The 237,363-nt window shown below is 37.5% G+C and overlaps 25 protein-coding genes and 2 long non-coding RNA genes across 41 annotated transcripts; 12 read left to right on the forward strand and 15 right to left on the reverse strand.

Annotated features, from left to right (window-relative positions):
- Positions 1–3,982: 3,982 nt before the first annotated feature.
- Positions 3,983–5,140, reverse strand: LOC135671984 (transcription termination factor MTERF8, chloroplastic-like). The gene has a single exon (XM_065180440.1). It carries the CDS (start codon positions 5,138–5,140, stop codon positions 3,983–3,985), a length of 1,158 nt encoding a protein of 385 aa, XP_065036512.1.
- A 5,177-nt stretch (positions 5,141–10,317) lies between these two features.
- LOC103980286 (transcription termination factor MTERF6, chloroplastic/mitochondrial-like) lies at positions 10,318–11,475 on the reverse strand. The gene has a single exon (XM_065180441.1). The coding sequence runs from the start codon at positions 11,473–11,475 to the stop codon at positions 10,318–10,320; it is 1,158 nt and encodes a 385-aa protein (XP_065036513.1).
- A 3,542-nt stretch (positions 11,476–15,017) lies between these two features.
- On the reverse strand, positions 15,018–19,552 carry LOC135586300 (transcription termination factor MTERF15, mitochondrial-like). Of its 3 annotated transcripts, none has more exons than XM_065155773.1 (2): positions 18,210–19,552; positions 15,018–15,389 (listed from the first exon to the last, which is right to left on the reverse strand). In XM_065155773.1, exon 1 carries the CDS (start codon positions 19,408–19,410, stop codon positions 18,238–18,240), a length of 1,173 nt encoding a protein of 390 aa, XP_065011845.1. In that variant the 5' UTR covers positions 19,411–19,552; the 3' UTR covers positions 15,018–15,389; positions 18,210–18,237. The 3 variants fall into 3 exon arrangements, with proteins under 3 accessions (XP_065011845.1, XP_065011854.1, XP_065011837.1); XM_065155782.1 differs by having other exon boundaries at positions 15,018–15,385; positions 18,205–19,552; XM_065155765.1 differs by having other exon boundaries at positions 18,197–19,551.
- Positions 19,553–21,539: 1,987 nt separating this feature from the next.
- LOC135640918 (transcription termination factor MTERF15, mitochondrial-like) lies at positions 21,540–22,995 on the forward strand. Its single transcript, XM_065155792.1, has one exon. It carries the CDS (start codon positions 21,634–21,636, stop codon positions 22,804–22,806), a length of 1,173 nt encoding a protein of 390 aa, XP_065011864.1. The 5' UTR covers positions 21,540–21,633; the 3' UTR covers positions 22,807–22,995.
- A 14,918-nt stretch (positions 22,996–37,913) lies between these two features.
- LOC135640923 (proteasome subunit beta type-3-like) lies at positions 37,914–43,393 on the forward strand. The gene is made up of 7 exons (XM_065155800.1): positions 37,914–38,030; positions 38,126–38,307; positions 38,413–38,520; positions 38,994–39,083; positions 41,721–41,805; positions 42,573–42,667; positions 43,106–43,393. Exons 1-7 carry the CDS (start codon positions 38,025–38,027, stop codon positions 43,152–43,154), a joined length of 615 nt encoding a protein of 204 aa, XP_065011872.1. The 5' UTR covers positions 37,914–38,024; the 3' UTR covers positions 43,155–43,393.
- A 3,400-nt stretch (positions 43,394–46,793) lies between these two features.
- LOC135640930 (deSI-like protein At4g17486) lies at positions 46,794–48,112 on the reverse strand. Its single transcript, XM_065155806.1, has 3 exons — positions 47,820–48,112; positions 47,401–47,688; positions 46,794–47,310 (listed from the first exon to the last, which is right to left on the reverse strand). Exons 1-3 carry the CDS (start codon positions 47,989–47,991, stop codon positions 47,066–47,068), a joined length of 705 nt encoding a protein of 234 aa, XP_065011878.1. The 5' UTR covers positions 47,992–48,112; the 3' UTR covers positions 46,794–47,065.
- A 3,575-nt stretch (positions 48,113–51,687) lies between these two features.
- On the reverse strand, positions 51,688–55,081 carry LOC135640936 (bHLH transcription factor RHL1-like). The gene is made up of 7 exons (XM_065155815.1): positions 54,467–55,081; positions 54,263–54,346; positions 53,994–54,170; positions 53,663–53,728; positions 52,824–52,889; positions 52,495–52,563; positions 51,688–52,221 (listed from the first exon to the last, which is right to left on the reverse strand). The coding sequence occupies exons 1-7, from the start codon at positions 54,965–54,967 to the stop codon at positions 51,865–51,867; spliced, it is 1,320 nt and encodes a 439-aa protein (XP_065011887.1). The 5' UTR covers positions 54,968–55,081; the 3' UTR covers positions 51,688–51,864.
- A 3,556-nt stretch (positions 55,082–58,637) lies between these two features.
- On the reverse strand, positions 58,638–66,120 carry LOC135640944 (ubiquitin carboxyl-terminal hydrolase 23-like). Its single transcript, XM_065155827.1, has 11 exons — positions 65,662–66,120; positions 65,203–65,317; positions 64,568–64,678; positions 64,216–64,388; positions 63,109–63,435; positions 62,889–63,014; positions 61,468–62,124; positions 61,231–61,377; positions 60,482–61,148; positions 60,289–60,382; positions 58,638–58,991 (listed from the first exon to the last, which is right to left on the reverse strand). Exons 1-11 carry the CDS (start codon positions 65,980–65,982, stop codon positions 58,826–58,828), a joined length of 2,904 nt encoding a protein of 967 aa, XP_065011899.1. The 5' UTR covers positions 65,983–66,120; the 3' UTR covers positions 58,638–58,825.
- A 1,058-nt stretch (positions 66,121–67,178) lies between these two features.
- LOC135672276 (WRKY transcription factor WRKY76-like) lies at positions 67,179–68,838 on the reverse strand. The gene is made up of 4 exons (XM_065180737.1): positions 68,670–68,838; positions 68,366–68,590; positions 68,153–68,269; positions 67,179–67,701 (listed from the first exon to the last, which is right to left on the reverse strand). The coding sequence occupies exons 1-4, from the start codon at positions 68,739–68,741 to the stop codon at positions 67,399–67,401; spliced, it is 717 nt and encodes a 238-aa protein (XP_065036809.1). The 5' UTR covers positions 68,742–68,838; the 3' UTR covers positions 67,179–67,398.
- Positions 68,839–76,174: 7,336 nt separating this feature from the next.
- On the forward strand, positions 76,175–87,256 carry LOC135640951 (uncharacterized). Its single transcript, XR_010497501.1, has 3 exons — positions 76,175–77,016; positions 77,140–77,190; positions 77,311–87,256. It is a non-coding gene; the product is annotated as an uncharacterized LOC135640951 (long non-coding RNA).
- Positions 87,257–88,168: 912 nt separating this feature from the next.
- LOC135640960 (uncharacterized) lies at positions 88,169–88,986 on the forward strand. Its single transcript, XM_065155859.1, has 3 exons — positions 88,169–88,300; positions 88,377–88,514; positions 88,627–88,986. The coding sequence occupies exons 1-3, from the start codon at positions 88,220–88,222 to the stop codon at positions 88,744–88,746; spliced, it is 339 nt and encodes a 112-aa protein (XP_065011931.1). The 5' UTR covers positions 88,169–88,219; the 3' UTR covers positions 88,747–88,986.
- A 5,181-nt stretch (positions 88,987–94,167) lies between these two features.
- On the reverse strand, positions 94,168–100,097 carry LOC135640953 (BTB/POZ domain-containing protein NPY1-like). The gene is made up of 4 exons (XM_065155847.1): positions 99,919–100,097; positions 96,975–97,044; positions 95,613–96,779; positions 94,168–95,065 (listed from the first exon to the last, which is right to left on the reverse strand). Exons 1-4 carry the CDS (start codon positions 99,978–99,980, stop codon positions 94,526–94,528), a joined length of 1,839 nt encoding a protein of 612 aa, XP_065011919.1. The 5' UTR covers positions 99,981–100,097; the 3' UTR covers positions 94,168–94,525.
- Positions 100,098–108,953: 8,856 nt separating this feature from the next.
- On the reverse strand, positions 108,954–110,431 carry LOC135640965 (uncharacterized protein At5g64816-like). Of its 3 annotated transcripts, none has more exons than XM_065155873.1 (2): positions 110,313–110,431; positions 108,954–109,603 (listed from the first exon to the last, which is right to left on the reverse strand). In XM_065155873.1, exon 2 carries the CDS (start codon positions 109,556–109,558, stop codon positions 109,178–109,180), a length of 381 nt encoding a protein of 126 aa, XP_065011945.1. In that variant the 5' UTR covers positions 109,559–109,603; positions 110,313–110,431; the 3' UTR covers positions 108,954–109,177. The 3 variants fall into 3 exon arrangements, with proteins under 3 accessions (XP_065011945.1, XP_065011949.1, XP_065011941.1); XM_065155877.1 differs by having other exon boundaries at positions 108,954–109,624; positions 110,313–110,426; XM_065155869.1 differs by having other exon boundaries at positions 110,059–110,417.
- A 3,043-nt stretch (positions 110,432–113,474) lies between these two features.
- Positions 113,475–140,613, reverse strand: LOC135584862 (kinesin-like protein KIN-7I). 4 transcript variants are annotated; one of them, XM_065155892.1, is made up of 33 exons: positions 140,384–140,612; positions 140,182–140,271; positions 139,895–140,013; positions 138,909–139,022; positions 138,737–138,818; positions 138,566–138,633; positions 138,408–138,482; positions 138,120–138,265; positions 137,939–138,041; positions 133,521–133,601; positions 132,694–132,762; positions 132,539–132,598; positions 132,292–132,453; positions 130,478–130,615; positions 130,071–130,319; positions 129,938–130,000; positions 129,683–129,856; positions 129,503–129,607; positions 125,751–125,816; positions 125,389–125,538; positions 124,496–124,609; positions 124,322–124,408; positions 124,047–124,250; positions 123,774–123,941; positions 122,403–122,609; positions 122,212–122,301; positions 121,985–122,122; positions 120,018–120,115; positions 115,366–115,444; positions 115,135–115,275; positions 114,188–114,280; positions 114,012–114,083; positions 113,475–113,843 (listed from the first exon to the last, which is right to left on the reverse strand). In XM_065155892.1, exons 1-33 carry the CDS (start codon positions 140,505–140,507, stop codon positions 113,622–113,624), a joined length of 3,951 nt encoding a protein of 1,316 aa, XP_065011964.1. In that variant the 5' UTR covers positions 140,508–140,612; the 3' UTR covers positions 113,475–113,621. The 4 variants fall into 4 exon arrangements, with proteins under 4 accessions (XP_065011964.1, XP_065011970.1, XP_065011957.1 ...); XM_065155898.1 differs by having other exon boundaries at positions 129,683–129,859; positions 130,559–130,615; positions 140,384–140,611; XM_065155885.1 differs by having other exon boundaries at positions 129,683–129,859; positions 140,384–140,611.
- Positions 140,614–144,497: 3,884 nt separating this feature from the next.
- Positions 144,498–148,124, reverse strand: LOC135640987 (hydroxycinnamoyltransferase-like). The gene is made up of 3 exons (XM_065155913.1): positions 147,993–148,124; positions 147,264–147,702; positions 144,498–145,641 (listed from the first exon to the last, which is right to left on the reverse strand). The coding sequence occupies exons 2-3, from the start codon at positions 147,672–147,674 to the stop codon at positions 144,727–144,729; spliced, it is 1,326 nt and encodes a 441-aa protein (XP_065011985.1). The 5' UTR covers positions 147,675–147,702; positions 147,993–148,124; the 3' UTR covers positions 144,498–144,726.
- Positions 148,125–149,935: 1,811 nt separating this feature from the next.
- On the reverse strand, positions 149,936–154,363 carry LOC135640993 (probable folate-biopterin transporter 2). Its single transcript, XM_065155925.1, has 5 exons — positions 153,329–154,363; positions 151,612–151,871; positions 151,307–151,402; positions 151,046–151,216; positions 149,936–150,969 (listed from the first exon to the last, which is right to left on the reverse strand). Exons 1-5 carry the CDS (start codon positions 153,753–153,755, stop codon positions 150,364–150,366), a joined length of 1,560 nt encoding a protein of 519 aa, XP_065011997.1. The 5' UTR covers positions 153,756–154,363; the 3' UTR covers positions 149,936–150,363.
- Positions 154,364–155,435: 1,072 nt separating this feature from the next.
- On the forward strand, positions 155,436–160,123 carry LOC103980295 (zinc finger CCCH domain-containing protein 18). Its single transcript, XM_009396651.3, has 4 exons — positions 155,436–155,640; positions 156,923–157,240; positions 158,465–158,525; positions 158,756–160,123. Exons 1-4 carry the CDS (start codon positions 155,506–155,508, stop codon positions 159,766–159,768), a joined length of 1,527 nt encoding a protein of 508 aa, XP_009394926.2. The 5' UTR covers positions 155,436–155,505; the 3' UTR covers positions 159,769–160,123.
- Positions 160,124–162,779: 2,656 nt separating this feature from the next.
- LOC135672277 (peroxidase 18-like) lies at positions 162,780–164,238 on the forward strand. The gene is made up of 4 exons (XM_065180738.1): positions 162,780–163,038; positions 163,129–163,308; positions 163,434–163,599; positions 163,673–164,238. Exons 1-4 carry the CDS (start codon positions 162,805–162,807, stop codon positions 164,086–164,088), a joined length of 996 nt encoding a protein of 331 aa, XP_065036810.1. The 5' UTR covers positions 162,780–162,804; the 3' UTR covers positions 164,089–164,238.
- Positions 164,239–167,983: 3,745 nt separating this feature from the next.
- On the forward strand, positions 167,984–171,181 carry LOC103980293 (uncharacterized). The gene is made up of 2 exons (XM_009396650.3): positions 167,984–168,288; positions 170,852–171,181. Exons 1-2 carry the CDS (start codon positions 168,127–168,129, stop codon positions 171,011–171,013), a joined length of 324 nt encoding a protein of 107 aa, XP_009394925.2. The 5' UTR covers positions 167,984–168,126; the 3' UTR covers positions 171,014–171,181.
- Positions 171,182–172,151: 970 nt separating this feature from the next.
- LOC103980511 (UDP-glucuronate 4-epimerase 1-like) lies at positions 172,152–173,662 on the forward strand. The gene has a single exon (XM_009396950.3). The coding sequence runs from the start codon at positions 172,305–172,307 to the stop codon at positions 173,604–173,606; it is 1,302 nt and encodes a 433-aa protein (XP_009395225.2). The 5' UTR covers positions 172,152–172,304; the 3' UTR covers positions 173,607–173,662.
- Positions 173,663–179,488: 5,826 nt separating this feature from the next.
- LOC135585062 (LRR receptor-like serine/threonine-protein kinase FEI 1) lies at positions 179,489–200,342 on the forward strand. Of its 4 annotated transcripts, none has more exons than XM_065155959.1 (14): positions 179,489–179,808; positions 181,378–181,494; positions 181,573–181,708; positions 182,474–182,545; positions 182,633–182,704; positions 189,483–189,554; positions 190,142–190,213; positions 190,296–190,367; positions 191,123–191,220; positions 193,568–193,732; positions 193,815–194,147; positions 195,449–195,694; positions 197,558–197,691; positions 199,843–200,342. In XM_065155959.1, exons 2-14 carry the CDS (start codon positions 181,404–181,406, stop codon positions 200,059–200,061), a joined length of 1,782 nt encoding a protein of 593 aa, XP_065012031.1. In that variant the 5' UTR covers positions 179,489–179,808; positions 181,378–181,403; the 3' UTR covers positions 200,062–200,342. The 4 variants fall into 4 exon arrangements, with proteins under 4 accessions (XP_065012031.1, XP_065012014.1, XP_065012024.1 ...); XM_065155942.1 differs by having other exon boundaries at positions 179,669–179,808; positions 181,349–181,494; XM_065155952.1 differs by having other exon boundaries at positions 179,794–179,808; positions 181,367–181,494.
- A 1,191-nt stretch (positions 200,343–201,533) lies between these two features.
- LOC108952560 (uncharacterized) lies at positions 201,534–206,687 on the reverse strand. Of its 2 annotated transcripts, none has more exons than XR_010497532.1 (4): positions 206,443–206,687; positions 202,980–203,057; positions 202,774–202,884; positions 201,534–202,610 (listed from the first exon to the last, which is right to left on the reverse strand). It is a non-coding gene; the product is annotated as an uncharacterized LOC108952560 (long non-coding RNA). The 2 variants fall into 2 exon arrangements; XR_010497537.1 differs by having other exon boundaries at positions 201,534–202,677.
- On the forward strand, positions 202,408–205,527 carry LOC135641014 (uncharacterized). 2 transcript variants are annotated; one of them, XM_065155978.1, is made up of 7 exons: positions 202,408–202,578; positions 202,678–202,758; positions 202,873–202,941; positions 204,013–204,367; positions 204,578–204,736; positions 205,000–205,107; positions 205,185–205,527. In XM_065155978.1, exons 1-7 carry the CDS (start codon positions 202,408–202,410, stop codon positions 205,391–205,393), a joined length of 1,152 nt encoding a protein of 383 aa, XP_065012050.1. In that variant the 3' UTR covers positions 205,394–205,527. The 2 variants fall into 2 exon arrangements, with proteins under 2 accessions (XP_065012050.1, XP_065012056.1); XM_065155984.1 differs by having other exon boundaries at positions 202,684–202,758.
- Positions 206,688–207,329: 642 nt separating the features above from the next.
- LOC135641019 (probable E3 ubiquitin-protein ligase XBOS32) lies at positions 207,330–212,601 on the reverse strand. Of its 2 annotated transcripts, XM_065156014.1 has the most exons (11): positions 211,851–212,601; positions 211,690–211,749; positions 211,395–211,466; positions 211,112–211,287; positions 210,877–211,037; positions 209,668–209,726; positions 209,541–209,587; positions 208,940–209,080; positions 208,727–208,818; positions 207,729–208,035; positions 207,330–207,632 (listed from the first exon to the last, which is right to left on the reverse strand). In XM_065156014.1, exons 1-11 carry the CDS (start codon positions 212,043–212,045, stop codon positions 207,530–207,532), a joined length of 1,413 nt encoding a protein of 470 aa, XP_065012086.1. In that variant the 5' UTR covers positions 212,046–212,601; the 3' UTR covers positions 207,330–207,529. The 2 variants fall into 2 exon arrangements, with proteins under 2 accessions (XP_065012086.1, XP_065012078.1); XM_065156006.1 differs by having other exon boundaries at positions 207,330–208,035; positions 211,851–212,597.
- A 1,578-nt stretch (positions 212,602–214,179) lies between these two features.
- On the forward strand, positions 214,180–215,103 carry LOC135671985 (uncharacterized). Its single transcript, XM_065180442.1, has one exon. It carries the CDS (start codon positions 214,180–214,182, stop codon positions 215,101–215,103), a length of 924 nt encoding a protein of 307 aa, XP_065036514.1.
- A 5,549-nt stretch (positions 215,104–220,652) lies between these two features.
- LOC135641032 (protein transport protein Sec61 subunit gamma-like) lies at positions 220,653–227,678 on the forward strand. Of its 2 annotated transcripts, none has more exons than XM_065156017.1 (3): positions 220,653–220,837; positions 220,952–221,067; positions 227,425–227,678. In XM_065156017.1, the coding sequence occupies exons 1-2, from the start codon at positions 220,744–220,746 to the stop codon at positions 221,065–221,067; spliced, it is 210 nt and encodes a 69-aa protein (XP_065012089.1). In that variant the 5' UTR covers positions 220,653–220,743; the 3' UTR covers positions 227,425–227,678. The 2 variants fall into 2 exon arrangements, with proteins under 2 accessions (XP_065012089.1, XP_065012096.1); XM_065156024.1 differs by having other exon boundaries at positions 227,429–227,678.
- A 1,050-nt stretch (positions 227,679–228,728) lies between these two features.
- On the reverse strand, positions 228,729–229,886 carry LOC135585210 (transcription termination factor MTERF15, mitochondrial-like). Its single transcript, XM_065180443.1, has one exon. It carries the CDS (start codon positions 229,884–229,886, stop codon positions 228,729–228,731), a length of 1,158 nt encoding a protein of 385 aa, XP_065036515.1.
- Between the last annotated feature and the right edge of the window lie 7,477 nt (positions 229,887–237,363).

Below are 237,363 nucleotides of genomic sequence, written 5' to 3' on the forward strand. Positions count from 1 at the left end.
CATTCTTGATTTGTTCTAATTACAAAAATTATGCTCAGAGATCTATACAGTTTCTTAGTCTAAAGTATATTAGAACATACAACAATAACAATAATAGCGAGCCATAATTTCTCAACAATTTGGGGGTCTGAAAGGTATGTTCAAAGATCCCTCTCCTTTAAATCTTGTGAGTTTGGTAGCTTCAAGGTTGAATTCATACTTCCAGAGGAAGTTTTGCCATTTTTGTAGTGCACATTGCAGTTTGAATTTGACTTTTGCCCTGTAATTTATTTGATTTGTCTTCTAAAGGATCGAAATGATTTGACATTTTGTAGTGCACATTACAGTTTAGATTCGATTATAAGACATGTCTCAGAATGAAAACACAAATACGTTTCTTTCTCAGGAAATAATACGAAGAACAAAAAGAGCAGATCGAACATCTGACTTTTCAGAAATCTTAAATATGAGAAGCCGGGATGATACCACATTACCAAAAAAACCTGAGAATTATGATGAAAAATAAATTGATCTTCCTGTTTAGCAAGCAATTTTAGAGCATAGAATATCTACAATATATATAGTTCTACAAGTTAAAACGATCTCAGCCCTTCTAGAGACAAAATGCTCCACAAAAATTAACAAGCTTTGCAAAGAGCATCAGTCTTTTCCTACTGCAAGAACCTGACCCTATCCAACAACTACTTCGGAGGCAGGAAAGTATATGTATAATTCTTCACTGATAACGAGTTGAGAATTTATCAGAAAAGCATCTCGATCAACATGCCTTGGGGTGCAAGTCCTCCAAAACTTCTCTTGACTCAACAAAGGTGAAGATTATTCAGGATGTTCCTATTTCTGTCTGAAGAATAAGCAGTGCTTCTGTTTTATTTGACAGAGTCCCTACCAGCAAAAGACGCTACCATTAATTCTCCAAGGACAATGATGCATCAAAACCTAAAAGAAAGCACAAAGCAAAAGATTGGAACACAGATACATATGGGAGATTAGCATGCTACAATACCTCAGGGAAGATTATTTCGATGTATTTGTCCAGAGACAACAATACATCAAAACCTTAAAGATGGGGAATACACAAAAAGATTAAAACTCAGACATACGGCTGAAACTAGCAAACTATACTACAACATAATAGCATAAAAGAGAATCTGGAGAACTATGGGCTGGAATCAAATTCCTGATCACATGCTGCTATTAGGCAATAAATCTATAGCTGCTCTATGGTATCATTGAAGCACAAGTTTATAACATAAAAACAACCTGCATAATTTGACATATTGACTAGACTTCCAGATCACCTTTTTGTTTTATAGCTCTTACAGCTTTGACAATAATAAGACACTCAATAAAGGATGAAAACGAAACATACAGTAGCAAAAGCCAAAAAAGTTGAAATTGTGGATTTTCATAGTGCATAAAAACCAGTATAACGACAAATCATAAATATAACTAAAGATTCATACTGTCAGAAATATCTTGACTTGAGTCTGAATGTGAGCAAAATACATTTTGGAAGGTTGAAATGGGTGTCAACTGACAGCGGACAAAATACATTTTGAGAAGGGAGAAATTGGCCTACAAGAAGCCAGCTAGTCTAATTTCACTTTCATTACCTGAAGTAATGGCACAATTCTCCCTAGCAAAGCAACTCCTAGAATTGTATTTCCTTTCCAATTTGTTCAACATATCCTTACTAATGTAATCAAACTAGCACACTGCAGATGCCAACCTCAGGAAGGTAACACATACTAAAAGAGCAATTTCCAAGAACCTTGTTAATCCACTTCTTTTGCACCAAACACTCTGCAATTGGAGCTAACAACCCAAGTATTTTTTATTGATAAGAACAATTTATGATCGATACAAGACAACCTCTGGACAGTAACACCTACTAAAATAGCAATTTCCGAGATCACTGCTAATCCACTTATTTTGCACCAAACACCCTGTAAATGGAGCTAACAATCAAGCACTTTTGATTGATAAGAACATTTTATGCACCAAACACTCAATATGACCCAATCCACAAAATGAGAGGATCACACCCTCCGTAAACTCATGATCCAGACGTCTGTAATGCACAGAGCACAATAATAATATTCATTGACAATAATGGAAAATGGATCCCATCAAGTCTCATCATTATTACTGGCGTACACATCTAACTGTACTTTTATTAAATATCAGATAACAATCTTCACATTGCTAGAACCAAACACTTCTCAATCCTTAGCTCCCCAGCTACGGATCATCTGAAATATGTAATTTTCAGATCGATAGGGATTATCTTAGTAGAAAAAAGATGTCAAGAAATCTAGTTGTGTCTCATGCAATCAGCAAAAGATAAGAATAATAATGAAAAAAGAGCATAACTTAGAATAAAAGATCTCACAAATTCATCATGAGAAAAGCACATCCATTAGTGCACTTTGCTGCATCGGAACTCGTCCGACTGCTCGGGATGAAGCAACCTCCTTAAAGACTAAATTCACATCACATTCCCTGGTATTAGTCCATTACTAGGATCAAGTGGTGCCTGGAAACAGTAGAAATATGTCTTTCTGTAGTTGCAAGGAATATCTTAAAAGCTTGTTTGACGACTACTAATCCCTTTCAAAATTGCATACTAATAATCACAATGTTGTTCAATCATCCATATATGTGTATATCAACATGCTGCACAACCAAGCAACAACATCCTTTCACATGCTCAAGCGTCCAGCTTATGCATCATGGCACTTCTAACAAATATTAATATGCGTCAATTATAGGCTACAATAGACACATCAATATAAAATCGATTGCCAAAAGAAATATGAACTAATAACAGCATATTAAAATTTCATCATGTCAGCATAAAGAGAATCTAGGTTTCATGAGGCACCTAACACTATATTGATCATCCAAATTGGATACAGAGTCCAAAAAAGTTATTATCGATTTACAATTCAGTCCTTGAAATTTACAATCATTTCTTCATTACATTGCAAACCAGTCCCTAGCAGTCTTAATGGGCAGGACCTTAGGCAGCCGCGTGGAGCTTGGTCGCTCAGGCCGGACCACATGGAGTTGGCCTGTCTGAACTGAAGTGCATGAAGTTTAGACCACCCCCGTATTCAAATGCTTAAATTGGCAAAGGACAACTTGTATATTCCAGCACTTAAATTGAGAACAAAACATTGTCAATACAGAAAGTGTGGTTTCCTTCATAAATCTAAGAGTTACAACTTCATTCTCAAGAAGACAGTCAGCTTCAAACTATCATGATGGCAACCTGGTATTCATTAAGGTTTTGCATTTATAAAGAGAGAAATTTCAACTGAATTGACCGATCAGCAAGAGGAAAGAAGTGGTTCAAACTAATCACTTAAGAAAGAGAACAAAGTTTGATAAACAAAATATACAAAAAAATTGAAACCCAACCTCATTTCCCTTTTTTGGGTTTTGGGTTTGGTTTTGGATAGGAGGGACTTTAGTAAATTTATATAAAAGATGACCAACGCTTGACCTAAATCAAAAGCCTCATCATCCAGCTCAAAATCACCAAAGCATCCTACCATACCATCCAAACGAATCCTACTTCTTATCATTTGAAAAATTAACCAAAACTCGAAACCTAAATTACCAAATATCCATAGTTAAATCAATTCAAAACTTCAGGTGTCCAATAACCTACATAAGTCTGATATCTTCCAGTAGACTTAAAACGAATGGGACAAGAATAACAATTCCATGCGGCATCTACACAAGTGATTATCAACAAGCAATTAACTCTATCGGCAATATCATCACAAATCTTCTCAACATTCTTCATTTTCTTACTACATCCAAACTCATCTTACATTCACAGAAAACGAAGTAAATGGCAGGAATTATTTGGTTGCAAACTGTAGATCATGTTATGCAGATAGTGGAAAATTGGAACCTGGAAACATAACTTGCTGGTACAAAAGCTTGTGCTATGCATTATGCATTTCCACGATCAAAGTGCATTTCTGTTTTTGGGGGCTACATTATACAACTCAATGAGTTCTGGATACTCCTTGTAGCAGTTGACGAACTTCTCCAGAAATTTCTTCTCTGGATATTTCATGTATGTAAATATACTAAGGTTACTGATGCAAACTCCCCTAGACTTCAGGCCTGTCACAATCCGATGCCTTGGCATCAACCTTTTCTCCAAACTCATCAACAAGAAAACTGGCCGAAGTGCAAGATAAGATGGAGAACATCCTGCTGCATTTACCAAGAACTCCATCTTCCTCTGCAAACTCTTTAAAGAAACTCCCACAAGCGTAGGAGCCTTTCTGAATGCAGCAAGGAAATCATCCTCGGACCACCCAAAGCCCTTGAAGAACTCCAAGTGAGCCTTGAAGTTCTTCTCGGAGACCCTCTGGAGCACAATCAGGGTCAGGGGGAACATCCCTGAGGTGCGAGCTACTCCCAAACCCTCGACACGACTGATTAACGCCTTCAGGGTTTCAGCATTCCGGATTATGAGGAGGGGGAGGTGCCGTAGGATCATTGAGAGCTTCTGATCCGTGATCCCGCAATCTCTTAGAATCTCAATGTTAGGCTGGATCCTCTTCTCGATGCTATACCCGAGAAACCACCTGTTATCCTTGCACAACTTCACCAAAGAGTCATTGGACCCGAGTAGGCCTTGCCATAATTGGATCTTGGACAACAGGGTCTGGGATTTGTGGCTGATGACGCCGTTATTCGACCTGACGAGATGGGTGATGTCGGAGCAGGAGAAGCCCAGATCCTGCAAAGCTCGGAACTTTGGGGCCAGGGTCTTCTCCACGTCGAGGAGAAGCCACCGGGGGTTTGCAGATATGACCTTTCTCACCTGGGTGTTGTCAAAACCGTAGCTTTTAAATAAGCCAAGGACGGAGTCAGGCTGGTGGCGGGATTCGACGCGGCCAAAGAGCTTCGAGGCTTTGGCCGCCTGATCAGGATCGAAGCCACAGGAGCTGACCAGGTATTCAGCCATAAGGCTGCTCTGTGGAGCACCGGAGGCGGCGGAGTAAGAATGGGTTGCGAGAAAAAGGGCAGCATCGGCCGGACGACAGCAAGGGACGAAGGCAATGGATTTGGACAAGAGAGAGACGTAGGGCGACCTATTCATCAATGTCATCGTCTTCTTCTTCTTCTTCTTTGTAGGTTCCTTCTCTTCACCAAAACATGGCGAAGGCGGCGTCGCTGCGTACAGAGGAGCGCGTTTTGGCCGGAAGTACCTGCGTCCTAAACCCTATAAGTGCGTTACGGTGTTCGAGATATTTTTTTCGGGCGGAGATTACTGCGACCGCAGGCGTCATTTTTTTTCTTTTGTTGAGGGGAGAAAAAACTTTTATTGTGTACCAACTAAAGGTAATAAAAGGTATTTTTTTTGAAAAAAATTTCATTATTATTTTTTTGTCGGATACATCCCTAAATTTATTTTAGAGTGATGAAGGCAAGGACTTCGAAAAAATGGCCAATATCAATACGACAAGAAATGAAGGTGAAGGCTTTGGACAAAAGGAAGAAGTAGGACGACCCATTCATAAATGTCATCGTCATCTTTTTTATATGAGGTGTTGTTATTTCATAAGCATATTTTAACTAGAAAGACGTGCATCCTAAACCCTAAAATTATATTATTATGCTAGAGGTATTTTTTTCAATCAAAGATATCTTCAATCGTAGGTTTCTTTTTCTTCATCGGATTTTACTGCATGCCAACTAAAAAGAATAAATAGATGAATTACTATCGACAAACTACATGAGTCTCAATCCTCTGTTTAATTGATAATTATGCTACCTAAATTATCAAATTCAATCAGCGATAATAAGAATATTAAATCCTAAATATCATCATAATTATTAACTATTTATTATCATAATTTGATTTGATTTGCTTAAATACTTGAGAGATTATTTAGAAAATCTCCTCCGATTACACGTCAAACTTTACTATCTTCGATAAAAATGATGAATACCATTTGCCTAGGACCAAAAATTCCATTTGGTGTCCGGTGGGCAGATGAATACCATTTGACCTTCACTTTGCATCTCAGTGGAACATAAAATCTAGTTAGCTAGAATTTGGTTGCTTTCAAGCTCTTTCTCTTTTTATCTTTTCTTAGAAATTGGTAGATTCAATGTAGAAAAAGCATTGCAGTTTTTTTTTCCTGTTTCTTTCTTTCTGTGGAAAAATAAAAGGATGGTGAGGATATGCACTTTTTGGTTTAGTTAAGTATTCTAAAAAATAATTAGAATAAGAATAGTGAAACGAAAGCAGAAAGAACCTATGCTGATATCAGAAATCAGAACAGATATCATGTGGTAAGTCCTGAAATGAACACCTATGCTGTGTACATCAAAGTCTTTAAAGTTTAAATTCCACATCATACTTCACTTGATCACCATCAATGTGGTGGGAACAAAATTAAAAGAAAGTTCACTTTGTTATGATGTAAAACAACATGTCACATTCTTGATTTGTTCTAATTACAAAAATTATGCTCAGAGATCTATACAGTTTCTTAGTCTAAAGTATATTAGAACATACAACAATAACAATAATAGCGAGCCATAATTTCTCAACAATTTGGGGGTCTGAAAGGTATGTTCAAAGATCCCTCTCTTTTAAATCTTGTGAGTTTGGTAGCTTCAAGGTTGAATTCATACTTCCAGAGGAAGTTTTGCCATTTTTGTAGTGCACATTGCAGTTTGAATTTGACTTTTGCCCTGTAATTTATTTGATTTGTCTTCTAAAGGATCGAAATGATTTGACATTTTGTAGTGCACATTACAGTTTATATTCGATTATAAGACATGTCTCAGAATGAAAACACAAATACGTTTCTTTCTCAGGAAATAATACGAAGAACAAAAAGAGCAGATCGAACATCTGACTTTTCAGAAATCTTAAATATGAGAAGCCGGGATGATACCACATTACCAAAAAAACCTGAGAATTATGATGAAAAATAAATTGATCTTCCTGTTTAGCAAGCAATTTTAGAGCATAGAATATCTACAATATATATAGTTCTACAAGTTAAAACGATCTCAGCCCTTTTAGAGACAAAAATGCTCCACAAAAATTAACAAGCTTTGCAAAGAGCATCAGTCTTTTCCTACTGCAAGAACCTGACCCTATCCAACAACTACTTCGGAGGCAGGAAAGTATATGTATAATTCTTCACTGATAACGAGTTGAGAATTTATCAGAAAAACATCTCGATCAACATGCCTTGGGGTGCAAGTCCTCCAAAACTTCTCTCGGCTCAACAAAGGTGAAGATTATTCAGGATGTTCCTATTTCTGTCAGAAGAATAAGCAGTGCTTCTGTTTAATTTGACAGAGTCCCTACCAGCAAAAGACGCTAACATTAATTCTCCAAGGACAATGATGCATCAAAACCTAAAAGAAAGCACAAAGCAAAAGATTGGAACACAGATACACATGGGAGATTAGCATGCTACAATACCTCAGGGAAGATTATTTCGATGTATTTGTCCAGAGACAACAATACATCAAAACCTTAAAGATGGGGAATACACAAAAAGATTAAAACTCAGACATACGGCTGAGACTAGCACACTATACTACAACAGAATAGCATAAAAGAGAATCTGGAGAAGTATGGGCTGGAATCAAATTCCTGATCACATGCTGCTATTAGGCAATAAATCTATAGCTGCTCTATGGTATCATAGAAGCACAAGTTTATAACATAAAAACAACCTGCATAATTTGACATATTGACTAGACTTCCCGATCACCTTTTTGTTTTATAGCTCTTACAGCTTTGACAATAATAAGACACTCAATAAAGGATGCAAAAGAAACATACAGTAGCAAAAGCCAAAAAAGTTGAAATTGTGGATTTTCATAGTGCATAAAAACCAGTATAACGACAAATCATAAATATAACTAAAGATTCATACTGTCAGAAATATCTTGACTTGAGTCTGAATGTGAGCAAAATACATTTTGGAAGGTTGAAATGGGTGTCAACTGACAGCGGACAAAATACATTTTGAGAAGGGAGAAATTGGCCTACAAGAAGCCAGCTAGTCTAATTTCACTTTCATTACCTGAAGTAATGGCAGAATTCTCCCTAGCAAAGCAACTCCTAGAATTGTATTTCCTTTCCAATTTGTTCAACATATCCTTACTAATGTAATTGAACTAGCACATTGCATATGCCAACCTCTGGACAGTAACACCTACATAAAAAGCAATTTCTGAGAACACTGTTATTCCACTTCATTTGCACCAAACACTGCAAATGGAGCTAACACCCAAGTATATTTTTACTGATAAGAACATTTTATGCACCAAACACTCAATACGACCCAACTCATAAAGCGAGAGGAACACAAACTTATGATCCAAACATCTGTAATACACAGAGCAAAATAATAATATTCATTGACGATAATTGAAAACACATCCCATCAAGTCTCATCATTATTAATAGACTACATCTCTAATTATTCTTTTATTAATAATCAGATAATGATCTTCACCTTGCTGGAAATGAGCACTTCTTCAGTCCTTAGCTCCCCAGCTATGGATCATCTGAAATATGTAATTTTCAGCTCAAGAGGGATTATTTTAGTAGAAACAGGCTGTCAAAAAATCTAAAAATATTTCATGCAATCAGCTAAAGATAAAAATAATAATGAAAAAATAACATAAAATAGAATAAAAGATCTCATAAATTCATCATGAGAAAAGCACATCCATCAGTGCACTTTGCTGCAAATGAATTTGTCTGACTGCTCAGGATGAAACAACCTCCTTATAGATTAAGAACTCAATTAATATTGCATTCCCAGCTATTACTCCATTACTCGAACGGAGTGGGGCACCAACCGCAACAGTAGAAACACATCTCCAAGACAGATGCAAGGAATCTCTTATTGTCATGTTTGCTGACTACTAATCCCTTTCAAATTTGCCTACTGATGCTGACCATCTTGTTCATCAATAAGAAAACAAAATCATCCATATATGTATATATCAACATGCCACACAACCATGCAACAACAACATGCTCAAGCGTCCAACTTATGCATCATGGCACTTCTAACAAATATTAATATGCATCAATTATAAGCTACGATAGACGCATCAATATAAAATTGAATGCCAAAAGAAATATGAACTAATAACAGCATACTAAAGTTTCATCACGTCAGCATAATGAGAATCTAGGTTTTATGAGGCACCTAACACTATATTGATCATCCAAATTGGATACAGAGTCCAAAAAAGTTATTGTCGATTTACACTTCAGTCCTTGAAATTTACAATCATTTCATCATTACATTGCAAACTAGTCCCTAGCAGTCTTAATTGGCAGGACCTTAGGCAGCCGCGTGGAACTTGGTCGCTCAGGCCGGACCAAATGGAGTTGGCCTGTCTGAGCAGAAGTGCATGAAGTTTAGACCACCCCCAAATTCAAATGCTTAAATTGGTAAAGGACAACTTGTATATTCCAGTGCTTAAATTGAGAACAAAACGTTGTCAATATGGAAAGTGTGGTTACCTTCAAAAATCTAAGAGTTACAACTTCATTCTCAAGATGACAGTCAGCTTCAAACTATCATGGTGGCAGCCTGGTATTCATTAAGGTTTTGCAGTTATAAAGAGAGAAATTTCAACTGAATTGACCAATCAGCAAGAGGAAATAAGTGGTCCAAACTAATCACTTAAGAAAGAGAACAAAATTTGATAAACAAAGTATAAAAAAATTTGAAACCCAACCTCATTTCCCTCTTTTGGGTTTTGGGTTTGGATTTGGATAGGAGAGACTTTAGTAAATTTATATAAAAGGTGACCAAAGCCTCATCATCCAGCTCAAAATCACCCAAGCATCCTACCATACCATCCAAAAGAATCCTACTTCTTATTATTTGAAAAATTAACCAAAACTCGAAACCTAAATTACCAAATATCCATAGTCAAATCAATTCAAAACTTCAGGTGTCCAATAACCTACATAAATCGGATATCTTCCAGTAGACTTCAAACGAATGGGACAAGAATAACAATTCCATGCAGCATCTACACAAGTGATTATCAACAAGCAATTAACTCTATCGGCAATATCATCACAAATCTTCTCAACATTCTTCATTTTCTTACTACATGTAAGCATCCAAACTCATCTTACATTCACAGAAAACGAAGTAAATGGCAGGAATTATTTGGTTGCAAGCTGTAGATCATGTTATGCAGATAGTGGAAAATTGGAACCGGGAAACATAACTTGCTGGTACAAAAGCTTATGCTATGCATTATGCATTTCCATGATCAAAGTGCAGTTCTGTTTTTGGGGGCTACATTATACAACTCAATGAGTTCTGGATACTCCTTGTAGCAGTTGACGAACTTCTCCACAAATTTCTTCTCTGGATATTTCACGTATGTAGAGATACTAAGGTTACTGATACAAACTCCCCTAGACTTCAGGCCTGTCACAATCCGATGCCTTGGCATCATCCTTTTCTCCAAACTGAACAACAAAATATCTGGCCGAAGTGCAAGATGAGAAGGAGCACATCCGGCTTCATTTACCAAGAACTCCATCTTGCTCTGCAAACTCTTTAAAGAAAATCCCACAATCGTAGGATTCTTTCTGAATGCAGCAAGGAAATCATCCTCAGACCACCCGAAGCCCTTGAAGAACTCCAAGTGAGCCTTGAAATTCTTCTCGCTGATCGTGTGGACCACCTTGAGAGTCTCGGTGAACATCCCAGAGGCGCGAGCTACTCCCAAATTCTCGACACGACTGATTATCGCCTTCAAGGCTTCAGCCTTCCGGATTATGAGGCGGGGGTGGTGTCGTAGGATCATCGAGAGCTTCTGATCCGTGATCCCGCAATCCCTTAGAATCTCAATGTTAGGCTGGATCCTCTTCTCGATGCTATACCCGAGAAACCACCTGTTTCCCTTGCACAACTTCACCAAAAAGTCGTTGGACCCGAGGAGGCCTTGCCATAATTGGATCTTGGACAAGATGGTCTGCAATTTGTGGCTGATGACGCCGTTATTCGATCTGACGAGATGGGTGATGTCGGAGCAGGAGAAGCCCAGATCCTGCAAAGCTCGGAACTTTGGGGCCAGGGTCTTCTCCACGTCGAGGAGAAGCCACTGGGGTTTTGCAGATATGACCTTTTTCACCTGGGTGTTGTCAAAACCGTAGCTTTTAAATAAGCCAAGGACGGAGTCAGGCTGGTGGCGGGATTCGATGCGGCCGAGGAGCTTCGAGGCCTTGGCCGCCTGATCAGGATCGAAGCCACAGGTGCTGACTAGGTATTCGGACATAAGGCTGCTCTGTGGAGCATCGGAGGCGGCGGAGTAAGAATGGGTTGCGAGAAAAAGGGCAGCATCGGCCGGACGACGGCAAGGGACGAAGGCAAGGGCTTTGGACAAGAGAGAGAAGTAGGGCGACCTATTCATCAATGTCATCGTCTTCTTCTTCTTCTTCTTCGTAGGTTCCTTCTCTTCACCAAAACCTAACGAAGGTGGCGAGCTGCGTATAGAGGAGCGCGTTTAGGCCGGAAGTACCTGCGTCCTAAACCCTAGAAGTGCGTTACCGTGTTAGTGATTTTCTTTTTCGGGCGGAGATTACTGCGACCGCAGGCGTCTTTTTTTTTGGCGTCAACTTTTAGTTTGTTGAGGGGAGAAAAAACTTTTATTGTGTGCCAACTAAAGATAATAAAAGGTGTGTTTTTAGAAAAAAATTCACTATTATTTTTTTATCCGATAACATCCCTATATTTATTTTTATTTAGGGTTTCTTTTTTCTAGTTAGACAAAAAAATACCCTCAATCTTCTAATAAAAATGACTTGATCAGCTATTAAAAAATTGATAATTAATTATCAAAAGTTTTAAAAAATATAAAAAGCTATGCTAATCATCTTAAAATCATTAGATACGTACCGAAGATGATTAATATCTATTTTTATTTTAAAAAAATTATAAATAATTATAGAATTAAAAATTATTTAAATAATATCTATGATTAAGTCACATAAGTAAAAATATAAGGGTATTTTTTGTCTAAATAAAAAAATACCTAATGCTAAAAAATTTCTTTTGATAAAAGACCCAGCATACATACGTGAATGAATGCTAGAAAATAACTTATTCGTCATAAAATTTAATGGATTAATACATATGCTATTTTAATTATCAATTTAAAGTCAATAATAAAAAGTTTATGTAATCTTAAATATCATCATAACCATCAATTATTTATGATATAAAGAGCAAAACAGCTCATTGTTCACTTAAGAATTCTACTTAACGGATTTCCACCAAGTAGTGAACAGACAGAGACTTACAAACACATCAACTATCCTATCCTATCCTACTGCTGAGAATTACTACATACATATGTCGTCTACGAAACAAAGCTCAAGGCATCTTCTACCTAGAAATTAATAATAATTAGATGACCATGTTGACACTAAACATAGAAAGTTATTCGTTCTTCTATGATTAACTTATTATATACATGTCAAGTTTAGGAAGATGCATCCTAATAATTACTTTTGATTTAGAATTGATTATATTTGATTTAATATATTGACAAGCATTGTAACTAATATAAATATAACCTTATTTATAAATATAACTTAAAACCTCTTTTCAATTTGTTATCTCAAAACACTCTTTGCAGACAAAGGATCATCAGTGCACTTCGTTAACCCAAGAAACCTGACTAAATTGTACTCATGTAAAGACTGATCATAAAGTTAGCATTCTAAACCATGCACTGAGATGGAGCATTGTGGTGATGAGATTAAACTGACTAGCACAGAATAAAAAGAGCAAAGTTTTAGTTTCTATAATGAAAATGATGGAAGGGGTGCTAATAACTTGTGGAATGTGTATGCTTTTATATGAAAATGAGTTGTGAGCATGCATCAAAACCAAATTTCAGTAGTCAGATATCATTAATAATTTGCTAGTAATTAGTTCCACAATTTGTTATACCAGCTTAGAAAAAGAATTTGTACTTGTCATAACATGTTAGAACAATAAACACCATGATCTTATAAAAGAAAAGTACTAGTTCTTTATTCCTGTGTGGAAGGTCTCATGAAAAATTTGAACGATTTTATGAGAAAATTTCACATTTTGCTTTTTTGAAAAATTATACATTTGAGTTAACCCATTATAGTGTTTAAGGTTGGGAGTCTATTTAGATGATTTATAATATTTTTGGGTAGATTTTATAGTATTTTTATTGTGATGATCCAAATATTGTAAGAGGTTAAATTTTTATCCCTATTTGGGTGATATTACTTCTAAACTATTATAAATACCTATGAAACCTAGTATGATATATTAAATGATTTTCAGTATATTTGGATTTTATTTGACTTACTTATATTGTTTTCTAATAATATTATAGTATTTTTAATTGAGGTTCTGAAAACACTACAGAGCTATTGAAAAACATTGCAAATGACATCATATTATGCATCTTTAGTTGTCATAGTTTATAGATCATTATGATATCAAATTTTTAGGCTTGTAATTAGTTAGTTTGATTGAGGTTAGGAGTTTATTTGGATCATTTACGGTATGCTTTACAATATTTTTCTTATGATGGCTAATAAAAACACTATAAAAAAACTAATTTTTTACTTCTATTTGGATTATATTATTATTAAATTATTATAAATACATAGTATAATATATCAAATAACTTTATAGTGTTTTCGTAAGTTGTAAAGTTATTGAAAATAGTACTTTTCAATTGTTCATTTTTTATTATCGTTGATCGTAGATCATTTTTAGGCTGTCTAGATGGTTTGACTGAGGTTAGGTGTCTATTCGGGCCATTTATAATATTTTTTATTGTAATGATCAAAATACTATAAAAATTATTCTTTGATCCTCATTTTGATGACCAAACTACTATGTAAATCATATAAATCAGATCATGCTACTGTACAAACCAATCCTTCAACTCGGATTCACACACCTATAGATCGGTCTATAAGATATCTATGAAACTAGTGGGAAAAATATCATTCAAAATAGAAGGGAGAAACGTGAGACATCATTTAGGAAAATAATAATAATAAAAGTGAGCCTTCTTCCCGAAATCGCCCGAAAACTTTTGCTGACTAACGAATTCCTTGTTTTGTGCGCTGTAGTAGTAGTAGTAGGGTTTTTTAGACTTTGCAGCATCAGAGAGTTGCTCTCCTCCCAACTCCTGTTTACCTAACAATGAGCATGAATATATATATATATATATATATATATATATATATATATATGACCAAAAATTCCATTTGGTTATCTGCAAAATATGGCTGCAGACACTAAATCCGGTGAAGAAATGAGTGACATTTGCCCTTCATTTGCATCTCATAGGAACAAAAGAAGGGGAAAAGAATCCGGGCATAAAATCTAGTTAGCTAGAATTTGGTTGCTTTCATCTCCAGAATCTCTCTTTTTATTTTTTTCTTAAAGATCAGTAGATTCAATATACAAGGCATTACAGTTATCTACCTTTCTTTTCTTTTGGAAAAACCAAAGGATGGTGAGAATATGCACATTTTGGTTATATATTCACAATAATGATGAGAATAAGAACAATGAAATGAAAGCAGAAAGGACTATCATAGACCAATAACTATGTTTTCAGAAATAACAACTGATAAGTCGTCAAATGAACAGCTGTGCTGTGTGCATTAGTCTTTATAAAGTATAAATTCCACATCATACTTCACTTGATCACCATCAATATGGTGGAAACAAATTTAAAACAAAGATCAGTTTGATATGATGTAAAACAAGATATCTCATTCTTGGTTTGATCTAATTACAAAAATTTATGCTCAGATCTATATCATTTCTTAGTCTAAAGTATATTTGAACACAAAACAATAACAATAATTGCAAGCCATAATGAGCCGATTCAACATCTCACCTATCAGAAATCTTAAATACGGGAAGCAGGGATGATACCGCATTACCAACAAAACCTGATAATAACGAGAAAAAATAAATTGATCTTCTTGTTTAGCAAGCAATTTTAGAGCGCATAAAAAACCTAGAACATACAGTTCTGAAAGGATCTCAGTCCTTTTAGAGACAAAATCCCCCACAAAAAGTATCAAGCCTTGCAAAGAGCATCAGTCTTTTCCTACAGAAAGAAACTGAACCTATCCAGCAGCTAGTTCTGAGGCAGTACAGTACATGTATAATTCTTCGCTGATAACGAGTCAAGCATTTGTTAGGAAAACATCTCTACGATGATCAACATGCGATAGGGTGCAAGTCATCTAAAACTTCTCTTGATCCCGATAACTCAACAAGAGTAAGCAGTGCTTCAGCTTAATTTAACCAAGTACCTACCTGCGAGAGACACTGCTGTTAATTCTCCAAGGCCAATAATGTATGAATACCTAAGGAAAAGCACAATGCAAAAGATTGGAACTAGGACACAAAACATTTACTGGAGATTAGCATGCAACAATACCTCAGGTAAGATTATTTTGACGTATTTGTCCAGAGACAACAATACAACAAATTCTTAAGAAAAGGAACAGAATAGCATATATAAGAATCTGGAGAACCAAGGGCTGGAATCAAATTCGAGACTACATGTTGCTATTAGGCAATAAAGTTAAAGATGCTCTATTGTCACATTGAAGCACAAGTTTGTAACATAAAAACAACCTGCATAATTTGACATATTAACTAGACTTCCAGATCACAATTTTGTTTTATAGCTATTACAGCTTTGACAATAATAAGACACCGAACAAAGGATGCAAAAGAAACATATAGTAGCAAAAGCCAAAAAAGTTGAAATGTGGATTTTCATAGTACATAAACCAGTATAACTACATATCATGAATATAACCAAAGATTCTAACAGTCAGAAATATCTTGACTTGAGTCTGACTGTGGGTAAAATACATTTCAGGAAGGCTGAAATTGGTGTCATCTGACAGCGGACAAAATACATTTTGGGAAGGGAGAAATTGGCCTACAAGAAGTCAGCAAGTCTCATTTCTCTTTCATTACCTCAAGACTGGCAATGGTTGAATTCTACCCAGCAAAGTAACTCCTAGAATTATATTTACTTTTCCAATTTGTTCAACATATCCTTACCAATGTAATCAAACTAGCACACTGCAGATGCCAACCTCTGGAAGGTAACACATACTAAAAGAGAAATTTCCAAGAACCTTGTTAATCCACTTCTTTTGCACCAAACACTCTGCAAATGGAGCTAACACCCCAAGTATTTTTTATTGATAAGAACAATTTATGCTCGATACAACACAACCTCTGGACACTAACACCTACTAAAATAGCAATTTCCGAGATCACTGCTAATCCACATCTTTTGCACCAAACACTCTGTAAATGGAGCTAACAATCAAGTACTTTTGATTGATAAGAACATTTTATGCACCGAACACTCAATATGACCCAACCCAAAAAATGAGAGGATCACACCCTCCGTAAACTTATGATCCAGACATCTGGAACGCACAGAGCACAATAATAATATTCATTGACAATAATGGAAAATGCATCCCATCAAGTGTCATCATTATTACTGGACTAAACATCAAACTATACTTTTATTAAATATCATATAACAATCTTCACCTTGCTAGAACCGAACACTTCTCAATCCTTAGTTCCCCAGCTATGGATCATCTGAAATATGTAATTTTCAGATCGATAGGGATTATCTAAGTAGAAACAAGATGTCAAGAAATCTAGTTGTGTCTCATGCAATCAGCAAAAGATAAGAATAATAATGAAAAAAGAGCATAACATAGAATAAAATATCTCACAAATTCATCATGAGAAAAGCACATCCATTAGTGCACTTTGCTGCATCGGAACTCGTCCGACTGCTCAGGATGAAGCAACCTCCTTATAGACTAAATTCATATCACATTCCCTGCTATTAGTCCATTACTAGGATCAAGTGGTGCCCGGCAACAGTAGAAATAAGTCTTTCTATAGATGCAAGGAATATCTTATAAGCTTGTTTCACGACTACTAATCCCTTTCAAAATTGCCTGCTAATAATGACAATGTTGTCCAATCATCCATATATGTATATATCAACATGCTGCAGGACCATGCAACAACAACCTTTCACAGGCTCAAGCGTCCAACTTATGCATCATGGCACTTCTAAGTTCTAACAAATATTAATATGCGTCAATTATAGGCTACAATAGACGCATCAATATAAAATTGATTGCCAAAAGAAATATGAACTAATAACAGCATATTAAAATTTCATCATGTCAGCATAAAGAGAATCTAGGTTTATAAGGCACCTAACACTATATTGATTATCCAAATTGGATACAGAGTCCAAAAAAGTTATTATCGATTTACAATTAAGTCCTTGAAATTTACAATCATTTCTTCAATACATTGCAAACCAGTCCCTAGCAGTCTTAATGGGCAGGACCTTATGCAGCCACGTGGAACATGGTCGCTCAGGCCGGACCACATGGAGTTGGCCAGTCTGAGCTGAAGTGCATGAAGTTTAGACCACCCCCATATTCAAACACTTAAATTGGTAAAGGACAACTTGTATATTCCAGTGCTTAAATTGAGAACAAAACATTGTCAATACGGAAAGTATGGTTTCCTTCATAAATCTAAGAGTTACAACTTCATTCTCAAGAAGACAGTCGGCTTCAAACTATCATGGTGGCAACCTGGTATTCATTAAGGTTTTGCATTTATAAAGAGAGAAATTTCAACTGAATTGACTGATCAGCAAGAGGAAAGAAGTGATTCAAACTAATCACTTAAGAAAGAGAACAAAATTTGATAAACAAAATGGTTTGGTTTTGTTTATCAAATTACCAAATATCCATAGTCAAATCAATTCAAAACTTCAGGTGTCCAATAACCTGAATAAGTCTGATATCTTCCAGTAGACTTAAAACGAATGGGACAAGAATAACAATTCTATGTGTCGTCAACACAAGTGATTATCAACAAGCAATTAACTCTATCGGCAATATCATCACAAATCTTCTCAACATTCTTCATTTTCTTACTACATGTAAGCATCCAAACTCGTCTTACATTCACAGAAAACGAAGTAAATGGCAGGAATTATTTGGTTGAAAACTGTAGATCTTGTTATGCAGATAGTGGAAAATTGGAACCTGGAAACATAACTTGCGGGTACAAAAGCTTATGCTATGCATTATGCATTTCCACGAACAAATGCAGTTCTGTTTTTGGGGACTCCATTATACAACTCAATGAGTTCTGGATACTCCTTGTAGCAGTTGACGAACCTCTCCACAAATTTCTTCTCTGGATATTTCACGTATGTAGGCATACTAAGGTTACTGATGCAAACTCCCCTAGACTTCAGGCCTGTCACAATCTGATGCCTTGGCATCAACCTTTTCTCCAAACTGCACAACAAAATATCTGGCCGAAGTGCAAGATGAGATGGAGCACATCCGGCTTCATTTACCAGGAACTCCATCTTCCTCTGCAAACTCTTTAAAGATAATCCCACAAGCGTAGGAACCTTTCTGAATGCAGCAAGGAAATCATCCTCAAACCACCCGAAGCCATTGAAGAACTCCAAGTGAGCGTTGAAGTTCTTCTCGGTGATTCTCTGGAGCACACACAGGGTAAGGGGGAACATCCCTGAGGTGCGAGGTACTCCCAAACCCTCGACACGACTGATTAACGCCTTCAGGGTTTCAGCATTCCGGGTTATAAGGAGGGGGCGGTGCCGTATGATCATTGAGAGCTTCTGATCCGTGATCCCGCAATCCCTTAGAATTTCAATGTTAGGCTGGATCGTCTTCTCGATGCTATACCCGAGAAACCTCCTGTTTTTCTTGCACAAGTTTACCAAAAAGTCGTTGGACTCGAGGAGGTCTTGCCATAATTGGATCTTGGACAAGATGTTCTCGGATTTGTCGCTGGTGACGTCGTTATTCGATCTGACAAGGTGGGTGATGTCGGAGCAGGAGAAGCCCAGATCCTGCAAAGCTCGGAACTTTGGAGCCAGGGTCTTCTCCACGTCGAGGAGAAGCCACCGGGGGTTTGCAGATATGACCTTTTTCACCTGGGTGTTGTCAAAACCGTAGCTTTTAAATAAGCCAAGGACGGAGTCAGGCTGGTGGCGGGATTCGACGCGGCCAAGGAGCTTCGAGGCTTTGGCCGCCTGATCTGGATCGAAGCCACAGGAGCTGACCAGGTATTCAGCCATAAGGCTGCTCTGTGGAGCACCGGAGGTGGCGGAGTAAGAATGGGTTGCGAGAAAAAGGGCAGCATCGGCCGGACGACAGCAAGGGACGAAGGCAAGGGCTTTGGACAAGAGAGATACGTAGGGCGACCTATTCATCAATGTCATCGTCTTCTTCTTCTTCTTCTTCTTCTTCTTTGTAGGTTCCTTCTCTTTACCAAAACCTTGCGAAGGTGGCGTAGTTGCGTATAGAGGAGCGCGATTAGGCCGGAAGTACCTGCGTCTTAAACCCTAGAAGTGCGTTACCGTGTTCGACATTTTTCTGGTTGGCTAGTTATTCCCTTGGCATTTTACTGGTTGGCGTTGGTTAAGATTAGTTAAATCACTTGATCATTTTTTGATTTTAATAAGGTAAGGTGGTTATCAGAATACACTATGGTGTCATTTCGGAGCTGGTGATCTGGAACTCTCCATAGGTGTCGGCCTTGGTGACAGATGAGTTGGTGTAGAGCAAAATCGTCTCTATCAAATGTCGATATGAACCAAACATTCATCTCTTTCTACCTTTTCACAAGACTATAGTTATTAATGTTTCAGAGACAAGAGAAGATGAAAAAAGAATCGTAATCTGTCAATGTCACATATAGTATCTCGTGTATGTGTCCATGACTGTCACATCATATAAACATCATGTCATTAGCCCTTAGGAGGTCCGATCTATTTATAGGTGAGAGTTGAGGATCAATGATAAGTAATTAGAAGAGTTTCTCCTATCAAGAGCGTCCCTTAAAGAATCATACTATAATCTGAACATCCTTTATATGGGCTAATATCCGTTATCAGAATTCAATCAATTTTATTATATATCTTATTCAATTATAAAGGGTCACATATTTTGATATTCTCACACTTAACTCATATATTCTCTATCTTCGCCCATAGTTTGATATTCCTTTTTATAGATTAATATTCGTAATCAAAATCTAATTAATTTTATTATGTATCTTATTCAATTATAAAGAGTCCTGTATTCTAACAATTTTGATATGATAAATTGAAAAAATGTTTTGAGTTACTTTGCATAAAGAGCTAGCTAGATCAAGTATAAATCCCTTAATCCAAAAAATAATAAAGAGTGAGAAGAAACCTTTATAAAGGTGCGATATATTACTTAAACTATTTAATTCCGTAAAAGGATATTTATACTAATTATAATGCTTGTCAATATGTTAATCAAATATAATCAAATCTAAATCAGGATGCACCTTCTTAATCTTAGTATGGATATAATAAGTTAATAATTGTGAGATGAATGACTTTATATTTTTATGGTGAACATGATCATCTAATTACTATTAATTTCTAGATAGAAGTTGCTTGAGGCTTTGTTTCATGGATAGCATATGTTTGTAGCAATTCTAAGTAGTAAGATAGTTGACGTGTTTGCGAGTCTCTATCAGTTCCCTATTTGATAAAAATCTATTGAGTAGATTCTCAAGTGAACAATGAGCAATTTTGCCATTCATATCATAAATAGTTGATGCTTATGATGATATTTAAGATTACATGAACTTTTTATTGTTGACTTAAACTTGATAATTAGAGTAGCATAGGTATTAATCCATCAAATTTTATGATGAATAAGTTGATTTCTAGCAGTAATTCATGCATGTTGGGTCTTTTATAAAAGAAAAAATTCTAGTATTATTTTTTTTATTGATGAAACCTTCCATATTCATTTTTACTTAGGTTTTTTTTATTTAGACAAAAAACACTCTTATATTTTTTGCTTATGTGACTTAATAATAGATATTATTTAAATAAATTATAATTTGATAATTAATTATAAAAAAAAATTAAAATAAAAAATAGATATTAATCATCTTCGATGAATATCTATTGATTTTAAAATGATTAGCATAGCTTTTTTATATATTTTTTTTAAAATTTATGATAATTAATTATCAATTTTTTAATAGCTGATCAAGTCATTTTTAATAGAAGATTAAGGGTATATTTTTGTTCATACTATAAAAAATAAACCCTAGATAAAAATAAATATAGGGATGCTATCCGATAAAAAAATAATAGTGCAATTTTTTTCTAAGAGAACACCTTTTATTATCTTTAGTTGGCACGCAATAAAAGTTTTTTCTCCCCTCAACAAACTAAAAGTTGACGAAGCAAAAAAAAAGACGCCTGCGGTCGCAGTAATCTCCGCCCGAAAAAAAATTCTCGAACACGGTAACGCACTTATAGGGTTTAAGACGCAGGTACTTCTGGCCTAAACGCGCTCTTCTATACGCAGCTACGCCACCTTCGCTAGGTTTTGGGAAAGAGAAGGAACCTACAAAGAAGAAGAAGAAGAAGAAGAAGAAGAAGAAGAAGACGATGACATTGATGAATAGGTCGCCCTACGTCTCTCTCTCGTCCAAAGCCCATGCCTTCGTCCCTTGCTGTCGTCCGGCCGATGCTGCCCTTTTTCTCGCAACCCATTCTTACTCCGCCGCCTCCGGTGCTCCACAGAGCAGCCTTATGGCTGAATACCTGGTCAGCTCCTGTGGCTTCGATCCTGATCAGGCGGCCAAAGCCTCGAAGCTCCTTGGCCACGTCGAATCCCGCCACCAGCCTGACTCCGTCCTTGGCTTATTTAAAAGCTACGGTTTTGACAACACCCAGGTGAAAAAGGTCATATCTACAAACCCCCGGTGGCTTCTCCTCGACGTGGAGAAGACCCTGGCCCCAAAGTTCCGAGCTTTGCAGGATCTGGGCTTCTCCTGCTCCGACATCACCCACCTCGTCAGATCGAATAACCACGTCATCAGCCACAAATCCCAGAACATCTTGTCCAAGATCCAATTATGGCAAGGCCTCCTGGGCTCCAACGACTTACTGATGAAGATATGGAAGAGAAACAGGTGGTTTCTCGGGTATAGCTTCGAGAAGACGATCCAGCCTAGCATTGAAATTCTAAGGGATTGCGGGATCACGGATCAGAAGCTCTCAATGATCCTACCGCAATATCCCCTCCTCATAACCCGGAATGCTGAAACCCTGAAGGCGTTAATCAGTCGTGTCGAGGGTTTGGGAGTACCTCGCACCTCGAGGATGTTCCTCCTGATCCTGAGTGTGCTCCTGAGCGTCTCCGAGAAGAACTTCAAGGCTCACTTGGAGTTCTTCAAGGGCTTCGGGTGGTCCGAGGATGATTTCCTTGCTGCATTAAGAAAGGCTCCTACGCTTGTGCAATTATCTTTAAAGAGTTTGCAGAGGAAGATGGAGTTCTTGGTAAATGAAGCCGGATGTGCTCCATCTCATCTTGCACTTCGGCCAGATATTTTGTTGTGCAGTTTGGAGAAAAGGTTGATGCCAAGGCATCAGATTGTGACAGGCCTGAAGTCTAGGGGAGTTTGCATCAGTAACCTTAGTATGTCTACATACATGAAATATCCAAAGAAGAAATTTGTGGAGAAGTTCGTCAACTGCTACAAGGAGTATCCAGAACTCATTGAGTTGTATAATGGAGTCCCCAAAAACAGAACTGCATTTGATCGTGGAAATGCATAATGCATAGCACAAGCTTTTGTACCAGCAAGTTATGTTTCCAGGTTCCAATTTTCCACTATCCGCATAACATGAACTACAGTTTGCAACCAAATAATTCCTGCCATTTACTTCGTTTTCTGTGAATGTAAGATGAGTTTGGATGCTTACATGTAGTAAGAAAATGAAGAATGTTGAGAAGATTTGTGATGATATTGCCGATAGAGTTAATTGCTTGTTGATAATCACTTGTGTAGACGCCACATGGAATTATTATTCTTGTCCCATTCGTTTTAAGTCTACTGGAAGATATCAGACTTATGTAGGTTATTGGACATGTGAAGTTTTGAATTGATTTAACTATGGATATTTGGTAATTTAGGTTTCGAGTTTTGGTTATTTTTTCAAATGATAAGAAGTAGGATTCTTTTGGATGGTATGGTAGGATGCTTTGGTGATTTTGAGCTGGATGATGAGGCTTTTGATTTAGGGCAAGGGTTGGTCACCTTTTATATAAATTTACTAAAGTCCCTCCTATCCAAAACCAAACCCAAAAAAGGGAGATGAGGTTGCGTTTCAATTTTTTGTATATTTTGTTTATCAAACTTTGTTCTCTTTCTTAAGTGATTAGTTTGAACCACTTCTTTCCTCTTGCTGATCGGTCAATTCAGTTGAAATTTCTCTCTTTATAAATGCAAAACCTTAATGAATACCAGGTTGCCACCATGATAGTTTGAAGCTGACTGTCTTCTTGAGAATGAAGTTGTAACTCTTAAATTTATGAAGGAAACCACACTTTCCGTATTGACAATGTTTTGTTCACAATTTAAGCACTGGAATATACAAGTTGTCCTTTACCAATTTAAGCTTTTGAGTACGGGGGTGGTCTAAACTTCATGCACTTCAGCTCAGACTGGCCAACTCCATGTGGTCCTGCCTCTGAGACCAAGTTCCACGTGGCTGCCTAAGGTCCTGCCCATTAAGACTGCTAGGGACTGGTTTGCAATGTAATGAAGAAATGATTGTAAATTTCAAGGACTGAATTGTAAATTGATAACAACTTTTTTGAACTCTGTATCCAATTTGGATGAGCAATATAGTGTTAGGTGCCTCATAAAACCTAGATTCTCTTTATGCTGACATGATGAAATTTTAATATGCTGTTATTAGTTCATATTTCTTTTGGCAATCAATTTTAGCCTATAATTGACGCATATTAATATTTGTTAGAAGTGCCATGATGCATAAGCTGGACGCTTGAGCATGTGAAAGGATGTTGTTGCATGGTTGTGCATCATGTTGATATACACATATATGGATGATTGAACAACATTGTCATTATTTGTAGGCAATTTTGAAAGGGATTATTAGTTGTCAAAAAAGCTTATAAGATATTCCTTGCAACTATAGAAAGACATATTTCTACTGTTTCCCGGCACCACTTGATCCTAGCAATGGACTAATAGCAGGGAATGTGATATGAATTTAGTCTATAAGGAGGTTGCTTCATCCTGAGCAATCGGACGAGTTCCGATGCAGCAAAGTGCATTGATGGATGTGCTTTTCTCATGATGAATTTGTGAGATCTTTTATTCTAATTTATTCTATTTTTTCATTATTATTCTTATCTTCAGTTGATTGCATGAGACACAACTAGATTTCTTGACGTCTTGTTTCTACTAAGATAATCCCTATCGATCTGAAAATTACATATTTCAGATGATCCATAGCTGGGGAGCTAAGGATTGAGAAGTGTTCGGTTCTAGTAATGTGAAGATTGTTATCTGATATTTAATAAAAGTACAGTTAGATGTGTACGCTAGTAATAATTATGAGACTTGATGGGATCCATTTTCCATTATTGTCAATGAATATTATTATTGTGCTCTGTGCATTACAGATGTCTGGATCATGAGTTTACGGAGGGTGTGATCCTCTCATTTTTTGGGTTGGGTCATATTGAGTGTTCGGTGCATAAAATGTTCTTATCAATCAAAAGTACTTGATTGTTAGCTCCATTTACAGGGTGTTTGGTGCAAAAGAAGTGGATTAGCAGTGATCTTGGAAATTGCTATTTTAGTAGGTGTTACTGTTCAGAGGTTGTGTTGTAACGATCATAAATTGTTCTTATCAATAAAAAATACTTGGGGTGTTAGCTCCATTTGCGGAGTGTTTGGTGCAAAAGAAGTGGATTAACAATGTTCTTGAAAATTGCTCTTTTAGTATGTGTTACCTTCCAGAGGTTGGCATCTGCAGTGTGCTAGTTTGATTACATTAGTAAGGATATGTTGAACAAATTGGAAAAGGAAATATAATTCTAGGAGTTAATTTGCTAGGGAGAATTCAACCATTGCCAGCCTTCAGGTAATGAAAGAGAAATGAGACTTGCTGACTTCTTGTAGGCCAATTTCTCCCTTCCCAAAATGTATTTTGTCCGCTGTCAGATGACACCAATTTCAGCCTTCCTGAAATGTATTTTACCCACAGTCAGACTGAAGTCAAGATATTTCTAACAGTTAGAATCTTTGGTTATATTTATGATATGTAGTTATACTGGTTTATGTACTATGAAAATCCACATTTCAACTTTTTTGGCTTTTGCTACTATATGTTTCTTTTGCATCCTTTGTTTGGTGTCTTATTTTTGTCAAAGCTGTAATAGCTATCAAACAAAAATGTGATCTGGACATCTAGTTAATATGTCAAATTATGCAGGTTGTTTTTATGTTACAAACTTGTGCTTCAATGTGACAATAGAGCATCTCTAAATTTATTTCCGAATGGCAACATGTAATCTCAAATTTGATTCCAGCCCTTGGTTCTCCAGATTCTTATAAATGCTATTCTGTTGTAGTATAGCATGCTAGTCTCAGCCATTCGTCCGATTTTTAATCTTTTGGTGTGTTCCTTTTCTTAAGACTTTGTTGTATTGTTGTCTCTGGACAAATACGTTAAAATAATCTTCCCTGAGGTATTGTAGCATGCTAATCTCCAGTAAATGTTGTATGTGTCCTAGTTCCAATCTTTTGCATTGTGCTTTTTCTTAGGTATTCATACATTATTGGCCTTTGAGAATTAACAGCAGTGTATCTGGCAGGTAGGTACTTGGTTAAATTAAACTGAAGCACTGCTTACTCTTGTTGAGTTATCAGGATCAAGAGATGTTTTAGATGACTTGCACCCTATCGCATGTTGATCATCGTAGAGATGTTTTCCTGACAAAGGCTTGACTCGTTATCAGCGAAGAATTATACATGTACTGTACTGCCTCAGAACTAGCTGCCGGATAGGGTCAGTGAGAGAATATCAAATATGTGAATAAAATATATAATAAAACTGATTAGATTCTGATAACAGATATTAGCCAATAAAAGGAAAGTTTATATTATAATAGGATTCCTTAAAAGGTATCCTTGAAGGGAGGAATTCTTCTAATTATTTATCATAGACTTTCTACTATCGTCTATAAATAGATAGGACTTCATGGAGACTAATGACATGATGTTTATGTGATGTAATGATCATGAACACATGCATGAGATACGATAGGTGACATTAAGAGGTTACGGTTCCTTTCTCGTTCAATCTTGTCTCTGAACCATTAATAACTATAGTATTGTGAAAAGATAGAAAGAGACGAAGAGTGTTTAGTTCTCATTGTAAATCAGTTTGCTGACAAACTGATAACTATAGTATCCGGCAGCTAGTTCTGAGGCAGTACAGTACATGTATAATTCTTCGCTGATAACGAGTCAAGCCTTTGTCAGGAAAACATCTCTACGATGATCAACATGCGATAGGGTGCAAGTCATCTAAAACATCTCTTGATCCTGATAACTCAACAAGAGTAAGCAGTGCTTCAGTTTAATTTAACCAAGTACCTACCTGCCAGAGACACTACTGTTAATTCTCCAAGGCCAATAATGTATGAATACCTAAGAAAAAGCACAATGCAAAAGATTGGAACTACGACACATACAACATTTACTGGAGATTAGCATGGTACAATACCTCAGGGAAGATTATTTTGATGTATTTGTTGTCCAGAGACAACAATACAACAAAGTCTTAAGAAAAGGAACACACCAAAAGATAAAAAATCGGACGAATGGCTGAGACTAGCATGCTATACTACAACAGAATAGCATATATAAGAATCTGGAGAACCAAGGGCTGGAATCAAATTCGAGATTACATGTCGCCATTAGGCAATAAATTTAGAGATGCTCTATTGTCACATTGAAGCACAAGTCTCATTTCTCCTACAATAAGAACATTTTGTAGGAGGTGTTGTTGTCTCAGGAGCGTATTTAGGCCGGAAATACCTGCGTCCTAAACCCTAGAACTATGTTACTGTGTTGGAGGAACCTTTTTCGATCAGAGATTTCTACGACCGTAGGCTTTTTTTTTTTTTCTTAATCGATTTTTACTGTGTGTCAACTAAAAAGAATAAATTGATGAATGACCATCAAGATTACTGTATCCCAATCCTCGGATTAATTGATAATTATGCTACCTAAATTATCAAATTCAATCAACGATAATAAGAATACTAAATCCTAAATATCATCATAATTATTAATTGTTTGTTATCATAATATGATTTGATGTTTAAATATTTGAAAGATTATTTAGAGAATCTCCTCACCAAGTATCCGAAGTCGTTTCACGTCAAACTTTCATATCTTCAACATCATGACAAAAACGTAAGAAGCTCCTCGGAGCGTTTCATCTTATGGGATTGGGGTGCAATGTTCTTTGGTTTCAATTGACCTACCTCTCTAAGTTGGTGCTTCCACAGCAAAGGGAACATACGAAGACCAACAAACACAGTCAACTGCCTCCTTACTGAAAACAACTACCACAAATATGTGGAGACCATGAAAGAGAGCCCAAGATAACTTCCTCTATAGTCAACTATCGACAGTCGTACTCTCTAGTGCTCTTCTTTCCTACACTTTACAACTCTATACGATATTTGTTTGCATATATTGTGGAATTCCAAGTTGCAGACAAAACAAGTAGCTTTGGGAGTTCTTCATATTTACACGACAATCTCTTGTGACAGTATTTGCATTTGATAGAGTAAGTTCGGAAAGATAGGTATTTCATAGATAAAGGATCATCACTGCATTTCCCTAAGCCAAGAAACCTGTCATGAATTGCATTCATGTATAGACTGATCACAATGTAGCATGCACTGAGATGGAACATTGTGGTGATGAGATTTGGTCTGACTAGAAGAGAATAAAAAGAGTATCGTTTTAGTTTTTGTGATGAAAATGATGAAGGGTGATAATTGTTGAGGAATGAAAGAAAAATTTAAATAAAAAGGTTTAGATATTAATAAATTAAAAATATATTCTTTAAGTTACATTAAAAAATCTGTACAAGATTTAATGTGGTTCGATAACTCTCTTATCTATGTTCATAGATAAAATTAATTTTTTATAATATAAATCAATTACAAAATCTTTGAATTATCTTTAGTCAAATACAACTCCTCTTGTACATTCTTAGAAACTCTCAAAAGTACCTCTTTAAATATTTTGTATCTCTCTCACTAAAACCTTAAGACTAGTGTGTATTTATAAGCAAATTTTAATTTACGATCGAGCTTCAATTTAATTATCTTTATTTTGCCTTCTTCTAAGAAAAAAATGATTTGACAAATGTTATCTATTGTTAAGTCTATTCAAAGGATCTTGAAATAAGTACAAAGCTTCTCTACTAGATAAGTAAGAGAATTAGTGTACTCAATTTTATGTATTTTCTTAAGCGTTGAGAAAGATGAGGGTACTTAACTTCACTCGCCTCCTTGAGGATTGTACCTCATGCATCAAACTACATATTAGCCTTTGTCAGCTCTTATATTTTTAAAGTATTTAAAGTATTATACTCCTTGCGTTGAGTTAGCAACTATGTGTTGAATCTCGGATTTTGATGATATAATCAATTGGTGGGTTAATTGATCTAATCCATATTATTGAGTTAAGTGTGCAGGATTAACTACGATAACCAGAAAACATAAAGCAAGGATACCGGAGTCGAGCTCGATGGACGTTTAAGAGACCGAAGAATCATCGGAGATGCTGCCGGAACCATCCGAGAAGAAATCGGGAACGTGTCGGAAGTTCGCCGAAGAAATCGTCGGAGGCTCGCGGAGATCACCGAGAAGGCTCGGCTACTCGTTAAAAGTCATCACAAAGATTGGGAGCTTGCAGGGAGTCCGTCGGAAGAAGTTTGTCGGAAAGCTCGCCGGAACAAGACTCGACGTTCGCGGTTGAAAATTTGCTTAGGATGTGTTTTGGTTATGTAGTCCACTTGTAATTAGGATTAGGATTAAGAGATAATCCTATATCCTGGTTAGGGGCCAACTGGGCCCAAAGTCAGAGTTGGTTTAGGCTAAAAATTAAGCTAAACCAGCGAACTAGAGAGCCAAGATTGAAGCCCAACTAGTGGCTGAAAACACTGTAGTTGGGCTGAAATCACTGTAGGCGGTGGCACCGCCTAGTTTGGCGGTGGAACCGCCCAGCACCCGAGTGCTGGGCGGTGACACCTCCTGGCTGGGCGGTGGCACCGCCCAGCACCCGAGCCCTGGGCGGTGGCACCACCAGCACCGGAAACCCTAAGAAAATTCAAATTTTGGAGCCCAAAATTTGAATCCTCTTGAGGCCTATAAATACCCCTCAAATCTCAGCTGAGGTTACAACTTTTGAGAAGCATTTTGATTGAGAGAAAAGTCTTAGAAAGTCTTAGAAGTCTTGTTTTCAATTTGCTAGAGAGTTCTCCTCCTTCTTTCTTATTGAAAATTTGTAAGAGGTTGAGCTGCTTGTAAAAGGTTGTAAGAGGGGTGTTTACCCTTCCATTTCAAGAGACTTGCTAGTGGAAGGTGGGAGCCTCATCGAAGAGGGGCCTCGCAAGTGGAGTAGGTCATTTGACCGAACCACTCTAAAAATCGGCGTAATCTCTGGTTTGCTCTTTATTATTGTCATTTACATTACTGCAAATCTTCTTACTGCTTTAGTTCCTTATTACTCCTATTGCGCAACTTCAAGAATACGCCTTCAAGTTAAATTTCTCAAGTTTCGTTCTTAACGTACGAAAGATTTTGATTAAAATCGAAGTTTTTATCCGCTGCACTAATTCACCCCCCCCTCTTAGTGCCGCTCCGATCCTAACAAGTGGTATCAGAGCAAGGTTATCTCTCATATTTGGTTTAATACCCAAGAGAGATGGCTTACTCCGGCATGCAAGAGGGCCATTCTATTGCACGACCACCTTTGTTTAATGGGTCGGATTACACATATTGGAAGACTCGCATGAGAATCTTCCTCATTTCTATGGACTTTGAGCTTTGGTCTATTGTCGAGAATGGATTTCAAAAATCTTCTCTTCCGATGAGCGAATGGAATGAATCGGAGAAGAAGGTTTTTGCTTTAAATGCAAAGGCTATGAATGCCTTGTTTTGTGCACTAGACAAAAACGAATTTAATCGTGTTTCAATGTGTGATTCGGCTTTTGATATTTGGAGAACTCTTGAGGTCACTCATGAAGGCACTAGCCGAGTGAAAGAGTCCAAAATCAACATCCTTGTGCACTCTTACGAACTTTTCCGAATGAAACCAAGTGAGTCCATCGGAGACATGTACACCCGGTTTACGGATGTCATCAATGGACTCAAAGCTCTTGGTAAAGATTTTACTAACTTTGAACTAGTAACTAAAATCTTAAGATCCCTCCCTAAAAGTTGGGATCCAAAAGTTACGGCCATTCAAGAGGCCAAAGACCTTAAAGCATTCCCTCTTGAAGAACTCATTGGGTCTCTAATGACCTACGAAATGACATGTCAAGCTCATGACGAGCTCGAGAACCCCCTTCCAAAGAACAGGAAGGATATGGCACTCAAATCACAAGAAGACCACTTGAAAGGAACATCAAGTGATGAGGACAGTGACAATGACATTGCACTTTTGACTCAAAAGTTTAAAAAATATTTAAGAAAGAACAGATTTAAAAATAATACAAAAAATAAATTTGAACAAAAGAAAGACCAAGTGATTTGCTATGAATGCAAAAAACCGGGACACTACAAGAACGATTGTCCTCAAGCCAAAAAGAGGACATCAAAGAAGAAGGCGTTCAAGGCAACGTGGGATGATTCAAGTGCATCCGAAGAAGAGGAGTCCAACACCGAGCAAGTTGCTCATTACGCGCTAATGGCGTTAGGAGAAGAGGTATGTGATTTATTTAATGAAGATTTATCTTTTGAAGAACTGTCTATTGCTTTTCATGAATTATTTGATGAATGTAGAACTGTTAGCAAGAAGTTAAGTATCTTAAAGAAAGAGCATGCTTTGCTACAAGATAAGTTTGATAGTCTTCAAACTCCTCCATGCTCTAAGTGTGAGCACTTAGAAGCAATAAAAAATGAAAATATGCTTCTTAAGGAAACCTTAAACAAGTTTAAGGTTGGTAGCAAAGGATTAGATATGATCCTTGCAAACAAGGGTCACATCGCAAATAGAAATGGAATTGGATTTGTAAAAGGATTATATCAAAATCCCACCACTTTCGTAAAAGGACCTACATTACATGTTTCCTCTTATGTGAAATGCAACTTTTGTTGCAAATCTGGACATATTGCCTACAAATGCCCATTTAGGAAAATTAGTTCACAAAAATTAATATGGGTTCCTAAAGGAACTATAAAGAATTCAATCATAAATAACAAAGTTAGTGGGTCAATTTTTGAGGCACCCAAAATCAAATGGGTACCTAAAAATCATCCTCTTTTGTAGACAAACCCACAAGCTAGGAGCAAGAGATGGTATCTCGATAGTGGATGCTCAAGACATATGACTGGAGATCCATCTCATTTCTCTATGCTCACTAGCAAAGAAGAAGGGTACGTTACCTTCGGAGACAACAACAAGGGCAAAATCATTGGCAAGGGAACTATTGGTAACAAATTTAATTTTTCCATTGATGATGTCTTACTAGTTGATGGATTGAAACATAATCTCTTGAGTATTAGTCAACTATGCGATAAAGGTTACATTGTTAGATTTGAATCAAATATGTGCATTATTGAAAAACCAAATCATAACATGACTATGATTGCTTTAAAACAAAATAATGTCTATACCATCAATCTTGATGAACTAAGTAATGAAATGTGCTTCTCCGTCGTAAATGATGATGCTTGGCTTTGGCATAGGAGATTAGGCCATGCAAGCATGAAAACAATATCTAAGATCTCATCTCAAGAATTAGTACGAGGAATTCCAAATATGAAGTTTATTAAGGACAAAGTATGCGATGCATGTCAACTAGGCAAACAAATAAAAACAAGCTTCAAACCAAAAAATCAAATTAGCACTACTAGACCATTACAATTGATCCATTTGGACTTATTTGGACCAATTGATACAACAAGTCTAGGTGGAAGCAAATATGCCTTTGTGATTGTGGATGACTACTCTAGATACACTTGGACCTATTTCTTAGCTCACAAAAGTGATTGCTTCAAGTGTTTCTCTAAATTTTGTAAACTCACTCAAAATGAAAAAGGCTTCATGATTTCATCAATTCGGAGTGATCACGGTGGTGAATTCCAAAACCGTGACTTTCAAAATTTTTGCGAAAGTAATGGATACAATCACAACTTCTCAACTCCAAGAAATCCTCAACAAAATGGAGTAGTTGAAAGGAAAAATAGAAACCTACAAGAAATGGCAAGAACTATGTTGAATGAACATAGTTTACCTAAGTACTTTTGGGCCGAAGCCGTAAATACGGCTTGCTACATCATGAATAGAGTCCTAATAAGACCATCCTTATCCAAAACTCCCTATGAATTATGGAATAACAAAAAACCAAACATCTCCTATTTTAAAGTTTTTGGTTGTAAATGCTTTATTTTAAATGAAAGGGATGCTTTAGGAAAATTTGATGCTAAATCCGATGAAGGCATCTTTCTTGGTTACTCTTCCGTTTCTAAAGCTTTTCGGGTTTTTAATAAAAGAACTTTAGTAATTGAAGAGTCTATTCATGTAGTTTTTAATGAAATTTCCGATTTAAAGAAAAATGATTTTGATGATGATCTTGGTTTTGATAATTTGAATTTAAATGAACCCTCTCCTCAAAATAGCCTTTTGAATGCATCTTCTTCCGATATTTCTTTACCAAAAGAATGGAAGTATGTAGATGCTCATCCAAAAGAGCAAATTATAGGAGATACATCAAAAGGGGTTCAAACTCGTTCTTCTTTCAAAAATTTCTGTGCTAACGCCGCTTTCCTTTCTCAAATTGAACCTAAATGCATTGACGAAGCCTTAAAAGATGATTTTTGGATCATTGCAATGCAAGAAGAATTGAACCAATTTGAGAGGAATGAGGTATGGAAGCTTGTTCCTAGACCAAGTGACCACTTAGTCATAGGTACTAAGTGGGTCTTTAGAAACAAGCAAGACAAAAATGGTATCGTGGTTAGAAACAAGGCTAGATTAGTGGCCAAAGGTTTCAACCAAGAAGAAGGTATCGATTACGATGAAACCTTCGCTCCCGTGGCTCGATTAGAAGCCATAAGGATGCTCCTTGCCTATGCTAGTAGTAATAATTTTAAACTATTTCAAATGGATGTTAAAAGTGCTTTCTTGAATGGTTTTATTTCCGAAGAAGTATTTGTCGAACAACCTCCCGGATTTGAAAATTCTCTTCTTCCTAATCATGTATTCAAATTGACTAAAGCTCTCTATGGCTTAAAACAAGCTCCTAGAGCTTGGTATGAAAGGCTTAGTTCCTTTCTTATTTTAAATAATTTTACCAAAGGCAAGGTTGATACTACATTGTTTATTAAACATTTTGAAAATAATTTTCTTATTGTGCAAATTTATGTTGACGATATTGTGTTTGGCTCTTCGGATGAATCACTATGTGAATCATTTGCCAAATGTATGAGTCTAGAATTTGAAATGAGTTTAATGGGTGAATTAACTTTCTTTTTGGGATTACAAATCAAACAACTTAGTGATGGTATATTTCTTAACCAATCGAAATATACATTAGAATTGTTAAAACGATTTAACATGGATAATTCAAAAGCAATAAACACCCCTATGAGTACTACGACTAAGTTAGATATGGATGAAAATGGTGAAAGTTTCGATCAAAAAACATATAGGGGAATGATAGGTAGTCTACTCTACCTCACTGCGACTAGACCAGATATTATGTTTAGTGTAGGACTTTGCGCTAGGTTTCAATCTAATCCTAAATTATCTCATCTTAAGAGTGTTAAAAGAATATTTAGATATCTCAAAGGAACTCCAAATTTAGGATTGTGGTATCCAAAATCTGAAAAATTCGATCTAATAGCTTATGCAGATGCCGATTTTGGCGGATGCAGGATAGATAGAAAAAGTACATCCGGAACATGCCAATTTTTAGGACATGCACTTGTTTCTTGGACTTCTAAGAAACAAAATTCAGTCGCACTATCTACGGCGGAAGCCGAATACATTGCTGCAAGTGCATGTTGTGCACAAGTAATTTGGATGAAAAATACATTAGAAGACTATGGAATTCACTTTAAAAATATTCCCATAAAATGTGATAATACTAGTGCCATATGCCTTACTAAAAATCCAATTCAGCACTCTAGAACTAAGCACATCGACGTTAGGCATCATTTCATACGCAATCATGTTTTTAACAATGATGTTGTTCTAGAATTCATTGACACAAAGCATCAATTAGCAGATATATTTACAAAAGCTTTGAATGAAGACCAATTTGAATTCATTAGAAGGGAATTAGGTATGTTAAATTGTCCCTAAACAATAAACTTGTTTGATTGGATTTTCCGTAAAGTTTTTCATCTTCTTTCCATCTCTCATTCTCCTTCAAATTCCATATGACATGTTGTGAAATCTCGAAATCGACTTTGATGACTTGATTATGAATTTCAAGTTAGCGATTTGATTTAAATAAGTTTTATCTAAATCATAATCTTGATCTTGCAAAATTGGAATCACAAATAATATCACTTGGCATTCATGAATTGATACTTACAAATATGAAAGTATTGGCATTCATGACTTGAATTTGATTGAAACATTGTATGCTTAAATTCATCATTCTCCTATGTTTCAAAAATTCTTTAAATGCCTTATGTGATGATTAAAAAGTAATGTTGAGATTTTCATGAATTTGACGATTTGAATGAGTTTGTATTCGAATTATGATCTTGACTTCGTGAAATTACTACTTGAATTTTTTATCCCAATCTCTCTCTTATACATCTACAATTTCTATTATTCATAGAAAGAAGAGATTAGATAATATGAATGCATGCTGAATTTTCCTCTAAAATGAACTCTGCGTAAATATTTTTGCATACTTAATTTTCAATGATAAAATCGTTGTATGACAAAATATGTGCTTCAAGTCTCATTTTCCTTTTTGTTGATGACAAAGGGGGAGAAAAGTGATGACTTATATCATTCTTAATAGCATGACAAAATATGAATTGCAAAATCCTTGAGAAAAGTGATCGATCGATGATTATCTTATATGCCTTGCAAAATCCTTGAAAATATCGTAAGATTGATTGATCATATTGAATGCATGTCTAAAATGTATAATCATGCAATTCAAGTTGAAAATCTTTATCTCTTGTCATAGTAAAATTTGTCTCTTATCTTTCGACTTGAAAAAGATTTTCATCAAAGTTTCGTACTTACTATTGTTTAATGAGGATAACGATAGAGTTCTACGATTAGAACTTATCGGGTTATGCTTGAATCCAATGGGATGGAATTCAAGTGTTTTTTTTTTATCTTCTCATAATATGGCATATAGATAGGGGGAGTTATGTTTAACTCCGTCATCAATTGATTGTCATCATCAAAAAGGGGGAGATTGTTGAATCTCGGATTTTGATGATATAATCAATTGGTGGGTTAATTGATCTAATCCATATTATTGAGTTAAGTGTGCAGGATTAACTACGATAACCAGAAAACATAAAGCAAGGATACCGGAGTCGAGCTCGATGGACGTTTAAGAGACCGAAGAATCATCGGAGATGCTGCCGGAACCATCCGAGAAGAAATCGGGAACGTGTCGGAAGTTCGCCGAAGAAATCGTCGGAGGCTCGCGGAGATCACCGAGAAGGCTCGGCTACTCGTTAAAAGTCATCACAAAGATTGGGAGCTTGCAGGGAGTCCGTCGGAAGAAGTTTGTCGGAAAGCTCGCCGGAACAAGACTCGACGTTCGCGGTTGAAAATTTGCTTAGGATGTGTTTTGGTTATGTAGTCCACTTGTAATTAGGATTAGGATTAAGAGATAATCCTATATCCTGGTTAGGGGCCAACTGGGCCCAAAGTCAGAGTTGGTTTAGGCTAAAAATTAAGCTAAACCAGCGAACTAGAGAGCCAAGATTGAAGCCCAACTAGTGGCTGAAAACACTGTAGTTGGGCTGAAATCACTGTAGGCGGTGGCACCGCCTAGTTTGGCGGTGGAACCGCCCAGCACCCGAGTGCTGGGCGGTGACACCTCCTGGCTGGGCGGTGGCACCGCCCAGCACCCGAGCCCTGGGCGGTGGCACCACCAGCACCGGAAACCCTAAGAAAATTCAAATTTTGGAGCCCAAAATTTGAATCCTCTTGAGGCCTATAAATACCCCTCAAATCTCAGCTGAGGTTACAACTTTTGAGAAGCATTTTGATTGAGAGAAAAGTCTTAGAAAGTCTTAGAAGTCTTGTTTTCAATTTGCTAGAGAGTTCTCCTCCTTCTTTCTTATTGAAAATTTGTAAGAGGTTGAGCTGCTTGTAAAAGGTTGTAAGAGGGGTGTTTACCCTTCCATTTCAAGAGACTTGCTAGTGGAAGGTGGGAGCCTCATCGAAGAGGGGCCTCGCAAGTGGAGTAGGTCATTTGACCGAACCACTCTAAAAATCGGCGTAATCTCTGGTTTGCTCTTTATTATTGTCATTTACATTACTGCAAATCTTCTTACTGCTTTAGTTCCTTATTACTCCTATTGCGCAACTTCAAGAATACGCCTTCAAGTTAAATTTCTCAAGTTTCGTTCTTAACGTACGAAAGATTTTGATTAAAATCGAAGTTTTTATCCGCTGCACTAATTCACCCCCCCCTCTTAGTGCCGCTCCGATCCTAACACTATGATTCATCTTCTCGTTGCCATTGAATTTCTAGAATGCAGGATCATATACTGTATATTTCATTTCTTAATTAAGTGCTCCCACATTAACCATAGATCTCCCTCTTTAGCTATCTTGATTGAGAAGTCTATCAACATCGGTCTTATGAAGTTCCCTGACTTTTGCCATTTTATCTTATCTTAATACTTGGAGTTTGTTATGACATTCTCCACTTTCTTAACTCCCTTCATAACCGTACATTCTCTCTCCATGAGAGAAAAAATTTGATGTCTCTATGGAAGTCTCACCGCTATGGTACAATGATACTTCCATACCCATAGTCATACTATCTATCATTTCACATCTACGTCTCATTTCTTCACGAATAGTAGATCTACCTCTATAATACTGTGGCACTCCTTCGAGTCCATCTCTATTCAAATAGACACAAATATAAACACGACCAAATATCCAAATATATTCAAATATAACTATAACTAAATAAATACAAATATATCCAAATAAATATACAAATTAGCTTTTGATGGAATATTTTTTATTTTTATTATTTTATTTATAAATTTTTTTACATATATTAAAAATTACATATACGATTGATTTAGTTGTTAATGTTGAAATGTTAGGGTTATATATTATTGGGTTTAATTCTAAAATATGTATATTTTTATTTATATTATTATTAATAAATATATATAAGATAGGTACATGTATCGATGAATATAGATGTTATCTTTGTGATCAGTCGATATTAATCTAGAAGATATTATATAATCTAGAAGATATTATATTTTAAATCTATGATCGGTAATTGATGAGTTATATTTGGTAAAATTATATTTTATTATTATTTTAGGTTATTGTATAAAATAAAAGGATTCTCAATAGCAGTAATTTTTAAGCCCAAAATATGAGAGCAGTTCATTCATAGAACGGCCCGCTAAGCCGGCCCAGTGTGTTCTATAAAACCATAACCAAGTCATTTGGAGTGCTCCCCAAGACGGTCCCATCTGTTCTCTTCCTCGCCGTTCTCTCTGTCGCTTGCTCGATCGATCGCTGATGTCGGTGCGTATTTGATCGAAGCCCTAAATCCCCTCTTCTTTGTCTTTTCCTGTTGAAGGAGGAAACAAATCGATGTTTTGCTTGCGAACCTTTTTCAGATCTTTGAGTACAATGGGAGCGCCGTGGTGGCGATGGTGGGCAAGAATTGCTTCGCGATCGCCAGCGACCGACGCCTCGGGGTCAACCTCCAGACCATCGCCACCGACTTTCAGAGGATCTTCAAGATCCACGACAAGCTCTACATCGGCCTCTCTGGCCTGGCCACCGATGTCCAAACCCTGTGAGCTGAACATCCTCCCCCTCTCTCTCTTGGTCGATTACTTTCGTTGGATTCCGTTCGGTTGTGCTAGTTTGACATCTTAGCTGTTGTTGTTGCGGTGTTAAGGTACCAGCGGCTTATCTTTCGCCACAAGCTATATCAGCTGAGGGAGGAGAGGGATATGAAGCCCCAGACCTTCGCTAGCCTCGTTTCCGCTCTTCTGTATGAGAAAAGGTTTGATCTTTTGGGTCTCCTCCTACCCGATTTTCCACAAAAGTTGGGACGTGGTGCGCTGCTCTTGGAGGTCTCCTACTCCTCCTACTTGATTTGCATAGCGGTGCACTGCTTTGTCTTTGCTGCTTTAACTCTTGATCTGAATCTTAAAATGTAGAAGATAATGTTAATGGTAGTTAGACAACGAATTTTTATTAATGGTGCAAAAAAATATTTTGGTAGCAGGTCATTAGGGTTTCTAAGATTTGCAAGGTTATATATGATACCACTGTGTTTCGAGGGGTATATGGGATATTATAATTATTTCCATGGTTATGCCAAAAGTTGCCCCTAATCAGACTGAAGGAAAAAAACCAGCTACTTCATTTTTTTTCTGTTGTCTTTTCTGTTTCTTTTCATAGACTTTAATCTTTGTTAACCTATCCTATAATGTAACAGTCTCACTGGAAAAATTGACATGTTGCTTTTTGTAGATTTGGTCCATACTTTTGCATGCCTGTAATTGCTGGACTAGGTGATGATGATGCTCCATTCATTTGTACCATGGATTGCATCGGTGCCAAGTATGTCTCTTTTCTTTTCGCTTGCATTTTGCCCACCGATCATTGTCAAATATTGTTTCAAACAACTCGATCAGTTAACAACATATTTTGCTATATATATTGTGAACATATTGTCAGCAGTTAACCTTATTGTTGCCAGCATTCTGATGGATATGTATTACAAACTAAGTATTGTCATTCTTGTGTGTTGCTTTTTCCCTTATATTGTGTGTGCTTCATGTTTAATGATTAAGATTTTGTTGAGGTTTGGCGGTGTGATTGTCTACCTGTGAGGAAATTATCCTAAATATTTCATGTTGTAGTTAATGGACAATAAAGTTTGACTCTGTCTATTGCCTGCTGCAATCAACTATGTAGAAAGGCTAAATGATGTGCTGATCTTGTTATGATATCTTTTCCTTCATGTGCTTAAATAACCAAGGTGGATAATGGTCAAATTGAAATAAGGCACCGGGCATTCTCAGAATAATCAGAAAGATCCATTTTGAAAAATAATTCCTCAGGCAATTTTCATGCAACATGCTCAACAACTACAAAGAGGAGATCCTGTGACAGAATCATGTTTAATATGAGTCTCTGGATCCGAAATAAACTGTGGAAAGAGCTTGTCATGCCTTTACTACTAGAACAACTATAGGATGAAATATTTGGATCTTAAATTATCTTTTTGATCGATCACATTCACTATTGGAACAGCTTGGACTGTAGAGGAAAAGATTTGGTCATCAGTTCCCACATTTTGGCAGAGAACCACAAGCTCTTGCATTTCGGAAAAGACAGCTGATTATGTCAAAAGTCATATGACTCATTAGATAATACAGATCTTTGATCAAATTTAGCTCATTAAAGAGCAGAATTTCATTTCCTTCATGTGGCTTATATGATTTGATAGTTGCAAATATAAAAAAACTTAACAGTAGAGGACCGAAGATGACAAGGTTTTGATCAACAAAAAACATACTATGAATATTTTGATGTTTTATATCATAGTTATAGTGAATATAAAGCTAAGTGTATTAAATACATCTTGTTTATAGAGAGAGAGAGAGAGAGAGAGAGAGAGAGAGAGAGAGAGGTTTTATCACAGAAGGAATATAATAGAATCATAAGAATCACTTCTTTAGCATATATCAAAAGGTTTATGCAGGATGTACAAGGAGAATATCCTGGCTCTACCAGGTAGGCTGTTGGTATAAATAAGCAACAATCTAACATGGGCTTTCAGTTGATGTTTTGAATCCTAGCTTTGACATAGTTTGTTCATGGATTCATATGGAGTGAACTATGATGAAAAAGAAAAAGGGGGAGATTATGAGGCATATGATATGAAATTTGTTCCAATAGATTTATAGGGGTGAGTTGCATAGAGATCATGCTGTATTTAATATTAGTACTTGAAAAATGAAGCATTGCATGGAGTCAACAAAACTTTGACCTTGGCGTATGAGCTATGGAAGGCTGCTCAACACCATTTGTGGAACTAATTGTGCTTGTTCCATTGTAAAGCTTGAAAAGAAAACTAAACACAATCACTTTAATTGCTTCAGTTTTAGGCCCAAATTTTGAGTTCCCTATTTTCCACTTGTAACTCTGTAAGCATGATCTTTCTAGATTGCCACCTATAAAAATAGTACACTTCTGTCACCTCTTTGGATCTTTAGTTTATAACTATTTTTTGGGTATATCACAAACATTTCTTGGAATTTTTTCATAAGAACTTTTAAGATCAAATATTACCATTGTCCTAGAAAACTATTCCGCAATGCTTGCCATGGACACTAGGTACCTCTCCAATCCCATTTCTTCAATAATCACTCACATATGTGTGAGGTTCTAAATGTGTTTTTCATACACTTGTGTGAATGTATGTCTTGTGATGTATACCTCTGTTTATGTATTTTTAGCTATGTTGTGTTATCAGTTTGTATATATGAGAAATTCTGGAACTAGATATAGGCACAATTATCTTCATGTGTGTACAAGATAACTGCAGTGGACCTCAAAGGTTTTTTATTCTGTGAGCAGGGCTAAAAGCGTTATGTCATACATGTGCTTATAGGGTGTTCCATTGCACATAGTGTCCTGACAATTAAATAGAGATAATTTCTCGGGCAAAACGAGATTGCTACGTCTTTTTGAGTTTCTGAGAAATAAAAAGGAACCTGGCAGGTAAAGTTGGTGCAGCCAGCATTGTATGGATGCATTGGAAAATCAGGATGTTGGTATATCTGGATCATGCAACTAAAAGTTCAATTGCATTTCTCTGTGTTTCTCTGTTTTGTTTTCACCATTTCAAACTTTTCAACTTTCAATAACTTCCATTCTATTGTTTGTATCCTGTCCTTCATTGATGTTGTCTTTCTCTAGCTCGTTGACAAGTTTCATTTTACAGTTAGCAAGTCAAATGATAAAGACACCAACAAGTGTTTTGATTTAATCCTAGTGTGTTTTACATATGTACATACTGGAGGCACAAGTATGTTTATTGAATATTGTTTGCTCATTCTTAATAATCTTTGAATCTGAATTTGATTGCTAATCTTCTGTAGTATTTCTTTTTAGAATTCACATGTACTAATTATTCTGATAATTTTTTATTAGTTTCATGTCATTTAGTGGTTGTTTTCTTGAATTCAGGGAACTTGCCAAAGACTTTGTCGTTTCTGGTACAGCCTCGGAGTCTCTTTATGGTGCCTGTGAGTCAATGTACAAACCTAATATGGTAACTTACTACTTTGAAGCACTTGGTCTTACATTATGCGTATTACCCAACTTAAATTGGATTCATGTAACCAATGGGTCCTTGATGAAATATGCAAGGAGAACTTTAGAAATTACTTTGGTAATATTGACTGTTTTAGTTCTCAAAGGTGCAAGTGAGCTTGTACAGAAGCCCTACTTGGAAAATTTTCTCTGTTTTATATGCATTTTCTGGAACATGAAAAGCTAGATGCCTAACAAATTAATGTATCTACATCTGTCAGTCAACCTGGAAGTTGCAACAGATGGAGTTGAAAGATGAATTGTTCTTCCACTTTTAATTTTTTAGGATATTGGATTTTAGAAATCACTTCAGATGAATTTTGGTTTACAGATAGACAAGTCAATATACAATTTTTTTTCTCTATCGAACCTCCAACCTGAACAAGGGATGTTCGTGGAAATGCATTTTTGGAACAGAAGAGAAAGTTGCATTAACATTTAGAGTAGTACTAGCAAACACTTAAAAGTGGAAAAGCATGCCTACCAGAGTTTAGGTTTTTTTTTTTTTTAATCATAAAAATCTCACAGCATGGTAAAACAATGGAACAAGGTACAAATTGTATTGGTGTACAGAAGGAAAATCAGTACAAACTTGAGGTATTAAAGAATGACATCAAAAGAGAAACTAATATAGGTTTCATGCCTTGCTCTCATTGTTCCCTGCAGATTTATGTATTTATTTCCTTTGGTAATGTGTCTAAACTTTTTTCTATTTCTCCTTTCTAGGAACCTGAAGAATTATTTGAGACAATCTCACAAGCTTTACTATCATCTGTGGATCGTGATTGTTTGAGTGGTTGGGGAGGCCATGTCCTTCTTGTGTAAGTTGGGAGATACTCTTGGTTATTCTTCAAATTGTTTATGTTCTTTTTTTCTATAATTAAAGGTAAAGAATCATTTATTAAATATGAAAAAACAAATTTGTCTTCTCTGTTGACTTGGAAGGCAAGAAGGCACATGACACAAAATAAATTACTAAATATGTGGGCTATCGCACTATGAGAAACCCTTTTATTCTAAATCTTTTATTTTTTGTTCTTTATCAGAAGGTGCTTGGTCTTTTGTTTCTTTTTTGTTTTTTTTTCCTCTTACAGATCCTAGTGTAGCCCGAAAGATTTTTTTATCAGCGCTTTCTCGTAGTATTGGCTGCAAATAACTTTTGATAACCCAACAAATCTAATATTTTCATATCCATTCACCAAAGGATATCTTAGTCTTATTTTAGACTAGTTGGTGACTTTGTTATGCGTGCTTTGCAGGACACCCACTGAAGTGCAGGAAAGAACCTTGAAGGGCCGGATGGATTAAGTTTGTAGTTTTAAGAAATAGTAAGGAAATTGATGTTCTTAAAGTTGTCGGAGGGAAGCTAACAGTCCATAATGTTATGTTGGTGCCCATGATGCGAGACTGCAGCTCTTTATTCATCATTAAGATTCTGGTTCCATTAGAATTTGAGAAACAAAATATGGTTTCTTGATCTGGTTTTCAATTTGATTTGCTTATTTGCAGCTTAAAAGAAGACTAAATGCCAAGTTTGTTTCCTGCGAGCACTGTGTTGGGTTTATGCACTTTGATTTCTAATCAAATGATGCTGTCATATTGCTTATGAAACTGATGCAGTTTTAATGCATTTTGATCAAAGTTCCATGTGATTATTTAAGATTGATTTACTCAAATAAGCTGCTCATGCTCAACTGAGATCCTTCCAATTGCTAGAGCCGAAGGGCGAACTGTCTTTTTCTTTTTCCTCTTTTGAATTTTAAAAATAAATATGTACAAATTAGTCTTGTCCACTCCTGATATTTAACTATGGGAGAAATTAAACATCATCTCAGAAAAATAAAAAGTCAACAAAGTACTTCAAATCGATCGTGATGAAAATAAGATTATGATTCCAACATAATCATCAGAATTGGATTAAATACCTATCTATTTGATCCGTTTGGTGAAAAAATAGAATGAATCGGTTCTCCTGTTCGCTGTTGGGTATCGTTGAGTTAAATAAAATCTATTTAGTTTCTTATGTATGATTTCTTGTAAAATATTCCCAATAACTTAAATCTTATTTTTTTAAAAAATAAAAATCATTTATTCATTTTAAATAAAAAACATGTTGAAACAAAAGTTAGTAGGAAAGATCACAATCCCACATGTGAGATGTGAGCTTCCTCGCTGGTATTACGATTAATGTAAGACCAAAATATTATATTGGCACTTTTGGTTCAAGCTATTATGTCGATCAAAATATTTCCAACCATAATATCTTTCGAGAGACTGTAAAAAATAGCTAGACATTTAGCAATAACAAAGGAGGAAGGAAGCCTTAGACAAAATAAAATTACAACCAATAACAATAATTGATCCAAAAGTAGTTCGAATGGTGTAGAGGAAGCATGGAATCACTCATCACATTCGATATACTAACTATCATAGCGAATTGTTATTTGGGCAACATAAAACACTTGGTCGACTTATGTTGAATCCTACAAAGGAGGAGTACAAATATAAGCCATCACGATTTATGATCATCACTTCGTTGTCCACTTGATCCATGATAAAAAGAATAGAAGATAAAAATAATTATTTAAGAAGTTTTATTGAAAAAATAAAGAAACTTATCTTCAATCCATACCCTCAACAGAATAGAAGATTAGATTTCCTTGTATAATTAGAGGAAATCTTATCTTCTATCAATCCATACCCCCCCGGAGCAAGATTCCTGAAGGAGGTATGAGGTTGGCAAAACTCTTTGGTGTTGGCCGCCGTTCCATACCATATTACTATCTGATTATAGAGTTGATTACGAAAATGAGCGTTGCTTCTATTGAGCTCGATCTGCCACAGCAAGCTTCCAATGAGACTATGTAGTCGTCGAGCCTCCTGTTTAGGCAGACTAACTCCCTCTCTCTGATGCCATCTATCGAACTGCTGAAACTTGAACTAGAGTTTCTGTTCAAACAATCTCCAGTCCTCATTTAGCTTGCATATAGGACATACCTCAATCTGGGACCTGTAAAACCTTGAAAAATACTTAGATGTAGGCAAACAATTCCATACTAGTTTTAACAGGAAGACTTTTAACCTTAGGGGGACAACCCGGTCGCCACATCTCCTGCCATCCTGACCACTTATCTTCTTCCTCCCATCTGCTCTACCTAGTGAACTGATAAGCATGTTTGGAAGAGACCTGCCCATCAGCCGCTTGAGGCCAAATCCACTTATCGTGGATGCTAAGGTTTTGTCCCTCAAGAGAGAGAGAGAGGGTGGAAAACAAGCTCAACAAGTTAGAACTTTCACTCATTCCTCTCAATCAGATCAGCCCTTCCACATTAACAAACGTAGGCCATTTGCTAATGGGGATGTTTACAAGGCCATGGATCCTTCCATGTATCAGTACTCTTTCTAGAACAAGCATTCTTAGCATGAGGGATCCAATGATGTCATTGGTCCTACTTTAACCCATACTTTGTCCCCATTGTTAAGGATGAGAAGAAGTCTCTTAGCCTATATAATTTTCCTCATAGTTTTAAGATCCCTAGTTTCGAGACCTCCAACCTCTTTTATGGGAAGTGATGACATCCCAGCTAATAACATTACACTTCTTCCGAATGGGAGAATCCCTCTAAAAGAATTCTCCTGAAATCTTTTCAGCTATCATTCAGATTCATAGAGAAGAGGGGGTGTATAGGAAGGATATTGAGAATACCATTACTGAGAACAAATGATGTAAATCGAAAAATAAAAATAAAAAAGAAGAGGAGGATGATGTGCTAGACTTTAGGAATATAAAGTTAAGTTCCACGGAAAAACAAAAATCTTTGATAATATAATCTTTATGATGACTTTTTGTGTATGACTCTCATGTTTCTTCAAAAAATTTTATCATTAAAGTAAATATTTCTTATTGCATCAAATCTTTTTATTGAGCACGCATAGTATTAATAAGCCCTAATTACTAACTAAAAGTGGATCTACAATCTTAGAACATATTTTATTTTTATACTTGTAAAAATATCATCTTCCACGTCGTCTATTGAGATTTATTTGAGAAATTATATGTTTAAAAGTTTCATAATCAAAATTTAAGATAAATTCTCTTTGGACTAATTAAAGTCTTCGGAGACAAGTGCCCTTCGTTAAATATTTCACCAATAAATATATGAGAGATATCACAGTTAATTTTAAATATTTTAAAAAATATGATAATACAAAAATACGAGCAGTAGATAATTTTATCTTTAGTAGAAACTTCTTTTTCATACAATCAGTTAGAGAAGTTAAAATAATACTAAAATTCTAAATAAATCGATGATAAAATAATTTGAACCCATGAAAACTATAAGTATCTTATAGGGATAATTTTAATATTCTCAAAATCCACTTGGATAAGTATAGGAGCAAAGATGAAACCTAGAAAAACTAGGTTAGAGGTCTGAACAATTCTTAAAATTTACATATAATTTTTAAATATTTAATATAATCAAATTTATTATGATTATAAATAAGAATAACATCAAAGTAAATAATAAAATTTCTAATATAAGAACATAAAATTTAATTTATTATCCACAAGAAGATGCTTAAAGCATTTAAAGGTCTAAATCACAAAATTAGCACCACCACACGCTACTTCAAACCCCTCCATACTTCTCGACACCGGCTTCCCCACCACCAGAACCGGTCTCCCGGAACATGACAAGCATATCCCACCTCCACGATGCACGAAAAATCCCGTCGTCGTCAGCATCATGGGCTGCGACTCATGATTGAAGGAAATAGACGGCCATCTGTGGGGTCTCCCACTTCCTTAGCGGCCGCCACGACCACGGGCGCTAAGCTTTGCTTTGCTCCGTGGCCGGCCGACCGCACGCCGCTCTCCACGTGCGCAGGAAACAGAGAACTGCGTGGCGAAAGAGGAAGAATGGAACAGGAGGAACAGCAACGATCTGAGATCTCGGCGACGAGCAATACGGAAAAGAAGTTTAATTACAATTAGGCTGCTGCAGCATTTAATGGCGGCAGATCAAACAAGAGAAGAAAAAAAAGAAAAAGGAAGATAACAGATTTCCGTTTCCAAATGAATTTAGAGGGTTAAAAGGAGAATTTTTTGCACTTCGGGGTTTCCCCAAATGTACCGTCGGCGGCGTAGGCGCAGCAGCGATTACACCTTCAACGTGGAGGGGATTTCCCCGGTGGACGACAAGGACGAAGAGCGCCGGCTACTCCAACTCCCCGCCGATCGAGAGGGAAATGATGACCGCCGGCTTAGAAATGCTGCTGAGTGGATTGTCGGAAGAAGAAGAAGAAGAAGAAGAAGGATGAGCGGCGGTGGTGACGGTTGGGAATCTGGAGGAGTTGCTCCTCAACCTCCGCCTCTCGCCGTTCCCGCCGTCCTTCCCCTCCTCAGCCCCACGCTGTCTCACCGCCGCCACTTGCACGGGCAGCACGCAATTGCACAGGAACCCTGGCGCCCATCGGAACCCCCTTAAAAGTCGAACCTTCGGCAAGAAGCATTGAGATCGAGCGATGGAAGGAGGGAGGGAGGGTAAAGTACCGATCTTGGCGAGGCGGTTGACCCATCGGGGAATGGGCTTGCCGGTGAGGCGGAGGGAGGCCTCGTTACAGAAGTGGTTGCAGTTCTTGGAGATGAGGTTGTAGGTGTCGCCGGTGTACTTGGCGGCCAACTCCTCCATGAGTGCCCGCACCTCGCACGGCCCCAGATCGGTGCGCCCGATCAGGATCGACTTCCGGAACACGAATCCCGGGCACTGTCGCGGCTCCCCCTCGAAGATTCCCGTCGTCGGGTGATCGTGCGCCCCATACGCGTACTCCACCCCGTGCACTGCCATCCAAAGCAAGACCACCCCCGCAAAAGGGGAAAATAACAGAAGCAAACCCTAAAGATCGATGACCTCATCCCAATCGCCGCACCAGACAGAAGGAAACCCTGGGCAGGCAGAGATCGGATCTCACCTTGGACGCCGGAATGGTAGACGCCGAGGCCGAACCAGTAGGCGTAGCCGTTGATGGGGGTGAGGTCGTAGACGTTGAGGTGCACCGGGACCGCCCCCGACCGCCGCTTCCGCGAGGGCCCCCTGTTGAACATGATACGACGGCGGAGGAACTCCACCTTGCGGCGGATCATTACCGGCGCGACGCCGGCGTCATCACCTCGGCATCGATTTGATGGTCTCAAACAAATCGCTCCTGTTTCCGGAGAGAGCGGAGTGGGAAAGGAGGAGAGGGGAGGGAGGAGGTGTTGATGTGGAGGGGTATTTATGGAAGAATGAAGCGTCCAAAATATGTTCAGTGAGTTAAAAGTTTGGAGGATATTATTTCCATAATGCCCTTACAATACTACCGTTACCGTTACCGTTACCGTTTCCTTCTTTCCGTTATTATTCCAATAAAAAAAATGTAAATTTATATATTACAATCAATCTCCATTATTTGGTTAGCATTAGTGTTATTTAATATTTTAACTAGTATTTATACCCTTTAAAAACATAATATGATGGTAAGAACATTAGGAATTCAGTGATTGTGATGCAACATTTGTCCTTGAAATTTTTGTTTCTCATATATATTTTTATAAAACACAGAAGTTTACATATATTTTAAATTACTAATCTTTATTAGTTTAAACGACAATTTGTCTTAAGAACATAAAATGATAGTAAAAGTGTTTAGCATAATTTAGGTGTTTTTATATACATATTTTTTTTTAAACTTAAATTAGTTATGCAAATAATAAAGAATGTCCAGATTTCGGAGTAAAGTTGAAGCACAGTATGCCCAAAGAATTCCTTGGAGGTTTATAGCATGAGGAGAGCGAGTGAGTGATGTGTCTGCGTCCACTGGTTTCGAGTAAGTGTGACACTGATGTTTAAGAAATGGCAATGGGGATCAATCAGCCAAGTCTACCTCTGAATCATTCTGTCTCCATCTTAAGTATAATTGTTTACTGTGACTGAGTTGAATTAAGATTATTTTAGCTTGGAATCATTTTCCATGGTGAAGAAGAAGGTAACAATGTCCATGTTGAACAGTTGTTGGTCATTGATGGTGACAAAAGTTATCATTTGCTTGTAATATTATTGTACTCTTGATTAATTAATTGTATGTTTGTCTCTTCGAAATGATTAATATGCATGAAAAATAAACAGATATAATATAAATAGCTTACTTTCAACCACAAACCACAAAGTAAAATAATTTGATTCTTGTGTGGGTTTCCATCTGCAAGCACAAATCCATCCTTCATCATTTAGCATGCGTTTGAGGGTTGAGCTAATCTTTTTTTTATTTTTATCTCTTCATCTGATGTTAAGGTGAAATAAGAGTCTGTGAACATCACTCGTCTTAGTAAATGGATTTGACAATCGATGGCTCAAGTTTGCTAGTGGCATACTTGTTGAGAATGATCTACAAAACAAGGTCCCAATTCTTAGTATGCTGATGAGATTCAGCAATCTTTGTAACTTAAAGATGATCAGAACAAGAGAGGTTAAGACTTGAGCTTGCTATTGCTGTTGTTGATCTGAACTGAACTGAGGCAGTTCTTTGGTGGTTGAGGTACAGTATTTTCAGGTGAAGAGTAGAAGAGTAAGCAGACCATTGAGCATTGGCGAAAGCACAACACATAATCACGCAAACAATAAAACAAGGAAAGAAACTTGTATTCATTCCCTTCGACTACTTGTAGAAGATTGTTCAGGTTCAGAAAGCTCAAGACATGGATCCAACCAAGAACCACACCAGGTTGCATAATTTTAATGCAGTGGATAAAGGATGTTCTCACATGATGCTTTATCATGCTACAATGATCATCATATTAGCCTTAAAGATTTGACTCACCCCAGTTTTCGAGGTTTAATTACATTAATCTTGCAAGAAATAATAGTTCTAACTAAGTGACATAGACCATCTCAAGTTTCTCATTTTATTGCACCTTGCTGAAGAACTACAAAGATCAGTTGTTGTTATACTTATCAGACTACTACGCTGCATAATCATAAATTCTGGGCATTATGAACTCGCTGACTGACTTTTAAATGCCACTATTCTATGACTCGAACGTTTATCTTCTCCTTCTCACAGTTTCTGCAATCGGTCGTTTACATGCACAAACAAACCTCTGTAGATAATAACCATGCAGAATTTGTTGTGGGTGAAGGATGTTTTGGTTCCCCGAAATGTGCTGAGTTCTGGATCAACATGATTCTAACAGACCTCCAAGGTCACAAGTATTATTATGGGTGGGTTTCAATGCATTGGCATCAGATGCTTTCTTGGGAGACTGCTTTGGGTGCTTTCTCTGCATTTCCTCTGACACCACCCTCTGCTTACCCTCAATACCAGCAGGTTATCTTCAAAAACAAAGCCTCCATCTCACCAATCTTATTGCCCTTGCAAATATTTTGCATTTAATCAGTGTGTGTTAGTAAGTACACGTAAAGAAATGATCCCCATAAATAGATCTTGCGGCAAATTCATGGAGGACAGCCCTGAAACTGGTGAAGAGACTAAAAGTGACAGTCAGTAGTGGCAGCAGGTACGTGTCTGGCTTCATTTTCTTATAGTTTCGATGCATTGCTTGTGTGCTCGTGTTTCTTTCTTCCTCCTAGCTTCTCTCTCTCTTGCGTTCGTGGGTTGGATAAATAGATTTCTCTAACTATACGAGAAAATCTTTTTATTCTATTGAAAAAAATCTTCTATTTTATTGAGAAAAATTCTTCCTCTTAATTTGTATAAATAGGAGAGGGAACATGTTAATGTTTAAAAGCATTTTCATTTCTTCATTTTTTTCTTCTTCGATAAAACTTCTTTAATAATTATTCTTATCTTCTATTCTTTTTCTCAAGGGATACAAGAGAAACCTTGCAACGTGTCTTTATGCAAGCGTGGAAAGTATCGATTCGCATAATCTCATCCTTACGTTAGAGAATGAAAGACAACCAATTGCATGATGCTCCTACTAGTGTAGGTGTAGGGAGGGTTGACGTACATAATCTTGCTCGATAATTGTTATCACGGGAACATTAATATCATATCGTAAAGAAACAATCTTATGATTATGATAAAATCAATCACGAGTGATCATCTCAGAACAAAAGTGCTCCATCATCTCATGAATTTGATGATCGGGAGTATTCGCATGACAAATATATTTGATTGCTCTTAATAATTACCGAGTTATGATAACAACATAGGCTTGTTGTTGGTATCATTGTGACAACATAGGGCCTTTAGTTTTGATAAAAAAAGATAAATTCAAATCATCTCCCACTTGATTTCTTCTCTCAAAATACAAAAAAAAAAGAGAGCAGTAGTTGAATTTTTCTTCGTTAGTCAACATAAACTAAGAAATTATAAAAGATAGGAAACGCAGCACCTACCCAACCCATTACTTCTCTCTCTAATTACGAGAGAATGTTAGCCTCAATACAAAACGACACAGACTACCATTACACAGAGAGAGAGACAGAGAGAGGAGGCAAGACGTGCAGCAGATGGGGACAGCTGAGCAGTAGTGCTCTGCCTCTCACATCGTCTCCTAGTTATTATTATAGCCTATTAGCAGTCCATCACCACCTGTTTGACTTCATTTATAATCAATCGCTTCATTATACAAAGACAAACTTGCCCGTCTCTCTCCTTTACCCACTGTTTCATATTGTCGTTTGATGCACCAATCCCTACTCAACCCCCACTAACACTAGCCTTTTGACCTCGTAAATAAATGTCTATCTTCCTCACAAGCTTTTCCCCCATTCCCACTTTATCATCACATTATTACAACTTTATCATGTATATAGACAACAAAGATAAAAAGGACAAGTAAGCACAAAGGGGTAAGCTATAACATTAGGTGAGAATTGAAGGAAGACACAGAGAAAGTTGATACAGACAGACAGAAAACGAAAGCAAAAGAAGAGACGACGACAAAAGTCCGACGCAGGTCCACTCCTTTCCCGCCTTTTGACGTTTTTCTGGAATGAACCTTGCTTCCTTTCCTCTATTTCGAGCTCAGGCTTTTGGAGGCGGCAACGCTATCCTTGGTGGCTTCGGCCGCCATGGTGGACTGGGCCGTGAGCGCCGACACGCCGGGGGAGGAGGGGGCGTCGCCGCTGGGATTGGGAGGAGGAAGGACGCCCGTGACGAGGCCGTGGCCGAGGTGGCCGGCAGTAGCGGAGGAGATGGCGGAGGCGAGGGAGATGGGCATGAGGCAGAGACCCTTCCCCTGCAGATACTGCATCGCTGACCCCATGTCCTCCTCCATCATCTTCGCCACCTGGTGCTCCGTCACCGTCAGGCTGTCGCTGCTTCCCGCCGCGCCGCCGTTCGCTCCGTCTCTTCCCGCCCCGCTTTGCCCCTGTTCATTTCACCCCCCCGCCATTAATCCTTCTCTAATCATACACTAAACAACCCAAAACCAAGATAGAGAAAGAGACAGCGGGGGATAGTTTGGGGAATTCAGTTAGCAGCACGCGTGTCGCTGCTAGTGCTTCCTGCCTCGATCGGTCGTCGCCATCACCGAGCCCAGGATATCCCCATGCTCGAAGAATACGGTATGGCATCAAAGGTAAAAGAAGAAAACCACAGGAATAGGAGAAGAGGAAGAAGAGTGGAGACCGGTAATTACTACCTCCGAAGCCATATCAGCCACCAGCGGCGCAACCGCCGCGGCTCCGCCCAACCTGCTCATGCTCAGAACCTGTGCGCCCAAAAAAAAATCACCATAGTCAACCACCGCGTCCATATCTGTGTTGCTGGTGTCGGTAGGATACCGCTGACTAGGGCACATGGATCAACTCGCAACTATGTGCGAGCCAATCAAGATCCGGGATCTTTGTCCGGATTTGTCTAAGGAGATGGTTGACTTTGGTGTCAAACGTACGTTTCCAGAGAGAAGGCAGATCACATGGCGAAGCAACAAACAGAAACAAGAGGAAAGGGAGGAAGAGAGGAGTTTGCCTTGACTTGAAGCTGGAGGAACTTGACGTAGTCGATGATCTCATCCAGCATCGACGCCTTGTCCGTCTGGAATCCACCAATTCATACGACCTCTTAATAACACATAACAGAAAACTAACCCGGAAAGAAAAAGAAGACAATAAAAGAAGCAGTCTTCTGCTTTCTTTCTCATCCATTGTCTTCTTCCAACAAGTCAAAAAATTCTGGTTTTGGTAGAGTAGCAAGCACAACATATGATGAGCATAATAGCAATGATGATACTGAAGTTGAACTTTCGTGTTGACAATGTTTGTTCTGCTCATTAAATTATTTTGCTCATATCTACGTTAAATTCTTCTTGTGGTTATGGACCACCTATTAGTTTGTTGGTATGCTTCTCCTCACCAACTCTGAAGCCCAGCAGTCAGATGCGCAAGTAAACATGGATGTATATACAATATATATATTGCTTATTCATCTGAGACCTCATTAATTAGGCATGCAACTCTCTTAATCACCTTCACATGGTGAATACCATGGTAGAAGCTAATGTAATCTAACTCCTACAATATGCAGACCATTATCTTCATAAACATCATCATCTATGAGCAAAGTTAGAAGCAATGTTGGATGCTTTATACGGAAAAAAGGGATCCTAACACTATTATACTTCTTATTAAAAAGTAGAAGAAGCATACAGATATATATGTATGTATACAGACAGAATCATTCATCTCATTTTCTATTCCCATATTCTCCAGCTTTCAACTTTGCTTTAATGATGTAGCATTTTCTCCAGAACAGAAAAAGATAAAAGAACAAAAGAAATAATGATAGGAGGAGACAGAAGATTTTAATACCTTATTGGCGTTGGGCACCAACTCCTGCAGAGCTTTCATCCTCTCTGCGATTCTCTCCCTGCGAAGCTGTGTGCGTAGAAAACAAAGAACAAAACATAAGAGAAATGACTGAAGAGATGCAAACAAATGGTGAGACAGCAGAAGGTGCAGTACAGAACAAATCTGAATCATGTTGCAGCGAGTACCGAGGGAAGGGAGGAGAGCATTTAATGCAGAGGCCTACAGGTTTCTGGGCCTTCAATGATCTCAATTTCTCGATCCTTTCGTGCGAAAATGCAATTTTCTAAGGAAAAAAAATTGATCTTTTTGGTTGATTTCTGTCACGGCTTACCCTCTCGGCGATGCTGTGAGGATCAGTCGCCTGGCCCCTCCGCGCCCTCACTCTCTGCCTCGGCGGTCCCGAGCCACCACCGGCGGAGGCCGACGCCAAGGTTGACGCAGCTGGAGTCTGCCCCGCTCCGGCCGCCGGTGGCGCTGCTCCAAAGTTCTGGCCCGGCATCGGCGCGCTCTGGTTTTTTGAGTTCGGGCATCGACCAATGAGAAATGCTCAAACAGAATGAAAAGCTTCATCTGGAGAATGTTACGATGGTTTGGTAGAACCTGGGGATGATGGAAACTCTGTTGATTCACCGATTCAGCGAGCTGAAGCGATCCCCCGAATCCATTGTATAGTCCATCGCCGCCCTTTCACTCAAAGATCGAGATTTTACAACGCAGTTTGTTTTGTTTGGTTTCTTCTCGTCCCAAATAAATGGATTTCTTCAAGTAAAGAGGATGAAAGGAAGGAGAATTAGAGCAACGTACGGTGGGATTGGGGGAATCGGCGGAGCCAGCGCTCCCCAGAGTCAGCGGCAGCGGGAGCAGCCCAGATAGCATCTGCTGCTGGCCGCTGCGGCTGAGCTGGAGCATCAGCGCCTCCCCCGTCGGCGAGCTCCCGCCGCTGATCTGGTGCTGCCGGAGCCGGTTGGCGAGCAGCAATGACTCGTCGTACTGCATCTCCTCCGCTGACTCTCCGGCGCGGCCAGCGCTGAAGAGCCTCTGCCCCGCCGTGGGGGCGTCGGAAGGGGGGACCCAGGCGGGCCTGGGGTTCCCGAGCTCGGCCCAGGCCGAGGGCAGGTTGGAGAGCATCTGGTCGAGGAAGTCGTCGTGGCCGACACCGCCGCCTGCGTGATCGAACGGCGCCTGCAGGCCGTGGCCGCTCTGCAGCTCCCGGAGCGCGACGTGGGCCGCGGCGGCGGCCGAGGTGTGGGAGATGCCGTTGAGGGACGACGCCATGCCCGGCATCTCTCTATTGCTCGGCTGCATCCCCAGTTTCACGGCGAGGGTTAGGGTTAGGGTTTGGGATTGGGGAGGGAAAAGAAGCCGGAAAAGAAGTATCGTGTCGGAGTCGACAGAGATGCAAGAAGGCGGTGAGCAGGAGGAGACGAGCATTTCGTGATATGCTTCGTAACTTATATTGGGGATTTTCTAATTAACTTAATCTCGGGATTAATTATTTAATTTCATACTACCTTATCCTTAAGTAAGTAATTAAGTTAATTAATGACTATGGCGAGGGGAAGAGGAGGGCGGGTGAAGCAGTTTTGCAAATTATTTTGACTCACCCGTAACCTTACCTGGCTCGTATTGGTCTCAATGTGGGTCACATTGCGCAAGTTTTGGTCAGTTACACTCCCCCCTCGGCTCCGATCTGGGTGAGGGCGAAGGGTGAGTGGAAAATCATGTTGTTTTCCGTTTTATTTTGGGGGGCGGGTGGTGGGGTCTACAACGGGGACAAATCACATCCGTTAGATTCCGAGGTTGATCTGAGTTATGATTACGCGTTTGACCTCGGATTTCTTGTCTTGTCTCTCTTTCCATCGGTGAACAGGTTGAGAAAATACATCGTATACATACAGTATACATGTTTGTGTATGCACGAGTAAATTTTATTGGCATTTATCCCCCAAGGGAAGGATTTGATTCATATTGATAAATAGGTAATGACATCAACCACTTATGTGACGTCTTCATATTCGATGATGAGAATGATTAGACTTTAATTGTTAGCAGTAGGTCCATGAATTCATATGGAATCCACATCAACGGTGAGCTATATTGTTCTATTGCTTTTCTTAATCCATTCCTCTTCCTTGATCCATTTTCGATCTAATTATGCATACTTTCATTTTTCATGTATATCAATTTGAATAGAGTGTTGAATATTGGTTCGATATTAATTGTGTTGGCTTATCACATAGATATATTGTAGTATCATAAAGTAAAATAACAAAAATGATAAATTCTTTATGTACTCGATAAGATGATCATCCGTAATTGGACTCATCATTCGTCTAATATGAACAAATATTGACTTGAGAGTCAAAGAGAAAAATTGTGAATACATCATCCTATAAAACTCACTATTCAAGAGAAAATGATAATCATCACATAAGACATTAGATAGTGATCATAGTAATCACACAAGACATTCGACGAGCATTCGACATCACTAGTAGTGAAAATTAACTCGGGTGTACACTACCATACTAACTAATTAGGTGAAAGCCATATTATACTTTCTTAAGTTGTCTTATTTTGGATCCAAAAAGATATTCTTTTTAATCCATAGTTTTCACATATCACAAGATTTGTCTTACGGCCTCAAGATAATGCAGACCTCTATATCTATTCATGTCAATGCTTAATTAACTTCTAGGAGCTAACATAACAAGCTAATCAAAGTTGTCAAACTAATCAACAACTGTAAGCTCATACATTCTTCGATGCAGATCCCAAAGTACAAAATTTCTTTCATTAATCTGAACTACAAAGATGCTAATGGATGCATTTTATTTTCTGTTGCGGCACACTTAATGAAGTGTGTTCTACAAATCAACCTCCACTTTGTTGCTAACCACAAAAAAGAATTGACAACATAATCTGCCATTACACTCAATCAGAAAGCTTAACGAACAAAATCTTCCATGATGAGCCCCCAAAATTTCCATGCACACTAAATCTTAGAGAACAGACAAAATCATAAAGCAGCAAAAGTGACATGTAATTTGCCAGTAAGGGACAGCACTCTGAGCTTTTGTTTTAATGCTATCATTGCCACTAATTAAGGTTCAAACATCCACGTAGATGTCAACTCAAAAATACTAAGGATGAAGAGAAGAAGAGCTTGGCGATAATTAATGAACCTCATAATTTCGTTCCTAGAAGTCAATAGTATAGGTAACGATAATTGGATGAGTTCTTGTTAGGATCAACTATCCGATCCAATGAGATAATTATCCTATATATATATATTCTCTTGCCTTTTAATTTTGTTTATTTTTTTAAATACCCACACGGTATTGTGTGAGTTGACTCTTAAGAAATCAGTCCACCACCAGGTCAATAGAAATCCCCAAAGTCAAATCCCCAGATCTCGAACACTTCTTACAGGAGTCTCCTGCAATCTTACATCCTATCTTTGGTCACAAAAGTCAAAGACAAAGGCTGACAGGGATGGGTTGACCACAGGCATGGCACAAGGAACTCTTGTGGCTCGCATTGCATTGCCTCTCCAATCTAAAGGAGGGACGACAAAGCCTCACCACACATATGATTAGCTTTGGGAAAGGTTGATTCTCCTCAGATATCCACCTCTCTCTATCTCTCTCTCTCCTTTTTCTCTCCACATGCCCACACCCTCTTCACATTTCCCCAAATATAATCATTCAAGCAAACAATCACACCTGCTTCAGATACTAATTGTACAACGAAAACAAGGAAAAAAAAAAAACAAAGTTCTACAGACAATTATTATTATTCTTTTAGCTGAAATTTGGTAACTATGAAATCATGCATCCTCTTCAAACAAAATGTTAGAAGATATATGATATACTTGCTAAGGCTATGCAAGATGGAATATAACACCTAAGTTCCATTGTATTCTACGCAGCTAATCAATATTCTCAATACGATTAGTAAGATTGTTTCTACAATAACAACTGTAATCATAAATCCCAACTATTTGGGTTCGGATTATTTCTTTCATGTTAAATATGTAATTGCTATCAATTGAAACTACAATGTTAGGGTTACAACGGACCATACAATATCTAGATTCGATCATACTTTATGCAGCTAATTGATATTGTTCATATGATTAGTCCTATAAATAAATATAATAATTGTTTATACTTTACTAAAGTTTAAACTGTTACTGGATGCCTAGAGCGCAAAAATAAACCAGCAAGAACTCATGAGGTTTTTAACCATTTTTATATGCTCAATGATGTAATCTCTGTTTAATGTGTAGCTGTAGCTGTACAGTGAACGTTCAAATGGCTTTTCACCAGCTCAAAAAGAGAATAAATTTATGTATTCCCATGATTAATTCAACTATCAATTTTTGGGATGTTAGCAAAGCTACATATATATATCTGCACACAGAAGTATCATTTATATATAATTTATTGCATAAAAGGAAACGATGTTTGGTCCATTACCTAACGACATTCGTGTCGCCAATGTGGCCCTTCAAGTCTGGCAATCGAGGAAGAGAGCAGGAAGAAAGAAAACCGAACAGCTGTGATTTTAGTAGGGAAGCAGCTTGATGAAGGCTTTGTTCGGTATCACGAGAAAAATCCAAGTTCCTGCGAGATCAATAAGAGTTGACACCTCGGGATATCTGGCGACATCCAATCGTCACCCCTGGTAAGATAAACAGTTGAAAGAGAGTCAATAGCAAACATCAGTAACTTGGTACTGATCATGAACATCATATAGAAGTTGTGGAAGAAAAAGACACGAGTCCAGACGATAGTATACTTAATGCAAGCTCCACTCGGACATCCATCCAGAGGTTTGTTGGCCACCTCAATGTGGAAGCTGACGACTCTGGTGATGTGGTTGAATGTACTCTGCGAATGGCTGCCAAGAAGGAGCGTTCTCCAATCTCATTAATTGAGAGAGAGAAACCCATGTCCAATATCTGGTATCCTAAAAACCAAGAAAAGAATGGCCTGCACCTTGGGCCATTCTCACTTGCAATTTACTCTCGAATAGTGAATACAATGTTTCATCCGTAGTTGTCTTAATCTTCGGAGAAATAAAGAAAAAAAAAAGATAAAATTAATTATTAGCTAAAACCGAGATACAATTACAGCAATTTTTTCTCTCTTTTTGCCTTCATATCCTCAAGGGTTGGTTCCCTCGTTTTGTTTGCCCCAGCTCTGAATTTAACTTCTGATGTGCTTTCACATTGGCAGTCTCTTGGAATGGGTTTGGCCCACCAAAAGATTGTTGGGACTTCCTCAACTTCTTCCTCTTCTTGCCTTGGTCGTATTCCTCATCCCTGAGATGATTTAAAAATCAGGAAAAAGAAATTGAAGAAAGAGCAGCTGCAGCAGATTGCATGTCAATTCAAGTGAGTTAATTCATGTATTAAGTAATAGCATGAAATTTAATTCGACCGCAAGAAGCTGCAGGGTAAGAATGCATGACCATTAGTTGGAATCGAAAGCCAATGCCCACAGAAACTTGTTAGGATGACCGGTTCGGATGACTATGAAGAATGTAAAGTGCTAACCCATTCCAAGCAAAGTATTGTCAAGGTTGACAGATGAATCCAAAGACAGACATCAGTAGTGCACTTATCAAAGATGTTGGACTCTGAACCGAGAATATATTTTTTAACATCAAATTAACCAACCATTTAGCTTTTCTTAAAAGAAAATTATGGAAGAAACCAGTCACATATTGTGCATGTATATCTTCACATCATCATTTTTGTTAATAGCTATTGACAGTTGGAAACTAAAGATCAGCTATAGTTTACTGGCCATCATCATGGTCCATGGAAGGGCTATCAATTTTTAAATGTTTGAGTCTTCACAAACAAAACAAAAAACAAAAAAAAATTGAAGTAACATAAACAATGAACAAACATATAAATTCAACAAGGACACTGAAGCTGTCTGGGACTGATTTGAGGTTTCAATTAGAACCTACAGAAACAGTTGATTATATAGAATACAATGGCACTTTCCATAGGTTATTTCAAGATATCTATTTTCTGATATTATAATATATATGACAAGTTAACAATGCTAGCCATCTTGAATATATCTTTCAGCATCGTTCTTGTTCATGTCTTTTCAAAGCTAGTTATTCCTACACTTGTGCTGACAATAGTGATCTATGAAGAAAGGTAAACCATCAGACCAATTATTGTCAGCAAGCAAGACCATAGCAATGACAAGCATTTTTAAAAGCAGAGACTTGAAGTCCCAGGGGCCATGCAAGTAGACAAACGTCTTTTCTAGATTTGGTTAAAGGTATGCATAATAGAAGCTAACTAAGATTAGTGCAAATTACACAAAAAGAATTGATTTATGAGGAACAGTATTATGGCTATTTTGATTATTCTATGTCAATCCCGAAACTATTAACAGCTCAAGACTTTACATATTGGTCTTCATTCGTCACTTTATTGAAGAAACCCACAAGCATGCAATCATACTTTTAGGTTCCAGATACTCTTTTGAATGATAAAGTGACTATAATTTAGGATCTACTTGTAAGGTATAACAGTAGAGCATGTTTTGTTGATCACCATAAATATCATGCAGAAGTGAAGGAAAGAGCCTTACCATTCATCCAATACATAGCCAATGCTGGTATTTCTTGAGCTTTCTGGCCCATTAAGTTCCAATTTAGGCAATTCTACATCATCCCATCTTGAAACTGCATCCCCAATGTGGCAAATGATTAGTAAGCAACAACAATTATAAGAACAAAAAATGTAATGGCTGACAAGTAAAACCAGATATTGCAGATATTCACCAGTAGTTTCTTTCAACTCCCCCATCAGCAGGTTCATAAAATCATGATGGATACCTTTGTCATCTGTATGCGTGGCTCTCGAGCTAAGCAATTTTTCTGCAGAACTCAAGCAACTTCTTGGTAACCCAAAATTATCAAGTGTTACATTCTTATTAGTATTCTTCAACTTATCACCTCTATTGGTAGAACTAAGTGATTCACCATTGCAATAGTTCCCACTCTTCACCATTTTGGAATTATTATCTTCTACCAGTCCAGATCGGCAGTGTTTCTCATGACAATGCTCATGTACAGTGGCCTCAGAAGTGGATGCAGCCAGATCATTTGTGTTGATATCATCAGGAATATCTTTTAGCAATATTTTATAACTTGAAGGCTGTTTTTTGCTTTTCCTAACTTTCTTAATCTTGTGCAGATTTAAAGAAGCAAAAAATATATGGTTCCGGCCAAAACAAATGCCTCTTAACGGACGCTTAGCAATCTTCTTTGGCTTCAGCTGCTTTAAATTGTCTATTCTGCTGTCGTCTTTAAAAGCATCCTCCTGAACAAAGCTGTTTGCAGTGTCTAGTCTCTTTGGCAAATTAACCAACCTTGGCTTCTCCTGCTTATGAAGGTTTTCCACATGGGATAGCATGCTAGATGAGCACCACTCATTGTGATGAGTGGTCTGGCCAAGCAAACAAGGAAAACATTAATACTCAAAATAGCAAAAAACAGGATCTCGAAGAAAAAGTACAACAAAACTATACCAGATTTCCCACTGGTGCTCTGCCATTTGCTTCCTTCCTAGTAAATCCATTTAAAAGTTTGATTTTTCGATTTTCTTCAGGTATGCCATTTACTGCATTGCAAAGCATATCGTGCGTCTGCAAAATTCCTTTTTCAGCATCATTGTCCTGAGATTGGATAAGGTGACAAGTCAGACAAAGTGCGGCTGCACACAACCAGCATCTGGCATAAGTAACATGAAACAGTTTTGAAGTTACCTTAGCCATATGTCTTTCTTTGAGAAGTTTGTTTTCATGTTTCTGAGACTTCGGGCGAGTGCAGCTAGAGTTATTCAGCACAGCAATAACCCCAACTGACTTCACCTCTTCATTAGTGCTCCCAGATATTTGACATCTTTCACCATCTGATTGATGACTTCCAAGGATAAAAGTAGCATCAATTCTACAAGTGGCTTTAGCTTCCTCCACCATGAAATCTTTTCTCATCACCTGAAGGGTTACAGATGTTGATGTTGTTTGCTGTAATCCTTCTGGCAAGGAATCTCCATCTGGTTGCAAAGTGGAAGTTTCTCTTCCTATTGCCTCTCTGTCAATTTGCACTTCTGGAACTTCATTCAAAGCAGGGGTTTTACTTTTTTGCAAAGTCAAAATTGCTTGAGGCAAAGGGTGAAGTGACAAAGTGTCCTTTACTGAACCAGATTGAACATTGGTGTTACAAGTTCTGACACAATTCTTAACTGTCCCATTTAGGGCCAAGGATGATTCAGAAATCAGTTTCCTTTCAGTAGCATTAGCAGAAATGTTATCTTTGTGGACCATATTGACTGATCCCTTTGGAAAAGAAGTTCTGTCACGGACATAAAATAGCATATATGCTTTCTGTGCTAATACAGTCTTTTCACTGACCTGGCCAACCTGCAAATCAATGTTTGACAGAATCAACAGAGGAACACAATTGTTAATAGAAAAAGCATATCAAAAATGAACTTTCATCAATGACCAGTAGGAAAATCTGCATAATGTATGCTGATTAATGCTCTGCAATTAATTTATCTTTCTTGTATTATCTGTTAGTATCCTCTATATTCAAGTGCTTTCAATGTGCATTTTCCAAATACCTACCTAAGAAAAACATGCTTCTTCCTTCCACCCCATGATGAGTAGGAAAATCTGCATAATGTATGCTGATTAATGCTCCGCAATCAATTTATCTTTCTTGTATTATCATTTAGTATCCTCTATATTCAAGTGCTTTCAATAATGCATTTTCCAAATGCCTACCTAAGAAAAACATGTTTCTTCCTTCCACCCCATGACCCAAGAAAAATCTGCATGCCGTATGCTGATTAATGTTCTGCAATTAATTTATCTTTCTTGTATTATCTGTTAGTATCCTCCATATTCAAGTGCTTTCAATATGCATTTTTCAAATACCTTCCAAAGAAAACATGTTTCTTCCTTTCACCCCATGAAAGGAAGAACAGCAAACAAACGTCAAAAAGCACCATATGAGAGTTTCTTCCATCAGGAAGGAGATCAGATAAACCTGTTCTAATGTTGAATGTCCATTGCAAAAGTACATAATATAGTCATCCAAACTTAACTTTCTCTGTTATCAGTTTATCTACAAAATTGCATGTATATAACAACACATCATCAAACACAGTAAATAATAAGACCTGGTTATCATCAAGAGAATGCCACATGCCACTTGAGGTGCGAACATAACAAAAGTAGTGTCCAGAGTGGGTACTCCAACCCGCATGCACCAAGACACCATAAAGGGTGTATTTTACATCTCCACCCTGCAAAATATCAAGAATAGATAAATAATAAGATCTAAACAGAAATATTTAGCATTTTTATAAAGGAAGAATCACTACTTAAATATTTACACACATGTTGATCACTGAGGAAAGGTTTCAAGTCAAGAGTCGGCTCAAAATCCACTTTTTTGTCGATCTTCTGACCAGGAACATAAGAACTAAAACGTTTGAGATGGATAGTGAGAACATATGGGGCCTTGTGAATAGTAAGTTGCTTTAAGGCCCTAACTTTCTCCTTGCAGTGCTGGCACTGGTACTGCCTCTCACCTCCATCTAATTGCTCGACAGCAGTGAAATGTGTAAGTGCCTTCCACAAAGAATCAGCCTTTGCTATTTCAAGGCTCAAGTCTACGAAGGGATCAAATTTACTGGAAGAGTAGGAACACTGTGTGCATTTAACCTGCAAAAAAAAAAGTGCATTGTCTTGTAACTTACAGGTATTTCAACAATCCAAAGGGAACGAGACAAAAAACAATAAGAACAGATCCTCAATGGCTGACTTTGATATAAACATAAAATGAGAACGGAGGTGAAATTTAAAGCAGACATTGGTGAGAATGGTTACCAATGTACTTTTTGAACAAAATATGAAGGCCATCTTTTACACTTGGGTTTCACCAAAGTTTGTAAAACCCACAGTTGTCATCATTAAACATTATGTTCTAGTTCTTTATAATCAAAGACCATCTTTTAAACCACAGTTGTCTCATTAAACATTAAGTTATATTAGGTTTTACAATCAAAGTCGGCATATTTTTTGGCATAACCTCCTAATGCTCTGGAAACCATATATGTGTTTTTGGAAGAGAGAGAGAGAGAGAGAGAGAGAGATTGTTTGTAAGCTAAGGGATTCTCCCAGATAGGCTTTAGTATGCACAAAATCATGCCTCAGGAACAATTCATGGCTAAGGTCACATCGCATTCTTCAAGCATGCAATCTCTAAGTTCACCAATTACTCAAGAAGTTTTGCCATAATGGACTTTTATAAATGAGACTTCAAATGTCCAAAAAAAAAATTCTCCGTTCAAAGGAATAGTAACATTGACATTACAGACTGGATTTGTTTGCTTAGATTTTCCTTTCAGGTGAAGTGTCTCCTAAGACAATTAGATCCTTTATCTAATACCAATAAATAAGCATTAAAATTGCATATTTATAATTGCAAATCCATAGAGTTACCTGGCTCCTGAGATGGCCACCAAATATCTTGTGCACCAAACTTTTCTCATAAGCACCAGGCGACTCACTTGGGACTCCGGATGGTAAACAACATTTATGCATGGATTCAAGCAAGTTAACCATGTATTCATGTGCATCCTCTTGTCTGGAATTGCGAAAATTGCGTGATATGCCTAAGATGGAGTTAAGGTTTGCCATTTTAAACTAAAAAAAAGAACAACAATGTCACTATCTAAGATGTTAATTTAAAATTAAATAATCATTGAATCTGGTGGTTGAACAAAATAATAATTTTATTAGAGGAAACATTTTGTAGAGAAGTTGTAATAACTGTGCAGCATAATAAGGATACAACGCAAGTTCTTGACAAGATGAGAAGGTGATAATATCTTTCCATTTGACTGTAAAGCAGTGATGACATGATTCTGAAGAGCGCACATTGCACAAAATCCAGCTGTATGACCTATGGACAAAAAATTGAAGACATTTTAGTAACAAATTTCTCCAACAGATAGAGAACTGACAAATGTTAAATACAATAAGAACATATGAATTGATGTGCAACAACAACTAGCAGTATAATGGCAACAATAAAATACAAAGAGGGAACAAACAGGCAGTTTTGTCCATTTTGATTACAAAAACTAGCACAAGAAATTTCCAAAGAAATAGAGTTCACAACTAAACAGGAAAGCAAGATCAAAAGTTTGGCAAAAAAACTGTGGTTAATAGGGATATTTCTTTGTGTTGCTGTTGTTGTTATTAGATAAAGATTAATTGGAAACAAGATGTATATTACTAACATGACACCACATCACATAAATTCTTAACCCGCATTCCTAGTGTACTTACCTAATCTAAGAAAGAAAGCAAATATTGTGTAGGCAACTTCGGTGGCCCATGTAAAATTGATGAATAAAAGCACAGTGATGTGGGAGAAGACACCACCTAAATAAAACATATAAATGAGTAGGAAAAAGAACTTACAAGAAGATTTATGCTTTCCACTTTGCAAATAAGCAGCAAAGGGCTCAGTGTACGTCAGGCATTGGAGGACTGAATTGAGAAAACAAGTGTTGCCAAGATTTGCTAGTCCAGCACCCTGTAAGACACACAATTTTCATAAGTTCACATATCAGAATTGATAAAAAAAAAGGTTCATATTCAAGGCAAAATAAATAAATATCAAAAAATTGTAAACGGACATAATAACTTAGAGTAGAAGTACATTATCCTTAAACAATCACCACAAAATGCATAGGAAGATGATTTGAGGAAAGGAAGAAAAGAAATGCAAGTTTTGTCCAATAAACATTAGGAACAGAACAGAATCAGAAACAATAACCCATCATCAACAAATTGCAGCAATAGATGATCGGAAGCTACAGCTTCGTTCCTCCTTAAACGAGGCTTCAATCAAATTGCACGAGAACCCAACAAACTTACTATTCTCCGGAAGGTGATACTAAAGCTAAGCTCAGGATCCATTCTGTGCTCATAAAACTCCCTCTCCCCCGATCGCTTCCCAGGAGAAGGCGCCCCGGCCTGAAAGGCCCCTCCACGGCTAACCGCCGGCCTGTCGAGACCCAAGCTGGGGTTCAACGTTTCGAGGCGGAAATCCCCATCAGAACTGGAGAAGGAAGAGTACGGCTTCCTCGCGGGGTGGAACTCGATCCTCCTATGGAACAGGCTCTCCACCCGAGACAACCCGGATGCGGGGGCCGCGGCACACTCCGGTTTATCCGCCACCGCCGATCCTTCCGCCATTGGAGCGGAGGTGGGATCGAAGCGGCTAAGGTGTTAGCCCGGAGATCGGGGAGAAGGCGAGGGAGATAGAGAGTGGGAGGCAAGGCGTAACAAGGGTTTCGGCGCCGCTTCGCTACCGCTTGGTGTTGTTCTTGCCCCTCTGGCCTTGCTCGAGGCGTTATAAAGATCCTACGCTCCGGAAAGGTGAAGCCGGTGGAAGAAGTATTACCGACCGTTGATTCCTGTGTTGCCCGTTGAGGTTTACACAGTCGGTATGGGTCGGTTTTCAACTGTTTTCTGAAATTAAAATTGTTTTGTGTGTAATTGATAAAATTAAACTAACTCAAAACTATTTCTTATCTCAATAATAATAATAATAATAATCTAAGGATTAATAGTCGGGTTGTTATATTAGAGCTAATTATGTCAATAATTAAAATGATTTAAATGAGTTAATCCGTGTAACAATTAATTAATCACAATTAATCACCTCAGTAACAAATAATTCATATCCCAAAATATTATTATCATGGATGATTCTAAAGAATCTTTCACGAGGATTTTTGAAGGATTTCTTTGATCTCCATATATGCATTCTCATCTTTCTCTTAAATGATTTCTCTATAACCCCACAATAACTTGTGGTGGCAGTTTTAGATCTGTAAGTAAACTCCGAGAATTGTGAAATTCTCTTAGCTATTTGGTAAAATTCAAAGATCTGGAAGGCTATATGGTTGTATTTTGAAGAATGAACATGAAAATTACTTCTCTTTGATATGATCATGGAGGTGCCTTTTTCCTGGTAGAATCCTGGATATTCATTCTACAGGAAAAATAGTTTCTCATAGACTGCATTCTAATTTTATTTGCTTATGTTAGATCTTCTCAGCTATTGACTCGAGACATTCTGATTGTTCTTCCCTCCCTTTTGTTTAGACAACAAAGTGGAGCTGACCATTTCATGTCTGCTTCGTGGATTGCTCACTTCTGTTCAATCAGCTTTGCGGTATATTGGTTTCTTCAAGAGGTTCGTCAACGACAGTCCTACCTATCTAAACCTTTCCTCGAAGACCGAACTGCACCATCCGAAATGGGACACGCCACATTTCTAACCAGAGTTTACTAAGTTTCATTTTACTGCTACAATTGTAGTACGAACGTTTAGTTATAATAGAAATGATGAATTATCTATCATATTGATAAGACTTGCAATCGTCACTACAAGACTGGATAACTTCATTATGCTTGTTTTTGTTGTTGTTGCGATAATTAACCCAATTTCCCCTGAGAAACATCGACTTAATCAAATCTGCTGATAACTTGGAAACTCCGATTCTGTATTCTTCGATCCGACTCTTATTAGCAGGTCTGCAGGAAGCAGATCCTCCAAGAAGTAACTGGCAGTGATTTCTCTTGCCCCAGAAAAATCACTTCCGGTCAGCTTTGAGCTTGCAGATGCTGAAACATTCTTCCGGAGATCGCACTTGCAAGCGCTTCTGCAAAACTTGGATCCTGAGTCAATGATGAGGCCATCTTCTCCGCCAAGATTCGTTGGAATTCGACACACTCAACTTCAGACCTGAATCCTCGTGGTCTGAGATCCAGGGCGACTGCAGAGTCCGAAGAACTGAGAGAGACGAAGCAAGGGAGCGACTCGTTCCCCGTGGTTGGCGGATCATGGTTGTGCTCACCTTCATAAGTAGCTATCAACACTGAGCTGTCTTCCGCACTCCTCTGCACCTGCGGCAAGCAAGGATGACCAACAAGAGTCAGTTGCATCACTTTAATGATCAGTGGAAGTTGCCCGGTCTCATCTGTTCAAGTGTTTAGGATTGTTTTCTTCTGCTCATCGAGACTTGCACAACTTGTGATCAATCTGTTTCATTTCATTTACAATAACATTTCATAGTTGAAATCAGTGGGGTTTCTATAATTTTGTATTGTACAAATTGTATAAAAACTATTAAATATGTTTGAAAAACATCATATTTCCTTATTATTTTACAGATATGTAATAAAATAGATATAAAACTGGAAAAAAGAAACAGCTGGAATGTTCATCAAATTTAATTGGTCATCAAAGAAAAGAATACGCTAAAATGAAGAAATATTGAGGTTTTGATTCTCTAATTCCTAACATGTCCAGAAGAAGAAGAAGAAGAAGAAGAAGAAATGTTAGATGTGTTGGTACCTTCTTCTTCACAGGACATGAAGGGGCAAAGGAGCATCTAAAGTAAGCTCTTGGAGATGGATTGTCCTTGGTAACCTTCTGCCCATACTTCCTCCATTGATAGCCATCTCTCACCACCTAAAACACACACACACACACGACATGAGGCAACTTAATTCATGCTGCTGCAATTACGTTCCTGCAAAAAACAGCGTGAAGAGCTATGCTACTCACCAGGCTCGAACTGGATGCATCGATCCTCACGGAAGTCGTGTAGATACTGGTCATGTTGGCACTCATCCTCATCCTCTTCCTCTTCTTCGCCGGGGGTACTGAGTTTGTGAGGTCCATCAACTGATGGTGAAGAGCTGTGTGGTTGGAATACATGGCTTTGACCATCTCGTTTAGCCTCTTGTTCTCCTTGCTCAGTTCATTCAGCTTGGCTTCTAAGTCTCCGTTCTGCAGTGACGGTGATCTCGCATGGTTTCAGATGATGTTGATCATGGTGGTGATTGATCATAAGCATGTAGTTACTTACCGAAGCTTGATCAGGAGACCTGCCGATGCTGAGGTCGAGGCTAAGAGATGGATTGATCCATTCTGAATCCATCAATGGTTCGAAGGCCAATATGAGAGGAACAAGGAGTAGAATGAAGCAGCTACTTATGTAGAGAAGTTTGCGTTGGTCTTGCAGACTTGGAGAGGAATCTGTCAGGAAAAGAGGGGCAATGAATTTGTAGAACAATCTCAATGCTTGCATCATTCATGGAGATGTCATGCAAGTGTCATCACCCTTCAACCGCACATCAAACTGGATAAGAGAAGACAAGAGAGAGAGAGAGAGAAAGAGAGAGGTAAAAGGAGATTTGGCTTTGTGTGTGAAGTGGGAGAAGGAAACAGCCAAAACATGATACCTTCTTTTGTGATTTCCAAGTCAATCTCATCAGTCATCGCCCATTTGCCCCCTCTTTCTTCTCTTGTTTTCTCGTTCTTGATGAGAGTCAATTTTTTCCGCTTGACTTCAAAACTTAATCCTAAAGCTTCAGTTGGTTCTGCAATTACTGTGGATGTCAAATTAACAGGTCACTGAACTTATAATCCATAGCTTTCTTGTGTTCCACAATAAGTTGATGATCAAAGACATAAATTGGCAATAGATTACTGTCTTGGAATGTCTCAAGAACAAGCAACAGGTTAGCTGCTGCCATTAGTCTGTGCATCAAGCAGATCAACTTGACCTAAAAGTTTATCAAGGGAAATTGATCTAAAAGTTAACAGCAATAAATTAACTGGACTTTTCTAGATAGTCAAATTGATAGTGCAGATCTTTAAGACATGCACAAAAGTAAATTGAGATGTTGAATTTGTAAACCAGATGACTTAGTCCTTGTGTGTATCACTTACTGGAGAAGATTTCTACTTCTAAGACTAATATACATCTTTTTCTTCACCAGCAGTGGAATTCTTAAGTATGATATATTTTGTCGTTTTATCGGTAAATGATAATGGCAATGAATCAGGTTTTCTAGAGTTTGCTATGTCTATTTGGCATGCTTAAATTAGAATTGGGTATCCTTAAATAAGGAAGAATTAATTGAGCAAGTAGGTATACACACCCATTATACCTTTTAATTTTTGTGTAATTAAAAAAGATATTAATTAATGTTAAGATGGATTGCTAAAAAGGAGTATTATTACATAGGAAAGATTTTTGAATTTATTTACTTTTCTATAATATGGTCTTTCATGAAAAACCTTTAAGATAATGCATTTGGAGAGAGAAATCATATTTCTAAGTTTAAGCTTTTGCAACATAATAACATATGACTAAAATTTTCTCTGTGATTTATAATTTGATTTTTCTTTCATCCCATGAATTGGCTGTGGTTTTCATAAATCCCAATTGGAAGCTTCATGCAGATTGATGGACTTGTGGGGCATTTCTTCAGGGTCAAAATGTGGGAGTCCTCTCTACAACCTTATTTCCAAGCATGACTGGGACCAAGTCCTGTGACCAAAATATCAGATGAACCAAAAGAGTATCCAAAGAAAAAACAAAAAGGAAAAAGAAAGTATATCCTTTTTTTACTTGGATCCTTGAAGAAAAAATGTGAGTAAATGATATTACATTTGTATTTATATTTATACATATGCAATGGATCTTCTATCTATTAGTTTGATTCAAAAGGAGAAGTTGATTAGATTGAACTGAAAAAAAAGAGTGTTTTACCATTAAAAAAAAAAGAAAACATGGATTCACTCTAGTAAAATAGAAAAAAATATAATAAATCGCACATCTCTACATGTATTTGTGTCTACAGTCATAACAACATTTATTGAAAATTTATATTTATGTTTAATGTCATTGTATGTTACATAAAATACACTCGTTAAGATAAGACGATCAAGTCGACATTAGAGAGAGAAAGAGATACGAGAGATGTCACATGATTAAAGAGAAAGGATTTTAGTAATTTTGTTATTAATTTAATATAATTTTCCTATCATAAAAATGAGGAAAAAAGGTTAGAGTCTTTTTGGTATAATAGTAAGATTGCTCCTTTAAGACCTAAGAGATCATGATTCGAGTCATGAAAATATTTTTTTAATATTTAATGATAAGATTATATATATTGACTTTCCCTAGACCTCGTATTGATCGGAGCTTCGTTCGTTGAGTACATATTTTTTTTGACAAAATTAAAAAATTAAAAAAATATATATGACACAATTGCATCAATGGGTTTAAGCTCATGAACATGTGAACACAACCAACAATCAGATGTGTGAATCTTCTTATTAATCCAACCACCATATTTAATATCTGCTGGTGACCAACCAACACAGCAAGTCTTCCCAAGCCAAATCAAATATGAGTTTTTGTTGCTGCAAAATAATTGATCTTTGATGAATCCACTTCTTCCTGCAATTGCATTGCAATTGCAGATCCTGACCTGACTCCAGAAGGTCAATGGAGACAAGCTGTAGGTCTTATCTTATACTGTTGCAGATTTGATCCTTGGACAATGATGGATGACAATGCTTAATTGGTCATTCACATGCTTCTATCAGATGATGTCAATATTACTTGGATGGTGATATTAAGAAAAGACTATACGCAAATGACTGATTAATGTCATGCTCATAATGCAAACACATAATTCCTTTGTTTTTTTTTCAATTAGCCAACATGATACCATGGAAATCTCTGAAACCAGCTCATGTAGCAACCATCATCTCACACCTTGGTTGGGGCAAATATCAATACATAGATATAAATCAAAGAACCATTCATTTAGAGAACATTACATTGTGAAATAACATATAATTTTGCTGTTACTTGTCTGGTTTTTAGCTAACAAGTGTCATTGTGAAGAAGATTAGGATGGTCTTCTTCATTACAGTTCTTTATTAATGGTTGCTTGATTCCAATCCATGTTTCAATTAGGGAAGCAACCAATTTGTACTTGAAGATTTGGCTTATGTAATAGATACGATATGAAGAATCTATCCTCTTAACTATCCATGTTCCAACTCCAGGAACACAAGAAGGCCCTTGCAGTCAATGCACTCAAAGTCTTCTTAATAATGGAGTCAAGAATGATGACTAAACTAAACCTCTCCTTGTTCTTGTCATCTGTGCCTCATGTCAAGACACATCTATGATTACTTCACCTTCTCATCTGATTTTTCTTCTAGTGTATGTCATCATGCTTCATTTAATAGTGACATCAACAAGTAGCACCTCAGCACAAACTCACACCTCACAGAACTACAAGAAACTTCCCTTCCATCACATGGCCACCAGCACCATTCATCTACCATTCTGAAAACGAACCTACATCATATGACATTTATTATTCTCTTACCAACATGTCTACTTTCACTGCCTTTTGTCGCTTCTTGTTTACTTGTTGTGTAGAGAATGTGTGGGTGCTGCTGATTTTTTCCATTGCCATGTAATGTTGTCTGAGTAGGGATTTCAGTGAACTTCTTTCTTTCGTTTGGAGATGCAGCAGTGGAGATACCAACGTGGAGAGGTGAGAGCCATGCAATGACATCAAGTGTTCAAAACTTATGACATCATAACAGTGAGTGTGATGATAGTGATAATTGAAAAAAAAATCAAACCTACACTAATAAGAGCGCGAAGAAGGCAAAAGGGAAGCACCTGAAAGCCAAGAAGAACCTCGAGAGTAGTAAAATCATATTATTTTTCAAAAAAAATTATTTATTTTACATTCACTATAAAATTGTATGTTATACATGGGAGAAATACTAGAAGATTCACCCCAAACTCATTCTGAAGAAGTAGAAGAAGAATAATTAGAATCGGCATATTATAACCACTACTGTAGGAGATGATCGAATCGAACTGGCACAATTTCACACCCGAATTGAAGTCTATCATTATTGGTTAGGTCGAAGGTTATATAGACTCAAATTTTACCCCCGATCTAGAAGTCTAAGAAGGATTATTCACTCTCAATATTTAAGTGAAACAAAAGGTTATCTTGCGATTATCAACATCAAAAGCCAAAAGAATCTTATCTCGATAAGCTTAGTGCAGAGACTTGGATCTATATTTGCCTTGAACATAACATCCGACGACTCCTTAGAGAAGTGTTGAGTTCGGATGGTTGGTAATATCAATTCAATTAAGAGCACAACTTCTGTTTCATAATCTAGTTAAAACTCTCGAGGTAGTCCAGTAACCCCACAATACTTGAAATTTCATCTACCTATGTGCCTTTAGCACTCAAAACTCTTTTCTTTAAACCTTCAAGTATTACTCAGTAGATGACCTCAGCTTGACCATTGGCTTAGGTGGTGTGCTACTAAGCTGAATTTTAGGTGAATCCTGAAGGAGTCACAGAACTCTATGAACTTGACGTTATTGAATTGCATCATAATGTTAGTGATTAGTGCTTATGAGACTCCAAACCGAGAAATAATGTACTTCTAAATGAATCATTCAACATGTCTATCCATGATTGATGCCAAAAAATCGCCTTCAGTTCATTTGGTAAAGTAGTCGAGTGTGACGATTAGATAGTTCCTTTGGTCTAAAGTAGGTTAAACAGGTTCCAAGATGCCCAAACCCCACCATGCAAAGGGCTAGGCTAAATCAATCATTATATAATAATTATAATAAAAAATACAAACATGAAAAATCGATTGTGAAATAAGAAGAGCTAAAATACCGATTAGAATAAAATTTATGATCAAATCAAATAAATCTATTCCATCAAAGAAACATCTCAAAATTTACATTGTATGTTATGAACAACACGGATGAAATATGACTTTAATACCACTAATGTTAGCAAAAAAAAAAAAGAACTATGAATTGAATGTATAATTCATAGATTATCAATAACTAATAAAAACTATTTTATCTTATTATCAATGTTATGTAACTTATATCACTATTATCGTCATAATAATACAATTAAAATCATAATTTGACTTCTAATGACTTTTGGAATTTCCAACACTTAGTTGAGCTGCTGAACGCTGTCATTATAAGAACTTGCTATGTCCAGGTAAATTTCCACTGCATATTTCAACGACTTTCCTGCACAATCCCTGCAAAGTTTCTCTCCTTGGAGGAACCTTCTCCCTTCTTCCCCATTATGTGCACCGGGTCACTAAATGTCATCGACAACCATGGGTCTGAAAGAAAACTAGATGATAGTTTTTGTTGTGTGTAACTTTCCATGTTATATATCTATCTAATGTACAATAAAGTATGGAGTTGATTAATGATGAAGGTTCTAATATTGACACATTAACTATCAAAAGTGGTAAAGATTTTGATTGGGTTACCAAAAAATCACGATTAGATTACCATGGCATCAGAGCTTAAACTGATAAGAAATGGTTCAATGTATATATGAATTTTAACACACCTTCTCACATACAAAGTTAATCTCGACTTAGTTCATGAAGACATTACAGGAGTATTGATTGAACCGGATGAAGATTTAGAACTTACGATCTGTTCTGATGCCATGATAAATATTTTAATTAGATTACCAAAAATACTAATCAAAATTTTTGTTATTATATCAGAGCTTAAGCCGATAGAGAGAAAACCCAATAACTTTGAATCAACACATTTGAGAAGGAAAAGAGAGAATGTAAAAATTACTTTTCCTTGGGCCTTCACTCGGCATATAGATATGTAATCACCAATTTCCTTGATGTTCTAATTGTCCTGTGAAGTTAGATTAAAGAGAAGCAGATTTGTAGTGTCGAATGGACTGCTAACACACTTTTTTTATATATATAACTTGAGACATCCAAATAATTAGTGTATTATTGTATTATTGATATGTCTTATATTCGAGTCTATATGAGAATATCTTATTTGTCGTTTGATATAATAAATAGAAAATAATTTTTTGAAACACACACACACATTTCTTTTTGTTCTTCAGGGTGGCTAAGTTCTCTACCCAATCAATTTCTTCATGCAATTTCAAATTGTAATTTGTTAGTGTTTTCCATATTACAGTGATTCATTATAAACAAGAAACATGTAATTTTGACATTCGATGCAATACATTACATTTCATGGAAATTAAAGAGAGAAAAACTGAATCATTCTGCAACCACTAATATGTAGTGTTTAGTAACGCAAAACAGATGCATCAAACTTAATTATCCATGTAGAAAATGTTTATTGATACAAATTCATGATATTGTTGAACGCAATAGTATTTTTTCATGAAAAACTTAGGCTCGTTAATTGAACAATTCATCATAATCCAAGCAATTGAATACTTTTCCCCCTTTTTCTTTATGCATTTCTTATTTCAAGTTCCACAACAAATAAAAAAGAACCACTTCAAAAAAGATTTTCAATAATGAAGACTAGAATCCTTCAAATATCATACATTATATATATTGTCATGACAACATATATTGGGTCTAATGGGTTAATTGGTCTATCAACTTTGTTTGATCTAAACAATTGATCAAAATGTTAAGCTGAAGTTAATAGTAGCATTCATCATACTCTTATAAGTCAATCTTAATTTTTCTCGTATCGGAACTAATCAAGAGTGTTATATATATATATATATATATATATATATATATATATATATATATATATATATATATATATATATATATATATATATATATATATATATATATATATATATTCTTTTATATCCATAAATTTACAGAGAATTAGATGCTAGTTACATAATTGAAAATTAATTTTCATGAGAGAGTATTTAAAAGGTCATTTGATCTCATCAAAGGAATTAGTTGCTATTGTGCCACGTGCAAAAAAAAGCTTACAAAGTCAAAGAGGAAGAGATGACTCCACCATGGTGCAAAGCTTATAAGGTCAAACGAAGAGGTAAAACGTCAATGACATGAGAAATACAAAGTTACTTGGTTGAGCCGCATCCACAATGGAGTCTCATGTCACCACCTCAAATGTCATCTTCACTAGCAATTAATAGCGCTCATCTTTCGAGCATACACCCAAAGTTTCGTTGACCAGGTCAACGATGTCAACAGGCTGTAGACTAATTAGCCTTTGGAGTCTAATCAACGTGACATTACCTTCGCCAATCTAATCTCTCGAGTTAAGAATGATGTGGGACCCTATGGTTGGATCCAATAACAAGTCAGGTATGCGTGACCGGTGAAACAAGGAGGTAGCAGGACTTGCTTTGTCCATCACGCCACAGTGCGTCGATCAGGAACGTACATAGCCCCAGTGGGAACACAAGAAATTCCCGGTCTCGTACGGCGACGCGAAGGCGACGACACGTCTCCGGATGTCCTAACTGCCTCCAATCACGAGCGCCGGCAGTCGTGGGCCCGGCCTGGTTCCCTCTCAGATGGAGCGGGCATTGATTGACACCCTTCGAGTACCGTGATCGGGCTGCGGTCACGGAACGAGTGGCCGATACAACGGTCGCATATGATTTATTATGCGGGTGGAGTCCTCATAGTTTTTTCCCTTCTCCGTTCCTATACGTGTTCTTCTGTCGTCACGGGAAGCGCAGACACGTGTGAGCCAAGAGTCGGGAGCGGAGTTAACCCTAGAATTGGAGAATTGGATCAGGTGATGAGATGAGTGGGAGACGAGAGAGCGAAGGCGGAGGCAGTCTTGGGTGGTGGACGCGCGAGCCTCTCTTCTGCTTGGTTTCTTTTCATTCTCCTCCTCCAATCTAGACTATGTGGGCTTTGTTATTATATGCATCGATTCCGGCGTCGTCCCGGGTGATCTACTTGACAGAAGAGAGTGAGCACACAGCGGCGTGGGTGTCGCCGGGATGCCGTCGCCGTTGCGTGCTCACGTCTCTCTCTGTCATCCCTGTCTCCCTGGCGGTGCCGGATGAGAGAAATCTGCTCTCCTTTTCCCTTTTTCTTCTTTCCTTGCTTCTTTGATCTTGTGTGATGAGGGTTGATGACGGTGACGATGATGCGATTTGGTGAAAGAGGCAACCTTGCGTGGGTATATCGATGGTGGATCTGATTGGACGCTCGTGCGAGGCAGGCTTTTCCTTTTCCTCCTCCTCCTCCTCGAACTTCGATGCTGTCTTGACTAGTTTCGCTTGTCTTTTTAATCAGCTTGGTTTCCCAAGTACTGCTACTACTACTAGTTTTGGGTCTATTTCAGACTTGGAGAGACTGGAACTTATGGATCATGGAAGCGTGACTTTTGAGACGATTGTTTCGGATAAGGGCGAAGTACATGATCCATCCATATGCCTATTGTCTTCTCTCTCCTTTCCTTCTCCGCTTTCTTCCTCTTTTCCTTTCTAGTCTTCGTCAAGATCCATGCCCAAAACCCATCCTCAAGAATTCGTTGCGTTCTTCTTGGGCGTAGATCAACTGTAATAATCGTGTAGGTAAGATTACTATTTCCTCAACCATGACTCCATGGTGAGCTACGGCTACCTTGATCTTTCTTTACATTCCTTGCTTTTTTCTGTTTTCTTTCTGTTTGACCGGATTTCTTTCTGTTTGACCAGTGGATGCAGCACCTCTCACTTTGGAGCTATCAGGTCACTTATCTCCACTTGGTATTCTCTTGCTATCCACATAAATGTCTTTCTCTTATTTATTTGAGTCGTATCAGCTTCTCATATGATGCTGTCTCTTTTTCATTTGATATTGATTCTTGTCTCTATGTTGCTCGTTAGTTGCTTCAGTTAAAATTTGCTTCGCTCCTGCATCAAAACCACCATTGACGTGGTCCTCCATTCTCTCGCTGGAAGTCGGATTTCGTTCCATGGTCGACATTCTATACCAGTGTTTGGTAGAGAAGCAAGTTGAGGAAAAGACTTGTCTGCTTTTAGGTTCATGCAGTGGAGGTTCTGGTTTCTGTGGTCTCAGCTACTCGCTCCCAGAAAGTTCTCCTTTTGCTTAAGGTAATGAGACAGCTCTTCGTAACTTCCTTGTCGCTAATGTTTTCCACCAAGTTGTGTAGTTATACCTTTGTAGTGTGACACACTTGATATCTGTTAGACGACTAATTCATGGCTTTTATTAGGGGAATGTGTAAGAAGTTAGGATTAGGTATATATTTTATGTCATCATGAGAACCTTGAACACAAATATGATAAATTGATGACAATCGCTAAGAGGATGACACTTGACCTCCTGATCTCGCGCATCGAGTGCAAAATTCATGTTTTGCCTTCTTGATGAGGGAGATGTGTGGGGATGATATGTCCTCGTGTTTAACTATCTTATAAAGTTGGCTGACAGAAAATTTACTAGAGGACTCAGTTGATACATGTTCTTTAATGTTAATTAACATGCGCGATTTAACAAATTGTATCTCGGCTTAGAATATACAGGCATCACTTGCCTTTTCTTTATTCCATCATGAAAATCCAATTTACTTCTAAGTTCTAACTACATCTTTTGTGGGTATCAAAGTAATATGATGCTTAAAATGTGGCAAACTAAACTAATTGTGGTTGAGTGATCTCTATTGAAGATGCAAGTGCAGTCTCTTGGACTTGGATTATATATAGAACGTATATGGAGGTAAGAGTGATGACATGATGGATTGTGGCATGGAGTGAATGGGATGGATGGATTTTGTTGGTTCTAAATAATATTTTTATGTGTAGAAGGCAAGAAAGTGAGCTTTCTCAATAGATTAAGACTTGGCTTTTGACTGAATCCTTCTTCAACTCTTGGTACGAGATAGTCAAGCTATATGTAACAAAAGGTAAACAAATTAGATAGAAACTTTTAACATTATTTGTGCATCACGGGATGAGCACATCATGAGGACAGAAGGGTGTATTCAGTCAAAACTGTCAATTCATAGAAAAGAATTCAACATGGTGATTCTTATCCAGAAACACAAAAGAAATCCTTGTCATTAGGACCACCTCTCTCTTAGTCATGTGGAGACTTTTATCCAATTGGCCACTTTTTCCTTAGTCATATGGAGACTTCTACCCACTTTTTTCCTAGTCATATGGATAACACTTCTACTCAAATTATATGTGTCATTCTAATTTTTGTATTTATTTTCGGATGCATTTGGTTTTGTCTTATGATGCAAAAAATTTTACGTTGTCTTTTTCCATTACAATCTTTGATCATATCATGTACTTGTGACTTAATTTGTCTCACTCATTTGTTGGTCATCTTTGAGCTACAATCCATCACTCTGATGCTTAAGGCAGTTTTATTTATTTATTTCGGAATGTATGTAGCTCTTTCCTTATAATCGAGAATGGATCAGTCACACACAGAAAAAGATAAGATGGATCTGAGTGATAGATGGATATGTCACACGGAGAAAAAAATAATATGCATATGAAGGTATATAGCCCCTCCCTTAATCACCAATGGATCTACCACACGGAGAAAAAATAATATGCATCTGTGATGTGGCTTAGTCTCCTGAACCCTAGCAGAAGATTCAGGATAATGGTTTAGTATCGTTCTGATATAACTTATTAAGAGCACATAACATTCCTGTTTGAATGATCTTTTCAGTTTAGGAAAACATCCCATTTTGAATCATCCTGACTTTTATAATTTTTCTTTCATTTTGTATTAAACATATGTACTCTTCTCTATCCATTATTCTGGTTGACTTTAGTCGTTATTGTGAATCTTGTGCTCCATCCGTTGCTTCTTATATCCGCTTCATCCAATTTGCTCTAAGATCAAGTAATTCTGACTAGCTTAACATAATTGGTTTCTTCGTTAAGACTGACCACCTTTCAATTGTCAGCTTGTGTGAAAACCAAAAACTATTTATTAACATAAATATAGGGTTTGCTGTGCCAACCTGTATCACTTAATACCGAGATACATACTAGTTCGATGAGATATCGGTACGAGGATCGTCCTTTACCAGGTGATATCATCACATGACCTTGTATCGAACGATACGATATTTTTATCGAGCGATAATGGTTGAAATCTGATCATTATTGTTCGGAAATCCAATCATTACCAACTTATGCCAGTTGGTAAAGGTCAAGTTTTGACATTTACTAATCAAGGGTTGAGATTTCTCTATTTCAAATAGTCAAATTAATCGTTTAAGGCTTAAAAGAAGGTTTTTAAATATTTTTCTTCCTCTTTCAATTCATTTTGCTCTCTCGATCTCTTCAACTCTATTAGCTTGTGACACCCTGATTGATTACGACGATTAGACTACACCTTGTATCGATAGCCTCGGACATGTGGTTCACGACGATCAGATTACGACCATCATCACATTGTTGCACTGATGACATATGGTGTATCAGTACACTATGTCATGGGATCAATTTTAGGATTGAGTCTGACAAACATATCATATTAATATACAGATATATAGGATCAAGGACCCCAATACATCACTCGTGGAGTCTTAACGTTCTTTTTAGTGGTAGAACCAGATATATTCGTTGATTAATTATTTAATTCATTTGAATCTTAAAGTTTAAGTTATTTAAAAAATAATCTAACAATCAAATTATTTCTTTGTAGATAATTAAATATTAATGGGAGGACGATTCAAAACATACCGTAAAGTTACTCCTCAAAGCTCAAAAAAGGTGTCATTATTATTTCCTAATTTACATTATTTATGTTAAAATTATACTAAAATTATATTTATTTTTAACTTAAAAATCCTAATCTAATTTTTTTTTAATTTTTTAGATATTCTTGAAGTTGTTTTTGATAATTTTGGTTGTATCATTGGTATGTCCCTATGTATCATCGGTACACCTCGGTACATATCATACCGATACCTAATCGATACATCGGTACATATCAAAATTGCAAACCTTATATAAAGATTTGTTTGTCTGACATTTTAGGCTAGTGAAGAATTAAGATACGGGTGTTGTCAGATCCAGGAATCATTAGCATTTGTTTTGATGGAAAACTAGGTCAATGAATACAAGAGACTGCCATGGATGGTGTTTGATTGCAAGAGACTGCAATGTCACCCTTACTCCTTGTATTACATTTGTTCAATAGTATTTAAAGTAAAAATTAATCCCATAGGAAAAATAGTCAATATGGATTTATTTATTACTATGTAAGCATTTTACCACTTTCTACCCTTAGAATGGCATGACTTTGTTGACTGGCTTCCTCTATATGAAGTGAAACGTTTCTTTTATTTTCACATGAGGTCTGTGTTATTTGGAAGGCGATACTATTCTTATAGGTAATGTAGAATTTGAAATTGAAGTTTAGATAGTAAAGAAGGTGATGTAGAGAAATAGAGAGAGAGAGATTAAAAATTAGAGGAGAAAAAAAGAGGAGTGAGATTAGAGATTAAAGGGAGAGAAAGAGAGGAGAAAAAGAGGCTAGAAGAGAGAAAATGTAATTCTTTTTCATTCAAATCTGAACAGTTTCATCCATTGATAAGCTCCGGTTTAAGAGCCTTAGTATAATCAACCTAGGTAATGATTTCTGATAAGCTCCGGTTTAAGAGCCTTAGTATAATCAACGTAGGTAATGATTTCTAAGAGTAATCTCTTAGAGAACTTGTATGTCTTTTATAAACCCAAAATATAACTCCTAAAATATCTAAACAACTTTAAAATAACTTATTATAACTGAGAAAAAAAAGAGTACACTTAGATACAAAAGTAAACTCCCAAAGGTAGCACCTAAAAAGGTTAAAGATTCTTTAATTTTTCAAACAATTCTCAGAGTTTCTAAGCCAACTAATTAATGACTTTTTATTGATTTTCTTATCTAGAATAAATTATTCTAATATCCTTTATAAAACTAGATGATTCTCCATTAGAAAGATTTTCCAAAGTATGCCTCCTAAAAAACCTATAGGAAATTGAATCATCATATCGGCTTGTCAAATCTCTTCATATGTTTCTCCATGTCCAAACCCTCAATTGATCTTTCTTTCGAAGCTTTTCATCTTCCTCTTCAATCCATCTTATTTCTTCCAAGTGATTGCTATATTCCATTAAAGATTAATACTATATGAACAAAAAGGAGCTAGCAGGAGTCTCTATGCTATCTCACTAGTGTTGAATTGTTACTTGGAAGGAAGGGGAAGAGTAACACACAAAACAATGGTGCCTTACGGTATAAATGGAGCTGCAAATATAATACAAGCAGACAACAGTTGAATGGGCATTTGTGAGCAATGAATTAAAAAGCGCTAGGCGTCAAAAGGTACCATGATCCAAAAACGCCCGAGGCGATCGGGCCATCTCTCGAGTGAAGTGATGCGCTAAAAATTAATAATATCAAAATTAATAGTATTAAAATCAAAATAATAGTGTTATACTGTATATAGTAAATAGTATATTATATATTGTTAACAGTATACAATATAATAGTATACTGTATACTTTTAACAGTATACTTTTGATTTCGAAAGAGGAGAAGCGAAAGAGAAGAGAAGAGTGTAAGGGAAGATCGAGGGTGTTGAGAAAAGTGAGAGCGGCAGTGGTAGTGGCAACAGTGAGCGACGACAGTGGCAGTGGCAGTGGCAGCGGTAGCAGTGAGCAACGGGAGCGGGAGCGACGAGCGGTGACAGAGGCAGCGACAGCAGCGAGCAGCGATTGCGGGAGCAGGAGTGACGAGTGGCGACAGTGGCAGCGATAGCGGCAGCGGTAAAAGCTAGTGACAACAGCGAGCAGTGGGAGCAGCGACAGCGGCAGCGAGCAACGTAAACAGCGAGCAGAGTTAGGGTTGGGGAAGTCGCACTGATATCGATGCTTTAGTTGGTTCAATTGAACCAACTAAAGCACCGAAGATCGAACCAGACCTAAACTGCTAGTTCGGTCGCCTGGTTTAACCCAGGCGCTCACCCGAAATGCCTGACGCTTGAGCTCTCGGGCGAGCGCCTAGGTGGCGCCTCTTTGAAGCACGCCGTCTAGAAATGAAGCGAGGCGCTCGGGCCTCACCTCGTCTCCTCTCGCCCGAGTGCCTAGGCGAGCGCCCGAGCGCCTTTTTAAATCACTGTTTGACTGAGCCCTTGCAATCTTTAAATATCAGGCATGTTCAACACATGATTCAGAAATTTTGATGGCCAGGACCGGTATTTCTGATCCTGATCTATTTGGTAAGTAGATTCTGCGACCTGGCCATGGTGTGAAACATGTATCTATAATTGAAAAACAAGTGATAGCAATTTTCATTTGTACTGATATCGCATATGTAAGAGTGAGTATTGCCATGCATTTCTTTTTTACTTGGCTTCGGTTGGCAATCTGCTGTACAGTAATGCCACATAGACACACTTAATCTTGAGTTCCAAACTTTTCTTTCCATATTTTGTTGAAATTACTGTGTTTTGTGATTTACAGGTCTTCATCATTTAAGAGTTTATCATTAATTATTGGCAAATATTTCTATTAGCTGTCCATCACCACTTGATGCTCTACTTTTTTCTTCGTCGACCCAGGAACATGAACCATATTTAGCAGTTCGATAACTTGATTTACAAAATTGTAGGATCATGAATTAACATTGAGGTTTTTCATTTCAATTTCTTGGAAGAAGAGACAAGTGATTCATAAATACATTATATAAATCCTTTCAGATCCATCATAATGAAAATTATTTTTATTTAATTTTAATAATAAATTCTTGGTTACCTTTTAAATTAGGGTAATTCTGACTAAGAGGCCATAATTGAAATGCTACTAAAATTTAAGAAAGCCACAAAAGCTAAATAATATCATTACCTAGGTAGTTTAATAAGATTTTCATACAGTTTATTTTACAAAAAAAAAAAAAAAATCTATAGATAGGACAGTGAGATGAAGCTCAGAAAAGATTTTAAGAACATTAGTTATCAAAGAACGCATTTTGGTCAAACTTTGGTTGTTTGATTATAATTTTTGAAAGAGCTTTTGGGAGAAGTTAAAGAACTTCTTCAGGGAGGATCAAAATGTCCTCCAGATTTTTGCTTTAAAAGATTCTTTAATTGAATATCTTTTGACATCAGCGTCTATATTATTGTTGATACCATTACTCATACTGTTATTATCATCACTGCCAATATTATTGTTTCAACATTGCCACCGTCTTTTGCCATCTTCATTGCTATTACTACCATCATCTACTATCATTATCATCATGACTGTAACAACTGTCTCTATCAACCTGTGATCGTTATCATTCATTATTGTTGTTGTTGCCTCCAGTATTATCATTATCAACAATACTAATCTTCATCATTGCTACTGCTACCATAATCACGGACCATTATCATTATTACCATCTCCATCATAAGAATGGTCTTCATCATCACCTTTATAAATACGACCGCAAGCACCTTCAGCCATTGCTATTGTTATCATGATTATCATCGTCGGTGCCAACGCCACAATCCCTCCACCATTATCAATTGCTTGGTCAATTATTTATTTGACTACAAAAGCAAAATCTGTTGGTAAACGCTAAAGCATTTCCTATATTCAGGTTTAGAATGAGCTTTTCCTAAGTCCACCTTGTTGAAAGTGAAACAAGATCAAAGGGGTTGGAGTGGTTCAGATTTGATAAAGTCGATCTTTTTTTTAAGGCTTTAAGCAATCTTAAATTTTGGATGGATCATGTTAAGAAAAGTTGTAGAATTTTTGGTAGAAACCTTATAGGGTTCAAATTTAATATGGCACATTAGAGTCAAAATTAAATTGTTTATACAATTTTTAACTAGTTCAATTTCTGCATGGATCGTGTTAAAGGACTATGATAATAGTTTTATCCTTCGGGTGTCATATTGTGTTAATCAATGTTACGATAATAGTTTTGTCGTTCGGGTGTCTAATTGTGTTAAGCAATTTTATCACCAGCCTCCTGAGGATGAATACTCAAAAGACTCTTTAATATACTTTTTACACTAAACCAACTCTAACAGCGAAGTTTGTGATGTGTTAAGCATGTTTTTTTACATCTTTGAAAGTTGGCCAATCTTGAAGGTGGAAGGTTATATATTTTGTACTTTTCGACAACCTACCCTAAAGCTAATGGCCGTAATGTATTTGGTGTCTGCTTGTTCTCTACTTAGCCAACCCCAAAGGTGGATGAATTTTCACTGCTATGTCAACTCCGAAGGCAAAGGCCTTAAGGTATTATAAAACTCATTTTGTTCTTCACCTGGCCAACCTTGGGGATGAAGGCAACACACAATGTTCCAAGCTTAACCATGATCAGCATAGGATGAAAAAGGTTCTATTGTATGCTTATACCAATAGGAAAACAAGGACTTATACATGAATGAATGAGCAAAGGAGACTCTAGAGAAGATACTATCATTGCATGACAGAGTGACTTCATCTTGCTGCCAAAGTACTTATTTGTTTCAACGTGTTCAAAATAAAATCGGATAGAATTCACGTACATCTAATGTGCAGTTAGGTTGAACTCAATTGGTCAATGTGTCTGAAACTTTGTGCAGCTGCGGCTAATTGAGACCATTAGAGGTTATTTTATCTGAGGCAGATTCATGGATTGAACTTTGAAGTACTTCCGAGGATAAAATCATTGTTTTCAGAAAGCACAGATCAACATAGTGAATGTTAGACACACATCATGATCTTGGTATGAGTATTCATGGAACATAGGCAAAAGAGTATGTGCTTGGGCAATTTATCCATAGGTGAACCACCCATAACACAACACACAAACTGAGCAGATTCTTTCGTTTACTACTGCCTCTTTCACTCCTACCATTCTTCATTCAGGGATGATACGACACGCGAGAATGAGCCAAGGCTAGTTTTTTCTGTAATGGTTCCTAAAAGAAATTGAGTGCTTAGTGGATAGAGAGAAATTTTGAAAGTCCAATCAGCTAAGTACAGAACAATAACATAATCAACAATAGAGGAGAGGGATGAAGAAGAAATTAGAGACCACCTATGATTTCTCATGTGTTAAATAGTTATGTTTACTCTTTGCAAATGTTTGCTTCTCATTGTCAAAGAAATGCCTTTTACACTCATAAATGAAGCTTAAAGATAAAACCCAGATCATGCTAGCTATCCATCTTTTGATCTCACAGCGAACTCAAATCTAATTCTTGTATTTTTTTTTACATTTTCATGTCTCTATACATGCATGTCTGGCAGCCTTTCTGGTCTTTTTTTTTTTTCGTTTTAATTTATCGATTTTTCATTCCTGTTTCGTGTATAAATCTAGATCCGATTCAGCAATTAGTTCAACATGGATAGATCAGATGAAACAAATCGGCTTCTCATGACAATTTTTGCATCGGTCTAGCTGCTTCTTCTTATTATTTTTTTTACTTTTCTAAGTAAGAAGCTTAAGTAAGTCATGCGTTGACAAACCCTTCATACCGACCGATTTAATTTGTTGCAAAGAAACTCGATCGCAGTGATAGTAGCTGGAAAGGCCAAACTCCAATGGAATTATTGCCGAATGTTACTATAAGAAGCAGATTCTTTTCCTGCTAGGTGTTCCTTTCATCTTGTCCAGACTAGCTATTGCTTGATGTCCTTACAGATCTTTCTAGGCTATCTTCCCGAGGGCTTTAATCTACTTGAATATCTGCAATTTTGTGTGAGGGAACTGAGACAAGGGCAATCCAGTATGAATGATATTGATCTTGTCCTTTCCTCATTGAATCCTCAATTCACATTATGCCTTGCTTTCGACAAAGCTTTTGTTTGCGTCCATTTCGCGCGTCTTAGTGCTTTTGTTCTGCCTTTTCATCAAGCTAGTGATACAGTATACGTTAGAAGTTGCTATGACAAGAACTAAACCGAGTTAAGCAACATTACCATGTTCATTATCTGGGTTTTACTATTTGCTGCATATGTGACGAAGACATTGAGATAAATTTGAACTCATCAAGAGACATATACGCATCCTATACTCTCTTTTCATTTTTATTGCACTTTCTTGTCCGGCAATATGGTGGTAACAAATTGTGAAGCAAGGATTTCGGTCTTCTAAGTTGATGCACATAAGCATTAAACGTCCAAATACATTATCTTTCACTACCTTCGAATAGAACTTTTCCATGGTTACAAGGTTCTGAATTGCCAAACTTCAGCAATGTACCAGTTCTCAGAGAGAGTGATGGAATGGTTCTCATACATTGGCCAATATCAGGAGTTTTGTTTCCTCATACAGTGCTTGTAACTGATCTCCATGAAAAGGACTCTCTTATTTCAGAGGGGAAAACTAAAAGGGAAGCTGCAGTGCAATCGAACAGATGGGAAGAAAGCGTGTTGGTCGTCATGAATCTATCAAATTGGATCCAAGAGCTGAAGCCTAAGCCATGGAAGAAGTGGAGAGAAGAGATGTCTCCGGATCGCTGCCATAACTGTAACTTTTGCCATGATGACCAAAGAAATGCTTGATGTCAAATATTTTGGCTCACAGAAGCAAGGAAATCATGGACATGAGAGGCTTCAAAGAAGATGAACAAGTAGTAGAGGAGTACTTGCTTGTTCGGACCATTAAGTACACTTGTTATTCCGTCTTTTTCTAATGAGAATTTGTAGTGTACTGTCTCACAACCTTTGCCGCATTTGAGGCTTCAACAGTCGAGGGAGGGAATTGTCATCCGTCGAGTCTCCTTCGTTGTAGAGTTGCAGTGTGCAAATCTTCCTTGGTTTTGGTGTTGCAATGAGCATTGTTTTAATGAAAAAAAATGGCCATTTTAGATTCCTCGACTCTCCATGGACTTTGAGAAACCATTGACTTTTGAATGTTGAACAAGCCATTTGATTGGTTATGTACTGATTGAACGAAAGGATGTTCTATAAGTTGCTATGTTGTTTTTGTCTGATTACATGAATTGCATATGTTGGTGTCCTGTTTTTGCAACCATCGATCCAAATCCATTTCCTTAGTCTACAAGATAGTGCTTGTGAATGAATCTTTTCATGCATACCATTCGTGCATATTCTTCCGGGGGTACTTATTGCTATAACTGTGGTTGATTTTTATTTCATTTTAGAATGTGATATATATATATATATATATATATATATATATATATTTGGGTCCTTTATTATATTTTAGAATGTGATGGTTCTTTTTGTCCTTGTAATGTTACTCGAGGGGGGCTTGGGATAAATGTCTTTCTAATGTTCAAGATAAATTTATTGTAATTACCTAAAAGTTTATTTCATACCAATGATAATAGCAATGGAAATTACCTAAAAGTTTCGGATTACATTGTGTTTTAGCATCAAATAAGAGTTATCTCTAATATTTTTTTCGGTTTCTACTAGATTTTATTTTCTTAAACAAATTTCAAGCTACATCAATGTGACAAAAAGAGTTGTATTGCACAAATTAGTTCTTGCATGCTCCATAAGAGATCAATAGCACTATATTATTTCACATATTTGTCCTCGTAAAATTTGAATGTGGCATATTTTCCTCTATATATTTTAATGTAGCATTCAGATGAGGATCTTTCGTATGTGCCTCTAAAATTTCAAATTAATCACTATTAATCATTATTATTATTTGTTGTATACATTTTAAAATATTTAACATAAAATAAGCTAAAGTATAATTTAAACTGTTATCATAATGAAACTCTTATATATATATATATATATAAACCCTCGGGCACGGCTTGTCGTTTTTGTTATGCCAACGTTCTGAACTCCGTGGATGTCCTCTGAGCCGCCACAACTTGCTTCAGACGGCGTGATGGCCGACGTGCTCGCCCAAGGCAGAGCCGCCTGCTACAAGGCAAGCGAAAACCAAACCGCCTTCCTCCTTCTCATCCCCCCTGTATCTGATTTCGTCGAGTCGTTTTGACAAACAGGCGCGGGATGCCTTCTTCGCGTGCTTGGAGAAGGAGTCTGACAAGAAGCCCACCGAGATCGCCACCGTGGGTCTCCTCTATCCCGCACAGTGCAAGTCCGCCCGCGCCGAGTTCGCTGCCAAGTGCCGCCCCACCTGGGTATTGTGTCCTGTTCGATTCCCCTGTTCTCCTCGCCCAAAGATTGATCTTTTTTTCCTTCTCTTTTATTTCTTTTGGTGATCCTTCGTGTGCGGTGGTCGGAACTCTGCAGGTCAAGCATTTCGATCGGCAGTATTGCGCCAAAAAACGGGTGCAGAGGTTGCTGGACGACGGGAATGATCCCCGCCGAGGTCCCATCTCCCTCCCTCAGCCCTACACTTTCAAACCCTAGTTCCCTTTGATCTATTCCCTGCTATTGGAAAGAGTTTGCTGCTCTTCACACAGACATCGGTTTGATCTGTCGGATCGGCCGTCCAGTTGCTGAAGTCTTTGGATATGCTTGTGTTGGAATTGTAATCCTTTTGGGAACTTGTTTCCTTCGATTGTCCTCATCTTGGTAAATAGATGTATGTGTTAGGAATGATAAATATTTGAAGTTTAAGCAATAATTATACATAAATGTTTAAGCTAATATCTTCGTAAGTTTCATTTTCATTGTTTATTCCTTATTTCATTTCATGTATTCTTAGGCCATTGCAACTGTCCCTATGACTTCTTAACAATATTGCCCACCTAAGACTGTGAAATTTCTTCTTTTAGCTTATGCACTTCATCGTGATGGTTAGTTCATGCTTAAATTTATACATCCAATGAAAATGTCATACTTCATCCACCTAGATTTTTTTCATGCATATTTTAAAAAAAATATATCTCGATCTCCAAGAAGTGTTCTGACCATGACCCACTTAGTTCTTTCCCCTGGGAAGACTGCTGACATCAATTCTGGAGAAGAATTTTTATTAGGGCAGTAGTCTTTCACGACACACTAGAAACTGTATTCTCAGCTATTTAGACCTGGCCTTAATGGAACTGTACACAGTACAAACTAGTAAGAATATAGACTTTGAAACTTTTGGTCTTATAGATGTTGAAGGATTGGATTTTGGAAAATAGATGAATGAGTATATGCTTAGAATTAGTGTATCTATCATTACAGTTCGAAGTTAATGTTTGAAAAGAAGACAAGAGTGTCATGCACTATTTAGTTTATAGCTCTCTCCAAGTGTAGTTGGTCTACATTGTTAATAGTGGGATTTTTAGATAAGAAGGCACCTCACAGCACCAAATCTTTCTAGGACTAGTGCATGGATCATGACAAGTGATGTGGAAGATCTCTGGGGCTAGGCGTCCTGCAAGACGAAAAACGTCAAAAGGGTACCAGAACACGCTCTGGCTGGACCCTTCCAATGCTTAGGTTAGGCAGCTGAATTTGGGAACCGAGACAATGACTAGAGCTTCAAGAACATCTAGAGATTAAAATGTTGGATACAGATAAAAAACTGGGTTAGATATTGACAGGTATGGATCCATATACAACTATGTCATGGATACCTTATTCCAAAAGCGTATTGTTCAGTGCAGAAATGGATGTGAAGATTAGATAAAGATTGATGAAGTACAAATACAAATACAAGACTGAACCGTGTATAGGACTAGATGTGGTCCCTAGGGACACAAAAAGAATTTAGACATTCGTCACTAAGATAAAGTAATCAGGTGTAAATATAATCTAATATTATTTTTTTATGGATTTTATACATATATATTAATGAATCAAATTTTGGTGTACTGGTCTGTATGGACCGAACCATATATCTTGATACTAGTTAATATTAGTTTTTTATTTTTTTCAGGTGATATTGAACAGTGTAAATTGTACAAGGCAATATATTTGCCTTACTGGTTCTAGTATTAGACTAAGGTTTAAATCCTTGACATGTGTGTGTGTGTGTTCTAGTATTAGACTAAGGTTTAAATCCTTGTAGTGTGTGTGTGTGTGACTTAATGAAAAGTATAAATACTCAAGTACTATCTGTACGTGATTATCATTTCTTAGAATCTGTACGTGATTATCATATCTTAGAAGAAACTTTGATGTTTTTCAAACGTAAACAAGTACTTCTAGGAAAATGTTTTTTGCTAATTGACATTCCTTATCAGATAAACAGAATTTTTGAAATAGATTCTCTGACGAGATGCCAAGACTAGAATTGTTTTTTATTTAATAGTCGTCAACATGTCAACAAATATAATGGGCCACCATTTAAAGGATGAATTTTACCAAACATACGAAACATGAAGTTGTGCTTCTCATATTTTTAATCAAAATTCTTATCCAATAAGAGCTTATACAAGAGTGAAAAAATAGCTTACATCTCATAAGTGATGTTGTAGGATGATTAATAGAGAGGTAAAATTCTGGATTAGAATGGAGATCTTAATCAGATTGAAGTTAGAATAAGGATTCAGAAAAGTAAAGTAATAATGGATTCTCACCTTGTACACACCAAAATAGGAATTTGGGTATTCAAGGCACAGAGTGCTTGAACCAATCAGTTAAAGCATAATGGTTATAATTGTGATACAGTAGATTAGATTTTATGGGCACTAGTAGCAGATTGAGAATTTGAACAACTAAAAGTTATGATATGGTAACTTTGTTAGCCAATTGTTAATTTATGATTGGCTATAGCTTCCTATAATTAATTCACTTTAGCATATACTTGGCATAAATACAGTGGGTGACAGCTTGCTTTGTACATGAATTACAAGTTCCAAGCAACTTGTTATCATCCCTTGAAAATTTTCTCTCAATTCTCCTTATGTTTTGTATACCTTGCCAGAAACCATCCATGCCAATGTTGTAGTTTCTCAAGAAATTTTGCTACTGTTACCTGATTGAATTGGATCCAGCGGGCCTATACATTTTAAAATGTTTGTGGTCATCAAACCTGTTTACTTGGTTGCCTTGTTTCCAATGCTCAGGTGATCTTCTACCTGTTTCCTGTGCCAACAGAATGTTAGTTTTATTAAACATTACCACTCGATTCTTTCTGTCATTGTTTTTCCAACACGTTTCTTGTAATCATTTTAATATTTTTTTAGATACATCTTTTTATGTTGCTAAATGTTCAACTTTACAAGGCTACCATTTTTACAATTTAATCTTGTACCCCATCATACATGCCTCATAGTATTTTATGGTAATGCTTGGTTCTAGTGGATGCTATGCCATAAAATCATACTGTTTTGGGCTTTCATTGAAACAAAAAGATCTAGATCATGAGAATCTAGTTCTACTGTGTGTTTAAGTTTTGTGCTGTTTTCTGAGCTATCGTAATGTCTGAAGTGGAAGTTTGATGTCATATAACTTGATCACTTACTTTTATTTCTTTGATTTAACATTGTACAAATCTGATGGTTCCATCATTGACCAACTGTGAAAAGTTTTGCAAAATGCCAAACACTATTTTTTTTTTGGTAAAGTACTGTCCTTCCATTGCATTTTAGTGATTTCTTTGCTGCTTAAGTGTCTTTCAACTATGTGAGTGGCTAAGATGTCTAACTAATCTAATTTGATCAAGATATACTAGTGAGTGCCTAAAATGTTTCCAATATAAGCCCTTCTAATCTTTGGTCAATTCGTTGTTGCTTTATGGAGTTTTTGCCACTGCCTTTAGTAAGAGATTAACTAATTGCACCTTGATCCTTCATTATTAGCAACGTTTGATTTGTGTTACCATCTTACACTCATGCTGTTTGTCAATAGTCTTAAGTTGTTTTCAATCTTCATGCTATTTTGCCTGTATTTATGCATCATTTTGTAACATGTAAAGGAGTTGTTTTGATCCTTTGATCTTTACCATATTTGGTAAATAATCTCTACCTTCACTGTTTGTCACTCTTCATTATGTTTGGGTATCATGTTTTTTTTTTCATCTGCAGTTTATTAGCCTTTTTTTTTCCCCCTGTTTTATAAGGTTGGCAGTGTTTAATTGAAGTCCTTTTACCACTTTGAAAGTCATTATATCAAAGAAAAAATAGTTGCCCAATCTGTAAATGCTTTTCAAGTAACCACAAATTTTATGAAATTTCAGTTAAAACAATAGAAATACTAGCTTTTGCCCAGGTTTAAATTTCACTTTGGGAATATGATTGATGCCCTCTGGATGGAATACATTCTAAAATAAGTGCTTTCACAAATCTTTACTAATTATTATCAAATATAAAAATATATAAATGCTTATTAAAGATTTTCCAGGAAGGTGGTTCAGAATAAATCTTCTCAGAAAGAACTAGAACTGCCAAAAGGCTTTTAGACCTGTTGCTATCGTGGAGCTTCTTTAATGTCCTAGATTGTCTTTGCACTCAGTTTTTCTTGTGAAATTATTATATAGTTGATTTGTTGTAGCTCTTATGGCCTTCGGAGATCCACTTTTTGTCATCGAGTCACCACTTTGATTATGGTTACCAAATCTTTGTATTAATGTTACTCTTGTCCTTCAGCATTTGTATCTTTGATCTATCATCATGATGCATCCTCAATTTTTTTCGGATATATCTTTTTCATTATTATCTTCTGTATTAACCTCTCTCTTGTGGTGATTGAGTTTGTTCGGTCTGTATATTCATCAGGAGCACTTGTTTCTATGGTTCTTATGGTTCTTTTAAGGTTAACTTTTTGAATCTGCATGGCAAAGACAGTTCCAACCTCAGTGCCAGAGATTCTAAGATTATTGTTCAACTCCCAGGTTGTTCATTTCGAAACTTCATAACTCGACTTTCTTTTGACTTTTTATAGCTGCCTGATGCCTTTGCCATATGACTTGTGTCTTAGAGTTCATGTTTTTTCTCCATTAGTGACATCTCTCTCGTCTAGCGCTAGTTGGATTGATGATGGCCATATAATGCCTAATGTTCTTGTTTAGCATCTTTTATAGTTGATCTCCTCATTGCCATTTGTTTGCAAAGCCTGCAGAAGCAGCGTAGACAGCATGTGTAGATTTTTCTTATTTTAAGAAATGTGAAGAAAAAGAAAAACTTTTCTTATTTAGGTTTTAGGTACCATAGTATGATGCAATCACTAAAATTGTTGTACTTCCAACAAGATGATGAAACAATGAAACTAGTTTGATTAGATCGTCACTTTATTCATGAAAAATAACATTCATTTTTTGTGCTCTACAAGTTTTTTCATCTGTTGTTGACATTTCAAACAAATGTAAACCATTATGACATCTTGGAGTGTTCCGCCTACTGTTGAGTTTGCAGGGTGATCACGATTGCAGAGTGATTCTGTGATGATCGATCATCCAACATCAACTTGTGTGGGCATGTTCTGACCTCTGTAAGTCTATCACTTCAACCCTACCATCGTCTCTAGTTTGCATCGATTGAGGAATTGTTGTTCCAATATGCTTTATGGATGACCTCAATAGGTTTTTTTTTCTTTTTCGAAATTAAATTATCTTCCTGCATTGATGTGTGTGGTGTTATTTTCTTGAGCCAACAGTAGTCAGTCCTACTATTTGAGCTGCTATAGCCCTTTTATTTGCTAATGAACAGTGTCCAGGGAGATCAACTTGTGCTTTCTCGAAGCATATTGTGTTTTTGGGTTTCTTTTGCACATAAAAAATCCTCCATTAAAATCCCCCCACAATCTATTCAATATTTGATTTTATCATCTTTATATTCCCATAATCTTTATGAAAGGCCATTATGTTCAGATTCTTGAGAGCTTCATATAGGAAGATGATATCTGCATTCCTCATGAAAATATTGGGACTGCCATAAAGGCATTTTATGATGCATATAAAGTGAATGCAACATATCTGAGCTTAGAAAAACAAAGATACATTTGAATGCAAAGACCCAAGGTTAGAGTTATATATGCATCATCTAACCCCATCTTGGATCCTCAATTTACACAATCTTAACAGTCTAATACAGTTCTTCAAATATCATCAAACAAGGCAGTGAGAAAAAAAGGAGGATGATGATGATGATACAAAGCAGATCTTTTTTCTGCTCATAGTCAGTCCCCTTGATAGTAAGAAAAAAACAGAAAGAAGAAAGAAAGAAAAAAGACACTAGCAAAATGCATCTATCAGGCTAAGCAGCTGAAACACACTTTTCCTATACAATGAAATCTCCACAGAAGAAACTTCATCTTATGAAATTGAATATCTCATGCGCCTTGAAGAACCAGAGGACTTGGCCTCTCCGGGTTTCACACAGATCGGTGGGCTTTGTGAACTCCCTGATGTCTCAGAACTTTTAATGGTCTCTCCCTGTCCCTTCCCGACCCACAATTTGTCGAAGATCCTCCTCGATCTTGATGGTAGCAACAAGCTACTACTCTTTTCCTTCGTGCTTCTGCTCTTCATTTCATCACTGTTTCGGCACTCAACCCCCTTTATCTTCAAACTGCCTAGCTGCTGCTTTAGACTGTTGTGATGCTCGGACACCCTCCCCTCCCAATCTTCTTCCAAGGTTGCTCGGGATATCGAAGCATCATGTGGAGCATCACTGGTCGGGGCTGACACACCCGTTGATGCCTTCAACCGCTCAAAGAAGAGGACCTGAACAACCACTCGGAGCGGCAGAAGCTCGTTTTGTGCTGCATGAACGCTAGCTTCCGTCGAGAGCTTCTTTACATCCATCAGGCCACAAATCCTCTTTTTTTCGGCTTTCGATAAGTTTGGATGCTCCTGATATTTTCACAAGTTAGGGAATTCAGCATTGATCTTGAAAGAACATGGCATGTAAGCAGGAAAGACTTGTAAAATTGACCAGTTAATCAGCCGAGAGCAACTCTTGTGAATAGCTGAAGAAGTTGTCAAGTACTACCATGGAAAAGAGATGAATGCAAGGATAGAATTCTATGTTCAAAAACAATCAAAGCAGATACTTTGAGTTTGAATTCACAAATTGAATCTGTAACAGGTATTTGTTTCAGGAATAAATGATGGAAACATATGCATAAAGAGCATCAGAGTTTTTTTGATGATCCAAGTGAAAAATATAGTCGGAAATTCAACATAATTCTCTGTGAAGGAAAAAAATCAAATAGATTTTTCGATACAATCTAGACCTGCTTAAAGGAATCAATTAGCAATGACAAGTAATATGTGTTGGAATTCAAGTGAAGGAATAATCCATAAAAAGAACCATGAGAAATGTCTCTTGAACCATCCCTTCGTACAGCATGTAAGGTACAAAATAAAAATAAAGCTAGTAAGTGTATGATAAGGATACCTTCAAATAGATATCGATGGCCATGTATAACCCATCATGACCCGGTCTTGCTGCATCAGGAATCGACTTAGCAAGATCAACAAAGCTAGAAATTGACAAATTTGGATCACCAGCTATTTCAGCAAGGTAACCATCAATCAGTTTTCCAAGAGGCAGCAAAGTTTTGTTCTCTGTATTAATTTCCACAAATCTGCTTTCACTTTTATCAACAAAGTTTATATCATGACTGCTACCAACATGCACCATGAATTTACCAACTAGAATTTGCACCAGATGTACATCATATATTGTATCACCACCCGATTTTGCTGGAATCAACAGATCCTTAACGGAAGCTTTGTGGAACTGCATACTAATGCGATTTATCAGTTCTTCCTTCAACACGTCACCCGCTCCAACCAAGATCACAACTTTCAATAATTTTAGGAGAAACCTGCATGAACATCCAGAACACTTATCGGACGGCAACAGATAGACGATGGTTTCCACCAGAGTCCTGTTCCTTTTCATGTAGTCATCAGCAACCAAGGCATCATAAGAATCGGGCAACCATCTCACCGCATAGGCCTTGAGGGCCTCTCCTATCATGTCCGAGGACATCCTTCCCTTAGATTTTACAGCAACCATCACTCGCCTGTAAAGATCAACATCCAGCTCACATATATCTTCAACCCACCAATCATTAGGAACTGTATGCATCCTTTGTTGGATTTCAACTATTTCATCAGAAGCTGCTAATTTCCTGTTGTAGGTATATGACCAGTTGATGTTGGTTGGGTCTACAGATGTCTTAGAAGCAATGCAGTCTATGCATCTTCCAGCCACCTTCAGCTCCTCAGACCACGGTAACAAAGATTTTGTGGCTTGTAGAACGATAATGGAATCTTTCCAACTCCGTAAAACACTCGAGTTCAGAAAAACCTCAATTTTATAGATCAGATTCCCTTTCTCAACATTCTCGGTCATCTCTAGATATTCCGCAGCACACCTAGCAGCAACCACATTGTAGGCATTGAGAGTCACAATCATTCCGTAGCAAAATTTGGCACAAATCTCAAAGGCTTTTGGTCCACCAGGAAAGTCATGCAAGAAGATTTCATTTGTGCTGTCCTCACCAACCCTGAGAATTAACCCTTGTAATCTGTTGCTCTTGGATAGAAGAGGGAACTGGATCAAAAAACTCAAAACACTTGAGCATCATACTGAGTCAATCTCAAGATTACATGACACTATAAGAAGTATAGAATTTTACGATCATTATGTCATGGAAATGAACCACAAGTACTTGAAATGTAAAGTACTTTATTGTAATTAGTACAAAAGAAATTTGTTTATTTTACTAAATTAAGGACAGGTGTTGACCTTGTGTAAATAAAATCTCACTTCACCAATTCGAACACTGACATCCGTAGGTAGCTCAGACACCACAAACCTGCATCAGTTGATCATCAGTCGCAAACCTTGTACGAATCTTATCTCAGACAAAAAATATCATATGAAGATATAATCAAAATAAACAAAACAATCAGCCTGTGAGGCAAAAAATGTCAAATTATGAAACATAACAAAATCCTCTTTCCTAGATCTTTGTAAATTAACTTGTAAATTCATTTAATTCATGCAGTGAGAAAAGAAAGGAAACCAGTTTATGTTCTTGTGTTGTTCACACAATGAGATAAAACCTGTTTTAGCCCCTCTTCAAGCTCATTAGCAAACCATATTTTGGGGGTTAAAACGTGAGTCGTTCACTACAACCCAATCGCATGGAAGAACTGGAGCCTCCATCACTTAATAGATCATCGGACATATAATGTGCAAGACATTTTTATGAAACCTACACTCACATGCCGGGTAGGGCTTTTTAGTGAGTCCAAGCAAGTCATGATGCCATGGTCAAACCGAGCATCTTAACAAATGTGCCTCCGCCAATCCTCTCATAGCACCGCATAAAAAATATAAAAGATAAAGCTTTATTTTATCCACAGAAGAACCATCAGCAGCTTATCTGAGATCAGAATTATGTTTCTCCTAATGGTGCACCATCTGAAATTTGATGACTCTAACTTTGTTTAAGGGTAGGAATGGAGATTAATAGGCCCCAGGGCTCATCTAAAAGGATGAAAAAGAAAGTGGAGAATGCAAACTCGGCACAGTTCACAGACCCAAGGAAAAGAACAATAGAAATCTTCTGATCAACAGTGACATTTGTTCTCATTCGGCCTGCACTTGACAACTCAACCAGATATCAACTCCTCCATAAAATTGGAAGTTTGCCGATAGTCTTCAGTATAGCTTACTAACCAAAAGCACATACTAAATGATATGTGAAGAAAATGAATAAGCCACCACAATATTCTTGTTGGTCAGATCACAAACCCACACAGAGTAGGAATATGATAGCTAATATCTTGTCAATAAAAATGAAACACATGCCAAAAGTCGGTTGACTCCAAATGCATTCCATGTGAATAAGCTTGCTATGAATCTTTTCCATTTCTTGAATAGAATCAAATTTCACAAAGTTTTATTATCATTTAGGCATGTCATTCCTCCACAGAAAGCCATTGGTTTCAAGATTATCGAAAGCTCTTCCATCATTCAGTTAAAAAGGCGACAAAACTTCTTGCTCTCAATCCTTGATCATATTCACATCTTGTCATAGAAAACTCCAACACTCTGAGTAAAATTCTTGTCGACCAGACATAAATGCATTATAGTGTTGCATCACTAGTGTGGATTTTTGTTGTTTCTAAAATCAACAAAATGTCAACAGGTATTAGCATAAACAGCATGGGTTCTAACAATAAGCTCCTCGCCAGAGCTGGATCATGCAGCGCCAACAGGAAGAACACTGCTCTGAAAAAAAGAACTGTAGATTTGCCTTTCCACAAATTTGCTTTAGTGAACAATCCAAAGAAGTTGCATAAGCCGGCAACCACGGCAAGGTCAGGCTGGCCACTCTTGCCCATTAGGAACAATCTACTTTTATGCCGGGTAGAAACATTTATTATGATACTCTTATTGCTCGTAAGCTTGTTCATTCCATATCAAATTCCAAAAGTAAAACTCTGCTCATTCTAATAAAGCTTGGATCTATTGTATCTGATATGATCACAAGTGGTTGTCTTTCTACTATAGATCATCCACAATGATTATTATATATATGAAAGATGATGGAATGCAGAGCCATTAATAGCTTCTCTACAGTTCCACTCACCATGCAACTCCAGATCTGCATCAGTTGACACCCAAAAGTACAATGTCAAAAGAAAAACATTCATTTCCTGTGCTAAATCTCACTACTGTTAGGCTCACAAAGAGAGCCCCTCTGGATAATGTTACTACTTCCCAGAGCAAATACTAGGAAAAAGGTTGACAAAAGCCTGCCTAAATGAGCCTTTTAAAGCAATTGCAGCTGCTTCCTGGAACAGCTCTAACATCCCGCAGTTTTAGAGCAATTAAACTTCACTTCTCACAGATACGTAAGAGGAAGCCATGAAAGACAAGACATTGAGGTGGTGAGACCTGTACGACACCAAAAAAAGTGTATACCAGCAAACCCAAGTGGGATGCAGCCCAACCCCAGCTTGATTAGGACTTAGGACTCGGGGACTCGGGCACCTGCTTTGCGTTGGATTCCTCCCTCTGAAACGATCACCATTTCACTAGCCTCTCTTTCGAATCACTCTCTTCCATCCCCCACATGGAAGTCGGGCAAAATGTGGAGCACCTGTTCCTGCATCATCATCGTCATCATTGTCTACGAAGCATAGAACCATTGTTCTAATAGTAACTTGAACCAGATGTCGTTCCAAGTCCTCTCTTCGTGTAAGGTGGCAACAAGGAAGCAACGCCACTTCTCTGCTTACACAAAACAGTGCGTGGCAGAGTCTCACCCCTTCACCTCCTCCCTCTTCGGTGGCGAACCAATTAGCTCCCTCACAAAACCCCACAGTGATCGGTCCAAAAGTAGCAGAACATAGAGGACAGGGAGGAACCATACGCGACTAAAGTCTCTCGGGGGACTGATCGACTTGATTCCGGTGTTAGCAAGGCAGAGCATTGAAGACGAGTACGAAAGGATCGTCTTCTTCGGTGTTTCGAGGTGCTGCGGAGAGTTACAGCGACCTCGTCGTCCCAAAGAATTCGGCTGACATCCCAAAGACCATCGCAAAACACCAATCAAGAAGATGAACAAACGAGCCCACAAGAAAATGGATCGCGCCGCCAAAGAGAAATCGCAGGATCGAAACCAAGAAACGATTTCAAAGGGAAGACCGAGGACGAAGAAAGAGAAAGGCCGAACCTGATGTTGCTCCCGTCCGATTGGAAGGCGTCCGGCTTGGATCCCAGCTTCATGAACTTCATCTCTACCACCGGCAGAGTCAACCCACCCGGAGCTCTCCTCCCTCCTCCTTTCCCTCCCTTGCAAGCTTACCCACCCAAGGCGTATTTACTCCGCCAACCTCCTCGCGCCTCCCGCTCTTTAAAGCCTACGGTACTACTCCCTCCCCTCGTCCTCCCCCCGATCCTCCCGCCTATCCACCCTACGCCTCGCTCTCTCTCTCTCTCTCCCTCTCTCCTCAATACAGGAGTTGGTGAATTAATCCTCCTGGAAGTCGCCGCCGCTCCTCTGCTCCCTCTAAATGATGATGATGATGATGCTGATGTTGTCTTTGCTGTTGCTGCAGTGGTAAGTGGTGTTGGTGGGCTTCATAAAAGAAGGCAAACAGGAAGCGGGAGCGAAACAGCAAGCGAGTATATTGGGAAGAGGAAACAATGGCGTGTCGTGTACTGGTGACGATGATTACGAGTCTTATCTACGTCCTTCTCCTCCCTCTCTCTCCCTTCGCTCCCTCTTTTTATCAGATCTTCATGGTCGTCGCTTCCTTTTGCCCCTCTCTCTCTCTCTCTCTCTCTGTCGCTCGCTCTCTCTCTCTCTCTCTCTCACCGGCGTGTGTATTCATTCATACTTACACATATCTCTTTCTTTGTCTTCTTTACTGGCGTTGGGTATTATACTGCATCCATCTCCTCCCTCCGTCTCTCTCTCCCTCCATTATTATTATTACTGAGAGCTTCCAAAAGGAAGAATAATAAAGACTTTGGGCGCTGCGCAGCCTCTGCGGCCACCTCCATGCGAGGCTAAGCGAGCTGGCGTCGCTTTCGGTGGTGCGGCGCTGCTCAGTCCCCCAAGAAAGCAATTCCTCTCTCTCTCTCTCTCCCTCTACGTGTATAATAAAACATGATGGGAAGTGGTGGACTTGTTGCATGCAGCATTGTATTGAATACCAAAGAGGAGGGGGGCAGCCACCCAAAGGAATTCAACTCTCCTTGCTATCTTGTCAACTGGGCATTTAATAGATAGATAGATTGATTGCTTGCTCAGGAGAGATATGACTCCTTGTGGACTCTTCATCATTCCTGTGTTGATCCTTCTGCTCATGGAAGAAGCATTCACCACCCACCACTTGGCCACTTCGTCGGGTCCATCCAATTCAGCAAACACCACTCGTTCGTTAATACACACAATGCCAAGGTCAATATACTCCCCAATGTGTAATCAAATTGTTGGACAGAGAAGTATTAGATGGATCAAAATCTAAAATTTCCATATGATTCCATTATCTTATCATCGATAAAGTTATTAAGGACTCTTGGAAAAAGATTATAATCTTAATGTTCACATTAGATTATGCATGAATGAGGTTGGTCAAAGGAGAAGTAGATATCTGTTGGAGTATGCATGAAACTAGACAACATAAGATAATAGTCTTATCATTCGTATTGGACATGACATGATATTGGTGAAGTCAGTCGAGTATATTCAAACATGTTTATGCAAAGATGATCAAACATTGTTCTCATCAGCCCCGATGCATTAAAGACGCAACATTAAAACCTGTGATGCAAATATATCCAAACCATCGAGCACAATAATGCATCGTTTTCCAAGTGTCAGACCTCAAACCTTGAAGAAAGAATTAGGAAAAAGGAAAAGTGCTGCCACAAAAGTCAAGGGAGTGAGTGATTGAGTGGGCTCCTACCATTACCGATCTTGATCCCCCAAGGGAGTCATAAATCTTTTCTTTTTCTCCATCACTAAGTTTGTCTTTCTATGACATGGTAAGCGTAAATAGTTTCTTGCCAAATCCCTGTCAAATGTGAGGGATATATGCTTTCTTTTTTCCTTTTTTGGCATCACAAATATATCCTTCATCGAAGGTTAAATTATAAATATATTTCTTGGCAAGTCCCTGTCAGAAGTTATGATTCTGGCATTCCCTGCAGCATCCTACTCTTCTTCCCCTGCCTATGGCTTTTGTTCGTATCTTTCTATGAGGTCAAAGCAGGCCACACAAATGAAATGACCACTCTGCCAACCTAGTCGACCCTCCTTTCTTTTAATCGATGGGTTAATATTTTGACTGGGTTTGGACCACCGTAAGCTCCAATCATGGTTGCTGATTGCAGGAATCGAAAGAGAGGCAAGAATCTTGTGACCATGAAAAATAGTATCTGTGCATGTAAAAATAAGGATATGTATATATTCTTTCCTTCCTCGTAGATCGAGTGTTTGGGATTTGTGATAGTCCGATCAAAATCTTTCTCTATAATTCATAAATAACGAGATATTAAAAAGCACATTTTAATATCTTAGGAGTGATGGGTTACTAATCGTGTGTGGCTGCCTGCATATTTGGCAAGCCATCGTCGAGGTTGCTCGCAGCGGAAGAAGAGCCATTCCGTCACGTACACTAGCAACAGGGAAGACCACAACGTCTGAACCACAGAGAGAGAAAGGGGTTGACATCAGACATGGGTGGCGGCAATGTTTGTTTCTTGGATCATCGAATCGAGGTGAGCCTCTGCGTGCATCGCATCGATTGATGGATCGCAACATGGTAGGAGGGAGAGTCACACCTTCTTCTCTTTTGGACGCTGCGGCGCATACTTCCACACTTGCTGTACTGAATGGTCTCATCTACAGTGCGAACTATGCAGACCACTCGGTGACCGACCATCAAATATCAAGCATGGATCATTCTTGTTGTGACTTTTGCTAAACAATTCTTTTGGGCATATCATTGATCGTTGAAGAGAATGGCATAGTGAATCCTCTTTCCACACCCCTCCCTCGGTGATGTTTGTTTATTCCTACTCGCCTGACCTATCGGATCGTCGTTGCTCCCCAGCAACAGTCATGCATCAGGCAACAGAAGACAAACATATACTCATCTCTCTCCCTCGACAGGAGATAATTTAAATAAATTTATATGATCTATTATAAGTAGTAGAGAGGACTGTAATAATCCTCCATTTTAGTTTTCTAAAAGATGATCTAAATCGACCTAATGAGCCAATTATCGCATCTTTCTCGTGGTATGAGAAAATACTTAATTTGTCTTTAGCAAGTGGGTGTTTTGGGAGCAAAAGAAGTTGCAGTCAGTGTTCCATGTTAACTTCGCCTCGTCTTACTTTTACTTTTGCGTCTGGGGAAACAAAAGAGTGTCTTTTAGTGTCATGCATCAGTACGCAAGGAATGATACCATCTTACAAAGGCCTATTACGATGAGGACAAAAAATAAAAGTTACTTTTTTCTTGTGGGGGTAAAAAGCAAAGGATTTACTTTTACAGTTTTCGGATCGGAAATTTCTGAAAGAAGACTGAAATCAAACATCCGCCAGCAATTTGATTTGATTTGATTTGATTTCCATCAAAGAATAACTTTCATTCTGGTGTGTCATTTAACGAGAAGAATTCATGCTTCGGTGAGTGTCATCTCAAGCATCGTTCTCCAATGGGTGATACGAATGAATTATTAGAATAGTGAGTGAGATCCATTTGTGCTGGAAATTAATTGGTTTAAATGCTTGATTGAAAGCATGATGTTCTACCTCGAACGATAACAACGGGCCGATGTGTGTGTGTGCGCCAGCCATTGGCATTGAATGCACAGTCTCCGAGCCTGCATAAAAACAACATTAGGATTAGACATGACTCATGAGTTTTATCTCTTTCCACACACACGTTCTTAGAGAAGACGTTTTAGCACTCATCCATGCAGGTACAAAGAATCCTGCACTGTGTGCTGCGATATCTCAGTAGGGCAGAAGCCGAAGGAACTAACTATATTCCATCTCACAAGACAATACAAAATACTAAACTAGATATATGTTGCCACGCACCAACAACAAGACCTCAACTGTGGGGATGTACGATCCAGTCTAATAGAACCAAATCCTATATTGGATTTTGTTATGGAATGTACTGTCACGATCACATGCTTGGTCCACGGACATCTCTCTCTCTCTCTCTCTCTCTCTGTGCAGCTGCACTGAGGCCTAGAACAAGAGGTATGTGCGGATGAAGGTGGTGGCTGCAAGTGCACAGAAGAGTGTTCTTTCAAAGTCACCCAACACGAAGGAAGCAGGGAAACAGATGGCACAGACACTGGTTTTAGAGCCATCAGAGGCCATGAGGGAGCATTTGGGAGCAGGTGGTCCAATTCCACAGTCCAAAACATCCCTTTTCAGCAGCACTATTGCACATTTGGGCAGCATCAGCTTGTGGAGGACATGCTCGAGGTTGTCTGTACTTCTCATGCCAATGTGGTTGTGGATGTGGGGGCAATGACAATGCTATGCGTCTGGTCCACCATCCTTGTCCTCGATCCCATCTCCGGATGCTACCGTCGAAGACGATGCTCGTATACCTAGTTTCACAAATTAGGAGATGTAATCTAACATACGACTGACTGCAAAGGTTGATGTTGGGATTCTTTCTCTCTCTCTCTCTCTCTCTTCGATCATGTTTCCAACACTTATTATTATTTTTATTAATTATTAATTATCATGATATTTCACCCAAATTAGCCATTTTCATATTTTTAAAATCTTTTTTGACCATATATTCAAAATCTTATTGCACCTTCCAAAATTCAGCATTCTCCCCTAGTATTTTTTTGATAATATCATAGATTGTTAGTATAGTAATATAAAATTATTCTTCGATAATATCATATACTGCAAGTTAATGCAAGTTTATATATATATATATATATATATATATATATATATATAATTAAAATAGAAAGTCTAAAAGAGAATTTGGATGATTATAAATGTTATCCTAAGGACAACTATGTATGCAGATTAGAATCCTTCGTTCATTGATCCTTGTTGGAAAGATGAAAGATCTAAAAGATCGGCAAAAGCGTGTCAAAGAGTGTATGCAACTGAAGGAGTAGTACACACACATGGAAGGTGACAGACACTTGTCACTCACATCACCAGCTCGGTCCGGAGGACCACCGAGCCCCGTTCTGAATCGCCACAAGCGGATGCATTGAACTGTTACATCAAAACGAAGCCTCTTTGCTTTCACCGTTCGACCGGCTTTTGGAGTCTCCCCGCCAATGATCTCCATCCTTCTTTTGAACCAGGAAAGAAGAAGAAGGTTGAAGTGTTGTTTCTTTATGCCCGAGAAGAGATGGAAGTGTTGTTTGTTCTCTGTCTGATGAGTTGTTACATCAGTAAAAAGCTCTCTTCCCTTCTCTCTGGCTTTCTGAGCCTCCATCTTGTGGCAACAGCCTTTGGCCCTCTCTCAGTAATAAACAATGGGAGCTGTGGTCTCCCTCACCAAGCCGGCAGCTTGCTTGCGTCCACTGGATAACGAGATGACTCTCGAGAAGAGAAAGAATGACCGAACCTTAAAACGATCATGTCGAGAGACAGTATTGAGATGTCGGATGAAACAATGAAGCAGTAAAGATCACAATAGATAGTGGTGATATTGTTGATTATCGATCCATCACATTTATTTGGAAGAGGGAAAAGAGTTTGACCATATCGGGGAAGATTTCAACCTTTCTTTTACTTCATTTTGAGAATGAAAAATGTATGTCATCTCATATTTTACTTTACTCCGAGTGTAAGATATTACAATCAAAGATATCGACAAAGAGCTTAAGAGCTCGAGTACATCTACGATGAAGACAGACCATACCGAGAATAGTTTTCGATTTGATGATGGAAAAGCGTCCAATAGCGCATATTTAACGGGCGTCGAGTCTTAATCGATCGAAAATAATGATTGCATTATAAACTATTTAGAAGAACTGTGAACATACATACATACATACTGTGGAAAATGATGGCTGCAAAATGAGATCAGTAGGTCCCCAAAATATATCAGCAACCACATGAAGATTTGCCTCGCACGAACTTAGTGTGATGCAACCATCCCACCTAATTGTTTAGTTGCATTAGGCGACCTTTGGGTCAAGTAATGGGCAGCTGCATTCTCCTCATCAGGCGCTAATGGGATGATGCAGCATCACCAGTGGCATTAAAGAAAGGAAACTGATCGCATTCCATTCAATAAAAATACTTGAGCTGCAAAGATTGCATTTGCATTCCATTCCATTCCATTCCATTCCTCTGCTACCGATATCAGCATTGCTGTCGCAATCAGACCCATCCATGTTACTGTTTTTGGTGCAGGCGGGCAGTCTGCCTCCTCTTCCACTCTCCAAGCATGATCAATCCGTTCACTGTTGCTTGATCCCTCTCCTACACCCCCCTAAAGTTGGATGGATCCTCACCTAGAAAACGAAAAGAAGGCAGGCCAGCTTGTGAGGGGAGTGGATTACCTCACTGAAACTGTGCGGAGCAGAGCAACAAGGATTAAAGTGTTCTTCTGCTCTGCTCTGCTGCTTTAATCAAAGGTGTTACTGAAGCCCGAGCAGCGACCAACCAAACCTACCACGAGCTGTTCGCATTGATGAAGATTGAAAGCTGTGTGGCAGCAGGCAAGTGGCATCCATTAAATAGCATGGCCACCGGTTGTGCTCCTGCCACGGGAGGCTCAGGTGTCCAAAGTTTCAACCAAGTACTAGATTGCTGGAATCATGAGCAATCATGGATCACCCACCTGCAGGTGAATATTGAAATGAACAACAAGCATGTAAAGCAACATGGGAGCTTGCTTTTTCCTGTGAGGTTTTTTTGTGAGTGATCATGAGAGCTTCCTGAGGACCACCCCGCTCCTCATTATTAGATCTACATATAGCAAAAGCAGGATAGATATGTATGACCGTGGGAAGCATGGATTCATCTCGAGTTGGAGTTGTTTCGATAGATTTGAACTCCACCGATCCAAGTTTCTGCTGCACTTAATCATTGCTTGCAGCTCAGGAAACAAAATATTCTTACCAATTGGAATCGGTAGAACAGTGAGTAGTGAACGAGGAGCTGTGATGAATGATGGATTCGTAAGATGGCATGGTTGTGTTGCAGTAAACTTGGCATCTTCTCTTTCTTCCTTTTTCTTTCGAGTAAATCGGGAATATATTATTATTAGCCTTTCAAAGTTTACAGAAAGACTAACAACAACAACAACAACAAAAAACAAATGGATGTTATATCCCAAGGAAATTGCTCCTTCAAAACATATCAGTCTCAGTATCCTTCCCCTAACATTCATATCTCACGAGAGAATCGATTCAAAAAGTCAATTTACGGCTCATGTTTTTAGTCACTTGGCAGCAGAAGTCTCACACTGCACAGGAGAAACTTGCATCCTCTCTTCCATTCATGCTTTCCATCGTAATAAAAAGAGGCCCGTGCGTTAAGCCTTTCTTGTAATCTGGGCTGGGCCAATTAGATGAAGCTTTGTTTGGAGAGGGTGAGCTTGTCGACGACTAAAGATGAGCTTGGATGCCATCCCTAAGACCTCATCCATTAGACCGAGCTTCGTTACATCACTCTCAAATTTTAATTAGAACTTCTGGGGTTTATTTTAGGATATTAGAAGTTTAATTAGCAACCTAAACAAAGTATTGACATTTTTAGTCTAATAGTAAACCTTTTACTAGTTCTAGTTGAAGCCCACAATATGAAATTTATGGATGAATAATGACACTCAGAATTATTATTTTTTTAATTTGGTCAATTAATTCCATGCTCGTTTATTCATAAAAATAATTTTCGACAAAAAAATAATTCAGTTTAGTAAAAGAAAATTACTGACTCTAGAGATATGATAATATGAAGAAGACAAAATTATCTGAAGCATACAGAAAATTGGAGGCACCCCTTATTTCAAAGAGAGAAGAATAAATTGAAAGCTAAGGAATGGTAATTAAGAGAAAATTGGAGTAACAGTGATGTATCTCCTTGTCAGGGAATACAACCCAAATTTTGAGAGAAGATGAATTTTTTGTATGAAAGCGCACCCAGGTTGGAGATTTTTGCGCCCGGCCATGGTCATATTATAGTTCGTTTGATAAGAACACAAAGAAAGCTCATAAAACAATAAACAGATTTCTGCTTGATATTGTAACTGGCTTTTAGGGTCTCAATCAAGACTGAAGTCCTAAGAATCCACAGCAAATGAACACTAAATTTTCTGATCACTTTCAAGACCATGGAGATTTCACTGTAACCATCATAACTTTGCATTCATCTATCAACTTTGGTGAGCATGCAGTTCCAAGAAATGTGCTATTAATTCTAAGTAGCAGCAGCCAAAAAAGAGACAGGACAGTAACGCTTTATGATTAATTTACAGGAAACTGGTGAAATCTGAGGAACTTCCTATGAGATTTTTAATACAACAATCACCAACAAGAGAATTTCGAAGGAGGGACTCTCCATCTATAACACAAAATCATCAAAATGTGAACAAATAACAAAATTGACAAAAAGGAAAGCATTTATACAAATGGTTTCTTGCGTACCAACTTACCAAGCAGTCATCCAACCTCCGATAGATTTGCACAGCCATTATGTGAATGTTATACCTAATGCAGAAAGGATAAACTTGAAGGGTTATGCTAACAGTCATTGTTATGAATATCTACCATGGCTGCAAAAAATAAATGTTTACTTCTAGTAGTCAATGAATAACAGTTGCAAGAATAATTTCGGGCAAACCACTACTGGTAGAACAAGCACAAGAACTAAATCTGGCAAAGTGCATGTGTGACAACCTTATTTCACTTCAAATAATTTTTTATTACAAAAGAACAACTAGCTTCATGCATAACTATCCGATCATAATTCCAATTTAATCTAATATTAAAAAAAAGTACATGAAAGTCAAATGTCACTTTAACATTTAACTAGATGGGTTTCTTTTCCTAGAATAATGATCTAACCAATGTTAAAACAAATGTTCCCAGGTACACGTCTTCTGTGGTGTTTTCCATAGGAGCACTTTGGTGTTCTGTGCCAACTATTATCCTGATTGCAATTATAAATGTGATGGTGCTCCATGGTAGATCTATATATTATAGTTATCTAATGTAAAAGTAATTGTTACAGAAGAACTATAACTAAGATCACAAGTTGCGACACTGAATGTTATAGAATAACAAAAAAGGTCCAACAATCTAACAAACAGTAGCCAATTGCAAAAACTAACCATGATCAACAATGATAAGGAAATCAACAAAATAGTGTTTCTTTAAGAAAAACACATAAAGAAGAAGCCGTAACTAAATAGTTGATAACATTTGTGTGAGAATTATTCATATCACCACCGAGAACAAAAGTTTGCTCTAGTACTTTGAAGTTGCCAAGAGCCTAAGGCATTCGGTTTGGCACCTTTTAAGGCAAACGTCGTTCCAGTTAGGCACTTGGTGTTGGATAACACAAACACTCCGTGCACAAGCATCAGCACAAGCATCAAGTTCAGAAACACCACATACAGTAACACATGTATCCTGAGGCGGATTCTCTGATAATGCACCGACCTTCTTGAGCATTCTCTTAGAAGTACAGACTCTGTCACATACGAAGATTTCATCCGAGTTTCTTTCATGCCCTTGGGCACTCTTGAACCTTTGCTCTTCGCCATTTTTTCTCTTTGCTCTGATGGCTTGCCCTACCACAAGAGCTGGAACTGCAGCCCCTAACAATGACCACCAAATGTCCACCATTTGAGACGGCAAGCTTTATGAAGATGCCCCTTTTCCTCCTCCTCACTAGACATGTACAAGAAGCAACTGGAACCAGTAAGATCAGCCTATACGAATACGTGTATATATATTACCAAGAACTCTCTGAGTAGAGACGCAGAGAAACAATTCCGACCAGAAGATACACCACAAGCTATTCGTCATGTAGCAATGGAACTACTAGACAAACCATTGCAAGCATTTCAAAATACGAAAACACGAGCATTCAAATTGAGGAAGAAGATCAACAACACTTTCCACCCCGGACAAACACCAGACAATCAACCTAAGCGCCGGATCAAGAAAAGGCATACATTTCAAATGCCAATGTGCCCCGATAACTAACTGCTCTGAGCTCCATCATAGTAGACCACAGTTGAAGCCGAAAGATGGAGGGATACATAGAGCAAACAAAGGAGGTCCTATTCTCGCATTCCAAGACACGGCAAAGCATAAAAAAGAACCCTAAGTTTAGAACAAACCTTCCTTGCCCAAGAACTAAACGCAGGCAGGCACTATCCGAGGATAATCAATGGTTTATAAATGATTCTTCTTGTAGGCTCAAAGACAACATCAACTCCAAACCCTTTTCGAGCAGCAGGAGCAGCAAGATTGGCGAGAAATGAGCAATGGAACCCATATGCTTCGTCCGTCCTTGAGAACTTGGATCAAGTTCTACCTAAAATAGAAAAAAAAGAACAAAGAACAAATAGAGACGATCGAGAGATGATCCAACCTTTTTCCTTCTCTCTGTGTCGGTTTGGTGTTCGGAGGGGAGGGATTGGGCTGAATGGATGGAGAGTGTGGGAGCAATTGTGTCTTAGACGGCCGTCCGTCGAGCGTCACCGACCCACACGTAAACCAAAAGCATGCGATGCACGTGATGGGCCGACGCTAATTATATATTATCCGTTTATACTTAGACTTAAAAAATATATTAAAATCTTTATAATTATAAAAATAGAATATTTAATATTATTTACCCTAACGTTATCGGTTATATCTACAGATGCTACAACATGTGATAACAAATACATGAACGATATAAAAAAGATGAAAAAAAGATAATTTCATCATGTGATGGGTTAATTATAAATTATCTAATAAATTTTAGTATATTAAACCTCTTTAGTATTCCAAGTTCTAGACTTAAAAAATTTAATCTTATTTATCATAACATCGTTAATTTTACTAATGAAAGATATAGCACATGACAATAAATGTATAAATGGCACCGTATTGCTTTGCCTCACTTGTCTCCTCTTCCTCCTTTCTCCTCGTCGTTAGCGATGCAAATGCCTCACCCACCTCTTTTTCCTTCTCTAATAGTAATGCAAATACAAAACATCGTCGAAGGAGGAAGAAGAAGCATAGTGGTGCAACAAGAACACAAATACCCCACCTCTCTCCTCTTCCTCCTCCACGTAGATGTTTCATCGCTCTACCTCCTCATCATCGATATTCAGATCGATATTAGAAAAGCCGTCCACTGAGTTGTTGTCGGCAACCACTACCACAATAATTATCTACGATGTCATCGTCTGTCACCATTATTGAAATTATCTTTTTTGCCCATCGTTTATGTGTTATTCATACATGTGATATCATATGCTGTATTTTTCATCGATAAAACTAATAACATTATGGTAAATGGGGCTAAATATTTTACTTTCATAATTATAAAGATTTCAATATAAAATTTTAAAATCTAGAGATCGGAATACTAAAGAGGTCTAGAGGCTAATATATAATTAGTCCATCATTAAAATTACCTTTTTGTTTATCTTTTTCGTATCATTCATGTACATGTTGTCACGTGATATATCTTCCATCGGTAAAATCGACGATATTAGAATAAATATGATTAAATATTACGCTTTCATAATTATAGAGATTTTAATATAAATCGAATAGTATAATAATAAAGGCATAGTACCAAATTTTTTTTTTCAATCTTTTTAGGTTTTTTTTTCAAAACTTGATATGTACTATACATAAGTATGAATAAGTACCATACCAGTCAAAGCCCTAATCGATACACAAAATTACGAACCATGGTTTGCTTGGTGCGATCGGTGCAAGGTCGACATTACCCAATACAAAGCGACCACTATTATTTTATTTTTCAATCTTTTTAGATATTTATTTGAACTTGGGACCTACCGACACTCTGATACATAGGTATATACTAATAGATGCCCTAACTAGTACAATATGGATACATACAATTAAGAAAAACCTAAAGATATTGTAGCCAGGCATTATAAGTCGAAACAGAATTAACTTTATTTGAGACCTAATAAGACTTTACGGCAAATGATAGAAAGAAATTTTACTACTAACTTTATTTGAGATATTCTCTCAAAAAGGAAAGATCGACGAAGAAAGATGCATGCGGCCAACCCGTACTCTATGGCATGTAGTTGTTATTGTGGGTGCTCCCTTGGACAACTACAAATTTGTATGTTTTTTTATTTTCATATTTTTAGGCATCACAAGTCTTTTAAGCTACTATGTAACAAATTAATATGAGATAGCAAAACTCAAGTAAATTGCCCTTCTTTCAAGAGGGAGGGTTAAATGGGAATCCTGTTGATCAACTCAAATCCCAAAAGAGAAGTTCTCGGTATTGGGGAATCGGCCTGAAATCCCAAAAGGAATCCTGTAGATCAACTCAAATCAACCTGACTCGTACAACAAGAACCTTGATCATTTGGATTTATGGATCAAATTTTGCAGTCTATGTCCATCTGCACAACAGTTTGGAGTATTAGACCATTGTGCACGATATAACCTCTTTAAACAGTTTGCCTCCTCCTGTAAGTCACTATCTTTATAGTGTACCTAAAGGCTACTAGAGAAACTAAAACTTGATTCTTTAGTCAGTTCTATCTTACACAAGGAAATTTAACCCCATACAATTGCATCGCTAAAAAACATGTTGCTTCATTATGTTGTAATGTTGTATGCTGTGGACAATGCCAAACAAACAGATAGAAAGGAATTAGCTTCTCGCCTCCGTACGGCTTACTTGGATGTTTTTGGTACCTGAATGCATGGCCTGATCTATCACACGAGTGCCTGCTCCACAACAAGCTCTGGTCTAGTGGCAGGTGAACCAACAACAACCCAATGGATACCATGAATTCCAACGTACTCAGGAATGACATGAGAGCAAGTTCATGGGAAAAATCAATTTTCCAGGATGCAAAAAAGACAATGTCATTGTTATATATATATATATATATATATATATATATATATATATATATATATATATATATATATATATATATATATATATATATATATATATATATAAGTTCATTTTATGAACTGATTCTGTTCCCTAAGAGAAAAAGCAATAGCATGGTTGCAGGATACAACACATTCTTGGTAATATAAAAGCTTGATTGCAAGATGCAAAAGAATCATTGAAAGGATCCATGTATCAAGATGAAATGTTTTTCTTCACCACCAGGCCTACTATAATCTCTGATTGGCGACAAGACAGGACAATATATGACCCATTGGTTACAATCCAACATTAGGCCAAGTTATAATCAAAGCATGATTGCCTATATGCACAAAAAAAAAAAAAAAAACAAAGCACTGACATATTCCTCTAAGAGGTACTGTAACCAAACCATTGTCGACTGGAAAGATCAGAGCAACATAAAAGATGGATTCCAACATAACCCATTGTCAACCGATTATTATTCTGCACCACCTTATACTTGTGCAACTATTTGCCTTGAGTGCAGATTAATTTTTCCTCACCATTCATGACCAGAGAATTTTACAGGAAGTTGCAGTTTTACTCTGCAACTCTTTACTTGCTTAACAAGGTAATATGAGTTCAATCGAAGTGAATCCATATGCAAGATAACAAAGTGAATCTACATGCAGGATCCTCCTAAATATGATTCTTCTGAATCTAGATAGCTGATCAGGTACAAAGTGAATAAACTGTTGCATTCACCATGCAAATGTCTCTACATTTGAATCAAATAGGAACCCTGTGCTACTTCAAGTCTGACCGAGCTCATTCTTTTGAGGCAAGCTGCTTCTTCAAGCTAAGTATTTCAACTCCATATTGAGCAAGTTGCTTCTTTAGTTTGGTTGATGCTTCTTCGTATTTTTTGTTCATGAGAGTCATCTCGTCCACCACCTCTGTGTATCGACCACGGTAAGCATCTAATGTCGCCTGCAATGAGCGAAGCTGCATCCTGAGCTTTGTTCTCTCCTTGTTGAAGCTTAAATTATCCTGTATGCACAATTATCAAAAGGTGACAGACAACCACCTAAAAGCTCAAGTCCTCTTTTATCTTTATTGATAATACAACAAACAAAATTGAAAGATATATCCACATGAATCTAGCTTCTTTTTTGTATGTGACTACTAAAAACAAAAATAATATCATGTTTCACCTACACTATGCATCTTGACTTCCATATTGGAGATCCTTTTAGCCAACTCATCTGAATCAGTTTTGGCCTTCAATATCTGCAGAGAAAGCAGGTAAAGTTGCATAAATACTCAAAAAGAGTCCATGTCCCATGCTAAAAGGTAAGGGGGCTCATCATGTTATGGGATTGTTTCTTTTGGACCTCTGATTCAAATAAAGCTGTCTTTAGCTCTCCATTTTTAGAAAGCAAATCATCTCTTTCTTTTGTCACTATGAGGAGCTGATCTTTAAGATTCTGCAAGACAAGGCAACATTATGCAAAGCATCACCAAGTTTTAAGCATAAGCAAGCATAGGATAAGCAGCCACAAACTCGGGCTGCTTTGGCATCACTTATTGTTTGTTTTATTCTGTTTAAAAAACTAAAAATATTTTATATACTTGAAAGTTGAAACAACCATGTACATTATCCTTATTTTTATTAGTGGTTTTTAAAAGTTATTATAATTTTTTTAAATTTCAGAAGTAGAAACTTTCTAATAATTTTTACAGACCAATTGCATATTAAAACAACAAATGTTTCTGATGGGAAAAAAAATTTCAAGATAAACCATAAAATATATGGAGACTGTAAACCATATCATCCAAATAAAACTATCCAGTGATAATCACCAAACAAAATTTTTAATAAAAATATAAATATATTTTTTTTATTTTGTTTCATTTGTGAATAATTAGGTGTAATTTCGACATAATATAGAATGAGAAAACATTATTTAAAATGGTATAAACATGTGCTAAGGAGACCTACAGATGTTTTAATTAAAAGGGGTAAGATAATTAGTATTAGTAATATATGACTACTAGAAACTATACATCAAGATTTAGATACTCTTAATTAATTTGAGTAAGGATATAACTTTTCACTAGACTCAATGGCAACAAAAGATCATGTGGTCCACCATAGATAGTTAGGAAATTATGGATTGTTGTTGCCATGTCATTTTTTATTTTGTATTTCTTAAATATGAAAAAATTGAACAATGCCAACCCCACCTTAGCTCTTCTTAGTAGGTTATTCACAATGAAAAAGAAATTGTAAGCTACTTGGTATGGGTTATAAATGACACATGGTATAAACTTAACATACCAATACTTGATCACCGTTCATGACCTGAGAAGATGGATCATTCCCTTCTCTAGAAAGGAAGATCAAATACTCCCGCAATTTTGGCAATATTTCAGAAGTATGTTGGCATTCTGATGATAGTGCCTCAAAGCTTGACTTCACCTGGTTGTTCAATAACATTGGCTCTCTCTTTCAAATGGTATATGTGCTTGCAAACTTGAAAAGACTCAATTTGAAAAGCATGGAACTCACATCATTCCATTCAACAATGTCAGCCATGTTTTGCTTAAGCTCATTCCTTAGTTGAGTGATTTCCAAAGATTTTGCCATGCTGTACAAGAAAAAATTTCACAGGAGAAAGTATAAAAAAGCAGTTCATAACTTTGCTGAATACCCATATGAACTTCACTAAAAATCTAATTGATTCAACAAACAAGTATAATTGAATATTTACTGTAACCAAGACTTTTCACGAACAAAAGAAGTACCAAAGGTAACGACTTTAAAAACAATGTTAACCATGAAACTTGAATAATGTCAACCTGTGATATTGGTAACTTGACAAATATTACGTCAAAAATCCTTTTCTGTTTTTGGCATGTAGCTTGTTAAATGCCGATGAGGCCAAAGTATTTTTTATTTTCACAATAAATTTTTACATCTACTTTAGAAGACAATAATTGAAGTCTACTTTAATTATTATTCAGTTATAAAATGACCAGAATTTGTAATCATTTCAAGACAAAATTTTACACTTTTAGAATGTGTCTAAGTTTCTTGTACTCAAGAGTCAGAAAGGAAGAAGACCATATCAAAAGCACAAATAATGTAAAACGCAAAATTGAAGACCTGGTGACATTTTAATAATATAAATTTATTTATTTTCCTTTCGGAAGAGTTAGTCCTTTTATTTTTGCATGACTTGTTTTGAGTGAATGAAGAACACATGATGAATTTTTAATGAAAAAAAATGGTGCTTCTTTAGGTCTGGTGAACTGTGATTTCTCTTTTCGCTCTCTTGGGGGTATTTCTTTCAATTTTTATTCTATATTTTTCTTTCTATGACACTTCTATCCTAGCTTTTCCGCTCTAGGATTAAAAATTCCTATTTTGTTAATTTAGTAAAGAGCATATTTGGACGATCACGCCTCTCCTTTTGTATCACATTTATATCATCTACAATCCTAAATGTCTACCTCAGACAAATAGGCAAAAACAATATATTCCTTCATCCAATCTGATTTGGTCATGGTACAATAATGACTAATGCAATCTTGTTCGTGAAATTCAACAACTACATTTCCTTAACGCTCAACCTTTTCTTTGTTTCTGATTTTTCTTCATAATCCAATCCTCAGTGACATGAACATGAAGTTTGAAAGATTTACTATGACCTGACTTGATGGGTAACTAAAAACTTGTGCAGCCTGCAATCCTAAAACTACTTAACCAAGTTAATGTTAGTACATGAAGCTCATATAGACTAAATTAAATCTTTGACCTAAATTGGGGACAGCACAATCTTCTCTACTTGTAATATCCTCGTTAATTGAACATAACACAGAATCAAAACCTAGTAGAAGACCCAGCCAAATGATGACTCCATGACATGATGCGTGGCCCTATCCATGGTAGTCATTTCTTCCTCGAACATCTCATCATATTCAATACCGACTCTAACATTATTTGTTACAATATGACTTCAAAGATAACATACTCATCAACTTGTTGAGTCTAATTACTAATCTAAAATGCTTTGATCCAAATTAATGTAACATTCCTATTACACCTTTAAAAACAAATTATTTTTATTATTTCTAATGTGGGACTCAACTAGGGTATTACAATGTCCACCAAGTAGATATACTAGCAGTTGCAATTATGTTACTTTTACAGTAATTAACAAGCTATTCTCCAATTTATGCTCACCAAATTTAGATTTTCAAAGCGAACTTACTGATTCTCCTTTTTTGCCTACCTGCCTACTAATCACCACCAACAAAAAAAGTCATCATAATTAGCCATATGCCCCTGGATGTCAAGACAAATATTTCAGAATAATGGCACTAGTCATGCTGGAAACACCATTTTCTGCCAATGCAACAATTTATTATTATGGTAGGGCAAGCACATCAAATTTGTTCCTTGCCAAACTCCAATTAGGCCATCATAAAATTATCTATTTTTCATAAATGTTCTGATTCACAAGTCAGGATTGTGACTTTTAGGAATAGAATGCAAAATTGTTTCAACAAGAAAATTAATGAAAACTTATCTCATTGTTGATGTGCATGGCTCAGAAATATTAATTATTGCACAAGAAAAGCATAATATCAGCTTGAAGATCAAATCTTAAAAGATCATTTGTGAAATGTGTATTTACAACAAATCAATTTGTTATTTTATTTAACTATCCACAAATTTGAAATACAACTAGCACCATTGAGTGACATTTCAGCTAGATCGATACGAAATGATGATATGTACTAGTTTGGGCATGAACCGTCCAGTCCGAAATATTAAAAAAAATACAAAACAAACATTAACACTCACATTTTGAGCCCTCTTAGGCCCGAATGTGAGCCAGCCCTCATTTCTTCTTGTACAACCGCCCATTGCTGCCCACTGTGTGAACGTACACTTCCTCCTCTTCCTCCTAATCATCCTCCACCGCATCCTCACCTTCCTCCTCTTCCTTTGCCGCTTCCTGATCTTCCTTTCTCTTTCTCTTCCTCCACCACCTCCTTTCTTCCTTCCTCTTTCTTTCTCCTTCTCTTCCTCCACTATGTCATCCTCTCCTTTTTCTTCTTCAAAACATTGGTACGATGCACCATGTGTTGGTACACACCGGTACGGATCAATAAATAGCAATCCGACCGGGACTGATATGGTCCAGTATGCAAAATGGCAATCCTTTGCTTGAACACTAGGGGAGCAAACAAAAATTATGCCATATGGCAACAATGGTCCTTTCTTTCATAATCTTAGGCAAGAGCAGTTACCTCCAACCAAGGTTCGCCATACCGATGTGTACCGCCCGGTACGGGCGGTACGTACCGGTCCGAGAGGCGACCGGTACGCGGACCGCCCTCTATCGGGCGGTACACCAAAAAAAGCCTGTATCGGGCGGTAACGGTCGAAATTTCGACCGTTACCGAGTGGTATCGGGCGGTAACGGTCGAAATTTCGACCGTTACCGAGTGGTATCGGGCGGTAACGGTCGAAATCGCGACCGGTATGCGGATCGCCCTCTACCGGGCGGTACACCAAAAAAAGCCTGTATCGGGCGATAACAGTCGAAATTTCGACCGTTACCGCCCGGTACCATTCGGTAACGGTCGATTTTGACCGTTACCACACTGTAGCAGTGCTACAGTGCTCCAACGGTCAAATTGACCGTTGGAGCCATTTCTCCTCCTATTTAAACTAATCTTCTCTCCCCTATTTCATTATACACTCTTAAACTCTCTCTCAAACATTTCTTTTCTCTCATAAACTCTATAAAACAACGATTTGTGAATTCAATCGAGGTAAATTTGGGAAGATTAAGAGGAAGAACTTTCTAATCAAGAGGTATGAGTCAAACTGCTCGAGGAACTACCGATACCCAACGGTCACACTCGTTCGCCCAACGTGCAAAGGCAAAGGGAAAGGCAATAGCATCAGTTGCATCGTTAGAAAGAATCGAGTCGGGCGACGAGACACCTTCACAATCACATTCTCTTTCTCGTTCGGTCCAGAGACATGACAGCAACACGGACAGCAGTGCCTCAACAGATGATGGCGGTGATACCGAGCAGTCGTTGGTCTCGTCTGCACAACTTGAGGGTGGTGAATGGACTGAGGAGCAATATTTTACACATGCCACTCAAGATTCAGATCATGGAACTCGACAAGGTACTGGTTAAGTTTATGCGCGGAAGGGAAAGGAGAAGGGGAAGGGGAAGGCAGTGGATGAATATGAACAAATGCGACAGAGCATACATGATATAGACACAGAAAGAGACTCATCGTATTCACAGCCATCGTATTATGAAGAATCATATGGGCAACAACAGTATGGTGATAGTTGGTCATCCTTCTCTGAGCAACAGCATGATACAGAACAACACCAATATATGCCTCAAGAGCTGCCTCGGACAAATATGATTTATGACGATCAATCTACGATCAGTACCACATTGATGCATCAATGACATACGGTGTATCAATACACTATGTCATGGGATTAATTTCATGATTGGGTCCAACAAACGTATCATATTGATATGTATCGGATCGAGGACCCCGATCCACCACCCGTGGAGGCCCGTCATTCGTTTTGGTGGTAGAATTAACAATCAGGTATATCTAGATATATGATTATTTAATATTTTAATTCATTTGAATTTTAGAGTTTATATTGTAACAAAATAGTCTAACAATTCAACTGATTTTTCTATAGATATTTTAATCTATAACGAGCTGAAATACGAACCTCGAACAAGACTACCTCAAAGCCCGAAAAAGATATGTGATGCTATTTTTACCAAATTTACATTGATTTTACTAAACTTATACTATTACTATATTTATTTGTAACTTGAAAACTCTATCCTAACTTTTTTTTAATTTTCAGGTATTTTCGGAGGGATAAATCGGTGAAATCAGGTGTACCGAGCGGTACACCTCGGTATACCGCTCGGTATGCCGTACCGTACCGTACCGAGCCAGCGTCGAAACGCCGGTACGGTACGGTTCGGCGAACCTTGCCTCCAACTACAAATAGATTGCCACTAAGTTTCCTTACACCTATCAGCAATGTAAAGACAACATATATGTGCATGTGATTATAGTGAAATTGCCATGTTGATATGACCAACCAAAATCAGCTTCATTCTTTCAAAAGTTAGAAGCAAACTAACCTGCATTCTTTCTCTTCTTGTGCATTTTCCTCAAGAAAAATCAACCTCTCCCTTAGTTCCTTACATTGTTCTCTATATGAATCCATGTCACGCTTTGTCTGTTACAGAAAAGCAACTCGCATTCAATTATACGAGTATATTATCTATTATGCTTTAGTCAAGCAAACAACTCTGTTAAAAGATAGAAAAAACAAGGATCAGAATGATCATAACAGGCGTAAGAAGCCAGTAGAACCAAATGTATATACAGCACAAATATTCAAAAACTTAAATAGTGAAACTAGTTTGATTATGACTTTAAAAAGGCACTTTTTAACAATAAATCAATATTTATTATACAATAAAATTAGTTCCTGTGTTTAAACCATTAAGTTCTCCAGATCATGCATTATCAAGATGATCAACATGAGTTGAAGCATTTAATACCAGCAAAGTTGTCATATGCACTGTGTCAATTTGTGCGCAAGGTACCAACTACCAACAAATGGCACCATCAGTTATGGCATGAGCCAGCCAACACATTGTTCTGCTGATAGGCAAAATAATTGGATAGTATCATGCCAGAAAGGTATTGGTGATGTCCCCATAATATAAATGAGAATCCATGTTTCTGATCAAAAATATGATTTAGAAAATATATTAAATAGCATGATTATTTTTTCACACGAAATGGACATTTAACATGTGACAGTGCTTAAGTGTCATATTTTACATACAACCAAGAATTTCTCTGTTTTAGCATGCTAACATCATATGTGGCAACCAGTACATGTCCAATCAGTTGCTAGGGGCCATCCATACACAGAAGGCGTAAATAACATTGATGCAAAAAAAAAAAACACTCCCAATCAATATATTTAGAACATATGTTTCAAACAAGTACTTCGGTAAAAGAATTTTAGTATAGTAACTACAACCCATGGTAGATGACTTTTACCAATCAATTGGACAAACATACATTTTTAAACATCTTCAGAAAATAAATATGGGGTAATCAGATAATGCATATGGAAAGCTTAAGCCGTCACAAATATTCATAGTTGTCAACAAAATTTAGATGATCACTTTCAAACACTATACTAGGTGCTAGAAAGAGGTACTTGAACAGCCCTTGTTTCTTTGGAAGGTGCATAAAGAAATTCAACCTTTTGCTGACAAACCCTTGCAATATATGGTTAAGCAAACAACACCACGGCAGCAGCACCAGGTCCAACTTCCTCTATTTCTAGTATATCAGCAAATGATATCTCTAGAAAACTAGAATGGATATTCATCCACATTTTGCTAGTTGATTTGTTACAGTCCAAATTGCCACTCAACTAAATCACCCTAGTTTCAGTCTTCCGAAACCAAAGACAAGCAAAATCTTGGTCAAATGCTTTCAATGATCTTTCACACATATGACGAATCTCCGCTAAAAAACAAGCCCGCAAAACAATTGTGGCACGAATTGTTTCAGCCAATGAACCAAAATAGACTCATACAATTCTCATATGCTATCAAACTTAAAGCCTCTAGTTTGTTTTCTGCATTAGACCCTAAGGCTGGTAGGCTAACCAGCAATCTTTTGATGCAAGAGGAACATTTTAAGCAAGTTGTTCATATACAAAAAAAATCAATAACCATAAATAGGCAACTTGTATTTTACAATCAAGCCTCTAGAATGTAGGTTCTGCATACCAATTTTGCTATCTAGTTATCTTAAACAAGTGAACGAATACATCTCTTTCTGTAATAGATTATAGGTTCTGCAAACCAAATTTGCTATGTAGTTGTTTTAAACAAGTGAACTAATACATCCCTTCTGTAAGTCATTCACTTTAAACCAAAGATCACTTTTTCCTAATTGTTCCCAAAAGAAATAACATTAATCGCTAAGTGCTATCATTAACACATGAAAGCATCTAGTAGGATAGGATAACAAAGGTCTGAAAGAACTATGGTATCACTTCTATACCAGATAATACCTCTAGCAAATCTTCGGATAACTTAAGTATCTCATCATTCTGTATTTTCATTTTTGCATTGGCCTCAAATAAAGCTTTCTCGTTAACTGACCATAATGATTTTTCTGCCTCCATCTCAAGAAGGGCATCAGTAAATTGCTGCATACAAATTGAACAAAAGATTTTAGATTCATTTTAATCATATATTAACACTATGATGCAAACCTAACTTACAGAAGATTGATTACCAATCCCATCTCTTCTTTTTCTCTTGAAAGAGAATTGATGGAGGATTCCAATTCTTTAGAAAATGATTCAGACTCAACCAATCTCTCTGCCTGCAGCAGTAAATTATATCAAATATTTGCAGAGAATAGCAGATGAAGAAAAGGTCAAGTAGACAAATCTTTCCACAAAAATCTTTTAAAGACGGGCACACCATGGCTGCAACCTCCTCCTTCAGTGACTTTATCTCAGAATCTGCAGTAAGCAATTTGTCAGAAAGAGCCTCTACTTCTGAATTTAAAAATTCATTCCTGGCAAGCGCTTCTTCTTTTTCACCAAATGCACTTATCAAAGCCTCCTTCAGAGAAGAGATCTCAGCTTCCATATCAAAAGCACAGAGCTCAAGCTTTTGGTAGTCTTCCTAAATGCACAAAAGGGAAAACCAAAACAGCAGACTAGTAAGGTTTATGCAACAAAAAACCAAGACTCGTTTAAAAGGTAAGGACTACTATTGACAACCCACCAAACAAATGGTGGCAATCAATATAAAAAAAATAACTCTTATCAGAGAATTCATGTACACTTAGAAGCATCTAAAGTGTAGCCATTATATTCTGTCCATTATTTTGATAAAATGCACCTGGGAGCATTATTGATCAACGAGACTTGCTGTTGTAATATGGTAACCAACAAGTTCTTCGTGAACAGAAGCCACGTCGATAAATGCAGAGGTATTTATAAAGTCTGCATAAGAACACTGACAGGAAGCGAGAGTCCATCATCCACACAGTAGGGATAACCTTTAATGGAACGATGCAGTTTTCGGATAGAAAAAATGCAATGAAATGTGAGATCCACTATTTCTGAATCAATATAAAGGTATACAAGAGGGAATTATGTCGGTCTAGTCAATAAAATTTATAGCTCATTGAAAAGAGGCTTGGAGGACAAAAGTGGTGATTGCTTAGAATCAAAAAAATATAACGCAGGTACATTCAGATGTGTTCGTACACTGGACTGGACCAAACTCATAACAATCTTGTCATGGAGGGGCATGGGTTTGATATCCAAAAATGAAACCTTGGTGTAACAACGGAAAGAAAATCAATTTTAACTATAACGACAACAACAACAATAACAAGTCATAATGTCTCAACTTTTTGGGATCTTTTGCTGCCACTGGAAGTTTAAACTATTAATTGGTAAATATATTCATTCTAAGGCCAAATTAATCATTTCCTCCTTCAATAGTGGTGGCGAACTTATTCATTAATTGGAAGGAGAATTTAAAACAGAAATAAAATGCACATGGACAAAGTTCTCACTCTTCTAACCCTCATGAGTTGTGAAAAAAATTCACAAATCAATAACAAGTTTAGCATGATAGCATTCGTGTTGAAGCAATGAATACTTTTAAGTTTGATCCATCATGATTTTAACAACCTAAATTACATGCTAAAAACATTGAGATCCAGTAGCAATTTTAAGTTAACAAGAAAATAAGAAGAGAAGTTTCCTATAGAGAGGATCTAAGACCTCTATGACACAAAAAAGAACTAAGATAATCTCATATAGAAAAGTTCACCTGAAGAGTTTGCTCAACCACATTGACACTCTTTTGTCGGCTAAAATCACCTAATTTGGGTTCATGCCTCCTAACAGTGAGTGAATCACGCTTCCACATATCACGTTCAAGAACAACATTTTGACTTTGCAAGCGTTTTATCTCCCGCTCAGCCTGTGCTTTTTCACTCTAAACAGAATTTTGAAAAGTTACATTTGTAGGTCAAATAGGCCACAGAACAAGCATATCAATGACAAGGATAAATAAAAACAATTCAGATTTAAAAATGAAAACCTCAAGTTTTATCTTGTCCTGAACAGCATTCTTAAGCTTGGAATCTGTATCTTTCAACTTTGCCTTCAATTTATCAAGTTCCTTTCTCATGGTTTCCTTTTCTCTGATTAAGGAAGAGGATGACAAGCATGATACTTCTTTTTTAAGACTAAGGACTTGAGACAGGAGTTCATCCTTCTCCAGATCATGTTGAAGACCAAGCTCCTACCACAATTGACAAGTTTCAGCAATATTCCTAATGGAAGATTGAGGATGATGACAAAGCAAAGACTTACATTTATAGCTTTCTCCCGATTACCCACTTCAGCCATAAGCTGCTGAACTTGACTCTGATAATCAACAGATTGCTTGCGGAGAATATTCTACAATTGAAGTACATCACAGCATCCAAGTAAGCTTTCAATTTCAAAATCCAAAGTTGTACTAAAAATATAATTCTAGAAACTAACATTTTCTTGCTCAAGTTCATAACTTCTCTTCACAATACATCTTTCCATTTGACTAAGCCCAGTGATTATAGATTTGAGCTGAGAAATATCTTCCTGAGCAAATGACTTGAGTTCCTGGCATATAAACAATGCAACAAGAGAATTGTGAGCAAAGAATGGACTGCTTACCAACAGAATAAGTTTTGAGGCATAAAAAAATATGGTTAAAGAAAATAAGAAACAAAGGTTAAAGCAATCGGTTACTGGATGCAACAAAAACAAAAAAATGGAACGCAGTTAGGTTTACTCATCTAAACTACATTATACTCAGATTATTGGCATCCATAGAAACTGAAGCCAGAGGCTAGAAAAGTTGATTTGGGAAAGAGAAATGCAGCCACAAGTGATAGTAAGTTACAAGGTTCGTCGTATTGCAGCATACCATTCAGTATGGGTGGTACACACCGGCACGACAGGGGACCGATATGGGCGGTACATCGGTATGTCCCATGTGCCATGTGCCATGTGTCGGTGCACTTGGTATAGTTCAGTATAGCTTGATATATATCGTATCAACAGTTGATCGGTACACCGGTACGAACCGGTAAAGCTAACCATGGTAAGTTAACACATCAACTCTGTTATCACCACTACAAACCCTCAAAGTTACCCTACCGGGCAATTCTTTTCAGATAATCACTCTTTTTTTATTTATAAAATTCTCAATGATTTGAACCATATTAATAAAAAAACATAACCAGTAATTATTGTATGTCACTTAAAAGATTTCAGAAATAATACCTGCTAATTGATATTACTTCTCACATTCCAGCACATACACGAAAAAGAAACACACACAAAAAAAATACATATATCAAATTAAGAATGCTATGAAAAAACAGCAGGAATCTTACCAGAAATATATCTGCTAAGACGGAATAGTTGTTGAATATATCTTTAATTATAGACACAGTATTGTCCACAAAGTTCTTGGAATGTTCGACTTGTACAGTTAAGTCTTGGACTTCCATTGACATCCTAACAGATAAGTCAAACTTAACTTCCTGAAACATGCCAACATAGCTTGATTCAATTGGGAAAGTAGATACATCTATCCTGTTTAGTATTTAAACTGGATATAATGAACTACATTTACATCCAAAAATTGAACACAAAAAGAAAAAACAATAGAACAAGCTGAAGAACTGGAATGAGACTAGAAATACTCCAAATAATTGCGCCTCATAAGGTGTTACTGTAACTGTTTCATCCATACCGCTGGATAAAGTCGTTCATGAGATACTCTAGCCTCCTCACGTGCAAGTAAAACCTCTTGATGTAACTACAGTCAAATCAAAAAAACAAATGATGATAATCAATGTAAATAGACTATTTTCCTTAATAATTGTATCAATGCAATTTTCCAAAATGTGCCCAAATGATTAGCAGTGATACGTTATTCACACATGCATCATCGGTCTCAACTTAATAGTTAAACAGGATCAAGCCAAAGTATATCACAGCATAAAAAAACTAAACTCTAACCACACTGTTTAAATTTGTTATTGATTTGATATATTTCATTCAAGAGAAATGATTTGATAAACTGCTATCATAGATTTTCTTTTAAAATATTACAAAATCCATCAACAGTTATTTATCATTAGATAATATTACTGTATTTTGTTGACATCAAGAGAATCAGTAGTTCAATCTGCCTTTTCAGAATATCTATATTTTATGTGCATATAAGCAAATTCATATCAATTAATTTTAGATTAAATAGGTCATAAATTGAATATGTAAAATGAAAATTTAGCAGTAATGAAACAACTAAAGGTGCAATAAAAAGAAGGAACAAAAAGTTCATATAAATAACAGTTTTCGCTACAATCTACCATTCAACAAGAAGAAAAATTGATGGTCATTATTCATACAGCAAATGCAAGATGATTAAAATAGAAAGCACACTAAAGGTTTGTGTAATCATGATGTGCCCCTTATATGAAGAGAAAGATTTAATGATAGCTATAATGCTAAGCATGCCTGATGGATGGAATTGTTGGGTGGTTAATAAACATCGTGTACAAAAAAATTAATGTAGATGAACCTACTGAGGCGAATATGCAAATTACTCAAACAAAAAAACAAAATTTGTTTTCAGTCACAAAAATTAGCTGTAGCACCGCCAGATAATAAAATATGTTCAAAGCAAGGTTTGGAATACCATCTAGTATGGCACAAGACGATCTTTTGTAGTCCTACAGGTTATTGGTACACGGGCCAGTATAAATCGAGTAGTCAATCAGTAAATGCTGAGTACCGAACAATTTTTATTTTTTATTCTTTCAATCTTTTTAGGCTTCTTTTTTTTCAAAACTTGGTATGTACCATCTAGATACACTGGTATGAATCGGTACCTAACCAGCCCAAGCCCTAATCGATACACGAAATTACGAACCATGGTTTGCTTGGTACGACTAGTGCAAGGTCGGCATTACACAGTACCAAGTAGTCTCTATTATTTTATTTTTCAGCCTTTTTAGCTTTTCATTTTAACTTGGGACCTACTGACACTCGATACACAGATATATACCAATCGGTGCACTAACTGGTACAATATGGATACATACAATTGCGAACCTTGGTTTAAAGAAAACCTAAAGATATTGTAGTTAGGCATTATAAGTCAAAACAGAATTAATGGCACACAAAGAAGTCGATAGAGACCTAGAAGACTTTACTGCAAATGATAAAAAGAAATTTTACTCCTAATTGTATTTGAGATATTCCCTCATAAAGTTCGATGAAGAAAGATCCATGTGGCCAACCCCACACTTTATAGCTTGTAGTTGTTACTGTTGTACTATCTTGGACAACTAATAATTTGCATGTTTTTTGTTTTCATATTTTTAGGCATCACAAGTCTTTTAAGCTACTATGTAACAAATTAATATGAGATAGCAAAACTAAACAGAAATATACATTCAAAGAATTTTAAGAACCTCACAGTTATTTTGTTAGTGAAATCTGATTGTGCAAGAGGCCATGAAGCCATCACTTTTTTGTTTTGACAGAAGTATTGGGGGAAAAAGTCTCTCTTACAGAGGTCTCCAGCAATGAAGGTAATGAAAAAGAACAAAGGAAGAAGTGAAGAAGGTTTGAAGTAACACAAAAAACCAATTAAACTGCCCTTCTTTCAAGGGGGAGGGTTAAAATATCATGGAGAATGAGAGAGAATTTTTTATGACAATAATTTTTTTTTATCTTCATGACTCTAGAAATTAACATTTACTTTCAAATTTATTATTCATATCATAGATTACTTGAAGAAGAGTGAATGGTTGTGGACTTGCCCAATCACCACTGAGATAAAAAACAGATGTTGCCACCTATTTCTATGATTCTTGGAAAAACTCGAACCTATTGTCAATTTTTACTCTTAGATTTCAAAGATAAATCTTCCAAGGAAATGTAACTAAAGCATTTTATAACAAAATTTAGCAAAAATATCTGTCAGACACAAAAAAACTAAGATTATTTTAAAAAAAAAGAATGAAACATAACAAAGCCTGTTATTTAGTTCAATATGCATATCAGAAGAGAGAAATTTACATATAAGTGGCAGCTTTCCCTTTTGACACCACGTCAACCCAGTGTAAACATGTAACCTCATCAACCTCAAAGTTTTCATTGAGCCTAAACCCATATTATGTTACTGTGCTTTTATTTCAACTAACAATTAGGCACTGTCAACTTTATAATGTACTCAAAAGACAAAGATGCAACAGATACACAATATTTCAAAGAAATTGGATGCCTAAACATTCTAGGGAAAGAAATATATACAAAAATCATAGCTCTTGCAGGTAAAGTATATTCAGTATGTCTTCCAAATAGCATTCAAACATTTCTGTTTGTTTTAGACTAACAACTTGAGATCATTTTTGTATTCTAGGCAACAAAGAGAAGTTTTAGGTATTGGGGAATTGGCCTGAAATCCCAAAAGGAATCCTGTGAATCAACTCAAATCAACCTGACTCATACAACAAGAACCTTGATCCATTGGATTTATGAATCAAAATTTTCAGTCTATGTCCATCTGCACACCAGCTGTTTGAAGTATTAGACCACTCTGCATGATAACCTCTTTAAACAGTTCGCCTCCTGTAAGTCACTATCTTTATAGTGTACCTAAGCAATCCTAAAGGCTAATAGAGAAACTAAAACTTGATTCTTTAGTCAGTTCTATCGTACACAAAAAAATTTAATCCCATAGAATTGGATCTCCAAAAAACATGGTGCTTCATTATGTTGTAATGTTGTATGTTGTGGACAATGCTAAACAGATAGAAAGCAATTAGCTTCTCGTCTCTGTAAGGCTTACTTGGATGTTTTTGGTGTTTTAGGTACATGAATGCATGGCCTGATCTATCACACGAGTGCCTGATCCACAACAAGCTCTGGTCTAGTGGTAGGTGAACCAACAACTCAATGGATACCATGAATTCCAAGGTACTTTGGAATGTCATAAGAGCAAGTTCATGGGAAAAATCAATTTTCCAGGATGCAAAAAGTCAATGTCATTGTTAAAAAAACAAGGTTCATTTTATGAACTGATTCTGTTCCCTAAGATAAAAGGCAATAGCATGGTTGAAGGATACAACACATTCTTCGTAATATAAAAGCTTGATTGCAAGATACAAAACAGGACAAAAAATTTCTTAAAGCTAGTTGATGCTTAAATTGCATGCACAAGAATCATAGAAAGGATCCATGTATCAAGATGAAATGTTTTTCTTCACCACCAGGCCTACTATAATCTATGATTGGTGACAAGACAGGACAATATATGACCCATTGGTTACAATCCAACATTAGGCTAAGTTATAATCAAAGCATGATTGCCTAGATGCACAGAAAAAAAGCAGTGACATATTCTCTAAGAGGCACTTTAACTAAACCATTGTCAACTGGAAAGATCAGAGCAACATAAAAGATGGATTCCAAATGTATTCACCAAATTACCTTTTCATACTTCTCCTTGAAAGAAGCATTCTGTTCAGTTGCCATATCAAGAACATCATCCAAGTTCCTCTGAACTGTAGCCTTCTCAATTTCTAGTGCTTTTATCTGCATTAATTTACATATACCCTAGTGATTTCAGTTTAAAATATAGATATATTACATGCATGACTAATAAAGGACCTGATCCTCGAGTTGTTTGATGACAATAATTGCCTCTGACTCCCTCTCGGTCAAGCTTTTACGCCCACAAGACCTACCATTTATTTCACCATTAGATGAGATAGTGCTTGCACACCTAGGAGTGTTATCAGAGAACTTATTATGTATGCTTCCAGATTCAATCTCCAGAACATTCTTCTGAAAAGAAATAATAATATTCTTCAGTAAAAACAGACACAAAATATGTAGTAACAAGCTTAGAGAACGAGAACCTACAGGATAATATTCTATGATCTGATCTTCATAAAAGCTATTGTCTTCTGCTGATTCACTGCCTGACTGAAATAATATATGAAATTAACTGCCATATCATTACGTCAAAATAAGCAATATAGAAGCACATCAGTACCCGAAAAGAGCCAGTGGTTTTGGAATGGATTTTTCTCCTATCTGTAACATGCAACAAGGCATGTGCATCAGGAAAAGTTAAGTCCTTGACATCACAACCGTTCTCCATATTATCAGGCATGAAGGCATCACGATTCATGTTACCCACAGAAGTTTCAATTTCTTGCATTAATTCTTCAAAAGGAATTGGTAAACCAATATCAGAATCATGCCTGGTGTGCTCACCAGCTGCTGAATCTGGAACATGTACCTGAATTTGTAGTGTTGATGATATTTATTAGGCTAAATTTTTGGTATTGGGTTTATACAGACATACCAATCTCTAATTAAACTAGTAATAGTATACCACGACTTTAAACTGTAAACATGATTGAAAAGTTACGTAAGTGGGATCGAATCAAGTTTTACCTTATCAGCATATACCACAAGACTTTGACTTGATAAACACGATCTTAGAGCTACACTAGTGGGATCAAGTTCAAGGTTTACCTCATCCACACATTTACGAGAAGAAGGTACTGGGCACCATGTCACCCTTCTTTTATTCTATAAATGAAAACGAATATCTAGGTAAGATATTTAACTAGATGGAACAAGTATGACATCATACAGAAAACATAAACAAAGAATAAACAAAAGAAATTTAACAAGATACCAATAGAATTAAGCAGCTAAACTGTAGCTAAAATAAACAATAATATATAATGCTTGATAAATGAAAAATGTTTCAGTAGCAAGTCAATCCCTTCAAAGAAGATCCATCTCACCTGAGAGATCATTCTCTAAAACTAATATGAAATGAATAGAGTGAAAAAACTTGCAATTTAGTAAACCAAGATTCCGTAATTGAATCTTCTCAAAATACCAAATACATCAAATACATCTGGAAATTCAACTGTAAAATTTTGTTCTATTAGAAACCAAAAAACCATAAGGGTAAAGGCACCTAGAAGCATGGTATGCAATTTCGAATGGTACCGCCCGATATGGGTGATACGTACCGGTCCGACGACATACCGGTACGCGGACAGACCGTGCTACAGTGTTATAGTGTTATACTGTAGCAGTGCTACAGTGCTATAGTAAGAGGAAATCGCTCGGTAAGCCCTTGTGTACCGTTTGGTATGCCCTGATGTACCGCTCGATACGCTGGTACCATACCATATCGAGTCAACCTCGAAACACCGGTACAGTACGGTATTGCATTCCTTGCCTAGAAGAGCTTTTCAAGCTAGTTAATGATATTTCTTATAGAAATTTCTCAAGAGGTCAAGAGAAGTTCATAATCAAATAATATGAAAGATAACTCATCTACAAAATCAACTAGATCCACAACAAATGACAGTTTGGAAGTACCCCCCTAATGCAATGAGAAACCAAAACATTGTTACATCAGTCCAGATTACCAGAATTTACAAGCCCATTGGTAATCATTCCAGGCCGCACCATACTCAAACAACATGTACATACAATAAGCGTGATGTGCATATAGAGTGGCAACTTACAGTTATATCATGCCCCAAATAATTTAATAGACAAGAACTAGCATGAAAATCTTAACCCTTCCTTAACAATTATAAAGCCTGTTGATTGATGCCTGACCTTTCATAATCACAAGAACAAAAATAAGAGAGAGACTGGTGTGAGCATATTTATCTTCCCCTCTGTCTCAACCTGACAGTTCCTTTCTTGGGCAATATAAATGTTGATCACTTCAGTATAATTCCTCTACCTATATTACAAGCAATATCTTTTTTCTTCCCAGCATCTAGTGAAAATGTCTAAAGCAAGATATGCTGAAGCAAAATTAGACAAAACATGAAAGTTCAAATGACTTGTATAGATAAATGCAAGCAAAAAATTGTTATATGGTAAAACAATTATGGCAAATATTAATTGCACACGAACTTCATGATTTGAAAAAATAGGCAACCTAGAATAATAATAACTCAGCTTGTACTGCTTTTCATTTATCCTCTACCAGTAAGCAGATATCTCTCTAGCTTTTCCAAGAAAAGCATTTGGTAAACAAATCACAAAATTAATCTAAGAAGCGAAAAAAAGAAGTCAGCACAGCTGAATAAAGAATGATATACAAAAGATAACCATGTTCAATGGATTTGAATCACAGAATGATATTGTGCTTTGATATTATAACCATGTTCTCAAATTACGCAACGACAAAATGTACTTCGATATTCAAAGAGCAGAGAAGTACTAACCTTACAGAGATATGTACTCTTATCTTCCCTTTCAGAACATAATACCAATGAGCTAAGGTTAGCAATTTTCTGTGCTTGCTCTATCAATCTCTTCTCACGATGAGCTTTAGCTTTCTTTTCCTCTTCTAGCTCTAATTGTATTCTCTCCTTCTCAAGCTCACTCTAAAAGCCATGTGCCTCATATATATATAATAAGTCCAAAAGCAAACCTGAGTACCAAATAGGAAAGATGGGGACTGAAATGAACCTGTAACAGCGTGTTTCGCAGGTTCAGGATTTCTTCCTCCCAATGCTCCGAGTGAGAGCTCTACAACACCCAAAAAGGAAAAGGGAAAAAGAGGATGTAGTTGAATCAAGTAAACTACATATATATAATGATAATATCACCAAATAAAGACGAACCAGGAGTTTTGACCGAAGTTCTTCGATTTCTTTCCTTTGACGTCTTAACAAGGCAGCATCCGTTAAGATCTGTCAATGAAGTGGGACAAGGACAAGCAACCAATAGTTTCACACACATTACTAGCAAGACAAAGAAAATTTGTGAAATAGGCGTGAACAGATTTAATGTGGTTTGCAAAACAAAAGAAGCAACTGGTTGCAAGAATTATTAAATTAAGAGGAATAAAGAGACATTTGATTGACTTCTTTAAACTTCTCTTACCATGATTTTTTTGCAGATTTATAAGTCAATTTTTTTCCTCAAATAAATATAAATAGTAAATGAACCTAAGAGCAGTATACACACCAAAAATATGATGTGTGAAAGTCAAAGCAGATGCAAATAGGAGGGGACGTGAGAAAGAAAGCATGCGGTAAAGCCGTAAAGGTTGCATTAGGACTTCTCTCTTAAATTGGATAGCAGTAAGAAAGTAAGAAACTATTAAAACTTTTGGCTATAGATATAGAGCACCAGTCAAGCAGACAAAGGTGGTTGTGGTTATCATGATATTCTCTGTATAAGACCTAACACTATTCTATTATGGATTTGTTAATTTACTATTTTAACTTTAAGAATTGTCTATGAAATGTGTTGGGTGTGGCCTCATGTTTTTACTATTTTGCTAAAATTTGTAGCAAAAAAGACTATGTCTCATCCTTCAGAGTTCAGAATTCTTCATGCTGAAGAAAAGAAAGTTATCTTAAGATAATACAGAAAGCTAAATCTATAAGCACTATATAAAACCTAGGATAATAGAGAGAAATAGAAAATTCAGTAAGAAAGAGACCTCATTTACGCATGCACAATTGGTGACACGCAATGCTCGGCTTGAAAACTGAAGACTGCTTTTTGTCTCATCTGCATGAACCTGCCACCAAGGGAATCCTATTAATAAAGAAAGATGCCACAAATTGGAGACAACCTAGAAAAGCAAATGAAAAGAAAAGTTATCTGAGCTATGATGTTTAATGTGTAGATAAATCTTATGTGCATCACACAGGACAAACTGTAGCCGAGTCTCAGGTGAGTCTATTTGGATCTTAATTAGGCTAAAATGAGTCAAATTGCAGTCTATATTTGAATTGCTATATTTTTGAACATATTTGTCTAAACTTCATCACTATAATTTCTTCTTTTATAGTATTGTAGAGTCCTATTTTGAGTCCACTGATGCTAAATAGTCATATTCAGGATTCATTGGGTTTAGGAAGTTTTCAAGTGATTAAGATTATAACCTGGAGAGTTTTATACGTGTCATTAGATATAATTTTACGGAATTACAATATTTTCATAAATGAAAGTCTCTTTCCATAAGTCGTCTTAGTTTGTTCAAGATTCAAATGAAAGTCTAAAAAAAGTGTGTAAATGATGGGTCATATATATCATGTTATGAGAAGATGATCATATTAAATGTGTTTGTTTTGACATGGTGGCTTTGTTATATCACCAATGCCTATATATCTTTTGCACATTAACCTGATTCCATTACCAGATGAAAGTGATACAAGGTAAACAAATCTGTATTTGCTTCCAATGTGATACCAAGTCAAGAATTAGGTCAATAACATTGATTTGATTTATGTCAAAAAGTATTCGTAACTGATCCAGTTAAATTAGGCTTTGCCAATGTTTATATGTACCAGAAAAGCTCCATTAGACAATAATAAAATTCATGACAATTCTTTCCGAATTTACAGCAGGCACTGAGTATGATCTAAACCTGTTTCTCAGCCATTCTATTTGATGGATATCCTCATGTCAAGCACCCTCCAAATAACAAATATCTCACACTAGGCTTGAAGTTTGCCTCCCCTATATTTTAATTCATTCACCACATGTCAAATCACTCCTTAGTATGGAGCTGACATGCTTCCTCCACTGTTGCACATGCCAATATCTCCATAAATTCTTTAAAACATTGTAAAAATGGCTTCATCTCTTACACTTGCATGGGAGAAAGTACTCCATGATGCATTACCCTGTCCCTACCCATCTAAAGTACTGTAAGTTCATCCAACGATAATCATTTTTGTATACTCTTTTAGTAATCTTTCCATATCTATTGCCCATAAATATGCAAACCACATTTACGTTTCATAATTTCACTCATTAAATGGTCACACAAAGCTGCAAAAGCACCTCACACCTTCATGCACCAATGTTCTTACAGTCAAGTGATTTGAACGTATTCTTTTAACATCAATCTCATGTTAGCACTTATCACTTGACAGGATCAACACAGTGCCTTATCCCAACTAAAATATGCAGAACATGGACATACCAGTCTGATAAACTGGATTTGTGAGGCATACCTGTTGAGACACCTCACATACCACCCAGTACAGTTGAAATTTGACCATTACCCGACTGTTTCGACCGGTACTGAGCTGAAATTTACCATTTCAGTCCCTAATGGTCTTACCCCCTCTTTCACACACTCTCACTCACTCTTATTCTCACTCTTTCTCTCAACTTAGAGGCTTATGTGTTTAATCATCCAGCTTGGTGACTAGTGGAGGTCGTTTTGGATAAAAAAATTCTAACTCAAAACACAATGAAATTTATTTTCAATTGAAGGTATTTTTCTACTTCATATGTTTCTCTTTATCATAAAGAATATTGATAAATTTTATTGATTAGGGACTAATGATTAATTAATACCCAACTAAAGGTATTTAAGAGAAATTAGCATGATTAACGAGTGTATCCTATCATGATTAATGGGTAATTAGAGGCTGATTAATATATGGTTAGGTAGATTAAACATGATTAAGGTCTGATAACTGGTAATTAAGGAATTGAAGTATATTACACCATGTTTCGACTTGTTCAAGGATTTTATAGCTCATTCTACATGTATTACAGCTAATTAGAAGCTTATTATTGCATGATTAAGAATAATCACAATTAAATTAAGATGAAATTAAGATCTTTCTCTTACATTTGGACTATTTAGGGCTAATTATCGCATGCTTTTTGCTGTTTAATTATGAAATTATTGGACTAAGTGTTGATTCTTGCATTTAATGCAATTAAAGACTAACTAGAGCTAATTAGGGTCATTTTCTTACTTTTAGACCCATTTAGGGGTTACTAAGGATAATCTAAGGCTAATCATAACATTTTTATTGTTGCTTGATTATGAAATTATTGGTTCACTAAGGGTTTATTCTTGCATTAACATTGGATGAAATGCTAACTAGAGCTAATTTGGGCCTTCTTTGACATAGATTAAAATTAAATTAGGGGTAATTAGAAGTAGCTTATTCTATTAACTTTTTTCTTTTTGCATGAAAATGACCCCATGGCAACAATTAGGTATCACACCACACTACATCTATCAAGGTGAAGGAATAACCAGTCTTAAGCAACATATTGCTGGTGGATTTTCCAATATCGTAAAATGCACCAGGATTCATATAGAGATAAGAAGAACCTTCCAATCATTAACTTGATAAGAAAAAAGCTGAAACTCTACGATGTCGACACTAGTAGGAGCTCGTCATATTCACAAGTCACAACCTTTAGATTATGGAGCTTTTATAATATTGAGGATCTCATGGCCAATGGATCTATGGAGATAGTTGTTATTTTTTTTGAGCTTAATCATTCTTATGCTACAGAGGAGCTATTAGTGAAGATAGCCACAATTCCAGTGCACTCCAACCTCTTCATCCCTACATACCACCCAAGAAGCCCTTAGGATGTGTTGCTTATTACCACATTGATGCATCAATGGTGCATGGTTCAAAAAAATAATATGTCGTGGGAGCATGTGAGCAACTTCAAGATTGGATCCGACAAACTTACCAAATCGACATAAACTTCAAAGGATCGAGGACATCGATTCACTAGACCATGGAGTCCTGCATTGAGTATGGTGATAAAAGCAATTATATATTAATGTTATCTCAATAATTTCTCTTGCTCAAATCTTAGAGTTTACATCTAATCCAACATTGATACAAGATCAATGAAAGCAATCTTCGATGGAGGACGATGTCATAAAGTTCCATGGATCTATTTAAAGAAAAGAATTTTAATTCTCAATCGTTATAGCCTAGGATTTCAATTCATTTATGACTTGACATATTTTATTCTTATTTAATTTTAATTTTGGCTAATTTTTAAACTAAGTTATGGAATTGTTGGTATGTACCGATGTACTATCACACGATATACAGTACTGTCAAGTATAACAAGAAAGTGATTATGTGCCTCAACTCTTGAGACAAATAGGAAGTATGCTTAAAATCAATTCACACTTAGATGCTTATGATGCTCATTGACCGTGCCCTCCCTTATTAACACATCCTCATTAATTTATTAATTATAAACCCCAAAAACATCCCATAAATATTGTCCAACCCACTAAGTAGAGCAGATGCTATAACAAGAAAGTGTTTATGTGCCTCAACTCTTGAGAAAAAGATGAAGTATGCTCAAAATCAATTTTATGGGTGTACCAGACATGTAATTATGATTGACACCAAACTTACACTTTCACCTATTTCACAGGAACAAGCCAAAAGTGACTTAATTAATTTGGTGACGTCAATGAATTTGAGTGAACAAACTTAAGATCTTCAAAGGAAATGACAACCATCTCTAGTCATTCCTTTTTACTATTAAAGTAACTATATTAGCATCCTCCTCTTCATGAATAAGTTAAGCAACATGATGAAGAAAATACTATTGTTACAAAAAGTGTTGTCAAATATATTTACTACATATTCTTACGTGCCCAATAAATTTTAGATTGTAAACCCCCAGTCTTCAATTCATTCTAGAAACTTTCTCTTCAGCCAACTTCATACCACCATTGCAACTTCTAATTGCATCTTTAATATCATTCAAATTAATTTTCAAAAATAGGCTCATTGTATAAGTTGTGTATCTTCAAAATTCTTAAATGCATCCATTCATGTTCAGAATCATGCTCTCGCTTATCTTCATTATATCCACTAAACCACGTAAGAGATAACTATAAGCCCTTTGATCTGGCCAATATTTTTACTGCATTATGCATAGAATACACTAATTTAACAAGTTGGTTTACCATCACATAATACTGAGTGAGATAGGACTGTTAAATGTAGTTGGGTAGATGTTAAGACAAAAGCTTAAAAGGTCAGAATACAAAGCAATTTATAAGACTAAAACTGGGCCAGTTTTAAAAACTAATGTTGCAAAATAGTGGATCACCTGTGCCAGTGTGATGTTGCAGATAATTGCAGTATTTGCATTACCTCCAAGTGCAGGTTGTAAGATTCGAGTGAGCTTACTGTCCCGATATGGAACATGAATCCTACAACACTTTAACAGTAGGGATCAGTATCTACCTATATGTAAAGCAATAACCATACAGCAAAGAATAACAACTCACCCTTGGCCCTCTGCACCTTCACTTAGTTTTTTTATAACAGTACCAAGTGTCATTAGACTTTTGTTAATATGAGAACCCTCTTTCAGGCGCATACCTTCTGCACCTGTCTTGGCTGCACGTTCCGAGCCAGCTAAGTCCACTAAATTCTACAAAATTTAAAAACATTCTAATAATATCAGAAAGTAGATGACTAAGATAATTACTGAAGCAAGAAAAGGAAAAGAAGAAAAGATGATAATAAGCAAATAGGACATGTTGTGGTAAAGGATTTTGGCAAATTTTGCATACAAGAACTGATACACGAACTGCATCACATGAATCAACCATGTTCCCATCTTCAATTCTTTCCCTACTCTCAACAATCTGTATGTGCAATCAAAAGTGTATAAAAGAGCCGACAAACAAATTTTCATGCATCAAAACGAACCAAATGAAGATAAATGTACCATGCGAAATATAGTATGCGACCTACTGCTGTGAAGATTCATGTTTGTCTCTCCAATATGGCGATGAGCTGCAATATAACATAAAGAACAAGTTCATTCTTCTAATAGTTTCAAATACTTTTTAAAAAATCAATCTGCACAAAATGAAACAAGAATCAAAGGAATCATTACATTCTCCAAACTCCATCAAATCAAGGACCTGTTCAGCACAGGTAACGATTTCTTCTCTCAATCCAGCAACATATATACCTCTCTTCACAAACATGATTAAAGATGAGAAGAAAAAAGAAATGGAAAACGAACAAATCAATCAAATGAGGGAGAGTAATTTAGTTAACAATACCTCAAGGTTCTCATGAATTTGCAATTTGCGATGCTCCGGAGCCAACAAATCATTGATTTCCTCATTATATATTTCCATGTAAGACATGCGAACAAGGAATTCTCTATCTATATCCTAAGAATGCAATTAAATTTCAGAAAAATGAATCACTAATCTTAACTAAACAACTATCCTTAGTATCACCCGGTATGGTGATGCATGAGATAAGGTTGATGCTTCATGTTACTTTCATTATAAACAAGAACTCACTTCAGTTCTATGTAAGAAATCAAGAAGATAAGTGTAAAAGCACAAAGGTCTGAAGATTGAAAGCCAGACTACATGAAAGATAATTTAGAAGATGTCAAAATGAAAATCAGGTTGGGCATTAATGACTTAGCCAGCACTGTTACCAGCTTCAGTGTCTCTATGTGATTAACCAAAAAAAGTAAAATTGACAATATACATACACAAAATCAAAGTCAGATAATGTGAAGAATGTTACGAGCTCAAACATTTTTGACAAATTAAGAGCAATTCCACAAAGAAACACCAATAAAATTCACAATGTTGTATCACATATTTTGGCCAATAATGAGGGTCCAATCTGATGCAGACAAGTGAAAAAAATTATAACACTAAGAATTGAATTTCCTTTTGACCTTATGATGAGCAAATAAAATTCCTAAACTTGACAAATAAAAAGTCAGATCCTTAAAGGAGCACTTCATGGATTAAGTAGGAAATTTGATAATAAAAATAAAATTATGATGTCTTATGAACTTCTATTTTCATTTCACTTGGCAATATAGGAAGAACAGAAAATACACCTGCAGCAAAATCTGCTTCGAAATGAGAACCTTGTTACTACCATCAGGAAGGTAGAAGGGGAAGCAAAATCAATCCACTAATATACATAGGATGATGCATATTTATGCATACATGTAACACGTATCAAGGAACACCAAAATCATAAACAAAAAATAGAGAGGAAGAGTGACAGTTACCTCTTGGATACTCAGGAATAAATCATGCACAGCAAGAGGAATAATTCCCGGTTCAGCAACTGAACCCCGCATAGTATGCGTCTTACCACTATTAGTTTGTCCATATGCGAAAACTGTACCTGATAGGGTCACAGAGAGAAGAATCAAACATATGTTGAACCCGCGAACTGAACCCTGCATGGTATGCGTATTAACATGAACCAACATTCACCAGAAAAGAAATCTAAAACACGGTCACAGAGAACTAAAGATGGAACAACAAAGCGTAAGCAGGGATTTTGTCGCACCGTTAAACCCGCTAACGGCAGATGCAACGATCTCTTTAGTGCGAGCCTCGTAGACGTCGACCGTCTTGCAGTCTTCCCCGAAGATCCTGTCTGCCTCACCGTCAAGCAACCAAGCAAGCGGTCGCGGAGGTTAGGGTTTCAAGGAAAGAGACACAGTACGCATCAAACCAAGACGAGGAGGGGTACGGGAGGCGATACCGACCGAATTCGAACTTGGTGGACTGGCTGGGGAGGTAGAGAGAGTTGCCGGAGATCCTCCAGGGGTTGCTCTTAGACTCCTCCGGGGAGAGCGGCCTCGCCCTTACCGCCACGTATATCCTCTCCATCGGCTGCCCAAGAAACTAAGAAGAAAGGGAAGACTCCAAATTTGCTTGGGGGAGCGGAGAAGTCTGAGCAAGGGGAAGACAGCGAATGAGGTCGCGAAAGGGATTCAGTTTCCCGCCCAAGCGAAAGCAGGGCAGGTGAAGAGAATCGAACGGAAGGGATACGGCTCCGAGTACTGATCATGTCGGATCCGAGCGGGGATCCGAAATAACATCACATGGATGAACGGTCAAAGACCACACGATCGGATCGACCCGGGAGTCTTACCCGATCCGTAGACCTTGTTGGATCTAAAATGCAAATCCACATCCGAAGTTGTATACTGCAATGTTAAAAGCATGGCAATGTTGAGTACGATTATAACGTTGGAAATCACCGTATGTTGATACGCAGATACATCAATCGTTTCGTGTCGGCATTACGGCTGGCGACGTCTACATGGGAGATGGGACGTGTCACGACACCTGAGCATGTGGTATAGTACTTGTATGACAAGGATTGTGATCATAACAGGAAACAATATGGAATAGAGAAGAAGAAGAAACACAGGAATGTATATGCTTCGTTTAGAATGAATAGAACAACCTCGTAGATAGGGTATATTCTACTCTCGTGGTGAGAGTCAACAGTCACATAAGTGGCAACGTGAAGTCTCAAGGATGACATGGTGCACTATGTCAACGTAATATCTCAAACTCGGATGAGACGATCGCATGCACCCATACTGTTTGAAGCCATACAAGACAACGTCGTACAATGCGGATCCGTGCAGATCGATCGGCACCCTCACGAAAGGTACAAGCTGATCGCTCGAGGAACCGACAAGCATTAACAAACTATGTACAACCGATCTTCGTTCATAGGAATAAAAATCAACCTCTTGACCAGCGTCAGATATAAAACTTCAAATACTCAAACTCTCCCTAGCACAACTCAAACTTAAGCTTGACTTAAGCTTCGGAGGGGTCAAGTCGGAAAATCCTTCTCTCGACTTCGACCTTTGTACAGAAACTTGACGAGGAAGGAGCAACAAGCCAGCGAGAGAGGAAGAGCAACTCCTACTCTACCTCGGATTGAATCTAGAGACAAAGCTTAGACCTGACCTGATGCCAACCACCCCGTTTGAGCAATCATGTGGGCAACTATACGCACTCGGAATCGGACCAAACCGTGCTGACTCATCAATCACGACATAAAGTTGCTCAACACTTGCATACTTTTGCAATACTCCTAAAGATCGTAGTATTAATTATACTATATTTGTTTTGGTTTATGACAGTAATAACCTCAATTGGCACAGAGCAGACCTCCAAAAAGAGTAACATCTTTTAATGGATCCACCGCACAGCACTCGATTCAAGTAACTAGAAATAGGTCCTTTCCTTTCCCATGACAAGCATAAGTGAGGAATGGCGGACAACCCCTCTTCTCTCTCTGTTCTCCTCAAAATAATGTCTAGCTCTCTACTATATTATTATATATAATTGGGACTTGCTGATAGCTATGTGTTGTAACTTTGGCACAGGTTTTCCTTTGCTAAGAGAGGCCGGGACAGGTTTGTTGGTGGCTTTCGGATGCATTCCATCATCATCATCACCGTGCCGAAGGCCACCATTGTTTTCCTTGTAGGAGTTGGTTAGCAGTCATTTGCAGACAAATCCGGAGGATGCATGGGTCAGATTGCTACAAGCACGGGAATGTAAAGCTGCTATCTCCAATGGCTTTTCACATGGTTGGTGAAAGCATTTTTCTTCCACTTAAATTCCTTGTTGGTGTCTGTTTCAGTGATCAAGAAGAACATATTATTTCATGGAGATAAGTTAAAAAGGGTGGGGGAAGGAACGAAGTTTCCATCATTCCATGACCGGAGCAAGAAAGAAAGAAAAGAGTTGCAGGTTTGGTCTCCACAGGCACCTGAAAGGAAAGGTGATGCATTTTTTGAGAGAAATAATTGAGAGGAAGGGCAGTTCAGTGAATCTGGCCATCAACAACATTATACAAGTGTTTTGTCCCATCCACATCTACCACCATCAACATTATACAAATATATATATATATATATATATATATATATATATATATATATATATATTTATGTGGCACACTAAATTGATAGTTCAAATTGCCAATAGCTTTGTCTTCATTTTTCACTGCCTTTTTTCATTGGATCTAATGATTTTAGTTTCAAGGAAGAAGCCAATAGAACTCAATCAGCTCTTTTGATATAAATTATTAAGAGATTACAAGGTGTTAAAATTAGGAGAAAATATGAACTCCTATCTTTTGTCAATTATAAAGGCTATAAACTTTTAATTTATCTCCATAGGAAGTTGAAGTGAAGAAGAAAAGGCTTCAGAAAGCAAAACAAAAGAAGCTGAGACTCTGGGCTGAAGTCAAGTACTATTCTTTCCTGTGTTTAGCAGTCATTTATTCAATTTCACAATGCCCTAAGTATAATCTTTTAAGTTATCACAGAATGCTACATTATATACATTCATTTTTTTTGTTTTCAGGTTTCTTTAAAAGAGACGCCAACACCTTGTTGGAAAATCCATCTGACAACCATTTGCAGACTCAAGAAGCAAATTCACAAAAAGTCATTGCCTTGTACTGTCATTGCTCCACCAGAAAGACTGCATGTTCCAAACGAAGCTGCTCCCTTCGAAGGGAAGAACCACAGTGTAGTTGAAGCTTCCAATCCTAGCACTTGGACACTGCTAGAATTTGAATCAAATTATTTTAGCAGTACCATTTTGATCCTCCCGAAAGCACAAATTGTGCATGGATTTGTGGATGGTTGATTCTTAATGTTGATCTAATGTTACTTGCAGAGTGGTGAAGATGCAGTGGAGTTTCAGATGCATATGGAACCCTTGAAACCTGAGTTGTCAGAGGTGCTCGATGGATGGGGGACCAAAGGATCAAAGCCTTGCAATATGGAGAGATGTAGGAAATGACTCAAACAGGGTAGGTAAGAGGAAAATTGCATGGCAAGACCAAGTAGCTTGGATCAGTGACGAGAAAGGTTTCTATCCTTTGAACCCTCTCAGCCACTTAGCATTTGACTGCATTTGGTCTGTAACGAAACAAATAGATACATGTGGAAATCCCTGTTCTATGTGAAACATGTTGTGGTGACAGGAGATGGAGATCTTTGACAGTAGAAATATGCTTGAAATAGGGCTATCCAAGCTTACACTTAATGAGGAATGAACCCTATATTGCATCTTAGAATGCGGCAACCTGTATTAGTCTATTTTTGTTGGATAAACAGCTGGATGATACCTTGATCAATTTCACATGTCTCCCTTGTGTGTAATATTTGACAGCAAATTATCCAATCAGGAGTAGATGATATCACTAGTGCCGGGTGTATTCATTCAGTAGATGTCTTCTTGCTTAGCTTTCTCAAGATGCTTCAACGGAATGAGGATGTGTTTCAATAGGTAAGCTTTCTTCTGTTCATTAGATTTCAAGAGATATCAAATCATGATTGCAAAAGAAGAGCCATGCAAGCATAAACTTGACCAAAGTTCAAGGTTGCACATCGACAGCCAACAAGAACTCACATCATGGAGGCAACCACTAATATCAGGTCAAAGATGCAAGGCAATCTCAACAGCTTTAATTGAATTCAAAATGTCTTTAGGGTAGGATGAATCTGCTGGTTCTACAAGAGTTATTTATTTCGATAAGAGACTCCATAAATCATAGACAATACATCACACCTGTACTAAAGAAATAGGAACTCGACCCACAAACCTCCAGTCTACGTAAGGTTTGAAGAGGATCGATATGATTGTTATAACATAAATTTATCTATATAAGGAGAGGTTATTTTCGTAAGAAATGGAACAAGTTCCATGTCCTTACTTCCAAACTGATCTAAAGGATGACAGAAGCAAACAATGAATTTAAATATATCGATATTGAATGCAAAAGAAGAACAAATTTCTTGGGTAATACCTTAAGATGATCGATCTCATGTCAGATGAGAGCTAAGGATCATTGTACATCTAAAAGTCATTATCCACTTTTAAGAAACATCAACATTAGATATTAATATATTTATATAAAAAAAAGTATTAACTAAATCACCCAAGTTGAGTCAGGTGTGGATAAATCCATACAAAAGCATCATTATAGATATTATGGTGATCGAGCATGTAATAGCGAACGTACCCGGAGCAAAAAGTTTCCGCCGTTTGAGTTTGCAGGCGTTCAGATGTCGTAGATGAGCTTCCGGAACTTGAGCATGTGGTCGGGCTGCAGGGAGATGGCCACGGAGAGGCTGCCGTCCGCTGTGGGGCTGGGCAGCACGAAGGCGAGGCCCTCGTAGGCGATGCCGCCGGGCCCCATGAACACCGGCCGCCCCCACCCGAAGTCGGCATCGTGGATGGGCAGGCGCACCCAGCTGGTAAGCCCGATGTTGGGGCACCGGAACGTGTGCGCGCCCCGCACCAGCGCCGCCAGGTCCGGCTGCATCTCCAGGTAGTCCAGCGCCGATCGCACGTATGCGTCGTCCATCCTCGTCAGCGACTCCTGGATCGTCCCCGCCGTCGGGGCCGGCCCACCCCCCGCCGCCGCCACCTCCCCGGCTGCCGCCATCGGCGTGGCCGTGAATATCACGTTCCCGAAGTAGCCCTCGGGGGGTGGCGGCACCAGCCGTTGCCGACCGTCGGTCGCGATGTACATCTTGGTCGGCTGATCGGGCGGGAGGTCACGTGCCACGCACGCGCACCGCCACACATGGGCGGCGAGGAGGGCGTACGTGCTGTAGGTGCCGCCCGGGGGCGCCTTAGCCTTGAGGAGGTTCAGCTGGGCTCGGGTGAGCTTGAAGATGCTGACGGCGACGGACCCCAGCTTGGCCGGGTTGACTGAGGGGGGCGAGGTCGGCGGTGTGGAGGGGGCAGTCTTTAAGGGAGGGGCAGGCTGGTACTCGACGTGGGGGAAGGATGGGGTGGGCGGGTCGCGCGCGCGGAGGAGGGTGCGGTCGATGAAGGGCTGCACGCGCACACCGACGCCACGGGCGATGTCTGACCAGGAGTTGATGAAGTGGAGGCCGGAGAAGCCGTCAGCGACGTGGTGCTGCATTCCCACGCCCAGCGACACGCCGCCGCACTTGAAGTACGTCACCTGCATCCGTAACATACTACTACATCACACTGTTCCACTCACGGCCCTCGTCGACATGAAGCAGAGCAAAGAAAACCACGATGTCGGCAAAGTAGTAACAATAGAAGAGACGTGTTCTAGATCATTCTACTACATATAATTCTATAATTTCCGCTGTTTAATTTTTTAATTATTTCTTTTCTTTTTTTGGTTCTTTGTTGATGTGAACCTTCATTTTTCTTCGCATATCTTACAAGAATTCATACGGAAAGTTATGGGGCATGACAGATGGCAGTAGGCAATTCAACATGGCCGCAATTCCAAGATTGCCATCCCTGGATGGGGATCATGATGACAGCCTTACCATAATTCACGTTGACAGCTGAAAGTCAACATACATGGCAAATGGTCTGCATGTGGATCATGCTTTATCGATTCCAAGACTGTCAACCTTGAATGGGGATGGGATGGTGACAGCCTAACTATAAATAACATCGCCAAGTAGTAAAACATACATGGAAAAAGGTCAGCAAGTGGATAATGCTATAAAGTTTGTGCCTCCACCTGATCGACAAACAAGCAAAAACAAATATTCATGTACTTGAGGCATAAATATTTCTACTTCAACTACAACGATGACATACAGATTTTTCAATTAGTGTGAGTATTTATCATGAGATTTCTTGTAGTCATGGCTTTCTATATTTCTGTCTCTTAGGTCTCAAAGGTATCACCATCTCTGACATTTTCAAACCCAACCCTATCTAAATTGACATCCTACCTAACTATCTTGAATCTATAATGATAGAATTTAAACTTACAACTTTTCTAGAGCACTTGCACACCTCTCTATTTGATACAATGATATACTATTTCAAGGGATTTGAACTTACAATTTTCCTAAAGGATTTGCACACCCCTCTATTTGATACAATGATATACTATTTCAGGGGATTTGAACTTACAACTTTCGACTTGCACACCCTCTATTTGATACCATGATATACTATTTTAGGATATTTGAACTTACAACTTTCCTAGAGGACTTGCACACCTCTTTGTTTGATACAATGATATACTATTTCAGGGGATTTGAACTTATAGCTTTCATAGAGGATTTGCACACCCCTCTGTTTCTATTTCAGGGGTTTTAAACTTACAATTTTCCTAGAGGACTTGCACACCATTCTGTTTGATACAATGATATACTATTTCAGGGGATTTGAACTTGTAGCTGTCCTAGGAGGATTTGCACACCCCTCTGTTTCTATTTCAGGGGTTTTGAACTTACAACTTTCCTAGAGAACTTGCGCACCCCTCTGTTTGATACAATGATATACTATTTCAAGGGATTTGAACTTGCAGCTTTCCGAGAGGACTTGCACATCCTTCTATTCGATATAAAACTTATTTAAGTAGTCTAACAATTAATATATTTGCTACTAAAAACTTTTATTAGTAATAGCAAAATTTAATTAAGAATTTAAGAATTTAACATTTTTAGGAATAATGGAGTTATAGAAAACTATTTATTTTTATTGAAGTTGAAAGTCAGCTAATAAAGATCAATTAACATGATATATACACATATATAAATTGATTAGTAAATCATGAGAGGTGTATATGGATAGCGGTAAGCCCACCTGGAGTACCAGAAGCGGGAACGCGGCGATGTCGTCGGTGTAGTCCACCTTGGGGATCAGCTGCTTCAGCTCCATGGTGGGCGCGAAGTCGCCGAAGTCGTCCACCGCCGCGTCGGTGTCGGCCTCCACGAAGAGCACCCCCTCGCCATTGCAGTCGATCTCGATCCGGCCGTCCTCGTCCCTGGCCAACCGCCCGGCCATCGGGTAGAAGGGCACTAGCGCCCGGGCCAGCGACTGCCGCATCACCGCCGCGTCGAAGAAGCCCGCCGACCCGTCCGGCCGGTAGAAGTACACGCTCGGCGTGTGGAACCGCGGCACCACCAGATCCAGGTTAGAGTTCCACAGACGCCGCCGCTGCGTCGGCTCCGCCGGCCGCACCATCGTCGACCGTCGCACGTTGATCACCACCATCGCTCCCCCGCCGTCCTCAAGCTACCAACTGCAGCATCGAAGACAGTGGTTGACCGGATCGAGATATCAGAGCCGTTCGATTCCCACCGACAAAAGAGAATGATCTCTCCACTCGTTAAATCCCTAAATGTCTGATCTTAACAAAACCTAAAGACCAATGCTACTCTAAAAAACCGATTTTTCGGTAAAAAAAAAAGGGGGAAAATGAGCAAAAAAAAGATCGAAAACGATGAAAAAAAAGGAAGACAAGAGATTGAATTTCCAAAGAATCAAACCGAAATCTCCCTAAGATCGATAGAAAAAGTGGGCAAACTGTACCTCGCAAGAAGCAGCGAGAAGAGGCAAGAGAGATGGGGGAGAAGGGAACAGCTCTGGTGGGAGAGCTGCCTTGAAGCGGGGATCCGATGGGCCATTATATAACCAAGATAAGGATAAAAACGATATTTCGTGCGGGGAAGGTAATTCTCCCGGACTCAAACCACGACTCCAGTACCGATAAGAGAGATTGGCGCGCAAGAAGCCGACCCTCGAGATCTTCGTAGCGAAAGTCGTGTGTAAGATCGGGGGAAGAGCGACTAGAGAGTTGGTGGGACGGTGACCAGATGGCCCCACCCGTTGAGTTCCAACTCCAGTCGCACGATGATTGACATCCACGGAAGCTGACGGTTCGTATGTGTCCCATCGGTGTTCTCCAAACATTGGCCGAGTTGGCCGACGATGAAGGTGTGGGTGGTTGACGGTGGGCCGGCGAGTGCCGACGTCGATGAAGAGGTCATCATGACACATCAAGTGGCCGACTCACTCGCGAGTCGGACCGGAGTCGAGTTCAACTGACCTGATGTGATCGGATTGAATTATGTCGGCGGCAGCTGGTGAGACAGGGCAGAGATACAGGTGAGAGAGTTGAGTTTGGACACACGCGACGGATTTGCCCAATACATATCCAGCCAATTCCTGGTTGTTGGGTTCAGGTGGTCTACGAACAATCAAACTATGTATAAAAATCAAAGGCTTACGTATTTATGCCTGTTAAATTTAAATTCACCAATAATAATATCGAGATTATTTAAAAATATTAACTAGCTTAAACATCTTACTTCTTATATGAGATTTGGGAGTGAATTTTGTTGATTTTTTTTTTCAAAAGGGATCATTTTGACTACTTTATCACATCAAATCATTATACACTATATATATATATATATATATATATATATATATATATATATATATATATATATATATATATATATATATATATGGTGAATCATCTTTTCCAATAAAGCACATCAACTTGGGAGTCAAATTTTGATCACGAGTCAAATCACGAACAAAAGCAAGTGTCTGAGTTGGATACAGGTCTCAGTGCGATTCGCCCGTGTTTAACCAATGAGTCTACCCTTAATGATGGGTTGTTGGGAGGGGCTAATCGACCTTTCCCAATCTTCTGGAGGCCATGATGTTGTCATCGTTGATCCAAATCACTTCTCCATTGCATTGATGTTTCTTCCCTCAGCCACATGAGTTATGATAGTGGCTTGCACATTACGTAGAGCACCGGAGGATGCTGTCTTATTCTAAGATATGAAGAGGTTGGACAGTAGGATTCAAGAAGGATTGTGTTGAAACATAAGCTTCGCAAATTTAGGTGGTGGTGGGTGAAGCCTTCATGTTGGATCCTTGTTTGACCTTCTCACTAGACTGATGAAGATGTGCCAACAGCTGCATCCTATTTCACTTGTCAGCTTAAACTCATCTCTTGGATCCTACCTATGTTCAAGAAGCAGCAATCACAACAATGGTAAAGGATTATTGTGTCATTAATTTTGCTTAATATGACAATCACAAAAGAATTATTCTCTTTCCCATCACTTCAATTTATTTGTTTGGCACCCAATTATAACTATTACAGTCTTAAATGGTATGTAGTTTGAATTGTATCTCTCTTAATACCATGTTGCAAGGGTTTTCTCATCCTTGAAAAGAGAGAGATTTGAACTATTTTATTATCTTGTATATTTTATTTTTTTTTCAAAAGTAAAATTTATATTCATTACATTAATCAACATATCAATATATACATACATATTATTAATATATACATACATTCTCAATAATAGTTTATTGACTTATGATAATATGGTTTCTATTGATCTTCTCAATAATAGCTTTGACACAACAATACAGTAAATAATAGCTTTGACACAATCAATCAATGTTCATCATCACCATTGCACAAAGCCTGAATGATTCTTGAACCTTGCAGTCTTCAACAAACCAGACTCGCATTGAAGAAATGGCAGTACTATTTACAACAGCTATTTCCCAGCACTTGGATGATACCAAGAAGGAAAAGGGAATTGCATGAAATGGCATCGGATCCCTTGGTCATGCATTATATTCCACATTGGATGTAACATGTATTTCAAGAACAAAGACCCCACAAGGACTCATTTTTTTATCTTAATTTCTAGTTAGAGAAATGAATACTGAACATGCAAACTGTCTTGGTTTTGGAGGTCCCATCTGTTTTTACTATATGGAAACAACTCAAGCATCAAACATCTTGACCTTCTATGAATCAAATTAATGGAACCACTGGCTCAAGCAAGCCATAAATGAAGAAACCCGAGTGAATCCAAACTTACAACAGCTCGTTGATTTTGGCATAACTTCTTCCACTTTGATATCAAGTTTTGCTGACGAGTGAAACCAGCTCAATATCTTCGATATCATCAACGTCTTCTTCAAGAACTTCAGTATTATCATCTGCGTCAAGCATGTCAGCAGGAAGAAGTGTGGAATTTTGATCACTTTTCGGTACTAAAAATAGAAGAACTAAAGGTACAATTCGCATTATGTTCCTAATCAATATGGCAGCCCAAAGATTACCGAACTCTGTTCGTGTAACCTTTAGAAGATGAAGCAGTAGACCACCAGCCCATGATGATGTGAGTAAGCCAACATTATCGATGGACATAAGCAGGGCAAAGAAGGTGCCTTCGATGCCAGGAGGGCAAAGCTTGGAACTCAACACAAGAAGTGGCATCCACTTGAATTGGCCAACCATTCGTGAGACACTCTCATCAATCACAGCAAAGAAATAATCAGGTAACCCAAACTTCAAGTTCAGACGAAGTACCATAACTAAGTCCAGCATTCCAGCGATACCAGAAATCAGCTGACTCCAAAAAAGCAATCCACGGAACGGATAGTCCTTCAGAATGTTTTGATATAGTAGCACTCCAAGAAGAGAACCCACAGAGCCAATGGAAAAGATGAAGCCTATTGTTTCCTGCATGAAAATGGATATCACATATGCTACAAGAGTTGAACCAGTGATGTTCTTACGGTCAAAGGAGCATAAATACCTCAGAGAAAGATGGGCCTGATTTTTTATCTGTGTACCAATAAAACATTCCTTCTTCAATATTCAAGCTTAAGGCAAGAGACATATACATGTATACACAAGGTCTCCACACAGAAGGGCATTGTAAAGTTGTCCGCATTGTTCGGATGGCTTGCTGCAACTTTTGAAAGACCTGATATAAGAAGATACTGTATGAGTATGAAATAAAACAATCAAAGCTGAGACTGTAACTTACTCTCATATTCCATTAATCGAATCTAACCTCTCCATAAGCAAAGTTTGGTATGTGCATCTCCTTTAGCATTATGCCAACTGAGAGTACAAGCACCGAAGGAATGCTTAACAAGCCAAGTACGCCCTTTAGAATAGAAGAATGTGAAACAATCAGTCAAAAGTAAAACTCGGAAGGGAGAAAATGTTTTTCACAGTGAAGCTTTAGATTTGTTATCCAGGATCAAGATGCAAGTTGGATCCTCTGATGCAACCATTGCTATTATCATGGCAGCGAGTGACAAGGAATTAATATGGAAAAAAAAATGCTTGACTTGGATATTCTAAGAAGCTAACCTGAGAACCAATTGCATGAACTAGTAGGCCACTGATGGAAAAACCCAAAAGTCTTCCAATAGATGAACTTAATCCACACAAGCTTTGCATATCAGCAGCAAGGGAAGGATGGTTTATACTGTTTTGTGCAACACAGGCATCAACAGTCACATCTGCTATTGCCACACCAGCACTTCCTATGGTCATCGCCAGCAAAGCAAATATGACATGGAGTTTGCTATGCAGAGATAGAGTAAGCATTGATAAAATTCCCAAAAGACCTGCATTTTCCACACAGATATTCTCAGTTCACGCGATTCAGCATCTGCAGAAGATATGGCTTAAAAGTTCATAATTATGAATCAACAAATAAGATCATACATAAAGATGGTGCAGAATAAACAAAATGCCAAGAAAAACAAAGCAAGTATACAGACACGAATTCAAGATTCGGAACATAAGAATAATGACAATATTGTATATTTGGTACTTAAGGAATAAAGGAAAAGTTAGAGTGCGAAGTAGAAACAACAAAAAAATACCATTGTAATATCAAGAATCATAATAAAGACTTGTGTAACTAATATAAAAGATCTAATGAACAATCAGCACTATGATCGGTATACAACTACTTAGGGCATATTTGGTTGCTCATGCTTTCAATTTAACTATTAAACCGGCCTAACTTGGTTGCAATTGCAGGTTGCATTTGGTTGCCTGAAAACTGGGGCTGCATTGCAATTTAAATGCAATTCTGTTAGTTAGGGCCTTACTTTATAACACTTGCATGGAAAACTACCAGAAACCAAAATAACTGTAGTTGATTTTGTAGGATTTGGCTAGATGATAGATGCAAGGTCATTCTCTTGTACAAGCATCTCCACAAGTGTATTTTGTTAGTCGCTTGTAATTGGACATCTGTGGTACAATTAAGGGCAACCAAATACACCTCAGTAGTGGCAGCCAACATCACTAATGTGAGACTAGGCAGCAAGAGGCAAAAGATTTAAATCATAGCTTCCTTTCTAAGTATAGGCAAATAATAGCAAATTGGGTATCAGATATTTCTTATGACTACAGCCAGAAGTTTCTATCTTGCCGATAGCATCTCAAAGACAAAAGTCGCTGATAATAAAGTCTTAAAGGGAACACAGCAGCTGCTTGTACAAATGACAATAGCAAGATCATGTTTAATTAGGATCAAGTGATTGCTAAAAGTTAAATTAACTTTAGATAGAATACAAATCTAGATTAATATTTCTTATATTACTTCTCCGATATCCAATCTCTATGTATTACTCAAGCCTACTACCTTCTGAGCTATTTTTGAGGATCAAGAAGCCTATGACTACAAGTCAAGAGCCACCAATGCAAAGAGGATAAGTGAGAAAGCCTGCAGATGATCCTACTGAAAACATAAACATATGGTCAAAATGCTTTGTGATATGAAGCGCCACCAAAATGTGCAACTTAAGACATCACAACAAGAAAAAAAAAAGAAAAAATCAAAATCCGTTATTTCTCAGCTGCACAATTCTTACATGAAAACCTAAGATATCCTCCACTGGTGGACAACTAATGGCACCCTTCGCAATCATGAGTCACTTAAACAAGATTCTTGGCAAGATGCAGAGTGATGATGCAACCCACAGTTAAATTCACTTCCAAAACAATTCAGTTGCAATAAATAATATGCTCAACAAATAAGAGAAGGAAGGAATGAGATTGGCCTCCTTGCCTGACAAGATGAAGTATGGTCGCCTCCTATACCCAGCCACGGGGAGTACATCAGTAAGAAGACCCCAGAGAGGCTTGACGATCCAAGGAATCGAAGTGATTCCCTGATAGATTTGCGCCGCCGAAGGATGCACCATCTGAACGTCCTTCCAGTAGTAGTCCGTAGCAACCCTCGATATGGAGCCGCCCATCCCCTGGCTGATCCCGTACACTGCGATGACGCCGAATACAAAGCTCCAGTGCATCTCCTCGGACAGCATTCTGAACCATCGCAAGGGAGACCAATCCGAAAACCGATATCCTTCACCGGAATCCCGGGATCCTTCCTCGGGAGCTTCCTTCCGCTTCATCTGAGCTCCAGCTAGCTCAATATTCTCTTCCATGACCTCCGTATCCTCGGAAACCTGTGAAGACAGTGGAGCCACCATCTGCGAACCGATATCACCTCCTCTTCTGTCGAGATTTCCTCAGAAAACTACCATTCAACGCCTAAAACTCGGGTATTTCATGGTTCTTTCTCACTAAAATGGGGCTCATTGTTGAGATCTGAACTTACACAAACCATGAAATTAAGATAAAACTAGGGAACGTTAAGATCCAGAGGCCACCGGAAGCATCATTGGGCGAAAAAGGAACCGGATTTCTTCACTCAACAGCGATATCTGCTGAGAAATTGAAGCTTGTCCTAGATTTCACGTGGAATGCTGAGAAAGGTTGCCTTGTTGCTCTCCAAAAAGGGCCGAGAACGCACAGATAAGACAAAAAGAAAGGACTTTTGGATCAAGAATGGCACCAGTAGCTCCGATGCCGCGAGACAGGTACTTGTACTCGGATCAAATACGATACGAGATGTAGAAGAAAGGGGAAACAAAAGACGATTTTTAAGACGAACCACCACCAAAATGCCGAAAACTCTAAGAGAAAGAGGCAATTAAGGTCGGCAATCGTTGATCGCCGGAAGAAGGGGAGAAGAAGAAGTCTCGTTGGGTTAAACTGATTCCTCCGACCAAACCCCCCCGCTCGATCACCTTGAAGCCCAACGTCCAACCCACACCCAGTTTCGCACCCAAGTTTAGGGTTTTGGCCTGCATGTGGGTCCCAGCTTACGTGGGCTAATAATTGCCTTCGTCAACGATCGACTTGGGTTTTTGGTCCCTCGTGTGTTTTCCGCTTCACCTGTCGGTCATGTGAAAAATGTGAATTGTGTCAACGAAATTGTTGAAGTAATTAATTTATTTAACTGTTATTTAGAAGAATCCTAACATGGAGTTAATCATGAAATGGAAACAATGCATGCCGATTTTATATATTGCATAAGAAATGTTATTATGAAATGATTTATATCGATTTATTAGCTCGGATTCGTATATAATATTATGATCATTAATTTACAAATGATTGAATACATTTTATATTTGTTATAAATGTTATTTTTATGATTATGATTGCTAAATATAATTTTTCCATTACAATTTAACTTAATGTATTAGTACCAATAGTAAATATCTTTCAACAAGCTTTTGCTTTATTCGTATCAAGATTACTTAACCTTCTATTAGAAGAAATATTTTGAGAAAGAAAAAAGTATGGTTATGCTATTATGAATTTTTTATGTATTATAATATCACGTAATCATTCATTAAATATAATTTTTGTATATCATAAAATAAATTATATCACGTCAGAGTAATCTTGTTACTAACTTAAGCGTCAAACGGATTATGTCGAGAATCTTACTCGATGTTAATATTTTTATAAATCAACATCAAATCGAGTAACCATACTTTCATTACCTAAACTTCATGCACCAATTATAAAATATAGGCAAGAAAACAAAATAAATACTCCAAATACGGGCAACAAACGGATCCACTGCCTCAAGATTGGTGGAGAAGGTGGGGCCACGTAAACTTCATGAAGTCCAACCATCAAATAACTCGTCAGGTAACTCAGCGGGTACGTCGGTTTGTTTACAGGATTATGTATTGTAGACGAATGCATCAGTGATCCGGCCATCAAGGGAGACTGATCGCATCTGGACCAGCAAATATAGATCCGACGGCCACGATCTCGAGATATCGTAATTTAGAGCTTCTCGCGTTCGACCGCCTCTTCAACCCGGTCGGTTCGCTCCGTCTCCGAAACCCTCGTCTCCGTGGCTTTCCTCGCTTCCCGTCCATGGCGGGAGAAGACGGCGACGACGAGGCGTCCATCGAGCGGCAGTTGGAGCAGCAGGTAGCGGAGCAGAAGGAGTCCCTGGCGGCCGTCGACGAAGCCCTAGCTGCCGACCCTTCTAATCTCGAGCTTCTCTCGGTACGCGCCTGAACCTGGAGTCCCGCTTCCCTTCCTTCCTCTCTTGCATGCACTAAGCTCCAGTTTCTTACCTTTACGTCGAATTAGGTTTCTCGTCGTAGCGGTTTGACATTTTTAGTCCGATTTCTCCCTTCTTAGAAACCGATAATGTAGTAGGGTTTGAGTGTGGAAGGTGCTTTAACCTGAGAACTCTTCCCCAAAAAAAAAAAAAAACCTTTTTGAATGATTATTTGGTCGAAATATGTTTGCTAACTGATGTGAAATCGTATCAAACACAAAATATCCTGTATTTTGCCTTGAAAACTAATCTTCCTGATGGGTAGCTTGTCTTACTTTTTCAGATCATGTCAAAAAATCGAACTTGTCATTTAAATAAAGACTTCTGTAGTTGCAGTTGTCCTTTTTCCTCAAATCGGTAACCACCACCACCACCAAAGCCCTATTTGCCCATAACCTAATGAATTCCATGGAAATGCAATTCGTACCTCAAAACGGATCAGGAATGAGTAATCAACTGGTTTTCCAACTGCTGTAGTTGTCCTTCCCAGGTTATATACCAACGATCGTTTGTCTTGTGGCTTAGGTTTCTGATAACCTAAATAGACATGGAAACTATTAACATGCCATTGATCAAAAGTGGATCGTCACCTGCCAATTTCTATGCAACTCGTGTCACGGCAAGTAAGAAGGATTGTATGTATGTGTGTATGTATGTAGCTTCTGTTTAGGCATTTGATGAAGTAGTCAATGTTAGGAGTCTCTTGTTACAAGTAATTCCTTCTTCATAAGTGTTTGTGATCTAATCATGTTGTATGTGGTTTGTCTTGAGTACCATCGCAAGTTAGCTGATTATATGCTTAAGGGCTAACCTGTCCCTACTCTGAAATCCTAATAAAAAAGGGAAAAGACAACTATTCAGTACACAACATTCTGTCTATGATTGAAATTATTCATTTGTCATGATGAATAGACCACTTCGGATGAACTTGAAGTTTGATACCTTAAAAAGTATGTTTCTGTACTTGGATCCCTGGTAGATTAATGCTTGAATTTGATTTATCGTACAACTTAGGCTAGGTCCCGCACCTGGACCGATCATCATATTGTGCTGTGGCCCGAATGAAAGTCAAAAGACCTCTTTCTTTAACTTAGTTATTGGAATGATGTTTGATGGAGACAGTTAAATTCTTGATTCCTAGTTTTCATCTATTGTTGTATCCCCAAAGCTAACGAGAATTCTCTAAAAGTTAAGCATATGGCACTGACAATTTTCTTCCTTAAGGTTCATGAAGAGCTTATCTTGGCAATCAAGGATGCAGAGGAAGGGCTGCTTAACTTGAAACGATCACGGTTATTAAGGGAAGCTGATATGATATTTTCAGGACAAGAAGCTGAGTCTATAAGTCAGGATGTCAAAGTGGAGCCTCTGGATCTTAGACAGGACAAATCAGAACTATCGGAATCAGAAACTTACTCTGTAGGTTCGAAGTGCAGATTTCGTTACACAGATGGACGCTGGTACAATGGTCAGATAGTTGAACTGGGGAGTCCTACTTCTGCAAGAATTTCATTCCTGACCCCTACATCTGAAGGCATGACGGTGTGTACAAATTCCACTGCTCTCCTCTTTGCATGGGGGCGTCTTTTTTTCCTTTATGATTGATTAGTTTGGCTATCTGACTGCTTTCTTGATGAACTCTGCTTCGTCATCCTACTCAGTTCAGCTCAAGAGAATTGTCTAAATGGTAGCAAATTTATGACCCTCTTATGGCACACTAAATTATCTATCAAGAATGTCCTTAATGGAAATTCAGGTGTGAGGCAAAATAAGGACTTGTTGGGGATAATCACCTTAATGTTGATTTGTAATAAACTTTTTTGTGAGCTGCTGAACTAGTAGGATTTGAAGCTCTCTGGTTCTGTATATTGGTTACTTACGTTGGATGATGGTCCTCATCCTTCCCAACGTGGACAGTCAGTTCCAGCAATTTTCAGTAGTATTCATTTGGCTCCATCACCTCAATTAGGTAATTACTTCCACAGTGGACTGGGTTATTTTTGGTCTTATTCCAATATGGTAGACTAGCACATCTTTGGAATTAGCAAGTGATTTTCTATTTGTCAATAATTACATAGGACATGCCTCTGAGGCTGAGCACAATACATTTGAACAAGACGTTAGGATGTGTCTCTAAGCACAAGACACTCAGGTAGGAAGTTGTAAATTGTTACGCTTATTCTTATGCTTATTCACAATGGTCAACCTGTAAATGAGCTTCCGGCATGAGTGAATAAACATTAACCTGTCGTAAGGTAATCCTTTTTTGGAATTAGATAGCATGTTTATGTGCAATTCTTGGATTTAATCTGTAGACATCTGTGCTGTCATGTCTGCTCCTCTGTGAGTGGCTATGTTCGCTTTCTTCCTCTGCCACCCCCCTCCCCGCTGTCGACCTGCTTGCCTGGCCAACCGGAAATTTCAACAAGAAGCTGTAGTCAAAAAATTATTTGGAATCAATCACTTGATCCATTCAAGAGGTGGATCAACTGGTGGCAAAATCTTCCCATGGATCTTGAACTTCCCCAACAACTCTGTGTGTGACAAATAACTTGGGTCTCCTGTTGACTCACTTGCAATAACATTGGTGGCATCATGTCCACTAGAAGCCTTCATTGTAATTATCATGTAATGTTTGCCTTGCTTAACTTTGATTGCTACCCATCTCTGCAGTGTTTCACTTCTCGTACATATATGTTGCATGGAAGACACAGACTCCTTCCTGGTCACTAGCAGTTTACTAATATAAGTCCCACCCAAGTGCAGATGTGCAAGTTCTTCCTACAGCAAAGATGTCGATTTGGTAATAACTGCCGCTTATCACATGGTATGTTGTTTTAGGCTCATCTATTAGATATAGAACCTACTTTGTCCCTTTTCTTTCTAATTTTGGGTTGTCAATAGTGTGTTACTTATCGGAAAACATTATGCGATGAACTTGTATGACTGTCATCTCTAAATATTTGGCTGAATGGGCTATGACTTTTCATGCTTCTTGCTTATGTACTTATGTAAGGTGCAAATATGGCCTGAAATTCTAATATAAATGATTGACAGGACTCATTGTTCCTATCTCATCATTGAAGAATTACATTCCCACTGTATGGAAGCAGTCCTTGGTAGGGTCCAGTATTTGGGCAGCCGCTGGCAACTATTCCAGCATATGGCGGAAAGCTGAGCTCGAGTCATGGGATGATGAACTCATGGTGGGTCAAGTTGTTTTCCAAGATGATGGCAGCTCTGTGAAGCTTTCGAGTGATGCTCTCTCCATATCAGAGTATGCTGAAATGAGTGATGGCGAGGAGAATGATGATGACTTTAGCTCAGATGGATCTGAATCCAGTGAAGAAGAGGAGGATACTGACAGTGGAATTGGCCACCAAGGCCTAGGGTTTTTGGAGGCTACAACATTACAGAAAGGTGTTCAAACAGAGACCACTGTGTTTGCGAAGTGGGAGCATCACACCCGAGGTATTGCTTCGAAAATGATGGCCAGCATGGGTTATCGTGAAGGAATGGGATTGGGTGCCTCAGGCCAGGGAATACTTGATCCAGTTCTGGTGAAGGTTCTTCCACCAAAGCTATCTCTTGATCATGCTGTAGCCAATGAGAATGACGAAAACAGTGTAGGTCGTGGCAAGAAGCGCAGCAGGGGTGGTAAGAGGAAGCGTGAAAAGAGGTATGCAGATGCTGCTCGGGCTGCTAAAGCTGAAGAAGAGAAGGCCCCGGATGTTTTCAACTTCATAAACAACCAACTCGCTGGGCAAGATGTTGCATATGTATCCAGCAATAGAAGTAAAAAGGGAACAGGTAATGGTGAAGCCTCTGCCAGGAGGGAGGATAGGCGGTCATTGGTGGCATATGATGAGGAGGTGAAAGAACTGAGGAACAAAATTGAGAAGCTCGCAGAGATGGTAAACCGCAACCGCAAGGACAAGGCAATATATGAAGCAGCCATGAGAAAACTTAATGAAACAAGGAAAGCTCTGGCAGATGTTGAGGCTGCTCATGCTGCAGCCTCCAATGCTGTTGTCAACAAGGAGAAAGAGAAGAAGTGGCTTAAATTCTGATGTTTCGTCACCAGATAAAATTTTCTCTCTCTATGCCACCGGAGGATGCTGCTGCCATGTTTCAAGCATAAATGACTGTTTATTTGGAAATCGTATTGAAGGGAGGTTGATTGGTGAAAAGCTTCAAGCTGCATGTGGACTTTTATCAATGTAGGGTAGTATGGGCCTATATGTATGGAGGTTATTCCAAGCCAAACTCTCTTCTTATGTGCAAGTAGGGAACATGAATGTGCTGGAAATTTTACATTTTGAGAATGTTTTTAGCAGTTTGTAAGTTCAGAGAAGAGAAATTTTTCTTGGAGTCTGTAGTTGATATGATTCTTATGAGGTCATTAATGAACTTTTGATTATCTAACTAGCGTTATTGTTCAAAAAACTCAGATTAATTGCTACAAATGATAACTAATAAGTTTTAAATTTAAATATCCTTATTTATTATATTAAATGTTTCATGTGGATTCGAATATGAAATGTATCAATACGAAACTTATCAAATATGCGAATATGAAACTTATCAATATGAGGCTTATCAATTGTGAATATGAAACCTATCAAATATACAATATGTAATCGAGCAACTGTGCATGTATGCTGTTACCAGCTTTTAACTTTTCCTATGTGACACCAAAGATGGTTCTGCACTTGTCTTTCAAGACTTTTCCTACAGGCCATCGATTGCCACACAATATTGCATGGTAAGTAATGCAACGTTCAAAGTTGGCATCCAAACAGTATGGCCAATAACGGCGCTAAAATGCCTTTGCTTTTAGTACTAGTAATGTTGTCGCCAACCCATAAATAATAGTTGGGACACTGTGACTTACTTGGTTATAAAGAATATTGGTTGAGATGGTGCTTTAGTACGAGAAATCTGAGGATTCCCACTCCGTCTTGCTGGTAAACGCGACCATCAACTGTTTCACTGTACTGCGTTTACCTGTGTTATACCGGGCTTTCTAGCGAGTGAGCCACTGGTCTTCATAACCATTCCAGAGCTTGTTGCTCACTACTGTTCTCTCCGTTGTGTATTCTGCTGTTCCTGCTGGTTCATCGTCGACGTCGGGTGGTCCTCCTCCGTGCGTGTCAGCATCATCACCGGTTCGGCCACAGCAGCTCTCTTCATTTGGTCCCTTGTCTTGACGGGGAGTTTGTCGAATTAAGAGAGATATCGAGAGAGATGAAGAATTCTCGTTAGTTTTTAGATGCATAGATCAAATTCAATTTGGTGGGATCTTTCATTCACATTTTTCTTTCATCAAGAACATTGTTGAATTAGATATGTCTCCATATCTAAGCAGTCTATGTACATAGTGTGTTGCATTACATGAAATAGAAATAGATGGTCTGTGATTTGTGTCTGCATGTCCAAAATTATCATCATAAAAATTACATTTTTCTCACTAAAAGCTACTGTGAAATCCTATCTTATGGTTGCAACACTGTTACAATTTACAGGCAATTCAATGCAAATGTATGTGTATAATTACCCAAAAATAATATGGCTGTTGTTGTCGAAAGTAGATGGAATTCCGTCTTATCTTTTATCGAACAAGCAAAATTATATCTAATTTGTCTCGAACGGGGCCGATAATTCCATCTTATTTTTTTTTATTTATATCAAAATCATTATAATTTTTTTTTAATATTTATAATAATTTTGAAATGAAAGAAAAGAAGAGTTTTTTTAAAACACTTTTTTTTTTTTTGCATTCAAATATTTAATCTCACCAGACTTACCCGATTAAGAAATTATTACCGAAATGCAGTGATCCACGTAAAAGAGCTCCATAGCTTAATAATCAAATCTCATGGTAACATGCTATCATTAATCACTACGATCGTAGATTATGGTGATGACCTTCTTCTATCACGCTGTCTTCCTCTAATCAACTTACTGCCGAGCTCATCAAGTGGCGTGCGGCCCCGAAGCAGACAGACACAGTTCAGATGTATCAATCATCACAGAGCGATCATGGGAGTATCATTTTAATTAGGCAAGCAAATGTGGGTGGAGTTTGCTTCTTAATTCCCTCATAAATGCATCGCATAACTGATAGAGTGGCTCATCAATGAGGGAACCCATCCATCCATCCATCTTTATAGGACGCAATTGACGCATCATTCGTCGACCAAACCATCTCTTTCATCCACAATCTTTATTTACTTCCTTTTCGACCTCTACTGTAGAACATGCATGACTCTACGCAACACAACAAGACCAAATGCCGCGACGTGGCTTTTACCGTGGTTAGATAGATGGATGTCAAACCGGTGGGTCAATTATTTGGTCGGAAGGTGATGTACTCATATGTCAGAAGATAAAAGCAATTCGTATTGCCAACTGTTGCTAACTTCCACCCATTCCTAGTAGATCTACTTAAAGTACCACGGTGGCCTACAATGTGATCCATCGTATACCGCAAACGTAAATCATGTCGGCGTTGAGCTACATGCCATGTTACAGCTCTTCTTTCACTGTGTAACCCCAAAGGAGGAAGCCAATTGAATTGAATATAGCCAATCTCTTAAATCAAACTGATTCACTCGAAATATATGACTCTCCTCCTGCAATAATTATAAGTTAGTCGAAGATCAAAGCCCAGGAAACCTCACTTCAGCTCATCGTTGTAACCATTGGCAAAACACACAAGTCCAGAAAAAGAAGAAAAGGATGATCAAAACCTTTGTTATTATTGCCAATAATAGGCTAAGGGTACTCCTCCTTTTTAATGCCTCAAAATTAGGTCCGGAATTGGCCTGCAGCCAACCGTGACTTTGACACCTTCGCACTGCTTGCAGCAAGTAATGTAATGGTGAGTCAACCTCGTGAAGTCATTCAGATTCTTTGGCTTTGATCTCGAGCGCACACCGCAGTGCGTGCATGCATGCATGCATTCTTCCCTTTCTCTTCTCCTAACTGTCACTGCTGCACGCAACTAAATGCAGTCTGTTCCGACACTGCTCTCGTCCTCCCTCCTTTCTCGCTTCACAATAAATACACCCGACCAAGCAATGCTGAGTTGCTAAGCCTCCTTGATGGATCCTAAACTCGTGAGACTGCCCCCGTTCATCCTTGTTTCCACCTTCACCCTCCTTCTCCTGCCGTTCCTCTCGCCGCCTGTTGCATCACAGCTCTCCTCGGGCTTCTACTCCTCCTCCTGCCCGGATGTGGAGTTGCTAGTGAAGAACACCGTTCGATCCGCTTACGAGATCGACTCCACCATCCCCGCTAAACTCCTCCGCCTCCTCTTCCATGACTGCATCGTCCAGGTCCTAACCGACGTCACCGCCACGCTGTCGTAGAACGGAGCTGCCTGCGAGGGCTATGTGACATCTGACGAGAGCTGCATCTGGGTGCAGGGCTGCGATGGCTCCGTGTTGGTGGAGGGGAATGGGACGGAGAGGAGCGATCCGGCGAACAAGTCGCTCGGTGGATTCTACGTGGTGGAGTCGGCCAAGAGGCTGCTCGAGTTCTGGTGCCCTGGAACTGTGTCCTGTGCTGACATCCTGGTTCTCGCTGCAAGGGATGCTGTGGAACTGGTAAGCTAAGTTGCAGCTGCTCCAAATCTTACAGCTAAATCTCCGACGATCCATCATACCGACAATTACATGTTCTTGCTGCTCGGCGATTGATGGCTTGAGGCCAAATTGTTGGAATGTGATAGACAGGAGGACCATCCGTAGTGGTTCCGCTGGGAAGGAGGGACGGAGCGGTGTCCTCGGCAGCAAGTGTGAGGCCAAACATGGTGGATACCACCTTCACCGTCGACCAGCTGGCGCAGCGCTTCTCCTCAAAAGGATTGTCCATGGACGACCTCGTCATCCTCTCAGGTAATCCCCCATAGCAAGCCCTTCCCTCTCGAGACCTGGTGACACGACTGCACTCATCGAATCATCTTCCAAGGTGCTCATACCATCGGCTCGGCTCACTGCACCGCGTTCAGCGATCGGTTCAACCAGCTCTCGGACGGGACCATGGTGCCCGCCGACGCTTCACTGGAGAGGAACTACGCGATGCAGCTCGCCAGGAAATGCCCCGCCGGCGCAAGCGATTCGGTCACCACCAGCAACGATCCAGTGACTCCTTCCTTGTTCGACAACCAATACTACGGGAATCTCTTGGCCAAGAAGGGCCTGCTTCAATCCGACTCCGTCCTTGTCGCGGATGCCAGAACAAAGAGCACGGTGGAAGCCTTGTCTCGAAGCCAGGACGCCTTCTTCGCGAGCTGGGCTAAGTCGTTCGTGAAGCTCTCCACCATTGGAGTCAAGACAGGCAACGAAGGTGCGATTCGATTCTTGTGCGCCAGCGCTACCGGCTAACCATAGATCGCTGTTGATGCGTTGTTGTGTTCTTTCAATCTTTCCCTCACACTGTTTGTATAAATGTCACTGCGTGGAGTTCATGTGATCAAGTCTACCACAAGGGCTCTACTCGGTATAATACTGTGGCTAAAATAAGTTGTGTGATCACTTGCAACTCTTTCTTACTGGAAAAGAACAAACACATTTCTTAAGGAGAAAGAGAGTCGATTGCTCTAACGGGACACAAAATTGAATCCAACCTGCAGGCAGAGTTGAGCAGAGAAATGGCATCGAGCTCTGCATCATGAAAGAAATCTATTCCTCATAAATATGTGACACATGCAGAAGCTTTTCCTTTCCTACTTCCTCGATCTTAGACATATTGGGACTGAAGCTGCAACGATTAATGCCAGGTTGCAGAAAAAAACGTTGAAGAGATTGATATCATGCGTATACAATTCAGCAAGCACTTCAGATTCCCAGTGGAAACATGGATGTGAAATGTTGAGATAAGAAATCCATCATGCTCGTCGGTAGATATGCACTTCTCTCAGCCTCTATTCGAGATGCATAATCCTCTTCATACAGCTCTTTCGAGGACAGTGAGAACTTGGATTTGTTCTGGTAGGCGAGTTCTCAAGCATCAAAGATCTCCACAAGCTCCAGTCCCCTGCATCGTCTGTGCCATGGCACATGGATGATCCACCTTCGATCGATTCCTTTAGGCATCAAAAGGTATATAGAAGAACCAACTCTGCAACATAAATAATGTTGTAATTCATGTACATATGATGGTTTGTCCTGATCTCACCTTATAAGACTGACATTATCCTGAAGCATTTGAATTATGTTTCGGTAGAACTGCATACATCAAGGCAGAATGAATCTGCAATAATCCACAAGTTGATTGATCATAAAGAGAAAAAATGAATCAGAACTCTCTGTTCATCAAAGAACTAACTAACAAGTCTGAGCCACCTACTTTGTTGATAAAGATCTCCAAGTAATTGACAATCGGTACTGTCTTAGAAAAATATTCATATGTGAGATAAAGATCGAAAGAGGCGTAAAGAATGCTCCGACATGGTTAAAGACTAAAAATTGGGATGGCATATATTATATCTAATCCATGCATATAAGTTTGAAGTATTTGGATTTCCTGATCCCCCGATTTAGTCTTTTATCACCCTATATATATATATATATATATATATATATATATATATATATATATATATTACTGTGCCTGTTTGATCCAAGTTGTAACAAAGTGAATGCAAGATAGAGCTTCGACCATCATCTTATTCAGACTCTGCAGGAGATATACGCCGAAGAAGAGTTCAACTTCACAATGTCCAAAATTTACTATCCGAGCCAATAATCCAAGAAATGACATTAAAATATTTAAACTGAAGTTGATAGTAGTATACTTATCAGACTCTTATAATATTCTCTACTCAAGAATTTGACATATTTGTCAAGATCTAACATACTAGCATGATGCATATGAAGCGTAAGCCAGTGATCAAAATATTTAAATTAAAATAGATAATAATAAACTGATTCATTCTCCTGCCCCTTTCATTCATTGGCCACGTTCACGAGATATAAGGCAGCAACCACAGAGGAGTGAGATGGCATGCCTTCCATCTGTTCCGCATCCAAACAGCCCCCAAAGATTTGCATGTGCAAATAAAGTTTCCTATCAGTTTCGCTCTTAATGATGTTGTCCAAAGTGATGATTGAAAACTAAGTAGACCTCTTTTATGATGTGTATTTGAACTCTTTTTCTCCTTTCAGCTAAATCATCTCCTCATCCAAACCACATCAATCATCATCGAATGCAACGCAACAAGCGTGAGCCAATTGTCTTCACCTACAGCGATGCAAACACTACTCGTCCTTTTTTTCCTCCAACGCATTAAGTAAAGTGCGCAAAAGGGTACAAAGTTTGTAAGTGGGGCGCAAAGCGAGAAAGCTTGAAAGCAAGCTCTCCGTTTCCCTACTTTTAATCCATCTCCTGCATGCGAGGCTACGAACTCAAGTAATCATCTTCGATTCATAACATAAACGCATAAAAGTAAAGCACCATCTTCAATTCATTTGCTTGAAGAATCATTGCAACAATCATATATGTAACAAAATATATTGTGGATCGTTTGGGAATCATATTTCCTTTTTCTGATTCCTATGGTGAAGGCAACAGCAGCAGCGGCAGCAGCAATCTGTCTCTCTCTCTCGTGCTCTTCCTCCTCTGTTAAGGTTGAACAGTTAAACTAAATACGTCGTCGATACGCAGAATTCATAGAAGCAACGTTTGATCGGTCACCGAGTCCCTGAACTGCCCTTTTGGCTCCCCTTGTTGTGCGGCCAACAGCTTCAGCAAGAACCAAGGCAATTAGGTCATTACGCACTGGCCGAGGTATGGGATGCAGGTCTCCCTGCACGCAGTCTTTTATGTGAGTCGTTTCCTTTCTTTGCTCTGTTTTGTTTTGCTTGGGTGTGTTGTGTTCATGGCGAAGGAGAGGCAGAATCAGAGCCATTAATAAGCTGCAGTGAGTCCACCGTACTGAGAGTACACCTACGTTTAAGAGTGAAACGTGGAAGCCTACTGCTCGTTCTCTCTTGTTCCGTTCTTCCTTATGTTTCCTTAGCTTCAGGAGAGGTGAGAAGGGTGATGGTGGCGAAGGAAAAGATGAGAAGAGGACTACGTGCTGCATCGGAGGATGAGAAACAAGGAAGACTGGCATTATTTGTTGCGTTCTTCTTCCTGAGGCCTTCTTCTGAGACACTACTGACAAGACAAAGGCCAAGAAGGTATGTCTGTGGAGGAGATGATGACAGGTGAAGGAAGGTCTTATGACAGTGCAGCTGAAGACGAAGATGCACAACACAATGATGCAGAAAAGTGTAGGAAATGCTCCCTCTTTATGATGTGCGTGTGCGTGTGTGTGTAAGGGTAGTGTGTGATATTGGCGCGAGTGGCTCAATCAGATCTCTCTTCTCCTTGTTTCTTTGTTTCCTCCAACATCACCAAGATGTTGTTGCCTTGTAGTTGTTGTCTTCTCTTCTTGATGCCAAATCCTGGTGCTTTGGCTTCTCCTCCTGCCAAGGCTTCTGCTGCTGCTGTCTTGGTTGATTCATGGTCATCATGTTGTGTTGTGTGTGGAACGTTTGCTATGCTTTCTTTCTCCTTCGTCCATTGTTGATTGGATACTGTGGTTGCCTACCATTTGCAAGATTAACACCCAAACACTGTTGCCTATATATGTATTGTTTTTGGATGTTAGAACAGAACAAGGTGGAGAGAAGGGACAAATTTTCCTCTTCTCTTTCTTTCTTGTGAGCTGGATGTAGCTTTTGAGGACACTGGCAAGCTCTGGTGGATGAGAAAATTAGACACCGGTCGCTTGCTCAAGTGCCAAAGCTGAGAAGAATGGCTTTGTTAGTCTGAGGTGCAATCGATGGGTTGCATCCTTTTGCCCTTTAGATGTATGAAATGAGCAGTAAGTACAGCCTTTTATGGGTACTACCTTCTTTGACAGTACCGAGATCTGGTACTTCATCCAGCTGCTACTGTATACTCTTTGCTAGAGAGAGAGAGAAAGAAGAGTAGGAAAAGTTTCAGATATGTGATAAATGTCAAAAGTGTGTGATAAATGTTTCAGATATGTGAGTTCAGATATATCGTCTCAATTGAGTTTGATTCCACGAATTTGGCCACTTTCGATTTCAGATATATCATCTTTATCAAGTTTTTAGAGTTTAGTTTACTGATCACCTAATAAAAAATATTTATATGATAAGGGTAAGTATGGTAATTGATAGAGATTAATCATAATGATCCATAAGTAATGTCTCTGTATATATATGGGCATTATGTGAGGATATATATGTAATTTTGTTTTACTTTCTGTTGTGGAGGAGACTTGAGTCTAAACTCGGGTTTAACTCGGTCCAACTCTGTCCAGCCTTTTCGAACCTTGGTGTTGTTCTATTCTAGGGTTTAGCTTCTGCGATTCGAGGCGGCGGTAGCGGGGGCGGAAGAGCGCCAGAATGAAGCCCGTGGTGGGGATCGTGGTGTCGAACAAGATGCAAAAGTCGGTGGTGGTGGCGGTGGATCGGTTGTTCCACCACAAGATTTACAATCGCTACGTCAAGCGCACCAGCAAGTTCATGGCTCACGACGAGAGCAACGAATGCAACATCGGCGACCGGGTCAGCCCTCGCCACATCCCTCTAGTTTGCTCATTCCCTTGGTTATGTTGGATTTAGGATCTATTTTCCCTATTTCAATTCATCGATATGTTCGTTTGTTGATCGGATGCCGTCCACCAATTTTAAGTGAATGCACTTTCTGAGAAAAAGGGCCGACTTGTCTGTCAAATTGCCTATGGGCTGATCGTTTGGCATATTTTATCATTTTCTTCTGTTGCATAGAGCTGAGGTTGGGGCTGTTTCTCGTAAGGTTACAGAGTGGAATTACTTACACTTCCCCTTGATAAGGATTAGAACTTGGAAGTATCCAATCAATGATTTGGTTCTTCTGAATGTACGAATGCATGAATGAATTCATAAGTATGCGTCTTTGGAAAAAAAATTGTCAATTAACTGATTGTGGAATTGTAGTTATCATATAGCTGATGCATTTGCTTACTTGATAGAACATGGTTCTGTGCTGGTGCAGTAGTGAGGAAAGATGATGAACTACAGCTACATATGATAGTTATTTGTAGGGTTTATTGTTGTTATGCGTTGTTGAACCCCCTTTTAGTTGTAAAGTAAGGTCTTGTTCTAACTCAGCCTCTAATCTATCCTATCTCTGTCAAATATCAGAATTTTAATTGAAACAACACAGACTCTATAGTCTACATGGTAGCAAGTCGGTTAGACATTATAATATGTTAATGAACAAATAAATTCCACTGAGCATACATTGGCCAATATTGCCCGAGCTAATGAATATGTGGTTTTCCTATGGCTTCACAACTTCCTCTAAAGCTGATTTTGTTCATTGTGGTGGCATGATGGGCTCTGTGGATAACTAGCAAGCATGATGTGCTTCTTGATTATGTGAAACACTTGTTGGCTACCATTGACAAAAGGTTTCAGTTTGAATTTGGTGGAAAAACGTTTATTCAAAGGCTTGTTAGAGTGGATTTCTTTTGAACTAGGAAAATTTTGCATGTTGATTAAGTGGATAGATTTGATAGATAGGCTTTTAATACTACCATTGACATGGAGGAGCATTACTTAAGAGATGCAATAATCATATGGTGTTGGATACTTCAGGCTTTCTCGACCTTCAATCAATCTGTTTCTTTCTTTATAGTTTGTAACTGTAAACCACAGTTTTTCATTTGCTTGTTGACTGCAATCTGTTTTTTGGTACTGGTCTTGCTTGATACTGTAAAAGTACCAAGTGTGCCTGCCATGTTGGGTGAAAAATGGACTTTTTGCAACAAAAGATGAAGATCTTTTAACTTCGAAAGGTAACATAATCTTTTAATTGTCATGGTTATGACATATAGCACTGCCATATGTTTGTCCCAAGATTGGATGAAAATGCTGAAGGGCTGCATTAGGCAGTTGACAGCTAGCTTGATACTTATGTCAGAAATCAAAATATGAATCTTAACCATTTCCATTCTAAGACTTTGTCATTATCATGAAATGATGCAAGTCATCTTCATCTGTGTTTCCCTAAATGCAAGTGGCAAGGTAGGATATCGTACAGAAAGCGACTCATTACATTAACACTAAAATGTGGTACAAAAGAGGTAAATGTTTTAGTATTATTTTGGACAATTGTGGGTGAAGAAGGTATTCTAGAACGACAAAATTATAGGATTAGACTAGCCATTTATAATAGAAGAACACTTTCAAGAAAAATACTATGAATAAGTAGGAGTAAGATCAGATGTATTAAATGTAATTTAAAAAAAAAACACTAAGAAAGGAAATGAGAATGTAGTTATAATGGACGTGTAAGAAGTTCTCTTAAGGAAAAGTTGGAAGTATATTACATTTGAGAGTAATGAATATAGTATTCATAATGTAAAAGCTGATGACTGAAATGACAGGAGACATTAAGAATTTTGTGATCATTGTAATAAGTATAATATCACTCATGCTTTATGGAACTGAGTGATCAGCGATTAAGAAGCAATATACACAAAAGAATCAATGAAAATGAGATAGAATGTTAAGGGGACGTGTATAGTTACTAGAAAAGGTAGAATAAGAAATATTTTTCCCTGGTAAAAAGAAAAAGAGAGTGATGTTGTGAACATGTTTTAAGGAGACTGATAAATGTTTGAGTTGATTTAAATTAAACGTGAAGAGAGGTAGAGGGTGATCCAAAAAACTTTGCTGGAAACAACAAAAAGAGATTTGCATGCTCATAATATAGTTAAAGATTGCATTACACAGAGTGCAATGACATATGCTTTCTGTTCCTCCCACTCTATGGGAACACAAACTGTGTCCCTCCCACTCTATCTCCATTAGCAAGGCCATAGCTATTATGTTCTTTGTAAAGACATATGGTTTCTGTTCCTTTTCTTTTCTCTTTATTCTCAAATCACCATAATAAACTGCGCGATTACTATGATGCGGAACTCTTTGTTTTACCTGTTCTGGCATTTTGTCTGCTCTGAGAAACTACAAAGAAAGTATCATCAAGTATATGGATGTACAGAAACTAGTTGCAAAAGAACTCGTAGCCTCAGTTGGTTTACTTTCTCGTTTGTAAAAAAATTGAAATATCTTTTCTTGCCAGGTTAGATTGGATCCTTCAAGGCCACTGAGCAAAAGAAAGCACTGGGTTGTTGCTGAGATATTGCAGAAAGCTAGAATCTATGTTCGACCATCTCTGGCAGCTCCATCTCCTGGAGAACAATCTGCTGCTTCTAAAACAGCTGAAACTGTTCCTTCTTCTTAGGGTCTCCGAAGCAGGAACGATGAACCATATGACGACAGGGGAATCTTGTCGATTGATTATGTGACTAAAACAGAAAGTGTCACTTCATTTTTATTTTCTCCTGTCATTGGATTGTTGTTAAGCCTCCCATGCCTGGTGGTCTATCAAAACAAGTAAATTTGGTGCTGATTCCTTGCATCAAGCATAAACTTGTTCCATATCACAGCAAATCACTACGTGGATGTGTTCTGAGAAGCTCGACAGTCAATTTTGTTTTTATATGAATATAATAACAATCTGTGTCTTTTTTCTGAAACATTCATTGCGAGTTTGAGTCTTGCTTGGTCCAGCTGAAACAAATCCCCTATTAATTAATAATTCAGATTAAAATGAACATGATATCTCTCCTGGTTGCACTAATTTTGTCAAATTATCAATTGCAGGCGGAGTCAAATCGGACACACTGCTACGTGCTGCCTGATGCGTACATGCGCCTTGCTCTCTCTTCTCTCTCTCTCTCTCTCTCTCAGTGATATGTCGGAGAAGATGAGGCCAATTTACCTCGTTGCACACAGAATCAAACCAGAAACTGCTGCCTGTTGCCCACGTGCCGCCCTCTGTCTCTGGTAAGAGGCCGAAGCAGATCCCAGTCGAAACCCCGCACCGTCGTCCGCCCTCCCGCGGGAACCGGGGCACCGTACCACCGTCGCTGCACCTCGCGGTCATCGCCTTCCCGCGCGACCGGTTCTCCCGGCCGTCCGCCCCACGAATGCTCCCCCGCGCGCTCGCCCCCTCTTATGCTACTCCCACCTCTATCCCGGACACGTGGCGAGCAGAAGTGCGTGCTCCCCGCATCTCGAGCTTCTTCCCGAGGGACAAGTTAACGCGCTCCGTGTAAATGACGCCCAAGGAGAGGTGTTGCTGTCTTCGACCGGACGAACATCGGGCCCCGCGCATGAAACGGGATAGGGTCAAATGAGTGGGGTAAAATTAAGTTTTGGTAATATTTACCAGCCAACGAAGAGGCGTTGACGGTGGGCCCGATTCCTCGGCGGCCAATTAAATAGGTTCGCTATTCTTCACTTGTCCATGCCATGGACCGCAATTTAAAAGAAGGTGTTAACGTCTCAAGGCGATTAATATATAGAGAGAAGGGAACGGGCGAGGGGAAGAAGGAAGGGAGAGAAGAGACGCCATCTCCTATTTATATCTTCCCCTGCGCCCAATCCTTGGGCAGGTGTAGCAAAACATTTCGTCGAACACCCGAATACATCCTCGATTGGAAGAGAAACAAACAGAGGAGGAGAAGAAGATGAGATCGATGGAAGATGAGTTGTTTCCATCGACGCCGGGGAAGGTGAAGATCGAGCGGGCGCACACCATCAATCGCCAGCTCCACCGCTGCTTCGCCTCGACCAGCACCATGTTCTTGTGGGCGCTGTTCCTGATCGCGCTCACGGCCTCCTACCTCAGCTTCCAGAGCTTCGTCGACAGCTCCTCCCGATATCTTAACGCCTCGTGGGGCGGAATGCAATGGGAGAAGCAGATCCGGGAATCGGCCGCCGCCAGCCGCCCCGGAGGCATGTCCGTGCTCGTCACCGGCGCCGCCGGCTTCGTCGGGACTCACGTCTCCCTCGCCCTCCGCAGGCGCGGCGACGGCGTGGTCGGGCTTGACAACTTCAACAATTACTACGACCCTTCGCTGAAGAAGGCGCGACAGGCGATGCTGCAGTCCCGCGGCGTGTTCGTGGTGGAGGGCGACATCAACGACACCCGCCTCCTCGCTAGGCTCTTCGCCCTCGTGCCTTTCACCCATGTGATGCACCTCGCAGCGCAGGCAGGCGTGCGCTACGCCATCGAGAACCCGGCGTCGTACGTGCACAGCAACATCGCCGGGCTGGTCACCCTGCTCGAGGTGTGCAAGTCCGCCGACCCGCAGCCGGCAGTGGTGTGGGCGTCGTCGTCGTCGGTCTACGGCCTCAACGAGAAGGTGCCCTTCTCGGAGCTGGACCGAACCGACCGGCCGGCCTCCCTGTACGCCGCCACGAAGAAGGCCGGCGAGGAGATCACCCACACCTACAACCACATCTACGGCCTGTCCACCACGGGCCTCCGCTTCTTCACCGTCTACGGTCCCTGGGGCCGCCCCGACATGGCCTACTTCTCCTTCACCCGCAACATCCTCCAGGGGAAGCCCATCACGGTGTACCGCGGCAAGGACCGCGCCGACCTTGCCCGCGACTTCACCTACATCGACGACATCGTCAAGGGCTGCGTCGCCTCCCTCGACACCGCGGAGAAGAGCACCGGGAGCGGGGGCCGGAAGCGCGGCCCGGCGCAGTACCGAATCTACAACCTAGGCAACACCTCGCCGGTAACGGTGCCGGCGCTGGTCAACATCCTGGAGCGCCACCTCAAGGTGAAAGCGAAGAAGAAGGTGGTGGAGATGCCAGGCAACGGGGACGTCCCCTTCACCCACGCCAACATCAGCTTAGCTCAGGCCGAGCTGGGCTACAAGCCGACCACCAACCTGGAGATCGGCCTGAAGAAGTTCGTCAAATGGTACCTCTCCTACTACGGCTACAAACCCAGAAGCGGCGGCTTAGCTGCATGAGCAGGGGCAACGACGTCAGGATCCGCATAGTGCTTGTAAAGGAATCCCTCTTCTTTCTCTGGATCCATATTAGTTTGATTAGGACCAGTTAATTCTCGAGAAAGGTGAACAAGCAATCAGATTCTCTTCATTTCACAGAAGAGAAGAGAGGACCTCTCTCTCTCTCTCTCTCTCTCCTCTTTCGACACAGATTTCTTGCTTATAGCGATAATAATTCCCGCAAAGAATCTTGACGGTCGACACTGTTTGCTCTGTTGTAATCTAAATCGCCCTATCGTCCTTATTCTTCTCGGGCGGCGACAAGCTGGGGTTGATTTAGTACATTCCCAACGGTCCAATCGCCACGCTTCCAAATTTGGCGGCGAATACGTTGCGCGATCTCCGCACCGCGACATTAATTGATCCACGTGTCCTTGTAAGCGCCGCCAGAATCTTTGGGGGGGCTATCTTGGACCGTTGCTGTCGTGTCGACGTCAGTTCTACCCGATCACTCCACTTACCCCGTGCTTGGAGGCAGAGGTGGGGCCCTCTCTATGACGAGCACTTCCCACTCTCTTTGATGGAGCGTACATCTTGTTAGTTGTTTTCGAAGGTAGATGACCAAAAAGGTCATTAAATTGAAATTAAAAAATTATCTTAAATATTTAAAATATATGACATTTTCGAAATAAACTATCGTTTTTTAAAAAAATTACATAGCACTTTCATTTTTTTTAAAATTCACATAGCATTTTTCTTTTTACCTAAATGATGATTTTGTTTCTTGTTTCTACTTCATTGATTATCGTTTTCGATTGTCTTCGCTTACATTCTTGATTGGTTACGCATCTGCTCTACTGTCTTTACCTTTGCATCCACTCCACTAACCCTACCTCCATCGCTCGTCATCCATCAACGTCATCCACATCATCATCTTGGTGGAGAGGGCTACGGGCAAGAGTGAGATTGTACAGGGTCCCCACCCTCCGTCTATCATCTTCATCTTCTTTGTTGTTGATTGTGGTGGAAGGGCTTACGAGTGAGGGTGAGGGCTATAACGATAATAATGATAAAGGAAATGGAGAGAGAAAGTGACGATGATAGTACAAGAAAAAAGTATTGGGCAGAAAAAAGTATTGAGCAAATGGAGCGTGTCAATAGTAGAGGTAAAGCCGTGGATAGTAAAGTGAAAGCTCAAGTAATAATTAACAATGAGGAGTATGCACAAGCAATCAGTGACAAATTGATGATTGATGAGCGAGGACAATGACAAAATTATTTGGTGCTCATTAGAAAATTTTTCAAAACTAATTTTTTTTTTCAAAAAAATTGTCCAAAAATATACCAAACCATTTGTATATTAGATTAAATTGTATTTAACTTACTTCATGTTGAGGATTCGAATCCTTAACCTAAAAATCTAAAACATAGTTAACTAGCTTGTCCCATGTTTATATAATAGCTTAAATTGTGTTTATATGAGTCTCCTTAGCACTCATATATCCAATTTACATATCTTATATGACTTCTATTGGAGATCAAACATTAAATTACTTGTATAGTCTTATAAAAATATCATACTATTATTCCATATGTGACCATATTGACCATGTCACTGTGTAAAATTACTATTAGGCTAAGCATCAAGCACATTATACTAATATCTAATAGTGTATTATGTTAGCCTTTGAGGAGGATGTTAGCCATTGATGCAAATAAAACTTAAGTTGAATTGTAAGAACCTGATGAGTATATAATCATTAATTTCAGTTTAAATATATTATATGAAGGATTTTGACTCAATAAATTAATGAGTCAATTATCTTGTCGGTGAGGATCATGATAATACAATAGTAAGTAACAAGATAAATCTTTTTTTTATAACCTTTTCTCCTTAATCTTCTCGTGATCTCCCATTCCTGTAATTAATAAGCATCTGATTTATGAAAGCAAATGCACAAGCATTGTATAAATCAATCTTAACTTGAATTCCTGTAATTAATAATCTGATTTATGATAAATCAAGCTAATTAACTTGTGCTGGAAGCTCATGCTTCCACTGCATGCATAATCCCTTGCATTATCATGTTGGATGAAGAACACTAGACGACAATTAAATCTTGATTCATCTTTGACATGTACAGTGATTCTGAAACATTCTTCTTCTGAATAATTTAGTTTTTTTCTTTCATTTCTTTGTATTCAGTTGTTCAAAAAAGCATTTGAATTTCTAGTAAAAAGAAAATTAAATTTTATACAGAGTTTAGGGTTTAAAAGAATGATGAAAATGATGCTTAGAATGAAATAAAAGGAAGATATATATATATATATATATATATATATATATATATATATATATATATATATATATATATATATCTTCTATATATGATCATTAAGATCTCTACATTCTCCTCAATTTTTGTGATTAACAGGGGATATTATCATTTTATCTGAAAGATAGGAGATCTCTACATTCTCCTCAATTTTTGTGATTAACAAGGGATATTATCATTTTATCTGAAAGATAGGAGAGAAAACAAAGCTTTTTTCTTGCATTGTTTCTTTTATGATTTATGATGAAAAAGATAATCATAAGTTTTCTTGTAAGAAAAAAATAAATAATTACGAACTTTCTTCTTGTTATTTATGGTAAGAAAGATAATCACAATATTCTTTCGTAACCTTATCATTTATGATGAATCATATCCTTTACAACCATGTATCCAAACTCACATCTAATATAGAGAAAATGAAAACTTCTTTAAACTATTGATCTTTATACTCTTATACCTCATGTTACTAATTTGAGTGTCGTAGGGGTTAGAGAAACTTTTCCCAACTTTGTCTTTATGCAAGTGATACTTTGAGAGCTTAACGTTCTCACGTTAGAGGCACATTGGATAATCCTACATATCTAGGTTTGGACCATGTCAGGCTGACTAAGATGTCAACAATATTTTTTTCAATTATTTTGGTGCTAAAAAGAGAGCATGATATCATATAAATGTCTGCCTACAAGCCCTCTTAACAAATGTTTGAGTGAGAAGTCCTCATACTGAATCATGATTGAGGCATAAGACAAAATGTGCTCGAGGCATATAAGTTGAGAAAACTTGACCCGTGTAAGAAGAAATCCTCCATGACTGAGGTAAAAGGCAAAATGTGTCTAAGATACATAAGTCAAGAAAATTTGACCCTCGTAAGGAGAAATCTATCATGATAGAGGTGCAAGGCTAAATATGCCCGAAGTGCATAAGTAAAAAAAACTCGACCTACGTAAAAGGAAATCTGCCATGACAAAGGCACAAGACAAAATACACTCGAGGCACATACGTTATGACAACCCAACCTGCAAAAGCAAATCTCGAATGCTCACGTGTCGAATAAACTAAATGTCACACTTCGAGCCTCCTCTAAAAAAAGCCTCGAAACACACCTTTAAGGGAGAGGGGACAAATAATAGAGGATACATTGTCATCCGATACGTCACAACCACATGACACCTAAAGAGGGAAGAGAAAATAAAGCTTCTTTCTTACCATTTATGGTGAGAAAGACTATCATAAGCTTCCTTCTCGTTATTTATGATGAGAAATATAATTATAAGCTTCATTCTCGTCGTTTATAATGAGAAAGGTAATCACAAGCTTCCTTCTTACTATTTATAATGATGAAGACAATCATAAGTTTCCTTCTTGTCATTTATAGCGGTGAAGACAATCATAAATTTCCTTTATACTTGGATATAAAGACTTACATCTAACACTAAGAAAAGAGGAATTTTCTTAAACTATTGATGTTCATACTTTTATATCTCATGTTACTAACTTGAGCGTACGAGAGATTAGGTCAGGAAATCTCTTCAGATCTTGTCCTTATGCATGTGACACTTTGGGAGCTTGACACCTTGGACACTCCTACGCAACCAAGGTTGGACCACATAAGATTGACTAAGATATTAATGATATTTTTTCTATCTAAATTAGAATAGAGTAGCATCAAATGTAATTTTTAGATGATTAATTTGAGATAGCGGATTACATGAAAATATGCCACTAGCATTAGTTGTTACTGCTGTTCATGAGCTGAGCTCTAAAAACATTAAACAGCAAAAACTGAAGTCTAAATATTGTATACATAAAAAAAGATAATTTATGAAAAAATTGTCCATAATAATGAGCTTTAATAGGATGGTGCCTTTTCATTTGATTTTGATCAAGGGGCATCATTTTTCTAAAAAAATTCTAATAATACTCTTAAGTCATACTATTTCAAAGTCAACTGATTCACAGGCTTGTTTGGTCCAGATTTGAGTCAGATTCTTTTGGATCGGATCATGTCAGATCACCTTAGGTTATAATAGAGTTACACTTATTCATGACACCTATTAAAATATATTAATTGTTATATAAACTTATTCTAGATTCATTATAAAATAAATACTAGTAAAATTTTTGTTAGAAGCAAATTATTATAGAATTCTCATAAGTTTTGATAATTATTTATCCTAAAAATATATAAAAATTAATATAGTATTAATATTAAAATAGGTTTGGTAATCAAATTTAATTTATTTTAATTTTGAGTGTAACTAAGTCAATATAGAAAATTGAAAGTGTAAAATTTTATGATTAGTTTTATGATGAATTTAGGATAATTTTATATAAAAATTAATTTTTTTAATATGTCATGTGAATGAGTATAACTCGAATATAATAATTCGAGTATAACTTGAGCATAATAACTTTTCTAGATAATTTAGAATCAATTTATATAAAAATATAATTTTTAATGATAATTTAGGTTTTTATTTATTAATAAATTTAAAATAATTATGTATAAAAAAAATATATTTTATGAATGAGTGTAACCCGAGTATAATGACTTTTGTAAATAAACCGTGAGAAGGAGGTGACAAAGGTGTAGGAGGAAGGGAGGGAGGGCATAACGGAGGAGTAAAAGGAAAAAATATAAGGATGAGGATGAGGGGAGGGAGTAAGGGAAGAGTGAGAGAAACTAGAGGTGGAAGAGGAAGCTAAAGGGAGAGATAGATAGACGAAGGAGTAGAGATAGGGATGATGTAAAAAAAATAAAGAGTAATCTAAGATTTAATTAAATTAAATCAAATAGTTAAGATTTAGTTCAATCAATTTGGTGTGATTCATTAAAAAAATCAATTTAATCCTAAAAATATAATCAAATATAGTTAAAAAATAATTAAAAGTATTTTGATCAAAGTTAAAAAAAAACACCCCTCAATAAGTGTTATAAAAGCCTATTAACTTTTTTTTTTCGATAAATTATTCAAAAAATCAGAAACCTGAATAATTAATAGACCTACAATATCATAAAAATCTGACCAATGTTACAACACTTGTCAATGAAAGCTTTACTGCAGAAGTATGATGCTTGGTACCACATTTTACAGAGACAAATGATCAATATAATGTACTAGAAAAGTGATATATATTTTTTGATTGAATCTTGTCATATGAGTCAAAAGCTTATTTTACATTGTCACCTAAATGTTCTTTGGAGAAAAATACATTTAGGTGATAATGTTGCCATATGAGTTTCTTTCCAATTTGTCTGTTAATTCCTAAATTACTTGCTCTAGTCCAAAGATAATGTTGCCTATGATAGTGTTTTATAAGAAAAATACAATTACATTTTTAAAATAATGGATTATATATATCCACATCCGTAGAAAAGACATCCGCAAAGTATCACTGTACACACACATCGTATATAATTTTCTCCTTTCCACGGTGAATAACATTATTGTACGGAACGGACGGCTGGATTGGCGTTTACGCATAGAAAAAATATTATGCGGGAATATTTTCAGCCGTCCACTGCCATTTTCCATCTCAGCGCAGTGGATACCCAGTATCATATCACCCCCACCCTTCTGTTCTACTTCAGGCTCCACTACACCCTCCCTCCTCTCCTCCCGCCGACATAGGCGATCGCCGAGAGAGCACCGGTGTTGGCATCTCCTCCCGAAGCCCCGACGCTGGCGCCTTCTTTCAATTTCCCCCGATCGCCGGTGGGGGAAGGCCAATTTGGGTTCCTTACGCTGGTCCAACCATTTTTCTGGTAGATCTCCGGGGAGCCGTATGCCGTGCCGTTTTTCTTCTTTCTCTGCAGGTCTGTGGTAGCTCTGATGCTGTCCCGAGCTCCTCCTTCGCTGCTTCTGGTGGAATTGGATCTTCAGGACGTAAGCTTTCCTTGGACTTCTGGTTTGCTTTGTTCCCGATGATTGTTGTCTCTGGTATTTCTAAGGATTTTATCTTGCTTCATTCGGGGATTATGGTTTTCTTGGTTCCTGATGTTTGTTGTCTGTGCTAATTTCTAAAGATTCGGTCTTGCTTCGTTGTTGGTTTGATTTTCTCGGTTCTAAAGATGTTGTCTTGCTTTATCTTGTGAAGAAAGACTTCGGACTCCTTGTTAATGTTATGCTATTATGAAAGAAAGCACTTTCCCACTATATAAACATCTTTCTCACCAAATATTAGAATTGAAAATGTATCTGATGCTGCTTTAGATGGACAAGGTGAGCTCAGCATCCAATTTACTCGAACAGTTACGACAAACAATAGCAGCCAATTCTTGCTTTAACAATTACATCTGGTCATTTACGTTTGAAATCCTCAACTTAGTTGTGTAGTACCGAATTTGAATAGTGGTGTGGCAGATTTGGGCGCTATTACACTGATTACATTATATAATTTATGTTTTAAGTTCCTAAACGTTTTGTGTGCCATGTGTGAATTTCATTCGTGCATGTCATCTGTTTATTGCATATTTCCCAAAGAAACGAACCTGTTGAAGAATGATAAAACCAGTATTATTTGGGAAGCATTGATATGCTGTGGAATTAATTTCCTTTAGGCATAAACCCAGTCTTGGTGCTAATCTTTTAACAATTATATGTCATTCATCTTGCGATGACAACAGGATTTATATGTCATTCATATGGAATCAGTGATCTAATTGAATGACCAATTGTCTTATGCATGCAGTTTCACTTGACTATCCTGATTCCTGTTTCATATTCGTCTAATTTTAATCCTGTTAAAGTTCTAATTAAAATCTTATGCTCTTCCCTGCACTCTCTGTTTTTGACTGAAGTTCATGACCCTGCTAGGTTGAGAATCCCTATTACCACCAAATTGTCATTTCAGGCTGTTTCCTCACTCTATTGATAGATCAAATGCTTCCTTCCTGGTAGATCAAGCTAATCAATTATGTGATTCCTATCCTAAAGACGCCACATTAATCCTTACTGGTAGGCAGAATTTGGGTCCATTCAACCTTGCTTAGAGGATGTTAATGCAGTTTTGCTTGAGTTGCCTGTCAAAAACCAGTCACTATACTTGATGTCAACTTCTAGCACAAGTGTTTCACAATGTCAACATCAGAAGTGAGAAATTTACCAACCAGGCACTGGCCTAGTGATTTATTCCATCTTCATCTTTAAGCCTTGTGGAGGTGGTGTCCAGGTACCTGACTCAGGTGATTCTTATGGTGGGGAATATCCCTTTTATTATCCTGAAAAGAATAAAAAGGTGTGGTAATTAGTTTTGTTCATTTTTTCAATAATTCAATGATTTATTGAATTCTATAACATGATGCCTCAGACTTGGTGACAATGCTATTCATGCAAAAATTCTATAATCTGTCTCTTACCTGTTCTCCAAGTTTCATCAAGTTGATGAAAAGTTACTATTTTTAATGTAATTATGTGCTTGATGCAGTAGATGAGTGCTGTTTAGTTGTTTAACAGTGTCATTATGCTTGACGAGCACTTCAATGGGCCGATTTCTGATGCAATTTCAGAGGCTACTATTCATCATAATTGTGCTATTTATGACGAATATGAGCAATGCAATAAGTTCAGATGGTATGATATTGTCATTTAGACTACTAAGAGTTGCTTCTATTATTTTATCTGAAGCTTTTAATCTGAATTTTTGCACAGGTGAAGTGCTGCTTAGCATCAAAACAGCAATTATTGGTTCAGATGGTATTTTCCTCAATTGGAGACAAGAAGATCCAGATCCTTGTAACTGGAAGGGTGTAACATGTGACACTAGTAATAAGAGAATTATTTATCTGTAAGTATATGTTGAAATTTCTCTGTGCAGTTTTTTGTGCTTCAGTGCATGTTAGAATTATGCCAACTTATAGTAAGATAGGCTTTTTTTCAATCTGATTTCGCTGATTAGGATTTGAATTGGTTGAGTCTGATCCATAATCTGAGCCTTTTTTGGTGGGATCAGTCATTTTTCCCACACTTCCCAAGCCAGTCATGTCAATATCAACTGATTTCATACCAACTCTAGCAGATTTTTATCAAATCCTTCCGGTTTGGTCAGTCAATTTTTGGTCAAGTCAGTTAATCACGAATACAATTCTATCCTGTGATACTTAACTAGTAGTTGAATCTAGCATCTCTTGTTGTGCACCTAAAACTAGTATTCCTCGAGAATTTTGTATCAAGTGAGGAGGCTTGTATATTTAATGGGGAGCTTCTAACTGCTTGGCGAAGCTCTTTGTGTAAACACCATTATATACTTTCTCAAGTACGAATGATTGTCCATCTTTTACCTCAAAGGGATAAATTTTGTCTGGCTATGTTCAAACCTGATTCATGGTGGAGTGCTGTCCAAGGGCCATGATAATACAGTTATGTTCAGAAGACACCTACAACACAGGCTCCTGTGAGTGTCTTGTTTCTTCTTGTGTATGTAGTGGAGTATGTCATAGATGGAGTTTTGGATGTTGGTCACTTGAACATATTTTGTTTCTTAGTCCTCCTTAATTTATGAATATTGAGGTTGTGTCTGCATGTAACTGGTTTAATGTGCTATTTGTTTCAGGAGACTTGCCTATCACAAGTTGATTGGTTCAATATCACCAGAAATAGGGAAGCTAAACTACTTAAAGCTGTTGTTAGTATTGTCCAAACAAAATTAATCATCTGTCATTATTGTTAAAACAATAATTATTTACTGCTGCCTTTAACGTTTTTGATGTAGAGCTCTACATGGCAACAGTTTATATGGAGTCATACCTCCAGAACTAGGAAATTGCACAGAGTTACAATATTTGTAAGTTTTTATTTTTGTTGAATGTATCATTATATTACAGCTTAGCTTGTTACTTTCAGTTTATTATAATTAAAATATCACAGAATGCTTATTATTTTTTCTTTTGAGAAATTCCAAGTATCACTGCATTAATGTTCCTAAATAGTCCAGAATATGTACAAAATAGTAGCTGTCCTCATTGGTAGGACTAGAGAGCAATTGTAACTTAAAAGGACTGGTACGTGATGGTTCATTATTCAATTCACAATGTGATTTTGTTACAACAATATGTCCTACTGTCACGGACGATCATTGCACACTTGCAACACTTTTATCAACGGACTGTTCATCGCTTATGCTTGCTTGTATAGTTATTTGACACTTTGTGTTGCCTAGCTTTTATGTGTTTTTGCTTGGTTTTTGTAAATCTAGACAGTTTGCAAGGTTGCACAGCATTCACTCATCATACTCGACAAAACTGGACCAAAACCTATCGCATTTTCGTATGATATGACCTGATTTCTTAAGCCTACTGTGCAATACAAAATGTCAGGCATCTCAGCCCATTGGAACCTCCCAAGTGGCACAGGGTTGAATGGGGCTTTGGGCTAGTGTTGGGCCTTGTTTGAATACACAAATTTGTATGCAAAGTGTGTGTAGGCTTGCCTAGCACCCTGACACCCTGTTGAGCCATTGTTATGGACTTGTAGCTATCTTTTTCCCTTCCAAACTTCTTGATTTTTTCTTGCATTCCAGTTATTTGTTGAATTGCTTGAGTGCTGTGCTTTTGAGAGAGATGTTGGGACTCGCTCGTCTTTGAAACTAACCAACCTTTTCTTATTTTACAAGTCTTTTAGGTCCCGTGCTAGATTAGACTTAGGCTGACCCTTTATGGACGAATAGCGTAAGGGTGCCTTATGGCTTAGGCAATTTAAGCTAAGTTCGTGACATTTAGTATCAGAGTGGGCAAGTGACTTAAGCAAACAGTGAAAGTTCACACACTTGCCATAGTGAATCACCGTGGTGAATCGAGTAAGACTGCTCAAAGGGGGTAGCTATCATAAGCGACTACAAGTGCAAACTCGCTCTCAAGCTATTGAAGCCGCTCAAGAGGAGCGTGATAGCTAGAATGACGATTAAGAAGTTGGTAATTTTCCGCAAGCGTAGGAAGTGCGATCCAGAATATCGACTATGGGAAAGTAAAAGAACCATATGGAGAGGCTTGCAATAGTGGAAAACTCTCTCTATGTCCTTGAAGCGAGCTTGAAGGAACTCGACCATAGCTAAAAACGACTCCTTGGGGTAGAGAGGCAGAATTTCAGATCGACATGATGGAGTCCCGAGTCGTGGCTGATCTCACCACAAGAATTACGGTGCTAACAATAGCTCTTCATGCGGGAGGGGGCAACACCAGCATCGCTTCGCCACAAAATCTGAAGGTACTCGAGTTGGCTACAAGGGCACAAAGGAACTTGAAAATTTTCTATTCGACATGGAGTAATACTTTTGGGCAATGAGGTCTGATTTTGAAGAGACTAGAGTGTCAAATGCGATCATGTATTTGAATGAGGGCTTGAAACTTTGGTAGCACACCCAATGGCAAGAGATCCAACAAGGTTGGTGTTGGGTGGATACATGAGAAGAGAAAGAACTAATAAAAGGGGTTGAGTTCGAAAGACAAAGTCCTAATATCCAACTAATGCTTCTTGTGCGAAGGGTCACACATGGTGAGAGTGCCCTCGAAAGCAGGTACTCAACGCGCTAACAACATCAATCCATCCCTTAAAATTTGATAAGGGCAAGGCTGTTGCCCTTAGTTCGAGCAGCTCAAAATAAAGTAGCAAAAATAATATAGTAACGATGAAGAAGAGTTGCAGGGACTTGATAAGACCGATGCGTTTGTTGAATGCAGTGCAGGATCAAGTGGGGAGCAAGTTAAGGTAAAGCAACACAAAGTAGAGAGCTGTAAGATGTATATGGACATCAAGCTCAATGGTTGAACAATGCGTGCGATGGTGGGACATCAAACTCAATGGTCGAATAACCTGTGTGATGGTGGACACGACGGGCACTACCCCTAACTTCATAGTCGATCATGAAGCAAGGTGACCAAGGTTGAATCTAGATAAAAGCCCAAGTCGAATGAAGATTATGAACTCGGAGGCCAAACAAATATCTTAGTTGGCAAAGGGAACCCTATTAAAATTAGAACGTGGAGCGAAAGCACTAACATAGTGGTGGTGCCATTAGACAACTTCGTGATTCTCAGGATAGAGTTCATGCACTCGGCCAAGATGGTGCTGATGCCGTTCCTAAACTCTCTGTGTTTGATAGGCAGTAATGACCCCCGTGTGGTTCTAGTTTCTTAAGAAGGAACCAAGGATTTGTAACAACTTTTGACGCTACAACTAAATAAAGAGGTACATAAAGGTGAACTAACTTTTATGGCTATAGTGAAGGGAGTCACTTGAATTGGAGATCGCTCAAGAGAATGCTATGGCGGTGAACGTTTTAAAGGAGTTCACAAATGCTATGCCACCCAAGTTGCCGATGACTCTGCCTCCATGTAGAGGCGTGGACTATTGCATTGAGCCTGGAGTAAATCCTCCAATTTGACCTTTATACAGCATATCCCTATCTAAGGTAGAGCTCAAGATGTAGCGGGATGAGTTGCTAAGCAGGGTCTTATCTATGGTTTCAAAGCATCATTAGGAGGTCCAATTCTCTTCTAGAAGAAATAAGATGGGGTCTCTAATTATGTGTCGACTATCGAGCCCTCAACAACGTGACGTCGAAGAACAAGTATCTATTCCACTAATTGCAGACTTATTCAAACAATTGGGCAAGACAAGGTACTTCTTAAAACTTGACCTTTGATCGAGTTATTGGTTGGTACGACGAAGCGAAGACTACTTGTGTGACTAGGTATTGAGTGTTCGAGTTCTTGGTGATGCCTTTTTACTTAACCGATGCTTTGACCACGTTTTGCATGTTAATGAACCAACTGTTCAGGGAAGATCTGGACAAGTTCGTGTTCATCTATATAGACGTTATTGTCATCTATAATTGAACTCTGGAGGAGCATGTCAAGCACTTTCGAACAATATTCAAGGTTTTCTAGGAGAATATTTTGTTCGTGAAAGGGGAGAAGTGCTACTTTTTATAGACGAAAATTCTAAGCTTCGGGCATCGAGCCAGTAGAGGGTTGATTCGGATGGATAAGTCCAAGGTGGAAGCTATTATGGAATAATGAACACCAAAGAGAGTGAATTGAGACCGTTCCTTGGTTTTGTTAACTATTATCAACGTTTCATCTCAGGGTACTCGAAGCACGTAGCTCCATGGATGAAGTTAATGAAGGAGTAGCCTTGGTGATGGTCAGAAAAGTGTGAAGCAACATTTCAAGACCTAAAGGCTGCTATGTTAGAGGAACCAGTGCTCATATTACCATACTATGGGAAGCCTTTTGAAGTTCACACGGATGCTTTGAACTTTTCTCTCGGAGGAGTTTTTATGCAAGAAGGTCACTTAATGGCTTATGAGGGTGCATTTAGGAACATGTTTTAAATGTGCATTGAAGGCCTAATGCACTTTTTAAATGTGAATTGATATTTGGTATTTTTTTTTCAAATCACATTTGATCTGAATCCTACATTGCAGATGCTCAAATGCTGATGCTACCTTATGGTAGCTTTAGCATTTCAGCATTTGCGGGATGCTAATGAAAATTTTCAAATTTCCTAAAGTATCATATGACATTCTCTAAAATCATAAGATTGTCACTGCATAATAAAAACCCTAACTCTCGTTTCCTTTCCCCTTCTCTCGATTTCTATCGTCGTCGACTCCTCTCATAAGTCCGTCATGCCATTGTTGGATGCTTGGTCCGTTGGGTCGCCTGCTTCGTCGCGTTGCATACTTTGCTGATTCGCTTGCTTTGTTGCGTGACTAATCTTAAGAATAGTACCAACTCTATTCATTTATATCTTCAAAGGTTATTTTACATTCATTTATATGATTATATATTTTTATTTATTATATATCTAGACCATACAATTTTTTTTTGTAAGATTACATATATTTATTTTATTTATTTTCTTATCAATTTAAATGAAAAATATGTATTCACTTTAAATAAATATTAAAAATATTAGATGGGTAATTTTATCAAAGTATTCAATGGACTTTTGAAATTTAATTTTACTAAATAATATGTACGTCAATGCACATTTAAAATGTAATTTTTATCAATTGTTTACCAAACGCTCAAAGCATTCTATAACTACACAGAAACCTCTCTCTCCAAATACACATTAAAAATACTAATGTGTACCTAAATACATCCTGAGAGCCGCAAGTTGAATGAGATCACATGACAATATCTCATGCACGGGGAGATGTCAGAAGTGGTGCAGTGCTACACTATGTACAAGTGTGGAGGTACTACATTCTCGGAATGCGATTTGTGGTAAGGATGAGCAATATCACACTGAGTTACTTTTAGACTCAGAAGTTCTCCTTAAAGTAAGCACAATGACAAGACTTCCTAGTTGAATTTTATATGGTAATGGAGTACAAGTTTGGACGAGCAAACGTCGTGATCAATGCCTTAAGTAAAAAGGTCAAGTGGGTGAATGTAGTGCAACTAGAAGGTGGAGGCTAAGCGAGTCAGTTGCAATCTAACTTTCTTTCCAGGATATTGTAAAGTGATCCCCAAGTAGTAAACTTGATGGGAAGTGGTGAGTTGAAGCAGATTTAGTCAACATCTTATGAAAAGTGAGTTTAAGCCATGCTAATGAATCACAAAACAAAACTACCCAACGGAGTGGAGCAGATCGAGTACTTGGTGAAGTGGCGAAAGTTGCCTAGAATAAAAGTTAGTTGAGAGCTAGAAGGTGGCCTGCGACATGAAGAAACAATTATCAAAGCCTACTAGCAAGCGTCGACGAGGGTATTAACAAATTAAGTGGGGGAAGGAATGTCACAGACGATCATTGTGCACCTGCAACACCTTTGTCAATGGACCTTTAGTTGCTTAGACTTGCTTGTACAGTTGTTTGGCACTATGTTTTGCCTAGTTTTTGCTTTTTTTTGTGTGTGCTTTTGCTTGTATAGTTGTTTGGCAATTTGCAAGGCTGCATAATGATCGCTTGCCGAACTATGCAAAATTGGGCAAAAATTGCCCGTTTTCACTTCCTGCGACCTGATTTCTCAAGCCTACGGTGCAGCGCAAAACATAAGCCATCTCAACCCCTTGGAATCCTAGGTGGCACAGGGCTGAATGGGGCTTTTGGGTAGTGTTGGGCCTTGTTTGGATACACAAGCTTGTACACAAAGTGTGCATAGGCTGCCTAACACCCCAACACCCGGTTGAGTGGTCATTGTGGACTTGAAGCTGTCTTTTTTCCTTCTAAGTCTTCGTTTTATGCTTGCATTTGAACTGTTTGCTGAATTGCTTGAGTTTTATTCTTTTGAGTGAGACGTCTAGACTTGCCACCCCCCTATCTTTAAAACTAACTAAACTTTTCTTGTTTTATAGGTCCTTTGGGACTTGTGCGGGGTTGCACTTAGGCTAATCCTTTGTGGACGTTACACTTAGTCTGACCCTTTGTGGATGGATAACACAAGAGTGCCTCACGACTTAAGCAATTACAACTAAGTTCATGATAGTATGGTCGAGACAAGTGGCATAATGTGAGTTCTTTATTGGCCGATACTTGTTTTGAAGGAGTGCACTTGTGTTATTAATGAAGCCTTGGTGTACAACATGTTAAATGCTAAAACTAAACAAACAGAGCAGATTGTGAGGGAAGCTACCTCGACCCAACATTGAAATGATTATTTTAGTTCTAACATTTAGTTAATTTTTTATTGATCCATAATATAATTATGCTTATTGTAGTCGGAGTACAACATCAACAACAATAAATAATGTCCTAGTTACTTGGGATAGGTTACATCGATATTTTTCTACCACTGAGCTTTTTGCACAACAATATGCTTAGTTATATTAAGAACAGTTAAATTTTTATTTAGAGTTTCTAGTAAAATCTTCTTAAGTCTCTCTATCCCTCTTCACACTAGCAATACTAGTTCGCTCATCTTATCTAACTTCAATATCTATAGGTCTCCTTAAAATATATCGATACCATTTTCAATAATTCTTCCTCATGTTATTCTCTATCGGAGCTATTCTCACATAGAAATATTTTTTTAATCTATCATAGTAACTTCACACATCCATCTCAACATTTTGATTTCAATAATATAAACTTTTTTTACATAATTTTTTTAAAACTGTACAATACTTAGATCAAGTATTGCTGACCTAAGAACTATTTTATAAAATTTTTCTTGTAATCTTAAAGGCACCCGAAAATCATACAAAACTTTTAATGTCCATCACTTTTAGCAACCCAGTTTTAGTTCTGTAATTAATGTCGTCATCAATTTCTCCTCCACGATGAATAATGTAATAGCTTGGATGAGTTTGGTAATAATTTATTGCAATGATGTGTCCAATTTTAGGATTCAGTTGACTTACACTATCATTATGACCATGTTTATGAATTCTTGTATGCTTTTGTTATTTTAGAGCATTTGTTTACAAATGTACTTTGTTATTTTAGAGCATTTTTACAGATCTCAATGGTGGTAAAAGATTTATGTAGTCGACCCCAAATAGTTGGGACTTATGCCTTTATTGTTGTTGTTTACAAATGTACTCGTGTATGATCTTACAATATGAGATATATCGTCAACTTGGTAATGTTCTCTCTGACTATCAACTGGTTTGCAGATATTTGCACGGTAACTACTTGAGTGGATTTGTTCCTTCAGAGTTAGGCAATCTTTTAATGTTGCATATATTGTAAGTTTGCATTCTTGTTGTTCCATTTGTAAGTACATATATTGGCAACTATTTAACAGGATGATGTGAGCTTCACAGATTGTATAGCTTAATGTCTTATTTGATTGTAATAAACAAATTTCAACATACCTCTTCTGAATTATGCAATATGTTTATGACATGTAAGAATTACATAATTGTATATCAAGGCAATGTGGGTAGTTACTGATATGGACTACATCATGGAAAATGTGCGTTCTCTATGCATGTGCCAGTGATGTACCAGTTATTCATAATCTTGTCATGGCATCAAGCTGCTTTAAACAAAAAATAAGTATGTTTCTCATCAATCAATTTAATGTCCTTGGCTATTGTTGGCATATCTTGAACTTGCTATACATCTTTATATTTGTTATTAGTCCTGAATGCAGAAAGTCATGTCTAGCTTGTTCTTCTGATTCTAAAAGCAATTTGACTATGGAATGGTCTTCTATCATCTCCTATTTTATGGATATCAAGAGATTCAGCATTTCTTTTTGTAGAGACTGGTGCATTACTATGACAATTGTGCTTTCTCGTTTTACATTTATTCCTCTGTATTCTGTTAGGGACATCTCTAGCAACACTTTGAGTGGAATTATTCCTCAATCTCTTGACAAACTTACAAAATTATCAACATTGTAAGTGATTCTCTATGTCCAACAATAAATATGTAAACAAGTTTATTGATCATTGAAAACTAATTCTTGCAATCTTTTGAAGCAATGTGTCTATGAACTTCCTGACTGGAAGAATACCATCTGACGGTGCATTCTTCAAGTTTAACGAAACCTCGTAAGTAATTACATCATCACTTTTAATGCATGTCATTGGAACCAATGTTAAGACCAAAATTTTAGTTTAGATCAGTTTTTGCTCCCTTTTTTGAGAAAAAAAATCATTATTTTTAAATGGTAAGTTGCAATTGATGCAGTAATTAAGTATTTTTATGGTTAAATTATCATTCAAACTAAAATTTTCAAGTTTTTGTTTAGACCAAGTTGTAAGTTAACTACATCCTCACTTTTAATGCATGCCACTATAATCAATGTCTAAGACCAAAATTTTACTTTAGACCAGTTTTTGCTACTTTTTTTGAGAAAAATTTCATTATTTTTAAATGTTAAGTTGCAATTGGTGCAGTAATTAAGCTATTTTTATGGTTAAGTTATCATTCAAATTAATTGTGTTTGGTTTCAGCATAGTTGGTGAAAGGTCCCATGTAAATGCTTAAGCATGTTGTTTTCTTGGGTATTACTGATAATACCATAGTGGCCAAACCACTTTCTGGTATGCAATACACTATATCGTGTTGGAGCATATTGGAACTTCCAACTTTTGATCTATGTTTTTACAGTGATAGATCACAACAATGCTGTTAGACTGTCCTGGCCTGCAGGCTGATCAGTACAGGGTCTGTACCTGAGATTTAGTTCCTTGTACCCATGTATAGAATTGGAAAGGGAGCCATATATGGATTAAATCCAAAGAAAATTCCTGGGCACTCATGCAAATCATACTAAACCTCTGATACAAGCCACATTCTGCAGTTTTGTTGGTAACCGTGGATTATGCGGGAAGCAAATTGATGTTGTCTGCAAGGATGAGATTCCATCACCCTCAGGAGATTCTCAACCAATTTATGCAGGTTTTGTGCAGTCTTTTCGATACATATCATCTTATGTTGTATCACCGTGTCTGTTAAGAAATGTGTTAGTCCTGTCTTCATAGTTATGCAAAGCTATTCAATAGTTAAACTTTTATTTTTCTGTATTCTATGAAGAAAAAAATCTTTTAGTCTGTATTGTTGAGATCTTCTTGTTCAGAGTATGTAATTTGTAGAGCCAGAGGCCCAGAATAGTCTTGAACAATGTTTCTGAGATCACCTGATCTCAAGCTTTCAATATTATCCTTGGATCCAAATCAGGTAGGACTGTACCATGAGGTCTAAATTTTGATGTTATAATCTCTAACATGAAAAACTTATAGATACCAATTAGGATCATTGGTGTGAGGAAAGGCAATCTAAGAAAACTTTATTTGAGTTAATAAATAGAGATTTGTTGGCTTTTGGTTTGACTATCGATATTGCTGTCAGGAGAGCTCAGAGCTCAATGACAGGAAAGGACTGATGTAACCAACCTCAAATGGTTGGAAACTTTCATCTTCTTTCTGTTGTTGGATGTGTAAAATATCCAGCTTGAACTGGTATTTACAATCGCCAATTGAGTTGTATTGCATCTTTCAATTATCTGTATCAGGTGAATGAAACGCAGTCACAAATAAGCTATTTAACATCAACAAACTCCTTCGAATTTTCAATTCCACATCACCTGGATTCTCTTGTAAACTGTGTCCTCACAGTGACATGTTGGCATGTTGGTGAATATTGGACAGTATTGTGTTCTTGAACAATGGTTTCATACTCATCACACTCTTCTTCCAAGCATCAATGATGTCCTGACACTTTAATCTCCATTGTTACCTGGGTTGTGTTCTCACATGTCAGCCTGTTGGGCACTTCAATAATCTTGATAGTTTGAAGATTATGCCAATTGAACTCTTTAAGTCAAACTCATAAATAAGATTATATTTTGACATCTTGAAGATCTTTTTTTCTTTCTTGATGATATATGTATTAAGAACTTTTGATGGATATCACAAATCTCGAAATGTTGTTGCTATGAAGTAAATGCCTTATTCCTTCAATGTTGTAGTGCATGCATAAACAAACTAACACTTCAATTTTATGTTTCAGGTTCACATATGAACTTTTTCCAAATCTTGCATCTATAGTCAATTTACAAAAATATATGGCTCAACTTACACAAACACACAAAAAAAGGAAATTGCAGAATGTTAGTGACTTAGTGTTATAAATTAAATATTCTTTTTACCATTATGAATTAATTAGCCGAAAGTGACAGATGAGACAATTTGGCAATTAGCTTGTGAAAAACATGTAATCTTTCACTACTTCCACTGTGAAATGATTAATGTTTTAAGTTATATTCCCACTTGGAGAGTTGGATGCTCCAGTATGCATCTGAATCCAACAATTGCACCTTTGTCTGGGAAACATTATTTCCTTCTAAGGAAATTGAGAAATCGAGCCTAGTGGTAACATGGTGGCTCTTACAATTCGGGAATGTTTTTCTGGCTTTTTGCTGAAATAATGATGTTTGTAGTCTTTTACAAATGAAGTAATTAAGTTATAACTGTTTTATATTCTTATTATAACTTGCTATTCATCTACTATTCAATTGATTTGCCTTTCTACTTTTCATTACTTCCAGATATTTCAAATTTTTGAAGAAAGAAAGACTTAAGATCTGTGAGCCTATTTAATGAAGTCCCACGTTAATCTTAAATATCATCTGGGTCATAACAACATCCGCTGTAGGCTGCTGCATTGATATTTTGCATCTGGACAACTTTGTATAGATTTACTACTTATTACTAACTTTTCATTCCTTTATTAATTTGGAGAATGTGTTTTTTGTATAAAGACATATATCTACATTGAGTGCTTTCTTATTTAGGATAGAATCTTATTAACATATTTTCATTTTGGAATGTTAAATTTAAAATTTAACACCATCAAGGGTGGTCTCAATCTCAAATGAAACAGGGAGTTGCAGTAGGGCACGGATAACTAGCATGAAATTGTGTCAAATTGTGTGAGAATGGATCTTGATCATTTTCATTATCAACAAAAGGATCCATGTAGCCATAGCTGAGTGGTTGGGCATTGTGGATTGCTGTTGTTTGTTGATGAACATTTAGATTTAGAATTTCCAACTGTCCTCCTGTTATAAAATACTGTTGCACTCAGGGCTTCACTCTAGAGTCTGTTTGCTTATGCAATGTTTCCAAGATGAACTCTGACCCTAGAGAATGTTGGAAGTATGAACACAGTAATTTTTATTGACTTATTTTGTTTCATTACTTCATACTCCTATTGTCTTTTATGAGATGGTAACATATTTGTGCAGGTCCAGTAAAACAGCCAGCAAAGAATTCGACTAAGCTTGTTACAAGTGCAGTAGTAACAGTGGGAGCTTTGTTGTTAGTGGCACTAATGTGTTTCTGGGGCTGTTTCCTTTATAAGAAATTTGGTAAAAGTGATGTCAGTGGTCCAGCAATGGATGTCAGTGGAGGTACCAAAATTTGTTGAGTTGTTGCTATGAGCATTTTGACATATATTATTTTTGTTGATTCTGATACAGTATTCTATCTCAGGTGCATCCATAGTAATGTTTCATGGGGACTTGCCCTACTCATCGAAAGATATTCTCCGAAAGCTGGAGACCTTAAATGAGGAAAACATCATTGGTTCTGGGGGCTTTGGAACTGTGTACAAGCTTTCCATGGATGATGGCAATATTTTTGCATTGAAAAGAATAATGAAGACAAATGAAGTCCTGGACCGATTTTTTGATACAGAACTAGAGATCTTAGGGAGCATTAAACATCGTTATTTAGTCAATCTCCGAGGATACTGCAATTCCCCTTTATCTAAGTTGTTAATCTATGATTTTTTACCCGGTGGAAGCTTGGATGACTTTTTACATGGTAAGTTCTACATGCATTATCATACTGAACTTAGTTTACATTTTTAAGTATTATGCTTTCTAGATTTATTAGGCATTATTGTGGAAGAAATTTTGTATAATCTTGTTGACCATGCCACTTCTTTGCACGTTGTTTAGCATCTAGAGTTTAGTTGTTTTTGTCATTGTTCCTTCGACATTGAAACATGGTTTGTGCATCCCAACTTTGGTACCATAATCTTATAGGATTGGCACATGCCAATTGGTACATATGATATACATTGTTATACCAATATAAACAGTAAACTGAAATTTTGTTAATCTTTCAACACCAGCTGACATGGTCATACACTAGTTTACTAGTACGGTACGTGTTGTTGACCTGGGTATTTGAAACCATGTGCATCATTATTTAATAAATGACTATGCTGATTCTAGATTTGTTCTAAACCTATTTGTTTTTATGCCATGGATTCAAATATCATGGTGTATTGATTGTACCATACCGGCTCAACCATTTCCAATATGCAATATATCATAATGTTCTAAGGTATATATCACAATATTCTGAACTGCACCACATGCTGTACAGCTCAGTATCAAGATATATATCCTTATTATGAATGGAAAGCTGTTGCCTTGGTGGATAAGTTTGTCTTTCATTGTTTCTTTGGGAAAAGTTCATTTGTTCCTTTCCAAAACATACTGATAATAATTGTTTTGAACAAAGATTTTCTACAGGTAGGATTGAACCTTTTTAGAACAAACATGAACGTGGAACTTTACTGAGTACCTTATCAAATCATCATCTAGAAGTGACAGTTTTCATCACCCAGATGATTTGCAACTTGAAAGGTACTAAATTAAAAATTAATGAGTGATGTTACTGTCAACAGAGTCAGCTGTGGAAAAAGGTCCATACAGCCAACCCAAAGTTGTGGACAGTGACTCGTCATTGTTATCACCATCAGCTTTCTTAGCAGTTTCTACCAATTATTTTTATTACAAAAGTATCATTGTTATTACCAATTTACCATGTTTATATACAAAATATCTGTGGATTTTATTTTTCTTGCAAGTATATGGTTCTTTCAGTTTCATCATTATCATCTGCTGAATGCATTTTTATGCCATGTTATTGGTATATATTGTTGTTGAATTCATACATGTTGCTGGATGCTCCTATGTTTATCTGGATCAATATTATAGGTTATTATTGTATAATTTTTAGGCATTCCTTCTGCATGATAAGATGCTCCTGGTTGTTCATTCATCATATTATGGAAATAAATCATGTGACGTTTATAATTGTCACTTGAGCAGAAAGATCAGAACAACTGGACTGGGATGCACGCCTTAATATAATCGTGGGGGCTGCAAAAGGTCTTTCATATTTGCATCATGATTGTTCACCTCGAATAATACATCGTGACATCAAGTCAAGCAACATATTGCTTGATGGTAACTTGGAATCTCGGGTATCTGATTTTGGGCTTGCAAAACTATTGGAGGATGAAGAGTCACATATAACCACAATAGTTGCTGGAACCTTTGGTTATCTTGCTCCAGGTACTTCATTCAGTATGCATCACATAAATTTGCTTTCATGATGATGAATTTTATATCATCGTGCCAACTCCTCTTCAGGCCTCTAAGATCTTGCTGTTTGAACATGCACAGATCTTTCTTTTGTAGTGTAAACCATACTGGTTATTGCTCAGTGGTTGTCTGCAACTTATCACCAACATTTCTTCATGTTTCTTTAGATATGGGTTCATTTGTGCAGTAGGCATAGAAACCCATAAAGGTTTTTGTCATTTTAAAATAATGCTAAACTATCTTGGGAATTTGTTTCTTTTTATATTTTAAGGAACTCTTATTCCAGTAACTACTTAGCTAGCTTCTGTTACCATACATTCATTATTTGTTCCTTCCAACAAGGCTTTCAGCTTAATCTTATCCAACCAATGTATGTAAATAATCCATGATGAGTGTTTCAATTTTTGAGAGCTTATGAACGAACACAATTGTATGTCTTCATGCTATCCAGAATTTTGCTTCTTTTCCCACAGCTGTTTACATTTGCCATACACGTACAATATGTACTTTTCTCTATGTAATACATATTTCTTTTTTTAATTATTATAATAATATACTACTTAATTATGCATCCATTTATTACTGGTGGTGAAATAATGTGTGGCTGATAGTTTGTGGGAGATGGATGTAGGAGAAAATACTGTGAAAGAGGAGAGAAGAGATGTGAAATAATGTGTGGCTGATAGTTTGTGGGAGATGGATGTAGGAGAAAATACTGTGAAAGAGGAGAGAAGAGATATTTAATTGAAGAGAGTAAGGAAATCCTAAGTTTCATCGGCTGCACAGAGGAGTCATATTTTTATGAGTAATCCATCTTTATATAGTATATCAAGACCGAACCCACTATTACTAGCTGAAGGCCCATAGATCTTTTGCTTGCAGAATGAGTCTTAAACAAGAAGAAATTAAAATAAATAATCTTGTTAACATGTTTTGTGTGTTGACTTTCCTGATAAACACAAGCTTTTTGGCTGTATTCCTGTTTAATTGTTGTTGTGACTGAAAAACAGCCTAATTATGACTATTTTAGTGATATACAGCTTTCCTTTGATCCTTTCCACATCTGAACAAGAGTTTCATCAAACCTACCCTAAGGTCTTTGGCTGGTTTCCTTGATGGCACTCATAAATAGGAAACTAGTCGAAGAGGATGCTTAAAAGCTTTTAAGTTTTGTTTCTATTTCTCACAGTCAACTAAGAAAATTTTCTAACCAGGATCTTTCCAAAAGATGCAACATTTCTAAGTTCTTATCGACTGTCAGCAATACAATTAAGATATCAGCGGTTAGAAACTTCTCAATTGGGCTCTAACCCAACTAAGACAAGATACCAACTATGAACCTAAAACTCAAGTACAGCTCATTACAAAAATAGATTGACTCATTCAGGCCTAATAACATGATTAGATTCAAAACAAACAATTTAAACCTACAACTGGAAATAAGCCTTGTTCAACTCTAACTAGGTTTTTTTGCTTACCTATCTAAATCAAAGAATTCGAATTTTGCAATTTGCAAGCCCTAAAGAATCAGGGTTTTCAAAGTTTAAACAAAAATATGTATTTTTTATTTAAACCAGACTGCCTGAAATGGATCAGGTTTGCATACTGGTTCTCGTCTGGACCAATAAGTACGGATGGGGCAAAATTGAGTTCCATGTGTGTACTCAACATGTCTATGTTATGGTGTAAGATTAATGGCAGTTCCTTCTCTTTTTGGTCACCTATATGCATCCAAGCTTTTCTTATAGTGTTTTTGTTTTCTTAAACAGATATGGCGATTAACAAATTGCAGCATTTTTGCTACCAATTGAATTTTGATTATCTTATTTGCAGAATATATGCAGAGTGGTCGAGCTACAGAAAAAACTGATGTGTACAGCTTTGGTGTCCTGGTGCTTGAAGTTTTGAGTGGAAAACGACCAACTGATTCATCATTTATAGAGAAAGGTTTAAATATAGTTGGATGGGTATGGTTCTGTCATCAGTCATAATTAAAATTCTTTTAGTTATGATCCATATGCCCTGGCTATAAAGTCACAGGTTTTGGTCTGCTTGAATTGCCCGCTTGCTTAATCTTTCTTGATTTCAGAATTATATTTTCTTCAATAGATATTTTTGAAAAATGAACTTGTATTCCAGATTGATCATTTTCTACTGGAATTGATTGCAGGAAAATGTATGTGATGCTATTTATTGATTATTGTGCATGCATCAGGTGTTATTATGATCTTGTTCTGTTACTTTTGGGTGGCTGTTTCAATTGCTGATTTTCTTAATGCAATACCCAGATTTCAGATTAAGGAGATTGCTGTTTCAATCTCCTCTCTCTTCTCTCTCTCTCTCTCTCTCTCTCTCTCTGTCTCTCTGTGCCATTACCCCTGCATCCACCTCCTCTTTCAGTGCATGTTGCCTCTTGGTATGTGTCCTTCATCTCCTCTTCCTCTGCCGCCTCTTCTCTCTCTGGTTTAGAGATACACCTAACATCAATCCATATCAATACTGTAGCGGTCCCGCTATCAACTGGACTGAGTTTTGAAATCTTGGTTCAACCTACTACGTAATCTGGACATTTTCTGCATAATTTGTCTCAAACAATACATGTTTCTAAGTTCATAATCTCTTAAATGTTATGCTATTAATGTAAGGTAATTACCTTCTTTGGATAAAATATAGCCAAGTTTTTAGAACAATTTTCCAGGTCAAAAATACAACTTGTTTTAATGCTTCTTGGCGGCCTTTTGCTATCTCATGGATGCATGTCCATTCTGGGTATTGCATGGAGATAATTGTGTTTCTGCAGTGGCTTTGTTGAACTGGAACTTGTCCTCAGATTGGAGTTATTTCTTTGCCATCCCAGTTAAGCCTTTTGATTGATGGCCAAAGATAAACTAGCTGCACATGAACAGACAAACCCCTGCATTTGTTCAGCACAGCCAAACAGGGGGCCTCTTTCTGCTTCGCTTGTGTGGCTGTTTATTCTCAGCTTGTGTTTGGTAGGAGCTTTAAAGCCATTGTTTAGGCTTTGGCTTGGACTGAGTTCTAGCAGCTTGAGTCCAGCTCGCCCACAGAGGAGAAATGATTCTGCCCTTGGCAAGATATAGGATCAGGATTGCAGATCACAAATCCACTGCTTTTTTTTTTCGCTTTCTTCAATTCCCTCCACAACCAAAGGTGAGATCACAAATCCACTTTTTTTTTTTTTTTCATTCCCTCCATCACAACTGAAGGTTAAGGTTTTGGGGAAATAGGTAATGTGCTCAGATCATATTAGATAAGAGAGGGAGGAGGAGGAGGAGGAGGAGAAAACAGAAAAGCAGAAAAACCCCAATGAATCAGTGAGCCAAGCCTGAGTGAATCAAGCCTTGGCTCATTAAGTCATCAAATGGAACTGGGCTGTTCAAGATTGGTTGGTTTGCTTTGGGAAAAAGCTGAGTTTGAGCTGAGCATTGGATCAAGCATGAGCTATTCATGACTCTAGGATTTCTTGAAACATTAGAGACCTAGTGAGGGCTAGTTGTCATATCTACAAAAACCTAATTAATTTTGTCTAGGATTTCTTACTGCATATAGTTGGTTTAATTAATGCCATAATGACTTTCTACATGATTTCTTGTTGTTGCAACTAAAAATTCATTAATTAGTTTCCTGTACAAATCTTAAAGAGCATGTGAGTTATTGTCATATTTGTATAAAACATAATCAGGTTTTTCTGTGATTTCTTATGGCAAATAGTTGAATTAATTAATGCCATTACAATTTTTTACATGATTTCTTGTCGTGCAACCAAAAAATTCATTAACTAGTTTCCTGTAAAAATTTTAGAGAGCATGCGAGTTAAAGAAACTCATGAATCTTTCTTCTACTGCAGTAGTCACAAGTTATACTTCACGAAAAAAATGATTTTACTATCTTTGATCCGTGCACAGGCATAATGTGGGTTGGAAGTAGTGAAACTTGTGTCTTATTTGTAAACCTATGTTAGGAAAATAAACATCAAATGGGTTTCATCAGTTTTATTGCCAATTCCCGGGTAGGAAATTGTCTTGAACATCATCAGTTTTATTGTCAATTCTCGGATAGGAAATGGCTTGAACATCATTCTCGTTTTCCTGTTCCAGCTGAATTTCCTGAAGGTGGAGAACCGTCAAAGAGAAATCATTGACCCCTTGTGTGAGGGGGTGCAGATCGGAAGCCTAGATGCTTTACTTTCAGTTGCTATCCAATGTGTGTCATCGTCTCCTGAGGATAGGCCCACGATGCACAGAGTGGTGAAACTGTTGGAGTCGGAGGTGATGACACCATGCCCAAGTGATTTCTACGACTCGAACTCTGATTGAGCTGCATTGTCTGTGCTGTTCATTAACTCATGTTCATGTGAAAATCAATCCGAGGCACTTCAGTCATTAATGCATTTTCATAACATGTTCATTCTTTTGTGGTGTATGTAAAATGATTATCCATCCCCTTTTTCTCTTTTTCAGCAATGATTCCTGTTCTTGTCAGAAAAGGATTTGTCGGCAAACATCTGTATCTTAATAATTCAGGTGGAACATATGTGTAATAGGAAATATGACTAGTTCATTTGTGAATGCAGTTTGTCACCGTTGTTTGTCACCAATGGTAGATTTAACCTTCTAAAGGTGTCAGCTACACATACCATTATCATCAAGTAGTCTCTAATCTCTCTTGTTATCATGCAATGTGTACAAGGGATGAATAGAGATTTTACTTCATAAAGATTTAGTGAGTATATTATTATTATTATTATTATTATTTATTTTTTTAATATATTTCTGGGCTTGGGATGAACAGTGGCAGTGAAGAATGGTTGAGCAGTGTACAGTAGTGACCTATCAGCAGCATTGTTTTCTTGCTTCTTTCTGGTTGATGTGGTTTTCCATGATATTATGCTGTTGTCACAAATGAAAGAGAGATTCCATCTCTAGCAATGAATGGAAATGTTGATGATTGCATTTTACAAGATGTGTAGACCAGGAATTATATTATGCTGATGTAGACAAATCATTCCTTGTGTACTTGCTTTAGAGGTCATGATGCTTATGAATTCCCATTCAAAACCAATCGACTAGCAAAGCATCTCAAATAGATCGCTTCCTCTTCATGGATAATGTCAACAGAAGAAATAATAAAGGAAACTGCATTCTTAGTCCATTTGATCTCAATTCTTTAGCTCACATCTCTTTGGCATCTTTCCACCGTGAACATATCATTCGAATCATTCTTTAGATTTCAAGTACTCAGAAAAAGAAATTTTCTTTCACCTGTTGTCATACTTTAGTGCATCACTATGAGGTAAGGCTGGCATGGGCTCATGCAACTTATTATCTGCTACATTTTAGCAACATGGCATGCTGCACAATCATGAAGGGCTAAAAGCCTAAGAAAGAGTTCGCATTAAGTTGGGTTGGGAAGGACAAGATTCAATTATGGTCCCAATTAATATGATGAGAGCCAAACATAGTGTTCTCAAGTACTTGGTTGGGCAAAGCATCCTAGGCTTGATAGGGCTTATTATGAGCTCAATAGTTGAAGATATAGCACAAGGACATGATTAACTTTCCATATCATCAAATGTTCATCATAGTATCATACTAATCAGAAGAACCATGGAGTTACAGCAAGAAGCTATTAAACAAGATCCCATGACCTAATCTTAATATGCATGCTTGATCAGTATTATGATCCAAGCATATTCAAGTTGAATGTGATTAGCTACAAAAAAAAGGCATTGTTGTAGGAAAGTAAAATATAGTAGCAAAGGTTAACCACCAAGCCTTACAGCCACATGTAAAGCAATTTTCTAGTAGCTACTGCAATAAGCACTGTTGTCCTTCCATCACCTAATAAAGCAATAGGCACAGATAACCACAGCAGCACATACACATTTTCTAGGATGCCAAATGACACTGCATTTGGTTGGACAATGATGACTTCCATAAGTTCAAGTAGTACTCTTCAAAACACTAAGAGACAGGTTATATATACTTCACTTTACCCAACATACTCGTACAAAAAAGGTGCCAACCGATGCAAAGGTAACTCTCATTCTTGCAACTCAAGATGTATCAGCCACAGTTGGAAATGAGCTTTGCTTGAAAATGAGATGATCAAGAAACTCATGACCAAGGACCATCTTTATAATAAACAAATCATTGGCATCTTCTCTGGAGATGTTCGGGTGTCAGGCTCGAGAGCTCCGCAACATCATGTATCACACCTTTTCCTTTTGCTTTCACATATTTTAGGTGGCTAAGGTAATGAAGGTAGTGGCTCCCAACAAAGTGTTTAGACATGAATAAGGACTGGTGGCTGCATAGTCTGACCATTTTAATAAAGATATTTCATATCCAGAAGGGTCCCATTTGATTCCATCCTTCTCTTAAGTACACAAGCATGGATGGTGGTAATGATCCATCCCATCTCTAATCCCATTTTGTTTATGTGCTCCCTTTATCTAGGCAAGGGTCATAGCTAATAGCTTTCCTGATGCACTAATTATGCTGGTCATGTGGAAAACCTTGTTCTTTCAAAGATGCATGAACACCTCATTAACTATAGGAAACATCGGGTTCCCTGTAGACCCACTTCATTCTGTTGTATATTGTATATAGAACTCATAAACCAATACAGATCCTCCTGGAGTTGTCGGCTTCCTGAATTGGATGGACTTAGAGATGAAAGCCACAGGGCCTGAAGCATCCCTTGATCTGCTTTCTCATGCCTGGTGCAACTCTGCTATCAAAGTTTTTAAGCCAACTGTAGATGAATGCTCAAGCATGTTCAAGGATAAACAGATTGTGGCACTGGAGAATGACAAGAGAGCTCCTTCGTCGGTGAGTTGATCTCTGTGCCCTACTTTTCTTCCCTGTTGAAGAAGACAAGCAGTGTTGGTTGTTTTGACATAGCAATGAATATAAGCACCGATCACTCAGCTGCAGAAGGGTGAAAGAAGCTTCAAAGTGGATGAAGGTGATTTCAAGTCAACTCCACAGATAAAACTTGATGATCTTAAGGTAAGAAAGACATACTGGTTAATCTTTGGGAGTAGAATCTATTGCACCGATCAGATTTATTTTGATCTTGGAAGTAAAACCAATTCCACTGATCAGAGTTTCCTTCTTCCTTAGTCATGGATATGGCTGCAGAAAGCAATACATCCAGAACTGGATTATGACATGTGCACAAGGCAGAAATGGGTATGGAGTTTAAATTCTAGTTCGGAGTTGAAATTTACCTGCTACATCGAACAAATATATCCTCCTTGCCAACCTTGCATTCCCTATCTTTTGGACTAGTAGTATATTGTTTCTGCCTGCATTTTATTACATCAGAGATATTTTTAGTGGCTCTAAACATTAATACTTACCTGAACAAATAATTCAAATGGGTTTGTTACCTTGGAATTCAATGACATATGCTTAACATGATTAGGATAAAAAAGTGAACATATCGTAATTTATTGTGTTCTTTCCATTTCATTCTGATTTCTCCATGTTATAAGCATTGCAAATCTATATCTTGCTCACCACTTGTTTACGAAACTAAGTAGGTTTTCTAACCTAATTAAAGCTATACTTTTATTGAATCAATTCTGTAGTTGTCCTCTTCAAGTTTGTGGACATTCTTTGTTCTCATAAATCAATACTACCATTGCTCCTTCCTTTTATCTACAGTCATGAAGATTCAGTGTAGTGTCAAGCAAACCAGTTTGGATTCACATGTTTCACATTTATATTTTCATCAGACATATCCCTCACCTTTGCCCAAGCTACACAATTCCTATAAATTTCTTGAGACTTGTCATGCTATATTCCATCTTTATCTTTCATCATTTAACTTTTGGACTAAACCTGAGCAAGATACCTAATCTGGATCACTTTATTGCTAACCTCCAATCTTGAACATGTATACCATCATTTGAAGCACAGTGATAAGCACACACCATTGAGTACATTCGAGAGTTACTCTTCGACAACACTGCCAGGTTATCTGCTTCACTTAATGCTCATATTTTTACCTTTCAAATTTAAAAGAATATTACCAACAAACAATAACTGCAATAAGTAAGGAATTTATTTTGATGTATATATTTTAGAAAACTAAATGTCAGAGAACATTCTTATAAAAAAGTCCAATCAAATGTGTAGTTCTCAAAAAATATGAAAACACTTGAAGGATGGATGCCTGATGTACAGTTCTCCACATGCAAAACAAATTCAATATCTGGAATTACTACATAACAGTGATAGAAAAGAACTTCTTTGCAGTTTAGAAAAATCGCATCTTGGAATGGGATCTCAATTAAGAAATGGTTAAAGGAAATGAAGCAGAAGCGCAAGGAAGAGAAGCGCTTGCATAAAGCCGAAGTGCATGCAGCCATTTCAGTTGCAGGAGTTGCAGCAGCTCTTGCAGCCATTGCAGCAGAAGACACAGAAGCCAACAAACAGAAGTCACTGAAGGAGAGTGCAGTTGCCTCTGCAGCTGCTTTAGTTGCAGCACAATGTGCCCAAGTTGCAGAAGCTGTGGGCGCAAAGCGTGAACAGCTCTCCTCGGCTATTAATGAAGCTGTAACTGTGACCGATGCAAGTAACATCATCACTCTAACTGCTGCTGCAGCAACATGTAATCTCATTCTCAATTCCCCTATCCCTATAATCCACACAGAGACTCACTCATTGAAGTATCATAACTATTTTCTCCAGCTTCTTATAGATGATCTGAGGTCCAACAATCTCCTAGCAAATTTCTGTTTCCAAATGTTAGCTTATGAACCTTAAGGTGATGCCATATCATGTTGCAAAAGTAATAACAGTCTTCTCTTTTTTGTGTCAGCATTGAGAGGTGTAGCCACACTAAGGGGAAGACAAAGTCACACAAAAAAGATAAAGGGTAGCTCACCAACACTTCTTTGTGATGAATTCGACTTCAACTTTGAGAGGTGCAGAGCATTACTTGCAAAGGGTGATGAGATCCTTGTTGCAACATCAGATGGTAAATAACATTTCACAGTACTAGTTATATTTTATATGTGCTTCATTTAATTTTCTATTGGACTTCTCTAAGAAGCTTATCTAGATTCTCACCAATAGCTCTTTCACATACAATTTTAGATCATATCCTAGGTGTCCAGTAGATCTACTTTAACGATGTTATGTTTAATGCTGTCAAATACTGAAGATCCTAGTACCAATATCAGAGGCAAGCTATTTCTTTTTAATGACACCCATCTTGTTATTTCTCCTGTTTTGAAGCAGGTAAATGCAGGTTAAGATCAGTCTCAGCTATCTTGAACAAGGATGACAAAGTTATCTTGAAAATCAAAAAGATAAATATGCTAATGGCCCTCACCACTGCAACAGAATGTAAGTTGAATATTTCGGTATCAGATATTCCTTCCTCATTGTACCAAATAAATTTCATCTAGTCCTATATTAAACAGGTATTATAAATGAGTTGCACACAAACCCTCTTGGAGAACCTACCCAGGATGCAAATGGAGCCTATTGCATTGAGATGACGACAAGTCAAGGGAAGATTGATCTCAAGATCAATGACTATGTGTGCTACAAGAAATGGATTACAACCATTAATCATATGCTGATGCTATCAATAACATTCAGCAGAAAAGGACATGTGCCCCTTCCATAATCTGAAATTTCTGACTACATTTCCATGTTCATAGCCACTGATTGGACAATAATCAACAATACGTCGAAATTCATGTGTGTGTGTGTATCTTTCTAATAAGATCTGAGTATATAAAAGGATCATGAATTCTCTTCTTTTTGACTTCCCCTTGATCTTGCACTATATAACCATACCATGTTGCTCATCTCAGAATGGCAGATAAAACATATTTCTGTTGAAATAAAAGTGCCGAGCAGCTTACTGGAAAATGGAACTACAGTTGACTGCAACCTTCCAAGTTTTCAAGTGAGTATGCATAAAGAGCCGTGATCATGTATCAGGTCAAAGCACTTGGAGCAAGCTAGAGCGACAAGATACTTGCTATCTGAGAGCTTCTTCCTGCAAGAACCATGGGGTGTTTAGTTATTAGGTAGCGAGGTGAGATTTACTAGAGATGGCACTTCTCTGAGGACATGGGTGCTTTCCTCTATCTCCATCTAATTTCTTCACTCTTCATCTAGAGACTAATGAGCTTATATTCAATCAGGGCTCTACTTACTGGTCATTCAGAGTCAAATATAACTACCTCAATATAAACTACAACTGTGAAAGGGAAAAAAGTTGTCTTTCAAACATCCAAGATTGGTTTCTTAGCATAAAAGCAATTTAGGGCTCTCTCCATAACCTCATACCTTGTCTTCCCTTCATGCTCCATAAGTACAACTACTGCCATGTCCCAAACAAACCTGCCTCGATCATTATAACTGGAGAAAGTTACCTAAAGCAACACAACCATTTCCCCACCCAATTTCTCCAGCAGCAGCCTCAGATCAAGAAGTGTCAATAGAAAGATGCTATGCTCAGTTGATCAGCAACTCAACTTTCTCAAACAACTATAAAATGCCAAGAGTATTTGAATCCCAATACTTATGATGGAAGGTTTTCGAATCAAGCTACCATTTTGCAATGTTTCCTCGTCTACTCCTGATATTTTAGCAAGTCGAGAAATCCTAAGTGCATAACTTCCGGGAAATAAGAAGAACAAAGGAATCGACGCCTTCGTGGCTCACCTCGGTGTGCTGGTGCTCGACTTGCCGTAAACTCCACTTCCGGCTTCTCGCTCAAGGGGAAGAATACGGCGCTTCACCTCCAGATGGAACGTATATGTTCTCCAGAATCCATCGCTCCTCTGCCAAAGGATCGAGTGGTGGAGGATGTCGGCTGATGGGAGAAGAACGGCGGGCGGCGGCGCTACCTGCCGCGTTCTCTCCGTTCGCTCTTGTTTTCACATTTCTATCCTTCCACAGTTCAAATATGTTATATGCACCCTCGCAAATTTTAAGACAAATGTCTCAGAGTTAAGAAAATAGCATATCAGCCCCTATTAATTTTAATATAACAATTGTACCCTCCATATACCTTTATATTAGTAAAGACTTTAACAGTATAACTCGTAAGATCCGAAGCCCGAAGCCCGAATCCATTCTTCACTATTTATCTTTTATAATAGTAATAATTTTGGTATAGAAATATTGAATAAAAATATATTTATAATATTTTTATTAAAACAATAATTTATTTTTAATATTTGATGAATACTAAAATAGTATATTTTGTACATATTCTCAATTTTGAATGAAAAGATAAACATATTCAATATCAGTGCAGATTAGAGATTTAATATCAATTTGTCTCCACAGAATAATTGACACATTAACCTTATCCCAATTCGGCCGTTCAACATGTTGGACCTCAAATACAAAATTGTCTCAAGCAATAATGATAATGCAAATGTCATTCAACTCAAATGTAAAATCATCAAAAAGACTGATGCATGTTGATTCAGAGTAGTCATGCATGCAATTTACTTACTAAGATGCACATTTGGTACAAGAATATAGCAGGAAAATTTTGGATGATTGCATTTGAATTTGGTAGGTGGATGGATAGAAACAACTTGGAACTCCAAACAACCAGACTTGTTTCGATTTCAATAGGAGCTGGAAAATGAAACAAGACAAACCATCCTTACAATCAAGGATATACAGCATGACAAAAGCACATGATTCTTCATTTTACAGAACCATGACACATACAGATGAACCCACAAGTTCATCAGCACTGGGTGCAGAGAGCATCAGAAATGTGTCGAGAAATTTAGCTGCCGTTAGAAGTGTCGACGATGGGGCTGAAGGCAAAAAGACATGATCTGGTGCTGCTCTCCCGCTGAGAAGCCGATCGTCTCAAACTGGACCCGGACCTGCAGCATCTTATTAGGCATGGGCTTGTCTCAGGAACTCCCATGCAGAGCATGGAGTGGAGCTTCATGGAGGGAAACCTTTGACAGCTCAATGACCTGAAAGAAGAGGAACCCAGAGGTGGCACCCGCGTGCAATGGAAGTCAGGCTTGCAGAGCTGAGTAGCCATGGAAGCGGTAGAATCCGATCCATCCACAGCTGGACACGTAGCACACAGAGATAAGGATAAGCTTGTTCGCGGCAGCTCCCTGATCGGGCTCATCCCAGGAATCTTGAAAAATGAGACAATAGCGTGCCGGCAAAGGGGGCATGGTATTGATCCTGGTGGACCTGGCACGACAGTGGACGTGCTATTGGTGGAACACAGGTAAAGGGCACATCTGGTGCAGAACTCATGATTACATCCTGCGATACGGTAGTAGTCCTATAATCAGTATGCATAGATAGAAAACCAGTTAAACAGGCACAAATTCTACTCGATATTTTTTGGTGTTTCTAACTTGAGTCTGACCTCTTAGCGATGCTTTAGCAATAATATATCGGTTTCCAACCTTACCATTTTGCAGCCATTAATAGTTGAGAGGGCCAGGTTTTGTTGGTGAACTGATGCAATCTTGCTAGTAGTAGCCAAGTATGACTTTCAAGTTTATTGTCAACTGGCTCACTGTTTAGAGTATTATCAAGCAGCAGTTACAAATGCATGTATATACGAACTACAGTTACAAACGGATTGATTCTAAAAAAGTCACCTATAAGGAGAAAAATATGATGAAGAAAGTAATTCTATTTAATATTCTTTTCGGTTTTCAGATAAACGGTTGAGAGGATGCCCAGAATGCAGTTGATCTGCAATTAACATGCGAAACAAATTTACTGGGTACAGACTGCATAAATTCATGCGAAGATAAATAATAATCATAAACAAAAAGAAACACTTCAGGCTTGAAACAAAGAGGGCATAAGTAATGGGATTCAGTAAAAGCCCCAAATTTTGTGAAAATCCTGTATACAAACTTCTTTTTTGGCTATTTGAAATTGCCTGCTAGCCGCTGACTGTAAGTATTAATCCTAATTGGAAGTTTTAGGAGAGTTGTACCTTCAGCAGCTACGGTGCATCTCCTTTCCAAGCAAACAACACATGGATCGATGCATGCAGGTGACTGATTTGTGCCCCTCCAACCAACTTCTCTGTGGCAGAAAAACAGGCAATTATGAAGGTATGGAACACGAGAAAGATAAAAGCAGAGCCACTAAAATAATGTTGAGTACAATTAAACATTAGCAAATAACAAAAATACAATAGACTTACCTAGCAATCCTTATGATGCTCATGAGGGGAAGAGATAAGTATGGAGAAGGAAGAATCTTTATACGACCATCAGGTCGTTTACTTAGAATGCCCTCAATCCAATTTCGATGCCATGAACGGGCTACCATTAAAGGAGTCCAGCTGTGAACAAAAAATGAATATATGAAATTATGCATGTATTTCTTTCTGACAAAAGGATGATATGAGGCAACATTAAATATATGTAAAATGAGACAGATAGAAAATTGGGGGCAGAGGACACAGAATATTTAGACAAAGCCAGCAAGCATCGGCTCATATCATCCACAAAAAATGGCAACATTAACATTCAAAGTTCCCTGTTTGGTTACACTAGACGGATCCACAAATTTGCCTTTCAGCCAGGATTTAACTGAAGCACATATATTCAAACTGGTGTCAATTGTCAACACAAGAGATCTTGAAATGAAAACTTTCCATTTTAACTTGCGCTAGTAATTTATCAGCTAACTAAAAATAGTAATCGAGTTGATAGAGCATCTAACTAGTCCTACAGATGTAGCACTGTTTGAGGCTAAATAATATAAATATCCTATACAGGTTTAACTTGTCAGGAACATACCCATTTGCATTTTCAGCAGTCAAGCTAGCTCCTCTGGCAATAAGAACCTGAATGCCCATATGCCATGAGTAAGCAAAGTAGTTAGCATACCAGAGGAAGAAACCAAATAGACATGAAATTATCTTACTTGACAACACACAGCATTTCCACCACAAGCAGCATAATGAAGTGGTGTGCTTCCAGCACCTGCCAAATGATATTTAATAAAAATGTTGGACCAAAATGTATGTTGCTTTTATCCAACCGGTTCCTGAATCATCTATTATATCTAGATTTAAAGTAAGAATCAAGATTTGCCTTTTCCAAACGAAAGATGTTCCTAATATTAGATCAGGTTGAAGAATATGGTGATCCAAGTAGGTAAGCGGAGGAATAGGCCGACAAAGAATTGCATAGCAGGAAAATTCTGAACTATGTTTCCTATTCGTATTTGGAAGCAATGAATTTAAAATTTAGGAAATAAATTCTAACACAATGCTGATAGTGCTGGAATTGATGTTAAATTTGTCATAACATTGCACTGGTAAGAAAACTGCACAGTAGCACCCTGCACTCTGCTCAAAATAAGAGACTTCCACTCGATGATACCAAGTTAACACTATCTCCTAGGTAGATAAGGACAATGTCAAGCCTATCTAGTCCTGACACTTAAAATGGGTTCAGGCCATAACAATTAGGTCCCTCAAATAAGACCCAAAAATATGTGGGGGCGGATCAATTCCCTTTTTTATTTAGTTATGGACACAAGGCCTAAACTTATGTACAAGATCCAATAGAAGGTCACTATAGACTATTATTGGATATAAGATCTATTTAATTCTGTCAAAGCCCACAAAGCTTCGAAGGCTGCAAATATACATAGAACATCAGTAACAGTGGAATTAAGACTGGACATCTCTTGATCCCCACAAAGTAAAGCCCAAAAGTCCCAATGAAACTATTTGTTGCTTGGACAAATAGACTAACTTCAGTATAGCAATGATCATTGAGAATATCAAAGTTCCTAAAAAGCTCAAGCATTAACTAGCCATGGACATAAGCTTATATTCAACATGAATGTTCACTAAATACAAAACATATGCGATACAGTAGAATTATACCTAAGATAACAAGTTTAAGAAAACAATGGCCACACAAATACAGATAATTCCAAGAGATATATATATATATATATATATATATATATAGTTGGTGAAAAGCAACCTAATATACAAAGGTTTATCTATAAAATATAATTGATAATGTTTGAAGTTCTCGACAGTAATCCAAGGACAAAGGTTGTAACTCTAACAGGAAAGCAGATAGCAAAACTAGTGAGGAAACAGGAGAAGCAAACCTATCAAGTCAATTGTTGACCCATCTTCCACTGTGACCTCAAAAATAGAAGCACCCAAATCCAATAGTAAGTGCACTGACTCTGCATGCCCATTTAGTGCTGACATATGAAGGGCCGTGATTCCTCCATCTGCCTTTTGGTTAACGAACTTAGACAAGGCACTGCCACATACCAGAGGGAAGTCACAATTCTCCTCAGGAAGAAGTAGAGAATATCCATAAGGATAAAGATGTACCTCTTGTCAAAGTCAGGAGTAGAAGACTCTCGGGTTGATTTTCCCCTCATCATATTCCAAAAGTTTGGTGCACTAGGAATATAGTCGGCAAGGAGAAGACGGATGCAACGTGTGTGGCCATTTAGAGATGCAAAGTGGAGAGCTGTTCCACCATTGAGATAATCTGTTCTGTGAATCTATGATACAATTTACAAATATTACAGGAAAATTATTATGAGATTACAGTGGAACATAAATTGACAAGAACAATGAAAGAGAAGAATGGAAGAAATAAGCAACTGACATTAGCTTTGAAGAGAATTAGAGTCTGAACAACCTCCCAATGACCATATTGACAAGCTTGCATCAGTGCAGTCTGCAACAAAATAAAATTGCTGATACTAAGCTTCTTCCGAAGCAAATATGAATATTAACCTCGAAAACCAACTAATGCAAACACAGGAAACCTTGAACATCCACTTCCTGAGCCGAAAAAATGGAGTACTAGATCGTGAAAAGAGAAAGGCAGCATGATATGATTTCTAACCAAGCGATGGTAGAACAAGAATAATCAAGAGGAATAAGGATCTTGGTTCTACCTGTCCTCGTATATTCCTTAGATTAATGTCAACTCCAGATTCGATCAAAAGAGAGACAATCTGAAAGTCATCAAAGTACCAAATGAGAACCAACAAAAGCCAAAAATTCCAATAGATTCTGAACAAGATATCAAATTGAACAGGAGCAGGTAACCAGTTACCTCATGGTGGCCCTGAGCTGCAGAGTAATGAAGGGGCGAATTCCGAACGCCAAAGGTTGAATACCGGGCAAGCCGGGGATTGTATTCCAAGAGGGCTTTGGCCTCCTGCAGATCCCCATCTCTCGCCGCCGAGACCAGACGCTCCCCTGATGCGGAGCACCCGAAGGAATTCCCCATGATTCCAAGAAATCCCATAATCTCCTAGAACCGACGACAGATCCGACAGAACCAAAGGGTAAAAATCACTCCTTTTTCCCTTCCCCGCTACAACAAGAACGATCTAATAGAGCTATCCCGAGAGTAAATTATACCCAAGAAGAAGAATAACTCGATCCATCACTTTCAGAACAACCAACTCAAATTTGTCAAGAAGGGAGATAACCACCCACAACAATCTCCACCAAAATTGAAGACCCAGTCAAAAAAATCCAAGGAAGCGGGGAAGGAACAAAAAGTATCCTTTACATTGCTAGAAAGATCCCTTCTTTTTGCCAAGAAACAACGGATCAAACACAAATCTCCCACCATTTGCAGAGATCACCGAGAGAACGTCTCCAAGTCGCCATTTTTTGCCGTCCGGGCCTGCTTCCAGATCGGATTCAGCCCAAAGACGACGCCTTTTCTATGTTTCGGACAATGGAATAGCAAACGGCGCTTGCAATAACAGGAAGGAATAGTTGTTATCGATTTTTATGGGTCTAAGGACAGAGAAAATGATAGAGTAACATTGGTAATATATAGAGGCAGCTAAAAACCAAGCAGAATAGAAGGAAAATAAAATGGAAGAAAATCATAGATAGATAGATAGATAGATAGATACAGAGTTTTACATGGGGGGGTTGAAACAAATATTCGTACAAAGAAAAGCATGTCTCCATGATTGGCATATGGACAGCGCCCACACAGTAAAATGTCTGGAAATGGGGTCAGAACTTTGGTTGTTTTCTTCCTGTAAAAACTATAGGAAGTTTGACATAATCCTGTAAAATCTTGGATATAATTGTCTCCTTCAACATCATTTAATTGTTTTACCTTGGAGATGAATTTTATTTAGTCTCAAGATGATAATACTATGGTATGTTTGTCATCACATATACAAGCTCAAAAAGGAACCTGGGAATCTTCATGCATGGTTTCAAATACAGAATTCCTTCGTGTTGGAAAGACACATGTGAGTTCTCTTAAAATACTCTGATTAGGGATGTTTTTTTGAGCTTTTTGATCCAAATTTGATTCCATTTGTCTCTTTGCTCGTATGCAACCCACCTCCTCTCAAAGATTAAACTTGGACATGTATCTTCTCTTATGGAGAGCCAAACTCTTGTCTGCCTTTTGTAAGTCATTTCTACATTCTTTCTGGAGTCCATGACTGCTCCTAAAACATCATTCAAGCTGTTGTTTAGCTTTTCCAGCTTTGATCCTGAAACATCAAGTTTAGAATATTCTTTCGTGACAGCTTTAGCCTATGCCAATAGAAATCTCCTCATTTTTATCATTATTTTCGGAAACAACAACTCATATAATCCATTTTTATCATTATTTTCAGAAACAACAGCTCATATAAACCATCGAAGTAGGAAATAACCAACCTTTCGTATGTCAGAAGTGAAGAACATGGAAGAGCATGAGCAGTGTCAGTCTTAGTAGTCTGCAGTGGTGGAACGCTATACCACTGCAAAGTGCAATTATGAGCAAAGGATGCATGCGCAGACTGTCGGCTTCTTTCACTCTGCGGCATATCCCAGTAGAAAAAGAATTTCTTTGCGTCGAAGCACGAGAAACAAAAGGAAGATTAATCACGGATGCATGTAGAAACAATAGCCTTGTACCAAGAACATGAAGAATTCATTGATGCTGTGCTGGATGTATATTGGCCTGTAGGTCAAACATTTCTTTTGTATTAGCCCTGCTGAGGTCAAAGATACCTGAGAGGTCAACGGATATCTTGTCATATGAGCCCAAACAAGGCCGATCACCCACAGAACCTGAGTGGTCAAAGGAGACTGACGAGTTCCAACCAATGAGAGGGAGGAAGCTTCTTGACATTTGTGCTGTTGATGTTGACCAAAGTGGCAAAAGTTGGAATGTTGAGGATTGTTTAGAGAGACTTTGAAATTGCAGTTTGAATAGTATTTTGTATCATTCCTAAGGCATTCAAAATCATAGAAAAATCAATGAGAAGCATCATTTCAGGGAAACTTCTTCCTGTGGAAAGCTTGTAGAATACACTAAATGAAACTTCTGACAAGCGTTCCTATATAGCCACGACCACAGAAGCAGCAGATACACCCAATTGCTTATCTTCTCGTATCTTCAAGCCGAAATCATCATGGCTGATGCATCCAACTTCATGAACAGCTTCCAAATCCTTGCAAAGGCCCTCAAGCTTCTGAAACTCAACTTGAAGCTACTGCTCCCCATCATGCTCCTCTCCACCATCCTTTCATCCGCCCTCCTCTTTGATACTCGTACCCATCTTAGTCCTCTCATCTTGGATCCATTCGTCATGCCATTTCCAATGGCCACGAATTTCGAGGACTACAGAGACTTCGAGTTTGGTACGACACATGACATCAAAGAACTACTCGCCATCACCATCTTCGTACTCGTCGAGCACACGCTGTACCTGCCCACGATCACCGTAACAATCTATGCTGTCTCCGCGGCCTACTCCACCGCCGCGGCGACACATCTGACGCTGTCCGGGGTTATGCGGTCGCTGAAGGCATGTTTCATCACAAGACTATGGGTAACCATGCTGGAGTTGGCTTTCAATCTTCTATTAGCATCTGTGATCATGAAGTCGGTGGGGATTTGGATCTTCGGAATTGTACTAGGAGTAGCGTCTGTTTTACAGAACTACTTGCGCGTGGTGTGGGTTCTAGCACTGGTGGTTTCAGTGGTGGAGGATTATTCTGGTGTCGCAGCTCTGAGGAGGGCTCTGCAGCTTGTTCGTGGAAACTTTGCGCAGACATGGCGACTCTCAGTTTTCGCGTTTCAGACGGGTATACATTTCTTTGTAGCTCACAACTTAGCCTCCTCTCTCCTCTGCCGGAGACCGATCGTCGGAGTTGCTATGTCTGTGTTTTCGGCGGTGGGTGTTGCGTTCTCGGTCATGCTTGCGTTGGCAGCGGAAGTGGTGTTCTATGGCGAGTGCAAGAAGAAGAGACGTGGAGTGGAAGAGACTGCCGTGAAAGGAGGTGCAGGCAACGATGTGGATGAGGCCAGCAACACTCATGAGCATCAACTTTGATCCGGTAGAGATTTTTTTGGTTTGTTTTGCGTGAAATTATACATGTATTATTTTGCGGGCAGGATTATGTCATATTAATTAATTAGCAAATCAGGTGAAATTTATAACATATACATGTATATGTATAGGGTAATTAAATCGATAACTTTTAGCCATGAGATAAAAGTTATGTGACCATAATAATACCCATGTAGTAATTTCATAACAACAAATATATATTTTTTCTTTAAGATTTCCATCTAAAAATATTATTTTCATATCATTTGATGTAATTCTAAGTCAAGATGAAATATCTTGAATGAGTCCTTCTTAGAAATAGGAGAGTTATTATGATAACCAATGCATTATTTTTTGGAGTAGAATCTTTGGTTATAAGTCAGATTTTATATCTCTTAATATTATCGAAGATATTATTTTGGTTTCATAGACTCACTTATAACTAATAATTATAGCCCATTTTGGTAATTCGATAAGATCACAAACTTATTTTTTAGCCATATACTCTAATTACTCTTTCATTGCATCATATCAAAATTCATAGGCATCTCAACTCATAGCTTGCAAAAGTAACCAAGAATCATCACTAATACCAACATTAAAATTAGATATCTATAAGCATACAATGAAACCATTAGGAATGACTGACATTCTTTAACTTTGAAGATCTTCTCAATATCATAATATTCACTTTATTTTGTAAATCAAGAGCATTAGGCTCTGAATAAACTTGTTCTGCATGAAGTAGTTTCGCAACTTGATAAGGTTGGCCAATAAGAATTAAACCAATATTATCATTTGATTCTTTATATTATCTTTATTTTCTTAAAATTTATTTGAGAAAAATCTCTCTCACTAAGTTCAAGATCCTCAAGAAATTTAACATTCCTCGCTTTATTAACCCCAGGTGTATGAGAAGGATAATAAAATTTGAATCTTTTAAAGTTAATAATATAATCAATGAAAAAACTATTGACTATTTTAGAGTCTAATTTCTTTATATGAGAGTTATAAATTCTCACTTAATCAGACATCTGCCGACATAAATGACTTAAACTTAGTTTTCACCATTTCCACAACTCAAAATGAGGTATGAAATAAAAGGTCTATATGCATCAATGTGTATAATCTTTAAAAATTTTAGAACACAAAAATTAGTAAAATCTAAAGTTTATAAAACTTCATCATTTACTAATCTCTTTATTCTTTCTACGAACATATGACATAATCTCATGTATCATAAACTAGAGGAATGCTCATTGATAATACCATGGTTAAGTCCAAAATTTTGATCATGCATAGTAAAATAGTTAGCCCAAATTTTGAATCTAAATCAAACTTAAATAAACCATCAACTAAAGATCCAATTCCAATAACATTTTTATTTTGTGAAAAGCTAAACATAGCCTTCAAAATGCAAAAAAAAATTAAAAAAAGGACTTGTAAGTCTTGGAACAAAAACCAAATTTCTAGAGAATGATGGAACATAAATAGTATTTTTAAGATCCAAAATAAATCTAGTTTTTAAAATGAGTTTAAAGGTTTGTATGTCTTTAGTGGATCCTATTACTAGAATAAATATTTTATTCATTTTGTCGTGACTTTACTAGATCTAGAAAGTCCCATGTTCACAGTATGGATTGATGAACTAAAATCAATCGATTGGAGTATCATCAAGAAATGATGCATAACACATTAGAGATATGTAAATATATTTTTTTAAGCTGACTTTTATCCATTCATTCTTCACTTAAAAGAAAGAATCTTATTATCTTGATATTGTATTAATATTTTTTTTTCTTAATGGACACCTTTTTCTCTTCCACTTGTAGCCCTTCTTTTAAGTTGTTAGATGAGCATTATTTCTTTACTCATTGCCATGCTTCTCGTATATTAGTCTTTCATACTCTTATATATATACGATCAAAATTCGTTAACTGATCATTTTTCTTTGTCTTATAGGAAATTTTAAGATCAAATTATGTGATAAAAAAAGTTAATATAAAATAAACTAAAAATGATTTAGATATCTCAACCTCAAAATCTTTCATTTTGAGGTAAGAACATCATTGAAAGTCTTTTTATTAAGATATTATTAAATACTTTATCTAGAGTCATAAATTATTTTTCGATGACTTTTATAAATTTTTTGACCTTATTGTATTTCGAATGATCTTGCTAACATAAAATCTAATGAACATCATACTTAAGCGAATGGATCGCTCTCACTTCTCATATGTTATTTTCTCAAGTGACATATTTGATTTTGTGAGAATAAGTGATTTATCCACATGGAGCATCAAATCAAGGTTTATGCATCCAAGAGCTTTTAATCAAAAAAAGCAATCATCATTTAAAGTAAAAAACATCATTAATAAGAGTAGTGCAAGACCAAGAAAAATAATCAACTTTATGCTATGAAATAGATAATTCATATCAATATAAATTCTAATCTTTCTGTGGGTATACTTCATTTATTTCAAACTTTAATTTTTAATTAATAAAATCGATAATAAAAGCACCAAAATATTTTTTATTCCAAAGTCTAGAAAAATTAATATTCAAATTATCATCTTATTCTAATTAACTCATAAAATATAATTATTGCCTTATCCTTTTTCAAGTCAATTACAATCTTACTTATCAATTATCCTTTTATAGTCATCTTAAAAATTACTTTATCATATCTATAAGAAATAACTGAGATCACACAACAAGTCATATAATTCTTTTAAAGGAATTTCAACTTATGTAGCAAGGTGTAACTTTAATTGATTCGAAAGGAGTTCAATTAATAGCTATATAATAAAAATTAACTCAATGTGCCAAAAAAATCATTAATATTTGTAAAATAATTGAAGACATAAAAATCATTTTAATTTATATGCTCAAAATTCATTTGTTAATTCCAACATATTTCATGATGTATACATACCATAAATTTGGTTTTATCTTGACAAAACCTATAAATCCATTGTATAATTACTAATATGAACATAAGATATCTGTCGTGAAATAAGAGAATTAGAATATTAGTTGAAATAAAATTTATGAGATAATAAAATAAATCGATTCTATCAAGCGAACACTTCAATATTTATGCTTTATGTTACATGGTTCTCCTACCACTAATATTAATAAAACAATCTATGAACTAAATATTGAATGAAATATAAAGTTATATTCAGTCATAGTTGTCCAATAACAAGTCTTGATGGATAGCCATAAGCCTATATATAGGCTAGACAAAGAACAACAATTCATAAAACATCTAATGTCATACTTAATTTTATCCTTAATTTTATAATGAAAGTAATTTAAAAGTAACCTCAACCTTTGTGACTAACAAAAAATATTTTATTTGATCATCAATGTTGTGTCACTTATATCACCATTATCATGACAATAATATAATTAAAATCATAATTTGATATATGGAACATATTTATTGTAAGATTTCAATCATCTTTGAAATTTCAATAATATATCGATATATAACAATAATAAGTCTTAAAATTTAACTAGTTGAAATCGTTTATATGAATCTTTTCCATCAAATATGTAAGTATAACCAAGTAAAATTAAGTTATGGAATCAATGGGTGGGTTGAAACTTATTTGGTGCAAATTAAATTTATTGCTTACTGATATTTTTTATTAAAAAGAAAACTATCATTGATTACTCCTCAAGAAACAGCCAAGTAAAATTGGGAGGAGGGCCTTCTTCTCTCAAAAGGGGATGGTTTACAAGCTTATGTACAATAGTAATCTCATTTAAAATCTTGAAGTATGTACATACATGTGTTTGATAAGCTCAATTGTAATCTCATTTCAAACTTTGAAGTATGTATGTGTATGTATAAAGGATGATCAAAGAAAAGGATTCTAACATTATTATAAATTTGTGTGAAGTTGATGAAAAAGAGATCATAAAGGATTCTAGGGATGAAAAGATCATAAGATAGAGTTTCTATTATTTTGAATGGTTTAGAAAAAACAGACAAAAAAGTATGGAATTTTGCGATTCAAGTAGTCTTTAAATAGCATGCCTAAGCCATTAAATCAAAGAGAAGCATCATTTCAGTGAGACTTCTTTAATGTGAAAAGTGTTCAGAATACATGAAACGAAACTTTTCCTACCATTCAATTCATCTGATCCGTATGTTCCTATAAGGCACAACAATCACTTGCTTCGCTTCTCTTATCTTCCAAGATGGTCGATGCATCAAACCCCATGACGGATTTCCAAATCCTTGTGAAGAACCTAAATCGAAGCTAACAATACTATTAATGCTCCTCATCGTTGTTAACGAACTTCTCTAGTCGTGACCAAGGTGTCAACACGACTTGGTCTAATGATCGATGTTCAGGATCGTCCTTACGACAAGGCTTTCATCGGGTCGGGTTGAGCTTGAGGTTGGCTCCACACGCAACTCTTCGATTGACACACTATCTATTTCGTCATTGTCAGGCTCCTATACACAGGCCTAGATTGGGAGGGAAGAGATTTTTCGACTTGACCCCTCTAAAAGTTAAGACAGTATCAAGTGGAGTTTTTATAGAATGATCGTCCCCCCTTGTTTGATACCGGTCATGGGGCTTTTATGCTTGCGGTCGAGGGTCGATCGTATATAATCTGATGATGACGACCGACTCCTCGGGCAATCGGCTTATACGTTTGGGCGATTGCCGATCGACCTGCACAGAACGATGCCACACGGTGCCGTTCCGAGCTTTCCGGAGCCACCCTCAACCGTATGGTGTTGTCTCGTACAACTTCGGACGATTCGAGAAGGGCCGATTGTTGTCCCGAGTCCAAGGTGACACATCTAACATGACGCTCCATCTCAATCCCGAAGCTCCACGTCCGAGCTGATATATTTGTTGACCGCGTCCATAAGGGTGATATCATAATATACCCTATCAATGATCATCCATTTGTTCTTTCTCATCTTTTCTTGCGATCACATTACTCCCATGCCACGCCAATCGAATGTCCCCAACTACACAAACTTGTGTTAGGTTTCATCCTAAGATTTTTTTTTTTAATACTAGTACCAGAAAATAAAGAGAAAAAAGAGAAATAATAAAAAAACTAGTGAATAACTTGGATAGTGGATGACCCTTCCACCACTCACATGATATGGGAAAAAAAAAACTTTAATTTATTTTTTTCTTCTTCTTAAATAATTCTTTATAAATATTTTACACATTGATGTATGACAACTTATGATATAATCAAATATTTCACAAACAAATCAAACTTAATTCAAATAATTCAAATATTATTATTGGCAGGACTGGATGTCCGTCTTTGGGTATTAGCACCCGATGATCTCAGTGGTGAGTCAAAGCTTGTTTGAAGAGAGTCAAATGCAATGCCTTAACAATTGAAATCAAACAACTATACTACTGTTATCAACAAAAACACTCTCTATCTACGGATTTTGATTGGTCATGGTTTGGCTACCGCGTGGCATCGGGGCCGTTGATTCAGTGGACGCCTCATATCGAACGGATCTGATCAAAAGTTGGAGTCCCTAAAGTCTGCGTGAGGTCGCGGTCTCCTGTGTGCGCCGTGGATCTTGCGGTTTCGTCTCTCCATCTCGATCTCGAGCTTAGGGTTTCGCGATCCGCGATCGAAATGGACGCTTTGGACTCCGTGGTCGATCCCCTGCGGGAGTTCGCCAAGGACAGCCTTCGCCTCGTCAAACGGTGCCACAAGCCCGACCGCAAGGGTGAGTTCCCCCTTCTCTCATCTCGACCTCGTTCCTCCTCTCGATCCGGTGCTCCCCTGCCTGTCGGTTCTGGTTGTTGGATTCTGATGGATGTTGCTCGGATTGGGAATGCAGAGTTCACGAAGGTGGCGGTACGCACGGCGATCGGGTTCGTGGTGATGGGATTCGTTGGGTTCTTCGTCAAGCTGATCTTTATCCCGATCAACAACATCATCGTCGGTTCCGGTTAGGTAATACGATGTATAAACCCTTCCGGTTCCGATGTTTCTGATTTAGGAGATGGTTTTCGTGCGGTTGGGTGATTATCATAGTTCAGATTGCGAATACGACAAATTGAGAAATTGTAGTTGCAATGCATGAAAAAAAAGGGATTATATTTGTGGTTGATGTGGGTCTTACCTCTTATGTTTTTGTGGTTAATGTGGATCTTATCTTTCGGATTTTGGTTGTTCATTAGAAAGTCTGACAACTTCTTTAGAATTCATAGGGTGTGTGCTGTGATTTGGGAATTTTTTTTGTAATTGTTGTTACTCTGTCATGGTTGTTCCATTACTTGCTTTGTCCGTTTATTTCTGTTTTATGTTTATCTTGCCAACTAAACAAGAACAGCTATCCTAGAATGAATTGGTGGCTTTTCCTAATTATCAATATCACAGTAGTTATACTGAGGGTTAATAAAGGATCCATAACATGTTGAACTGAAATTTGAGGAAGCAGAGATTTTAACGAGGCTCAATGGTGTAATAAAAATTGTATATTTCTTGCAAGTGTTCTTGTGAATAGACAGATAAAGAATCTGGCTGGCTATGTTTTAAAGTCACATTGGTAGAACTTGAATAGAGTGTGCTGTTTTGTTCGTCTTTGTTAACTGTGTTTGTGCTATCTTGGAGACGTCTTTGTTAACTGTGTATGAAAAGCCAAATTGCATACTTAGGGCACACTTCTACTTTTTGTAATACCTCCAATTTGTCATGCTTGAGAGACTTCCATTTATCAAAAGAAAGTTGGATTTTATTCAGAGGCCTGCAGAAATAAATCCTCATGTATGTAAAACAAGAGTGAAGCTTTATCTACAAATACAATAATTTGTTATTTGTTATTATTTAAAGTGAATTTGTTTATTGTCTGCATAACATAGCTCCAGTCTCGTTAGGACAGCATAAAATGGCACCAACAGATAACTTGTACAGGAGTTGTGTGGCATCACAAGGCCTGCCACCAATTTTTGAATGCATAAATTAAAGGACTATGGGTAGCTGGGTATGAGGTTTTCATATGTTGAAATCAATAACATAGGAGAGTTCTATTTATCTGACTTACCTTTTCTTCACTCTATTTGTGTGGTTCTCTTTCTTCATTTAGTACTCCACTTTGATTTTTATTATTATTATCTTTGTTTGCCATTTCTATGTGACTCAATTTTAGTTCTTTCAATCATTTCAATTATCCCTCATAAAATATCTTCAACATGTGTCTGTTATATTTTATTTTTATTGCTCCTACCCCCCCACACCCCCCCCCCCTCTCTCTCTCTCTCTCTCTCTCTCTCTCTCTCTCTCTCTCTATTTGTGTATATGATTAGTTCCTTTTTGATCCTATATTTGGCCGCTAGTATTCTTTATTTTTAATGTTTTTGCTTTTAACCTATTGTTTTTACAGAACAGTTTAGATAAAGCATTTTTATTGCAAGTTTATTGGAGATCTATTTGTTGGAAGATTTGACTTGCTTCCATTTCATTTCTTTTAATTCTTCTATTTTAGTAATCATTGATTGGTTTCTTCAAAGTAAAACCATTGAACCGATAATGAAAGTGTGCTTGACTTACAAGAAAAACTTTGGTTTTGAAAATTTCGTTTGACGAAAACCGATAATGAAAGTGTGCTTGACTTGGAATAACAGAAATGCACATCGAATTTATAGTGGTTCGGTCATCACGACCTACGTTCACTCTTGATTCCTCTTTCGTCGAGGCCATCGGTGTTTACCAATGATCTTCTTTCAATAGACCAAGACTAACTATCCTCTTTATAACTCTTTACAACGATCTTCTTTCAATAGACCAAGACTTTTACAACTTAGGATCTCAAGGCTTTTTATTCTTTTTTTGTGCTATTTCAAGCAGGAAAGTATGGGGTATTTATAGGCCCCCAATGACTTCAAAAATGGAGCTAAAAAGTATCTCATCCCCGGTGTCAAGGGTATTGGCGGTACCATCGCTAGTACTGGGCGGTACCACTACCTGCACCCCTAACAACTGGCGGTACCACCGCCCAGTCTGTGCAGTACTATCGCTTGACAAAGCTTGGAAGATCAAGCTCTGGCGGTACCATCGTCTGACAATATTAACTACTAGCAGTACCACCCCCAGTTTGAGTGGTACTATCGCCATATAACTTGGAAAAAGTGTACTTCACTTTTCCAGCTCATAGGCAGTTCCATCGCTTGGTCTGACGGTACCATCGCCTAACCTAACCTTGGGTTACTGAATGGGTCTCCTTATGAGCCCATCTTAACTCCAGATTAGGCCCAATGGGCCCCTAATTGAGTTAATAAGGTTTCACCCAAAACTAACTCAATTTATGACCTAACTATGATAATTAAGACCTAAACAATTATAGGACAAGAAAACTAGGTTGTCTGGCATATCATTGGTTCATTCGAACTCTCAGCGAACTTCCGGCGCGTCGTTTGAACCTTTGGCGTATTGCTTGATCCTTCGGCATGTTGACTCCCGCAACACTTGATCTTGACGCAATGTCCAATTCTTTAGCCCGATGCTCGATTTCTGACTTCGACCCAATGTTTGACTCTTCTTGCTTTAATTGTTTTACCTTTTCTGATCAAAGTTAGTCGTGCATCACTTTCTCAAAGTATAGATTAGATTATGACTTCATCAATTGATTTCATCATCAAAATCCGAGATTCAACATCAGGTATATTCATGATCAATCTCAATTTATCATATTCTTATGATAACACTGTTAGATTTACTACTTCGTTTGGATCAGCAGATAAATCCATCCAGTCTATAACAATGATTTGAAGCCCTTGCTGTGTGTGTGATCTCTAGTGTGTTGTCTGATCTAAGTGGAGGAAGATAAAAGACACGAGATGTACGAGTTGATATATCATATGCTTAAGAAAGTTCCAAATAAGTTCCCATGATTTGTCGTTAGATTATTGTGAAATTCCAGGTTACAGACAAAACAAGTACCTTTTGGAATTCTTCATACCTACACAATATCCTGTGACAGACAACTCTATTAAGATCTTTGGCTATTTGCATTTAATAGAGTAAAGTTCGAAAGGTAAGTACTGCACAGACAATGGATCATCAGTGCACTTCGCTAACCCAAAAAACCTGACTGAGTTGTATCCATGTAAAGACTGATCATAAAGTTAGCATTCTAAACCATGCACTGAGATGTGGTGATGAGATTAAACTGACTAGCACAGAATAAAAAGAGCAAAGTTTTAGTTTCTATAATGAAAATGATTGAAGGGGTGCTAATAACTTGTGAAATGTGTATGCTTTGATATGCATACGATGGAGTTGTGTGCATGCATCAAAACCAAATTTCAGTTGTCAGATATCATTACCGATTTGCTAGTAATTAGTTCCACAAATTATTATACCAGCTTGGAAAAAGAATTTGTACATGTCATAACATGTTAGAACAATCATCACATTTTTATGAGAAAACTTATGATCTTATAAAAGAAAAGTACTAGTTCTTTATTCCTATGTGGAAGGTCTCATGAAAACCTTGGACGATTTTATGAGAAAACTTCACATTTTGCTTTTTGAAAAAATTGTACAATTCCCATCCCCCCGCCTCCCTCTTTTTTTTTTCCAACATGAGCATATTGATCCAAGTGGTGCACTAGTCCAAATAGATAGATTTGATCGTTTAAGGTTGGGAGTCCATTTAGATGATTTATAATATTTTCAAGTAGATTTTAGGGTATTTTTTTATTGTGATGATTGAAACATTATAAGAGGTTAAATTTTTATCCCTATTTGGGTGATATTACTTATGAACTATTATAAATACTTATGAAACCTAGTATGATATATCAAATGATTTTTAGTATATTTGGATTTTGTTTGACTTACTTACATTGTTCTCTAATAACATGATAGTATTTTTATTGAGGTTATGTAGTGAAAAACACTGCAAATGACATCATATTATGAATCTTTAGTTGTTGTTGCTTATAGATCATTATGATATTAAATTTTTAGGTTTGTAATTAGTTTGATTGAGGTTAGGAGTTCATTATGATATCATTATGCATTTTACAGTATGCTTTACAATATTTTTCTTATGATGGCTAATAAAAACACTATAATAAACTAATTTTTTAATCCTGTTTGGATGATATTATTATTAAATTATTATAAATACATAGTATGATATATCAAATTATTTCTAGTGTATTTGGATTTCTCAGTTATAGTCTTTTTAAATAATGTTATAGTGTTTTTATAAAGTGTAAAGATATTGAAAAATAGTATTTTTTTAATTGTTCATCTTTGATTATCGTTGGTCGTAGATCATTACAGCACTAAATTTTTAAGCGTGTAGTTGGTTTGACTGAGGTTAGGAGTCTATTGGAGTCATTTATAATATTTTTATTGTGATGATCAAAATATTATAAAAAATAATTTTTGATTCTCATTTGGATGACCAAACTATTATGTAAATCATATGAATCAGATCATGCTACTTTACAAACCAATCCATCAATTTGGATTCACACACCTATAGATCGGTCTATAAGGTATCTATGAAACCAGTGGGAAAAATATCATTGAGACTGGTAAGAGATGCTTTCGGTATTATTCAAAATAGAAGAGAGAAACGTGAGACATCTTTTAGGAAAAAAATAATAACAAACGTGAGCCTTCTTACGGAAAACGCCCGAAAACTTTAGCTGACTAACTGATTCCTTGTTTTGTGCGCTGTAGTGGTAGGATCTTTTAGACTTTGCAGCATCAGAGAGTTCCCCTCCGACGAACTCCTGTTTACCTAACAATGAGCATGAATATAGGCCTATGACCAAAATTTCCATTTGGTGTCTGCAAAATATGGCTGCAGACACTAAATACGGTGAAGAAATGAATGCCATTTGCCCTTCACTTGCATCTCATAGGTGCAAAAGAAGGGGAAAAGAATCTGGGCATAAGAACAAAGAAATGACTGCAGACAGGGACCAATATCTATGTTTTCAGAAATAACAACTGATAAGTCGTCAAATGAACAGCTGTGCTGTGTACATCAATCAGCCTTTAAAGTATAAATTCCACATCATACTTCACTTGATCACCATCAATATGGTGGAAACAAATTTAAAAGAAAGTTCAGTTTCATTTGATGTAAAACAAGATATCTCATTCTTGGTTTGATCTAATTACAAAAAGTTATGCTCAGATCCACATCATTTCTTAGTCTAAAGTATATTAGAACACACAACAATAACAATAATTGCAAGCCATAATGAGCAGATTCAACATCTCACCTATCAGAAATCTTAAATACGGGAAGCAGGGATGATACCGCATTACCAACAAAACCTGATAATAACGAGAAAAAATAAATTGATCTTCTTGTTTAGCAAGCAATTTTAGAGCGCATAAAAAACCTAGAACATATATAGTTCCACAAGTTGAAAGGATCTCAGTTTTTTTAGAGACAAAATCCCCCATAAATAAAAATTATCAAGCCTTGCAAAGAGCATCAGTCTTTTCCTACTGAAAGAACCTGACCCTATCCAGCAACTAGTTCTGAGGCAGGAAAGTACATGTATAATTCTTCCCTGATAACGAGTCAAGCCTTTGTCAGGAAAACATCTCTACATGCGTTAGGGTGCAAGTCATCTAAAACTTCTCTGGATCCAGATAACTCAACAAGTGTAAGCAGTGCTTCAGTTTAATTTGACCAAGTGCCTACCTGCCAGAGACACTGCTGTTAATTCACCAAGGCCAATAATGTATGAATACCTGAAAAAAAGCACAAAGCAAAAGATTGGAACTAGGACACATCCAAAATTTACTGGAGACTAGCATGCTACAATACCTCAGGGAAGATTATTTTGATGTATTTGTCCAGAGACAACAATACAACAAAGTCTTAAGAAAAGGAACACACCAAAAGATAAAAAATCGGACGTATGGCTGAGACTAGCATGCTATACTACAACAGAATAGCATATATAAGAATCTGGAGAACTAAGGGCTGGAATCAAATTCGAGATTACATGTTGCTATTAGGCAATAAATTTAGAAATGCTCTATTGTCACATTGAAGCACAAGTTTGTAACATAAAAACAACCTGCATAATTTGACATATTAACTAGACTTCCCGATCACCTTTTTGTTTTATAGCTATTACAGCTTTGACAATAATAAGACACCGAACAAAGGATGCAAAAGAAACATATAGTAGCAAAAGCCAAAAAAGTTGAAATGTGGATTTTCATACTACATAAACCAGTATAACTACATATCATAAATATAACCAAAGATTCTAACTGTTAGAAATATCTTGACTTGAGTCTGACTGTGGGTAAAATACATTTCAGGAAGGCTGAAATTGGTGTGCTCATCTGACAGCGGACAAAATACATTTTGGGAAGGGAGAAATTGCGGCAAGTCTAATTTCTCTTTCATTACCTGAAGGCTGGCAATGGTTGAATTCTCCCTAGCAAAGTAACTCCTAGAATTTTGTTTCCTTTTCCAATTTGTTCAACATATCCTTTCAAATGTAATCAAACTAGCACACTGCAGATGCCAACCTCTGGAAGGTAACACATACTAAAAGTGCAATTTCCAAGAACATTGTTAATCCACTTCTTTTGCACCAAACACTCTGCAAATGGAGCTAACACCCCAAGTATTTTTTTCGGTAAGAACAATTTATGCTTGATACAACACAACCTCTGGACAGTAACATCTACTAAAATAGCAATTTCTGAGATCACTGCTAATCCACTTCTTTTGCACCAAACACTCTGTAAATGGAGCTAACAATCATTTAATATGCGTCAATTATAGGCTACAATAGACGCATCAATATAAAATTGATTGCCAAAAGAAATATGAACTAATAACAGCATATTAAAATTTCATCATGTCAGCATAAAGAGAATCTAGGTTTTATGAGGCACCTAACACTATATTGATCATCCAAATTGGATTCAGTGTCCAAAAATGTTATTATCAATTTACAATTCAGTCCTTGAAATTTACAATAATTTCTTCATTGCATTGCAAACCAGTCCCTAGCAGTCTTAATGGGCAGGACCTTAGGCAGTGGTCGCTCAGGCCGGACCACATGGAGTTGGCCTGTCTGAACTGAAGTGCATGAAGTTTAGACCACCCCCGTATTCAAATGCTTAAATTGGCAAAGGACGACTTGTATATTCCAGCACTTAAATTGAAAATCACCAAAGCATCCTACCATACCATCCAAAAGAATCCTACTTCTTATCATTTGAAAAATTAACCAAAAACTCGAAACCTAAATTACCAAATATCCATAGTTAAATCAATTCAAAACTTCAGGTGTCCAATAATCTACATAAGTCTGATATCTTCCAGTAGACTTCAAACGAATGGGACAAGAATAACAATTCCATGCGGCGTCTACACAAGTGATTATCAACAAGCAATTAACTCTATCGGCAATACCATCACAAATCTTCTCGACATTCTTCATTTTCTTACTACATCCAAACTCATCTTACATTCACAGAAAACGAAGTAAATGGCAGGAATTATTTGGTTGCAAACTGTAGATCATGTTATGCAGATAGTGGAAAATTGGAACCTGGAAACATATCTTGCTGGTACAAAAGCTTGTGCTATGCATTATGCATTTCCACGATCAAAGTGCAGTTCTGCTTTTGGGGGCTACATTATACAACTCAATGAGTTCTGGATACTCCTTGTAGCAGTTGACGAACTTCTCCAGAAATTTCTTCTCTGGATATATCATGTATGTAGCCATACTAAGGTTACTGATGCAAACTCCCCTAGACTTCAGGCCTGTCACGATCCGATGCCTTGGCATCAACTTTTTCTCCAAACTCATCAACAAAAAAAATGGCCGAAGTGCAAGATAAGATGGAGAACATCCAGCTTCATTTACCAAGAACTCCATCTTCCTCTGCAAACTCTTTAAAGAAACTGCCACAAGCGTAGGAGCCTTTCTGAATGCAGCAAGGAAATCATCCTCGGACCACCCAAAGCCCTTGAAGAACTCCAAGTGAGCCGTGAAATTCTTCTTGCTGACGCTGTGGAGCACCTTGAGAGTCTGGATGGACGTCCCCGAGGCACAAGCTACTCCCAAATTCTCGTCATCCCTGACTAACGCCTTCAGGACTTCAGCCTTCTGGATTATGAGGCGGGGGTGGCGCCGTAGGATCGTTGAGAGCTTCTGACCCGTGATCCCGCAATCCCTTAGAATCTCAATGTTAGGCTGGATCCTCTTCTCGGCGCTAAACCCGAGAAACCACCTGTTCCTCTTGAACAACTTCACCAAAAAGTCGTTGGACCCGAGGAGGCCTTGCAATAATTGGATCTTGGACACGATGGTCTGGGTTTGCTGGCTGATGATGTGTTTATTCGATCCGACGAGGTGGGTGATGTCGGAGCAGGAGAAGCCCAGATCCTGCAAAGCTCGAAACTTTGGGGCCAGGGTCCTCTCCACGTCGAGGAGAAGAGACCGGGGGTTTGCAGATATGACCTTTTTCACCTGGGTGTTGTCAAAACCGTAGCTTTTAAAGAAGCCAAGGACGGAGTCAGGCTGGTGGCGGGATTCGACGCGGCCGAGGAGCTTCGAGGCCTTGGCCGCCTGATCAGGATCGAAGCCACAGGTGCTGACCAGGTATTCAGCCATAAAGCTGCTCTGTGGAGCACCGGAGGCGGCGGAGTAAGAATGGGTTGCGAGAAAAAGGGCAGCATCGGCCGGATGACAGCAAGGGACGAAGGCAAGGGCTTTGGGCAAGAGAGAGAAGTAGGGCGACCTATTCATCAATGCCATCTTTTTCTTCTTCTTCTTCTTCTTCTTCTTCTTCTTTGTAGGTTCCTTCTCTTCAGCAAAACCTTGCGAAGGTGGCGTAGCTGCGTACAAAGGAGCGCGTTTAGGCCGGAAGTACCTGCGTCCTAAACCCTAGAACAGCGTTGAGGGTTTTATTCGTCATTTTCTCGGGCGGAGATTACTGCGACCGCGTGCGTCATTATTTTTTATTCCGCAACTTTTAGTTCGTTTAGGGGAGAAAAAACTTTTAATGTGTAATAACTTAAGATAATAAAAAGTTTTTTTTTGAAAATTTTTTTATTATTATTCTTTTGTCGAATAACATCCCTATATTTATTTTAGAGTGATAAAAAGAGGATTTGTGAGAAAATGGACAACATCGACGACGATGAGAGATGAAGGCGAGAGCTTTGGACAAGAGAAAAAAGTAGGATGACCTATTCATCAATGTTATCATCGTCATCGTCTTCTTTGTATGAGGTGTTGCTACGTCAAGAGTGCATTTTGGTCGGAAAGACATGCATCCTAAACCGTAGAACTATGTTACTGTGCTGGAGAAACTTTTTTCGATCGAAGATTTCTACGACGACCACGACTTCTTTTTCTTTGTCGTCTTTTAGTGTATGCCAACTAAAATAAATAAATAGATGAATGACCACCAATGAACTACGTATTAGTCCCAATCCTCGAATTAATTGATAATTATGCTACCTAAATTATCAAATTCAATAAGCAATAATAAGATTACTCAATCCTAAATATCATCATAATTATTAACTGTTTATTATCATAATTTGATTTGACTTGTTTAAATACTTGAGAGATTATTTAGAAAACCGTCTCAGATCCAACCTAATCGTTTCACGTCAAACTTTACTATCGTCGATATCATAATAAAAATGTAAGAAGCTCCTTGTAGTGTTTTATCTTGTTGGATTGGGGTGCAATATTCTTGGTTTGAAGGATACGAAAGGATAAACTATTTCGATTGATCTACCTCTCTCTAAGTAGGTGCTTCCACCGTGAAGGGAACACACGGAGACCAGCAAACATAGTCAGCTGCCTCCTTACTGAAAACAACTACCACAAACATATGGTGACCATCAAAGAGAGCCCAAGGAAGCTTCCTTCATACTCAACTCTTAGCAGTCGAAACCAGCAACCATAAGAGATAGACCTTCCGCCACGCTTTGACTTTACCAACACACTATCTAATGCCCACATGAAGCTCACTCTACTTGAAATCTTTCAAATGAAGTTGTGATAAGATGACTTATATTATTAAGTTAATACTTAAATCATTTTATTAAATTAATTATGATATATTTGTTTAAAATATTATTTTTAATAGGTCTGATATTTCCAAGAAACTTTCACGGTTGCACTCTGACAAAATCGATTTGCATAGTGCTTGCTACGTACTCTCTACTCCTCTTCTTTCCTACACTATACAATTCTCTCTTTTTTCCGACACTTTACAACTCTCTACGATATTTGTTTGCATATATTGTGGAATTCCAAGTAGCAGACAAAACAAGTAGCTTTGGGAGTTCTTCATATCTACATAATAATATCTTATGATAGTATCTACATTTGATAGAGTAAGTTCGGAAAGATAAGTATTTCACAGATAAAAGGATCATCACTGCATTTTTCTAAGCCAAGAAACCTATCATGAATTGCATTCATGTACAGATTGATCATAATATAGCATGCACTGAGATGGAACATCGTGGTGATGAGATCTGGTCTGACTAGCAGAGAACAAAAAGAGCATAGTTTTAGTTTTTGTGATGAAAATGATGATGGGTGGTAATTGTTAAGATTTAAAATAAAAAAAAGCTTAGATATTAATAAATTAAAATATATATTCTTAAGTTACATAAAAAAATTCATACAAGATTTAACGTGGTTCGATAACTCTCATCTATATTCATAGATAAAATTATTATTATTAAATATAAATCAGTTACAGCATCCTTGAATTATCCATAGTCAAATACTCCTTAGTCAAATACAACTCCTCTTGTACATTGGCTTCTTCATTTAAATATTTTTAGATCCATGAAAGAGAAACGCTCAAGAGCACCCAAGATATTTTGTATCTCTCTCACTAAAATCTTAAGACTCATGTATTTATAAGCAAATCTCAATTCACTAAGGAGCTTCAATTTAATTATCTTTATTTTTAATCATCTTTATTTTTAATACACCTCTTGCCTTCTTTAAAAAAGAAAAAGATTTGACAACAATTATCTATTATAAAGTCTCTTCAAAGGATTTTGGAACAAGTGCAAAGCTCCTCTACTAGATAACACTTTAAGCATTGAGAAAACTAAGGGTATTTGACTTTGCTCGCCTCCTCGAGGGTTTTACTTCATTTATAAAGCTAGGTATTAGCCTTTGTCTGCTCGTTACTCATACTTCTAAAGCACTTAAAGTGTTATACTCATTATGCTAAGTTAGCTACTATGATTTACCTTCTTGTTGTCATTGAACTTTTAAGAATGCAGGATCGTATATTGTATATTTTGTTTTCTAGTTGTGGGCTCCCACATCGACTTGAAGTCTCCCTCTGTAACTATCTTAATGAAAAGTCCATCAACATCGGTCTTATAAAGTTCTCTAGCTTTTGCCCTTTTGTCTTATTTTAATACTTAGAGTTTGTCATTTCATTCTCCATCTCTTTGGCCTCTTTCATGATCATACACACTTTCTCTCCATGAGAGCAAAGGATTGATGCCTATATAGAAGTCTCACCTCTATGGTATAATGATACTTCTATGCCCATTGTCCTACTATCTATCACTTCACATCTACGTCTCATTTCTTCATGATTAGTAGATCCACCTCTATAATACTATGACATTTCTTTGAGTCTACCTCTATTCTAGCTAATGCTTAGTCTTGGATAGTTAGGTCCCTACAGACTCATCATTGCTTCCTCACCCTTTTCGACTACCTAATTTAATATATATATATTCTTCAAGTATTTCACCTTGGTTAATAGAAAGATAAACTATAACTCTTATGCATGGCTTCTGCCATTATATTGTATGACTCGCCCCAATTCTATTCTCTTTTGCGTCTATAGTAGCAAAATTTGTTCGCATGGTCTTGTTTTCTGATTTATCGGAATCTCTTGAGCGAATATGAGCTATGGAGTAGCTTACTCTCTAGTTGCTCTAATCATACCTTTGTATGATCATGTTTCCCATAGGATTCATTAGTACTTGCACTTGGAAGTCTCCCTCGACAATACAACCTCTATATACTAATGACTGAGGCTTTTATTTGATGTAACATTGCTAGTTATAGGTGCTTTACAAGTCAATCATATGAGTGATGGCACATGTGACATGGTACTCACTCTTTTTTGTTATTATTATTATTATATTTTCTCACTTTATATTACTTGTTGTATATATATATATATATATATATATATATATATATATATATATATATATAGTGATGTTTGTGGATCTGTGTAATGGGAATCAAATTATGATGAGATTACGATAATGAGACCGATTCTCTTTTAAACATAGACCCTAAATAATCTTGGTCAGATGTTACTCGAGAGGAAGATTGAGATAATCGGACAGACTAGTGTATTCGTCCATATAATAGAGACGATTGATCTTATAGCTACTCGTATGGGGACATTAGGAATACAGTGCAAGTGCTCATTGGAGAATAAATTCATTGATTGATCCGCTTATGTTGGATGAAGAATAAGTACTTTTATTAGAAATTTATTGGAGATCTATTTATTAGAAGATTTGATTTGCTTCCATTTCATTTCTCTTAATTCTTCTATTTTAGTAACCTCTAGCTCATTTTTTATGTTTTTTCCCGCTTCTTCTTTAAGACAAATGATTTATTTGAAATTGCACTATGTTTCTTGAAGTTATTTTGAGGTGTTTCTATTAGGATTGTTTCAACACTAAGAGGAGTGGCGGAGGTGTGAATTAGTGCTTACAAGAAAAACTTCGATTTTAGAAATTTCGTTCAACAAAAACCAATAATAAAAGTGTGCTTGACTTAAAGTAAGTGAACTAAGTAATTAACTCAGAAAATAATAGCAATCAAAAGTAGAATAGAAATGCACACCGAATTTATAGTAGTTTGATCGTCACAACCTACGTCCACTCTCGATTCCTCTTCCGTCGAGACCACCAGCATTTACTGACGATTTTCTTTCAGCGGGCCAAGATCAACTACCCTCTTTACAATTCTTTGTCTTTTTCACATGTTTAGGATATAACCTTTACGAGTCTCACACCTCTCTTAAAATGATCATAAAAACTTTAATGAGGAGGAGAATGATACTTAGCACATTTTCACAACTTTTCAACTCAGAATCATAAGGCTTTTTGTTCTCTTTTCATGCCTTCTCAAGCAGAAAAGATAGGGGTATTTATAGACCCCAAATAGCTTCAAAATGGAGTAAAAAAATATCTCATCTTGGGTTTTTGTGGTACTGGATGGTACCACCACCTGCTCCCTTGACAACTGGTTGTACTATCACCCAGTCTGAGTGGTACCACTATCAGACTTGATGGGAGACCATGTTCTAGGCGGTACCACCGTCAGTCTGGGTGGTACCATCGCTTGACATTGGTGGTACCATCGTCGGGTCTTTTGGAAAACGTACACTTCGTACGTTCCAGCTCATAAGTAGTTCCGTCACCTAGTCTGGCAATGCCACCGCCTGGTCTAGCGTTGTCACCGCTTACCCTAACTTTGGGTCACTGAATGAACCTCTCAATAGGTCCAACTCAACTCTATAAACTTTGTTGTTCATCCGAACTCCTGATAAACTTTTGACGTGTTGTCCGAACCTTCGGCGTATCGCCCAATCCATCGGTATGTTGACTCATGCAACGTCCTATTCATATGTCTCGATACTCGATCTTTGACTCCGGCCTAATGTTTGATTTATCTTTAATTGTTTTGTCCGTTAGTCATGCATCACTTTTCTCAAAACACATATTATATCAAAAACTTCATCAATCAATTTTATCATCGAAATTCAATGATTACAAGATTTACTACTTCGTTTGCATCAACAGATAAATCCATCCAGTAGATAACAAGGATTTGAAGCCCTTGCTGTGTGTGTGATCTTTAATGTGTTGTCTGATCTAAGTGGAGGAAGATAAAAGACACATGATGTATGAGTTGATATATCATATGCTTAAGAAAGTTCCAAATAAGTTCTCATGATTTTCCATTAGATTATTGTGGAATTCGTTAAAACAAATACCTTATGGAGTTCTTCATACCTACACAATATCTTGTGACAGACATCTTTATTAAGATCTTTGGCTATTTGCATTTAATAGAGTTAAGTTCAAAAAGATAAGTACTGCACAGACAAAGGATCATCAGCACACTTCGTTAACCCAAGAAACCTGATTGAGTTGCACTCATGTAAAGACTGATCATAAAGTTAGCATTCTAAACCATGTACTGAGATGGAGCATTGCGGTGATGAGATTAAACTGACTAGCACAGAATAAAAAGAGTAAAATTTTAGTTTCTATAATGAAAATGATAGAAGGAGTGCTAATAACTTGTGAAATGTGTATGCTTTGATATGCATTTGATGGAGTTGTGTGCATGCATCAAAACCAAATTTCAGTTGTCAGATATCATTAATGATTTGCTAGTAATTAGTTCCACAAATTGTTATACCAGCTTTGGAAAAGAATTTGTACATGTCATAACATATTAGAACAATAATCACCATGATCTTATAAAAGAAAGTACTAGTTCTTTATTCCTGTGGAAGGTCTCATGAAAAATTTGAACAATTTTCTGAAAACACTTCACATTTTGCTTTTTGGAAAAATTGTACATATTTTCCTTTTTTTCCAACATGAGCATATTGATCCAAGTGGTGCACTAGTTCAAATAGATAGATTTGGTCGTTTAAGGTTGGGAGTCCATTTAGATGATTTATAATATTTTTAATTAGATTTTATAGTATTTTTTATTGTGATGATTGAAACATTATAAGAGGTTAAATTTTTATCCCTATTTGGGTGATATTACTTATAAACTATTATAAATACTTATGAAACCTAGTATGATATATCAAATGATTTTTAGTATATTTGGATTTTGTTTGACTTACTTACATTGTTTTCTAATAAAATGATAGTATTTTTATTGAGGTTATGTAGTGAAAAACACTGCAAATGACATCATATTATGCATTTTTAGTTGTCGTGGCTTATAGATCATTATGATATCAGATTTTTAGGCTTGTAATTAGTTTGATTGAGGTTAGGAGTTTATTTGGATTATTTACAGTATGCTTTACAATATTTTTCTTATGATGGCTAATAAAAACACTATACTAAACTAATTTTTTACTCCTATTTGGATGATAATATTATTAAATTATTATAAATACATAGTATGATATACCAAATGGTTTCTAGTGTGTTTGGATTTCAAAGTTATAGTATTTTTAAATAACGTTATAGTGTTTTTTAAAGTGTAAAGCTATTGAAAAATAGTAATTTTCAATTGTTCATCTTTGAGTATCGTAGAACATTACAGCACTAAATTTTTAATGTTAGGAGTCTATTCGAGTCATTTATAATATTTTTATTGTGATGATCAAAATACTATAAAAATTATTCTTTGATCCTCGTTTTGATGACCAAACTAGTATGTAAATCATATAAATCAGATCATGCTACTGTACAAACCAATCCTTCAACTTGGATTCACACACCTATAGATCGGTCTATAAGGTATCTATGAAACCAGTGGGAAAAATATCATTCAAAATAGAAGGGAGAAACGTGAGACATCATTTAGGAAAATAATAATAATAAAAGTGAGCCTTCTTCCCGAAATCGCCCGAAAACTTTTGCTGACTAACGAATTCCTTGTTTTGTGCGCTGTAGTAGTAGTAGTAGGGTTTTTTAGACTTTGCAGCATCAGAGAGTTCCTCTCCTCCCAACTCCTGTTTACCTAACAATGAGCATGAATATATATATATATATATATATATATATATATATATATATATATGACCTAAAATTCCATTTGGTTATCTGCAAAATATGGCTGCAGACACTAAATCCGGTGAAGAAATGAGTGACATTTGCCCTTCACTTGCATCTCATAGGAACAAAAGAAGGGGAAAAGAATCCGGGCATAAAATCTAGTTAGCTAGAATTTGGTTGCTTTCATCTCCAGAATCTCTCTTGTTATTTTTTTCTTAAAGATCAGTAGATTCAATATACAAGGCATTACAGTTTTCTTCCTTTCTTTTCTTTTGGAAAAACCAAAGGATGGTGAGAATATGCACATTTTGGTTATATATTCACAATAATGATGAGAATAAGAACAATGAAATGAAAGCAGAAAGGACCAACATAGACCAATAACTAAGTTTTCAGAAATAACAACTGATAAGTCGTCAAATGAACAGCTGTGCTGTGTGCATTAGTCT

Source organism: Musa acuminata, chromosome BXJ1-4, assembly GCF_036884655.1.
Source record: "Musa acuminata AAA Group cultivar baxijiao chromosome BXJ1-4, Cavendish_Baxijiao_AAA, whole genome shotgun sequence".
Classification (NCBI taxonomy): domain Eukaryota; kingdom Viridiplantae; phylum Streptophyta; class Magnoliopsida; order Zingiberales; family Musaceae; genus Musa; species Musa acuminata.

What these genes read in the sequence shown, in the direction of transcription:
- LOC135640923 (XM_065155800.1), top strand. An exon ending in GCTCTTCTGTATGAGAAAAG is followed by an intron (nt 38,521 to 38,993) that starts GTTTGATCTTTT and finishes TGCTTTTTGTAG; the next exon opens with ATTTGGTCCATACTTTTGCA. An exon ending in CAATGTACAAACCTAATATG is followed by an intron (nt 41,806 to 42,572) that starts GTAACTTACTAC and finishes TCTCCTTTCTAG; the next exon opens with GAACCTGAAGAATTATTTGA.
- LOC135641014 (XM_065155978.1), top strand. Translation starts at nt 202,408, where the DNA reads ATGGACTTAGAGATGAAAGCCACAGGGCCTGAAGCATCCCTTGATCTG. An exon ending in TAAAACTTGATGATCTTAAG is followed by an intron (nt 202,759 to 202,872) that starts GTAAGAAAGACA and finishes CTTCTTCCTTAG; the next exon opens with TCATGGATATGGCTGCAGAA. An exon ending in CCTCACCACTGCAACAGAAT is followed by an intron (nt 205,108 to 205,184) that starts GTAAGTTGAATA and finishes TATATTAAACAG; the next exon opens with GTATTATAAATGAGTTGCAC.
- LOC135640960 (XM_065155859.1), top strand. Translation starts at nt 88,220, where the DNA reads ATGTCCTCTGAGCCGCCACAACTTGCTTCAGACGGCGTGATGGCCGAC. An exon ending in GCAGAGCCGCCTGCTACAAG is followed by an intron (nt 88,301 to 88,376) that starts GCAAGCGAAAAC and finishes TTTGACAAACAG; the next exon opens with GCGCGGGATGCCTTCTTCGC. An exon ending in CCAAGTGCCGCCCCACCTGG is followed by an intron (nt 88,515 to 88,626) that starts GTATTGTGTCCT and finishes GGAACTCTGCAG; the next exon opens with GTCAAGCATTTCGATCGGCA.
- LOC135641032 (XM_065156017.1), top strand. Translation starts at nt 220,744, where the DNA reads ATGGACGCTTTGGACTCCGTGGTCGATCCCCTGCGGGAGTTCGCCAAG. An exon ending in CCACAAGCCCGACCGCAAGG is followed by an intron (nt 220,838 to 220,951) that starts GTGAGTTCCCCC and finishes TTGGGAATGCAG; the next exon opens with AGTTCACGAAGGTGGCGGTA.
- LOC135671984 (XM_065180440.1), bottom strand. Translation starts at nt 5,140, where the DNA reads ATGACATTGATGAATAGGTCGCCCTACGTCTCTCTCTTGTCCAAATCC.
- LOC135584862 (XM_065155885.1), bottom strand. Translation starts at nt 140,507, where the DNA reads ATGGAGAGGATATACGTGGCGGTAAGGGCGAGGCCGCTCTCCCCGGAG. An exon ending in ATGAACGACTTTATCCAGCG is followed by an intron (nt 125,539 to 125,750) that starts GTATGGATGAAA and finishes GGCATGTTTCAG; the next exon opens with GAAGTTAAGTTTGACTTATC. An exon ending in AGGAGGAGGTTGCAGCCATG is followed by an intron (nt 122,302 to 122,402) that starts GTGTGCCCGTCT and finishes TTACTGCTGCAG; the next exon opens with GCAGAGAGATTGGTTGAGTC.
- LOC135640965 (XM_065155873.1), bottom strand. Translation starts at nt 109,558, where the DNA reads ATGGTGGACATTTGGTGGTCATTGTTAGGGGCTGCAGTTCCAGCTCTT.
- LOC135640936 (XM_065155815.1), bottom strand. Translation starts at nt 54,967, where the DNA reads ATGCAGCCGAGCAATAGAGAGATGCCGGGCATGGCGTCGTCCCTCAAC. An exon ending in CTCACAGCATCGCCGAGAGG is followed by an intron (nt 53,729 to 53,993) that starts GTAAGCCGTGAC and finishes CTACGCACACAG; the next exon opens with CTTCGCAGGGAGAGAATCGC. An exon ending in TCCTCCAGCTTCAAGTCAAG is followed by an intron (nt 52,564 to 52,823) that starts GCAAACTCCTCT and finishes TTGGGCGCACAG; the next exon opens with GTTCTGAGCATGAGCAGGTT.
- LOC103980293 (XM_009396650.3), top strand. Translation starts at nt 168,127, where the DNA reads ATGAAGCCCGTGGTGGGGATCGTGGTGTCGAACAAGATGCAAAAGTCG. An exon ending in AATGCAACATCGGCGACCGG is followed by an intron (nt 168,289 to 170,851) that starts GTCAGCCCTCGC and finishes TTTTCTTGCCAG; the next exon opens with GTTAGATTGGATCCTTCAAG.
- LOC103980511 (XM_009396950.3), top strand. Translation starts at nt 172,305, where the DNA reads ATGAGATCGATGGAAGATGAGTTGTTTCCATCGACGCCGGGGAAGGTG.
- LOC103980286 (XM_065180441.1), bottom strand. Translation starts at nt 11,475, where the DNA reads ATGACATTGATGAATAGGTCGCCCTACTTCTCTCTCTTGTCCAAAGCC.
- LOC103980295 (XM_009396651.3), top strand. Translation starts at nt 155,506, where the DNA reads ATGGCGGGAGAAGACGGCGACGACGAGGCGTCCATCGAGCGGCAGTTG. An exon ending in CTACATCTGAAGGCATGACG is followed by an intron (nt 157,241 to 158,464) that starts GTGTGTACAAAT and finishes ACCCAAGTGCAG; the next exon opens with ATGTGCAAGTTCTTCCTACA. An exon ending in TAACTGCCGCTTATCACATG is followed by an intron (nt 158,526 to 158,755) that starts GTATGTTGTTTT and finishes AATGATTGACAG; the next exon opens with GACTCATTGTTCCTATCTCA.
- LOC135585062 (XM_065155959.1), top strand. Translation starts at nt 181,404, where the DNA reads ATGGGCCGATTTCTGATGCAATTTCAGAGGCTACTATTCATCATAATT. An exon ending in CTTGGATGACTTTTTACATG is followed by an intron (nt 194,148 to 195,448) that starts GTAAGTTCTACA and finishes TCACTTGAGCAG; the next exon opens with AAAGATCAGAACAACTGGAC. An exon ending in CTTTGGTTATCTTGCTCCAG is followed by an intron (nt 195,695 to 197,557) that starts GTACTTCATTCA and finishes TCTTATTTGCAG; the next exon opens with AATATATGCAGAGTGGTCGA.
- LOC135586300 (XM_065155773.1), bottom strand. Translation starts at nt 19,410, where the DNA reads ATGACATTGATGAATAGGTCGCCCTACGTATCTCTCTTGTCCAAAGCC.
- LOC135641019 (XM_065156006.1), bottom strand. Translation starts at nt 212,045, where the DNA reads ATGGGATTTCTTGGAATCATGGGGAATTCCTTCGGGTGCTCCGCATCA. An exon ending in CAGCTCAGGGCCACCATGAG is followed by an intron (nt 211,750 to 211,850) that starts GTAACTGGTTAC and finishes GATGACTTTCAG; the next exon opens with ATTGTCTCTCTTTTGATCGA. An exon ending in GTCAACAATTGACTTGATAG is followed by an intron (nt 209,727 to 210,876) that starts GTTTGCTTCTCC and finishes ATCATTTGGCAG; the next exon opens with GTGCTGGAAGCACACCACTT.
- LOC135640953 (XM_065155847.1), bottom strand. Translation starts at nt 99,980, where the DNA reads ATGAAGTTCATGAAGCTGGGATCCAAGCCGGACGCCTTCCAATCGGAC. An exon ending in TGAGATTTTATTTACACAAG is followed by an intron (nt 96,780 to 96,974) that starts GTCAACACCTGT and finishes TTTTTGATCCAG; the next exon opens with TTCCCTCTTCTATCCAAGAG. An exon ending in CCATCGATATCTATTTGAAG is followed by an intron (nt 95,066 to 95,612) that starts GTATCCTTATCA and finishes TGAAAATATCAG; the next exon opens with GAGCATCCAAACTTATCGAA.
- LOC135640987 (XM_065155913.1), bottom strand. Translation starts at nt 147,674, where the DNA reads ATGGTGGTGATCAACGTGCGACGGTCGACGATGGTGCGGCCGGCGGAG. An exon ending in TCCCGCTTCTGGTACTCCAG is followed by an intron (nt 145,642 to 147,263) that starts GTGGGCTTACCG and finishes TTACGGATGCAG; the next exon opens with GTGACGTACTTCAAGTGCGG.
- LOC135640944 (XM_065155827.1), bottom strand. Translation starts at nt 65,982, where the DNA reads ATGGCGGAAGGATCGGCGGTGGCGGATAAACCGGAGTGTGCCGCGGCC. An exon ending in TGGAAAGCATAAATCTTCTT is followed by an intron (nt 64,679 to 65,202) that starts GTAAGTTCTTTT and finishes TTTTGTCCATAG; the next exon opens with GTCATACAGCTGGATTTTGT. An exon ending in GAGCACCAGTGGGAAATCTG is followed by an intron (nt 61,149 to 61,230) that starts GTATAGTTTTGT and finishes TTGCTTGGCCAG; the next exon opens with ACCACTCATCACAATGAGTG.
- LOC135672276 (XM_065180737.1), bottom strand. Translation starts at nt 68,741, where the DNA reads ATGGATTCAGAATGGATCAATCCATCTCTTAGCCTCGACCTCAGCATC. An exon ending in GGTCTCCTGATCAAGCTTCG is followed by an intron (nt 68,591 to 68,669) that starts GTAAGTAACTAC and finishes CCGTCACTGCAG; the next exon opens with AACGGAGACTTAGAAGCCAA. An exon ending in CATGTCCTGTGAAGAAGAAG is followed by an intron (nt 67,702 to 68,152) that starts GTACCAACACAT and finishes TGCTTGCCGCAG; the next exon opens with GTGCAGAGGAGTGCGGAAGA.
- LOC135640930 (XM_065155806.1), bottom strand. Translation starts at nt 47,991, where the DNA reads ATGATCCGCCGCAAGGTGGAGTTCCTCCGCCGTCGTATCATGTTCAAC. An exon ending in CTACCATTCCGGCGTCCAAG is followed by an intron (nt 47,689 to 47,819) that starts GTGAGATCCGAT and finishes TTTGGATGGCAG; the next exon opens with TGCACGGGGTGGAGTACGCG. An exon ending in CAACCGCCTCGCCAAGATCG is followed by an intron (nt 47,311 to 47,400) that starts GTACTTTACCCT and finishes GATGGGCGCCAG; the next exon opens with GGTTCCTGTGCAATTGCGTG.
- LOC135640918 (XM_065155792.1), top strand. Translation starts at nt 21,634, where the DNA reads ATGACATTGATGAATAGGTCGCCCTACGTCTCTCTCTCGTCCAAAGCC.
- LOC135640993 (XM_065155925.1), bottom strand. Translation starts at nt 153,755, where the DNA reads ATGGTGGCTCCACTGTCTTCACAGGTTTCCGAGGATACGGAGGTCATG. An exon ending in TTCATGCAATTGGTTCTCAG is followed by an intron (nt 151,403 to 151,611) that starts GTTAGCTTCTTA and finishes TCTATTCTAAAG; the next exon opens with GGCGTACTTGGCTTGTTAAG. An exon ending in CAGGCCCATCTTTCTCTGAG is followed by an intron (nt 150,970 to 151,045) that starts GTATTTATGCTC and finishes ATTTTCATGCAG; the next exon opens with GAAACAATAGGCTTCATCTT.
- LOC135585210 (XM_065180443.1), bottom strand. Translation starts at nt 229,886, where the DNA reads ATGGCATTGATGAATAGGTCGCCCTACTTCTCTCTCTTGCCCAAAGCC.
- LOC135672277 (XM_065180738.1), top strand. Translation starts at nt 162,805, where the DNA reads ATGGATCCTAAACTCGTGAGACTGCCCCCGTTCATCCTTGTTTCCACC. An exon ending in TCCATGACTGCATCGTCCAG is followed by an intron (nt 163,039 to 163,128) that starts GTCCTAACCGAC and finishes ATCTGGGTGCAG; the next exon opens with GGCTGCGATGGCTCCGTGTT. An exon ending in CAAGGGATGCTGTGGAACTG is followed by an intron (nt 163,309 to 163,433) that starts GTAAGCTAAGTT and finishes GGAATGTGATAG; the next exon opens with ACAGGAGGACCATCCGTAGT.
- LOC135671985 (XM_065180442.1), top strand. Translation starts at nt 214,180, where the DNA reads ATGGCTGATGCATCCAACTTCATGAACAGCTTCCAAATCCTTGCAAAG.